General features: G+C 41.0%; 1 protein-coding gene and 1 long non-coding RNA gene across 2 annotated transcripts; one reads left to right on the top strand and one right to left on the bottom strand.

The window, feature by feature from the left end:
* Window positions 1–119027: 119027 nt before the first annotated feature.
* On the bottom strand, window positions 119028–263771 carry pcdh19 (protocadherin 19). Its single transcript, XM_034181842.1, is given in 12 exon segments — window positions 119028–119675; window positions 171781–171953; window positions 182270–182328; window positions 258210–258537; window positions 260739–261755; window positions 261757–261911; window positions 261913–262064; window positions 262067–262097; window positions 262100–262228; window positions 262230–262416; window positions 262418–262506; window positions 262508–263771. Coding segments are annotated over 12 exon segments (3255 nt in total). The 5' UTR covers window positions 262883–263771; the 3' UTR covers window positions 119028–119115.
* On the top strand, window positions 156380–161551 carry LOC117520511. Its single transcript, XR_004563667.1, has 3 exons — window positions 156380–156451; window positions 157766–157775; window positions 161541–161551. It is a non-coding gene; the product is annotated as an uncharacterized LOC117520511 (long non-coding RNA).
* Window positions 263772–288358: the final 24587 nt, after the last annotated feature.

Raw genomic sequence — 288358 nt, 5'->3', positions numbered from 1 at the left:
TAAGAAGCTTCTATTGTTAAAGTCTGAATACAACGAACTCAGCACTGCCAAAATTGCAGCTAATTTATTATGGTTGAAGCAGTCCTATTACGACCAGGGAGAGAAGGCAGGAAAGCTCTTGGCCTGGCGACTTAAAAACATTCAATCCAATAGAGCCATCAACTCAATTACACTAAAAAATTGAGAAAATATTGTGGACCCAACAAGAGTAAACAATGCCTTTGCTCAATGTTATGAAGAGTTGTATAGCTCTGAATATCCTCAAGATGAAAATACACAAAATCAATTTCTGGATAATCTAAATTTTCCAACTCTCTCTGAGGTGATTAAAAATACTTTAGATGAAAAGCTAAATATTGAAGAACTTAAAGAAGCGCTCAGACATATGAACAGTGGCAAAGCTCCGGGCCCAGATGGCCTCCTGATAGAAATTTATAAGAAATTCCCAGATATATTGTTACCCCATCTACTTCAGATGTTTAATGAGTCATATGAAAAAGGTATTCTTCCACCATCCCTGAGAATGGCAACTATTTCTGTCATCTTAAAACCAGGCAAACCTCAAACAGACATGGGGTTGTATCGCCCCATATCACTAATGTCATGTGACACCAAAATTTTATGTAAAGCTTTGGCCCGGAGAATTGAGACCCATATCCCAAAATGAATTTTTAATGATCAAAATGGATTTGTTCTTGATCGGCAAGCCTTTCACAACACTCGCAGACTTTTAAACATATTACATGAAAAACATTTAGCCATTGACCACGCCTTTCTATTGTTAGATGCTGAAAAGCTGTTTGACAGAATTGAATGGAGATACCTTTTTGAGACCCTTAAGAGATTTGGTTTTGGAGAAAAATATTTGAAATGGATTCAGTTATTATACACTGAACCAGTGGCCAAAATAATAACTAATAAGCATGTTATGTGCCGACGCGGGTTGAGGAGCGGACCTGCGTCTAACTGAACCCAGCGCTAAATAACCAGAAAGCGGTTCCAAAAACAAAACATTTATTCCCCCTTTCGTGCAATAATTGTGTACAACATAAAAGTGCGTTTATCTGGTGGAGTGAAGGACGGTGCGCTCTCCAGCGCCTAAAGGGATCGAAGCCCGGCGCTTCTGGACTCACGTTCACCGCCAAACACCCCCCAGGTGGACACGACAAACCGACTCTGCAAAGGATAGAAAAGGTGAGGTAAGTCAGCAGCTACAACCAATATCCTTCAAAGGCACACACTATCAGCAACACATTCAGGTCTGAATTTAAGCTTTATATAAATGAGCAGCTTCTCACAACAGGTGGAGGATCATCAGTCCGCACACCACGGCAGTGAGAAGCAAACTGCACACCTCATCAATATTCACATATACTGCATAACAAAATACCAAATTACTGTTAACACTTATTCAGACAATTAATCACCTCTGATGTGTGCTGACAGCATGTGTCCCTCACCCGTCCTCCTTCACAGGCACAATGTGTCAAACCCAGGCGCGGTCCTCAGCGTCTCACAAACGAACATCACAAGGTCGAGTTCCCGGCAATTCTGCTTGAATCACACATGGCTTAAATGCAGAACGCCATCTCATTATCTGCTTCAGCTGAAAGTCTTTAAGGTTGCACGTGAGCACCATCCACAGGTGCTGCACATCACGTTGATGAGGGTGAAGGACTCTTCTGCCAGCACCTTCTCCACAGACAATAAATCAGTTTGCATACCACCTGGAGAGCAAAGAAAAGAAAAGAACACCCAAATGTCCAGCCAAACCCCCCAACACACAACAGTACTCCCCCCCCCCCCCCCCCCTTTAACGGGAAGCCTCCCGGCGACCGAACAGACCAGGCCCGAGAACAGCACTTCCCTCCGGGGTCCTCGTCAGGAAGCAAACAGCATAACGCTCCCAGGGTCCACCGCAGACAGCAGGGCAGGGCACCGCAGCTGGAAGGCCAGCTGGCATCAAACAAAAACCCCAAAACAGTCCCAAGTACAACCCAACATACAAGAGAAACATAAAACCCACCCAAAACCTCCCCAGGGGACCGTCCCATCCAACCCTGGGAAGAAAAAAAAACTCCCAAATGCAAAAACCCAACACAGCCCCACAAACACAATACAAACATAAAAGCACAAAGAAAAATAACAAACAACCCCCCCAGCACGACCTGCAGAGCCCAACACCCCCCAGAAGACCTTTACCGCCAGTTCCAGGAGAAATAGCCAAAGCCGGAATCCCATAGAGGTCCCCAGGTACACATGGAGCAACAGCGCCCCCCAGAGGACCGTACCATCAAACCCCAGGAGGCACCCTCCCCACAACCCAGGAACCCCAGACCCGGCCACACTTGGCTAGTCGGCCCCACAAGCCAATTCCCCCCCAGAGGACCGTCCCATCAAACCCTGGAGGTGGAACCCGGAAGGAAACATAAGAAACACAAAAATCCAACCCCCGGTGGACTCCACCAAACTACCCCGGGGGCAAATAAAACAACCAACAGACCCGGTTACCTCCCCCAGCACCCCGAAAGACCCCAGATCACTCCCAGAGCCCTTCGGCGGCTCAATTTTGGCGAACGGCACAAAATTACAAAGCCGGGGAAGGGAACAGGAAAAACTAACCCGGCCCCAACCCCAAGACGCAGCGGAAAACCGGAAATATGTCCGGTGCCCCAACCCGACCATACCCCCAGCCTATCGGGAGGGGTGGAACTACCGAAATGGCGAACGGCAACAGATCGGCCCACCCCTCCAACGGAGGTATGTTCCCGCTGCACCACACCCCGGCAACACCAATGACGAACGGTACAAAGGCCCACCGAGGCTGGAGTGGAACCGGGCCCTAACCAAACCAAAAATAACGCCCCTGACAACCCCCCCCCTAGGTACAGAGGTCTTCTGAGAACGCTCAGCGTGACCAACCTGCACCACCCCACAACCCACAAGACGAACGGTCTTAGGGCGAGTGAGGTTGGGGTTAGGGAAGCAGGGAAATAAAAAAACAACAAAACGACCCCATACCCAAACAGAAAATACCTAAATACAAACAATAAAAACTAACAATTAACTGAGTCCAGCCGAGCTCCGAACCGCCTGTCGTTCACTCCACCAGAACCGCCTCTAAATCCCCAAACAATTTATAACCCCTTTCAAAAAAGAAACAAAACAGCCCAAATAATTTTTTTTTTCTTTTCTTTTTTTTTTTTATGTGCATTATTTTGCCTGTCCCAGAACACCTGGAGATACGTCACCACTATTTTTCTTGACGCTTATGTGACGGGGCAATATAGCGGCTTCAGCTCATCCGAGCTGTATGGGCTCATCCGCAAGAGGAGCCAGAGGTCCCGTCGGAGGAGTCTCAGTGGGGCGAAGAAGAGGCAGTCCAGATCTGTGTCGGGGAAAGCCCCGAGATGAAAAAACCCTCTCTGATGTCCGCCCTCTCTCGCGTCCACGCTCCTTAATCCGATCATCTAGATGAATCACCAAAGATATTAGCTCATCTAAATCGTTTGGTTCGTCACGGACTGCTAGCTCGTCTTTTAATGAATCATTTAAACCATCCACAAACACTCCGCTTAAAGCCGCGGCACTCCAACCGGACTGAGCAGAAAAAACTCGGAAATCCACAGAATAATCCGCCGCACTCCGCCTCCCCTGCCTGAGATTCAGCAACCGTTGGGCAACGGTATGAGCAAAAACCAGAGAACATTGCATCAAAAACGGAGCACAGGCTTCAACGTTTCCCGCATAAGGCTCCGGACGACAAATAATCAGTTCGGAAGCCGAATCTCTGGGTGACGGAGTTATCTGCACCGATATCGATAGTGCCACAGCTGGAGCAGCAGGAAGCGGAACGGCTTGCGCTGCAAGCTCCGTAACGCGGGCATCTGTTTGTTTAATTTGGTTTGCGAGATGCTGTAATTGCTCCCATATTTTCTCCAAGTGTTCTTGAACTCTTTCGGCAAATGGAACCGCTTCTGCCGCTGGGTCCATTTTAGAATGGCCAGGAACTACTGTTATGTGCCGACGCGGGTTGAGGAGCGGACCTGCGTCTGACTGAACCCAGCGCTAAATAACCAGAAAGCGGTTCCAAAAACAAAACATTTATTCCCTCTTTCGTGCAATAATTGTGTACAACATAAAAGTGCGTTTATCTGGCGGAGTGAAGGACGGCGCGCTCTCCAGCGCCTAAAGGGATCGAAGCCCGGCGCTTCTGGACTCACGTTCACCGCCAAACACCCCCCAGGTGGACACGACAAACCGACTCTGCGAAGGATAGAAAAGGTGAGGTAAGTCATCAGCTACAACCAATATCCTTCAAAGGCACACACTATCAGCAACACATTCAGGTCTGAATTTAAGCTTTATGTAAATGAGCAGCTTCTCACAACAGGTGGAGGATCATCAGTCCGCACGCCACGGCAGTGAGAAGCGAGCTGCACAATTCTCATCAATGTTCAAATATACTGCGTAACAAAATACCAAATTACTGTTAACACTTATTCAGACAATTAATCACCTCTGATGTGTGCTGACAGCATGTGTCCCTCACCCGTCCTCCTTCACAGGCACGATGTGTCAAACCTAGGCGCGGTCCTCAGCGTCTCACAAACGAACATCACAAGGTCGGGTTCCCGGCAATTCTGCTTGAATCATACATGGCTTAAATACAGAACGCCATCTCATTATCTGCTTCAGCTGAAAGTCTTTAAGGTTGCACGTGAGCACCATCCACAGGTGCTGCACATCACATTGATGAGGGTGAAGGACTCTTCTGCCAGCACCTTCTCCACAGACAATAAATCAGTTTGCATACCACCTGGAGAGCAAAGAAAAGAAAAGAACACCCAAATGTCCAGCCAAACCCCCCAACACACAACAAAGCAGATGTTAAAACCCATAAAACTTTCTCGATCAACTTGCCAGGGCTGTCCCCTAAGTCCATTCTTATTTATTTTTGCTATTGAGCCACTTCTATAGCTATTCGCAACTCCACCGAAATGTCAGGGATTAAAATAGGAGAAACAGAGCACCGTTTGTCTTTATTTGCCGATGATATAGTTTGATTTCTCAGTGATCTGGAAAGGTCCATTTACACAGTACGTGATATTTTACAAAATTTTGGTCATTTTTCAGGATACAAAGTTAACCAGGCAAAGAGCTCCCTGTTATTTCTGAATAAAAATAACCCACCTATTCAAACACGGTTTACTTGCACTTAAGACAGCTTCACCTATCTGGGAATTCAGATTACTCCCGATTTAAAGAAAATAATTGCGTTAAATTATGATCCTTTAGTACAAAAAGTTCTGGACTCATTAGATAGATGGGATGCAATGCCAATTTCCATGATAGGTCGTATCAATATTATCAAAATATCAATTCTTCCAAAGTTTCTTTATCTTGTTCAATCTATTCCTCTACATGTTACTAACTCTTTGTTTTCCTCATTAAACAAAAGCATAACTAAATTCATCTGGAATAACAAGCGCCCAAGGTTATGTCTTTCTCTTCTGTATTTACCCTACGACCGTGGAGGGCTCAGACTCCCTAACATGAAACTGTATTACTTGGCAGCTCAGCTGTGTGCCGCTACTTCTTACTTTGCCCAAAAAGATATTCCTTCATGGATGCATATTGAACAAAGCATAGCAGATTTGCCATTGCAATCCTACCTTTACTCAGCCAAAACTAAACAATTGCTTAAAAACACAAATAATCCATTTGTTAGAAACACTATATCAATTTGGCATCAGGCACATGTTGCTTTGAATGAGGTGTCTGGGCTTTCTGCTCTATCACCTATCTGGGGCAACAGGGAGTTTAAACCGGGACATGCCGACATGGGCTTTTAAATGTGGATGAAAAAAGGTATATGTAAAGTTCAGGACCTGTACAATGATGGAGTACTAATGTCTTCTGAAGAGTTAACGACAAAATATAACTTGCCCAAGAACCATTTTTTTTAAATACCTCCAGAGTCGAAGTTTTGTCACCAAATTATTGAAAGGTACAACAAAGCCCCCGTTATCCACTATAGAGAATATTGCTGTGAATAATAAGAATAGAGGCCTTGTTGGAAGCATCAAAGGACATCAGTAATTCATATCTGCAAGCTTGGAGATCTGATATGAAAAGCAGTGTTGTGGAAAGTAACTTTGACAAGTTACTTTTTTAGTTACTTTTTTAGTTGCTTTATACAGGTGCTTTATGCAGTTACTTCATTAGCAGCTTTATGCAATTACTTTATTAGAATCTGCAGAAAACTTGCAACTAATAAGTAATGTAACTAATAAGGTAACGAGTAATCTAACTTGGTTACTCATAAGATTGAGCAATCAGGAAAGTAACTAATCAGCAAAGTAACTAATAGTTACTTTTCTGAGTACTAAATCTTAAAATAACAAAATTAGATTATGAGTAACTTTATTAATTACATTCAGCAGCTGCCGACAAGGTGTCCGCAGCTGCTAATGAAGTAAATGTAAGAAGTAACTGTAAAATATAACTGTATAGATTAACTAATGAAGTAACTTTCCAAAGTTACTTTCTCCAACACTGATGAAAAGTGACATTACTGTTGAAGCGTGGAATAATTCCTGTTTAAGTGCCCAAAAGCAAACAGTCAATGCAAGATTCAGACTATTACAGTACAAGTGGTTGTTCAGAACGTATATCACTCCAGTAAAACTGAACCATTTTAACCCCAATATCCCTGATGATTGTATAAAATGTGGTAAAGAAAAGGGAACACTGTATCACTGCATGTGGCAATGTGAAGAAATTATTCTTTTCTGGCAACAAATAACTACAATAATTTCTGATATAATTGATTGTAACTAACTTCAAATGTGATATAAAGAAGAGGAAACTTATCAACTTTAGCCTGATACAAGCAAAACTGGTAATTGCTCCTTCCCACTGTCGCCAAGTGCTTGCTCACAGGGGGTCGTTTTGACCGTTGGGATTTTTCCGTAATTATTGTATGGCTTTGCCTTACAATATAAAGCGCCTTGGGGCAACTGTTTGTTGTGATTTGGCGCTATATAAATAAAATTGATTTGATTTGATTTGATTTGATTTGAAATGGAAAGACAGAGAGACCTGGGGTCAAGCAATGGATGGACCTGACATCGAGCAACTTGGCTCTAGAAAAATTAACCTATGTGGCCATGTGGCCAAAGTAAATATGGAGGACTTCAAAGATATTTGGATGCCCTTTCTACGATTTGTAAAAGACTTTCATATGAGATGTAAGTACCTAAGATGTAAAAGAGTGTGTGTGTGCGTGTGTGTATGTGTATGTATTGAAAAATGAATGTAATGAATTTTAAAGGACCCCAGGAAGAATAGCTACTGATTTTCAGTGGCTAATGGGGATCTTAATAAACTAACTAACTAACTAACTTTGATATGTAGAAACTAACTTTTTTGAGTGTAGGGGAGGGGAGGGAGGGGTTATGTTTTGTTGTATTATTATCATTCATATTCTTTGTGTATACTGTCTCTGTATACTGTTTTTGTCTACTGTAAAACTAAACACTTCAATAAATACAATTGTAAAAAAAAAATAAAAATAGTGTTGAAAGTTACACGGATCTGCGCTGTTCCAGCTGCTGAGCTGAGGCGTACTGCTGCAGCTGCTGCGTTCAACGCAGCGCGGCTCCTAAAACCATTACTATATATATATATATATATATATATATATATATATATATATATATATATAAATATAAAATTTTTACAGTTATCCTTTATTGACAGAGTTTCATTCATAAAGTCAGTGGTGTGTGTACACATCTCTATGTGTGGGTGTGACTGTGGGCGGCATAGCGTGGGTCATTATAATCTCATTATTTTAAGGTGCAAATTAAAAAAAAAATCCCTAGTCTTGTCAAACAATTTTAATCACTCATGACAAGTATTTTAACTAGACATTGGTCTAGCAGTGGAAAATATCAACTAGACATAAGTGAAGAGTTAATGGTCCATGTCATCGGGCAACACGGCAGGAAACATACAGATGTTTATCATTCAAATATCACGGACAAAGTGACAAGAATAACCAAAACCACTTACTTATGGAAGGAAATATTGTCTCCCTTGTTCCTCCATTTGTGGCTTTGCCAACATGCACAGCTTTCCGGCATATTCCACCTGTATCTTGAAATTCTATGCACGCAAATCACTAACTTGCCTGGAATTAAAATGGCGACCACGCCTCCTTACTGACAGTATTTACTTAATGGTTTTCATTATGCTGTTGTTCTTATTTTGAAAGTTCAATAAGTGGACTGATATGTTAAACATGGTGCAAATGCTATGTGAAAGACTAAAGTAAGATATTTTTATGTTTACTGAACAAGTAGTAGACTTTTTTTTTTGTTTTGTATATTGTTCTGCAAGCCACTTTTAATTACAAATTCATCCGCACACCACCTGAGTTTTCATTATCCTTCATTTGTTTGGCATTTTTTGTTGAAAATTTAGCAGTTGAACAATGGGTGTGTTTAAAACAAAATTGTGGCACTCTTACTTCATAATGTGAAGTAAAACAGAGCATGCCATGTAAAAGAAACAGTTTTATTTTTGCTTAATAAACTGTACTATGTGGTCAAGACTATTTATATTTAGTTTCTTTTGTCTGTATTAGCCAGTGGTGTCAAAAGTACACACATTTGTTACTTAAGTAGAAGTATAGATACTGCAGTTTAAAAACACTCTGGTAAAAGTTGAAGTATCAACTTGACCTCTTTACTCAAGCAAAACTGAAAAAGTATGTGCTCCAAAACCTACTTAAAGTATAAAAGTATAAAGTAACCTTTAAAAAAAAAAAAAAGGTAGATGCCACTATATGAATTGAAAGCTTAATTTAAAAACTGAATCATTCTACATGTGGCCCAAGACCCAAAACCCAAAATTACCCCCCATCAACACCTGCATGAAAATGTTTCAATTCTAGAAGCTCTGAAATGCAATCTGGGACTATTCCAGACAATAAACTGCAATGAGTGCAGCATCCATTTAGTGAAGGAAAAAACAAAACAAAACACAACTTTCCTTATTCAAATTCATTCCAGTAGTATTCTGCTCTTACTAAGATGCAGCAGTTTTCTAGTTTGGCAGATAGTTCTGGAAAAAATCATTGAAGAAATTAACAAATTGAAAATATGGTTTGACTGAAACAAACTGTCATTAAATAAGACATGGATGACGTGGAGGTTTAAGAGTCATTAGGTGTTCACAGGAAACACTTATTTATTTATGTATGTATGTATTTATTTATGTATGTTCATTGTTAGTTGCTTTTATATTTTCTGTTGTATTTCTATTCAGGTTCTTTTTGCCTTTCTCTAAAATTGTATATAATAATCATTAGATTATTAATATATAAACAAAAATAAATTTAAGAAATATTTCAATTTGAAATGCTAATAATGCTAAGTTTTAACATTGCAAACGCCATAGACATGCTAACGCGTTAGCATCGCTCCCGTTTTTAAGTTATAAAATACATCTATCAACTGTTTCAGAAGACCATAACAGGTCGGTTTAACATAGAAAAGGTAAATAATACTCACAGAAGTATGCTCTTTAGGGATTTAGCGGGGGAAAATTAAGCGAAAGAAAGAAATAATAAACGAAGCAATAGGTCAAAGCATTGCTTCAATCTGCGAACCACTGCTTCGATTGGTTCACGGTTCAAAGCAACGCCGTGCTGCAGAAAAGTTGATTGCAGGCACACATGACGTGAAAAAAAAAAAAAAAATATATATATATATATATATTTTTTTTTTTTTATAGAAAGTACAGATACTTGTGTGAAAATGTAATGAGTAGAAGTCAGAAGTAGGCAGAAAAATAAGTAATGGAGTAAAGTATAGATACCTAAAAAGTGTACTTAAGTACAGTAACGAAGTATTTGTACTTCGTTACTTGACATCTCTGGTATTAGCATATTTGATATTGGAGTAATCCAGAAGTAATTGAAAGTAATCAAATTACATTACTTTAATATTATGGTACTTGGATTACGTTACTGACTACATTTTTCAAATCAAATCAATTTTTTTATGTAGCGCCAAATCACAACAAACAGTCACCCCAAGGCGCTTTATATTGTAAGGCAAAAGCCATACAATAATTACAGAAAAACCCCAACGGTCAAAACGACCCCCTATGAGCAAGCACTTGGCAACAGTGGGAAGGAAAACTCCCTTTTAACAGGAAGAAACCTCCAGCAGAACCAGGCTCAGGGAGGGGCACTCTTCTGCTGGGACTGGTTGGGGCTGAGGGGAGAGAATCAGGAAAAAGACATGCTGTGGAAGACAGCAGAGATCAATCACTAATGATTAAAAGCAGAGTGGTGCATACAGAGCAAAAAGAGGTGAATAAAAAGAAACACTCAGTGCATCATGGGAAACCCCCCAGCAGTCTAAGTCTATAGCAGCATAACTAAGGGATGGTTCAGGGTCACCTGATCCAGCCCTAACTATAAGCTTTTTCAAAAAGGAAAGTTTTAAGCTTAATCTTAAAAGCAGAGAGGGTGTCTGTCTCCCTAATCTGAATTGGGAGCTGGTTCCACAGGAGAGGAGCCTGAAAGCTGAAGGCTCTGCCTCCCATTCTACTCTTACAAACCCTAGGAACTACAAGTAAGCCTGCAGTCTGAGAGCGAAGCGCTCTATTGGGGTGATATGGTACTATGAGGTCCCTAAGATAAGATGGGACCTGATTATTCAAAACCTTATAAGTAAGAAGAATTATTTTAAATTGTATTCCGGAATTAACAGGGAACCAATGAAGAGAAGCCAATATGGGTGAAATATGCTCTCTCCTTCTAGTCCCTGTCAGTACTCTAGCTGCAGCATTTTGAATTAACTGAAGGCTTTTCAGGGAACTTTTAGGACAACCTGATAATAATGAATTACAATAGTCCAGCCTAGAAGAAATAAATGCATGAATTAGGTTTTCAGCATCACTCTGAGACAAGACCTTTCTAATTTTAGAGATATTGCGCAAATGCAAAAAAGCAGTCCTACATATTTGCTTAATATGTGCATTGAAGGACATATCCTGATCAAAAATGACTCCAAGATTTCTCACAGTATTACTAGAGGTCAGGGTAATGCCATCCAGAGTAAGGCTCTGGTTAGACACCATGTTTCTAAGATTTGTGGGGCCAAGTACAATAACTTCAGTTTTATCTGAATTTAACAGCAGGAAATTAGAGGTCATCCATCTCTTTATGTCTGAAAGACATTCCTGCAGTTTAACTAATTGGTGTGTGTCCTCTGGCTTCATGGATAGATAAAGCTGGGTATCATCTGCGTAACAATGAAAATTTAAGCAATGCTGTCTAATAATACTGCCTAAGGGAAGCATGTATAAAGTGAATAAAATCAGTCCTAGCATAGAACCTTGTGGAACTCCATAATTAACCTTAGTCCGTGAAGAAGACTCCCCATTTACATGAACAAATTGTAATCTATTAGATAAATATGATTCAAACCACTGCAGCGCAGTGCCTTTAATACCTATGGCATGCTCTAATCTCTGTAATAAAATTTTATGGTCAACAGTATCAAAAGCTACACTGAGGTCTAACAGGACGAGCACAGAGATGAGTCCACTGTCTGAGGCCATAAGAAGATCATTTGTAACCTTCACTAATGCTGTTTCTGTACTATGTTGAATTCTGAAACCTGACTGAAACTCTTCAAATAGACCATTCCTCTGCAGATGATCAGTTAGCTGTTTTACAACTACCCTTTCAAGAATTTTTGAGAGAAAAGGAAGGTTGGAGATTGGCCTATAATTAGCTAAGATAGCTGGGTCAAGTGATGGCTTTTTAAGTAATGGTTTAATTACTGTCACCTTAAAAGCCTGTGGTACATAGCCAACTAATAAAGATAGACTGATCATATTTAGGATCGAAGCATTAATTAACGGTAGGGCTTCCTTGAGCAGCCTGGTAGGAATGGGGTCTAATAGACATGTTGATGGTTTGGAGGAAGTGACTAATGAAAGTAACTCAGACAGAACAATCGGAGAGAAAGAGTCTAACCAAATACCAGCATTACTGAAAGCAGTCGAACATAAAGATATGTCTTTGGGATGGTTATGAATAATTTTTTTCTCAAATAGTTAAAATTTTATTTGCAAAGAAAGTCATGAAGTCATTACTAGTTAGAGTTAAAGGAATACTCGGCTCAATAGAGCTCTGACTCTTTGTCAGCCTGGCTACAGTGCTGAAAAGAAACCTGGGGTTCTTATTTTCTTCAATTAGTGATGAATAGTAAGATGTCCTAGCTTTACGGAGGGCTTTTTTTATAGAGCAACAGACTCTTTTTCCAGGCTAAATGAAGATCTTCTAAATTAGTGAGATGCCATTTCCTCTCCAGCTTACAGGTTATCTGCTTTAAGCTGCGAGTTTGTGGGTTATACCACGGAGTCAGGCACTTCTGATTTAAGGCTCTCTTTTTCAGAGGGGCTACAGCATCCAAAGTTGTGCTCAATGAGAATGTAAAGCTATTGATGAGATATCTCACTCACAGAGTTTAGGTAGCTACTCTGCACTGTGTTGGTATATGGCATTGAAGAACATAACAAAGAAGGAATCATATCCTTAAACCTAGTTACAGCACTTTCCGAAAGACTTCTACTGTAATGAAACTTATTCCCCACTGCTGGGTAGTCCATTAAAGTAAATGTAAATGTTATTAAGAAATGATCAGACAGAAGGGGGTTTTCAGGGAATACTGTTAAGTCTTCAATTTCTATGCCATATGTCAGAACAAGATCTAAAGTGTGGCTAAGGTAGTGGGTGGGCTCATTTACATTTTGAGCAAAGCCAACTGAGTCTAATAATAGATTAAATGCAGTGTTGAGGCTGTCATTCTCAGCATCTATGTGGATGTTAAAATCACCCACTATAATTATCTTATCACTATAATGATCATATTTGTCTAATAGATTACAATTTGTTCATGTAAATGGGGAATCTTCTTCACAGACTAAAGTTAATTATGGAGTTCCACAAGGTTCTGTGCTAGGACCAATTTTATTCACTTTATACATGCTTCCCTTAGGCAGTATTATTAGACGGTATTGCTTAAATTTTCATTGTTACGCAGATGATACCCAGCTTTATCTATCCATGAAGCCAGAGGACACACACCAATTAGCTAAACTGCAGGATTGTCTTACAGACATAAAGACATGGATGACCTCTAATTTCCTGCTTTTAAACTCAGATAAAACTGAAGTTATTGTACTTGGCCCCACAAATCTTAGAAACATGGTGTCTAACCAGATCCTTACTCTGGAGGGCATTACCCTGACCTCTAGTAATACTGTGAGAAATCTTGGAGTCATTTTTGATCAGGATATGTCATTCAAAGCGCATATTAAACAAATATGTAGGACTGCTTTTTTGCATTTACGCAATATCTCTAAAATCAGAAAGGTCTTGTCTCAGAGTGATGCTGAAAAACTAATTCATGCATTTATTTCCTCTAGGCTGGACTATTGTAATTCATTATTATCAGGTTGTCCTAAAAGTTCCCTAAAAAGCCTTCAGTTAATTCAAAATGCTGCAGCTAGAGTACTGACGGGGACTAGAAGGAGAGAGCATATCTCACCCATATTGGCCTCTCTTCATTGGCTTCCTGTTAATTCTAGAATAGAATTTAAAATTCTTCTTCTTACTTATAAGGTTTTGAATAATCAGGTCCCATCTTATCTTAGGGACCTCGTAGTACCATATCACCCCAATAGAGCGCTTCGCTCTCAGACTGCAGGCTTACTTGTAGTTCCTAGGGTTTGTAAGAGTAGAATGGGAGGCAGAGCCTTCAGCTTTCAGGCTCCTCTCCTGTGGAACCAGCTCCCAATTCAGATCAGGCAGACAGACACCCTCTCTACTTTTAAGATTAGGCTTAAAACTTTCCTTTTTGCTAAAGCTTATAGTTAGGGCTGGATCAGGTGACCCTGAACCATCCCTTAGTTATGCTGCTATAGACTTAGACTGCTGGGGGGTTCCCATGATGCACTATTTCTTTCTCTTTTTGCTCTGTATGCACCACTCTGCATTTAATCATTAGTGATCGATCTCTGCTCCCCTCCACAGCATGTCTTTTTCCTGGTTCTCTCCCTCAGCCCCAACCAGTCCCAGCAGAAGACTGCCCCTCCCTGAGCCTGGTTCTGCTGGAGGTTTCTTCCTGTTAAAAGGGAGTTTTTCCTTCCCACTGTAGCCAAGTGCTTGCTCACAGGGGGTCGTTTTGACCGTTGGGGTTTTACATAATTATTGTATGGCCTTGCCTTACAATATAAAGCGCCTTGGGGCAACTGTTTGTTGTGATTTGGCGCTATATATAAAAAATTGATTGATTGAAATTGATTGATTATCTGAGCTAAGCACTAAGTCAGACAAAAGGTCTGAAAAATCACAAAGAAACTCACAGTAACGACCAGGTGGACGATAGATAACAACAAATAAAACTGGTTTTTGGGACTTTCAATTTGGATGGACAAGACTAAGAGTCAAGCTTTCAAATGAATTAAAGCTCTGTCTGGGTCTTTGATTAATTAATAAGCTGGAGTGGAAGATTGCTGCTACTCCTCCTCCTCAACCCGTGCTTCGAGCATTTTGACAGTTAGTGTGACTCGGGGGTGTTGACTCATTTAAACTTACATATTCATCCTGCTGTAACCAGGTTTCTGTAATGCAGAATAAATCAATATGTTGATCAATTATTATATCATTTACTAACAGGGACTTAGAAGAGAGAGACCTAATGTTTAATAGACCACATTTAACTGTTTTAGTCTGTGGTGCAGTTGAAGGTGCTATATTATTTTTTCTTTTTGAATTTTTATGCTTAAATAGATTTTTGCTGGTTATTGGTGGTCTGGGAGCAGGCACCGTCTCTACGGGGATGGGGTATTGGGGGGATGGCAGGGGGAGAGAAGCTGCAGAGAGGTGTGTAAGACTACAAGTAAGTAACTAGTAACTGTATTGGAATACATTTGTAAAGTAACCCTCCCAACCCTGTATATATATATATGTATATATATATATATATATATATATATATATATATGATCAGTAGTAACTGTAATTATGCTCTGGATTGGTGCATGCCCAATTAAATTGCAAACACATGCACTTCTGCTCATTATAGGAAAAAACTCAAGCATCACTATTTTATGAATATTGCACAAAAAGCAAAGATTTGACAATGGAGCACAACATCTTTAATAAGTTAAATTGTGATGGGGTCACATGAGAACATGATCTGCAAAATTGGTAAAGAAATTGAGCCGGCATGCATCAGTGCCATTTGGGGCAAATGTACATCAGCAGTGACATTTGCGCTCAGTCTCGATTCAGAGTTCAGTAGGCAAACAGCAGCTGCCTCCCATCGAGCTGATTGTAGCAGTGTCGTGGAGTTTCAAAAAGCCATGTACATTTGTAATATCTAACAGAATAAGCTACTGGGATTCGAGGCAGGTAGCTTCTTTGCAGTGCCTCAGCTTTGTAATGCTGTGGTAATGAGCCATCCCACCCAGGTTTACAGAGTTTAAATATTGTGCTACATTCAAGAGCAGCGCTCTTTTGGAGTAATTTGTCACACTGAACTGCTGTGTTGAGACTGAAATGTTCCATGTTGCGTTATGGATTGTTGTGTGATGGTGTCATTATCGATTCACATGCCTACGTTTCATATGTTTTGAGGAATCATAATTACTGATGTTGAAATGTTTGCTGTATGTTTCTGTTGTGTCTTTTTTCCTAGGGTTATGAATAATGTTGTATTTCAGAATGTGGTAAAAAGCTAAATATCTTGAATTTTCTTTTTCAAATATTGATCCATTGGTTTTCATGAAATCTGTTGGAATGGAGTATGGGCCAAATAAGGCCCTATTAAATTTTACTTTGCTGTATTTTGTTTTAAGCATTACAAAATAATGACTTTGCAGATCATGTTGTGATCTTTGCATAAACAATGGATGCCATAATTGCAGCTCTTGAGAAGTTAAGTGAGGAATCAGAGTGTCAGGGTTTGTGATTGCCTTGGATCAAGACTGGAATACAGGCTTTCAGTGACTTGTTGGACTCAGCCATCACACGTAATCTGTATTTGGTGAAAGCATTGCACTTGTAGAGAAAGACTCACTTATCTCAGCAGTGACATTCATGTTTCTGGGTCCTTGGCCTTTGAGATCAGGAGATGCATGAAAAGAGCTTGTCATGTGTCATGTGGTTGATGGACAGAGGTGTTGGGTGATGCTGATATCTCTGCAGAAGAACAAAGGGTCCTGCTGCTACATGTCTTACTGTATGGTTGTAAGACTCAGATACCAATCAGTGACCTAAGGGGAGGGTTAGATGCTTTTTGTACTCTGTCTTGTTGGATCCTTGGGTACTGCTGGGCTGCCTTTGTCTCAGACGAGTGGTGACTTAGGAAGACTCAAATGAGGAGTATCTCTTGCATTTTCAGGGAAGGTCAACTACGACATTTTGGCCAAGTGACACGTTTCTCTGTGCAAGATTCAGCATGCAGGTGCCTCAGTGTTGAGGAACCCAACTGCTGGAGAAGGCCAATGGGACACTTATGTTTCACCTGGGAGCAGCAAATTGATGTCAGATTTTGAGAGAGGTGATGAACCAATTGTCTGGGTGGTCACCATCCAGGACCCAAAGTAGCTCCGTGGTGTGGTAGTTGTGGCAAATCATTGCACAAGCTCATGCTCCTAGATCTGATGTGACATAAGCTGTTTTTATGGTAATCCTGTTCATAAAATAAATGTAACTGGTAGTTAATTGAATGGCATTGACCTGTCCACAGCTTGTTGTGTGTGATTGTGTTGTGCAAGAGGCAGGAGAGTTACCTGGAGATAAAGACAATGTGTGTACACCACAGTATGCATTACCATAAGAGGTCCATCTTTATTTATTTTCCTTAATTTCATTGTTTACCAGTGAAATATGTGTACACTTTGTCCTGTATAGATTTTTTTTTTTCCCTGAGGGACCTCATACATGTGCACTTATTTAATGGAGTGGGAGGATTGGTGCTACAGTCCATAGTGGGAGGTATTCTTGGACAATGGCATACGTCTGGAAATGGCTGTAATTGGCTGGAGTGTGGCATTGTCTCATTAATATGGAGCCCAGGGGAAGGAGACATCCAACTTCTTCCCTCTGTGTTTGCTTGTTTGACTGTATCTCCACTGATGCTAAACGCAGTGCTCCCAGGGCAGCATGCGCCTGTTGCCTGCTTCGTTAAAACTAAGAAAATGAATATTTATGTCAGACAGGCTGGAAGCTGCAGTAGCAGAAGGGAGTCGTCAGTCTAAAGGCTGTTACTGGCAATTTCTGGTTGGCCTTAATAGGGTTTATTCAGCAGGGTCCAATCCTAGAGGAGCGTCCGCTCAATCAGAAAGCAATGTGCTGTTGACGCCTTATTTTCTCATCCAAAGGCAATCACTGCACGCAGCTATTTTAATCCCATGCATGGAAAACATGGAGAAATGTCCAGATGTGAACAATATCATCAAATATGGTTAATATACTCATGAGTCGACATTCTTAGAAACGATACTGCAACAAATATGTATAGTAGCTGCAGTTTTTATTTGCCACCAGCTAACCTGTAATCAGTGTGTCAGATCTGTATATGTGTGTGTGTAAGTAAAGCATCATCATGCTTTTTTAAATATATCCATGAACTTTTTAGGTGGCCACAAGTTAGATTAAAAACCTGAGAATTTCTTAGTTTTCACAATTATCTTTTAGCACCTCAGCAATAGTGGCACATAGCCTAGAATAGCTTCCATCACTATACCCCCTTCAGTTAAGACCAACACAGCCTTTGCATGCACTTTATACAGTGCATCCAGAAAGTATTCACAGTGCTTTTTCCATGTTTTGTTATGTTACAGCCTTATTCCAAAATGGATGAATTTTTTTCCCCACAAAATTCTACACACAATACCCCATAATGACAATGTGAAAAAAGGTTTTTTTTAGAGAGAGAGAGAGAGAGAGAGAATGCTGCAAATTTATTTAAAACAAACAAACAAAAAAACTAACAAATCACATGTACATAAGTATTCATAGCCTTTGCCATGAAGCTCAAAATTGAGCTCAGGGATCATCCTTGAGATGTTTCTACAGCAAAATTGGAGTCCACCTGGGGTAAAGTCAGTTGATCAGAATCAGAATCAGAAGAGGTTTATTGCCATTGCCAGTGAACAGGATTCACAGACTAGGAATTTGCTTCAGTACAATGGTGCAACATTAAGAAGAGATAAAATGCTAAGATAAAATATAACATATGTGTCAAAATAAGATAAAATCTAACATAAAAAAAAGAAATATGAAATATGAAAGGCTGTGTGCAACAGAAAAACAGAGAAACAGAAAAAACAGTGCAGTGGGAGGAGCGCAATTAAAAACCAAAGTACACTGTCTAAAGTGACCCGTGATAAAATGATAAAGTGACAGAGTTAAGCTTAAGGTGACTGAGTTATGAGGAGTTTATGAGTCTAACGGCAGAGAGGAAGAAACTGTTCTTATGGCGGGAGGTTCTGGTCCGGATGGACCGTAGCCTCCTGCCCGAGGGGAGTGGTTTGAACAGACTGTGTACAGGGTGAGAAGGGTCAGCTGTGATCCGACCTGCTCGGCCCAGAGTCCTGGAGACGTGTAGGTCGTGGAGAGATGGAAGGCTACAGCCGATCACCTTCTCAGCAGAGGCCACAATGCGCTGCAGTCTGTGTCTGTCCCTGGCTGTGGCCCCGGTGTACCACACCCTGATGGAGGAGCAGAGGATGGACTCAATGATGGCCGTGTAGAACTGCACCATCAGCTGGACAGGCAGCTTGGCCTTCTTCAGCTGCCGCAGGAAGTACATCCTCTGCTGGGCCTTCTTGATGAGGGAGCTGATGGTTGACTCCCACTTGAGGTCCTGGGTGATGGTGGTGCAGAGGAAGCGGTGACAGACCATAGTGGTGATGGGGCTGTTGGTGAGGGCGAGGGAGGGCGGGGGGGCTGTGGCTTTCCTGAAGTCCACGATCATCTCCACTGTTTTCTGGGCGTTGAGCTCCAAGTTGTTGCTGCTGCACCAGGTCACCAGCCGGTCCACCTCCCTCCTGTAGGCAGACTCATCCCCATCCGAAATGAGTCCGATGAGGGTGGTGTCGTCCGCAAACTTGATGAGCTTTACAGAGTCGTGGCTGGAGGTGCAGCAGTTAGTGTACAGGGAGAAGAGCAGAGGGGAAAGGACACAGCCCTGTGGAGATCCTGTACTGAGAACCCGAGTGTTCGAGACATTTTTTCCCAGCCTCACTCGCTGACTCCGGTCCGTCAGGAAGTCTGTGATCCACCTGCAGGTGGAGTTTGGCATGTGGAGCAGAGAAAGCGTGTCCTGGAGCAAAGCTGGAAGGATGATGTTGAATGCAGAGCTGAAGTCCACAAACAGGATCCTAGCGTAGGTTCCTGGGGAGTCCAGGTGCTGCAGGATGGAGTGCAGGGCCAGGTTTATGGCATCATCTACAGACCTGTTGGCTCTGTAGGCAAACTGCAGGGGATCCAGGAGGGGGTCGGTGATGGACTTCAGGTGGGATAAAACCAGGCATTCGAAGGTCTTCATGACTACAGACGTGAGAGCCACAGGCCTGTAGTCATTAAGTCCAGTGATGCATGGTTTCTTGGGGACTGGAACTATGATTGAGGACTTGAAACAGACTGGAACATGGCATGACTCCAGGGAGGTGTTGAAGATCCCCATGAAGACTGGGGCCAGCTCATCAGCGCAGTGTCTCAGGGTGGCAGGAGAGACACAGTCTGGGCCCAGGGCCTTACGTGGATTCAGCCTTTTGAAATGTCTCCTCACATCCTCCTCTTGGACTGAGAGGCAACAGGGGGAGTAGGGAGGGCAGCAGTGAGATGGGGGAGGTCCAGAGTGTTTGAATATCCAGTTGTGTGGGGGGTGGGGAGGTGTGAGTCCTTGTTTTCAAACCGTGAATAGAAGACGTTCAGGTCGTTGGCCAGCTTGAGGTCGTCAATAGAACGAGGTGCTTTGGGCTTGTAGTTGGTGATCTCTTTCAGCCCACTCCACACAGAGGCCGAGTCGTTGGCAGAGAACCTTTGCTGCAGATGTGAACTGTACATGGATTTAGCCTTTGCCACCTCCTTGCTAAATCTGTACTTTGCACCTCTATAGCTGTCTCTGTCTCCTTCTCTGAAAGCCACCTCTTTCTGCTGACGGAGCTGCTGGAGTTTAGGTGAGAACCAGGGCTTGTCATTGTTATATCTCACCCTGGTACGCTGTGGGATGATGCTGTCTTCACAGAAATGAATATATGATGTCACAGTGTCCGTGTAGTCATCTAGACTGTCTGTTGAAGCCTCAAACATATCCCAATCCGTGGTGGCCAAGCACGCGCGTAGCTCCTCTACAGCTTCATTGCTCCACACTTTAGATGTCCTCACAGCAGGTTTAGAGAGTTTAAGTCTCTGTCTGTACGTGGGGATCAAGTGGACCATCACGTGATCTGAGAGTCCCAAAGCTGCACGGGCCACCGCGCGGTAGGCGCCGCTCACTGTCGTGTAACAATGATCTAACATGCTCCCTTCTCTGGTCGGGCATTTAACAAACTGTTTGTATTTTGGTAATTCCTGACTGAGATTCCCTTTGTTAAAATCACCGAGAATTATAACAAGAGAGTCCGGAAAGTCTCTCTCCACGCTCATAATCTGCTCGGCCTCGTGCACGTCCGCGCTCAGTGGAATATACACAGAGCAAAGTATGAAAGAGTTAAACTCACGTGGAGAGTAGAACGGTCTGCAGTTTATGAGGAGATATTCCAGAGAGGGACAGCAGTGTTGGGAGATCACAGTCACATCGGAGCACCATGCGTTGTTGATATAGAAGCAGAGTCCTCCCCCTCTAGGTTTTCCACCAGAGAGTGCTCGGTCTCTGTCTGCACGGAGGAGTTGGAATCCCTCTAGTTGGAGCGTGCAGTCCGGTGTCTGTGCATTTAACCAAGTCTCCATGAAGCACAGTACACAAGATGAGGAGAAATCTCTATTCTTCTTCATCAGCAGTGCCAGCTCATCCATCTTGTTGTGGAGTGAGCGGACGTTGGAGAGAAATATCCCAGGTAGGGGCGTGCGCGTGCCCCATCGTCTGAGGCGCACGAGAGCTCCAGCGCGTTTCCCTCTCCGCTGTCGTGTCACTTTTTTGGCCAAAAAGTGAACCAGTTCAGCTGCAGGCACTAAAAAAACTGGCGTAATGTCGGTGGGTGTTGATGATTTGATGTTTAGAAGCTCCTCGCGGGTGTAGGGACACAATGACACACGATTCACGCACAAAAACAGACAAAACAGGGAGCACCAGAATACCAGGGCGCCTTCACGTGGCGCCATCTTGGAAGGGAAGTCAGTTGATTGGACATGATTTGGAAAGTCACACACCTGTCTACATACAGTAGTGTTCAGAATAATAGTAGTGCTATGTGACTAAAAAGATTAATCCAGGTTTTGAGTATATTTCTTATTGTTACATGGGAAACAAGGTACCAGTAGATTCAGTAGATTCTCACAAATCCAACAAGACCAAGCATTCATGATATGCACACTCTTAAGGCTATGAAATTGGGCTATTAGTAAAAAAAAGTAGAAAAGGGGGTGTTCACAATAATAGTAGCATCTGCTGTTGACACTACAAACTCAAAACTATTATGTTCAAACTGCTTTTTTAACAATTCTGTGAATCACTAAACTAGTATTTAGTTGTATAACCACAGTTTTTCATGATGTCTTCACATCTGCGAGGCATTAATTTTGTTGGTTTGGAACCAAGATTGTGCTGGTTTGCTAGTGTGCTTGGGGTCATTGTCTTGTTGAAAAACCCATTTCAAGGGCATGTCCTCTTCAGCATAAGGCAACATGACCTCTTCAAGTATTTTGACATATCCAAACTGATCCATGATACCTGGTATGCGATATATAGGCCCAACACCATAGTAGGAGAAACATGCCCATATCATGATGCTTGCACCACCATGCTTCACTGTCTTCACTGTGAACTGTGGCTTGAATTCAGAGTTTGGGGGTCGTCTCACAAACTGTCTGCGGCCCTTGGACCCAAAAAGAACAGTTTACTCTCATCAGTCCACAAAATATTCCTCCATTTCTCTTTAGGCCAGTTGATGTGTTCTTTGGCAAATTGTAACCTCTTCTGCACATGTCTTTTATTTAACAGAGGGACTTTGCGGGGGATTCTTGCAAATAAATATAGACTTAGACTGCTAGGGGGTTCCCATGATGCACTGAGTGTTTCTTTCTCTTTTTGCTCTGTATGCACCACTCTGCATTTAATCATTAGTGATTGATCTCTGCTCCCCTCCACAGCATGTCTTTTTCCTGGTTTTCTCCCTCAGCCCCAACCAGTCCTAGCAGAAGACTGCCCCTCCCTGAGCCTGGTTCTGCTGGAGGTTTCTTCCTGTTAAAAGGGAGTTTTTCCTTCCCACTGTCGCCAAGTGCTTGCTCACAGGGGGTCGTTTTGACCGTTGGGGTTTTTACGTAATTATTGTATGGCCTTGCCTTACAATATAAAGCGCCTTGGGGCAACTGTTTGTTGTGATTTGGCGCTATATAAATAAAATTGATTGATTGATTGATAAATTAGCTTCACACAGGCATCTTCTAACTGTCACAGCACTTACAGGTAACTCCAGACTGTCTTTGATCATCCTGGAGCTGATCAATGGGTGAGCCTTTGCCATTCTGGTTATTCTTCTATCCATTTTGATGGTTGTTTTCCGTTTTCTTCCATGCGTCTCTGTTTTTTTTTTTTTTGTCCATTTTAAAGCATTGGAGATCATTGTAGATGAACAGTCTATAATTTTTTGCACCTGCGTATAAGTTTTCCCCTCTCCAATCAACTGCCTTTTCATTGTGTTTCACTCACTGTTGAATTACAATAAGTACAATGAAGTTGGGATACAATGATTTGCAAATCCTCTTCAACCTATATTCAACTGAATACACCACAAAGACAAGATATTTAATGTTCAAACTGATAAACTTTATTGTTTTTGTACAAATATTTGCTCATTTTGAAATGGATGTGTTGTGTGTTGGGGGGGGGGCGTGGCTGGCTGTTTTGGTGTTCTTTTCTTTTCTTTGCTCTCCAGGTGGCATGAGGGCTGATTTGTCTGTGGAGAAAGTGCTGGCTGAAGAGTCCTCACCCTTATTAGCGTCATGTGGAACACCTGTGGCAGGGGCTCACGTGCGGCCTTGAAGACTTGCAGCTGAAGCAGATAATTGGATGGCGTTCTGCATATAAGTCATGTGTGATTTGAGCAGAACTGCCGGGAACTCGACCTTGTGACGTTCGTTTGTGAGACGCTGAGGACCGCGCCTGGGTTTGACATATCGAGCCCGTGAAGCAGGGAAGGGTGAGGACACATGCTGTCAGCACACGCTAAAGGTAATTAAGTGATTAAGTAATTGTTGATAGTATCTTGGTGTTTTGTTACACAGTAAACTGAGATTGTGAAGAGAATTGTGCAGCTTGCTTCTCACTGCGGTGGCTTGTTGGATAAGTGATCCTCCACTTGTTGTGAGAGGCTGCTCATTTGTATAAAGTTAAAGAGAAACATTGACCTGAGTGTGTTGCTGATAGCGTGTGTTATGCGAAAGATAGAGTTATATCTGCTGACTCACCTCACCTTCTCTTTGCTCCACAGAGAATCGGTTCGTCGTGTCCACCTGGGGGGTGTTTGGCGGTGGTAGTGAGTCCAGGAGCACCGGGCTTTAATCCTTGCTGGCGCTGGAGAACGTGCCACTTATCACTCCACCAGAGGGACGCTTTTTATGTTTAACATTTGTAAGCACAGGTGAAAAATAAATTGTTTCTGTTGGGAACCGCCTTCTGGTTATTTTTACCGCTGGGTTCTGTCAGACGCAGGTCCGCTCCTCAACCCGCGTCGACACATAACAGGATGCCTGCAACACATTTCAAAAAAATTGGGACAGTGGTATGTTTACCACTGTGTTACATCACCTTTCCTTCTCAGTAAGCATTTGGGAACTGAGGACACTAACTGTTGAAGCTTTGTAGGTGGAAATCTTTCCCATTCTTGCTTGATGTACGACTTCAGTTGTTCAACAGTCTCTGTTGTATTTTGCGCTTCATAATGTGCCACACATTTTCAATGGGCGACAGGTCTGGACTGCAGGCAGGCCAGTCTAGTACCCGCACTCTTTTACTACGAAGCCACGCTGTTGTAACACATGCAGAATGTGGCTTGGCATTGTCTTGCTGAAATAAGCAGGGACGTCCCTGAAAAAGACGTCGCTTGGATGGCAGCATGTGTTGCTCCAAAACCTGGATGTACCTTTCAATATTGATGGTGCCATCACAGATGTGTAAATTGCCCATACCATGGGCACTAACACACCCCCATACCATCACAGATGCTGGCTTTTGAACTTTGCACTGGTAACAATCTGGATGGTCTTTTTCCTCTTTTGTCCGGAGGACACAACGTCCATGATTTCCCAAAACAATTTCAAACGTAGACTTATCAGACCACAGCACACTTTTCCACTTTGCGTCTGTCCATTTCAAATGAGTTCGGGCCCAGAGAAGGTGGCAGCGTTTCTGGATGTTGTTGATGTATGGCTTTCGCTTTACATGGTAGAGTTTTAACTTGCACTTGTAGATGTAGCGACAAACTGTGTTAACTGACAATGGTTTTCTGAAGTGTTCCTGAGCCCACGCGGTAAGATCCTTTATGATGTCGGGTTTTAATACAGTGCTGCCTGAGGGATCGAAGGTCACAGGTATTCAATGTTGGTTTTCGGCCTTGCCGCTAATGTATAGAAAGTTCTCCAGAATCTTATGGACTGCAGCAGAAGGAATTCCTAAATTCCTTGCAATTGAACATTGAGAAACATTGTTCTTAAACTGTTGGACTATTTTTTCACTCAGTTGTTCACAAAGTGGTGATCCTCGCCCCATCTTTGCTTGTGAACGGCTGAGCCTTTTGGGGATGCTCCTTTTATACCTAATCATGACACTCACCTGTTTCCAATTAGGTTTTCTTTGAGCATTCATCAACTTTCCCAGTCTTTTGTTGCTCTATCCCAACTTTTTTGAAACGTGTTGCAGGCATCCATTTCAAAATTAGCAAATATTTCCACAAAACAATACAGTTTATCAGTTTGAACATTAAATATCTTGTAGTTGTGGTGTATTCAATTGAATATAGGTTGAAGAGGATTTGCAAATCATTGTATTTTGTTTTTATTTACATTTTACACAATGTCCCAACTTCATTGCAATTGGGGTTGTAAGTCCGTTGTCACTCAAGGTCGCCACAGCAGATCCGCGGTAGATCTGCATGTTGAACTGGCACTAGTTTTACAAAGGATGCCCTTCCTGATGCAGCTCCACATTAAATTAAGAAATGTGGTAGGGGTGAGGCTTGAACCTCGAACCTTCCACACTGAAACCAAGTGCACTCACCACTTGGCCATCACTCTAATATGTGCTATATCTTTCATTGCTGCAGTGTATCATGTATTTTCTTGCATGACAAGATTATTGCGTAATTCACATTAAAATACACTGAAACAAATGCTGCAGTGAACAGAGTGAAATCTGTCACTCAGTGAAAGCATTTCAAGTTTGCAACTGAGCTCTTCTTTAAATAACAATGCAGATCAACCTTGTGTCATATACATACGTCTAGAATATGTTACAATACCATAATGCATATTTTTGTTTAACTTCACCATATAAAACTTGTGTTCTATTACATTTTTTCCCATTTGAAGCTTATAGTAAAACCTGGACAGCATACAAAGTGCTGGAACATTTACATAAATTAATTTAAAATATAAATGAATAAAAGGACGGCAGTAGTACAATGTCAATGAGTGTAGTTATATAATCAACTATAAACACCTCATTAAAGCTGAGTGAAGAGACTGCCCCAAACTACTTCAGTGTCAGTCCTGCCCACCAGACTCCTCTTTGTTAGCCATGAGCGGATGAATTATTAATTACAGAATACATAGAATTCTCACTAGGGAGCTACTCTGTATCCTCAGAGCAGACAACCGCAAAGGGATGTTCAAGGTCAAATAAAATAGCTTCCTTTTCCTTTTTTTAATGCCAGGTATATAAGGCTAAAGACTGTGGAAATGATGTGTGATTTAAAAGCATGTATCACTGAAAGCTCTCTATTTGGCCTGCGGTCATATTAGCTCTTGTTCTATCTGAATTTCAGCAGGATTAATAAAGCCCCAATTAACCATCAGGGATTCATCTTCTGGCTCACCTTCGTAATCCAGTTTGAAAGACGTAGTAAAAGAATCAGCAGAGCCAATTTATCCCACCCGCATCCTAGCAGAGAAAGTATCAAATAATCGTCGGAATGCTGTCTGACAAAAATGTTTCATTCTATTCTGAAAAGCTTTATTCTGGCAGCAGCTGTGCACACTGTTAAAATAATGACAACCTTCTTAATAGTACCTGACCCCAGGCGTTTAAAACATTTTGGTCTCCCTGAAGACAAAAGCTAATTGACGTGGCCACAGAGGCACCCCTACGAAAGCACGTGCGGATACTCAGAGCTGCTTCGCTGCCATTGTTCTCTCAGCACGTAGCAGAATTTTAATGAGCGACCACCATGTAACTCGAGCGCTGTCCATGGAACAGTGACCCACCGCTGGAATTCAGGGTCTGAAAGACTTTCTGCTGCTGTTCCCCATAAATGAGATGAACTGAAGTGAATTTGCCAGTTTCCTTTTACAATTGGTAAGATGTGTACTTTTAAATTTAAAAAATTGGAAAAGTGTGGTATATCAAACTATTTGTTTGGGTAAAGCACTGAATTATGTAAATATGTTAAATTACAAACAACAACATAATTATAGTGGATAAATTATTGGGACAGAGTAACTACTTTTAGTCTTGGCCCATTGACACCAACAGGGATGATGGTCTTTCATTGTCATTTTTAAAATTTCTCTGATGTATTTAAAAGGTTTATCATTGGTGCCTCAATTTCATTTTTGTAGTTTATTGTATATGGGATATCCTTGTGTAACAAGCAATATGCTCATGCTTGTGTCGAAGCTGTGCGGACTATAATCTTTAAATATGAAACCCATCATTTGTGCCCGTGTTTACCAGGTGGCAGCACAACACATGATGCCTCCCAGAACAATAGTCAAAACATTGGTATTTCAAAGTCTTTGAAATGTTTTGAAGCAGTGTTTCATGTTAGCTGTCACTAATTTGCAGTACTGATGAAGTGTTGGTAGTATCCACAGCCACACGTTCTTAGAATTCTGTTTTATGATGTCTTTCGTTTCATGTGGACTCTGGAAAAATGTCCAAACAAATGGGTGTTTCACAGGTTTTGAAAGTTTTTCATATAATGTTTTGAGTTAGGGCAGAAACACAGTTGCGGACTTGGTGACATAACCCTTCTTAAAACCTTTCCACCATTTCTTGTTCTTTCTGGGCACACTGTCCGTACTGTTCATGTGTCACAAATCTTGCAGATGTGTTGTGTTCATTTCTCAGGATGTGCACAACCGATGCACCAAACAGATGCAGAATACGCATCGTAGCCATCATGTAGACATGAACGTGTTGTTAAAAGCAAGTATATTTCTGCCCTTTGTCATCACTAATAATACAATAACATGCTTTCGGAGGGCTGTATGCATTTTCAGAGGTCCGACGTTCATGCCCAGTCACCCAAAATGACAGACTCACAAAATGCATACCGCACAACAACAGCATGTTATTTGCATTATTATCACTTTTTACTGAGATACACAACACGTAACGTGTACATAAAAAGTTGGCTCACTTAACTTTTATCGTGTCGGCTGGCACGCGCTGCTCTCCAAATTCGGCAGCGCGTCCTCATCAAGCTGGCTCCTTTAGCTGCTGTTCATTGTCGTACTATCCATGAGAAAATCATCCGGAATATCCATATTGGGACCAAAACACATTTCTCGCCTTTTCATCTTTTCCTCTGCGGACAGTTTTATTTTCCTCTCTGCGGACAGTTCTTGACGTCATTTGTTTATGCACAGCGGGCACGTATAGCCAGGTAGCGTCGACGTAAAGTGATAATAATGTACATTATTATCACTTTACCAAAGCGTCGCTAGGCTGGTAGCGTAGATTTACGTCGACACTACCTGGCTATACCCACCCGCTGTGCGTAAACAAATGAGGTCATAGCGCGCACGGAGCCCAAGAACTGTCCGCAGAGGGGAAAAAAAACTGTCGCAGGTGAAAAGATAAAAAGGCGAGAAGTGTGTGTTGTCCCAATATGGATATTCCGGATGATTTTCTCATGGATAGTACGACAATGAACAGCAGCTAAAGCAGCCAGCTTGATGAGGACGCACTGCCGAATATGGAGAACAGTGTGCGCCAGCCGACTCGACAAAAGTTAAAGTGAGCCAACTTTTTATGTACGCGTTACATGCTGTGTATCTCAGTAAAAAGTGATAATAATGCAAATACCATGCTGTTGTCATGCGGTATGCATTTTCTGAGTCCCTCCGTCCATGCCGTCGCCCGCAATGACAGATATTCGCCCTCGTCTAACTCTGGCGAATTCTGTCATTTTGGGCGACTGGGCATGAACGTCGGACCTCTGAAAATGCATACCACCGTCCAAAAGCATGTTATTGTATTAGTACTGACAAAAATATTTGGTTCCAACCCTAGCCACATATTCTGTCTAGTCTTTAATTCTGGTTTCACTTTCATGTTCTGTTGTATACTTTATGCTGCATTTGCAGCAAATACAGCCTGTTAATTTGGTCATGTACTGGCCATTAAATTTCTCCTTTTGTTTGCTGGCATAACTTGTTAGATGATGGTACTATGCACCGACAAGCACAAGAACAAGGTGATTCAGTAGACAGCAGACAATTTACAAGTAAGTACCCCAGGTGTTTGTAATTTTACATAATCCAATCAGCACACATTAAACATAAAGCAGGTGGCAGACAAAACAAATTCGCAGGCAAAACAAATTCGCCTTTAGGACTGATCTGTAGCGATGTGTTCTTTTTTTATATAGTGACTTATTGTTTACACAAGCTGGCTGAGATTCACTAAACTACCCACTCACCCACTTGCTATTTTTGCTGTCCAAACCCGACACTGCTAACAGCACATTGAACACGGCCTCTTGCTGGCACTATAATTTAGGCACCTGTGTGTGAATGTTTGTTTGTACAGTGAAGAAGAGCGGCGCCTGAAATATTGTTTACAATAAATCAAACAAATATCACTTTGATATGCTGCCCTTTTCAAATTTTAATTAACTGTTGTGGATGCAACACCCAACCTTGTGCAACAGGAACCGAAAATTTTGCCTTCTTTGGTCCCATTTAACTATTTTTGTTACACTGTTGTGCTAAATTTATACAAATTTTAATTTAAAAACTCATAACCTAACAATAACATACACAATAACTTATTCCTAACTTTGAAAATAGTGGATGCCAAGTTTACTGAAATGTCAGAAATCTAATCTTACCGATTAGATAACTTTGGAATCACAGAACCTGAAACACAACAATGAACTTCATTGTCTTCAGAGCTTTAAGTTCTTCTGTTTGTTGCTTAAAAAGAAGACAGAAAGAGAGACTCTGGTTTTAGGAAGTTGTTCTAAAAGTTACATCAAAAATTACAATTATAGAAATCTTACTAATAATGATTGCTGACTCTATCTGTAGCCGCCTCCTAGTTCAATGCATACAGAGTTGAAATTTTCCCTCAATACCCATCATATCCCATAGCATGACCACAGGGTATTTAGATCTCAATGCTCACCTCCCTTTCACCCATGGGAAGAGATAGATCTTTCACTCATGCTCATGGTTAAGGTTAATATAGGACTGTTGGTTTACTACAGAGAGCACTGGAAATGAGATGTTAATAGACACACGCCAAATACACTTGTTCCATTGTCAAGGGAGTTAACCAGTTGTTATTATTATGAAAATTATCAAACAAATGTATAGTAACTTTGCATCATTGACAACAAAGCCCTGGTCTGATGGATCAGATGTTGGTACGGTCTGGTTTGATTTCCTGGTGGGTCTCAGGGTCCGGAGTCAGGAACTAATCAAAAGTAAAGCCCCAGTATGTAGAACAGCCAAGACAAAGATGAATTCCAAAAGAAGCCAAAGTTTAATGTAAAAGGTTTCAACAAAAATACAGTCTTTATCCAACTCGGGGTGTGGTATCCAAAACACAACAGGAGTGGGGAAGGTTTCAACAAAAATACAGACTAAGCCTGAATGCAGGGTGAGGAGAAAAAAACAGAAAAACAGGGAGAGCAAACAAAAAGACTGAAATACTTCAAGCCCCTGGTAATTAACTGAGCACATAAACTAACAAGTAAACATCAAGAATTTGAACAATCTGTAATATGGGATATATATACCACTAGCACAAGAGAAGTATAAGCAACAATGGACCCACAAAGATGAACACAAAAGTGAGACCTTAAATAAACAACTGAACTAATTAGACACAGGTGTATTAATTAGATGGCAAGAAACATTTACTGACCAAAAGGGAACACAAGGGGGCAGCAGACACAACATGGTATAATCAAAGAAACCAATGAAACAAAATGCATACTGATATTACTTAACAGAAAAGACAATAGGCATAAGATGAGGGAATGCAATCAGAGTGGACAGAGGATGTAAGACACAAGTAACCAAGTGGAGAAAGCTATCAAGACTGGCGCATTAACAACAAAAGTTACAGTACAAAAAGAAGCCCTGAGACTATAAAACAGACAATGGTGTGCACAGTTCTGCTAATCCGCTAACCACTAATTATCAAAGCTAACTTTTTTGTTAAGATTCAAGATTCAAGCATTTATTGTCATTGCCACAAAGAACAAGGAAATTACATCTGGAGCATCCACATGCGTAGTTAAAAAGAGCAACCAGTGCAATAAATAACCCCTAAATACCCCATGTAAACATTTATAACATCTGTACAGTGACATTTGACAGCAATATAAAAACAAGCTATTGATAAAATGCATTAAAGAGTAAGAACAGTGTTAGTGGATTAGCTTTTCAGCTAACTTTTAAAACCATCAGCGGATCAATTAGCTTCCAATACATTTAGTTCCGATAACTTATAGACTACTAACATTTCGGTTTTTTTTACATAGTAACGTGAAAAATATTTATAAACCTTGTTGGCTCCTGTCTGCTATGTATTTTGCAGCAGTGAGGCAGCTAAAGCCCCTTTCACACCGGGGCTGCTTCCAGTTGCGTCGTTTCTCATCATGATGACGCCACGTGGAAGCAACCTAGTGCAGAGACAGTGCAACTCAACGCCACAACAGCGCAAGGGACGCAAAGGACAAAGTAAATCCCCAAAATTAAACATGCTTAATTTTTGTTTGTGTCCTCTGCTCGACGCAGAAATTAAGTGGTTTCAGCGCATGTCAGAGTAACAGGACGGTACTCAACGTGACTGGAAGCCACACCCTCACAAGACAACGTTATCCGATGCCAATTTATGATTCCTGACGTAATACCGTATACACAATGCAGTAAAACTACAAGCTCAAAAAAGAGCATAGAAAAAAAAATGCTGATTGCAGCTACTCACTCTTCTCTCACAAAAGTGTTTAAATAAAATCCAGAAAAGTCCTGCTCACGGACTGATTGCCAGTGACAGGACATGTCCACATCAAGTATAACACCAGACATCTCCACATTTGCTCACAGACGGTTTGTTCACGCACATTTCGCGGTCAAAGGAGGAAACATAAACTATAACAGAACTCAGAGTGCAGACCTGCAGCTCAGAACAAGAACAAATATAAAGTAGAAGAGAAATCAGAGTGCACAGTGTGGCTGCAGCCAAACTGCCCAGAAGGATGATAAATTAACATTGAAGAAAAATGAATGATTAAGACCAAATATGGAAATGTGAAGCACAATAAAAGGAAAAAGCTGGAGTCTCTCTGACTGGAGGGTAAAAAAGTTTGTGAAACCCACAGTGAGACCTCCATATGGCATGCTAAGAACAAACCAATCACCAGGACAGAGTTCGCCCAAGTGAAAATATTCTGATTTATACCACCAGGTCTTAATAACCAACATGAAATCTAGGGTCTCCTGAATAAACATGATCATTAAGGGGGGATGGGGGGGGGGGGGACAACACCACAAAAACACACCTTTTGGAACAGGTGCTGACTGGAACCATCCTCGCAGGGGAAGCAGCCGAAATCTCATAGGCTGAGCAGGCATGTAGCCAGTGGTGGTGCACTTTCACTCACCCTCAGCTTGGGAAAGACAATCCGGTCATCAGAGCCAGCAGGGACAACTCTTCTCAGGCAGGAGAACCTAATGCTCCACTGATACACAGGAAGTGTGCTGTGTTGGTTTAATGGACTCGAACACAGTGTAGCATTAGGATGGACACAATATGAGTTCTTATTGTATTCATATGTTCACATTACATCATCATAAACATGTTTTTGCTCAGATGTATCATTGATACATATTAAGAAAAGCTTTGTAAAAGAACTGTACTGCAGCAGTCTCAGAGTTCTACCCAAAGCTTATTGCTAGCTGGCTTGAAGATCTGCATATTCTCAAACAGGAAGCTCCACAACACATAAAAGAGGTTTCTGCCCAGAGGACCTTAACTCAAAATTTACTGTTCAATGCAGTGCAAATATAGTTATCTTCAGTGGTGGGCACAGATAACCAAAAAATTAACTTCAATAACAGATAATCAGATAACTGAAAAGTTATCTTTGATAAAGATGAACCAATAAACCACCCAAAAATGTATCAGAAGTTACCAATAATCGATCAATTCCAGTATGGTCTCTGGTACATTTGCAACTACTAACAAGCTGAATTTGAGTTTTAACACCACAATCGTTTTTGGAAGCATCAAAAGCGACAAAAGACCTAAACAATGAGCCATGTTTGAACATGCTGCCCTCTGCTGGAAGCCTCACAGCTACAGCACAGAAGCACCCTGAGAGCAGCCACAAAACCAGCTCTCTACCAATCACAACGCTCCGGTCAGACGGAGGTCTTGAAAAATAAAGTCATACTGACTTATGGTTTTGTGTAAATACTAATAGAATAACTCCATTAATAGAATAGAATAGAATAGAATAGAATAGAATAGAATAGAAAGCCTTTATTGTCATTATACACAGCAAACACAGTCTGCATAGTACAACGAGATTAGGGGGGCTGCTCCTTAAAATGTACACGCAGTGCAATACAAGACAATATAACATGAATAAACAACAATATAACAAAGAAACACACGAAGTCCTTTGCTGAAATGTAAAATTGTGTAACATATGGACAGTGTAAACAGTGTAGCAATTGAGAGAGTGCAAAAGGAAAAAAAAACTGTATGACAACTATAGGCAATGTAAACAATGTAACAATTGAAAAATGTGCAAAAGTCCTGTGCTACAAATGAGATAGATATGGTGCGACTCAGTACCTAATATAGTCCGTTTTTAGTGCAGATTATTGTTCAACATGGTGAAGGTTTTGGGGAAGAAACTGTTTCTGAGTCTATTTGTCCTGGCCTGTATGGATCTGTAGCGCCTGCCAGAGGGCATCAGGTTAAAGAGGTGAAAGCTGGGGTGTGTATTGTCCTTGAAAATGTTCTTGGCCCTACTAAGACAATGGGAGGTGGAGATGGTGGAGATGGAGGGCAGAGGACAACCAATGATTTTTTGGGCAGTGTTTGCTACTCTCTTCCTGTCAGCTTCAGTGCAGCTGGAGTGCCACACTGACACTGCGTAGGTCAGCAGGCTCTCTATAGTGGAGCGATAGATGGTCACCAGCAGGGGTGTGCTTAATTGCTCCTTCCTGAGCACCCTCAAGAAGTGTAGTTGCTGCTGGGCCTTCTTGACCAGTGCTGCGGTGTTGACTGACCAGGAGAAGTCAGCAGAGATGTGAACCCCTACGAACCTGAAGGACTCCACATGCTCCATGCATTCGCCATTCATGTACAGGGGGGCAGCTTTCTTTTGACGGAAGTCCAGGATGAGTTCCTTAGTCTTTGTGATGTTTAGTGCCAAGTTGTTGGCTGCACTCCACTCGACCAGTTTTTGGACCTCATCTCTGTAGGCCAATTCATTTCCCCCAGTTATCAGCCCCACCACTATTGTGTCAACAGCAAATTTGACGATGGTGTTCTCCGAGTGGGTGGGGGTGCAGTCAGATGTCTACAGCGAGTAGAGAAGTGGGCTCAGCACACAGCCCTGGGGGGAGCCGGTACTGAGAGTACGGAAGGAGGAGAAGTGAGGACCAAGCTTCACCTGCTGTGGTCGGTTAACCAGGAAGTCTTTGATCCAGGAGTAGGTGGGCAGTGGGATCCCCAGGTTGGATAACTTGGGGATAAGAATGTCCGGTATTATGGCATTAAAAGCTGAGCTATAGTCAATGAAGAGCATCCTGACGTAGCTCCCTTGTTTCTCCAGGTGAGTCAGTGCTGAGGGAAGGGCGGTTGTTATTGCATCTTCTGTGGATCTGTTAGACCGGTATGCGAACTGATGCCGGTCCAGGGTAGGGGGGAGACAAGCTTTGATGTGTCTTAGAACCAGTTTCTCAAAGCACTTGGTGATGACTGGGGTGAGTGCTACCGGGCGGAAGTCATTGAGGCTGGTTGTGGGTGATTTTTTGGGAACTGGGATGATAGTGGCGGATTTTAAGCAGGCTGGGATGACGGCTTGTTCTAGTGACAGGTTGAAAATGACAGTGAAGACATGTGCTAGCTGGTCATCACATGCCTTGAGCACCTTCCCTGGTACTCCATCCGGGCCTGAAGCCTTCCTGGGGTTCACAGCCCGGAGCACTCGGACATGTTGGGTACACAGTAGGAACTTTTTTGTTGTTGTCTTTACTGATCTATCTTGTAATTGTTGTTGTATCAAATGTTCGAAATAAACAGTTTTCATTCATTCATTCATTCATTCATTCACTCGTCTCACATCCTCAGCCGCTAGAGTAAGTGGGGGGGAACTGGAGGCTGGAATGGGTTGTAGTGGGGGTTGGGGTGTTGTGGTTGAGTGCTGTGCCTGAGACTCAAAACGGGCATAGAAGCTGTTCAGCTACCCTGCTAGTGCCAGATCTGAGTTCCCTGGTGTCGCAGCACAGCCTCTGTAATTGGTAATCGACTGTATGCCCTGCCACACCTGTCGGGGGTTATTAAGCTGGTCCTCTATCCTGCTGTTATGCTCCGCTTTGGCGGTCTTGATGCCTCTTCTCAGGTCAGCACGGGTGGTGTTGTATAGTGCTCTGTCTCCCGATCTGAAGGCTGCGTCCCGGTCCCGGAGGAGCGTGCGGACCTGGCTAGTCATCCATGGTTTTTGGTTTGGAAACACCAGAATGTTCTTTTCCACAGTAACCATTTCAATGCGGTACTTGATGTAGGACAGTACTGTGTCTGTGAATGTAGCCAGGTCTTCATGGTAAAAGGCTTGTATGTGGAGAGAATGTGCGCACGTTTTATTAGTGCCGTGCGCAGGTTTTATGATGTGGTAAAACGTGCACTCAATATTGTCTTGACACATAAATGTTGGCTTTACACTGTGCGAGTTTTGGCCCTTTGTCAGATGATTTTTCATTCATGCGAGAATTTTTTGGACCGAGTTTCAGGTTAATCGCACTTCCTGCATCGTGTAGTGTACATGGAGTAACAAGCTGCGTTCAACATCTCACGACCACCTCCTGATCGCTGATCGTATGGTCGAATGAAAATCAATCATTCTGGTCTGGCTGCTGAAGAGCTACAAGCATCCAACCGCTCGCACTGTGCATGTGCAAACACCGCAGAGCTGTCTTGTAATGTTTTTTTTTTGTTGTTGTTGTTTTGTTTTGTTTTTAAACTTAATTTGTAAAAAAAAAAAAAAAAAAGCCATTTGCAAAGCCAAAAAGTTGATTTGACAACCATCTGATATAACCGGGGTCAAAATAAATAGAACACTGCCATCTACTGGTGCCCAGACACTTAGTACTTAGGGCGAATACTGCCATGAACACTGCTGGCCAGTAGAGGCCTTGAAAACCTGCCAAAACAAAATTCCAGCTAATCCGTGTCTGCTACATTTAAGATGCGTGGAATTTAACAAACGCAAATACAATAACGTCTATATACCCAGAGAATATATTCATGAGAGTTTTAGGCACTAGAGTTTAATGCTGCTGTCTGTGGAGCCTGAACAGAGTGTCTGAAATGCATTTGTCCTGTCGTGAACATACTGAGATTACTCTATCCTACCCATAATGCACTGCTGGACACAGCATGTGCTCACAAAACCTTAAGAATTAGCACATTACTTTAAAACTAAAACATATATCTGATATTTTCACTTTATAAAACTTCAGACATGACAGTAATTTTAAATAACTTGTCCAAAATTAGTTTGGTTAAAATTTGAACCATAAGTTAAAAATGTATGCCTCTGGATGACTTGGGTGATATTGTCAGTGTATCAGTATGGTGTTAAAGAAAATAATTTAATTTATTTTATTTATTTATTTTTTTTGTGACCATTTCTCCTTTGCCTGCAGAGAATAAAGTGGTTTCTTCTGTTTGCGGAGGGTAGAACTATACATCTGTTGGGAAACTTTTAACAGGTAGGTCTCAACTGATTTTAAATTTTAAAAATGTTTGCCGCTGTTCAGTTTGGTTTACTACAATTATCAGTCTAAAAGTTATCGGACGACAATTTATCGGAAGATAATTAGTCCGATAATTGTTTTTAAAATTATCTAAAAAGATAATCTCATAATGAAAACATTATCTTCGATAATTATCTGTTATCGGATTATCGGAAGTGTGCCCACCACTGGTTATCTTAAGTTTAAGATCGTCATTAATGCGAATAAATACATTTACTTAGATATGCTAACTAGGAAGAGATAACGATCGGTCAATTAAATGTTCTCCAGGTGTGACCTCTTTTTGTCTTGTTGTTTTGTGGCTATTTGTGACACATCTGTGTTTTTGGGTGCATTGTGTAAAGTTGCAGCAGACCTTTGCCTTTGCTGTAATTCATCCTTTTATTCTCTGTTTTCAAGCATTTGTTAATTTGCAAGATGCATTTGATGCAACTATACAGTATGTTGTTGAATTGATGCAGCTGTTTTGTTCTTGTATCTGCTGGTCTTGTCTTAATTTGAAAGTGTTGGGGTTTCTATCAGACACTGTAGCATCTAAATTATAAATATATGGCAAATAAATCAATAATGAACAAATAAATAAATTATCTCCTATGATGACGCTAAGATACACATTATCTACAGTATCTGATACCAGAAGACTTCAGAGTCCACTGATAGAAGCTATTAATTCTTTGTCTTGAGAAAAACACATGGTTTTGTTTTAAATAATCAATCATTATTATTATGTATTTAATTCAGAAGCACTTCTTGTCAATATCTGCACAGAGATGTGCAGGGGGTCTTGCAGTTATCAGCTTGTCAAGCAGAATAAAGGTGATTTAATGCTCACTCCATAAGCTTAATCACGTAAAAACCCACAAACGTAGCAGAAGGTGATTTGTTGGCTGCCACATTCCAGGAGATCTAGCAGATAGATCAAGCCAGTTGGATGTTCCAGCAACATTTTCATTTAAACTCATTAATCAAAGTCAGTCTTTGTACTTTTGTTTTTATTTGACAGGTGAAGTCAAGTTAAAAAAAAACCTCAAACACTTTCACTTCTTTGCATTTCCAACGTTCAGACAGATTTCAGAGTTTACCTGTGGATATTAAGTGTTACATTGTACTGTGCTTGGACCTGGTTTGTAGATATTTTAATTAGGTCTTTATCATTATGAATACTGTCCAACTACAGAAAATGTGTGCGTCTATAATGCATTGAATAGGAAATAAATAAAGCCAATATTGATTTTTCATATTCACATTAACAAGAAATTAAAGTGGCACTTATGTTTCCATTGTTAAGTATTGGCAGCCAACATCAGAGGTGAAGAAATAAAAAGATTGACTACACACTCACAAGAATTATATAATAAAGAAAACAATTAATGTTCTCTTGGCTCACCAGAAGAAAAGTGGTTATTTGGAGGTTTTCTTGTTTGTAGTGCATGCATATAATTTTATTTATTCATGTTTTTCTCTTGGACAGTTTTGTCTTATTATTATTCAGGTCAGGTCTGGCAGCATGCGCTGATGCCACATGGCACTGCATCCACCACACTACAGGACCACCTTGGGTCCTGGATGGCCACCACCCAGAACAAATAGTCCAGTCCCACTTCTCCAAAGCAGCCATCTGTCTGCCTCAGCCAGGTGAATCAAGAGCATCCCTTTGGTCTTCTGAGGGACACGTGTGCAGGATTATGCCAGAGAAACATGCCACATGTCCAAAATGTCATCGCTCACAATACAAGTGGTATCAATTCAATTCAATTTATTTCATTTATATAGCACCAATTTACAACAAAGCTGCCTCAAGGCACTTCATACAAGTAAGGTTTAACCTTACCAACCCCTAGAGCAAGCACACAGGCGACAGTGGTAGGGAAAACTCCCTTTGATGATTTGAGAAAGAAACCTCAAGCAGACGAGACTCAAAGTGGTGACCTTCTGCTTAGGCCATTCTAACAGTTACAAAGTTTTTGCAAAGTGAAATGAAGACTGCAGTGTGTGACACCCGCTTCAGGCCTGGTATCTCATAGTCAGTCCGGCACACTGAGGTTTGTAGCAGTCAATCGTGCAATCATATGAAACATTATCCATATCTTGGACAGAGAGGAAAAGAGCAGAATCAATCAGCTGGAAAAACTACATCTAAGGTATAATTCATCAGCAGTGGTATGCATGGTGAACCTTTCTAAGTGACCATTTAATGGACTCAGACTCATTCAAGTGGTCCTCAAAACAGCCCGGGTACCAAAGGCATCCAGTGTTCACCTTAGATCAGTGGCTAGTGGTCAAGTCTCACAACCATACAGAAAGATAGGAAACACCAGGACCTCAAAGACCTGACACTTCATTCTGAAGGCATCTCTCGATCTCAGAGGCAGAAGATCAAAGACATGGACGTCTCTGCTGAGGAAATGAAATCCCTCTATACGTTTGACACATACACAGCAAACAGATACACTTCTGAGGGGGAGTCCAGAAAATTATTGCAAGCCTGGATCTTAATCTTGATCCAGGACAATCACACAAACCATTTTGATACTGTTGAGCTCAGAAGATATAGAAATAAACAACCTAAAGGGGTAGTGAAGTGTATTATTTAATCAGGCCATGTCATCTGATTTTATAAAATCCCGGTCTATTAAAGTATTCTTCCAGAAACAAATTGATGTAGTAGTTTAGTTTAGTATACTCAGTTCCAGTGATGACAGTAACATGTTACTCTAATTTACACCCCATCTATCTGTATTTGTACTTGCTCATTCTGCAGTTCCCAAATAACATTAGTTTTGTTTTATTTAAGTTTGACAATTTGTTTCGGTCAAACCATATTTTCAATTTGTTAATTATTTTCTGTGATTTCCTCCAGATCTATCTGACAAGCCAGAAAACTGTTGCATCCTAGTAAGACAGAGTACTACTAGAGGAGTGATTTTGAATTAGGAAAGTTGTTTTTTTTTTTTTTTCAATAAAATGGATGCTGCACTCACTGCGATTTATTGTCTAGAATAGCCCCAGATTGCATTTCAGAGCTTCTAGAATTCAAAAATTTTCAGTGGGGGGTTAGTAATTTTGGGATTCAGTTTTTTTTGTGTGTGTGTGTGTGTGTGTGTGTGTGTTTCACCAGTTTCATCCCTGAAACAGCTGATCTGTAACATGTAAATACTAACGCTTTTATCCCCACCCAAATGCACCTAAAGTCTCTTTCTGAGGACAGCATGATGTAAAAACGCTGATAAAATGTTCTTACCTGCCAATCTGGTCGTCTTTTCTATATAAATAATCGTTAGCCATTCTTCTGTTCAAACAGCAAGCCAGGGGTGAATCCATGCAGAATTGGGCAGGGGGTGGGGGGGGACGTGGCTCGCCACAACAGTCCTAGATAAAGGTCCACTTCTGAAGACATTTTTTTTTTCATACTATTACTATTACTAATATTACTTCTAATAATAAAAATAATTTCAGCAACTAAAATGTTTAGAAAGAATTTAAATGTTAGAAAAATGTTAGAATTTAATAGTTACATTTACAAACAATGTAGGTAAGAAATTGCACGCTCTGCTGTTACAGTGCTGTCAACAGTTAAATATGAGGTCAACAAAGATGTCTTTATTTTATTTTTTCATAAAACAAGGATTTATGTTCATTGAAGTCAAGAAAGGGTAACTGCAAAGTGACTATTGGCAAAACAGGTTATCATTTTCATGATGAGGTGGCAGGGGGTGTTGTCAGCAGCTGCTGAAAGTAACTAATAAAGTAACTAGTAATCTTAGTTACTTTTAAAACTGAATAATCAGTAAAGTAACTGTTACTTTTTCAAGGAGTAATCAGTAATTGGATGATTTTTTCAAAGTAGATAAATGTGGCAACACTGGTCAGTTGGAACAAAAAGACTGGGTAAATGTGATTACAGTAGATAATTAGCAAACTCGCCTTGTCTAGTCAACATAATGGCTCATCGGGCCTGCTAGCTAGGCTAGTTAGCCTGTAGCATTTTTTACACTGAGCCTATAAAGTTAGTCAGTGATCAAATAATACAGTATATTCCACTAATTTGTGTTTTCTGGGTGTTGTCAGGCTGGTACAACATAATCTGGAAGTTGTGACAATAGATATTTTGACACAACGATGATTAACTCGATACTGACAATACAGTTTCTGCAGGTCGTCAGTAAGTTTCTAAAACAACAAGCTGCAGGCCTCAGTATTTCCCAAGACTGCGTCATGGACCATGCCACAGCATAAAACAATTAAAACAGCAGCAGTTAATTAAAACAACAAAGCGAAACCGAGTATAAATTTCATTAAGGGAAACTTGTACTCAGTCACAACTAAGTGCTTGATAAGCTATACTGTAGATTAGCACAGATGGATTTGACAGAAAACACACACATCCACTGCATGTTTCCTTGCCTGCTTGTTCTTGTTTAGTTCTGGTCGCTGACTTACAACTGAAATCTTTGGCGGCCGTGATTAATCTCAGAAAGATCTGCTGTGTGAAAATTTTGGCAGTGGCAATTTAGATCAAGATTTGTGGCTAAACATGCTGAAATTCTGGGACCAACACTGTCATTTCTTTTAGTAACACACCAGCGGTTAATGACTTGACTGCATACTGCAGGGTCTTATTTAAAGGCTTATACCACTGATAGAGATGTTTGGCTGAAAACATATAGTATTATATGCGTTACATACTTTTAAAAAAAAAATGTAAAAATGCAAAGGAGAAAAGAACGTTTACCTGCGTTTCCTTAGCGCCATTGGTTTCAGTTTACTCTGGTTCACCAGTTTATTTCTAATCCTCATGTTTAGTCATTGTTTGCAGTGAAAAGTATGGAGCAACATGCCATGAAGGGCTGTGTGCTGCATTCGGTATCTCCCTAAGTGTTCAACAAAGAGGTTTCATGCTCAGCTACATTGTAATCATATTGAGAAGACGAATGCACAAGAATCACAAATGATTCAAAATGGATTTAGAATGTGTACTGAATCTATGTCTGAAAATTTTCCCATTGCTAGGCAAATTCCTCTGCAAATAAACGTTAAAATACTTGGAATTTAATTAACTCTGCACAGTCACACTGTTCCCTATGCTGGAATAGATCATTTTGAGACACACAAAAGCATTATCTACTTGAATTTCATTGCCTATCTTTATGATATGGGGTCAGGGTGATACAGAAACAAGGCAAATTAAAGGAAAGTAAGTAAATAAAGTAAAGTAAGTTATGTAAGTAAAGTGTCTCTATTGTCATTGTACATATTTACAATGAAATTGTTCCTCTGCATTTAACCCAACCTAATTGCACTTGGACACAATCCAACCACTAGGAGCAGTGGGCAGCCACAGTCTGGCGCCCGGAGACCAAGTCCAGACATAGAGAGTCTGCTTTGGTCAGCAGAGAAAGGAGCAGACCCCAAATAAGCATGTTTTGAAGTGTGTGTGTGTGTGTGTGTGTGTGTGTGTGTGTGTGTGTGTGTGTGTGTGTGTGTGTGTGTGTGTGCACTTTTTCAGATGGATCTAAAAACTTTTCTGATCCCTTTGACATTGATTGTAAGTTTAATAATTTTTTTTCAAAGGTTGGTGCTTCTCTTGCAAAAAAAAAAAAAAAAAAATCGATTCCACAAATATTAATCCAGTTGATTACATTAAAGGTTCATTTCCATCTGTGAGTGAATTTGAACCCACAAATTTCACTGAGGTTTGTGAAATTATCACTGGACTACGACCATCTGCAGCTGGTCATGATGGAATAAATACATCTATTGTAAAATGTGTCATACATGAAATTTCTGAACCACTTAAATATATTTTTTCATTGTCCTTGAAAACGGGCATAGTACCATCTGATTTAAAGATTGCTAAAATCATACCGTTGTTTAAAAAAGGTGATCCAGCATCTTTTTCAAATTATCGTCCTATTTCAGTTTTGCCATGTTTTTCAAAGATCTTAGAGAAACTTGTTTATAAAAGACTAAATGATCATTTGCTTAAAAATTCAATTTTATATAACTATCAATATGGATTTCAGAAAAATCATTCAACATATATGACCCTGATTGAACTGATGGACAGAGTTTATGCTGCCTTAGATAACAACAAATTTGGAATTGGTGTGTTTTTAGACCTTTCGAAAGTGTTTCATACAGTAAGTCATAAAATCTTGCTTTCTAAGTTAAATAAATATGGATTTAAAGCTGTTGTTTATAAATGGCTTAGTAATTATTTATTAGAGAGAAAACAGTATGTTTTTCTTAATTTGAAGTCTGAAATTAATTTGATTGATTGTGGAGTTACTCAAGGTTCGAGTTTGGGACCGCTTTTATTTATAATATATATATATATATATATATATATATATATATATATATATATATATATATATATATATATATATATATATATCAATGATTTTGTATCCATTTCTGCCACAACATTTCCATTGTTGTTTGCTGATGACACTACTCTTTTTATTTCCAGCAAAGGTATGCCACAATGCCAGCAATGCTGCTTATCTGAGTTTCACTAAGTAACTCCCAGAAAGTTATTCCACAGGTACACAAGGATTGAATGAAGAGACCTTGTGCCAAAGATATCCAGTCATCACCTTTGGTCACTGATTAGAAATCTCACAACTATACAGTAAGACAGGAAGCACCAGGAGCCTGAAGACTTAGACCTTCTTTCTCCTGAAAAGGGATTAGCATTGTCGTATACCTCAGTCCAGCAACCCCATGAATCCATAAACTTTTCCCTGTAATCTCTCCATCCCAAATGCAGAGGACCCAAGCGTGTGAACATCAGCACTGAGATAAGTGAATCGCTCTACAAGTTTGAGACTTCTGATGAACGCATCCTGGACCTTAGTCTTGATGCAGGACAATTGCTTATTGTCAAATATTGAGATGGGGAGGGGTGCTTAACTCTTTAGCGTGATATATCTGAGGCTAAATACCAAAGTAAGGGCCCCTTCACACATAGTACGAATGAGTACAAGTTGGGGCGGCTCACAGCTCGTATGACATCGAGTTGATGGGCAGGCGTGAACAATGCCGCTGCGATGGTTCGTGCACACAATGGTGTTTTTCCAGCAGGAACACAGTGTGAGCAGCTGCACCACATCGGGCCACTGATGTCATGCCAATAGTGGGAATGGTCACACATTTTCTAAGTGCCATGCGAGCTGTGTTAGATTTTCGTATGTGTCTGCTGGAATTTGGCGGACACCTGCCGTGAGAGGGTTCAATGGGCTCTCACAGCGCACACTTTGTCTTTCAGCCACTGGTGTGTGCAAATAGTTGTAGCAACAAATGTACGAGGCGTTGGAGGCAGCTACGATTTTACACGTTTTGCATACGATTCCTGCTTCATCCGCACTTCATGCACTATTCGACCAAATTGTGAAGGAGCCCTAAGGCCTGTAGTGTTTAGAAAAGCACAAACATACAACCCCAATTCCAATGAAATTGGGATTTTGTGTAAAACGTAAATAAAAAACAGAATACAATGATTTGCAAATCCTCTTCAACCTATATTCTGTTGAATACACCACAAAGACAAGATATTTAATGTTCAAACTCATAAACTTTGTTGTTTTTGTGCAAATATTTGCTCATTTTGAAATGGATGGCTGCAACACATTTCAAAAAAGTTGGGATGGGGCAACAGAAGGCTGGGAAAGTTGATGAATGCTCAAAGAACACCTAATTGGAAACAGGTGAGTGTCATGATTAGGTATAAAAGGTGCATCCCCAAAAGGCTCAGCCACTCACAAGCAAAGATGGGGTGAGGATCACCACTTTGTGAACAACTGCATGAAAAAATAGTCCAACAGTTTAAGAACAATGTTTCTCAACATTCATTTGCAAGGAATTTAGGGATTCTATCATCTACAGTCCATAATATAATCAGAACATTCAGAGAATCTGGAGAACTTTCTACATGTAAGCAGCAAGCCCGAAAACCAACATTGAATGCCTGTGACCTTCGATCCTTCAGGTGGCACTGCATTAAAATCCGACATCATTGTGTAAAGAATCTTACTGCGTGGGCCATACAACATCCAGAAATGCCGCTGCCTTCTCTGGGCCCAAGCTCATTTGAAATGGACAGATGCAAAGCGGATAAGTGTGCTGTGGTCTGATGAGTCCACATTCAAATTGTTTTTTGAAATCATGGATGTCGTGTGCTCCGCACAAAAGAGGAAAAATACCATCCAGATTGTTACCAGCACAAAGTTCAAAAGCCAGCATCTGTGGTGGTATAGGGGTGTGTTAGTGCCCATGGCATGGGAAACTTACACATCTGTGATGGCACCATCAATGCTGAAAGGTACATCCAGGTTTTGGAGCAACACATGCTGCCATCCAAGCAATGTCTTTTTCAGGGATGTCCCTGCTTATTTCAGCAAGACAATGCCAAACCACATTCTGCATGTGTTACAACAGCGTGGCTTTGTAGTAAAAGAGTGCAGGTACCAGACTGGCCTGCCTGCAGTCCAGACCTGTCGCCCATTGAAAATGTGTAGCGCATTATAGGGCGCAAAATACGACAACGGAGACCCCGGACTGTTGAACAACTGAAGTCGTACATCAAGCAAGAATGGGAAAGAATTTCACCTACAAAGCTTCAACAATTAGTGTCCTCAGTTCACAAACGCTTATTGAGTGTTGTTAGAAGGAAAAGTGATGTAACACAGTGGTAAACATACCACTGTCCCAGCTTTTTTGAAATGTATTGCAGGCATTCATTTCAAAATGAGCACAAAAACAATAAACTTTATCAATTTGAACATTAAATATCTTCTCTTTGTGGTGTATTCAATATAATATAGATTGAAGAGGATTTGCAAATCATTGTATTCTGTTTTTATTTACATTTTACACAACATTCCAACTTCATTGGAAGTGGGGTTGTATATCTTCAACCGCTTGTCCGTGATCGCGGGGGGTAGTGGTGGTGGTGGTGGGGAGCTCATTTTGTTTGAAAATAAATTTTAAACAAGAATGAGAAATCATTAAATTTTATGAGCAAAGTGAGCTAAGTGTATTTGTATTTGCTACAGCAGAAAAAAAATGAAGTGTCAGGGACCTTGGCACAAGGCTCATTATTTCTAGCCATTCATAATTGTAGTCAGACATAAGTCACTGAGCTGATCTAGTCCCATCCTATTATTTAAACTGCTGCATGAAAAGTATTCAGATCCTGATATAATCCATCAGAGGAATTCGAACTGTTACTCCTTTTTGTCCTGTCTGGCCTCCAAACCCTGCCTTCTCCTATTTCCCATGTCTGGCACAGAGCCACAGATTCCCTCCCGGTGTGGACATTCTCCCATGCACCCACTCTGACTATCAAAACAACAGTTATTAGGCAAATTTGCTTTGGTGCAGGATTACGTTAATTATCATAGAATTATCACTTCATTAAAGCAGGCAGAGATAAATTATCTGTGATGAAACTAATGCAAAATGAGGAAATAATGATCATGCCATGAAAACAAAATAAGCGACTGCTCATCGAAAGATATGAAGTCATTGTGTTCCACAGAGTCGAGCCCTGAAAGGCACTGCGGCACAATACAACATGACAGAGCAAGTGGGTTTCCAGAGACAGCAGTGAGGACCACCCACCCCTTCATCCACTGCAGCCCAGTTTTCCTCTCCAAGTCTCAGCAGAGGCTCGACTTTTTCCTCTGCAAATTGTAAGTGTCATTAATCATGTCAAATACCATTTTTAATGAATGCTTGTATCGGCCAGAGAAAAGCTCTTTGTTTCACTGAAGTGAAGAAAGGCTGTGGTGCTGCAGCACTCCAGTGTGATTTCTTTACCTGTAATGATAATCCCCCAAATCAATAGTGGTTTCACGGCCTCAGGATTTGTTGTCTTGGCCTCAGTACAACCAAAGCCAAAATTAAATGCATCTAGGCCATACGGCCACAATGTTTGGTTCAGATTTGTCTGTAGAGCTGCAATGAATAAACAATTATGAAATTAATATCCAATTATTTTAATAATCGATTCATTATTCACCTATTCATGAACATAGGTTATTGTCATCTATGAATGGGAAAATACATTTGTGTCGGGAAGTTGGCTTGAAAGTTTAAATAGGTATGTATGTACAAACAACAGGTATTTTGGTCATAAGTTAAAACATATCTAATCAATGCAGTGCAAATAACATGTAAGTATATATATATATATATATATATATATATATATATATATATATATATATATATATATATATATATATATAAACTTTACTATATACTAGATGAACACTAGTTTATCAAACTCACATGACTATCTGGAAACAGGATGACAGTGTCATAGTTAGGTCTGAATGATGGAGAAGGGGTAGGATTACATAGGTTTTACTTCTTTCTACCTTTTTCCAGACATATTCACAAATTATGTGGCATGTGTGTGTACACAGATGTTTACAGATGATATGCTTGTGATTTCTGTATAATTAGTAAATTTGCATTTTTATATGTCATATGCATATACTAGCATGTTGCCTACGGTTGTAGATTGGGTAGTGTTTATAAAATAAGTAGCTGACATTTTTCAATGGTGGTAATTAATTATGCAATGTTTCTGTAATGAGTTGGAATGGCATGTGAGCCCAGAATTTTTTTAGAACCTTAGACCTCAACAATTTTTAGAAGAACTCAACTCTTTTATTTCCTGCTAATTACAAATTTTTATGTTAATTTACTTTTTTTAATGTATTTATAAATTGAATGTGTCAATGTGTTATCATTGACACATTATTATTATTATTATTATTATTATTATTATTATTATTATTATTACTTCTATTTTGCTATTTGTTATTTTTTTGTCAATTTTAAATGGACGCAATGGAAATAAGTGTTTTCGCTTTCTTGTGTCACACATGTATTTTTAACATATTTACAGTTATATTATGTGCTCACATTGAACTTAATAAATAAAATCATGCACACATGCATGCACACATGCATGCATGCTTTTAATATAAAGATGATTTACCGCGCCCTGCTGGAATGGAGTGTGAGTAAAGCATGTAATTAGCAACATCCATTGTTCAGTGTTGTTAAGTAACATCCACAGTTTCGTCAGAAATATTAGGCATATCAACGGCCCGTTTTGGTGACGTTCATCCTTGAGTAAATTTACATAAGCATAACAAGCTGCAAAAGTCAGCTCTCCCCAATTTGTCCGTGATTGAAGTTATATGTAGGCACACAGAGCTTTGTGTCTTTTCTGCATTCTGCTGCAAGCAAGTGCTTTTATTTCTACCCACCCACAAACACAGGTGGAAGACATCAAACACACTACACTTTTCACTCATGGTAATGGTAACATGACACTTAACTAAACTGACTAAACCTGTTAAACTACAAAAACACAATAAACCAATAACACAAACAACTTTCATGAACTACAAAAGCAACAATTTAAACCACAAAACCCCAAACTCCCATGGTGCATTGCAACACAATATCCATTGTTCACTGTTGTTAGCTAATATTGCTAATTTCTCCAAAAGTATTGGTCCTATCACCTTTCTGTTTTTGCAGCATTCATCCTTGACCAAAAAATACATAAGCAAACCAAACAGCAAATGCCAGGTCCTCCCAGTTTCTCCGTGATCGAAGCCATACACATGCACGCATACACAGGTCACTTGGCTATTTTATATATATATCTTACTCAAACTGTCAAAAAATAATCAAAAGATTAACTGATTACATAAACAATCAGTTGCAGCCCTTCTTGACTGGGAAGAAGAAGGCTGGCAAGAAAATTGCAATACATTTTGAGCGTTAAATTATAATTTAATAATTTACATATAATTATTATATGTAAATATGTATTTTTTGGATGAATAAAATGTTATTATTATTATTATTATTATTATTATTAACACTGTTGGAAAGGTCTTCCATATGATCTCAATAAAACATCATTAAATCAACACTATCATAGTTTTAAATCAGGATTATCATGAGGTACACAAGCTGTGTTGATTAACCTGACTCAACATGCTAACAGTGTTGATTTACAGCTACGAGAGTTGATTTGATGCTATTTTGAATCACAGCGTGTGCACTCACTGCAATGTAATTCACCGTAGCTGTAAGGTAATGTGCTCACCGACCATGTTTTACCAGACTGCAAGCGAGGGCTCGGATAAGGTGCTTGCACGCATTAACAAACCAATGTTGTAGTTTTAAGAATTTATTTCTTGTTTGATTTAATTAATGTATTGGAGTGTTACAAGTGCATTTGTCACACTGTTAATTCTTTGTCTCTGATCTTTTCACCTGGGTTATAGAGGAAAATATGAATAAAGTTGAAATGGAGCAGCACGGTGTCCTTTTGTGGCTTTTTTTTTATTGATGAACCCAAGAATAACACAACACACATCAATGCAAGGATGGAAGACTTTGATTTATAATAGTCATTGCAATCATTTGAGTAATCCATCCATTCTTTTTGTATATCTGCTTACTCCAGCTAAGCGTCATGGTAGGGGAGGGGGGGCTTGTCGCAGCAGTCATATGGCATGAAACAAGGTACATCATTCGGCAAATACTGCGTTAAACTGACAGGTGATGGGTCAAGTGGTTAACCCTATAATGCGTATCATTTTTGAAACATACATTTCTTGGGTCAGGCATTACAGAGTTAACGCGGCAGACTTGTGACCAGAGACTCTTCAGTTCAAATATTAATCAGACTGGAACATCACTCAGGGCCCTTGGGCAACGTCTTTAGCCCCCAAGTTGCTTCCGGTGTGTACTGAGCACCTTGGATGGCAGCACCCTGACATCAGTTTGTGTGTGTCTGTGTGTGTGTGTGTGTGTGTGTGTGTGAGAGAGAGAGAGAGAGAGAGAGAGAGAGAGAGAGAGAGAGAGAGAAAATGGTTGAATTTGAGGCATCACTGTAAAGTGCTTTGACCATAAAAGTGCTATAAGCACAGTAATTTACAATTTGCTTGGTTGGGACTCTGGAGAGGACAGTTGCATCTCCTCCACTCTCCTCTCTTTCTGTGTTTATCTATCTCTGCCCCAACCTTCAAAAGTCCCAACTTCACCAGACTGTGAATTCTTTGAACTATATTTGGAATAACCATGGAATTGATCAGCTGGGAACAAGGAAATCAAGGCTGGGGGACTCTGCATGCACAGATGGAACCTATTTTGTCGACTATGATCTTGATGCCTGGGAGAAGTGGCGTGTCGCGTGCTTGGCACCACTCTCCGTGGAAGATGTTAAGGATTTATTCTTATTTACTTTTATGGCAGGGCGGCTTTTGCTGATTGGATTCAGCACTGCCCTGACCTACCGGAAAGTTGGAAAGATGGCTGCTACCAAAACCACAACCCCACACCTGTCCATCATGATTAATGAGGTGGGCAAGGTGATACAATCTGAGACTGTGTTAACTCTTGAACTTAAACGCAAATCGGAAATTATCTCGGCAAATGTCTGCCCTACAAAGGAATTGATGTTGGAGGCCGGTGAATATTCACAACTGGATCTGGCCGGTTAACCCTCTGGGGTCCGAGGGCATTTTTTGGACAGTTCACTCGCCTGGCATAAATGTTTTATTATTGCTGTTAACAGCTCTCTCTGCATCCCACAATCAAGTTTTATGTCTCTTTTTTTCAGGACAACCTGTGCTTTCAGAATATATATGTTTTTGTTGTGTTTTATAAGTGTAATAAAGGTTTACAATCAAAAATAGGCAAGGAAAAAATAAAGCAAACAATAATTTTCCACACACATTTATTCAAAACATACAGCAATTATAATAAACAACTGTTTTGACACTTTATAAAGGTAATTTGAAGTCTCGTGTGAAAGACTGCACAACAAAAAGGTTCAAACAATTAACACAAATGCACATTTTGAACAATATATACAAAATGGTCTATGCGTTTTGTTTTACGCAGAGAAAGCAGTAGAGTTATCCAGTAACATTCACATGCAAACTAGTGGAGCAATCCTGATAGTTACACACTCTTTGTTTGAGCACGTGAGATTGTCATCAGAGTCTCTCCGTCTCCTCCACTGAACTCTACAGTGGTCTGCTCCTGCTTTCTCTGATCGCTGTGCGTAATGGCGCAAGGCACACTGAGTATGTAGTAATAGTATGTTCTCATTGGAGCACCCAGGGGGCTATTCAAATGGGCCAACTAGTAACATATCAGTCCTGAAAATGATCTTTGACTTTTCCCGTGAGGTAAATCTGCCCTATGATTGGATTTTGGGAAACCATGTGATGGTGAACCAATTCCGATTGGATGCTCACATTGCGCACGTCATCCCATCATCCCACAGCTTCTATGTGGAGTACAAAGATGGCCGATGGCTATCTCGAAAGTCTGCAGTTAACTTTTCAGCAAAAAAAGTAAGTTTCTATCTCATATCATTCAAAAGTTATTCATAATTTAGTAAAGCTTGGTCTTAGCCGTCGTATACGAGGGTTAAAGAGAGGATGTATTGGAACTCTGTGCTTGTATGTGCAAATGTATATGTGCGGTTGTTTTAATTCTGATGTGTGCCATTATTACATTCAACTAGTAATAACTGTGGATTAATTGCTGTATTTTTGTTTGAGGTAATTGGGTGTGAAGATGAATTGCCCTTTTAGGGATTAATAAAGTTGTTTGAATCTTGAATGTCGAATTTCAGTTATAATTAAAATGGTAAACAAAAAAAAAAATGGTCAACATTTTATTTTATTTTTATTTGCATGTACTTTGAGAACTGATTTAGGGTCATTTTGGGGTGCTGAATCCAAATCTGAGCTCAGATTTCCTCCAACTCATCACATTTTTTACAATCTGCATGATCCATATTGATGGATTATGCAAATGTCCATCATGATTAGGCCTCTACTGGTGGTTGGCTCTCACTGCGGTATTGTATCACTTCCTGTTCCGGAGCACAGCGGTGTTTTTCTGTATCTGTTAGCTGTTTAATCTGCGCAGTTAGATTGATCTAGTTATCTAGATTACGATTTGTTTCCCAGTGTAATCTTTACGTGCCTTAACTAAAGCACTCTTTCTGCTGAATCACCTCTAAATTATTTACACATTATTCACTTTGTGTGTTTGTAGGAATCCGCTAGCTTAGTGCAGCTACTAGCTCTTAGCCGGTTTAGCATGGCGGCTTCTCCTGTCTCTCCCGCACTTTTCTGCTCTGGGTGTGAAATGTTTAGTTATTCCTCGGCCTCCTTTAGCAGTAATGTTACTTGTAATAAGTGTAGCTTATTCGTAGCTTTGGAGGCCAGGCTGGGCGAATTGGAGACTCGGCTCCGCACCGTGGAAAATTCTACAGCTAGCCAGGCCCCTGTAGTCGGTGCGGACCAAGGTAGCTTAGCCGCCGTTAGTTACCCCCTGGCAGATCCCGAGCAGCCGGGAAAGCAGGCTGACTGGGTGACTGTGAGGAGGAAGCGTAGCCCTAAACAGAAGCCCCGTGTACACCACCAACCCGTTCACATCTCTAACCGTTTTTCCCCACTCGACGACACACCCGCCGAGGATCAAACTCTGGTTATTGGCGACTCTGTTTTGCGAAATGTGAAGTTAGCGACACCAGCAACCATAGTCAATTGTCTTCCGGGGGCCAGAGCAGGCGACATTGAAGGAAATTTGAAACTGCTGGCTAAGGCTAAGCGTAAATTTGGTAAGATTGTAATTCACGTCGGCAGTAATGACACCCGGTTACGCCAATCGGAGGTCACTAAAATTAACATTAAATCGGTGTGTAACTTTGCAAAAACAATGTCGGACTCTGTAGTTTTCTCTGGGCCCCTCCCCAATCAGACCGGGAGTGACATGTTTAGCCACATGTTCTCCTTGAATTGCTGGCTGTCTGAGTGGTGTCCAAAAAATGAGGTGGGCTTCATAGATAATTGGCAAAGCTTCTGGGGAAAACCTGGTCTTGTTAGGAGAGACGGCATCCATCCCACTTTGGATGGAGCAGCTCTCATTTCTAGAAATCTGGCCAATTTTCTTAAATCCTCCAAACCGTGACTATCCAGCGTTGGGACCAGGAAGCAGAGTTGTAGTCTTACACACCTCTCTGCAGCTTCTCTCCCCCTGCCATCCCCTCATTACCCCATCCCCGTAGAGACGGTGCCTGCTCCCAGACTACCAATAACCAGCAAAAATCTATTTAAGCATAAAAATTCAAAAAGAAAAAATAATATAGCACCTTCAACTGCACCACAGACTAAAACAGTTAAATGTGGTCTATTAAACATTAGGTCTCTCTCTTCTAAGTCCCTGTTGGTAAATGATATAATAATTGATCAACATATTGATTTATTCTGCCTTACAGAAACCTGGTTACAGCAGGATGAATATGTTAGTTTAAATGAGTCAACACCCCCGAGTCACACTAACTGTCAGAATGCTCGTAGTATGGGCCGGGGCGGAGGATTAGCAGCAATCTTCCATTCCAGCTTATTAATTAATCAAAAACCCAGACAGAGCTTTAATTCATTTGAAAGCTTGACTCTTAGTCTTGTCCATCCAAATTGGAAGTCCCAAAAACCAGTTTTATTTGTTATTATCTATCGTCCACCTGGTCGTTACTGTGAGTTTCTCTGTGAATTTTCAGACCTTTTGTCTGACTTAGTGCTTAGCTCAGATAAGATAATTATAGTGGGCGATTTTAACATCCACACAGATGCTGAGAATGACAGCCTCAACACTGCATTTAATCTATTATTAGACTCTATTGGCTTTGCTCAAAAACTAAATGAGTCCATCCACCACTTTAATCATATCTTAGATCTTGTTCTGACTTATGGTATGGAAATAGAAGACTTAACAGTATTCCCTGAAAACTCCCTTCTGTCTGATCATTTCTTAATAACATTTACATTTACTCTGATGGACTACCCAGCAGTGGGGAATAAGTTTCGTTACACTAGAAGTCTTTCAGAAAGCGCTGTAACTAGGTTTAAGGATATGATTCCTTCTTTATGTTCTCTAATGCCATATACCAACACAGTGCAGAGTAGCTACCTAACTCTGTAAGTGAGATAGAGTATCTCGTCAATAGTTTTACATCCTCATTGAAGACAACTTTGGATGCTGTAGCTCCTCTAAAAAAGAGAGCTTTAAATCAGAAGTGCCTGACTCCGTGGTATAACTCACAAACTCGTAGCTTAAAGCAGATAACCCGTAAGTTGGAGAGGAAATGGCGTCTCACTAATTTAGAAGATCTTCACTTAGCCTGGAAAAAGAGTCTGTTGCTCTATAAAAAAGCCCTCCGTAAAGCTAGGACATCTTTCTACTCATCACTAATTGAAGAAAATAAGAACAACCCCAGGTTTCTTTTCAGCACTGTAGCCAGGCTGACAAAGAGTCAGAGCTCTATTGAGCTGAGTATTCCATTAACTTTAACTAGTAATGACTTCATGACTTTCTTTGCTAACAAAATTTTAACTATTAGAGAAAAAATTACTCATAACCATCCCAAAGATGTATCGTTATCTTTGGCTGCTTTCAGTGATGCCGGTATTTGGTTAGACTCTTTCTCTCCGATTGTTCTGTCTGAGTTATTTTCATTAGTTACTTCATCCAAACCATCAACATGTTTATTAGACCCCATTCCTACCAGGCTGCTCAAGGAAGCCCTACCATTAATATATAAATAAATTAATATATAAATAACTTAATGCTTCGATCTTAAATATGATCAATCTATCTTTGTTAGTTGGCTATGTACCACAGGCTTTTAAGGTGGCAGTAATTAAACCATTACTTAAAAAGCCATCACTTGACCCAGCTATCTTAGCTAATTATAGGCCAATCTCCAACCTTCCTTTTCTCTCAAAAATTCTTGAAAGGGTAGTTGTAAAACAGCTAACTGATCATCTGCAGAGGAATGGTTTATTTGAAGAGTTTCAGTCAGGTTTTAGAATTCATCATAGTACAGAAACAGCATTAGTGAAGGTTACAAATGATCTTCTTATGGCCTCGGACAGTGGACTCATCTCTGTGCTTGTTCTGTTAGACCTCAGTGCTGCTTTTGATACTGTTGACCATAAAATTTTATTACAGAGATTAGAGCATGCCATAGGTATTAAAGGCACTGCGCTGCGGTGGTTTGAATCATATTTGTCTAATAGATTACAATTTGTTCATGTAAATGGGGAATCTTCTTCACAGACTAAAGTTAATTATGGAGTTCCACAAGGTTCTGTGCTAGGACCAATTTTATTCACTTTATACATGCTTCCCTTAGGCAGTATTATTAGACGGTATTGCTTAAATTTTCATTGTTACGCAGATGATACCCAGCTTTATCTATCCATGAAGCCAGAGGACACACACCAATTAGCTAAACTGCAGGATTGTCTTACAGACATAAAGACATGGATGACCTCTAATTTCCTGCTTTTAAACTCAGCTAAAACTGAAGTTATTGTACTTGGCCCCACAAATCTTAGAAACATGGTGTCTAACCAGATCCTTACTCTGGATGGCATTACCCTGACCTCTAGTAATACTGTGAGAAATCTTGGAGTCATTTTTGATCAGGATATGTCATTCAAAGCGCATATTAAACAAATATGTAGGACTGCTTTTTTGCATTTACGCAATATCTCTAAAATCAGAAAGGTCTTGTCTCAGAGTGATGCTGAAAAACTAATTCATGCATTATTTCCTCTAGGCTGGACTATTGTAATTCATTATTATCAGGTTGTCCTAAAAGTTCCCTAAAAAGCCTTCAGTTAATTCAAAATGCTGCAGCTAGAGTACTGACGGGGACTAGAAGGAGAGAGCATATCTCACCCATATTGGCCTCTCTTCATTGGCTTCCTGTTAATTCTAGAATAGAATTTAAAATTCTTCTTCTTACTTATAAGGTTTTGAATAATCAGGTCCCATCTTATCTTAGGGACCTCGTAGCACCATATCACCCCAATAGAGCGCTTCGCTCTCAGACTGCAGGCTTACTTGTAGTTCCTAGGGTTTGTAAGAGTAGAATGGGAGGCAGAGCCTTCAGCTTTCAGGCTCCTCTCCTGTGGAACCAGCTCCCAATTCGGATCAGGGAGACAGACACCCTCTCTACTTTTAAGATTAGGCTTAAAACTTTCCTTTTTGCTAAAGCTTATAGTTAGGGCTGGATCAGGTGACCCTGAACCATCCCTTAGTTATGCTGCTATAGACTTAGACTGCTGGGGGGTTCCCATGATGCAATGAGTGTTTCTTTCTTTCTTTCTCTTTTTGCTCTGTATGCACCACTCTGCATTTAATCATTAGTGATCGATCTCTGCTCCCCTCCACAGCATGTCTTTTTCCTGGTTCTCTCCCTCAGCCCCAACCAGTCCCAGCAGAAGACTGCCCCTCCCCGAGCCTGGTTCTGCTGGAGGTTTCTTCCTGTTAAAAGGGAGTTTTTCCTTCCCACTGTAGCCAAGTGCTTGCTCACAGGGGGTCGTTTTGACCGTTGGGGTTTTACATAATTATTGTATGGCCTTGCCTTACAATATAAAGTGCCTTGGGGCAACTGTTTGTTGTGATTTGGCGCTATATAAAAAAAATTGATTGATTGATTGATTGAAATGTTGCTCATTCACTCACAAGTTTGACCCCACAAATCATGGATAAAAGCACCTTAAAAAGCATAGTTTTTAAACCAGGTTTGCAAAATGTGAACAACAGCTGTAATACCATTTATGGCGTTGAAGAGCTGTACAAGAATGCAGGTTTTTGCTTCAATGCTTGATACGAGAAATATGTTTTCATATCTCAAAAACTGTAATGTAATTGGCAAAAACTAACACCAGATTTGGATTCAATACCCCCAAATGACCAAAATCCATTGAAAAACTCCATGCAAGAAAAACCATGTTGACCTAGTCAATCATTACAATTTGGCAACGTAGTGTGGTGGTATGTCTCACAGAACCAAACTCATGACGATTCTTGATGTGCTAACCATTAGGAATCATTGCATATTCTGACTGCAGCACATGAGAAGCTGAGTGAGGTGTCATACTGTCTGGGTTTGCATTTGTCCTGATCTAGACAAAGATTTGGGCTTTTAATGGCTCCAAGGAGTCTACCATCATAACCATATCTGTGTGCCACAAAAGTGTTGAGTTTATGGAACGATACTGAGAGACCTCTGGGATAAGCTCGTGGAGTCATAAGGTTGCTGGACAGAGGTATTTAGCAGTGCTGATACCTTGGCAGAAGAGCAAAAGTCCAAGTCTTTAGGGTCCTGGTGATTCCTGTCTTACTGTACTTTTTTGAGGCACTAAGCACTGACTTAAGGACCTGACCTGGTCACTAAGGCACTGACCTACTGGTCTTTGGTACTAGGTCTCTTCTAAAATAAATTTTTACTTAGGGGGATACATGAAGGTGAAAGGGTGTGAGAGGATGTCAGCTATGACATTTTAACCATGTGGCACCTATATCTGGTTGTGATCCAGTATGCAGGTGCCTCATTGTTGAGGACCTTAACAAGGGGATGCCCACGTTTCACTTGACTATGGCAGACAGATGACAACTTTCAAGAGGAGGGGCTGGACCATTTTGGTTCTGATAGCAAGGACCCAGGCAGAAACAGAGGTTCTGTAGTGTGGTGGGATCTGGTTTGGAACAGCATGCTCCCAAACCTGACATACGTAATGGCTGCTCCACTGTCTGTCCCATCAAATTGACATAAAACTGAAAGAAAGCAAAACTTGTAATGTTGACAGGTAACTGATTGTAAAACTGAAAATCCACTCAACAAAAATATAAATGCAATGACCTGAACTCAAAGGTCTAAAACATTTTCTAGATATACAAAAGACCTATATCTCTCAAATATTGTTCACAAATCTGTCTATATTTGTGTTAATGAGCACTGCTTATTTGCCAAGTTAATCCATCCCACCTCACATGAGTGACATACCAAGATGCTGATTAGACAGCATGATTATTGCACAGGTGTGCCTTAGGCTGGCCACAGTAAAAGGCCATCACCACATTATTTGTCTGATGATAAAAATTCTGAAAAGGTATAGTTTGGACTATCTATGATTGAATGTTATGAGGTTACAAAGTAAAAATGGTGACAAAGGGAAGTTTGAAGCTACAGGGGTCAAAAGTTAAAGTTGCACCAATTTTGGAAAAACCTGATGCAAATTGTTGGTTGAGTTAATAGGGTTTTAAAAGGAATAGTTTACACCAGGGTTGTGGGAGAGTGAGCCCCCTTCAGCAAACAAATGAATAGCTGCGCTCCCCCTACTCCCCCCCCCCCCCCCCCCGACCGACACACATACACACACTTTCAACATCTTTGTGTGTCTCTTATTATTCTTTTACACATGTTAAACACATTTGAAATATAATTGTGTTTTAAGGAACTGTCTATGAATTTACACATTTTAGAGCGTTTGTAAACATTTTAAACATATTTTTAAAGAACTTTCTATTCATTCACACATTTTACACCCTTTTCAAACATTTTAAACGTGTTTTTAAAAAACTTTATTTTCTGTTTTTACCTTTTGTCATATTTTAAACATTGTTTTTAACATTTAAACATCTGTGTGTTTTTAAACATCTTTGGCATAACTAACTCATTTTAACATAAATAATATCCATTAAAATTTTATATATATACTTAGTCTCTCATCTAGTGTCACCTCTTGTTTAGTGCACGCAATGAGTCTGGGTCTTTGATGCGCAGAGGCGGCTGATGTGGGGATGCACTGTGGAGAGGAGCAAACGAAGATCGTCCTTGGTTCCCCCAAACTCTGTCTTCTCACTGATAGATTTACACACTAAAAATGTATCCATTTTGCCCCTGACATGTTAGCTAACAATGTTTTCTTTTTCCTTTTTTCCCCTTTCCTTTTTTTTCCTTTTTTCCATTTTCCTTTTTGCCCCCCCTTGAAGAACTCTGGCACCCCCCAGGGCACCCCCCAGTTTGAAAATAACTGGTTTACACTATCTGTTGTGCTTAGTTATCACATTATGGGGTAATATCATATTTCATAGAATCCAGTGGACGTGGACCTTGTTTGACCTTTACTTTGGAGAACAAGAATTAACATGGTCAAAACTATTCCATTTATTAATCCCATTAGGTCAATCAATAATTTGCATCATCATAATTTGCACAGCTCCTGGTCTTCCCGAGCGTTGTCCCAACTAAGTTCTAATCAGTATCTACTCTGCTTCACGTCTGAGATCTGACACAATCAGGTGTACCCAAAGCAGCATGGCTGTGCTAATATAAAGTTAAGTCACTGTCAAAAAAACCTAACAGAATAAAATATAGTAATAATATAAAACACTTAACTGTAAAAGTAATTCAGTGTTTCCAAAAAGTAAGTGAATCTAACGCTGAATGAGCTCATTGACCATAAAGTTAACTGAATATGGAGATAAGCAGCAGCAGATATTTTCATACCAAAGACTCACATTTGAGTCTGTGCAGTTTCTCGGAGGAAATCCTAAGAGAGACTATAAAAAAGCACATTTCCATTGATGTTCGGAATAACTTCACCTTTTCCATTACAACCGTCTGCGATATACTGTGCTGATCCAGGGCCTCCATGAACTGCACCAGTGAAGCTGCAGACTCCACAAAATCCCTTACGGACATTCTCATAATGGTGGCACACTGCTCCATAAAAATACTAGTTTGCTTTGGAAATTGGGGTGCTGGTTCATTAGAAGCCGTCCTGCTGAATCTGAGAATAAGCTCCCAAGTGGGTTAAGGAGAAAGGCCAAAGGAAGCACGAGAAGTGGGGGGAGGGAGCTTTGCAGTTGTCCGTGTCTCTCCTTGTGGAACCACAGGTAGGTTTTACACTTTCTCCCTCCCCTGCAACACTGGTGGTATCACCCGGCTCTTCCATTGTTGAAGCGTTTCAGGGCAAACCTCACACTGGGCTACTTATTCTTCATGAGATCTCATTAAACAACGACACTCTCTCTCTGGGGTTTTTGTGTCACTTAAAGCATTACATTGCCGTTCAGGGCTGCTTGGGTGGGTAACTCGCAATGTAATTTTCTGGAGAGAAAAAGGGGCTTTTACACATCATTTCACAGAAGTGAAGCTCGCGTATTTCCATGAAAGCAGTGGGACCATTAAAAATATCAGTGGTACAATAATTCCCATGAAGGTGTCCTGCAGCAGTGGGTAAATCTAAATTGTTGCCAGAAGTGCTTGTATATCTTCAGCTGTTTGCTGAAGTGGAGGTTTTTAGCCATGCAACAAGAGCATCATGGAGATATATGCACTGCTGTGCTGACTACCCCAGTGTCGAGTAACAAATAACATAAACCACCCACAAGAAATCTGTATTTGTGATGATGTAGCTTCTAGCCACTGTAGCCCAAGTGTACCCTCCATATCCTAATGTTTTATTCTCCGGAGTATTTCATGTTCTTCTTTTGTGCCGCGGAGATATCTGTCTAGAACAATTTCTGCAATACATACTCGAGGAAACCATGTTCAATTTCTCCCAGCAGCTGCACTGGAAGCTGTGCACACCTGTAGTCAAAGCTTGTACAAATCCGTTCGCTTTTGTTCAGAGATTTAAATAACATAGAGCACAATAAGTAGCATGCGCTCTACATACTATTCCAATTTCAGCTCAGACTAATTGCTCATTTTTCTCTGTAGAAATCCATTGAACTTTTTTGTCACTGTCTTGTATTAGATCTATAATAGCATTTATTTGCAGCATCGTTGTGTAATTCTCTTGCATATGTAAATGTCTTTTATGTTTAGTTGCATATACACCGTTGTTAATTGGAAGGGTTTTTGTAATTTGGTGTTTATGCACAGGGTTTTGCATACATAGATGCATAACAACACAAATAATATTAATGTTTTGAGTATGTTCTTCTGTGCATACTGTGCAGCACGTAGGTGCAAGAGAGTAGCACACTGGCCTCCCTGCAGTAAGGCTTCTGGTTCAAGGTTAGGCATGCCCCTTCTCCTTGTACACCCAGAGGTGCATCAGGGCATAACATTTGTGTCCAATCCACATGTGAATATGTTGGATCTCTTGTGGCGACATTGAGGAAATCGTAGAAGACACACTGTTACTTGCCTTCTAGTAAGAAAGCTGCTAATTCAAGGCAACAAATGCCCCATACATCTGGAGTTGTGTCAGAAAGAGCACCCAGCATAAAGCTTGTGCTAAGATAACGTGGATCCATACCAGTGTCACCAACTGAACGTGCCCCCCTGAAAATCGGTCCACCCTGCCTTCACTGTGCATGCGTCATTTCGGAGTGTGAGCAGCGATTCACCAATTATTGTCTCATTTCTGCTCAAAACTCCACTCCATTTATCATCTATCTCAGCAACAGATGTCTGAAGCTTTTGTACAACAATCATTTCCACATTAATTCAGCATTATTTCATAATAAAAGACGGGGGACTGATTAGAGCGCCACAGCAGCACGGCTGAGTCTGACTCTCTACACCCAAAGCGATCAAAGGGAAGAATGTAATTAACCATCAGATGACAAAGTAAAACCTCTGAAATCATTCTAAAGTCAGTTTTAAGTAGAAATGAGGTGATAACTGGTGAATCGCTGCTGATGTGAAGGTGGTGGTGGTGGGGTAGCAGGGACCGTTCGGTCAGCGACACCGGATCCTCTGTGCAAGATGGGAAAATATCAACCCAGTCTCACATCAAGTCGTTATTCAACAACACAAAATATACATTAATCTATTGGTTTGTGATATTGTGATGAAAAGCGCCTCATTTTCGTCACGGCAGCACAAATTCATTCTCATTCATTCCATGATGGGTGCATGAAATTAAAGGTTAGGGTGGGGAAAGGAGTAGGGTTAGGTTATGGTTAAGGTTAGGGTTAGGGGTAGGAGTAGGGTTAGTAATAGTCAGTTAAAAAAAAACTGTCTCGAAAATTTGCCTCATTTCGTGACGGGAGCACGAAAAAAAATGTGAGACTGGGCTGGAAAAGTCAAAAGCATACTTACCTCCCAGTGAAAAGGCTACAGGTTCAAGGCCACCCACGCCATATTCTCCTTAAATGAACCACACTGCACTGAAAAAAGAGAATAGTTGAACCAACTTAAATGAACTGTTTCAATTAGTAACATCTAAATGAATTTAGTAAGATAGAGTTGATCTAACTTACTAACTTAAGTTCAAACAACTTAATTAATTCAGGTGTTACCAATTGAAACAACTTTTAAAGTTGGTTCTCTTTTCAGTGTGGAGTCTTAGCACTTCTGTGTGCACTGAAAAAAGAAAATAGTTGAACCAACTTAATTGAATTGTTTCAATTGTAACACCTGAATTAATTAAGTTCTTTGAAAATTAAGATAGTAAGTAACTTACTAACTTAATTTTCAAAGAACTTAATTTTAATTAAGTTGGTTCTTTTTCAGTGTACCAAGACAACATGTGAATCCATACCAGATACCCTGTGGTGAACCTGAGGAAAATGAGAGAAGACAAAAGCAATTGGTTTTAGTGTACATTTCTCCATGTCCCAGTCCACCCAGCTATAAATGGGTACCAGCCATGGCTGGAGTTGTAACCTGGGTTAGACTGGCCTTCTTCTCCGGGAGAGCTGTGGACTGTCTTTCACTTCATGTTATGATGTCCAGGGTAAACATCCACACCACTTGTCCTCAGAGTCTGTGTCGAACTTACTTCTTCAAAGTACATATCTAATTTAGTGCTGAAATTATTTACTGGATGGTCAAAGGTTTGCTTGGTTGGTTGCCATCCAGAACCCAAGACAGTTCAGCGGTGTGGCAGATACAGTGACGTGCAGCACCATCACAGTGTGCTTCTAAAAGGCAGCTTCCGGGTATGTTTGTGAAATTATGATTGTGCTCAGAGCATAAATTAAGATGACATTTATTAATCCTGGAGGGAAAAATTTCAATTTCAATTTATTTTTCAATTTCAATTTATTTTCATTTATATAGCACCAAATCATAACAAAGTTGCCTCAAGTTGCTTCACACAAGTAAGGTCTAACCTTACCAACCCCCAGAGCAAGCACACAGGCGACACTGGTAAGGAAAAACTCAGTCTGATGACTTGAGGAAGAAACCTCAAGCAGACCAGACTCAAAGGGGTGACCCAATGCTTGGGCCATGCTACAGACAAAATTGACAAAAACGAATGGACAGGAAATTTTGGGCATCCATGCTGGTGCACAGGATGGCAGGATTGCAGGAAAATGCACCACTCCTCTGGATGGAGCTGCACCTCAAACAGAGAGAAAAAAACAGAATCAGGCATCAGAAAAACAACAAATACAATATAATCTGTCAGGATTAAGGAACAAGAAAAACAGAAGAAATACAAAGGTGATCGCCGGCCACTAGCCCTAAGCTTCACTAGATAAAGTTGAGGCCGTGGCCCGCTCTCTTTACAAATAAATGAATTTAAAAGGGTAGAAAGCATATTAAGATACTATGCCAGGATGCTAGCCATACAAAAGGGAAAATAAGTGCATCTTAAGTCTGGACTTGGAAGTCTCTACAGAATCTGACTGTTTTATTGATGCAGGGAGATCATTCAACAAAACAGACGCACAATGAGAGAAAGCTCTGTGACCTGCAGACTTTTTATTCACCCTAGGGACACAAAGTAGTCCTGCACCCTGAGAACGCAGAGCCCAGGCCGGTACATAGGGTTTAAGTAGGTCAGCTAAGTAGGGAGGGGCTAGTACGTGAATAATTTTATAGGTTAGTAACAGAACCTTAAAATCTGATCTCACAATCTGTGAATAATCTAATATATACAACAATATAATAATACATTTAAATAATATAATAAATTACCGCTAATAACCATCCTTTGATAGCTCATATTATAGATTTTTTTCTATGCTGTACAAAAGCATCATCGTTCTGTCACAACACACAGTATAATAGAGAATTTTATTCAGTGAAATGCAACACAAAGGAAGTGGGTTTATATTCCTACTGACAGCGTTTTATCTTTGTACTGTTTAAAATATTTTGTTTCCTCTGTCAGAAGGAAAGTATTGTACAGTATGTCTTCTTTAAGCTTATGGCTTTTGTACAAATGTCGTTTTTTCCATCTTGGAGACACGTTGTTTATCAGGGTAGACCTGTAACTGATTATAGGAAGTGTAAGAGTCCAATAGTAAACTCAGTGCTCGGCATGTCAACATATCAAGGAAGTATTGAAGTTAAAAAAGCAGCCATATCTTCCTTAACAGGCGAACAAGGGCACAGGAGACCAAGCATTGACTTTGTTTTTCTGTGTTTTATGGCATTTTTATCTCTGTGAGACACATTTTTATTCTCCTTTATATAAGTGAAGTATCTTTGCCTTGGGAAAGGAAAGAAAATGAAATGTGCCTTTTCGGGAAAGGAAAAGAGGTGAGAAATGTAGCTCTGCTTTCTATATGTTCGTACATATACCCTCATTTCTACGGCAGTGCCAGCTACCATCATTACTCAAAGGAACGCAAACCCAACAGCAGGCATCCCCCTTTATGTCACACAAGTAAAAAGGATGACGCATGTACCTACTTGCTGCTAGTACGTCTGCCTCGGTCTTTACTGAGCCTGTGTATCACCCAGCATAATGCCTTTACTTTCCCTGTAGGTTGACAATTGAAAAGGGAACTGGAACCAACCTGGCAGAAGTAACAAACAATGTCCAAAATGGCGATGGCTATCTTATTATCTAGTCCTTCTATTTCATTTATTTTTGTATTACATTTATAATATATAAGTAGATATTATCAATCAATCAATCAATCAATTTTTTTATATAGGGCCAAATCACAACAAACAGTTGCCCCAAGGCGCTTTATATTGTAAGGCAAGGCCATACAATAAGTATGTAAAACCCCAACGGTCAAAATGACCCCCTGTGAGCAAGCACTTGGCTACAGTGGGAAGGAAAAACTCCCTTTTAACAGGAAGAAACCTCCAGCAGAACCAGGCTCAGGGAGGGGCAGTCTTCTGCTGGGACTGGTTGGGGCTGAGGGAGAGAACCAGGAAAAAGACATGCTGTGGAGGGGAACAGAGATCGATCACTAATGATTAAATGCAGAGTGGTGCATACAGAGCAAAAAGAGAAAGAAACAGTGCATCATGGGAACCCCCCAGCAGTCTCCGTCTATAGCAGCATAACTAAGGGATGGTTCAGGGTCACCTGATCCAGCCCTAACTATAAGCTTTAGCAAAAAGGAAAGTTTTAAGCCTAATCTTAAAAGTAGAGAGGGTGTCTGTCTCCCTGATCTGAATTGGGAGCTGGTTCCACAGGAGAGGAGCCTGAAAGCTGAAGGCTCTGCCTCCCATTCTACTCTTACAAACCCTAGGAACTACAAGTAAGCCTGCAGTCTGAGAGCGAAGCGCTCTATTGGGGTGATATGGTACTACGAGGTCCCTAAGATAAGATGGGACCTGATTATTCAAAACCTTATAAGTAAGAAGAAGAATTTTAAATTCTATTCTAGAATTAACAGGAAGCCAATGAAGAGAGGCCAATATGGGTGAGATATGCTCTCTCCTTCTAGTCCCCGTCAGTACTCTAGCTGCAGCATTTTGAATTAACTGAAGGCTTTTTAGGGAACTTTTAGGACAACCTGATAATAATGAATTACAATAGTCCAGCCTAGAGGAAATAAATGCATGAATTAGTTTTTCAGCATCACTCTGAGACAAGACCTTTCTGATTTTAGAGATATTGCGTAAATGCAAAAAAGCAGTCCTACATGTTTAATATGCGCTTTGAATGACATATCCTGATCAAAAATGACTCCAAGATTTCTCACAGTATTACTAGAGGTCAGGGTAATGCCATCCAGAGTAAGGATCTGGTTAGACACCATGTTTCTAAGATTTGTGGGGCCAAGTACAATAACTTCAGTTTTTTCTGAGTTTAAAAGCAGGAAATTAGAGGTCATCCATGTCTTTATGTCTGTAAGACAATCCTGCAGTTTAGCTAATTGGTGTGTGTCCTCTGGCTTCATGGATAGATAAAGCTGGGTATCATCTGCGTAACAATGAAAATTTAAGCAATACCGTCTAATAATACTACCTAAGGGAAGCATGTATAAAGTGAATAAAATTGGTCCTAGCACAGAACCTTGTGGAACTCCATAATTAACTTTAGTCTGTGAAGAAGATTCCCCATTTACATGAACAAATTGTAATCTATTAGACAAATATGATTCAAACCACCGCAGCGCAGTGCCTTTAATGCCTATGGCATGCTCTAATCTCTGTAATAAAATTTTATGGTCAACAGTATCAAAAGCAGCACTGAGGTCTAACAGAACAAGCACAGAGATGAGTCCACTGTCCGAGGCCATAAGAAGATCATTTGTAACCTTCACTAATGCTGTTTCTGTACTATGATGAATTCTAAAACCTGACTGAAACTCTTCAAATAGACCATTCCTCTGCAGATGATCAGTTAGCTGTTTTACAACTACCCTTTCAAGAATTTTTGAGAGAAAAGGAAGGTTGGAGATTGGCCTATAATTAGCTAAGATAGCTGGGTCAAGTGATGGCTTTTTAAGTAATGGTTTAATTACTGCCACCTTAAAAGCCTGTGGTACATAGCCAACTAACAAAGATAGATTGATCATATTTAAGATCGAAGCATTAAATAATGGTAGGGCTTCCTTGAGCAGCCTGGTAGGAAAGGGGTCTAATAAACATGTTGATGGTTTGGATGAAGTAACTAATGAAAATAACTCAGACAGAACAATCGGAGAGAAAGAGTCTAACCAAATACCGGCATCACTGAAAGCAGCCAAAGATAACGATACGTCTTTGGGATGGTTATGAGTAATTTTTTCTCTAATAGTTAAAATTTTGTTAGCAAAGAAAGTCATGAAGTCATTACTAGTTAAAGTTAATGGAATACTCAGCTCAATAGAGCTCTGACTCTTTGTCAGCCTGGCTGCAGTGCTGAAAAGAAACCTGGGGTTGTTCTTATTTTCTTCAATTAGTGATGAGTAGAAAGATGTCCTACTTTTACGGAGGGCTTTTTTATAGAGCAACAGACTCTTTTTCCAGGCTAAGTGAAGATCTTCTAAATTAGTGAGACGCCATTTCCTCTCCAACTTACGGGTTATCTGCTTTAAGCTACGAGTTTGTGAGTTATACCACGGAGTCAGGCACTTCTGATTTAAAGCTCTCTTTTTCAGAGGAGCTACAGCATCCAAAGTTGTCTTCAATGAGGATGTAAAACTATTGACGAGATACTCTATCTCTCTTACAGAGTTTAGGTAGCTACTCTGCACTGTGTTGGTATATGGCATTAGAGAACATAAAGAAGGAATCATATCCTTAAACCTAGTTACAGCGCTTTCTGAAAGACTTCTAGTGTAATGAAACTTATTCCCCACTGCTGGGTAGTCCATCAGAGTAAATGTAAATGTTATTAAGAAATGATCAGACAGAAGGGAGTTTTCAGGGAATACTGTTAAGTCTTCTATTTCCATACCATAAGTCAGAACAAGATCTAAGATATGATTAAAGTGGTGGGTGGACTCATTTACTTTTTGAGCAAAGCCAATAGAGTCTAATAATAGATTAAATGCAGTGTTGAGGCTGTCATTCTCAGCATCTGTGTGGATGTTAAAATCGCCCACTATAATTATCTTATCTGAGCTAAGCACTAAGTCAGACAAAAGGTCTGAAAATTCACAGAGAAACTCACAGTAACGACCAGGTGGACGATAGATAATAACAAATATAACTGGTTTTTGGGACTTCCAATTTGGATGGACAAGACTAAGAGTCAAGCTTTCAAATGAATTAAAGCTCTGTCTGGGTTTTTGATTAATTAATAAGCTGGAATGGAAGATTGCTGCTAATCCTCCGCCACGGCCCGTGCTACGAGCATTCTGGCAGTTAGTGTGACTCGGGGGTGTTGACTCATTTAAACTAACATATTCATCCTGCTGTAACCAGGTTTCTGTAAGGCAGAATAAATCAATATGTTGATCAATTATTATATCATTTACCAACAGGGACTTAGAAGAGAGAGACCTAATGTTTAATAGACCACATTTAACTGTTTTAGTCTGTGGTGCAGTTGAAGGTGCTATATTATTTTTTCTTTTTGAATTTTTATGCTTAAATAGATTTTTGCTGGTTATTGGTGGTCTGGGAGCAGACACCGTCTCTCTACGGGGATGGGGTAATGAGGGGATGGCAGGGGGAGAGAAGCTTCAGAGAGGTGTGTAAGACTACAACTCTGCTTCCTGGTCCCAACCCTGGATAGTCACGGTTTGGAGGATTTAAGAAAATTGGCCAGATTTCTAGAAATGAGAGCTGCTCCATCCAAAGTGGGATGGATGCCGTCTCTCCTAACAAGACCAGGTTTTCCCCAGAAGCTTTGCCAATTATCTATGAAGCCCACCTCATTTTTTGGACACCACTCAGACAGCCAGCAATTCAAGGAGAACATGCGGCTAAATATGTCACTCCCGGTCCGATTGGGGAGGGGCCCAGAGAAAACTACAGAGTCTGACATTGTTTTTGCAAAGTTACACACTGATTCAATGTTAATTTTAGTGACCTCCGATTGACGTAACCGGGTGTCATTACTGCCGACGTGAATTACAATCTTACCAAATTTACGCTTAGCCTTAGCCAGCAGTTTCAAATTTCCTTCAGTGTCGCCTGCTCTGGCCCCCGGAAGACAATTGACTATGGTTGCTGGTGTCGCTAACTTCACATTTCTCAAAACAGAGTCGCCAATAACCAGAGTTTGATCCTCGGCGGGTGTGTCGTCGAGTGGGGAAAAACGGTTAGAAATGTGAACGGGTTGGCGGTGTACACGGGGCTTCTGTTTAGAACTACGCTTCCTCCTCACAGTCACCCAGTCAGCCTGCTTTCCCGGCTGCTCGGGAAAGCAGGGAAAGCAGGCCCAATACAGATAATATATATCTGTGTATATATTATACACAGATAATATATTCACCAGAGTTTTAGACTCAATATACAAAGAGTTTTGTGTTAAAATGGTAAATGGACTGCTCAAAGCACTTTACAAATTATGCCTCATATTCACCCCGATGTCAGGGTGCTGCCATACAAGGCGCTCACCACACACCAGGAGCAATGGGGGATTAAAGACCTTGCCCAAGGGCCTTTAGTGATTTGCACTCAGGCTGGGATTTCAACCTAGTATCTACTGGTCTCAAGCCCAACACCTTAACCAGTAGACCATCCACCATGATGTTGCGATGTTAATGCTGTTGTTTGTGTGCAGTGGTTAAATTGCAGCCTAATCAGAGCGTCTCAATGCATTTCTCAATGTAACTGACATCTCACAGTATGGCGAACTCTTTGAAGTTTTGCGGGATTTGAAACTTCATTGGGGCAAATGATCTGGGTTTATAGATGTTGTTATTGTGTTTGTTTTGTGAGAAGCTCAGGTTGTTTCACCATTATTTACAATGGGGAATCGCTGTGAGACGTGATCATTTCATGTTCATGTCATTCTGGAAGAAACTGAAGTTTGCTCTTTAACATCCTGATTATTTTCCTTTACAGCACTGTTTGTTCCAGAGTAATGTATATATATATATATATATATATATGTAAAATGTTTGAAATTCAGTTTGTGTTCATAAAGTTCCACGCAGCTTAAACAAAGCAGACACTGAATATTTAGAATATTTATTCTAGCAAGTTTTCAGGGTCTCATGCAGCAGTCTCTTAAAAATGTTATGAAAGGCATAAAAGTTACATTTTGGTCGTATAATGTTCATTTGCAAATGTCGTCATGTAGTTTCTTAGTGTTATTTTGACTGCCGCATCTCTCTGGTGCGCAAGGGATTATGGGGTATCTCAATAGGGCAAATTGTGGTACTTTAAAATGATAGACTGTCGTGAAGCTAAAGTAAACAAAAAAACATGCCAGTGTTGACACCCCCTGTAAAGTTACTGTAACTTGTTTATTGTTTTTTTACAATTCGTGTGATTGGTGATCCACTTATATTGAGACGTTCTGAGCGTAAAACTGCATTTGACATTCATAAATATGTTGGTCTATTTACACTCCCATCCAGTAGATGACAGTCTTTTCTGCATTTTGATGGGGGTGGGGGGGAAGCGATGAGAGCAGATCATTTGGATTTTCCCATAATGAATTTCAGCATGTGTCTGTTTAACGCTCACACCTCCTGGAATTAGTGCATTACTTTAAAAAAATATGTGCAATATCATATTTTCACTTTGTAAAAATGACAGAGTTGCAGTTAATTTCGATAAACTGTCCAGAATTAGCTCCTCCCGAGTAGAGCTAATTCCGGACTGAGTCCAGAGTCGAGCCGCTGCTCCTCCACGTCGAAAGGAGTCAGTTGAGGTGGCTCGGGCATCTTTTCCGGATGCCCCCTGGACGCCTCGCTGGAGAGGTGTTCCGGGCATGTCCCATTGGGAGGAGGCCCCGGGGAAGACCCAGGACATGCTGGAGGGACTACATCTCTCGGCTGGCTTGGGAACGCCTTGGGGTTCCCCCGGAGGAGCTGGGGGAGGAGTGTGTGGTTCGGGAGGTTTGGGCAGCTTTGCTTGAGCTGCTGCCCCCGCGACCCGACTCCGGATAAAGCGGAAGAAAATGGATGGATGGATGGATGTCCGGAATTAGTTGGTTTTAAATGAAACCATGAGTGAAAGGTCCTTTGTGCTTCATGTCTTCTGCCCACTGTCTGAGTATCAGCATGTTGAAAGTAAATGATGTTTTATTTTCTTCTTTGTGATAGCAACTGGCACTTGGTCTGCCTTCTTCTCCTGGGGAAGGCCTGAATTTCTCACAGTGGTCTGTTTATTGCAAAACACATGAGAGGAATTAACATGTGGGGTTTTAGTTTTTGCAGATGTTTTGACTGTTAAGCTTAACTCACTATGCCAGCAAAAAAAAAGTTAGTGAAGCTGAATTTAGCAGAAGCTAATTGGTCCGCTGATGGGTCTCAAAGTTAGCTGAAAAGCTAATCTGCAAACAAAAATGTTTGCTTCGCTAATTAGCGGTTAACAGATTAGCAGAACTATGCCCACCATTGGCTAATATCCAGACTTTCTCCAAAAATATTAGTCTTGTCACCGTTCCATTTTGGCACATTCATCCTTGACCCAAAATACATAGTCATACCAAATGACAAATGTCAGCTATCCCCAGTCTCATGCACACAGAGCTTTTTGTTTTGTTTTGTTTTTTTCTGCAGGTGCTTTTAATTTTTACACATGTACAAAGAAAGACAGTGGTGGAAGACATCAAAAGCAATGCTCTTTTCACTCATGGTAATGACAACATGACACTTAAGTAAACTGGCTAAACAACTGAACACAATAAATCTATATCACTAACAACACTGTTAAACTAACACGAACCACAACAACAACATTTAAAACCCCCAAACCCTGAAGTCCCTAAAGATGATTTACTGCCCTATGCTGGAACGGTGTGTTAGCCCAGAATGTAATTAGCAATGTTGTCTAATATCCATAGTTTCTCCAAAAATATTAGTCCTGTCAACATTCTGTTTTGGTGGTGTTCATCCTTGATCAAATATACATAAGCATAACAAGAGGAAAATGTTAGCTTTCCCCAGTTTGTCCATGATCAAAGCTACATGCACACACACAGTGTTTTGTCTTTTCTGCATTCCGCTGCAAGCAAACCCTCAAACAGAGACGTGGTAGAAGCCATCCAACACACTACACTTTTCACTCATGGTAACTATAACATGACACTTAACTAAACTGACTAAACCAATTAAACTACAAAAACACAATAACTCAATAACACTAACAACACTGTTAAACTAACAGGAACAACAGTAGCAACATTTAAACTGCAAAACCCAAACTCCTATAGTGCAATTCAGCACATTGTCCATTGTTTACTGGTTAGCTATCACTGCTGATTTCTCCAAAAATATTAGTCCAATCAACTTTATGTTTTTGCAGCGTTCAACTTTGACCCAAAATGCATAAGAATACCACATGGTGAATGTCAGCTCTCCCCAGTTTCTGCATTATCAAAGCCATACTCAAGCAGGCACGCACACACACATACAAACGCACACACATGCACACAGAGGCCACTTGGGTATTAGAATATAGATGACTAATGATATCATAAATAAGCAACAGTTTATACAAGAAACTACAGTGTACTACTATGAACTTAAGTAATATCATAAGGAATGCCACTGGTTGTGTGCATAGACTGGATATCCGGTTGTTAAGCATTGACTTAACGCATCACATGATAAATCTGTTTCTGGGTCCAAAGACCTGCAAGTTTACAATTAAAGTTATGTCTGAGTCATCCTTTTAAGGATCTACAGTTTAAGTTTAGTTTGTGTTTACAGTGTGCGCAAACCTCCCTCCGTCCCTTCTCCGCCTCCGTTAACCTCATTCGTCTGTTTCTAAGGTAAGACAACTCAATAAAACTTTTTTCTTTCACTTAATATTTTATTATGCACAGGTAAAATATACATGTCTGTTTGTTATTAAAAAAAAAAATTATTACAATAAACAGGACATTAAAGTGCAAACTTCATTTTCCCCCCGAATGACATGAACAGGAAGCGATCGCAGCTCACAGCAACTCCCACTGAAAATAACAGAGAAATGACCTGAGCTTCTGACATTTTTACATAAAACAAATGCAATAACAACATCTTAAAACCCAGTTAATAGATCCAGGAGAGTTTTAGGCACAATATACAAAGAGTTTTATGTTGCAACGTTAATGCTGTTGTCTGTGTGCAACGGTTTAAGTGCAGCCTGATCAGAGCGTCTCAGTGCAGTTCTCATTGTTTATGACAGCGCGCCTTTTTTGTTTGGAGCCAGAAGTTGAAAATCACACTACATCACACTTAACAACCGGATACTGGACAAAACCATGCATGATGTCACCCATAGGTTTTTACCAAGCGGTGAACTTCAATGTCCTTGGATGAAGTCTTTCTGGAAGAAGAAAAACTTGCAGTTCTTTGACTGGCTGCTTGAGGGAGGCTGGCTCCAAAACAGAGCATATTACCATTGGAGTCCATGTTAAAATGTCCAAATTTAGTGCAGAAATAAACATTTACAGCCTGGAACAAAAAGCAGTTTTGGTCTTGATAGATAGTTTCCTCCTCCATGACAACTGTAAAGGAGTGAATTTTTATCTAACTTCATAGCTGAAGATGTTTTAAGCAATAAAATTCTGTGTAATTGTGGGCCTATATCTCAATAACCAAGAATGGTGATATTTGTTGAGATGCGCTGTCTTGGTTTTACCTTTTCTCAGCAGATGTTGCTCCAACTTCAGTCTGCAATACATTTTTATGGAGTACTGTAGCAGTGGCACAATTGAACCAATATTTTAAGTCTCCAGTATTATTCTTTTACTATTTTTCATTTCACAGAGAGTTAAAAAAAACTAACTGGATTAAAAAATTGATTAAAAATGGTTCACCTAAAATTCTTCATAGCTCGATCAATATTTACACCATTTAAGTAAGTCCAACGCTGTTCCCCGTGTTTCCTGTCACTGTATGTCACGCTTCCCTCCCAACAGTCAGAGAGGTCAGTAAAACGTACCTGTGCCATGGTAAGATAAATCATTGCCAAGCAGAGAGTTTAGGTCAAATAGTAACCTCTCAGATAATGCATGTCCACGGAGAGGGCCGGTGCGATTCATTGTTGTGTGCCTGCTGACAATAATGGAGGCTTTCAAAGGCCACACTCCTTAATTTCAAGTCCGTGCTATCAGCGGTTTTATCCTCTGGAGAAGGGGAGGTCAACAGCTCATGTTTCTAAGCCCCAGAGCCAGCATCCTGGGCATTAAGGGCTGAGAGAGGTGGCTGAGGTCAGGCTGTGATTGCTGCTGGAGATGACAGTCGACGGGGTCCTATGGCTCACTGGAACCTTCTCAGACAAAGAAGCTTCACAGAGTAGCTCCCAGGTCAGTTTTATCAGGGCATCACAAATGGTTATGATATGATCTGTCTGGCATCGCTTCCAATTAAAGCTTGCTGCAGGAATGTGGAGGTTTGCTGTCTCATCGAGGCCTCGGCAGTGTTCAGTGAATGTAAGCTATTGTTTAAGCCACTCATTTCAGTGACGATCAAAGTTCCATTGTGACTGCCACAAAGGGAACTGGCTGCCGGCCAGGCCTATTAGATATGTAGCTGTTCCGGGCAGACAGAGAGGGTAATCAGTCTTCTTACTGATAGCAATGACCAGCCCACTTCGCACAGTGAGGCTAGCTTCTTCAATACAATATAAAGCAATAACAAAAGGTTGTTCTTCTTGTTTGGATGGCCTTGCCTTTCAGTGGTAAAAGCAGCAAAGCATTCCCGAGAGTCTTCATAATTTCCACAGACAGTCTCCGTTCTAGAGGTTGCTGTTGTCAAAGTCTTGTAGTTAATGACAAAGTCGGAACTAGTGTGTGGTAATGCAATGCTTAATATTGTGTCAAACCACCATTCAGGCCTGTGAGTGGCGCCCATGTGGTGTGAAGATATATACGAAGTGAGGACAAGGACAGCACGGCCATGGCTTGATTTGATTTCTCACCTGCAGTGATGATAATTGTCTTCCTTAAAGGTGTGGATCTGTGCAACAAATCATTATCTGATGGGCAACTGGCCTGAGGATGATGTAATAGTAGTATGTGATTAAGGGGATGGCCCAAAGACTGGAAAACAACAACTATTTACTTTGTTGGTCCTAATGTGTTTGAAATTTGCTGCTCAAGTAAGAAAGAACAAAAGTGAAGCTTTTGGCCACTTTCAGTTCAATAGTTGTTTTCTTTGGATGGACCGAAATGCTGCAGTATTACACTTTTCCTTTGGTTTAGTTTGCTTTCAGACGACAGTACATCTAAATGTACCAAACAATGAAAATAAAAGCTACATGTAATACTCTTGTCTCATTAGTCAGATGTGTTGCATTTATGTTGCGAGTTGTACACCAAATTTCCAACTTCTGGAGCCTGTTAAACTGAGGGGCTAATGTCAGAGCTGTTGCTAACCCCAGCTGGTGTATTTTTAGCTCCATTTAGTGTACCTCAGAAGTCATGTCGTAACTGGGAGTGATGTCACACCTGAGGTAAATGCCTTCCATTATCCACGCAGTACTGCAAGTAGGAAAATAAACTGGATGCCTCCAAGATTTTAGACTATTCACCCTATTGATGTATCCCATAATCCTTTGCGCGCCAGAGTCAAATAACATAGACAATCCACATGATGACAATTGTAAATTAATATTATATTACAAAACTGTACATTTTTATGCTTTTTGTCACATTAATAAGAGACTGCTGCATGATACCCTGAAAACTTGCTAAAACAATTATAACAAATAATCTGTGTCTGCTACGTTTAATCTGCGTGAAATTTAATAAACGCAAACCGAATTTCAGACATATTATATATATTAGTCTGGAACAAAGAGGACAAACAGTGTTGTAAAAAACAATAATCAAGACGTTAAAGAGCAAACTTCACATTCCCCCAGAACAACATGATCAGGAAGCGACTGTAGCTCACAGCAGCTCCCATTGAAAATAACGGAGAGACAGCCTGTGATTCTCACGTTTACATAAAACAAATGCAATAACAACATCTAAAAACCCAGAGAATATATTCATGAGAGTTTTAGGCACAATATAAAAATAGTTTTATGTTGCAATGTTAATGTGTGCAGCGGTTAAAGTGCAGCCTGATCAGAGCATCGCAATGCAGTTCTCAATGTTACGGAGATCTCGCAGCGCGGCGAACTCTTCGAAGTTTTGCGGGATTTGAAATGTCAATAGGGCAAATTGAGTGCTACAAAAAAGATTCTGCCCACCAGAAACCTTATGGAAGGGAACTGATGGTGCAGAACTGATGGTGCAGTAGAGAGTGTTTTAATTTACTGTTCAGTCTGAAGCACATTGTTGTGATTGTTTTTAGCAACTGCTAATGGTTTAGCCAATATTGGTGGCACCAGCTGATGAGCAGCACGATATTGCACACTTAAAAATATCACAGTAACATTTCCACAGACAGCAGCAGGGCAGTACTGTGTGCACAATTTATTAAAATTGACACAAAAAAGACAGAAGTGCTGAAAATAGTTAAAAACTACAGTTTTAACTGCTGTTGCTATTGGGAGCAGCCATATTGGATTGTGAACTTAGAGGATGTGGGATTCTGTCACGTTCCAGAAAAGGGGGAAGTCTGAAATTTCAGAACTCCGACTAGGAAAAATGCATTGGAATGCCACTCAAAGTTGGAGTTCCTACTGGCAAAAGTTGGGCTAAATTGATGTACTCAAAGTTAACCATGATGCAGTCGCTGATGACATAGAACAATGGCGGTGCCCACATAGATGCACACCATGAATGGAAAAAGATCAATTAATAGACTATATATTTATCTGTATTTGTTGGTATTATTTACTCATCATCTCCATTTAAGACAACTTACTCTCCTGACAGTCAAAGTGTCTCTTCAAAAACAAAGCAAATATTAACTTATCACTATTGTCCATATTTTTTTTTTTTTTTTGCGTTCAACTTCATTTGCATGGAACACTTTGAAGTTAGGCATAGTACACTACAAGTTCCGACATCCCAGTTTTCTCGAATGCAACACTGAAGTTGGAATTCTGACATCAGGGTCCGTTTCCGGGGGCTGGACTAGGAAATTTGACCTCCCAATACAAATGGAAGCCACCAATAATCCTGTAACACTGCAGACAGATTAAAACTCTTCTATGTAAGTAGTTTACTGTAGACTTTATATATTTTGATATTTTTCTGGAAAGTGTGGTCATTTGACTAAATTTCACTGAGGATCTGCATCAACACAGTCAGTGCACTGCAGTGTATTCTGATAAGAAAACAACTATATAACATGTATAACTCGCATGAAGCAGCTCTTACACTTGGCTGAGTTCAGCATCATCGCACCGCCCCTGCACACCTGGAGATGTGGCTCAACATACAGAAGATCAGCATAGGACTGGATAGGTTGGCCAAATGCATGCTGTTTTCAACGTATTCAAAATTTTCCGGAGCTCAGCTGGATCCCTGACCACCTTGTGTTCAGGTCCAGATGGCACTGCTGCAGGCTTGGTGCACCTTAGTTTCCAATTTCTGTGCTGATATGGAAAGAATGATCCTGCAATATCAAGAGTTGAGGATGGACTACATACCAAGTTCTCCAAGCGCAACATGGAGTTGTGCTGCATTTCACGGGCCATCTGGTAGAGATGGCTGGGAGTCAAAAGAGCTCCAGAAGAAGTGCTGCTGACTGGTGTACTCAGGACTCCGCAAAGAACATGTCCAGGTGAAAGCTGCTTGGGGAAATCAACTGACGTGCAGATTTATGACTCAATGAGCTGCAGTGCCAAACCTAGCCAGGCATAAGAGCAGCAGCATGGATGTTTGTCTTGATTTGGATCAAAGCACAGGTTGTTATGTATCTTAATAATGATAGTAGATATGTTTTTGTTTCAAATTATGTTTAATGTCTGGATCTCCTATGAAACTCAATCCACCCCCATTTATCCCAAAGCCCCAGCCACACCGTAAAAGAAAGGCAGCCTAAAAATATGGGAAAAGCCAGTGGTCTTAAAATTGTGGGCTTCCATTAGTTCTTACTTGTATTATTATTTTTGTATTCAAATCAGTTTCGTGTATCTATTATGCACTACTGCCATTTTGACGCAGTGCGTGTGTGTGCATGTGTGTGGTGAACCTGCTTGTGTAAAGCACATCTGAGTGCTGTGCTCGGAAAGTACCACAAAGTTACTGTGCTATATTTTATACCTACTTTCTTGGAATGGACATGATAAATGACAACTGAGTCAGGTTTAAAATAGCAGTGAGGCTTCTATTCCTCTATGCATCGCTTGACGAAGGGTAGAAGATAGGATCCTAGGTAGATCACCTGTTCTTCAGTACAAGAAAACTAGAGAGAAATAAGGAGCCTAAATGTCTATTTTGCATACAGTATCTCAAATTAGCCGTTGCCAAACAACAGGAGCCGCGGGGAGGAATTTCATAACATTTCACATTGAGTTAGCTCTGCTGTTTCTCACTTTTTGTTCATAATCAACTTTGCAATTGATTTTGAGCAATACTGCTGTGTGAGATGTGTTCTTGCCACCTAACCCACCAGAGGTTAGTCAATAGTTGGTAGTTGGCCATAATGAAGCAGGAGCAGCTGCAGGCTCTTTTGATAGAATGAGGTCACTGGAGCGACAGAGATCAGTGTGCCTGATTGGGGGTTGGGGGCGCTCGCTCAAAAGAACAGGCGACAAACTATTAGGATTGAAGGAATGCAAAGCCGTGGCCCTCCTCTTGCTCTTTTCAGTGCATTTCTGTGTCAGAAATAAATCATTTTAATTGTTCTCTGATTCGCCCTCTCACCATTTTGCAAAATGATAATTGAAACATTAATAGGATGTTAATAGGATGTGCGTCCTGGTAACCTTTGATATAAATCTTGCTGTAATGAAGAATATTCATCATGACCATTCTGAGTTCGTAGAATTTAAATGTGTGGACAAGCATCGTTTTGGGGATGACCAAATATGGTTCCTCTGTTGAAAATAAGGTTTAAGCCAGAAGGGTGCAGCTGAAATGAAAGACGGGGTGCAATGGTTTATACAGCTGTATCAATTAAAGGGTAGCATGGTGAAAATACCTTGCTGAATATAGATGCTTCTTCAGGAAATAATAATAAGTCTGAATGTTTCTCAGTGACACAATTTATGCATGTCACAAGAGCTAAACTGAATCATTATTCTGTATATTGGTGACTGTTATATGCTGTTTATGCAAAATCACAATTTCTTACAATATGTCTGTCATTTAATTGTATTACATCAGATCGAATTTATGCATACTGTATTGTTGTGAATGTAAGAAAAACCTGATTATAACACAGCCTGCTTTTTTCAAGACATATTTTGGGAGCGCTTGCTTAAGACTAAATTTTTGGTCAATAAGGAAAGTGTTTTTAATTTGAAAATAATACTAATAAAACACACTAAGTTGTTGCCCGTGGGGATCCACAGGCTCTAGATTGGGCAGTGTTTATAAAATAGGTAGCTGATATTTTTCAAGGACGGCAATAAATTGTGAAAAGTTTCTATAATGAGTTGGAATGACGTGTGAGTCCAGAATGTTTTTAGAACCTTAGACCTGAGAACTCAACAGTTTTTAGAAGAAGAACTCAACCCTTTTATTTCTTGTTAATTAGAACCCCAATTCCAATAAAGTTGGGACATTGTGTGAAATGTAAATAAAAACAGCATACAATGATTTGCAAATCCTCTTCAACCTATATTCAATTGAATACACCACAAAGACAAGATATTTAATGTTCAAACTGATAGACTTTTTTGTTTTTGTGCAAATGTTTGCTCATTTTATAATGCCTGCAACACATTTCAAAAATGTTGGGTCAAAAGACTGGGAAAGTTGATGAATGCTCAAAGAACACCTGTTTGGAACAAAGTAAATCCCGACAGAACATTATGACACACATTTTTTTACCTTTATATGTATATTATACTGCAAGACTACTTATCTGACCTGTACGCAGAACTGTGTGATTGATATATATCTATATCTATCTATCTATCTATCTATCTATCTATCTATCTATCTATCTATCTATCTATCTATCTATCTATCTATCTATCTATCTATCTATCTATCTATCTATCTATCTATCTATCTATCTATCTATCTATCTATCTATCTATCTATCTATCTATCTATCTATCTATCTATCTATCTATATATATATATATATATATATATTAGTGGTGGGCATATATTATTTTTTTAATCTAGATTAATCTCACTGATATCTTAAAATTAATCTATATTAATCTAGATTAAAATGGCTCATTCAGAATATGTGTGCTACCTAAGTAATGACTGTCACCCAGAAGAAAGAGTGGACTTCTTTCAGAAACTGTCTGTGGCCGGGACGGAGCTGGCAGTGCTGAGCCGCTCATACCGGGCAGAGAGAGGCAGCAGCCGGCCACCACGCGTAGAGCGGTCAGTGGACAAAACTGTGTTAAAAAAAAATAAATAAACAAAACAAACACACTGCTTTGCTTTAAATGGACAGTAAGCAATTTAGATGATCAGCGTGGACCGCCTTTTTCCTAAAAGGCTTTATTTCCCTGTTTGTTGCGTTGGAAAGCTGTAGCTTTTGTGCTAATTTGCTTAGCGCTTGCTCTACTTCTTCTTCTGTTTGTTTTTCTGGGGACATTACAGCGCCACACACAGGCCTGGCATATGTACTACAACGTTAAACGAAGCTTCGAGGCACAGACCCTGGCTAGGCCACTCCAGAACCTTGATATGCTTCTTACGGAGCCACTCCTTGGTTATCCTGGCTGTGTGCTTCTGGTCATTGTCATGTTGGAAGACCCATCCACGGCCCATCTTCAATGCTCTAACTGAGGGAAGGAGGTTGTTCCCCAAAATCTCGCAATACATGACCCCGGTCATCCTCTCCTTAATACAGTGCAGTCATCCTGTCCCATGTGCAGAAAAACACCCCCAAAGCATGATGCTTCCATCCCAATGCTTCACAGTAGGGATGGTGTTTTTGGATGGTACTCATCATTCTTCTTCCTCCAAACACGGCGAGTGGAATTAAGACCAAAAAGTTCTATTTTGGTCTCATCTGACCACATAACTTTCTCCCATGACTCCTCTGGATCATCCAGATGGTCATGGGAAAACTTAAGATGGGCCTGGACGTGTGCTGATTTAAGCAGGGGAACCTTCCGTGCCATGCATGATTTTAACCCATGACGTCTTAGTGTATTACCCACAGTAACCTTGGAAACAGTGGTCCCAGCTCTCTTCAGGTCATTGACCAGCTCCTCCCGTGCAGTTCTGGGCTGATTCCTCACCTTTCTTAGGATCATTGATATGCCACGAGGTGGGATCTTGCATGAAGCCCCAGTCCAAGGGAGATTGACAGTCATGTTTAGCTTCTTCCATTTTCTAATAATTGCTCCAACAGTTGATCTTTTTTCACCAAGCTGCTTGGCAATTGCCCCGTAGCCCTTTCCAGCCTTGTGGAGATCTACAATTTTGTCTCTGGTGTCTTTGGACAGCTCTTTGGTCTTAGCCATGTTAGTAGTTGGAGACTTACTGATTGTGTGGGGTGGACAGATGTCTTTATGCAGCTAAAGACTGCAAATAGGTGCTTCTAATTTGGAATAGTAAGTGGAGTGGAGGTGGACTTTTTAGAGGCGGACTAACAGGTCTTTGAGGGCCAGAATTTTTGCTGATTGGCAGGTGTTGAAATACTTATTTGCAGCAGTAACAAGCAAATAAATTATTAAAAAAATCATACATTGTGATTTCCAGATTTTTTTTTTTTCGATTATGTCTCTCACAGTGGACATGCACCTAAGATGAAATTTTCAGACCCCTCCATGATTTCTAAGTGGGAGAACTTGCAAAATTGCAGGGTGTTCAAATACTTATTTTCCTCATTGTATATATATATATATATATATATATATATATATATTACCGCCCAGGCCCTGCGCTGCATTGCTACTGAGTCCTTACAGGATCAGGTTTAAGGCACCTGGACACTTACACGAATTTGATCAAAAAACAGTGGAATGTGCCGTTCATTTCCAAAGTAAACGCTTTGTTGATCCGGGACGTCGTCTGACTACCACAGAAATGGCAGAAGAGTTTGACATCAGCACTTTTTCGGCATGAAAAGACGTGCGGAGGAATTCACACGTCGGGACGGAGGTGCAGGGCACAGAACACAAAGCAACGCCGTGATGAAGCCTCACAGGACATGTTGTGGCATGTCCAGCTCATCCACAATTTCTCGGATACTCACACGACTGAAAAGCCACCAAAAGCCGTCTGAATCTTCCGAATGGTGCAAGAGCTGAGCATGTTAGAACATGTCCTGTGAGACCAACACGGAAGTGCTTTCGTCCCGCGCCATGAGCGGCTCCGTGGCGAATTCCTCCGCTCCTCTTTCCATTACAAAAACTCCTGTAACAGTGGAATGTGCCGAAAAAGTGCTATGTCCAGCTGTCTTGCCATTTCTCTGGTAGTCAGACAGCGTCCCGTATCAACAAAGCGTTCACTTTGGAAATGATCTGGTCGTTTCAGCCTGTCGATCGCAGCTCGGTGCGCGGCGTGCCATCCGCCGCTGTGGGCCGTTTTTAATCCAGTTGTAATTGTCCTTAACCCCTTAACGCCTATTGTCGCATATATGCTACAATATTTGACTCAAATATGCAACATACCAAATTGACCACTATGCCTGTTGTCGCATATTTGCAACATACCAGTATTATTATTATAACATTATAACATAAATTATTACCAAATACCAAAATTACTATTTATTTTTGTGCAAAAGTGAAATTATAATCTCAACATTACTACTACTACTACTTAAAGGCAAAAACACACACAAAACATTTTTTTATATACAGCTATATAAATTCAGGCGTTAAGGGGTTAATCTGTGTGATCCCCATAAGATCTTCACCGAAAGCCATCTGAATTTTCCATGGTTTCCACTTGGCTGTCTCTCACACTTTCTGAAAAAATTTTGATGAAGCAAAGCGGCAGTCGATCAGCCAATTTCCTGACGATGAAAATCCGCCGAGGGAGCTGGACCACTCCTCCCACAAGGCGTGCTCACAGGCGAATGATGCAACCGACAGGCGTGAAAAAACTCACGCATGCGCATGAAGGTTCAAGCTTGGCTGATACAATCACACGATTCAAATCCATATAGTTTTTGCAAAAAATAAAAAGGTCCATTACTTTTCTAACAGACCTCGTATATTACAAGAGCAATTATTTGTATCAATAAAAGCTGTTACAGTGCTTTAGGCTGTGTTAAGGTAGTTGTGCAGGGGTAAACTCCAGCTTAATGGTTGGAGAAATGTGTGAAATGTAAATAAAAACAGCATACAATGATTTGCAAATCCTCTTCAACCTATATTCAATTGAATACACCACAAAGACAAGATATTTAATGTTCAAACTGATAGACTTTTTTGTTTTTGTGCAAATGTTTGCTCATTTTATAATGCCTGCAACACATTTCAAAAATGTTGGGTCAAAAGACTGGGAAAGTTGATGAATGCTCAAAGAACACCTGTTTGGAACAAAGTAAATCCCGACAGAACATTATGACACACATTTTTTTACCTTTATATGTATATTATACTGCAAGACTACTTATCTGACCTGTACGCAGAACTGTGTGATTGATATATATCTATATCTATATATCTATCTATATCTATCTATCTATCTATCTATCTATCTATCTATCTATCTATCTATCTATCTATCTATCTATCTATCTATCTATCTATCTATATATATATATATATATATATATATATATATATATATATATATATATATATATTAGTGGTGGGCATATATTATTTTTTTAATCTAGATTAATCTCACTGATATCTTAAAATTAATCTAGATTAATCTAGAGTAAAATGGCTCATTCAGAATATGTGTGCTACCTAAGTAATGACTGTCACCCAGAAGAAAGAGTGGACTTCTTTCAGAAACTGTCTGTGGCCGGGACGGAGCTGGCAGTGCTGAGCCGCTCATACCGGGCAGAGAGAGGCAGCAGCCGGCCACCACGCGTAGAGCGGTCAGCGGACAAAACTGTGTTAAAAAAAAATAAATAAACAAAACAAACACACTGCTTTGCTTTAAATGGACAGTAAGCAATTTAGATGATCAGCGTGGACCGCCTTTTTCCTAAAAGGCTTTATTTCCCTGTTTGTTGCGTTGGAAAGCTGTAGCTTTTGTGCTAATTTGCTTAGCGCTTGCTCTACTTCTTCTTCTGTTTGTTTTTCTGGGGACATTACAGCGCCACACACAGGCCTGGCATATGTACTACAACGTTAAACGAAGCTTCGAGGCACAGACCCTGGCTAGGCCACTCCAGAACCTTGATATGCTTCTTACGGAGCCACTCCTTGGTTATCCTGGCTGTGTGCTTCTGGTCATTGTCATGTTGGAAGACCCATCCACGGCCCATCTTCAATGCTCTAACTGAGGGAAGGAGGTTGTTCCCCAAAATCTCGCAATACATGACCCCGGTCATCCTCTCCTTAATACAGTGCAGTCATCCTGTCCCATGTGCAGAAAAACACCCCCAAAGCATGATGCTTCCATCCCAATGCTTCACAGTAGGGATGGTGTTTTTGGATGGTACTCATCATTCTTCTTCCTCCAAACACGGCGAGTGGAATTAAGACCAAAAAGTTCTATTTTGGTCTCATCTGACCACATAACTTTCTCCCATGACTCCTCTGGATCATCCAGATGGTCATGGGAAAACTTAAGATGGGCCTGGACGTGTGCTGATTTAAGCAGGGGAACCTTCCGTGCCATGCATGATTTTAACCCATGACGTCTTAGTGTATTACCCACAGTAACCTTGGAAACAGTGGTCCCAGCTCTCTTCAGGTCATTGACCAGCTCCTCCCGTGCAGTTCTGGGCTGATTCCTCACCTTTCTTAGGATCATTGATATGCCACGAGGTGGGATCTTGCATGAAGCCCCAGTCCGAGGGAGATTGACAGTCATGTTTAGCTTCTTCCATTTTCTAATAATTGCTCCAACAGTTGATCTTTTTTCACCAAGCTGCTTGGCAATTGCCCCGTAGCCCTTTCCAGCCTTGTGGAGATCTACAATTTTGTCTCTGGTGTCTTTGGACAGCTCTTTGGTCTTAGCCATGTTAGTAGTTGGAGACTTACTGATTGTGTGGGGTGGACAGATGTCTTTATGCAGCTAAAGACTGCAAATAGGTGCTTCTAATTTGGAATAGTAAGTGGAGTGGAGGTGGACTTTTTAGAGGCGGACTAACAGGTCTTTGAGGGCCAGAATTTTTGCTGATTGGCAGGTGTTGAAATACTTATTTGCAGCAGTAACAAGCAAATAAATTATTAAAAAAATCATACATTGTGATTTCCAGATTTTTTTTTTTTCGATTATGTCTCTCACAGTGGACATGCACCTAAGATGAAATTTTCAGACCCCTCCATGATTTCTAAGTGGGAGAACTTGCAAAATTGCAGGGTGTTCAAATACTTATTTTCCTCATTGTATATATATATATATATATATATATATATATATATATATATATATATATATTACCGCCCAGGCCCTGCGCTGCATTGCTACTGAGACCTTACAGGATCAGGTTTAAGGCACCTGGACACTTACACGAATTTGATCAAAAAACAGTGGAATGTGCCGTTCATTTCCAAAGTAAACGCTTTGTTGATCCGGGACGTCGTCTGACTACCACAGAAATGGCAGAAGAGTTTGACATCAGCACTTTTTCGGCATGAAAAGACGTGCGGAGGAATTCACACGTCGGGACGGAGGTGCAGGGCACAGAACACAAAGCAACGCCGTGATGAAGCCTCACAGGACATGTTGTGGCATGTCCAGCTCATCCACAATTTCTCGGATACTCACACGACTGAAAAGCCACCAAAAGCCGTCTGAATCTTCCGAATGGTGCAAGAGCTGAGCATGTTAGAACATGTCCTGTGAGACCAACACGGAGTGCTTTCGTCCCGCGCCATGAGCGGCTCCGTGGCGAATTCCTCCGCTCCTCTTTCCATTACAAAAACTCCTGTAACAGTGGAATGTGCCGAAAAAGTGCTATGTCCAGCTGTCTTGCCATTTCTCTGGTAGTCAGACAGCGTCCCGTATCAACAAAGAGTTCACTTTGGAAATGATCTGGTCGTTTCAGCCTGTCAATCGCAGCTCGGTGCGCGGCGTGCCATCCGCCGCTGTGGGCCGTTTTTAATCCAGTTGTAATTGTCCTTAACCCCTTAACGCCTATTGTCGCATATATGCTACAATATTTGACTCAAATATGCAACATACCAAATTGACCACTATGCCTGTTGTCGCATATTTGCAACATACCAGTATTATTATTATAACATTATAACATAAATTATTACCAAAATACCAAAATTACTATTTATTTTTTGTGCAAAAGTGAAATTAATAATCTCAACATTACTACTACTACTACTTAAAGGCAAAAACACACACAAAACATTTTTTTATATACAGCTATATAAATTCAGGCGTTAAGGGGTTAATCTGTGTGATCCCCATAAGATCTTCACCGAAAGCCATCTGAATTTTCCATGGTTTCCACTTGGCTGTCTCTCACACTTTCTGAAAAAATTTTGATGAAGCAAAGCGGCAGTCGATCAGCCAATTTCCTGACGATGAAAATCCGCCGAGGGAGCTGGACCACTCCTCCCACAAGGCGTGCTCACAGGCGAATGATGCAACCGACAGGCGTGAAAAAACTCACGCATGCGCATGAAGGTTCAAGCTTGGCTGATACAATCACACGATTCAAATCCATATAGTTTTTGCAAAAAATAAAAAGGTCCATTACTTTTCTAACAGACCTCGTATATTACAAGAGCAATTATTTGTATCAATAAAAGCTGTTACAGTGCTTTAGGCTGTGTTAAGGTAGTTGTGCAGGGGTAAACTCCAGCTTAATGGTTGGAGAAAATAATTTTGTTCCACTCACAGATGCAACAGCATCTGCAACCCATAATAATTTTATAACCACTTAGATTAGTAGATCAGCAGGTACAGTATATCAGTGGGATAGGAGTTGGGCTACGAATATGTCGAGCTGGGTTTAATTCCCAGCCAAGTTATCTGTGTCCTAGGACAAGACACTTCATCTACATTTTAGCAGTCTAACTAATAAATGGGTACCGGCTGTGGCAGAGGATATCCCATCCGATAGAGTCAATGACACCCATGTGCTTCGGAATCTGATGATAAGCACCAGCACCAATGGTGCTCAGGGTCTATTTAGGACTTCAATTAATTCTATTCGATTAGCTTTGTATTCATTGCACAGACAGCATATTAGAGCAGTGTTTAACACTCTTACCCCACAGTAAGAAGCTCCAGTTCTCTATGGTAGGTTACATGTTCTCCTAGATTAGGGTTCCTCCCATCATAACATGCACATCAGTTTCATATTCCAGCTGATGTTTACTGTGACAAAACTGGCTCTCCAGTCACTTTCAAAGCATTCACCAAGTGCAGCAGTACTGCATGAGGGTGGAGGCTGGTGTGGTACTGGAACTGGAAACGAGCAATGCTCCTTAATCTGATCTGAAGAGGGTTTCATCAAAATACGTAACTTCTTCAGTTCAACCATATGAGCTGAGCAGGTAGAAGAGTGAGACAAAGTCTGGGCTACCAATATGTAGACCTGGATTTGATTCCTGGTCATGCTACGTGTCTGTGCTCCATGAAAAGACACTTCATTTGCATCATCCCCGTCCACCCAGATGTAAACGGGGTCCCTGACATTCCTTCCAGCAAAAGCCATAGATTGCTTTGTGCTATGGAATCCAACACTAAGGGCCCCTTCACACATAGTACGAATGTGGCCGAATTGCACATGAAGCAGGAATCGTATGCAGTACATGTAAAATCTGAGCTGCCTCCAACGCCTCGTACACCTGTTGCTACAACTATTTGTGCACACCAGTGGCTGAAAGACAGAGTGTGACCTATGAGAGCCCATTCGATCCCTCTTGTGGCAGGTGTCGGCCAAAGAAACTGTGTGGCCATTCGCACTGTTAGCACGAAAACAGTCAGCAGACGATCGCTTTTGAGCTGGTGGTGAAATTTGTTTAAGTGCTCCCACGACTGTGAAGTTGCCAGGTACACATGTGGCGTGCCAGAGTGTCAGCTCCCCCCACAACATGTGTGCGTGTGTTTCGTGCACTTCCCCCCGCTCTCTCCCACTCCCACTCCACATATGCCCAACACATGGCATATGTGTGGTTCACGCCCCCCCGTCCCCGCAGGTGAGGCCCCTCTCATTGATCACAGAGTGACACCTTGGTCTGTGTACTGAACAGACAGGGGGCATGGCTAACTGCCAACAGCAGCTGTTGACATCTCTGGTCCTGGATTTCACAGCTGCAGAACACGTACCGTATTGACGGGCACGGGTGCGTGTGTGCTTGCTGTCATCACGTGGAAATACATAAAAACATATATCGCTTTGGCAACGGGCTGGAGAGCGCGCACATTGACAGGTTGTCCCATCTGAAATGGACCATCTGTTCATGTGGACATGCAGCACACGATCTGAATGTCACGTCTGTCTGACAGGACACGCGTGTCAGGCCGGACACGTGTGAGGGCCTGACATGCGTGTCCTGTGAACGTCGTGCTGCAGGAGTATATGACAAGCCAACAGTGCAACAAATATGCCATTTTTAGTCACGTATCAGCAGAAATATGCTGTAAGAAACACCATTTGGTCAGTTATCATGGCGCTTTTTTCTCTTTTTAAAAAAAATACATTTATGTCCTTGTTGATCTTAGTCATTTCACACTCCTATTATAAGAGAGTGATTGTAGCACTTTGCTAAAGTTTCTGTGTGGTAATCAGAGCTTTTGTAAATTGCAGGTTTGAATCCCGTGAGTGACATTTTTTTTAACCAGGGTTGTTTAACCGCGGGGTTCTGTATTGTGTCCCCTTTTATTTATTATTTCTATCAACCCAGTAATATTCACCAATTATACAGCTGGTTTTTATTTTATTTTTCTCCACATCAGCGGTCCGATGTGGTACAACCCATCCCAGCTGCTCGTACTGTGTTCCCGCTATGACAGTTTCATGCACGCTTGTGCACAACACCGTTGCGTGCACAAAACCGTCGCAGCAGGATCATTCACGCCTGCCCTTCAGCTCGATGTTTTTGTGGTTTGCTCATGCGAGCTGTTGAGCCGTGACTTGTACTTATTCGTACTATGTGTGAAGGAGCCCTAATGTGCCTCAAGGTCTATACTGCACTAACTTCTTTCTTCTTCAGTTGGAGGATGCTACCTTTTGGTTTTGGTTGTTATAGAGAGCCAGGGGTCCAAACACAACTGAAAGACCATGAGTATTTTATAGGAGAGGGGCAGGTCTACTACGCTGGTATTGCCCATGAGAAGAGAACTTAGCTGGAAGAAGGAAGAGCCTCCTTGTGGAGTAACTGATGTGTTAGCAAGTGCACTTTTCAACCAGCTTTCATGTTTGCTCCACCAGAGGGTACAGGAGGAATGGCAAATTAAATATAGAAATGAAGCCAACCTCTTTTTCTTATCATAGAGAGCAGCTGTGTGTTTCTAGTACTCACCAGTTTCCCTTCTTCCTTTTACGGTGGAACATGTTCTTTCCCACATCTGTTGTCTGCTTCTCTTAAACAATCCACTCCATTACTCAAGAGAAAGATCCGGTGTGGACAGGGGGAAGCGTAAACTGAACCTGCAATTGAGCCAAAATGTCAAATTGTAGCAGCAGAACAGGAGCAACACTCTGCGGTGCCTTTCAACCTGCTTCACAGCTTTTAGATCCTCTCGTCAAAGTCTACTAATGAATCAATATTTCAAGTGGACTCTTGTGTTGTAATGACATCATTGTGTTGGCTGTAAAAGCGTATTTAACATCAAGTGATTTCAGTGCAGTCGACGATGTCGTAATCAGCAGAGTATTATACTGTGTCGAGACAGTATGTCTGGGAAAGGGAATATGGCCAAAAAAAAAGAAAGTTCTAACATTAGAAATAGACACTGACACATTAGAAATAGATGCATTTGCTTCATTTGCTGCAACACTCCCTCAGGTCTGCTTTGGAAATAGTGAATGTGCGAAATATTGATGCAGAGTGGAGCCAGCCGGCACTGAAAATATGAATTTAAATGTTATCATGATAAATGAAAACCATTATTGCTCTCTGTGTTATGATGAAATTTTTAGTAGCAGAAATGTAAAAAATATTGTATTAAAATGAATTACAATAAAAACAAACACCATTGAGGTTGTTTTTACACATGCATGCAAAAATGTGAAATAGGTTAATGGAACCTTTTGGGGGTGAGGTCAAATTGAGTGAACTGCTTGGAACTGTTCTAGAATAAAATCATTTCAATATTGGTATTGGTCCCAACATCAAAAATCATAGAACATAATTGCACAAATTAATTTATTTTTATAACAACCCCAGGTTGGGGTCTGAGCCCCCCCCAGGGCACAGATCAAGTGGGGTCAGCTCTGATATTGTCAATGTTCACTGCTGGGTTGACTGTGAGTTCTCCAGTTATTGGTCCGAGTGGGATTTGAACAAGTGACCTTCTGACACATGGTTGAATGCTCTAACTGGTTGCCTTTGTGTGTCCACAGAACATTGAAAATACCATCTTGGCAGTACCTGACTCTGCATAACTACTGGCCAATACATAAATGGGTAAAGGGGTAGATCATGATCAAGATCAGCATGACCTGGATGGGATGAACCCCCCACATGCTCACCTATCTCAAAGATACCAAGCAACACGCAACTAAAACACTAGGTAGCCTAGGTTTGGGTGTGTGATTAACACATCATTTTGCACACTTGGCAGTAGTTCTTATAACTGGTGGTTTGGGTGCTGGCATTAAAAACTATGACCAGGATATTGCCTCAATAACTCTGGCACCTTCAGTGTAGTTAATGTTAACAAGCTCTCACTACCAGCTAATTAGTACTAACGTACGAACATACAAACTGAAATTTCACTCAGTGGAAATACTGGAGCACACATTTCTTAGATGATGAGTGTAACTGTCTGCACAGCAAGGTATTTCAGATATTTGTATTAAAATGTCACTGGAAGGACAAACAGTCAAGTCCACAGCACCGAGTAGCCACTATTAATGGCCTCTGCTAGCAGATAGCTGCCTGGACTCAGCACTAGCTGTCACTCAAAGCAACAATGCTCCTAATTATTCATGGTTTAAAATAGCTTAAACATATGTACAAAAGCCATAAACAGGGAAACTATACAGTGACCAAAATTATTTTGTAACAGGATGTAAATATAAATGTTAAGCTGAACATTTTAACATGGGGTTCTTTGAGGATTGACTAGCTTTTGAATCCAGCCTCAAGTGGTTATTCAAGGAACTGCAAGTCATGGCACTTGTGCACTGGCTTCAGTCTTTGAGCACTGAAGGTTGCTACTTGGGGAAAGCACAAGAGTTACATTGTTTATAACCTTGACCAAATCAAAATACAAATGTCTGCCATATTTGGTGCCAATATCCTGAATCGGCTTGGATGAGGTAAGAATAGAAATGTAGAACCATTTAAACACTAAGATTAAATTTTTTGTTGCTATGGCAACCAAATCATATATGAAACTCTGCAAAAACAATGGTTGGTAAAATTGGTAAAATGTATCTATATATGCATATGTATATATATGTATAATGTATGTGTGTGTGTGTGTGTGTGTGTATGTATATATATATATATATATATATATATATATATATATATATATATATATAAGTATATATGTGGTTGTGTATGTATATGTATGTATATACATTTATGTATATGTATGTATGTATATATACACATATGCGTATATATATATATATATATATATATATATATATATATATATATATATACACGCATATACGCATATGTGTATATATATACATACATACATATATATATATATATATATATATATATATATATATATATACATTTTCTATTTCTACCTCATTTTCTTATTTTATTGTACTGTTACAAGTATTATTATTATTATTGCTTATCCTTGCACACGTTGTCTGATGAACATTTTCCTGTTGTGTGGGCCGCTGAAGAGGAGGTACTGCTGGCCCACCACCACCAGAGGGCGCCCTGCCTGGAGTGCGGGCTCCAGGCACCAGAGGGCGCCGCCGCCCCACAGGAGCAGCCTCGGTAACAGCTGTCACCCATCACCTGAGACAGCTGACGGCAATTATCACTGGGGTATATCAGCAGGACGGCATCTCCACCTCATCGCCGAGATATCGTTTCTACCAGAGAGGTAAAGTATCAAAGCTACGGAGTGTATCTTTTTGGATTTGTGCTTAGTTTGTGGATTACTGTTCCAACGAGAGGTGGAGGTAACTTCCCTGCTGTTCGGAGTCCCGGGTGCAAACGCGTCCCCATCTAACTGTCCTTTGTTCCTCGCCAGCAGTACCAGGTCCGACACGCGGAGGCAGTGGCCACCTGGGAGTTCGGGACTTGGCGGCTCCAGTATTCCCGGGGTCCTGTGGCGGAGGAAGCCGTGTGGTTCCGGTCTTACCTTGGAGAGGCGTCTCCTATCTTCGAGCCTGCCCACACGACACTTTTGTGAATTGACTGTTGTCCATTGCTGTGATTGGTTGTATTCGTTGTGCACATTCACAACAGTAAAGCTTGTTATTTTGACTTACTCCATTGTCCGTTCATTTGCGCCCCCTGTTGTGGGTCCGTGTTCCTACACTTTCCCAACATTTCCTCTACTTGCACCCATCTTGTGTGTTTTTTTTAAGAGCTGATGTAATATGTGAATTTCTCCTCTGTGTGATCAATAAAGTTTATCTTAGATGGAAGAGATTGGCTTAAAAAAAAATAAATCCATATTACAGTCAAGTTTCAGTGTTTGTGTTGTATTTTATAAACAAACTTCATCATCTTTAATGATTCTCATTAAAAGTGCAATACATGTTTTGCGTGGTTGTTAAACTGTACACAGTAACCACAGATATTAGGATTCTGAGTAAAGACAAGGAAACAAAATGGACAACATTTAATAGTTTAATTATAAGCTGCTGTATACATTCAGTGATTATTCTGATTTTCATGTTGCCAGAAGCCATGGGTGAGACCAGCAAAACATTCAGCTGCAAGATCTAGTTTGTTTTATGCAATTTGTCCATTTTCATTCATATTTTCCACGTTGTACATAGTTTACTGCAAAGCAACACAAAACCACATTGCTGATGTGCAACATGGTTCCTCCAAGACCTTAATTCATTCCAACATGATTCCGCCCGTCTGCCGCGTGCTGCTCGTAGGTAGCGAGAGCCCAGTTTATACCTCTCTGGTCTCAACGTTATCTCTGAGATCAACTGAATGCAGATGGCACACGGTGACAGTTGTGCTGAGCAAAGCGTGTCTGCACGTCTGCATATTTCTCAGTGTGAGTCGAAAAAGTCTGCTGAAACTAGAACGAGCCCAATAGGAAATAAAACAGGTTTAACCCTGTTAGCAGCCCGGAGAACGTCGGGAGTCGTTACGTCTCCTCCTCGGACACCAAACAACATCCTGTACGCTTTAAGGTTTTGATTGCTTTTTTTTCCTTTTTTTTTTTTTTTTTTTTTTTGGTTTCTTTTGCTATCTCACTCTAAGCTCATTGGACCGACACACTAATGTTGGTGCTGAAATCACGTTTTTTTTTTTTTCTTTTTAAAGTTTTTTTTTAAACATTTTCTATTAGCCCACACACAAACTTGATGGCACAAGAACTGACCAATAAGAAACTCTTTACAACAAGGTAGACTGCAAGTCAACAGTTGCCAGGGGTCACACAAGTAAACAAACAAACAAACAAAAAAATCCAAATTCATTTTGTAAACAAAAAAAAATCAAGCTCAATAAAAAAAGCAAAAGACAAATGAACAAAAGCAAGTTAATTTCAAGTATAACATACTGATAAAATAACTACACAGCATTAAATATCTCATTATACATTTTAAATTATTTATAAAATATATTTTGGCATATGTGTTTTTTTTTATTTTTGTGTTTGTGTAACAAACGCTACTGTAGCTTCAGTTGAACACCAATGTTTATTTGTTGTTTTTTTTTTCTCATGAAACAAAACATTAAAGGGATTGTCACATAACAACAGGTTATTAAAAATTATAACAGTAAACCCTATACAGAGTTTCACATAGCAAGACATGAGTGACGATCCCTTCTATCCTAGCCCCATAGTCAAAAGTCAAAAAAAGTACAAGACCAGAGCACAAAGTTCTAATTTGTGCTCCACTGGCTATAATCAAGGTTGGGCACAGGAGATCTTCAAAAGCAGTCAGTCATTTTTTTTTCTTCATACAACTCAGTTTTAACACAAAGATCAGTCTGTTCCACTTCCAGTGTTTCAGAGAATCTGGGCAGATAGCGAGAGTTCATTCAGCTCCATCCATGACAAAATATAAATATTGTAAAGACCTCACTGTCTGATGACACTATGATGTCCTCAGGGAGAGAAAGCTTTCCTGTTAATCAGCAAGAAGGCCCGATGAGGCCCAGGAGCCTCACTTTGCTTCCTCTGAATGCACTGAAAATTGTCAGAGAAAATCGAGGATATTTTGGAGATGAATCCTGCGTATTACTGCTGTTGTTTATTACACTGACAGAGCTCACCACACAAAAGGACCAACGAGCGATTTTGGCAGCTGGAACAAACTGCAAAAACCAAAGAAGGCAAATTTCAGTTCATTATACAAAAAGGAGTTCAAAAGGCAAAACTGTACTCAGGCGTCGGCACCTCGGGTGTCCAAACAAGCGGTGTCCGGCTTTGGTGCAAAGGCTGTGGAGCTGCACCGGCCGTGTCCACGTGGTCAACAGTAATCTGCCCGTCCACGTGTTGCAGACTGAGAGAAAGAAAATGGAACCAAAAAAGCAAACAAGGAAAAAGTACTGCGACTACCACAAAGCCACATCCAGTACCTCAGCTTGAGTGCACAGCTAGCTGCAGCATACCTTTAGAGTGGGTTCTTTCACTTGTATACTGCAAACGGGTGTGTCTCTATTTCCACGGCCTGACTGTCTTGTGTGTGCACACAGCTATTGCGGGGTATATATATGTGAGTTTACACTGTGCATGTTGATGTGAAAGAGAAGCTCGCTAAAGCACAATGTCCTTCAGGCGCTTGGTGCTGGGAGACTCCTTGTCTCGGCCATCGTGGAGAAGTGTGTTGATCTCCCTAACAGCCGGCTCACTGTCTTTCCCCTCAGGCTGCCGCAGCAGGCTGTGGTTGGCGATTCGCTCTGCATCACGGCATTTCAGTGTGTTGTAGGCAGATGACGGCTTGGACATTGGACTCTTCAGGTGCACAGGGGACGTGATGGGGCTGGCTGTCTCACGCCCGTTGCCAGCTTCCCGGACAGGTCCTCCATTGGCCTTGGGGCTACACACCTGAGACTCCTGAGTCCGCTTTCCCTTTACCTCTCCCCGTTCCACATCCTCAGGGCCATCCTTGCCAAAGGTAGCAAAAGTCCTCTTGGTGGTGCCATCTTCATAGTGCGGCACATCCACTGTGGTGGCCTCGATCGACAAAGCGATGACATTACGGGAATGCTCAGGTGACTTGGCACGTGCCGGGACTGGAACACGTGGCATCCAACAGCGGTCAGAGTGGCCTAAGATACGACACTCATCCTGACAGTGAAAGCCCTCACTGGGATCTGTGACAGAACAAAGGAGAGAAAAAGTCATGGTTAGATTTATCACACACAAACATCACTGTGTCAGCTCAGTTCATTTAAAGGAAGTCAAAGTAACAAATGCAAAAATGAATAATGTCATGATCAAGATATATTATACCCAGACAAATTTAATATTGACGATCTGCTGATACCGAATCCTGATCTGATGCTTGTACTTCCATCAGTAATACATTTACATTGAGGACAAAGCAAACACACTGAAGTCAATTCAAAATACATACTTTACAATTAAACAGCGCTGCAGTGTATCACCAAAAAAAAAAAAAAAAAAAACTACATATACATACTGAGTAACTTGCAAAAACTTTGTTTTTGGCAAGATAATAACTACCTGCATGCTGCTTCTTAGTGTTTCTTTAATCAAAATCAAGTGAACAAACTGCATTTGTCTATATGGCTCTTATCAAGTCCACATTATGCTGAATCGTAGTAGTAAAACTCAAACACTCATTGTGTGATTGGTTTTGCAACATGGACCAAAATCTTGTGTCTATGTTTTACTTACTAAAAATCCATTCAGCCTTGTGATTATTTTGTTATTATTATCATTATTAAAACTGCTACCAAAACAGACAGTTCCTTGTTCAAAACTACCCGTGGCCATTTTCCATGTAATGTGAAGTTGTGTCAGGAAGGGCATCTGGAAAAATCCTATGCCAAATCAAAACGCAGATCAGTATTGGTGACCCCAAGCAAAAAGGAAGAAGCGGAACGAGCTTAATCTCATTATTAAATGCAAAAATTCACAAAATATGTCTTAAAATTGGCTCGTCGCTCACAAAAAAGTGTGTGTGGGGATGTGTGTGTGGTGGGGGTTAACATGAGTTCTGACATCCCCGGCCAGTCAGAACGACTATGAAAATCTTGTAACAGCTAACGTTAGCTTTTCTAGCCGGCCTTAGCAACATTCACCGTAGCTTACAAAATGGTTGGTGCCTTTGTGTTTGATAACAATCTTCTCCTGTGATGTCGTATCCTTCTTATGTCTTATACTTATATATATATATTCCTTTTTCTTGAGCTGCTTGGGTGGGTAGGGAGAGTTCCCATGGGATAAAAAAGCTTTTTAACCTACCATCCCTGGTTCTCAAGACCAGGCACCTACGTGGCTCTACTCTACTCTTTTCTACTCTCCTATTTTACTCTTCCTTTTTAGATATTTAGATATACCTTTGTATACTGGCATAGTTCCACCTTAGAATTGGAATATAATATATAAGATATACCTTACTGAATTTTCATGAAGCGCTACCGGAATAGCCAGTCTGAAGCGCACTAGATGCAGCATCTGTTAAAAATAGATTCGGTGCTTATTTGAAGTGAAGCAGAGTCTAGATACACTTGAGAAACACTTTGACGCATATGAAACTGGCCCATGATGCAGAATGATCGCTGTGAGACTCCTGCGTCAAATTTGCTTTGATTGGACCCAGTACAAACCTTTGAGATTTCATCTGGACATCCTGAAAAAAGTAGCTCCCAAACTGAGCTGTGGAACTGACCACACATGTAGAACATTTCAGCATGGTGAACATGGTGAAAGTAACTACGACCCAAACCCTTTACCAGATAATAAAAATAAATAAATTAATATAAAGTTTGCCTGAACCTTATCCTTACACAAAACTCAACCATAATATGTTCAAGTCTTTCTATATCTTCAGAGGTCACGAGTTGTTCTCATCTACAAGTCTTTTCATTACTGCTTCAGTGGCTCTTGTGCCTTCTTGTAAAATGGAACAAAGGACATTTTCTATGGTGCAGCAGCTCAGTGTCAGAAAAAAGAAGATAATTGTCCTCTGCAGTGTGAGAAAACATCAGGTACTCTCACTCGGTATTGATTCAAACTCAAGTGGACTTAGAGTGTAGATGATAGACCACAGAAAGAGAAAGCTCTTGCCTTAAATAACAGAAATATACATACATAGATTTGCTCTGATGGACAGGAATTCAGCATAAACAAAATACTTCAAAGTTTACTTAAAGAAAGATCATCCAAATTAAACGTTTGGTACCAAATGGGCTTTCAACTTTCATGCTTTGATGTCTCATATCTGCAGGCTGCAACCCTCTTAACACCACTGTCCGTTACCTTGCTCTAATACGCCAATTAAATTACACATCGTCAAATCAAAAATCCATCTACGATCGGCCCCGCCACAACAACAGCGGAAGGCAGATTTTAAACGTGATACAATCTGATATTTCACAGCGAGAGAGACAACAGAAGAGTCGTCGTGTTGCTGCCTAGTTCATCTGTCTGTCATCTGGCGCCGAGTCATAAATATGTAATGATGTTTAACGCTGGAGTGAAGAGTCATTTCTGTGGAGCTGCAGCTGCTCCGTCTTTGTTGTGTTGGAGAGGAACTTTTATGACAGCTTGTGCACCATTATAATAAGACAAAAACAGTCTTGCCGAAATTGAAAACCTCTAATTTCTTCTCCTGCATTGTCCCAAAGAATTTTAATCACACTTGATGTAATCTTTTGAATCAGTATGTTATTTTTTTAAGATATTTTCTGCAGCTTTGAAGCTGAATTTAAACAATATTTATCCAAGTAATATCCCTGCCAAGTTTGAAGGAAATCCATCCGGGTTTTTTGAGTTATCTCGTCCAAACGCACAAACACACGCAGCATTGGAAACAACACCCTGCTATCGCCACTTCGGTGACACCCAGGGTAATTAACTCTTGCAGATTTCCCAAACATATATCTATATCTGACATGCAGATGTTCAACGACACATTTGTCTCATTTTTAACAAGAGCAATGCTCCATTCCAAAGGCCCAAGGTGACAAGAGAGGCTTGTGAGAAGGGCCGCCATCGACCCAAATTCATACGCTTACATCTGGCAATTGTGGCTTGACAGATCACCTAATTAAACTTACTAATGAACTGTTTTTCTCCCTTCTTCTCCTGCATTCACGAGAGGCACCTCTACTTAGGCTCTGGGGATCGATATTTAAAGATTGGAAACGGGCTTTTCAGGATCAGATATGCCAGAACTGTCTCTTATAAACTATAATCTGACGAGACTGACTGATAACTTGGTGACTAATGGTTGAAGGGTCTCGAGCCCTTTGTACTACAGGAGCCATGTCAAAAGCTACAGTACAGACCGTTTTTGGAACAAATACACTTTCCGTTATATCACAGCAAGGTATTGAAATGATGATTCTACTACCGTGGAATCCTGGAGAGGAGGTGACACCTTTGGACATGAGTTGGACTACAAATATATAGATAGATTGAGATTTGACTGCAGGTCTGTGTTTCACACTCCCTGTCTGTTTGTGTCCTTGGACAAGACAATTTATCTGAATCATCCCAGTCCACCAGCTTTGGCTTGGAAAGTAACCTGTAATGGACTGGTGTCCCATACTGGGGAATTTGTACACTCTACTATGCTTCCGGGGATAAGCACCTGCCTGATGGACCTCAGGGCCTGTATTAGACCTCTTGCTACTCAAGGGTAGAGTTCAGGAACTACTGAGTAGAGCTTGAATTATTGAGCAATCACAGCGCGACCTCAAACATGCTTCCCCCGAAGCAAAAAACAGTTTGAATCTCAACAGCAGCAAGTTTCCAAGTTTAAAAATACCAAATAAAAGTGTAAAGACAACTGCGGAGTAGAGAGGAAAACCATGACACTAAATCCAAATGAAAATTTAGTGATGAGACATTTATATGATCACTAAAGACAATGAATTTAGAAAATCCAAAATAGGTAACAACACTTAAAAACTGAACTAAATAGTACTAATAAATAGTAATAAGTAGTATAATAATGGAAGAGTATTTGTTTCATGGTGTAGAACAGATTCCATTTACTACAAATGTACATATTCTTATGTGATGAACCATGCAGCATTAGTTCAGATTCAAGGTAGTTTCAGGAATTTTAATTCCATTATATATAATTTAATTTAATTTACTTGATGGGTGCCACACCAGAGACAAATTGACAAAGCTCATTTCAAGACACAGTATCAGCCACATTTATTCTCAATTCCCATTATGCATGTGATAAGATTATTCTCGGAAACAATCCCAGACATGTCCAGCAGGTGGCAGACAATTTGCCACATTACCTATTTTCTCACATTTTACAGAGTACATATCAAAATAGGATGCCACTCAGAGAGCGAGTACCTCTGCATGGGTCCCTGTTTATTACCTCCACCAACGACGTTGATGGAGGTTTTGTTTTCACCCGTTTTTTTGTTTGTTTATCTGTTTGTTTGACTATTTGTGAACAGCCTGTAACCAAATTTTTTTCATATATTGTTATGAAGTTTTTTTTTTACAGAGGATTCATATTCTGACAGGCAAGGACTGATTAAATTTTCAAGGCCATAGGTCAAACTTCAAGTCAGTAAAAATCATGGAAAACTGGAAAAATCACTATCCTTTAACACTGAATGAAATTTCAAAAATTCACAACTCTGTCAAAAAAGATCAAATTTCTTTCATATTTGAAAGCATTGTGTAGGATGGTCTCCTTTACCAACTGACAACGTTTGATCCAGATATGACCTGGATTGCAGAAGTTGTGGCCATGTAAATGTAACATTGAAAACCCCATTTAATGTATACTGTATTTACATTATATTTTAATCAAACATGCTCCAATCCCTCGCATATTTGAAAGTGAGGTGCAGACTAGCACTCATGTCGCCTGACAAAGTTTGATCTGGATCTGATCCGGATTGCAGATTAGCAATATTTGATTTTAACATTCAAATGCCCTTTTGATCTATATTTTGTAATACATATATTTTATCTTATGAAAAGCCACTTCTAACAGGACTTTGACTTTCAAAATTTTTTTTTCCATGGTAAAAATTTGTGGAATTGGAAACCAGTGTTTGCGGAGGTTTGCGCTCTACAGGTGCGGTGCTCTAGTATCACTTTAACTGAAATGAAGAGGGCACTGTCACCAGTGCTATTAACATGGAATCCAAAGTGAAACAAATAAATAACAAATATAAATTAAAATTGAAATTATAAATATAAATTTGAAACATAAAATTAAATTATCATATTAATAATAATAATTTGATCTTGGATCTACATCTTCTACAAAATGTAATCAGCTATTGCTGAACCCAAGGCCACCAATACACTGAAATCTATTCATGTTTTGTGTTTTTCAGATCACAAACAGTAAATAAATACTTAAATAAAACACATGATTGTTTCACAAAATCTAAAAACATTTGACAAAAAATGAAATGTAAAATAATTGTCTTAATTTCATGATTTGCTCCCTTTGTGTGCAGTGAAATATGTATAAAAATGTGTTATAAGGCTGATTGATCAAAGAAAAAGCACCAGCAGCAATCACAGAGCCAACAGGCATGAAAGCATAGGTTCTCCTTAAAGAAAAGGGAGGACAATCACAATGTCATTTTGTGATCACAACACAAAATATATTTTCCAGGTGCTAGAAACAAGGTGGAGAGTGATACTGGGTTAGATTGTCAGTTTTATTTGTCAAAGCCTCTTTAACTCTTTTTAATCCTGCACACACTCTCTACAGTACATGACATAATGTTACAATGTGACGCATTTTACTTTGGTGATGCGTCACCAATAAGTGATGAACAGTCAGCTTTCTGGGACAATAATTCTTATTGCCACTTATGATGTTTGTAAACATATTACTGTGTACTCTGTTCTATACCCACCTACTCCAATCAAGGTTCACGAGGAGCTTGGAGCCTATCCCAGCAGTCATAGGGCGAGAGGTGAGCTACTCCCTAGAATATAGTAAGTGCTATGGAAATCTCACATTTAACCTCAATGACCTTGACTTTCACTCCAATGATTGACCTCTGGCTGACCTTGCCAGGGCAATTTAGGAATCCATGGAAATACATGCCACATGTGGTCCAAATGGCATTGAAAATCCTTGACTTTTGCCAAAATGAATTCTTTAAAGGCAAATAGGGAGACAACTTTCACTGACACACCACATTTGGTAGAAATCATCAAAAGAAACTGGGAGGAGTCCAACGCCCAGGCAGACATAACCATAACCATGACCCCATAAATGACCTTTGGTAAATTGGACCTTGCTGGGTAACTTTGGAACCCACCTCTATATGTGTGCCAGGTTTGGTGCAAATCTGACTGAAAAACATAAATTTTGACTGGTGAGCTCAGTGACCTTGACTGTAATGATTGATGCTTGGCAAGTTTGAGCTCCCCTGGGTAATTCCACAGCCCATCTACATATACGAGGTCTGTTAGAAAAGTATCCGACCTTTTTATTTTTTGCAAAAACCTGATGGATTTGAATCACGTGTGCTTGCATGAGCCAACCTTGAACCTTCATGCGCATGCATGAATTTTTTCACGCCTGTCGATTGCGTAATTTGCTGGTAAGCAGCATTTGTGTGAGGACGGATCGGCGGATTTTCATTGCAAGGAAAATGGTGGAACGACTGGAGCAGCGCTACTGCATCAGATTTTGCCAGAAACTGGGCGACAGCCAGGTGGAAACCATTCGGAAGATTGTACAGTGGAATGTACCGAAAAGTGCTGATGTCCACCTCTTTCAGCAATTTCTCGGACAGTCACACAAGGGTCCCACATCACCACAGCGTTCATTTTGGAAATTATCTGGTTGTTTCAGCATGTTGATGGCCGACCGGAGCGTGGCTCTCTCTCCACCGTTGTGTGGACGTCTTTAAACTGGTTGTACCGCTCCTTAATCTGTGTGATGCCCATAGCATCGTCACCGAAAGCCGTCTGAATCTTACGAATGGTTTCCACCTGGCTGTCGCCCAGTTTCTGGCAAAATTTGATGCAGTAGCGCTGCTCCAGTCATTCCGCCATTTTCCTTGCAATGAAAATCCGCCAAGAGCACTACACACGGTCCTCCACAAATGCTGCTTACCAGCAAATGACGCAATCGACAGGCGTGAAAAAAATCACACGTGATTCAAATCCATCAGGTTTTGCGTTGGATACTTTTCTAACAGACCTCGTATGTGCCATGTTTGGTGGTCATCACAGAAAAAAATCTAAATTTTGACCAAACAAACCATCTATGTACAGTTCCACATGTGACGTTTGGTGGAAATCAGAGGACCTGGAAGGCAGGAAGGGAACAAACACACAAACATTGCTCAAATTATTGGGTGATTTTACATTTTGTGGCTCTGATGCAAATTTAAAACTTGCAATAATGATAAGCGAACACTGACAGTAGCTTTTAGCTCCGCGTTGAGTCATCTCACGAATCCAGCCTGAAAACTTAAGTGAAATCTTCTTTGACACGGCGGTCTGATCTGTTCTCTGACGATTAAAGATTTACAAGCGTCTTGGTAATGAATGCCGTTTCCTCTAAATACTGTTGCTTTTTTTTCCCTGGTAAAGCTGAAACAGTTTCTAAAGCGGTTAAAAGTCTTGGAGCACAAGAAATGCACACGAGTTGCACACTCCCCATTTAGCGGCACACACACGAGCAATGAATCCCATTTTTCTCCTTTCTTTTAAGGGACTATGAGCGAAGCAACTGGGTTTGCAAATGACATTGTTATGAAAAGCCGAGTGCCATTAACGCTCACACATCCTGCCTGTGCTTAGCGCTTCATAAAACGCAGATGTTGCTCCAAAAGACCTGCAAAATAAATAAATAAAATTAAACTGACAGGCTAGCAACCTCCAATAAAATGTCTCCTCCTATTCCAAAATACGAACCAAACCAATGTTAGAAGATGAATTAGGAATGTCAGATTGGAGGTTAGTGTGTACGGCGCCTCCTACTGTGAGGGTGTGTTCACAGTTATCAGGGAAATAAGACTTGCCAGTTGCTTCCAGGAACAAACTGAAAGTAAGGTCCAGATCAGGCTGTCATTGAGAACGTTGCCCTATCTACGATTTAAGGCCTGTTAATTCCTGAGGGAGTTTCCATCAAGAGATAAGGCTGCTTCTCTTTTTGAGCGTTTCACATTTAAATTAGAAAAAAAACGTGACAGTAGATGAGATTTACAAATTCAAGTCGGCACTCCAACAGCACAGTTGCTGCCATTTAAGGTCTACAGATGTGTGCAGTGAGCATACAGTTGGGTCCACAAGTATTTGGGCAATGGCAACTTTAATTCTAGGGTGTTTTAAAAAATCATTTTTAAATAAAAACAAGTATTTTGCATGGCTTATGTTGCAAATAAAACCATTTTATACACAATCACTTTGTTTTCAGAGCTCATAAACAACTTCAACTAAATACAAGATTTACTGTTAACATAAATGGTCCTCAGGTTTCAAAAAGTGATGTGAGGTGAGTGTGAAAGAAGGAGACGAGTGAGGGAAGCCACCAAGACAACCATGACAGCTCTGAATGAGGTATAGTTTTCTCTGACTGTGATGGGAAAAAATGGACATGCTCCTGTTGGAGCGGAGGATATATAAAATAAATTTAGCAATAGTTTGCCTGAAGGAAAGATGGTACACTCAAGCCTAGAACGGATCTGTTTTGCTGCACGAAAACACTTCTCTGCTTCACTCCACCATGGCGTTGTGAATATGATGCAACAGATAAAAACTTGCACTGTCCCATTTTTCCAATCACATCCACAGAAGCCTATAACACCTTCAGAGATGTCATGGCTGTCTTGGTGGCTTCCCTCACTCATCTATTTCTGCTACAGTCACTCAGTTTTTGGGAACTGCCTACCCCAGACCGATTTACCGCACAGTACTTCATGATTGTATTTCTTAATAAATAAAGTCCGAGTCCAGTAACTCCTGCCTTTTTTTATTTTATTTTTTAAAGAAAACTGGCTGCAAACCAGATTGAATTTTCCTTATTCAAATGCTTGTGGCCTCTGAAGACAGAGGTACTGTGGATAAAAACTGCTGTCAGTCCTAAAGTGTTAATGCAATATTTTTGCTAAACCCTTTGAAGTAAGCTGAACCGCTCCACTTACAAACACATCAAAATTACAAAAATCCTCTCACTGTCCAAATACTTGTGGACCTGATTGCACACCAGCATGCTTTGCATTAGAAAATAATAAAACACTACCAAGGATATACCAAATGTTTTGCTGTTGTAATCACTTCGCTGTGCATCAGCGTGCGGAGAAAAATGCCTTTCTTCTCCATTTCATCTCTGCATCTGCAGCCTGCCAGCAGGCGATTAAGTACTACCCCCCACCCCCCCCGCCCCCCCAAACGGCTGAAGGTGAATTACCTCAAGTTACAACAGTCAGATCTCCAACACGGGGATCCTGCGACCTGACAAGCTCATTGCTCAATTTACCCGTGTGCAATGTGTATAATGAGCCTCACAAGTCCCACAACTGGAGGTGCTTATTGTTTGTTGCTAATACAGGCAAAAGACTGTAGTCCCTCGACACGGTGCATGTTCACTGAAGGAGACGACTCCCTGGGAAACAGAGAGCTGCTAATGGTGAAAGCCTGCCTTGGAAAAAAAACGTGGACACTATTCCTTCCATAAGCCTTGAGGCTGCAAAAAACCTCCAACATGACTGTATAAATGAGTGAACGCAGACAAGAGAGCCGGAGGAGGGGTTTAACCTGACATGAACCACATTCAGGTGAGACCGCCGTCATGTTTTAGTTCTCATTTTAATTGGAAGCTCAAAGCAGCAGGGACGCGCCGTACTGACACAATTCAGTCACTTAGTTTTACAGCATGATGTAGTCGAAAAAAGAATTTGGAGCAGCGGTGTGCCACGATAAATCATTCTACACAGAATGTCTGCCACTTTTGGTTCATAAAAGTTTTTTTTTCTTTTTTTAACATTTCTTTCTCACTGTATGCTGACATTTCATTTGTCGTGGCAACAGTGAGTGTCCTGATTCTGTTTGTCACATGAAATCAGATGCTGCTGAACAGACAACCTGACAGCGCAACGTAAATATGACTGTGAGTCAGCTGATTTGTGCAGACATCGTTTAGGTAGATTTAGATGCTGATTTACTTGTTGCATCTGCAGATTTTACACATTCTTCTACTTTCCCCGTGGCTTTGATATTAAACACTGTCAAAGTACTGGGACAAAAAAAAAAAAAAAAATCTGCCCTACTTACTTATTTCTGTTGCTGAGATTATTTTCTGCATGAATGGTTCTTTGGACCAATATCAGGTTCAAACACAAGACAGGGGCGCTCTCACAGGGACATTGGATCAGTGAGGAAAGTAAATAAATAAAGTAAATTCTGCTGCTTTACAGCAGGCTAAGTGAAATGATATTAGAAGATGGATATTATAATCAAACATATGAATTCCTCTTCATGTCTTATAGTAGCTTTAAACCAGACACTGTTTAGACACTATAAACGAAAGCTTGAGTGATCTTGGGCAGCACAGTGGATTAGTGGTTAGCACTGTTGCCTCACAGCAAGAAGGTCATGGGACTGGTTCCCACTGTGGCCTTTCTGTATGGAGTTTGCATGTTTGCGTGGGTTCCTCTTGGTGAGCTGGTTTCCTCTCACATTTAAAGACATGCAGGTGAGGTGAATTAGAAACTTCATAATTGCCTAGGTTTCCCTTGCAAAGAGATCTCAATCTCAATGGCACTAACCTGATTAAATAAAGGTTAGATCTAGATTGTAATATTCAAGGTCACTGAAGGTCAAATGCAGTGGTATATCTTGCGACGCCACAATAGCTTCCTATTCGTGTGTAATAGTAACCATGAGTCTATCAATCTCTCCTTCATTGTTTACAAGCCTTAGAGATTTAAATTTCTATGCCCCACCCAGTGCTTGTGCCGCAAGGCGGGGCATATAGCATACGGGTTTGTCCGTCCGTCCATCCTTCCGTCTGTTCGTCTGTCTGTCCATCCGTCTGTTGGCCACAATTCATTCACCACAACGTAGCTCGGCATTTACTGCTTGCAAAAACTTCATATTTGGTGGGTACATGCGTTGAAGGAGTACTTCGCATGGTTTCGAAGGCCGGTGCCCTTGACCTACTTTTCAAGGTCATCAGTGGTCACAACTGTCAAATCCTTCGCCGCAACATAGCTTTGCACCTATTGCTCGCAGAAACTTCATATTTGGTGGGTACATGCCTTGGAGGAGTACTTCGCACAGCCCCATGTTGCAAGGATCTGTACACAATTCTTGGAAGCTGAAAATGTCCCAGTTCTTGCATGGCCGGCATACTCACCGGACATGTCACCCACTGAGCATGTTTTGGGATGCTCTGGACCGACGTATACAACAGCGTGTACCAGTTCCTGCAATATCCAGCAACTTCGCACAGCCATTGAAGAGGACGTGGACCAACATTCCACAGGCCACAATTGACAACCTGATCAACTCTATGCGAAGGAGATGTGTTGCACTGCATGAGGCAAATGGTGGTCACACCAGCTACTGACTGGTATCCCCCCCCAATAAAACAAAACTGCACCTTTCAGAGTGGTCTTTTATTGTGGACAGTCTAAGGCACACCTGTGCACTAATCATGGTGTCTAATCAGCATCTTGATATGGCATACCTGTGAGGTGGGATGGATTATCTCAGCAAAGGCGAAGTGCTCACTATCACAGATTTAGACTGGTTTGTGAACAATATTTGAGGGAAATGGTGATATTGTGTATGTGGAAAAAGTTTTAGATCTTTGAGTTCATCTCATACAAAATGGGAGCAAAACCAAAAGTGTTGCGTTTATATTTTTGTTGAGTGTAAATATAATGTCAATCTCCAGTTTTCCCACTGTGTATCCCAGTTTACATCAAACACATGAGGGTTCAACCAAATACCTACTCCACACATGTACATATTACTGCACTTTACATGGAAAATAGTACTGCGCACAGGGCATTTCATGATGAATGTCTCTAGTATTTACCTTATGTTATGACATTGACCCTTTACCCCCACTCATAAAAACTTACTGAATTGATCTTTGATTGGAACTTAACTAATGTATAAAATTTGGTCAAAATTGCTGAATTTGTTTTTGACAAGAAGCAGAAAGTTTGGCCACATTACACCCATTTTGGCATCTCTTCACTGGCTTCCTGTCTCTGTGAGATCAGATTTTAAGGTTCTGCTACTAGTCTATAAAATTGTTCACAGACTGGCACCTCCCTACCTAGCTGACCTTATTAAACCTTACGTACCGGCCTGGGCTTTGCGTTCTCAAGGTGCAGGACTACTTAGTGTCCCTAGAGTGAATAAAATGTCTGCGGGTCACAGAGGTTTCTCTTATGTGCCCCTGGTCTGTGGAATGATCTCCCTGCATCAATAAAACAGATTCTGTAGAGACTTTCAAGTCCAGACTTAAGACGCACTTATTTTCCCTTTCGGATGGCTAGCATACTGACATAGTATGTTACTATGCTTTTTACTTTTTAAATTCATTTTATTAAGAAACAGAGTGTGCCGTGGCCTCAACTTTATCTAAATTCTGGGTCTTTTAGTGAAGCTTAGGGCTAGTGGCCAGCAATCACCATAGTATTTCTTCTGTTTTTCTTGTTGCTTATTGCTGACAAAATACACTGTATTTGTTGTCTTTCTGATGCTTGATTAAAAATGGTAAATGGACTGCATTTATATAGCACTTTTCTAATCTGCATCAGATGCTCATTCACCCCGATGTGAGGGTGCTGCCATACAACTACACACTGGTAGCAATAGGGGATTAAAGACCTTGCCCAAGGGGCCTTAGTGATTTTCCAGTCAGGCTGGGATTTGAACCAAGGATCTTCTGGTCTCAAGCTCAACACCTTAACCACTAGACCATTGATTTTGCTTTTTTTCTTTTCTCTCTGATTGAGGTGCAGCTCCATCCAGAGATGGGTGTGGTATCTGTTCCTTAAACTGTCCTGTGCACCGGCAACATTTCCTGTATGTTTGTTTTGTAATTTGTGTCTGTAGCATGGCCCAAGCAGAGGGTCACCTCTTTGAGTTGGTCTGCTTGAGGTTTCGTCCTCAGAGGGAGTTTTTCCTTACCACTGTTGCTCTGGGGTTAGTAAGGTTAGACCTTACTTGTGTGAAGTGCCTTGAGGCAACTCTGTTGTGATTTGACGCTATATAAATGAAAAAATTGAAACTGAGATATTTTCTTAACAGACACACACAGGTGAAAACAACTGGGCAGCGCAGTCTTGTTTGAGGTGGGCGCTAAAGGGGTAAAATATGACGCATATGACATAATTTCTCTACTTCCGGGGACAGAAACATGGCACTTTCTCTGGGATTTTGGGAAATTACATGCAAACAAAGTGAAAATACAAAGAAAAAGTGACAATGGGTGGGAAAGTGGACATGTGTGGCAGTTTGTTTATGACCCAGAGCTCAAACATGTCGAGGGGTTTGCGCAGGCGAGAGAACGTACCTACTCTGGTTCGCTGTCTAGGCTAACACTTAACATGATGTCTCCCATTTGCCTCGTCTTCCTGTCTCCACTGGGAACCGAAAACGACGGCACTTTTTGCAACTGCTTCGGTGATTGCAGCCGAAATCAGTACACCATTTTCCCGTATGAAGTTATACGGTGTATATTACGCAACGGGAGTGGCTGTCCCCATAAGTGGTCAAATCCCACAATATCACGCAGGGTTCAAACGAGACTGCGTTGCCCTATTAGCTCTCTGGTGACTGTCTGGAGGCTTAAGAATGAATAAACAATGAATAAATAAATATGAGCACCGTCTTGCTGACCTGTTTTCGTGGTGACTGATGTACTGAAGGACTGCATGTGCTGCTGAAATGTGGTTCACTTTGCTCTGAACTTGGTATTTCAATATCTTTGACAGTCAAATGGCTCTTTTCTAATTGCTCTCCGTATTAATTTTCCATGCTGGCAGTCACATGGCAAATTGTTAAATTGTTACTACAGGGTCTTGATGGAACCTGTGATGCAGATGCTGATGGAGATGCCACAGGGGAGGAAAATTTAGGAAAACATTGCGTCCACTGAACACATCACACCACACGAACTATTTCATGAATTTTTAGGAAATGGAGAACCTATTTGTTGTTTGCACCAATGAATCCAGAACCACTCAGCTGTGGGATCGTTTCATGTCCTGTTCTGTGGTCGCTGACACATGCAAGCGTCATCGTGCCCAGACGGACATCTGCACCAGTTTGCCTAATCTTAACAACTTCACAGACTTCAAAACAACAACAGTGTATGTAGTTCACAACAAAAGCAGCCAACAACAGACATGTGCATGAGCCACTGATTCCATTCTGATAAACATATTCCCTGGATATCTGCAACCAGCAGGGCAAGATTCACTCTGTCTGGAATTATTAAAATATAGTGGTGGGTCAAAGGTCATGAAAATTTTGGGTTACTGAGGCCTGAATTGTGCATTAATTTTGCTAGGTTTGGCTGTTACCATGGCAATGTATTAGTTTCTGTCAAAGGGCTGATAGAAACTGCTGCCTTGTGAAAAATTTCACACCAAATTCAAGACCACACAACCAACAGTTGGTGAGATACAGCGGTAGCATCCACAGGATTTAGCGCACAAACTTTATTTAATTTTTTGTGATGCGCCGCCCACAGGTGTGCACTGTTGTGATCAACTTGGTCACTATGGAATTATGTTGCTATCTAAAGAACAGCTAATTCAATTTGAATATATTGAGCATATGGAAAAGTGACCTGATTTTGGTTTGGGTTGGTTGAGGTCAGAGGTCAAGGTCAAATTTCTGCCCCATGTTAATATATAGGAAAATGGCACATTTTATGGAAATTAGTTTGGTTCAGTGCACTTGTTTCCAGTGCAGAAGGTTCCCGGTTCAAACCTACCCCTGCTCATTTTCCATGTCAAATAGAGTTGCATCAGAAACAGTAGATCTTCCCTCTGCCTGGATATCTTACCACACCCTGCATAGCAAATCTGCTGCAGTATTATCACACATTTCATCTTCCATTCTGAAGTGTCTGACCCATTTTTTGTGTACATGATCTCAATTCACATCTATAACTTCTTCCTGCTCATGCATTATTTGACCTCCCATGTGTACCCCCCACCCCATCATGGACAGATGTTCTGTCATATTTTAGGTTGTCAATCAGGTCCATATATTTGTAGAGTATATTTGGATTTAAAGATACTTCTGAATAGGAAATATTACTATTGTAGATAGCTATAGATAAATACAGAAAGAATACCAATATCGTTCACCATCAATCAAACTGTGCTTCATCTGGGACCATAAGACATCCATGAAATACGAGGTCTATTAGAAAAGTATCCGACCTTATTATTTTTTTTCAAAAACGATATGGATTTGAATCACGTGCGATTACATCAGACAAGCTTGAACCCTCGTGGGCATGCACAGAGAAACAACTCCGTTGGAAGTGTTACGGGACAAGTTTGAACATGCCCAGCTGTTAAACAGTTTCTCGGATACTCACTCGACTGAAAACCATCGAAAGCCACCTGAATTTTACGAATGGTTATCAACATGGAGGTGTTTCTCTGTGGCGCCGGGCCATGAGCGGCTGCTTGCCGATGTGGGAATCCGTCCACACGTCTTTCATTACAAAATCTCCTTTAACAGTGGAATGTCCGGATAAACTGCTGATCCCAAGCTCTTCTGAAACTTCTCTGTTCTCTCACGACGTCCTGGATCAACAGAGCCTTACATTTGGAAGTTTTCAGCTCGAAACAGGCTGACGACGGCGGCTCGGGGCGCAGCGCGCCCTCTGGCTCCGGGTTGTCCTTAAAGCAACAGTAACACTCCATAATCTCTCATCAGCCCTTAAAATTTTCACCGAAAACCAGCTGAATTTCTCGAATGGTGTCCACTCGGATGTGCCTCACAGTTTATGAAAAAATTTTGATCAAGCAAAGTGGCAGTCTCTGAGCCATTCCTAAACAATGAAAAATAGACGGGAGGGCTGGACCACTCCTCACTCAAAGCCTGCCCACAGGCGAATGACGCAACCGACAGGCTTGAAAAAACTCATGCATGCGCACGAGGGTTCAAGCTTGTCTGATGTAATCGCACGTGATTCAAATCCATATAGTTTTTGAAAAAAAATAATAAGGTAGGATACTTTTCTAATAGATCTCGTATAGAGTTTAAACATTGCTCTATCCTGATTGGGCCTTATCAAGGTTTGGGTAACCTTTAATCAGTCCTGCCCTGTAGGAATGTTGCATTTCAGGGGTGGGAGGAAGATGTACGGGGGGGATATACTGTTACACCGGTGTAAAACTTGTGTCAAATCAACATGCAGATCCACCTCAGATCTGTTGTGGAGACCTCAAATGAATACAAGGGAGCAGTTGGAGGGACTTCCTGTTTTATTGTTAGTAAACATCACAGTTTAAAAGCTCAGGTCATATTTTCTCTTCACATCTGATACTTTAAAATGTGGATGTGGCATTTTTAATGTCACTGAAATTTTTGAATGAATTTGTTGTTAGTAAGGTCTATTCAGTAATAAATACAGGGACATTTTACATATAATCAGGGTCTTCTGACCATGTGGCCATCTTATAATCAGGACAGTCTTATGTTCAGGTCAATATGTTACGAGCTTGTGTAATCAGAAAATTAGTGTAGATCTCGGTCTAATTGATCTACTCTACCAAATGAGCTGATTGATTGACCAAATGATTGATCTGATCTACCAAATTGCCCAGCATGGAGTCTATTATACTCAAACAACAGCTTCGTTGGGCAGGTCACGTAGCCAGGATGGATGATACACGCATGCCGAAATTAATTCTCTTTGGCGAGCTCAAGGAAGGTAGACAAAACCAAGGGGCCCCCAAAAAGCATTATAAGGACCAGCTGAAGAAACAGCTCTCCCTTGCAGGCATTCAGCATCAGTCATGGCAGCATCTAGCTACAGATAGACTCAGCTGGCGTTCCAGCATCAAATCCGCCAGCCTGAAGTTTGAGGCAGAAAAAAGTGACGCCTCACGCCACAAGCGTCAAAGACAGAAAGAGCGGGCAGCAGCACAAGCCCAGCCTACTCAAGTGTTCATTTGCCCCAAGTGTAACAGGTCTTGTGCATCCCACATCGGACTTTTCAGCCACTAGAGGGCTTGTAGAAAATAAACTAAAAAAAAAAAAAAAAAAAAAAAAAGCCTTCCCACTATCCTCGCAAGCGAGGAAACTGCCAACAACAACAACTCGTTATGACAGTTAAAATGTGATTCACAAACAAATATGGAACCACATAGTTCCCCTTCATGAGAGTTCCAGGTAAAGTTAAGCTGTCATGACAAAAAGGATCTTCTGAGATAAGCTGTCGCTCAGATTCGGACAAACAGTCAGAGCTCAACATGCTTAAGACCGATCGAGTCTGTCTGTCTGATCCCAACACGGGGGATAGAACTTAACCTCTAGTCTGCCATAACTACATCAGAGGGCAACTTCTACGGCTGAGACTTGGCCAAGCAGTCCCCTCCACTGTTCACCAGGAGAGTCCAGGCACCGCTGTCATCCCAGGCAGCCAATTCAGTCAGTGGGCCATAAATCAGCTTGGAGGCCTGGCTCCTGAGGGAGCGGCAAGATGGAGTGTGATGGTCTTGTTTTTACAAACAGTGGAGGCTCACCCTTACTGCGCCATGAAAGCCATCATTCTCCACACAGCACTGAGTCGTCTCCTTCTCCCCGCAGCATCTGGACCAGTCACATCAACCAATTCCCCCTGACACTCCCATATTCGTCGCTCGCAGCTCCCTGCACAAACCAATCCTTTACGCTTCTCCTCCTCATGCGCCTCTTTCATCTCATCAGTACTGCTGTCTCACGTACATTGGTTTAATTAAATAAATCCTTCAACCAAAAGTCTATTCCTCTTTTCTGCCTATCTTGTCAGGCCTCACTCTCCTTCAAGTTAAATATAAATTGTTGAGGAAATTAGACACACAGTGCGACCTTGTTAGCACTGCCGTACAGATGGTGAAGCCGGGCTTCACATGGCCCTGGTTCTATTGCTAAACATTAGTACCAGTCAATTTATCAAGAATTTATCACTGAGTCACTGTCTAATTTTTCCAGCTTTGGTAAGTCTGTCTGACATCCTGTCACTTCCAGCACGCCGCCTGTGTCTGCCCAAACATTAATGTAAGATGGCAACTTAACTTAATTTTGAGTCAAAGCCACTTGGCTGCTTTTCTTTCTAACACTTGTCGACAGTTATTGCCAGTGTCCGATGTGTGGGTGGTGTGAACAGTTCCACCACTGTGTGTTTATGGTATGTCCTTAGTTCCACTCAGAGCATTTGGCACCATCTCGCCAAGGCTCCTGATCGACCAAACATATCACACAGGTTGAGCCTGGACCAACCTGCTGTACTTATACTTTTAGAGTTAAAAGATCAAAGCCAATATTTCATGATGTTTGCAAATTATATTACTACATCTATTACTATATTATATAGACATGGAAGACCTACGTTAAGAGTAAGTGGGAGATTTTAATGTTCAGTAATCCTAAACTGGTTCAGACTAATGGTATTTTGGCAGCTTATAAGGAAAGGAAGAACATATCTATCTATCTGTCTATCCATCTATCTATCAATCGACCAAAACGGATGGTATTTTGGCAGCTAATAAGGAAAGAAAGAACATAGGTAGTTATTTAGATATCTATCTATCGACAGACAGACAGACAGACAGACAGACAGACTTTATTGTCATTGCCCAAGAATATGCAACAAAATTTGCAGTGCAGTTCTGTAAAGGTAGGTAGGTAAGTTGGTATGTAGCTGGAGGGATAGGTCAGTAGTTATAGGTAGGTATGAAGCTAAGTACATAGGTAAAGAGACAGGTAAGTAGATAGAGACAGGTAGGTACAGAGATTGTTTGGTAGGGACCAAGGTAAAGAAATAGAGTAAGGTAAAGAAATAGGGAGCTAGGGAGCAAAGTAATGTAATAGGTAGGTAGGTAGTCAATTGTGGTAGGTGGGAAGGTAGGTAGTCAATTGTGGTAGGTAGGTAGGTAGGTAGGAGGTAGGTAGGTAGGTGGGTAGGTAGGTAGGGAGCATGGTAAATTGGCAGGTAGGTGGAGATAGGTGGCAAGATAGCTATGTACTCAGATATAGAGATAGGTAGGTACAGAGAATGATAGGTAGGGGCAAGGTAAAGAAATGGAGTAAGGTAAAGAAACTGGTAGGTAGGGAGAAAGATAGAGTAGTAGTTAGCTAGGTAAGTAGGTAGGTGGAAAAGTAGGAAGGTAGGTAGGCCGGCAGGTAGGTAGGTAGACAGCAATGTACAGTGGCATGTAGGTAGGTGGAGATAGGTGGGAAAGTAGCTAGGTACTCAGGTATAGATATAGGTAAGTTGCGTCAATAAGAAGGTAGGATTGGTAGGTAGGTAGCTAAAAGATAGGTAGGTCATCTTGTACATTTCAAAATTAAAATGGTGTATCATAAGGATGGCCACTGTAGCTAGCTAGATAGGTAGGTATGTTTCTGGTTGTTAGGGAGGCATGCTGTGGATCCCAAACTACTTATCCAGCTCATGAGCCAGCACTTTGAGACCACTCTCTTTGCCTTTAAAAGTTTTACTGCAAGAATGTGTATGTAAGGTTAACTGCTTTACACTTTGGCCAGTCAACTGTCAATTTAGCTCGCACGACACCATGAGACACATCCACTGAATGAGTCACACCATGTGTGGCAGCAGGCCGAGGTCAGAGGTCGCTGTGTGTGCTGAGTGAAACGTCAGGAAAAAGCTCCAGACAGTTGAAGCCAACTTCAGCAAAGGTTTAAATCCGCTGTCCGGATTCCCCCTCCTCCCCGTCTGTGCCGTCCGCAGCAGTGTGTGCGTTCTATAGTGCGTCCTGGTATAAAGAATGAATTTCCAAACTGGTGTTGACAAACAATGCACTCACTCCTAAATTGGTACAAACAGCATCTGTTTAACAGCTGTGTAACAGCAGCGGGAGAAAAAAGCAATTGCCAAACTGTTTTTATAAATCACTATGTCATCGCAGAGCACTGTTTTGCTCAAAAGCAGCACCGCTAACCAATGGAGTGCTTGATGTAGTGGAAACAATGGGAGCTGGTTGTCACGATGACATACGTGGGTAGGCTGGATTTAATGCCCTGGCAACAAAACATTGCTCTGCTGAGAGGATTCCTGAGCCCTGTTCCAACCATCGGTGGCACCTAGATACCTTCAGCTCACAGTATTACATACATAACACTAAGAGGATTTAAAACAGCAATCAACAATCTAATGTTTCTGAAGGCTTTTTACACTCACCAAAATAATAATTCCTGCTTTGCCTACAATATAGTACATGAGCCTGTGAGCACTTAGCTGCACAAGGACAGGATCTGTGAACTGGAGACTTCAGCCTGGCTACATGAGGATGAAAAAAAAGAGAAGGTGATTTCAGACATCGAAAACAGTGTTGTTACGAAATGGGTGACCACAAGATGCCAGGAAGACTGTAGGAGGCCAAATACTCCCACACTCCCAGGGTGAAACTTGCACAAACTTAAGCCAGGTACTCACAAACATGGATAAGTATTTCATTTCATTTACATAGCGCCTAATCACAGCAAAGCTGCCTCAGTGTGCTTCACACAAGTACGGTCTAATCTTACCAACCCCTAGAGCACGCACACAGGCGACAGTAGTAAGGAAAAACTCCCTCTCATGATATTGAGGAAGAAACCTCAAGCAGTCCAGACTCAAAGGGGTGACCCACTGCTTAGTTCATACTGGGATTTTCCTTTGCTGCCTCTCCTAAAGAGCCACGATGCAACTCTGGTCAGTTTTCTTGTTTGTTTGTTTTTTGGTCACATTCTTCTCTACAGAGCTCCCCCTACAGCTCCAGGTGCATATGTCACAAAACTGTCATAAAAAACTCACTGCTCCCCCTACGCCCCTTCCCTCACTCGCCATGGTGTATTTGCTTTCAACTGAGTCGGCGAATGCAACCTGTAGAGTGGAGCGACAGTACTCAGAATTACATAGAGAACAAAGTTTATCTCAATATATTTACAAATGCAAAAGCAAAATCATTATATCTGCATCAGTTTTTCACATTTCTTTATCTTTCAGCTCTCGCCATTCTGAGAAAACCCAACCGAGGTTGACACAAACGTCAACCTCGAATGGGGAGAAAACCCAAGCTCGGTTGACTTGTGTGTGACCACTCACTCAGTCACAAGCTCTTTTTCACTTCCGTGGTTCCTCAGACAGTGATTTTCTTTGCTTTTTCACCAGCTCTGCCATCCACCCTTTTCAGGTTTCAAATCCTGCAAAACCTCACAGAGGTCGCCGCGCTGCGAGATCTCAGTAACATTGAGAACTGCATTGAGACGCTGTGATCTGGCTGCACTTTAACCGCTGCACACGGACAACAGCATTAACATCACAACATAAAACAATTTTTATATTGTGCCTCAAAACTCTCATGAATAAATTCTCTGGGTTTAAGACATTGTTTGCGTTTGTTTCACTTTTGTGAATTGACTGTGGTCCATTGCTGTGGGTTGTATTCGTTGTGCACATTCACAACAGTAAAGCTTGTTATTTTGACTTACTCCATTGTCCGTTCATTTGCGCCCCCTGTTGTGGGGTCCGTGTTCCTACACTTTCCCAACATTTCCTCTACTTGCACCCATCTTGTGTGTTTTTTTTAAGAGCTGATGTAATATGTGAATTTCTCCTCTGTGTGATCAATAAAGTTTATCTTAGATGGAAGAGATTGGCTTAAAAAAAAAAATCCATATTACAGTCAAGTTTCAGTGTTTGTGTTGTATTTTATAAACAAACTTCATCATCTTTAATGATTCTCATTAAAAGTGCAATACATGTTTTGCGTGGTTGTTAAACTGTACACAGTAACCACAGATATTAGGATTCTGAGTAAAGACAAGGAAACAAAATGGAAACATTTAATAGTTTAATTATAAGCTGCTGTATACATTCAGTGATTATTCTGATTTTCATGTTGCCAGAAGCCATGGGTGAGACCAGCAAAACATTCAGCTGCAAGATCTAGTTTGTTTTATGCAATTTGTCCATTTTCATTCATATTTTCCACGTTGTACATAGTTTACTGCAAAGCAACACAAAACCACATTGCTGATGTGCAACATGGTTCCTCCAAGACCTTAATTCATTCCAACATGATTCCGCCCGTCTGCCGCGTGCTGCTCGTAGGTAGCGAGAGCCCAGTTTATACCTCTCTGGTCTCAACGTTATCTCTGAGATCAACTGAATGCAGATGGCACACGGTGACAGTTGTGCTGAGCAAAGCGTGTCTGCACGTCTGCATATTTCTCAGTGTGAGTCGAAAAAGTCTGCTGAAACTAGAACGAGCCCAATAGGAAATAAAACAGGTTTAACCCTGTTAGCAGCCCGGAGAACGTCGGGAGTCGTTACGTCTCCTCCTCGGACACCAAACAACATCCTGTACGCTTTAAGGTTTTGATTGCTTTTTTTTCCTTTTTTTTTTTTTTTTTTTTTGGTTTCTTTTGCTATCTCACTCTAAGCTCATTGGACCGACACACTAATGTTGGTGCTGAAATCACGTTTTTTTTTTTTTCTTTTAAAGTTTTTTTTTAAACATTTTCTATTAGCCCACACACAAACTTGATGGCACAAGAACTGACCAATAAGAAACTCTTTACAACAAGGTAGACTGCAAGTCAACAGTTGCCAGGGGTCACACAAGTAAACAAACAAACAAACAAAAAAATCCAAATTCATTTTGTAAACAAAAAAAAATCAAGCTCAATAAAAAAAGCAAAAGACAAATGAACAAAAGCAAGTTAATTTCAAGTATAACATACTGATAAAATAACTACACAGCATTAAATATCTCATTATACATTTTAAATTATTTATAAAATATATTTTGGCATATGTGTTTTTTTTTATTTTTGTGTTTGTGTAACAAACGCTACTGTAGCTTCAGTTGAACACCAATGTTTATTTGTTGTTTTTTTTTCTCATGAAACAAAACATTAAAGGGATTGTCACATAACAACAGGTTATTAAAAATTATAACAGTAAACCCTATACAGAGTTTCACATAGCAAGACATGAGTGACGATCCCTTCTATCCTAGCCCCATAGTCAAAAGTCAAAAAAAGTACAAGACCAGAGCACAAAGTTCTAATTTGTGCTCCACTGGCTATAATCAAGGTTGGGCACAGGAGATCTTCAAAAGCAGTCAGTCATTTTTTTTTTCTTCATACAACTCAGTTTTAACACAAAGATCAGTCTGTTCCACTTCCAGTGTTTCAGAGAATCTGGGCAGATAGCGAGAGTTCATTCAGCTCCATCCATGACAAAATATAAATATTGTAAAGACCTCACTGTCTGATGACTATGATGTCCTCAGGAGAGAAAGCTTTCCTGTTAATCAGCAAGAAGGCCCGATGAGGCCCAGGAGCCTCACTTTGCTTCCTCTGAATGCACTGAAAATTGTCAGAGAAAATCGAGGATATTTTGGAGATGAATCCTGCGTATTACTGCTGTTGTTATTACACTGACAGAGCTCACCACAAAAGGACCAACGAGCGATTTTGGCAGCTGGAACAAACTGCAAAAACCAAAGAAGGCAAATTTCAGTTCATTATACAAAAAGGAGTTCAAAAGGCAAAACTGTACTCAGGCGTCGGCACCTCGGGTGTCCAAACAAGCGGTGTCCGGCTTTGGTGCAAAGGCTGTGGAGCTGCACCGGCCGTGTCCACGTGGTCAACAGTAATCTGCCCGTCCACGTGTTGCAGACTGAGAGAAAGAAAATGGAACCAAAAAAGCAAACAAGGAAAAAGTACTGCGACTACCACAAAGCCACATCCAGTACCTCAGCTTGAGTGCACAGCTAGCTGCAGCATACCTTTAGAGTGGGTTCTTTCACTTGTATACTGCAAACGGGTGTGTCTCTATTTCCACGGCCTGACTGTCTTGTGTGTGCACACAGCTATTGCGGGGTATATATATGTGAGTTTACACTGTGCATGTTGATGTGAAAGAGAAGCTCGCTAAAGCACAATGTCCTTCAGGCGCTTGGTGCTGGGAGACTCCTTGTCTCGGCCATCGTGGAGAAGTGTGTTGATCTCCCTAACAGCCGGCTCACTGTCTTTCCCCTCAGGCTGCCGCAGCAGGCTGTGGTTGGCGATTCGCTCTGCATCACGGCATTTCAGTGTGTTGTAGGCAGATGACGGCTTGGACATTGGACTCTTCAGGTGCACAGGGGACGTGATGGGGCTGGCTGTCTCACGCCCGTTGCCAGCTTCCCGGACAGGTCCTCCATTGGCCTTGGGGCTACACACCTGAGACTCCTGAGTCCGCTTTCCCTTTACCTCTCCCCGTTCCACATCCTCAGGGCCATCCTTGCCAAAGGTAGCAAAAGTCCTCTTGGTGGTGCCATCTTCATAGTGCGGCACATCCACTGTGGTGGCCTCGATCGACAAAGCGATGACATTACGGGAATGCTCAGGTGACTTGGCACGTGCCGGGACTGGAACACGTGGCATCCAACAGCGGTCAGAGTGGCCTAAGATACGACACTCATCCTGACAGTGAAAGCCCTCACTGGGATCTGTGACAGAACAAAGGAGAGAAAAAGTCATGGTTAGATTTATCACACACAAACATCACTGTGTCAGCTCAGTTCATTTAAAGGAAGTCAAAGTAACAAATGCAAAAATGAATATGTCAATGATCAAGATATATTAGACCCAGACAAATTAATATTGACGATCTGCTGATACCGAATCCTGATCTGATGCTTGTACTTTCCATCAGTAATACATTTACATTGAGGAAAAAGCAAACACACTGAAGTCAATTCAAAAAACATACTTTACAATTAAACAGCGCTGCAGTGTATCACCAAAAAAAAAAAAAAAAAAACTACATATACATACTGAGTAACTTGCAAAAACTTTGTTTTTGGCAAGATAATAACTACCTGCATGCTGCTTCTTAGTGTTTCTTTAATCAAAATCAAGTGAACAAACTGCATTTGTCTATATGGCTCTTATCAAGTCCACATTATGCTGAATCGTAGTAGTAAAACTCAAACACTCATTGTGTGATTGGTTTTGCAACATGGACCAAAATCTTGTGTCTATGTTTTACTTACTAAAAATCCATTCAGCCTTGTGATTATTTTGTTATTATTATCATTATTAAAACTGCTACCAAAACAGACAGTTCCTTGTTCAAAACTACCCGTGGCCATTTTCCATGTATGTGAAGTTGTGTCAGGAAGGGCATCTGGAAAAATCCTATGCCAAATCAAAACGCAGATCAGTATTGGTGACCCCAAGCAAAAAGGAAGAAGCGGAACGAGCTTAATCTCATTATTAAATGCAAAAATTCACAAAATATGTCTTAAAATTGGCTCGTCGCTCACAAAAAAGTGTGTGTGGGGATGTGTGTGTGTGTGGGGGTTAACATGAGTTCTGACATCCCCGCCAGTCAGAACGACTATGAAAATCTTGTAACAGCTAACGTTAGCTTTTCTAGCCGGCCTTAGCAACATTCACCGTAGCTTACAAAATGGTTGGTGCCTTTGTGTTTGATAACAATCTTCTCCTGTGATGTCGTATCCTTCTTATGTCTTATTACTTATTATATTATATATTCCTTTTTCTTGAGCTGCTTGGGTGGGTAGGGAGAGTTCCCATGGGATAAAAAAGCTTTTTAACCTACCATCCCTGGTTCTCAAGACCAGGCACCTACGTGGCTCTACTCTACTCTTTTCTACTCTCCTATTTTACTCTTCCTTTTTAGATATTTAGATATACCTTTGTATACTGGCATAGTTCCACCTTAGAATTGGAATATAATATATAAGATATACCTTACTGAATTTTCATGAAGCGCTACCGGAATAGCCAGTCTGAAGCGCACTAGATGCAGCATCTGTTAAAAATAGATTCGGTGCTTATTTGAAGTGAAGCAGAGTCTAGATACACTTGAGAAACACTTTGACGCATATGAAACTGGCCCATGATGCAGAATGATCGCTGTGAGACTCCTGCGTCAAATTTGCTTTGATTGGACCCAGTACAAACCTTTGAGATTTCATCTGGACATCCTGAAAAAAGTAGCTCCCAAACTGAGCTGTGGAACTGACCACACATGTAGAACATTTCAGCATGGTGAACATGGTGAAAGTAACTACGACCCAAACCCTTTACCAGATAATAAAAATAAATTAATTAATATAAAGTTTGCCTGAACCTTATCCTTACACAAAACTCAACCATAATATGTTCAAGTCTTTCTATATCTTCAGAGGTCACGAGTTGTTCTCATCTACAAGTCTTTTCATTACTGCTTCAGTGGCTCTTGTGCCTTCTTGTAAAATGGAACAAAGGACATTTTCTATGGTGCAGCAGCTCAGTGTCAGAAAAAAGAAGATAATTGTCCTCTGCAGTGTGAGAAAAACATCAGGTACTCTCACTCGGTATTGATTCAAACTCAAGTGGACTTAGAGTGTAGATGATTAGACCACAGAAAGAGAAAGCTCTTGCCTTAAATAACAGAAATATACATACATAGATTTGCTCTGATGGACAGGAATTCAGCATAAACAAAATACTTCAAAGTTTACTTAAAGAAAGATCATCCAAATTAAACGTTTGGTACCAAATGGGCTTTCAACTTTCATGCTTTGATGTCTCATATCTGCAGGCTGCAACCCTCTTAACACCACTGTCCGTTACCTTGCTCTAATACGCCAATTAAATTACACATCGTCAAATCAAAAATCCATCTACGATCGGCCCCGCCACAACAACAGCGGAAGGCAGATTTTAAACGTGATACAATCTGATATTTCACAGCGAGAGAGACAACAGAAGAGTCGTCGTGTTGCTGCCTAGTTCATCTGTCTGTCATCTGGCGCCGAGTCATAAATATGTAAGATTGTTAACGCTGGAGTGAAGAGTCATTTCTGTGGAGCTGCAGCTGCTCCGTCTTTGTTGTGTTGGAGAGGAACTTTTATGACAGCTTGTGCACCATTATAATAAGACAAAAACAGTCTTGCCGAAATTGAAAACCTCTAATTTCTTCTCCTGCATTGTCCCAAAGAATTTTAATCACACTTGATGTAATCTTTTGAATCAGTATGTTATTTTTTTAAGATATTTTCTGCAGCTTTGAAGCTGAATTTAAACAATATTTATCCAAGTAATATCCCTGCCAAGTTTGAAGGAAATCCATCCGGGTTTTTTGAGTTATCTCGTCCAAACGCACAAACACACGCAGCATTGGAAACAACACCCTGCTATCGCCACTTCGGTGACACCCAGGGTAATTAACTCTTGCAGATTTCCCAAACATATATCTATATCTGACATGCAGATGTTCAACGACACATTTGTCTCATTTTTAACAAGAGCAATGCTCCATTCCAAAGGCCCAAGGTGACAAGAGAGGCTTGTGAGAAGGGCCGCCATCGACCCAAATTCATACGCTTACATCTGGCAATTGTGGCTTGACAGATCACCTAATTAAACTTACTAATGAACTGTTTTTCTCCCTTCTTCTCCTGCATTCACGAGAGGCACCTCTACTTAGGCTCTGGGGATCGATATTTAAAGATTGGAAACGGGCTTTTCAGGATCAGATATGCCAGAACTGTCTCTTATAAACTATAATCTGACGAGACTGACTGATAACTTGGTGACTAAATGGTTGAAGGGTCTCGAGCCCTTTGTACTACAGGAGCCATGTCAAAAGCTACAGTACAGACCGTTTTTGGAACAAATACACTTTCCGTTATATCACAGCAAGGTATTGAAATGATGATTCTACTACCGTGGAATCCTGGAGAGGAGGTGACACCTTGGACATGAGTTGGACTACAAATATATAGATAGATTGAGATTTGACTGCAGGTCTGTGTTTCACACTCCCTGTCTGTTTGTGTCCTTGGACAGACAATTTATCTGAATCATCCAGTCCACCAGCTTTGGCTTGGAAAGTAACCTGTAATGGACTGGGTTCCCATACTGGGGAATTTGTACACTCTAATATGCTTCCGGGGATAAGCACCTGCCTGATGGACCTCAGGGCCTGTATTAGACCTCTTGCTACTCAAGGGTAGAGTTCAGGAACTACTGAGTAGAGCTTGAATTATTGAGCAATCACAGCGCGACCTCAAACATGCTTCCCCCGAAGCAAAAAACAGTTTGAATCTCAACAGCAGCAAGTTTCCAAGTTTAAAAATACCAAATAAAAGTGTAAAGACAACTGCGGAGTAGAGAGGAAAACCATGACACTAAATCCAAATGAAAATTTAGTGATGAGACATTTATATGATCACTAAAGACAATGAATTTAGAAAATCCAAAATAGGTAACAACACTTAAAAACTGAACTAAATAGTACTAATAAATAGTAATAAGTAGTATAATAATGGAAGAGTATTTGTTTCATGGTGTAGAACAGATTCCATTTACTACAAATGTACATATTCTTATGTGATGAACCATGCAGCATTAGTTCAGATTCAAGGTAGTTTCAGGAATTTTAATTCCATTATATATAATTTAATTTAATTTACTTGATGGGTGCCACACCAGAGACAAATTGACAAAGCTCATTCAAGACACAGTATCAGCCACATTTATTCTCAATTCCCATTATGCATGTGATAAGATTATCTCGGAAACAATCCAGACATGTCCAGCAGGTGGCAGACAATTTGCCACATTACCTATTTTCTCACATTTTACAGAGTACATATCAAAATAGGATGCCACTCAGAGAGCGAGTACCTCTGCATGGGTCCCTGTTTATTACCTCCACCAACGACGTTGATGGAGGTTTTGTTTTCACCCGTTTTTTTGTTTGTTTATCTGTTTGTTTGACTATTTGTGAACAGCCTGTAACCAAATTTTTTTCATATATTGTTATGAAGTTTTTTTTTTACAGAGGATTCATATTCTGACAGGCAAGGACTGATTAAATTTTCAAGGCCATAGGTCAAACTTCAAAGTCAGTAAAAATCATGGAAAACTGGAAAAAATCACTATCCTTTAACACTGAATGAAATTTCAAAAATTCACAACTCTGTCAAAAAAGATCAAATTTCTTTCATATTTGAAAGCATTGTGTAGGATGGTCTCCTTTACCAACTGACAACGTTTGATCCAGATATGACCTGGATTGCAGAAGTTGTGGCCATGTAAATGTAACATTGAAAACCCCATTTAATGTATACTGTATTTTACATTATATTTTAATCAAACATGCTCCAATCCCTCGCATATTTGAAAGTGAGGTGCAGACTAGCACTCATGTCGCCTGACAAAGTTTGATCTGGATCTGATCCGGATTGCAGATTTAGCAATATTTGATTTTAACATTCAAATGCCCTTTTGATCTATATTTTGTAATACATATATTTTATCTTATGAAAAGCCACTTCTAACAGGACTTTGACTTTCAAAATTTTTTTTCCATGGTAAAAATTTGTGGAATTGGAAACCAGTGTTTGCGGAGGTTTGCGCTCTACAGGTGCGGTGCTCTAGTATCACTTTAACTGAAATGAAGAGGGCACTGTCACCAGTGCTATTAACATGGAATCCAAAGTGAAACAAATAAAATTAACAAATATAAATTAAAATTGAAATTATAAATATAAATTTGAAACATAAAAATTAAATTATCATTATTAATAATAATAATTTGATCTTGGATCTACATCTTCTACAAAATGTAATCAGCTATTGCTGAACCCAAGGCCACCAAATTACACTGAAATCTATTCATGTTTTGTTGTTTTTCAGATCACAAACAGTAAATAAATACTTAAATAAAACACATGATTGTTTCACAAAATCTAAAAACATTTGACAAAAAATGAAATGTAAAAATAATTGTCTTTAATTTTCATGATTTGCTCCCCTTTGTGTGCAGTGAAATATGTATAAAAATGTGTTATAAGGCTGATTGATCAAAGAAAAAGCACCAGCAGCAATCACAGAGCCAACAGGCATGAAAGCATAGGTTCTCCTTAAAGAAAAGGGAGACAATCACAATGTCATTTTGTGATCACAACACAAAATATATTTTCCAGGTGCTAGAAACAAGGTGGAGAGTGATACTGGGTTAGATTGTCAGTTTTATTTGTCAAAGCCTCTTTAAATCTTTTTAATCCTGCACACACTCTCTACAGTACATGACATAATGTTACAATGTGACGCATTTTACTTTGGTGATGCGTCACCAATAAGTGATGAACAGTCAGCTTTCTGGGACAATAATTCTTATTGCCACTTATGATGTTTGTAAACATATTACTGTGTACTCTGTTCTATACCCACCTACTCCAATCAAGGTTCACGAGGAGCTTGGAGCCTATCCCAGCAGTCATAGGGCGAGAGGTGAGCTACTCCCTAGAATATAGTAAGTGCTATGGAAATCTCACATTTAACCTCAATGACCTTGACTTTCACTCCAATGATTGACCTCTGGCTGACCTTGCCAGGGCAATTTAGGAATCCATGGAAATACATGCCACATGTGGTCCAAATGGCATTGAAAATCCTTGACTTTTGCCAAAATGAATTCTTTAAAGGCAAATAGGGAGACAACTTTCACTGACACACCACATTTGGTAGAAATCATCAAAGAAACTGGGAGGAGTCCAACGCCCAGGCAGACATAACCATAACCATGACCCCATAAATGACCTTGGTAAATTGGACCTTGCTGGGTAACTTTGGAACCCACCTCTATATGTGTGCCAGGTTTGGTGCAAATCTGACTGAAAAACATAAATTTTGACTGGTGAGCTCAGTGACCTTGACTGTAATGATTGATGCTTGGCAAGTTTGAGCTCCCCTGGGTAATTCCACAGCCCATCTACATATACGAGGTCTGTTAGAAAAGTATCCGACCTTTTTATTTTTTGCAAAAACCTGATGGATTTGAATCACGTGTGCTTGCATGAGCCAACCTTGAACCTTCATGCGCATGCATGAATTTTTTCACGCCTGTCGATTGCGTAATTTGCTGGTAAGCAGCATTTGTGTGAGGACGGATCGGCGGATTTTCATTGCAAGGAAAATGGTGGAACGACTGGAGCAGCGCTACTGCATCAGATTTTGCCAGAAACTGGGCGACAGCCAGGTGGAAACCATTCGGAAGATTGTACAGTGGAATGTACCGAAAAAGTGCTGATGTCCACCTCTTTCAGCAATTTCTCGGACAGTCACACAAGGGTCCCACATCACCACAGCGTTCATTTTGGAAATTATCTGGTTGTTTCAGCATGTTGATGGCCGACCGGAGCGTGGCTCTCTCTCCACCGTTGTGTGGACGTCTTTAAACTGGTTGTACCGCTCCTTAATCTGTGTGATGCCCATAGCATCGTCACCGAAAGCCGTCTGAATCTTACGAATGGTTTCCACCTGGCTGTCGCCCAGTTTCTGGCAAAATTTGATGCAGTAGCGCTGCTCCAGTCATTCCGCCATTTTCCTTGCAATGAAAATCCGCCAAGAGCACTACACACGTCCTCACACAAATGCTGCTTACCAGCAAATGACGCAATCGACAGGCGTGAAAAAAATCACACGTGATTCAAATCCATCAGGTTTTTGCGTTGGATACTTTTCTAACAGACCTCGTATGTGCCATGTTTGGTGGTCATCACAGAAAAAAATCTAAATTTTGACCAAAACAAACCATCTATGTACAGTTCCACATGTGACGTTTGGTGGAAATCAGAGGACCTGGAAGCAGGAAGGGAACAAACACACAAACATTGCTCAAATTATTGGGTGATTTTACATTTTGTGGCTCTGATGCAAATTTAAAACTTGCAATAATGATAAGCGAACACTGACAGTAGCTTTTAGCTCCGCGTTGAGTCATCTCACGAATCCAGCCTGAAAACTTAAAGTGAAATCTTCTTTGACACGGCGGTCTGATCTGTTTCTCTGACGATTAAAGATTTACAAGCGTCTTGGTAATGAATGCCGTTTCCTCTAAATACTGTTGCTTTTTTTCCCTGGTAAAGCCTGAAACAGTTTCTAAAGCGTTAAAAGTCTTGGAGCACAAAGAAATGCACACGAGTTGCACACTCCCCATTTAGCGGCACACACACGAGCAATGAATCCCATTTTTCTCCTTTCTTTTAAGGGACTATGAGCGAGCAACTGGGTTGCAAATGACATTGTTATGAAAGCCGAGTGCCATTAACGCTCACACATCCTGCCTGTGCTTAGCGCTTCATAAAACGCAGATGTTGCTCCAAAAGACCTGCAAAATAAATAAATAAAATAAACTGACAGGCTAGCAACCTCCAATAAAATGTCTCCTCCTATTCCAAAATACGAACCAAACCCAATGTTAGAAGATGAATTAGGAATGTCAGATTTGGAGGTTAGTGTGTACGGCGCCTCCTACTGTGAGGGTGTGTTCACAGTTATCAGGGAAATAAGACTTGCCAGTTGCTTCCAGGAACAAACTGAAAGTAAGGTCCAGATTAGGATGTCATTGAGAACGTTGCCTATCTACGATTTAAGGCCTGTTAATTCCTGAGGGAGTTCCATCAAGAGATCAAGGCTGCTTCTCTTTTTGAGCGTTTCACATTTAAATTAGAAAAAAAAAAGTGACAGTAGATGAGATTTAAAATTCAAGTCGGCACTCCAACAGCACCGTTGCTGCCATTTAAGGTCTACAGATGTGTGCAGTGAGCATACAGTTGGGTCCACAAGTATTTGGGCAATGGCAACTTTAATTCAGGGTGTTTAAAAAAATCATTTTTAAATAAAAACAAGTATTTTGCATGGCTTATGTTGCAAATAAAACCATTTTTATACACAATCACTTTGTTTTCAGAGCTCATAAACAACTTCAACTAAATACAAGATTTACTGTTAACATAAATGGTCCTCAGGTTTCAAAAAGTGAGTGAGTGAGTGTGAAAGAAGGAGACGAGTGAGGGAAGCCACCAAGACAACCATGACAGCTCTGAATGAGGTATAGTTTTCTCTGACTGTGATGGGAAAAAATGGACATGCTCCTTGTTGGAGCGAGGATATATAAAAGAAATTTTAGCAATAGTTTGCCTGAAGGAAAGATGGTACACTCAAGCCTAGAACGGATCTGTTTTGCTGCACGAAAACACTTCTCTGCTTCACTCCACCATGGCGTTGTGAATAATGATGCAACAGATAAAAACTTGCACTGTCCCATTTTTCCAATCACATCCACAGAAGCCTATAACACCTTCAGAGATGTCATGGCTGTCTTGGTGGCTTCCCTCACTCATCTATTTCTGCTACAGTCACTCAGTTTTTGGGAACTGCCTACCCCAGACAGATTTACCGCACAGTACTTCATGATTTGTATTTCTTAATAAATAAAGTCCGAGTCCAGTAACTCCTGCCTTTTTTTTATTTTTATTTTTTAAAGAAAACTGGCTGCAAACCAGATTGAATTTTCCTTATTCAAATGCTTGTGGCCTCTGAAGACAGAGGTACTGTGGATAAAAACTGCTGTCAGTCCTAAAGTGTTAATGCAATATTTTTGCTAAACCCTTGAAGTAAAGCTGAACCGCTCCACTTACAAACACATCAAAATTACAAAAATCCTCTCACTGTCCAAATACTTGTGGACCTGATTGCACACCAGCATGCTTTGCATTAGAAAATAATAAACACTACCAAGGGATATACAAAATGTTTTGCTGTTTGTAATCACTTCGCTGTGCATCAGCGTGCGGAGAAAAATGCCTTTCTTCTCCATTTCATCTCTGCATCTGCAGCCTGCCAGCAGGCGATTAAGTACTACCCCCCCCCCCCCCCCGCCCCCCCAAACGGCTGAAGGTGAATTACCTTCAAGTTACAACAGTCAGATCTCCAACACGGGGATCCTGCGACCTGACAAGCTCATTGCTCAATTTACCCGTGTGCAATGTGTATAATGAGCCTCACAAGTCCCACAACTGGAGGTGCTTATTGTTTGTTGCTAATACAGCAAAAGACTGTAGTCCCTCGACACGGTGCATGTTCACTGAAGGAGACGACTCCCTGGGAAACAGAGAGCTGCTAATGGTGAAGCCTGCCTTGGAAAAAAACGTGGACACTATTCCTTCCATAAGCCTTGAGGCTGCAAAAACCTCCAACATGACTGTATAAATGAGTGAACGCAGACAAGAGAGCCGGAGGAGGGGTTAACCTGACATGAAACCACATTCAGGTGAGACCGCCGTCATGTTTTAGTTCTCATTTTAATTGGAAGCTCAAAGCAGCAGGGACGCGCCGTATGACACAATTCAGTCACTTTAGTTTTACAGCATGATGTAGTCGAAAAAAGAATTTGGAGCAGCGGTGTGCCACGATAAATCATTCTACACAGAATGTCTGCCACTTTTGGTTCATAAAAGTTTTTTTTTCTTTTTTAACATTTCTTTCTCACTGTATGCTGACATTTCATTTGTCGTGGCAACAGTGAGTGTCCTGATTCTGTTTGTCACATGAAATCAGATGCTGCTGAACAGACAACCTGACAGCGCAACGTAAATATGACTGTGAGTCAGCTGATTTGTGCAGACATCGTTTAGGTAGATTTAGATGCTGATTTACTTGTTGCATCTGCAGATTTTACACATTCTTCTACTTTCCCCCGTGGCTTTGATATTAAACACTGTCAAAGTACTGGGACAAAAAAAAAAAAAAAAAAATCTGCCCTACTTACTTATTTCTGTTGCTGAGATTATTTTCTGCATGAATGGTTCTTTGGACCAATATCAGGTTCAACACAAAGACAGGGGCGCTCTCACAGGGACATTGGATCAGTGAGGAAAGTAAATAAATAAAGTAAATTCTGCTGCTTTACAGCAGGCTAAGTGAAATGATATTAGAAGATGGATATTATAATCAAACATATGAATTCCTCTTCATGTCTTATAGTAGCTTTAAACCAGACACTGTTTAGACACTATAAACGAAAGCTTGAGTGATCTTGGGCAGCACAGTGGATTAGTGGTTAGCACTGTTGCCTCACAGCAAGAAGGTCATGGGACTGGTTCCCACCTGTGGCCTTTCTGTATGGAGTTTGCATGTTTGCGTGGGTTCCTCTTGGTGAGCTGGTTTCCTCTCACATTTAAAGACATGCAGGTGAGGTGAATTAGAAACTTCATAATTGCCTAGGTTTCCCTTGCAAAGAGATCTCAATCTCAATGGCACTAACCTGATTAAATAAAGGTTAGATCTAGATTGTAATATTCAAGGTCACTGAAGGTCAAATGCAGTGGTATATCTTGCGACGCCACAAATAGCTTCCTATTCGTGTGTAATAGTAACCATGAGTCTATCATCTCTCCTTCATTGTTTACAAGCCTTAGAGATTTAAATTTCTATGCCCCACCCAGTGCTTGTGCCGCAAGGCGGGGCATATAGCATCCGGGTTGTCCGTCCGTCCATCCTTCCGTCTGTTCGTCTGTCTGTCCATCCGTCTGTCTGGCCACAATTCATTCACCACAACGTAGCTCGGCATTTACTGCTTGCAAAAACTTCATATTTGGTGGGTACATGCGTTGAAGGAGTACTTCGCATGGTTTCGAAGGCCGGTGACCTTGACCTACTTTTCAAGGTCATCAGTGGTCACAACTGTCAAATCCTTCGCCGCAACATAGCTTTGCACCTATTGCTCGCAGAAACTTCATATTTGGTGGGTACATGCCTTGGAGGAGTACTTCGCACAGCCCCATGTTGCAAGGATCTGTACACAATTCTTGGAAGCTGAAAATGTCCCAGTTCTTGCATGGCCGGCATACTCACCGGACATGTCACCCACTGAGCATGTTTGGGATGCTCTGGACCGACGTATACAACAGCGTGTACCAGTTCCTGCCAATATCCAGCAACTTCGCACAGCCATTGAAGAGGAGTGGACCAACATTCCACAGGCCACAATTGACAACCTGATCAACTCTATGCGAAGGAGATGTGTTGCACTGCATGAGGCAAATGGTGGTCACACCAGATACTGACTGGTATCCCCCCCCAATAAAACAAAACTGCACCTTTCAGAGTGGTCTTTTATTGTGGACAGTCTAAGGCACACCTGTGCACTAATCATGGTGTCTAATCAGCATCTTGATATGGCATACCTGTGAGGTGGGATGGATTATCTCAGCAAAGGCGAAGTGCTCACTATCACAGATTTAGACTGGTTTGTGAACAATATTTGAGGGAAATGGTGATATTGTGTATGTGGAAAAAGTTTTAGATCTTTGAGTTCATCTCATACAAAATGGGAGCAAAACCAAAAGTGTTGCGTTTATATTTTTGTTGAGTGTAAATATAATGTCAATCTCCAGTTTTCCCACTGTGTATCCCAGTTTACATCAAACACATGAGGGTTCAACCAAATACCTACTCCACACATGTACATATTACTGCACTTTACATGGAAAATAGTACTGCGCACAGGGCATTTCATGATGAATGTCTCTAGTATTTACCTTATGTTATGACATTGACCCTTTACCCCCACTCATAAAAACTTACTGAATTGATCTTTGATTGGAACTTAACTAATGTATAAAATTTGGTCAAAATTGCTGAATTTGTTTTTGACAAGAAGCAGAAAGTTTGGCCACATTACACCCATTTTGGCATCTCTTCACTGGCTTCCTGTCTCTGTGAGATCAGATTTTAAGGTTCTGCTACTAGTCTATAAAATTGTTCACAGACTGGCACCTCCCTACCTAGCTGACCTTATTAAACCTTACGTACCGGCCTGGGCTTTGCGTTCTCAAGGTGCAGGACTACTTAGTGTCCCTAGAGTGAATAAAATGTCTGCGGGTCACAGAGGTTTCTCTTATCGTGCCCCTGGTCTGTGGAATGATCTCCCTGCATCAATAAAACAGATTCTGTAGAGACTTTCAAGTCCAGACTTAAGACGCACTTATTTTCCCTTTCGGATGGCTAGCATACTGGCATAGTATGTTACTATGCTTTTTACTTTTTAAATTCATTTTATTAAGAAACAGAGTGTGCCGTGGCCTCAACTTTATCTAAATTCTGGGTCTTTTAGTGAAGCTTAGGGCTAGTGGCCAGCAATCACCATAGTATTTCTTCTGTTTTTCTTGTTGCTTATTGCTGACAAAATACACTGTATTTGTTGTCTTTCTGATGCTTGATTAAAAATGGTAAATGGACTGCATTTATATAGCACTTTTCTAATCTGCATCAGATGCTCATTCACCCCGATGTGAGGGTGCTGCCATACAACTACACACTGGTAGCAATAGGGGATTAAAGACCTTGCCCAAGGGGCCTTAGTGATTTTCCAGTCAGGCTGGGATTTGAACCAAGGATCTTCTGGTCTCAAGCTCAACACCTTAACCACTAGACCATTGATTTTGCTTTTTTTCTTTTCTCTCTGATTGAGGTGCAGCTCCATCCAGAGATGGGTGTGGTATCTGTTCCTTAAACTGTCCTGTGCACCGGCAACATTTCCTGTATGTTTGTTTTGTAATTTGTGTCTGTAGCATGGCCCAAGCAGAGGGTCACCTCTTTGAGTTGGTCTGCTTGAGGTTTCGTCCTCAGAGGGAGTTTTTCCTTACCACTGTTGCTCTGGGGGTTAGTAAGGTTAGACCTTACTTGTGTGAAGTGCCTTGAGGCAACTCTGTTGTGATTTGACGCTATATAAATGAAAATAAATTGAAACTGAGATATTTTCTTAACAGACACACACAGGTGAAAACAACTGGGCAGCGCAGTCTTGTTTGAGGGTGGGCGCTAAAGGGGTAAAATATGACGCATATGACATAATTTCTCTACTTCCGGGGACAGAAACATGGCACTTTCTCTGGGATTTTGGGAAATTACATGCAAACAAAGTGAAAATACAAAGAAAAAGTGACAATGTGGTGGGAAAGTGGACATGTGTGGCAGTTTGTTTATGACCCAGAGCTCAAACATGTCGAGGGGTTTGCGCAGGCGAGAGAACGTACCTACTCTGGTTCGCTGTCTAGGCTAACACTTACCAACATGATGTCTCCCATTTGCCTCGTCTTCCTGTCTCCACTGGGAACCGAAAACGACGGCACTTTTTGCAACTGCTTCGGTGATTGCAGCCGAAATCAGTACACCATTTTCCCGTATGAAGTTATACGGTGTATATATTACGCAACGGGAGTGGCTGTCCCCATAAGTGGTCAAATCCCACAATATCACGCAGGGTTCAAACGAGACTGCGTTGCCCTATTAGCTCTCTGGTGACTGTCTGGAGGCTTAAGAATGAAATAAACAATGAATAAATAAATATGAGCACCGTCTTGCTGACCTGTTTTCGTGGTGACTGATGTACTGAAGGACTGCATGTGCTGCTGAAATGTGGTTCACTTTGCTCTGAACTTGGTATTTCAATATCTTTGACAGTCAAATGGCTCTTTTCTAATTGCTCTCCGTATTAATTTTCCATGCTGGCAGTCACATGGCAAATTGTTAAATTGTTACTACAGGGTCTTGATGGAACCTGTGATGCAGATGCTGATGGAGATGCCACAGGGGAGGAAAATTTAGGAAAACATTGCGTCCACTGAACACATCACACCACACGAACTATTTCATGAATTTTTTAGGAAATGGAGAACCTATTTGTTGTTTTGCACCAATGAATCCAGAACCACTCAGCTGTGGGATCGTTTCATGTCCTGTTCTGTGGTCGCTGACACATGCAAGCGTCATCGTGCCCAGACGGACATCTGCACCAGTTTGCCTAATCTTAACAACTTCACAGACTTCAAAACAACAACAGTGTATGTAGTTCACAACAAAAGCAGCCAACAACAGACATGTGCATGAGCCACTGATTCCATTCTGATAAACATATTCCCTGGATATCTGCAACCAGCAGGGCAAGATTCACTCTGTCTGGAATTATTAAAATATAGTGGTGGGTCAAAGGTCATGAAAATTTTGGGTTACTGAGGCCTGAATTGTGCATTAATTTTGCTAGGTTTGGCTGTTACCATGGCAATGTATTAGTTTCTGTCAAAGGGCTGATAGAAACTGCTGCCTTGTGAAAAATTTCACACCAAATTCAAGACCACACAACCAACAGTTGGTGAGATACAGCGGTAGCATCCACAGGATTTAGCGCACAAACTTTATTTAATTTTTTGTGATGCGCCGCCCACAGGTGTGCACTGTTGTGATCAACTTGGTCACTATGGAATTATGTTGCTATCTAAAGAACAGCTAATTCAATTTGAATATATTGAGCATATGGAAAAGTGACCTGATTTTGGTTTGGGTTGGTTGAGGTCAGAGGTCAAGGTCAAATTTCTGCCCCATGTTAATATATAGGAAAATGGCACATTTTATGGAAATTAGTTTGGTTCAGTGCACTTGTTTCCAGTGCAGAAGGTTCCCGGTTCAAACCTACCCCTGCTCATTTTCCATGTCAAATAGAGTTGCATCAGAAACAGTAGATCTTCCCTCTGCCTGGATATCTTACCACACCCTGCATAGCAAATCTGCTGCAGTATTATCACACATTTCATCTTCCATTCTGAAGTGTCTGACCCATTTTTTGTGTACATGATCTCAATTCACATCTATAACTTCTTCCCTGCTCATGCATTATTTGACCTCCCATGTGTACCCCCCACCCCATCATGGACAGATGTTCTGTCATATTTTAGGTTGTCAATCAGGTCCATATATTTGTAGAGTATATTTGGATTTAAAGATACTTCTGAATAGGAAATATTACTATTGTAGATAGCTATAGATAAATACAGAAAGAATACCAATATCGTTCACCATCAATCAAACTGTGCTTCATCTGGGACCATAAGACATCCATGAAATACGAGGTCTATTAGAAAAGTATCCGACCTTATTATTTTTTTTCAAAAACGATATGGATTTGAATCACGTGCGATTACATCAGACAAGCTTGAACCCTCGTGGGCATGCACAGAGAAACAACTCCGTTGGAAGTGTTACGGGACAAGTTTGAACATGCCCAGCTGTTAAACAGTTTCTCGGATACTCACTCGACTGAAAACCATCGAAAGCCACCTGAATTTTACGAATGGTTATCAACATGGAGGTGTTTCTCTGTGGCGCCGGGCCATGAGCGGCTGCTTGCCGATGTGGGAATCCGTCCACACGTCTTTCATTACAAAATCTCCTTTAACAGTGGAATGTCCGGATAAACTGCTGATCCCAAGCTCTTCTGAAACTTCTCTGTTCTCTCACGACGTCCTGGATCAACAGAGCCTTACATTTGGAAGTTTTCAGCTCGAAACAGGCTGACGACGGCGGCTCGGGGCGCAGCGCGCCCTCTGGCTCCGTGGGTTGTCCTTAAAGCAACAGTAACACTCCATAATCTCTCATCAGCCCTTAAAATTTTCACCGAAAACCAGCTGAATTTCTCGAATGGTGTCCACTCGGATGTGCCTCACAGTTTATGAAAAAATTTTGATCAAGCAAAGTGGCAGTCTCTGAGCCATTCCTAAACAATGAAAAAATAGACGGGAGGGCTGGACCACTCCTCACTCAAAGCCTGCCCACAGGCGAATGACGCAACCGACAGGCTTGAAAAAACTCATGCATGCGCACGAGGGTTCAAGCTTGTCTGATGTAATCGCACGTGATTCAAATCCATATAGTTTTTGAAAAAAAATAATAAGGTAGGATACTTTTCTAATAGATCTCGTATAGAGTTTAAACATTGCTCTATCCTGATTGGGCCTTATCAAGGTTTGGGTAACCTTTAATCAGTCCTGCCCTGTAGGAATGTTGCATTTCAGGGGTGGGAGGAAGATGTACGGGGGGGATATACTGTTACACCGGTGTAAAACTTGTGTCAAATCAACATGCAGATCCACCTCAGATCTGTTGTGGAGACCTCAAATGAATACAAGGGAGCAGTTGGAGGGACTTCCTGTATTTTATTGTTAGTAAACATCACAGTTTAAAAGCTCAGGTCATATTTTCTCTTCACATCTGATACTTTAAAATGTGGATGTGGCATTTTTAATGTCACTGAAATTTTTGAATGAATTTGTTGTTAGTAAGGTCTATTCAGTAATAAATACAGGGACATTTTACATATAATCAGGGTCTTCTGACCATGTGGCCATCTTATAATCAGGACAGTCTTATGTTCAGGTCAATATGTTACGAGCTTGTGTAATCAGAAAATTAGTGTAGATGTCGGTCTATATTGATCTACTCTACCAAATGAGCTGATTGATTGACCAAATGATTGATCTGATCTACCAAATTGCCCAGCATGGAGTCTATTATACTCAAACAACAGCTTCGTTGGGCAGGTCACGTAGCCAGGATGGATGATACACGCATGCCGAAATTAATTCTCTTTGGCGAGCTCAAGGAAGGTAGACAAAACCAAGGGGCCCCCAAAAAGCATTATAAGGACCAGCTGAAGAAACAGCTCTCCCTTGCAGGCATTCAGCATCAGTCATGGCAGCATCTAGCTACAGATAGACTCAGCTGGCGTTCCAGCATCAAATCCGCCAGCCTGAAGTTTGAGGCAGAAAAAAGTGACGCCTCACGCCACAAGCGTCAAAGACAGAAAGAGCGGGCAGCAGCACAAGCCCAGCCTACTCAAGTGTTCATTTGCCCCAAGTGTAACAGGTCTTGTGCATCCCACATCGGACTTTTCAGCCACTAGAGGGCTTGTAGAAAATAAACTAAAAAAAAAAAAAAAAAAAAAAAAAAGCCTTCCCACTATCCTCGCAAGCGAGGAAACTGCCAACAACAACAACTCGTTATGACAGTTAAAATGTGATTCACAAACAAATATGGAACCACATAGTTCCCCTTCATGAGAGTTCCAGGTAAAGTTAAGCTGTCATGACAAAAAGGATCTTCTGAGATAAGCTGTCGCTCAGATTCGGACAAACAGTCAGAGCTCAACATGCTTAAGACCGATCGAGTCTGTCTGTCTGATCCCAACACGGGGGATAGAACTTAACCTCTAGTCTGCCATAACTACATCAGAGGGCAACTTCTACGGCTGAGACTTGGCCAAGCAGTCCCCTCCACTGTTCACCAGGGAGAGTCCAGGCACCGCTGTCATCCCAGGCAGCCAATTCAGTCAGTGGGCCATAAATCAGCTTGGAGGCCTGGCTCCTGAGGGAGCGGCAAGATGGAGTGTGATGGTCTTGTTTTTACAAACAGTGGAGGCTCACCCTTACTGCGCCATGAAAGCCATCATTCTCCACACAGCACTGAGTCGTCTCCTTCTCCCCGCAGCATCTGGACCAGTCACATCAACCAATTCCCCCTGACACTCCCATATTCGTCGCTCGCAGCTCCCTGCACAAACCAATCCTTTACGCTTCTCCTCCTCATGCGCTCCTCTTTCATCTCATCAGTACTGCTGTCTCACGTACATTGGTTTAATTAAATAAATCCTTCAACCAAAAGTCTATTCCTCTTATTTCTGCCTATCTTGTCAGGCCTCACTCTCCTTCAAGTTAAATATAAATTGTTGAGGAAATTAGACACACAGTGCGACCTTGTTAGCACTGCCGTACAGATGGTGAAGCCGGGCTTCACATGGCCCTGGTTCTATTGCTAAACATTAGTACCAGTCAATTTATCAAGAATTTATCACTGAGTCACTGTCTAATTTTTCCAGCTTTGGTAAGTCTGTCTGACATCCTGTCACTTCCAGCACGCCCGCCTGTGTCTGCCCAAACATTAATGTAAGATGGCAACTTAACTTAATTTTGAGTCAAAGCCACTTGGCTGCTTTTCTTTCTAACACTTGTCGACAGTTATTGCCAGTGTCCGATGTGTGGGTGGTGTGAACAGTTCCACCACTGTGTGTTTATGGTATGTCCTTAGTTCCACTCAGAGCATTTGGCACCATCTCGCCAAGGCTCCTGATCGACCAAACATATCACACAGGTTGAGCCTGGACCAACCTGCTGTACTTATACTTTTAGAGTTAAAAGATCAAAGCCAATATTTCATGATGTTTGCAAATTATATTACTACATCTATTACTATATTATATAGACATGGAAGACCTACGTTAAGAGTAAGTGGGAGATTTTAATGTTCAGTAATCCTAAACTGGTTCAGACTAATGGTATTTTGGCAGCTTATAAGGAAAGGAAGAACATATCTATCTATCTGTCTATCCATCTATCTATCAATCGACCAAAACGGATGGTATTTTGGCAGCTAATAAGGAAAGAAAGAACATAGGTAGTTATTTAGATATCTATCTATCGACAGACAGACAGACAGACAGACAGACAGACTTTATTGTCATTGCCCAAGAATATGCAACAAAATTTGCAGTGCAGTTCTGTAGAAAGGTAGGTAGGTAAGTTGGTATGTAGCTGGAGGGATAGGTCAGTAGTTATAGGTAGGTATGAAGCTAAGTACATAGGTAAAGAGACAGGTAAGTAGATAGAGACAGGTAGGTACAGAGATTGTTTGGTAGGGACCAAGGTAAAGAAATAGAGTAAGGTAAAGAAATAGGGAGCTAGGGAGCAAAGTAATGTAATAGGTAGGTAGGTAGTCAATTGTGGTAGGTGGGAAGGTAGGTAGTCAATTGTGGTAGGTAGGTAGGTAGGTAGGAGGTAGGTAGGTAGGTGGGTAGGTAGGTAGGGAGCATGGTAAATTGGCAGGTAGGTGGAGATAGGTGGCAAGATAGCTATGTACTCAGATATAGAGATAGGTAGGTACAGAGAATGATAGGTAGGGGCAAGGTAAAGAAATGGAGTAAGGTAAAGAAACTGGTAGGTAGGGAGAAAGATAGAGTAGTAGTTAGCTAGGTAAGTAGGTAGGTGGAAAAGTAGGAAGGTAGGTAGGCCGGCAGGTAGGTAGGTAGACAGCAATGTACAGTGGCATGTAGGTAGGTGGAGATAGGTGGGAAAGTAGCTAGGTACTCAGGTATAGATATAGGTAAGTTGCGTCAATAAGAAGGTAGGATTGGTAGGTAGGTAGCTAAAAAGATAGGTAGGTCATCTTGTACATTTCAAAATTAAAATGGTGTATCATAAGGATGGCCACTGTAGCTAGCTAGATAGGTAGGTATGTTTCTGGTTGTTAGGGAGGCATGCTGTGGATCCCAAACTACTTATCCAGCTCATGAGCCAGCACTTTGAGACCACTCTCTTTGCCTTTAAAAGTTTTACTGCAAGAATGTGTATGTAAGGTTAACTGCTTTACACTTTGGCCAGTCAACTGTCAATTTAGCTCGCACGACACCATGAGACACATCCACTGAATGAGTCACACCATGTGTGGCAGCAGGCCGAGGTCAGAGGTCGCTGTGTGTGCTGAGTGAAACGTCAGGAAAAAGCTCCAGACAGTTGAAGCCAACTTCAGCAAAGGTTTAAATCCGCTGTCCGGATTCCCCCTCCTCCCCGTCTGTGCCGTCCGCAGCAGTGTGTGCGTTCTATAGTGCGTCCTGGTATAAAGAATGAATTTCCAAACTGGTGTTGACAAACAATGCACTCACTCCTAAATTGGTACAAACAGCATCTGTTTAACAGCTGTGTAACAGCAGCGGGAGAAAAAAGCAATTGCCAAACTGTTTTTATAAATCACTATGTCATCGCAGAGCACTGTTTTGCTCAAAAGCAGCACCGCTAACCAATGGAGTGCTTGATGTAGTGGAAACAATGGGAGCTGGTTGTCACGATGACATACGTGGGTAGGCTGGATTTAATGCCCTGGCAACAAAACATTGCTCTGCTGAGAGGATTCCTGAGCCCTGTTCCAACCATCGGTGGCACCTAGATACCTTCAGCTCACAGTATTACATACATAACACTAAGAGGATTTAAAACAGCAATCAACAATCTAATGTTTCTGAAGGCTTTTTACACTCACCAAAATAATAATTCCTGCTTTGGCTACAATATAGTACATGAGCCTGTGAGCACTTAGCTGCACAAGGACAGGATCTGTGAACTGGAGACTTCAGCCTGGCTACATGAGGATGAAAAAAAAGAGAAGGTGATTTCAGACATCGAAAACAGTGTTGTTACGAAATGGGTGACCACAAGATGCCAGGAAGACTGTAGGAGGCCAAATACTCCCACACTCCCAGGGTGAAACTTGCACAAACTTAAGCCAGGTACTCACAAACATGGATAAGTATTTCATTTCATTTACATAGCGCCTAATCACAGCAAAGCTGCCTCAGTGTGCTTCACACAAGTACGGTCTAATCTTACCAACCCCTAGAGCACGCACACAGGCGACAGTAGTAAGGAAAAACTCCCTCTCATGATATTGAGGAAGAAACCTCAAGCAGTCCAGACTCAAAGGGGTGACCCACTGCTTAGTTCATACTGGGATTTTCCTTTGCTGCCTCTCCTAAAGAGCCACGATGCAACTCTGGTCAGTTTTCTTGTTTGTTTGTTTTTTGGTCACATTCTTCTCTACAGAGCTCCCCCTACAGCTCCAGGTGCATATGTCACAAAACTGTCATAAAAAACTCACTGCTCCCCCTACGCCCCTTCCCTCACTCGCCATGGTGTATTTGCTTTCAACTGAGTCGGCGAATGCAACCTGTAGAGTGGAGCGACAGTACTCAGAATTACATAGAGAACAAAGTTTATCTCAATATATTTACAAATGCAAAAGCAAAATCATTATATCTGCATCAGTTTTTCACATTTCTTTATCTTTCAGCTCTCGCCATTCTGAGAAAACCCAACCGAGGTTGACACAAACGTCAACCTCGAATGGGGAGAAAACCCAAGCTCGGTTGACTTGTGTGTGTGACCACTCACTCAGTCACAAGCTCTTTTTCACTTCCGTGGTTCCTCAGACAGTGATTTTCTTTGCTTTTTCACCAGCTCTGCCATCCACCCTTTTCAGGTTTCAAATCCTGCAAAACCTCACAGAGGTCGCCGCGCTGCGAGATCTCAGTAACATTGAGAACTGCATTGAGACGCTGTGATCTGGCTGCACTTTAACCGCTGCACACGGACAACAGCATTAACATCACAACATAAAACAATTTTTATATTGTGCCTCAAAACTCTCATGAATAAATTCTCTGGGTTTATAGACATTGTTATTGCGTTTGTTTTATGTAAACATTCGAGAATCACAGGCTGTCTCTCCGTTATTTTCAATGGGAGCTGCTGTGAGCTACTCGCTTCCTGATCATGTCATTCTGGGGGAAAGTGAAGTTTGCTCTTTAACGTCTTGATTATTGTTCTTTACAACACTGTTTGTCCTCTTTGTTCCAGACTAATATATATAATATGTCTGAAATTCGGTTTGCGTTTATTAAATTCCACGCAGATTAAACGTAGTAGACACGGATTATTTGTTAGAATTGTTTTAGCAAGTTTTCAGGGTATCATGCAGCAGTCTCTTATTAACGTGATGAAAAGCATAAAAAAATGACATTTTTGTAGTATAATATTCATTTACAATTGTCATCATGTGGATTCTCTATGTTGTTTTGACTGCAGCGACTGGGATTATGGGATATGTGAAAACCCTGAATGACGATGACCATGTAAGAAATACAGCGTTTCTTGGCTTGTTCTTGTAGCTGCTAGCAGGCTGGTGCCTTGTACGTGTTGGAGTCCTGTACAGCAGTTTGTGTGTCTTGAGAGACCTGAGAGTCTCATTCCAAGGATGCCGTTTTGGGAGGTTGGCACCTCCCAAAACAAGTCATTTAGCGATTACAATTACTCCAAAACTGTAAAATGAAACTAAAAATGTTGCATAGTTCTCCTTTAACAATGACAGTATTTTCCAGATGTTTGAGAATTTTGTTCCCCGTCAGGAATTTTGGCATACTTTGGTAATCCCTTACATTTCCATGTAAAATTGACTATGTGTGTCAGCCTCCCATTACTCTTAACTAGAAAGAGCAGGCATAGAAAATGAATGAATATAGCTTGAAATTAGTTTTATTTCCAGTTTCTGTGACTTACATTTCTAAAGCCCAGGTCTGTGGCCACCAAGGCCGCTGCTGCTTGTCGTACACTGTTACTGAATCAGGTAATTGAATAAGGTCATGAAATCATTCTGCACTTATCCTGCTTTTACACCACTGCTTTAGCTGAGCTGCGGTGAGCTGGCGTGCAGTGAGCTGAGACACGATGACGCCGCTCAGTGTTTGGACCACAATGTAAAATTTTCCACTTTCATGTGTTCACCATCTGACCAGCCCAAAAATGCATCACGAGACAACAAAAACAAGACATCTGGAGTGCTTTCCCTATTTTTGTCATGCATTTCCTGTTGTTAAAACCTAATTAGACCACAAGATGAACGCTGAATGCATCACACAGTCCTGAGTGTTTCCTGCCAAGGACCTGATCCTGCAACATGAGCTCAAGGTGAGTTTAACCAACCTCCTTAACTACCCCTGTCTGAGTTGTACAGCTAATGATTAGTTTTAAATTAATCCGATGTCCACAACAACTGCACCAAGCACTCGCATCAAGTTGCTGTGCATCCCAGCTGCAAACCCGCCGGTTGCATCTCCGACTCCATCTGTTTGACTCATTTTCTTCTATGATGGACGTCTTTAAATACAGTGGAACCAATGCAGCATTTCTGTGTTTAAGTTTGACCGAGCTAGCAAGCTAATTTGCTCCTAAACCCTTGAGTCTGAGAAAAGCAAAGGGGGACAGAAACAGACTCTAAAATTACATCTGCGAACGGGGCTGGGGGAAGATGAAAGCTGCAGGGGAAGTGGGGATAGAACAGAAAGCCTGAGTTTAGGGATTGAAGCACTAAAGACGATCGTCAAATGATGTCAAAATATGCAAGAAATTGCATTGCTAAAATCTGCGAGAAGTCTCGGTATAATTCGGTCTCCACAAAAATGTCAGATAACCTTCTCAGTGGCAGCTGTAGTAAGGTAGGGGTCAATTTGTTCCTGCTGGAAGCAGAATGAGCCCCTTATCAACTATCAACCGGTAATGACTTAGTGCAGAGAGGTGCTGCCAGAACCGAAGGTTGAGGTACGATGCCAACTGTATAATCAGTCATTTTAAAACATTTCTTTATGTTTGCTGGGGTAAACACACACATACATACCTCAGCTGGGATCATCTCCAAGCTACCAGATACTTTTAACAACATTTTCACCTATGCAGTTTGACCACATTACACCCATTTTGGCGTCTCTTCACTGGCTTCCTGTCCCAGTGAGATCAGATTTTAAGGTTCTGCTGCTAGCCTATAAAACTGTTCACGGACTGGCACCTCCCTACTTAGCTGACCTACTTAAACCCTACGTACCGGCCCAGGCTCTGCGTTCTCAGGGTGCAGGACTACTTTGTGTCCCTAGGGTGAATAAAAAGTCTGTGGGTCACAGACCTTTCTCTTGTCATGCCCCTGTTCTGTGGAATGGTCTATCTGCCTCAATAACACTCAGATTCTGTACAGACTTTCAAGTCCAGACTTAAGACGCACTTATTTTCCCTTTCGTATAGCTAGCATATAGCTAGCATACTGGCATAGTATGTTTCTATGCTTTTTACTCTTAATTAATTTTATTAGGACTTTATGTAAATTCAACTTTATCTAAATTCTGGGTCTTTTAGTGAAGCTTAGGACTAGTGGCTGGTGATCACCTTAGTATTTCTTTTGTTTTTCTTGTTGCTTAATGCTGACAAATTACACTGTATTTCTTGTCTTTCTGATGCTTGATTCTGCTTTTTTTTTTACTTTTCTCTCTGTTTGAGGTGCGGCTCGATCCAGAGATGGGTGTGGGATCTGTTCCAGAAACCGTCTTGTGCACCGGCAACATTTCCTGTATGTTTGTTTTGTGAATTGTTTTGTAATTTGTGTCTGCCCTTACCAAAAAGTAGTATATGCAAGTATGTTTCAAGTATACTTCTAGTTTACTTTTTATATACTTATCAGTACTATTTATTGGTAAGGGTGTAGCATGGCCCAAGCAGAGGGTCACCCCTTTGAGTCTGGTCTGCTTGAGGTTTCCTTCGCAGAGGGAGTTTTTCCTTACCACTGTTGCTCTGGGGGTTGGCAAGGTTAGACCGTACTTGTGTGTAGCACCTTGAGGCAACCTTGTTGTGATTTGATGCTATATAAATGAAAATAAATTGAAATTGAAATTGCAGTGGTGACAAGAAGCAGTTTACTGTGAGGTTTTTCGCTTGCCCCTTATGCTTACATTATATAGCTGTTTAGGCTATAACAATATCTGCATTCTATCAGTACAGGACCTATTAAAATCATTTTTGTTCTGAGTGACAAATCCAACCCCAAAAACAGATTATGGGCTGAAAAATTCTCAAAGTCCCCTTTAAGGTTCCACAGGTGGCAAATGATCCACTCATACCAAAATCACTCCAGATTATTTGTCTGATCAGAAAGATTCCAAATAGGTAGAGTTTGTACTATCCAAAACTTATGAGTTTATTCATTTCCTGGACCCACTTACTCAAATTAAGGGTCATGGAATGGGGGCTTGAGCCTATCCCAGCAGTCATAGGGGAAGAGGCAGCACACCCTGGACATGGCGCAAGTCTACCATGGGGCAACATATAGACAAACAAACTCATCCACACCTACGGTCAATTTAAAGTCTCCATTTCACCTAACCTGCATGTGGTTCGAAGTAGGAGGAAGCCACGGCACCAAAAGAGTACCCATACAAACACAGGGAGAACATGCAAACTCCACACAGAAAGCCCCAAGTGGGAAGTAAACCTACAACCTCCTTGCTGTGAGGCAACAGTGCTAAAATGGTGACATAGACCAATTTTGGTTTGGACAGGGGTCAAAAGTCCAAACAATGATTGTATAGTTTGCATTCAATGAGTTAAGTTTAGTTATTATATTATATGGTAATGCTATAGATTCTAATAGACAATGCTTGTTTATTCTTTCCTTTGCAAACTAAGCATTTCAAACAGGCAAACGATTCCTTATTCAAAGCCAATTAGCTTAGCCAATAATTTGCACTACATTATAACAAAACTGGCGCAAATATAATTTTTGTCCCTTATAGAAACTGAAACTGACTTTTGTCACCATTTTTACTGTTTTATGCCATAACGCCAAAGCTTGTAGATAGTACAAACTATGCCTTTTTGGAATCTTTATGGTTAGACAAATAACTTGGTGTGCGTTTCAATATGATTGGAGCATTTTATGTTGTTTTAATTTTGGACACCTAGGGTAATAATTGACGAGTACAGTAGGTAGCTGCCACTCTGGAAAGTTAACAGATTGGATTGTAAGTGTTGTCTGGTCACTTTAGGTGCAACCAATTGTCAAAATTGAATGCTGGCTCACTGACCAACATTCAGAATCTGCATCAATGTCTATGTGACACCTGATGGTTTTCTAAGGAATTGTCAAACCACAGACGTACAATAGAAAAACAATGACTTTGCACATATTACTTGCAAGATTCTTGGTAGTTCTAAGGATTCCATGCAGTTCTGAAAGCAAGTTGAAAAAAAAAAATCAGTGATGAACAAAAATAAACATTTATGGCTGCTTTATAACATCTTGAACACCTGTTTCAACTACACCACAATTTCCAAATCAAAAAACACAATTATGATCGGAGAAATCAAAGCGTAACCAACACATAACACCACAAAGAATCTTTTTGTACTTTTTGTGTGTAGGTTGTTGTCATTAATGTGCTTTTCAAGTTGAAATAACTGCACTGTAACTGTATTTCTGACCGTACTCAATGCACCCACTTCCAAACTGGGGCCGGCACAGCAGTGTCTTTGGGTTTCCTCTCCTGCTCTGAGCTTCAGTTATGCCTCAAAAGACGGCCGTTACATAATTAATGTACCTTCTCATTCAGTCATGTTCACTTCGTGTCAGCCAGGACTATGTTTTATATTCTACTTCATCTCCCAGCAAAAGCGTCAGCATCGTTCTGACTTGCTCTTTTCCCTTTCATCCTATTTTTTTCCTTTTTTAATTTTTTCCCCTCTTTCTTTCGTTTTTCTGTTGCAACTGCACCGACCTCTGGAAGTGGGGCAATGCAACACGCCGATTGTAACGGAATACAGCACGAGCAGCGGCTTCGGCACAGCGTTCAGAAAAATGCGGCATCAGAAGAGGTGGAGCATTTTGGGAAAAGCGTATTGTGTTTTGAACAGACAGCTTCTGTAAATTTGGCGATGAGCACGACGACGGGCGTCACACTGGAATGGGTCGGAAAACACAGCTGCCCTTCACATGTGGTGATGCATTAGAGTTACACACTCTGGGAAAAGGTAAAAAGCAAGTGGGTGGCCTTTCTAACAGCTTCCATTTCCCTGTCACAAAGGCCATTCAGTTTGGCATCTTGGAGGCATGCTGCTTCTCTCCAAGGTTCCTCCATTATTCACCACTGTGACCCCTTCACCGTGTTACCACTTAATATCAGACAGTCAGAACCAATGTCCGCAGCATTAGCCACCCACAAGCCATTCCTGCACGCTGCAGAGGATTGCCAGCAGTTCCAGTAGCGAGGCAGTGTAAGAGCTGCAGCTCGTATATCTAAGACGCGCAGATTGAGACGGAGGTGGGAGTCTGGTCTAAAGAATACAGACGGAACTAATTGGCACATCTTTTCTGATTTGGGGAACATGACTATAGCATACATAAGGATGATGGCAGGGGTCTGACACAGTGGTAGTAATTGGATTTCTCGAGCCGTGTGCCCACTCATGATAACATGCTGAGCCGTGACACGGAAAGTCTTTATGTGTGGAAAGGGAGCAAAGTGCAGCAGAGTGGAAGTGACAGGTGTCAAAGATCCAATTCCCCAGCTCTTCTCCATCCTCAACCTCCTCCCCCCCACCACCTTTTTTTTCTCCTCTGGAGACAGCTGAGAACAACCTGCCCTGTGGTAAAGCCAAACTCCAAGCCTGACATTCAGTTGCAAATCTCAACTAGTTAAATGTAAAGAGCACCGGGGATCAGGAGAGACGGGGGAGGCAGCATGTGGACATAAGAGGTTGCACCCTGATTGCTTTCTTTATGTTCAAATGCAAATGTGGGCTGGCCACACAAGGATTTATGGTAGATAAAAACACAAAAGACCCCGGGACCTCCACTGCAGTTTGTGACTTTGAGGGGTGGTGCAGAATCTGGCCACAGATCCCTCGCAGTTCTCTGCAAGCATTCTGGCCTCCACTTTAATGAGGACTGCAGGAGAGCAGGCACATCATTAAAAAGAGCCATTGTGCGGCTTTCCTGTCTGCCATTAAACTTAACAACCGATCCCTGCCATTACCTTTAATCCTCCCCTTTAAGGAGGTAGGGAACAGCGTGGTATGAAACGTTACAATCGGCCGAATAAACTGTCCCACAGTCAAATGTAGAGTGAAGGAATGACTGACATCACTGTAGATTTCAAAGCGATATATTTTCCTTTCATTTACAACAGCGATTTTTATATTATCCAAAGTGACTCAATGTTGAGAAAAGGTACAATACAAATGAGCAGCATGATGGGAAAAAACATCACCAACTCAAGGGCAGTCAAAGACAGAAGAACTCAGTCAATGCCAATACCACTAAGTCTTCAAGATTCCGACCTGCCACCAAATTTAATAAACACCTTCCCGACCCAAGGACTACACCTGAATCATGTCAAAATCTCTTTTAAGATGTTTTTCACACTCACTGTCTCCACATTGCCTTTGTGGTGTAGAATAGTGTTTGACATTCAAGAAATCACATCCTTCAAAGAAGCAGAACAGGAAATTTTGTTGAATTTTACTATACTTTTCAGGCATTCTAAATCAGAGAAGATTAAGAAGACATGCTTGTAGAGCCACATTCACTTGTTTGATACACAGTCATGCAAGCTCAATATATTGTCATGACGCATTTCATGTGATAGCATACAAAAAGTAATGCTCAATATTCTGTGCATTTTCCTACAAATTTCCATGCACAATGTACAATGCATGTTACACATTTGACATTCAGAAATGCGGGTTGGGGTTTGGGTTAGAGTAAAACACAGATGAACTCGCATATGCACAACTTGCGTTTCGGCTTTATGAAAATTTAGACTACTGTATAACGTATGGTTTCAGCAAACTTGCAGTTTGATTTTGTGGACCCCAACTTGTGTGATTTAATGAGTTTCACCTGTAGTAGTAAGTATAATATGAATTTTCAGCATCTTGTATTATGTGACATCCAGTGGTGGGCACAGTTAACCAAATAGTTAGCTTTGATAAACATTACTCCGCTAACTGAATAGTTAACTTTTATAAAGCTAAACCGATAAACCCCTAAAAAAAATTCACGGAAGTTACAGCTCAAACCTAAACCGACTCCAATACACTGGTAGCTACTGACAACAAGCCAGTGCTTCTCTTTCAGATCAGCCTTCTTTCAGCAAAAGAGAACTGGTGATCAGAGAGAAAGGAAGGGCAGCAAAAAAAAAAAAAAAAAAATCACAGTCATACAGACTTGCAGACGTATCACAGGAGTCATGCACAGTTTTGACTTGTGGTTAAAATTTTAAACAAACTAATTCTGGACAAGTTATTGAAATTAACGTCACCTCTGTCATTTTACAAAGTGAAAATATCAGCTATATGTTTTAGTTTTAAAGTAATGCACTAATTTTGAAGGTTTTAGCCTTTTACAGACACATGTTAAAAGCATTGTGGGAAAATTCACACTGCCACTGGTATTCACATTGCCGTGAACAGTGCCATCTAGTAGATGGCACTGAATCACTTATCAAACAGAATTTTCAGTTTTTAAATTGCCTTTTATTTACAAATGAAAAAAATACATATTTACAAATACAGATTTATTTGTAAAAACCAACACACGTTACAGTAACTTGCGTGTTTTTTTTTTTTTATGTACCGACCAACCACTGATGAAAAGAAACTAATTTTCCCCTCCTTCTCTGCTGTCAGAGGACTGAGCTCTACCTCTCATAGCTGTCTGTCTGCTACAAAACATGTAACAGGCAGGCACTAAAATGTATGATTTCAGGCTTTACAAATATGTTTAACTGTTATGCTTTATTCACTATGCCTGCAAGAAAAGTTATCAGAACTAAATTTAGCAGAAGTTAATTGGTCCGCTGATGATTTTCAAAGTTAGCTAAAAAGCTAATCAGCTAACAAAAACGTTAGCTTTGCTAATTAGCAGTTAGCAGATTAGCGGAACTGTGTCCATCACTGGTGACATCATCACCACCTGCTGGCTCATGAATTACTGCAATATGTACAAATTTTTGGGCATTACTTTTCCTATGTTTTACTCTGATTTTTTTTTTTGAGGATAACATGGCAAATGAATTCTTTGTGATTGTTTGTTACAATACAACATATTCTCATGGTGTGGTTCGTATAATATGATTCAAAAGTTATGCGTAAGGTTTTGTACGTATTGCTATGAATTCCTGTGTGCATACACAACGCATGTTTTTTTGTATTTCATGGTCACAATTTCATTTTGGTTATGGTTAGGTTTATTATTAGATTAACAGCATTAATATTAATGATAATAAGCAAAAACAGCACAACACTTTTTAATTTTGCTTGGATTATCTATCATGTTGGAGTTGGTGACATCATTACTGCCTCACTGCAGAAAATACATGGGATATTTATGAATGAATGAATAAATTTATTTGGCACACAAACTCAACAGTAACAAAAAACTGATACACAAGACAATTCCACAGTGACATGTGTGACCAAAGGGTGTGATTTATGAAATCCACATAAATATTACATATAAATACATACAAATTTTCATGAACCATGTCAGTGTATATTTTACTCTATAAACCCTGGATCTTTTGCATCGGTCCTGGATTAAAGAGACTCTGTTATTACAAAACAACAATTTATTGGATTTCATGTGAAGTCTAAACAGATCTGGGTCCTCAGCGGACAGAGCATGCAGTAACTCTTTCCGGAAAAGGGCGCCGAACACAGATTACAGAAATATTTTACAGACAGTTGGAGACAATAAGTGGACCCAGATATGTATTGGCTTAAAAATGCCCCCCCCCCCCCCCCCCCCCCCCCCATGTGTGCTTAGCATGTGATCGAAAAGGTTATGTCATGTTTTTAGGCCATGTGCTAAAGACTTGTTTAAACTGGAGCACTCAAAATCAGGACCATTAAATGTTAATAAAGGATATGGAGACTTGCTGTCTATTTCTTCTTAGATAACAGAATAGGAACACCACAGTTTGTACATTCATGAGCAGATTAAAAAAACATTTTAAGAAGAACACAGTGAGTCACTCTGCAGATATGAGGAACATACTGACCCAGTGCAAACTTGTTGACCGTCATCGCTCCCAATCTCACGTAACCCCCAGCAGAAATGCAACAATGTACCAACATGGGCCAAAGCGCTGGAATCAATAATATTACATAACATATGTATTTCTAAGGTATATATTAACAACTCCAATTTGTTTGTGAGACTAGGCTATGCCATAATATATGTTTCTATGGGGTCTTGACATTTGATAAATTCTGCCAAAAATGTAACCCCTTCACCACTGACTAACATGCAACCCTTACACCATGTTTAATCCATATTTGCTCTAAACTGAGTTAAATTAAAGTTATGAGCTTTAATTAGACCTTTCGAGGTCACTGGCCAAACGTCATGTGACCGATTACTTCATATCATTGTTTAATAGTAACCACAGGTGTATCTATAACCTAGAAGAAGAAGTGAGCTTGATATACAATACATATTGAGTCTGTGTTTATCCCTGGATTCTGTAGTATGAAGGCGATATGTGTTCACCTGGACAGCATCCGTGTCTCCAAGTAACACAAACATCCCTTTCTAGGTAGGTAGTGTGAGTGGGAATTGACAGCCCAAGTCCTTATCCCACAGAGCTACCTGCTCTATCCTGTATGTAGGCACTGGGCACTGCATTTGACTGTGACATATCCTTAATTTTTAACTAATTTTTTTCCAGTCAATCATTCAATCATCTTTTTAATAAAGTCAACACAGACACATTGATGACTTTTTACACACATTAAAAATATTTATTTAATAATATTAAGTAACTAGCACCTTCTGGGTTGCTGCATGACTATTATTATAGTGCATGAATGCACAATGCTTGAAAAATAACAAGCCTGCCAAATAAAAGAGGGAAAAAAGGAAGACACAGTGAGAGACAAATTCATACGCAGACTAGTGGCCAAGGAAAGCTCGAAGGAGGCGCACACAAAGGTCCACACAAAGCTGTACCTGTGTGGGTCGCTCCTCTGACTTCCTCTGCTGCAGTCTCTCATCAATACTTAATATTGCAGGTCAGCAGCATCCACAACGTGAGAGAGACTTTTGAGAGAGAGAATTCCAACAGACTGGGCTCGTCCTCGCAAGGTCGTCCAATGGCCAGCGTGAGAACACTGACACTAATTGGTAAATGAAACATCGTCAAGACTGAGTCGGCTTTGCGTCACTTCCCTTTAACCTCTTTAACTTCTCCTGAGTCAAAAACCCAAATGCCACATCCTGCCATGCTTACATTTTTCCAACACAGAATCTCGACAAGGAAAAAAAAAATCTGCTGGAAAATCTCCTGCTGGAAAATGTTGCAAAATAAATCATTCTCACTGAATATACATGAGGAGAGCAAAATATGGAAATATTCCAACGGCACGCCTGAGGTAGTAACCGTTTGTTGCCACAACTGAGGAGGACAAAGTGAGTTTCCGTCTTCTTGCTACACATTCCATTTGAGTTTGAACGTTGTCAGGATGAAACGAGGCTATGAGAAGCGAGATGAAAACCAGGATGAAGAGCTTTGGCACAGACACCCAAATTAAACAAAAATAGGAAATCTCAAGTGGATTAAAGAGGAGGGCAGTATAATGTTTTCCCACAGAAAGGAAGTAACTGGGGGGTTTTAAAAAAAATGTACATCAATGCAGTACAGGAGACCCCCGCCTTCCTCTCTTACCACAGCTGCAGCGATAAATGTCTCTTTGTATTCTGGACAGAAAACTGCAGGCTACAATGTACTTGTCAGGAGCCGATTTTCCCCCTTAAACAGAGGAGAGTATATTCTTAATCTTTCCTGTCACGGAGGGAGAAGATAAAACAAACGCCTCGCGCAGAGACACAAAATGCACAGAGAATCCTTCTTCATTCACAACACGTTTGTGTGGCGTGTGTCTACCAGTGTGTTCTGCAGGTGCAGGTGTAGCACGCGGCGCTGCATTCGCTTTCTTTATTTTAGCCGTAATCCCTGCAGTGTAGCCGTGGTTCCACTATGAGGCCTCCTAAGTGGGAGTCAGTGCTACAGCTAATGATGCTGATTATAAAGATCTGGGCTACAGGCCAGCTGCCAGGCTCTGTCCGGCCTGCAGGGAGCACAGGCCGCCTGGTGTCTGATATCCTGGGATCCCTGCAATACAAGTCTTTCTTTGGCAGTTATTGGGTAACTATCCTCCCCACTTCCAACCGCACACCAAGTCTTTGCTGAGTTTGGCTGTCTAGTATTGACAAGGTTGTTTATTCTACATGGACGTTAGTCTCTAGTCCTGGAGTCCTGCATTTGAAAATACCCTCGTAGTGTCTTGACAAAAGTCAAGTTGTCACCTAATGGTCCAAACTAGTGTTTTCCGAACTACGGTACATGCGACATTGGGGATGTGTGGATTGTCACTAGGGTGTGTGCAAGAGAAAATTTGTAATGACAGAAGGTTTATGTTTGTATACATTTGGTCTGGATAGTTTTTTTTTTCTGGGTGATGGGGTGGGGGTTCACTGAGGAGCATCTCCCTGAACGTCAAACATTATTTTGCTTGACACAGCACATGCTGTCAAAATGGAAATATTTTAACACATAAAACGGATGCTGTTTTATCTTTGACAAAAAGAAAAGACACAGCGAGCGGCTCAGAGAGTCACCCAGTTTTAATCAGGTAAATTAATTATATTACTGACCATTTCTTTTCTTCTTCTAGTGTTTTCACACTCTGAACAGAACATGGTTCAGTTTGATTTGGAACGAGACAACTTTCTTGTGACTGGACAGCAGTTGGGTTCTTTGGTCTGGACTGTGGTCTAAGGCAGCATTCAAAGCTGTTATTTTAGAAGAATATATGTGTCATTATTTGTTGGTTTTCTTTGTAGGGCATTATGCATTTTTGGTAAGTGAGTAGTTAGTTGCCTAGTTGAGCTGATGGACATATGCATGCACATGTGAAAAAACAGAAAACCAGAGCACTGCGCTCGCAGAGTGCAAACCTCTGCCAGCACGAGTTTACAATTCCATAAATTTTTTAATTGGAAAAAAAAATTCAATGTCAAAGTCTTGGTAGAAGTGGCTTTTCATAAGCTAAAATTTAATACAAAATATAGACCAAAATGGCTTTTCAATGTTAAAATCAAATATCCACTAAATCCACAATACGGATTGAGTGTGGATCACACTTGGCCTTCTCATTGAGAGTGTTGGTTTGCACCTCATTGTCACAGATGAGAGTGATTGAGGCACTTCTGATTGAGAAATAATGCAAAATGTACACCGAATTGGCTTGTCAATATTAAATTCAAATGTCCACAAAATCCACAATTCTGATCAGATCCGGATCAAACTGTCAGGCGATCGTGAGTGCAAGTCTGCACCTCACTTTCAAATATGAGAGTGATTGGGGCATGTTTGATGAAGATATAATGTAAAATATACATTAAATGAGGTTTTCAATGTTAAATTTGAATGGCCATGAAATCTATAATCTGGATCAGATTCAGACCACACTTTGTCAGTTGATAAAATATAGCATACCACATAATACTGTTTAATATGAAAGAAATGTCATCTTTTTTGACAGAGTTATTAATTTGTAAATATACATTCAATGTTAAAGATAGGGATTTTTCCAATTTTGCATGATTTTTTTCCTGACTTTACCCTTTGACCTTGAAAATGTAATCAGTTCTTGCTTATAAGGCTATGAATCTTCAGGTGTCTCAAAAAAATATGCAACATTTTATCAGCATTTAAAATGGTCAAAGCATATGTCTAGGAAATAAATTTATGGTTGGATAGAAAGCTGAAAGGTTGAAGTTTTTCATACCAATGTCAATATTGGCCCTGCATTTTTTCAGTCTAGCATAAAATCGCTGCACCTGTTTGACACTCTTGGTCTGGTGCCAAAACTCAATAATTTTTGTTCGCTGTAGTATGGTTAATCTCAGCATTTTCCTGAGTCTTGCTTGGCATCAACATTAACTTCAGGGTCTCTGCAAGTAAAAAGGAAACATAAGTGATTAAGTTTGTAGCATTTAAGAGTCAAACTGAGTGTTTTAAAAGTTGTGTATTTTTTGGGACACCCTATATATGAAAAATGGTTGGCTCCAGGCTGTTCACAAACAGGCAAATAAACAGACAAATGGGTGGTCAAATGACTTTATATTATTACTTTATATTATTTTACACTTCCACCAGTAGCCCACAGTACATAACTGTGTAGAAATATCCAACTGTTGTAAACAGTATTGGCTTCTGGTTCTACTGAAGAGGTTTTGTTGAAAAAGATAAATCACTCATACTCTCTTTAAAAAAAATAAAAATCTTAAATAGGTGAGGACTTAAAAATAAAAATGTGAACTACAAATATGAATTTATTAATTTTAATCCATGTGAACCAAACTCTGAGCTAGTACTTTCACAACATTAGATATTGTTATGGGGGGGGGGTGTCTATGACGCAAAAGGGTGTTGAACTTAGCATGTACACAGGGGTGCATGACCTACAAATTTTGGGAACCACTGGTCTAAATCATAAACAGTATAAACTAAAAGGAGTAAAGCATCTGTTTTCAGTCCTAGGAACTGTAGTTCTGGCAACTAAATTTGTGGTTACATCACATATCGAGTGCTTGACACACAATAAAGCAAATCTAATGTGCCCATAAAAGCCATTTTCTCAGTATTTCTGCAGCTATTAGATTGTACAGAAACACAGAGTGGGTGGCGTTATTATTTACCCTCCATCTGTGAATTATGGATGTCAGTACCAGCGTGGGGACGGAGTGCTGGTAGGTAACTGCAGCCACATTACTGGCTAACTCAGTAATGTATAGATTCTGCTATGATTCCTGGTGCACAATTTTTAAACGAGCTGCAACACACTGATGTAAGCCTGTGTACGTGTGTCAAAGCAATAAATAAATAAATAAATAACACTGCTGTAATGTTACTTTGACCCCATTTGAATACCCCCACACTGTAAAAAAAAAAATCTGTGAAATTAATGGTGAAATCCTGTGAATCTACAACATAAAGAAATTGTTAAAGGAAAAACAATGGAGTGGTGTTTACTTTACAGTAATAATGTGGAAAATGTGGAACTACAATACAAATACAGTACAAATATGTCAAAAAAAATCCTATACCATTGTAGAATTTACAAATGACTGTAGTTTAAAAACAGAAAAATGGTAATAGCAAAAACTGTACAAATCAGTTAGATTTTACAGATGAGAATTTTCATGAATACAGTAAAATACTGATAATTAAGGGTTTGAAACAGGAGGTGATGTGTCTGTTTAAACTACATTTAGAGGAAAATAAAACATGAGGTGGCCATTTTGCAGAGATTTTATCTTCTAAATAGACAATAAAATTACAACAGGTTTACTCTGTAAAATTGACATATTTTATGTAAAATAATTTACACATTTACCATAATTTTTACAGAATTCTCCTGGTAACCACAGCTGCCAGGATGTTTCTGTAAAAACAAGGGAATTTTTTCTACAGTGCACCTGTAGAAACAGACAGTTAATAAATATAATAAAAATAATTAAAGAAAATCAAATAAAGGCTATCGAAGGTTTTATATACATGGTATAGCCATGCTGAACTTCACCACTGCTGGGTTTGCATCCATATTATATAATTTATTAATACATGTATATTATGTCTGCACATTTTGCACAAATGTGGCCTTTATGTTCCAAACAAACTTTACAAAATACTCCAACAAAAGACACAATGTGGTTTTTGGTACAACTAAACTGTGACCTCTGATCAATGTTGGAAGTATGTGTTTGGTGGAGTAAAATTTAACCAGGTTGGAGTGGCAAAATATAAATTATTGGTTCAGGTAATGGGAATAATAAATGGAATAGTTTTGACCATGTTGAATTATTAATATTATTATTACTATTTTATTATACTATTTACCACTTCCACCAACCCGAACCATAACCATAACCATAACCTAACCCTTTGTCTTCCCCTAATCCTAACCATACCCCCCCCCCACCCCCGTCAACCTGCATTTCATGCTTCTGTAATGAATTTGTGATGTGGTGTTTTTCATGACTGTATCACAAACCAAAGATTAATTTCCTTTTCGTGATGCCATCATGAAATGGCGTGAGATTGGTTTGGGTATGTTTTACTGCCTTAGTTGATACAGATACCCATTTCCAGGTGTCTGGTCCAATCCCTAACAGCACAGCTCTGTACTGTCATTTGTTTTATTTGCAATTTGATTTTAAAGAAAAGATTTCAAGAATTGAAAACACAGAGGAGAACTGGAATCAAAGGGAGCCACAGAAGCCCAGTAAATTGGAGACACAACAACAAACCTGCTGCTTAAATTGCACACAATTTCCCCTTCCTATAAGTATTTGATTCTTGTGCCATCTCTTTATCTTTCCCAAACCTTCATGTGGATAAACCTTTAAAAACAGTGTGTACACACTCTCAGGCCCATTTAAAATTGAGGTACTCTTCTCCCCTCTGTTTAACACTCGCTCGGCCCAAATCAACTCCAGCACATTACCTGTTCTTAGTCTTCCTCCCTCTGTCTGGGATCATCCTGATCCCCCTGTTTTCCCATCTGCTGTCGATCGGCGCCCAGCTTGGCAAGGTGTTCAACAAACAACTGTGATTCACTTGGTTTCTGCGGAGATTATTAACACACCTAGCATGCCACAGCATCATGAATAAGCAATGCAGATCCAGCAGGCCTATTTTCTCTCCGAGTCTCTCTTTCTCGCTTACCCCGCCACGTTGTGAACTGAATGCCAGGATTGTCTAGAAAATGAGCTGTCAGTGGAGGGTCTGCTATGAGATACATCAGGCTCATTGTGAGCCCTAGAAAATAATGAACCATTCCCATTTCTCTCTCTGATATGTTCAATATGCTACCCATGACAAGTGCAGCGAGATAAGCAGTCCCCTCTTGAGCTGATTAACTACACTGGGTGGATTCAGGGGGGGTGTTGGCAGGATGAAGGTTCAGTGGGTACCATCATTGCATTATGACATCCCTATATGTTTGGAGTCTGCAGATGAAGGCCTTTTTGTATGTTTTTTCTTCACATCTCTGTACTTTATTACTAAAGGGAACAAGTGAAGAACTACAGTGAGGAACCTGCACATACAACAGTCTCAGACAAAATTATTCATATCCTGGAAGTGCATAATTCAGAATATAAAAGTCCTGGGCCCTCATGTACAAAGCGTGTGTACACAGAAAAACGTGGCGTACGACCGTCTCCACATTAACGTTCAGATGTATCAAAAGTCAGGCAAAAACCCTGGCTGGCCACTGCCGACACGTTGAGGTGATGCTGGGAAGCTGTTAATAGTGTGAAAACATGAAGTGATCAGAGTGATGTGCACACCAGAGACACACTGATGAACAATTAACACACCCATGTGTTTGTAGTTATATGGGTGGAAAACAAGCATGCACAAAGTAAAATGGATTTACTCGCAAATGACGATAATTGAATTAAAAGCTTCAAGGTTCTTGGTAATCTCCCTGAGGCCCTTCTCTCCTGATCGCTCAGTTTAGACGGGTGGCCAACTCTTTTCCGGATGCCCCCTGGACACCTCGCTGGAGAGGTGTTCCGGGCACGTCCCACTGGGAGGAGGCCCCGGGGAAGACCCAGGACACGCTGGAGGGACTGCATCTCTCGGCTGGCTTGGGAACGCCTTGGGGTTCCCCCAGAGGAGCTGGGGGAGGTGTGTGTGGATCGGGAGGTCTGGGCGGCTTTGCTTGAGCTGCTGCCCCTGCGACCCGACTCCGGATAAAGCAGAAGAAAATGGATGGATGGATGGAGGCCACTGTGCTCTTTGTGCTCTTAAAAGCAGCAGAAATGTTTCTGTACCCTTACCCAGATTTTTGTCTACAGACAATTCTGTTGACTTCATACTTGGTTTGTGCTCTAACATGCACTGTCAGCTTGTGGGACCTTGTATATAGACAGGTGTGTGCCTTTTCAAATACTCCAATTAAGCTGTAGAAACATCTCAAGGATGATGCGTGGAAACAGGAGGCACCTGAGCTCAATTTTGACCTTCATAGCAAAGGCTATGAATATTATTTACATGTGATTTCTTAGTTTATTATTATTATTGTTATTATTTTTAATAAATTTGAAAAAAATTCAAAAAAAGAAAGTTTTTTCACATTGTCATTCTGGGATTATCTTTCATTGCTATGCTGATGATAGCTGTACATGCTGATAACTGATAGTAATCTCGTACTCATGAAGTCCTTCTGTCAGTGAAAACCTGGATGTCCAGCAATTTCTTACTTTTAAACTCAGACAAGACTGAAATGATGGTTCTTGGTCCAGCGAGACATCTGCATCAGTTTGATCACTTAATGCTTAGCCTAGGTTCATGTGTCATACATCACACTGACAAAGTGAGGAACCTTGGGGTGATTTTTGATTCTACATTGTCCTTTGACCTCCACATTAGAGCTGTTAGGAGGAGTGCTTTCTTCCACCTACGAAACAGAGTGAAGATTCGTCCCATCCTGTCTATGGCTGATGCTGAGACCCTGATCCATGCGTTTGTTTCTTCTCGATTGGACTACTGCATTAGGGCTCTCCAAATGGTTGAAATGCTGTTCATCAAAGTTCACCAGACTTGATTTTTTTCTTCATTATATGTCCTTTTAAATTGCTGAGCTATGAGATGGTAGTATTTGTTGTGTTTCAACAAATTGGAGGGAATGAATCTATTTGGGCAATTCTACGGTTACGGAATTACAATCAGAGCAAATATTTACTGGTAAACTAAAATATGGCCACAGTTTGCTGTCATTGTAATTCCATTACCATAGATTTGCCGATCTGTCTATTTACTGAAGGTTTAAATGCTGAGGTGAATAAGGTTGAAGGGTTGGTTGCACGTTGGTGGAGATATGCACTCCAGTTAGTGCCACTCTAGTTCATTTACGAGGTGTATTAGATAAGAAACCGACACTTTTATTTTTTTTTTTAACTATATGGATTTGAATGACGTGCAATTACACCAATCATGCTTGAACCCTCGTGCGCATGCGTGAGTTTTTTCACGCGTGTCGGTGACATCATTTCCCTGTGGGCAGGCCTTGAGTGAGATGTGGTCCAGCCCTCTCGGCTGAATTCCTTTGTTTCACACGCTGCTGGAGACGTTGCTTTATCAAAATTTTTTCTGGACCTGTGAGGAATATCCGAGTGGACACTATTCGAGAAATTTAGCTGGTTTTTGGTGAAAAGTTTAACGGCTGATGAGAGATTATGGAGTGTTTCTGTCGCTGTAAGGACTTCCCACAGAGCGGGACATCGCGCAGCGCTTCCAGGCGCCGTCGTCGGCCTGTTTCGACCTGAAAACATCCTAATTTAAGGCTTAATTCACCCAGGACATCGTGAGAGAACAGAGAAGATTCAGAAGAGGCCGGCTTGAGGACTTTATGCGGACATTCCACTGTTTAAGGACATTTTGTAATGAAAGACGTGCGCGCAAGTTCGTCGTTTCCGTGACGACTCGGCGAATCTGTGTGCGCCGCGACAGGAAAAACACCTCTGTGTTGAAAACCATTTGTAAAATTCAGGCGGCTTTTGATGGCTTTCAACAAGTGAGTAACTGAGAAATTGTTTAACAGCTTGGGCATGTTCCAACTTGCCCGTTAAGGTTTCCAACGGAGGTGTTTTTCCTGTCGCGACCCCCCGCGGTCAGGTCCGGCCCGACATGCGACTCTGCCCGCACGTTCTTTCATTACAAAATGTCCGTTAACAATGGAATGTCCGAATAAACTCCTCATGCTGACTTCTTCTGAAAGTTCTCTGTTCTCTGACGACTTCCTGGGTGCACAGAGCCTGAAATGTGAAAGTTTTCAACTTGAAACGGCGAGACGCTGCCGCCTCGAAGCGCAGATCGCCGTCAGGCGCCGTGGGTCGTCCTTAAAGAGACACTACCAGACCAAAATCTCTCATCAGCTGTTAAAATTTTTACCGAAAACCAGCTGAATTTATCGAATGGTGTCCACTCAGTTGTGCCTTACAGTTTTGAAAAAATTTTTATCAAACAAAGCAGCAGTCTCTGAGCCATTCCTAAACAATGAAAAAACGACGAGAGGGTGGGCGACTCCTCACTCAAAGACTGCCCACAGGCGAATGACGTAACTAACAGGCGTGAAAAAATTCTCGCATACCCACGAGGGTTCAAGCATGTCTGATGTAATCACACGTGATTCAAATCCATATGGTTTTTGAAAAAAATAATAAGGTCGGATACTTTTCTAATAGACCACGTATTTTTCTCCCTTCCTCTAAATCTCAGAGGAAAGAATCTGCATTTTGGTTGCTCATTACAAACTTCACTACACCTGTTTGCAAAACGTGCTGTGGTGCATTCGGGTGTGTGGAGAACAGGCTCGGGGCTCTTTGTCACTGTCAGCCATTTTACCTCCATGGGTTCCACATTAGATCAGGTGAATGCAAATCAAAATGGATGATCCCAGTGTACAGTTTGTATGCTTGTCTAATAATAATATTTTTTAAAAATCATAACGCTACACACTTTGTTGCCATCTATAATCACAAGACGGGTTTTGTTGCTTAATTCAATCACAAGTTGTTTGGGAATCAGTCAAATCCTCTGGCACCAAAGGAAGAAAAAAAAATCTATTTCCTACCTGCCAGAGAGATTGCTTCCTTTCTTCCTCTTTTTATTCCCTCTCACTATAATGCTCACCAGCGTCCCAGCTCGTCTCTCCATCTTTGTCTCGCTCTCGCACAGACTCTCCTCCTCTGGTGTTGTCAGCACAGCCCTGTTCCTGTTTCCCTCCTGATTCTGACACCTGTCAGCATTTTCCTTAGTAGATCAGAGAACTGCAAACTAGAAATGTTCCCGTGTTGAATTTAGGGCAAGTTTGCAGCAATGTGAGGCGCCTTTCCTCTTTCTTTAATTCAACAGGGGAAGGGAAGTGCTTGACTGGCACAAAGTTGGGAGATGTGGTTTGGAGATGTTTGCAGTCGGCAGATGGAAGGAAAAGAGAGAAAGGCTTGGGAGCCGGGAGAGAAAAAGAAAGAGGTGGTGGTGCGGGGGGCTGAAATCAATTAGGAACAGTGAAGCCCTGTGGATCTGCTGACGAAAAAAGAAGGGAATATGGAGAAGCCTGTGGCCCATGGAGGGGACTTCCATTCCTAGGCTCCAACTTCAAGTACACACCCACAGGGAATAGATAGATGAGAGATATACTCTAGAGGTGGAGGCTAGAGACTTTGTTGGAAATGAAAGTGGCCTGTTCCCTGCATTGGCTAATTTTGCAGTTTTGAACCCCTTTGAGCTTAATAAACTACATTAAAGTCTTTTCTTTTGGCTTCTTATTTTTTCTTCAGGGTCACCACAGCAGGTCCGATGTGGATCTGCATGTTGAGTCACCAAACGTTTTTACAGTGAGTCCCATTCCTGATGCAAGGCCACATCTGTGTATTTGGAGAACGAAGCACTGGTGGTGTTCAACCAAAAACCTTCTGTTTTGGAAGCAAACACTCTAGGTGCACTGCAGATGAAGAATAAGTAAGGATCCCTTTGCCCATTGGTGCCAGAGCTTATCAGTGCTGGTCCTCATGCATTGACTCCATTGCACAAATCCTGTGAGTGTCTAGGACACCCCCTCAACAGGTTGCCAGCCACACATAGACCCTGAGGTTCATTGGTGCAGGAATTTGCCCCTGGATTTCATAGCATGAATCTTATGAGTGTGTATAACTTGCTCTGGAATGGCTACCAGTCCACTTGTAAGCCCTGAGGTCCACTGGTGCTGGTGCTTATTCCCAGATTCCAAAGGGTGAATCATACGAGACTCTGCGACAACCCCTGGACAGGACTCCAATCCTGTGTAGGCACTGAGGCAGATGTCGCTACAGATGCTTATGCCCAGATTCAATAGTGTCAATCATATGAGTCTACACCTTCCCATGGTTGGGATGCCAGTCCATTGCAGGTATCTTCCCCATGCTAGCCCAGTACTTTTTTACAGCTGGGTAGTTTGCAACAATGCAAATGAAATGTCTTGTCCAAGGACACAGACAGACAGCATGACAAGGAACTGAACTCTGGTTGATATATTGGCAGCCCAACTCCTTATACAGCTACCACTGAGCTGCTTTACATTGCATCACCATAAGTAAGTCCCTTCGGCTGCTCCCTTGTTTGCACTCAGGGTCTCCACAGCAAATCCAAGGTGGATCTGCATGTTGGATTGGCACAGGTTTTACGCCGGATGCGCTTCCTGACGCAACTCCACATTACATGGAGAAATGTGGCAGGGGTGGGATTTGGACCCGGAGCCTTCTGAACTGAAACCAAGCGCATTAACCACTTGGCCACCACCCCTGCGCACCATACCGCCCCTTAAAAAATATTAAAACAATAAGAGGCTTTAATTAAAATAATAATAATAAAACAAACCACAAAACCAAAATGACAAACCTCTGGCCACAGAGTGCAGTCTTTTTTTTTTTTTTTTGCTTTCCCTCCTGCAAAGATAACTACAGTGATTTAACAATACATGAATCCTAATCCTTACAAAACATGGCTCATCCAAATCTGGAAGGAATTAAGTGTACACTACGATGATCAAAGGAAGGAGGGAGAGAGAGAGAAAAAAACAGATTTAGCTCTCATCATCATAGTCTGTGTGCCTGTTCTCCAGTTTCTCCCTTGACACCAACACGACGACAGAGCAAAAGTTAGCAAGTGGCACATTTCAACCAGCTTCCACTTAACTTCACAGTTAAGTAAAGAAAAGACAGGAATCCTTTGTCCCTCCCCTCAAGACCAGATACCAGTGAGCAAGTCCACATTCCAGATCACCTTCATCTTCATGCATTTTAACAGATTTTATGTCATTGGCTTTTCAGTTGTATTCTTAATTCAAGGATACTTCAGGTCACATGCTCGGCTTTGGATCCTTGGCAGTGTTTCAAGGGGCAATTGCTCTGATTTAAGTTTTAAAAACCTTTTCTGCAGCATTTCACTGAACGTTACCTTGGTTCTGGAGCCTGGTGCAGGAATAATGAACAGAGCAGCTCAGCAAAGGAAATAAAAGAAGCAGAAGAATGGTGCCGATGACGGACAAAAGCGGAATATCAAACTCCTGTGTGGAAACAGACTGTGATATCGAGCTGCGTTACTTAGCAGCTGAATCTCATCACACAAATGGATTCCCACGTGAAAGCGTGGCAGATAACAGCGGTACGGGTGTCTTTGTGCAAAGGTAACAGCTTGTCTCCCGGGCAAACCGAACCTTTACACGGCACTGGGAATGGTAAACATTGGCCCTGCAGAAGCCCGAGAGTTTAACCCGTCCTCCCTCCTCCTTCCAGCTTCCTTTTGTTCTCAGCACTTATCAGGACCAGAAAACAGAGCAATAAAAATATGCACAGGAAACAAAAAACAAAACACAAAGCTTTTCTATGCTCAGCTTGTATGTGTTGTTGCTCCTTTGGCAATTCCAGTCTCTCTACTTGTTTTCTGCTTTAGCTGGCAGAATAGACGCGCTACACAACAGGCTTCCTCCCAGAAGACATCTAAGCGTCGGGGTGTTTAGCGAACATGCCTGTTTGTTTTCTGACAATTCCCTCCGCTCACTCAGCGCAACAGTGGCGGATAGTGTCCGTTTTTATCAATTAAAGCAGGCGTGCCGCACGTGAAAGTGCAGCGTCACGTGACTGGAAGCGCTGCTTTTCTGCCTCCGCGCTCAAGCCACCTCCCGAGGAGACGAACAAAAAAGAAGCTGCACCATGCGCAAGGAACCCATCATTCCCTTTAACGATGCGATCAGACCGCTGAGATAAGAACAGAGGAACCAGGTGATTTTTTTCTTGTAAGGAGCTTTACTCAATTCATTGAGTAATTATGAACAAATACTCAAGAAATGTAACTCACCCTGATTTAAAACATTTATTGCTAGAAAATCTATTTAAATAAAAACATTTAAATTTGTCAACATGAATTAAATAAATGGGTCTACTATATGTTTTTTTTTTAATATACGAGGTCTATTAGAAAAGTATCCGACCTTATTATTTTTTTTCAAAAACCATATGGATTTGAATCACGTGTGATTACATCAGACATGCTTGAACCCTCGTGGGCATGCGAGAGTTTTTTCACGCCTGTCGGTTACGTCATTCGCCTGTGGGCAGTCTTTGAGTGAGGAGTCGCCCACCCTCTCGTCAATTTTTTCAATGTTTAGGAATGGCTCAGAGACTGCTGCTTTGTTTGATCAAAATTTTTTCAAAACTGTAAGGCACAACTGAGTGGACACCATTCGATAAATTCAGCTGGTTTTCGGTAAAAATTTTAACAGCTGATGAGAGATTTTGGTCTGTAAGTGTCGCTTTAAGGACGGCCGATGGCGCCTGACGGCGATCTGTGCTTTGAGGCGGCGGCGTCTCGCCGTTTCAAGTTGAAAACTTCCACATTTCAGGCTCTGTTCACCCAGTAAGTCGTCAGAGAACAGAGAAGTTTCAGAAGAAGTCGGCATGAGGAGTTTATTCGGACATTCCACTGTTAAAGGAGATTTTGTAATGAAAGAACGTGCAGGCAGATTCGCATGTCGGGCCGGACCCGACCGCGGGGGGTCGCGACAGGAAAAACACCTCCGTTGGAAACCTTAACGGGCAAGTTGGAACATGCCCAAGCTGTTAAACAATTTCTCAGTTACTCACTTGATGAAAGCCATCAAAAGCCGCCTGAATTTTACAAATGGTTTTCAACACGGGGGTGTTTTTCCTGTTGCGGCGCAGACAGATTTGCAGCGTCGTCACGGAACCGACTTGGCGAATTTGCGCGCACGTTCTTTCATTACAAAATCTCCTTTAACAGTGGAATGTCCGCATAAACTCCTCATGCCGACTTCTTCTGAAACTTCTCTGTTCTCTGACGACGACCTGGGTGAACAGAGCCTGAAATGTGGAAGTTTTCAGCTTGAAACAGCCAGATGGACGCCACCTCCGACCGCGCCGATCCGCTTTGTGAGCTGTCCTTAAAGCGAAAGAAACTCCACAATCTCTCATCAGCCGTTAAACTTTTCACCGAAAACCAGCAGAATTTATCGAACAGTGTCCACTCGGATATCCCTCACAGGTCCAGAAAAAATTTTGATAAAGCAACGCGCGCCGTCTCTAGCAGCGTCTCAAAGGATTTCAGCCGAGAGGGCTGGACCAGTGCTCACTCAAAGCCTGCCCACAGGCGGATGACGTCACCGATGCGTGAAAAAACTCACGCATGCGCACGAGGGTTCAAGCATGTCTGGTGTAATCACACGTGATTCAAATCCATATAGTTTTTTTTTTTTTTTTATAAAACTGCCGGTTAGTTTTCTAATAAACCTCGTAAACAATAATAATTTCAGATAACAATCTGTTGTCCTCAGAGAGACAACACATCTGACATCAATTTGTGCAAATTAACTAATTATGTAATAGGCAGCGCAGAGGCTTGGTGGTTAGCACTGTTGCCTCACAGCAAGTTCTCCCCATGTTTCCTCCAGGCGCTCCAGCTTCCTCCCACATCCGAAGACATGCATGTTAGGTGAATTGGAAATTTTAAATTGACTATAAGTGTGCATGCAAATGTGTTTGTTTATCTATCCAGGGTGTATCCTGCCTCATGTCCTATAACTGCTGGAGCAGGCTCCATCCCCTCCGTGACACTTGATTGGAGTAAGCGGGTATAGAAAATTGAAGGATTATGTAATAATCTGTGATGTGATTCTGTGTAGAGTTGCCATTTGATCAAGAGTTCAAGACTTATCACTTTGAGTTTGACCTTTCAAGTGCACCCAAACTGAAAGGATGTGACAGATATAAAGGTGATATGACTTCAAATTAGGCCCAATCTGCAGCACTGCGTGAAGCTGCACAAAGCCAGTGCACATGGAGCCGTGGTGGTTTTCATGCCTGCTGCCTCCACCTTTTCAATCACAAGCAGAATTTTGCTTATTTGGGTATCCATGGGGTGTTGGTCAAAAAACTGATTTGTAGTTATCTGTGTGGCAATGGGTGTGTTGGCCTAAAATGAGCTGTGGTTATCTGGGCATCTGTGGGCGTGTTGGTCTAACAATGAGGTGTGGTCATCTGTACATCCATGACTGTGTGGGTCCACAAAAGAGGTGTGGTTAGTTGTGCATCCATGGGTGCGTTGGTCTAAAAATGAGGTGTGGTCAGGTGCAGGTGCAGGTAGCAGAAAGTGACTGGGCTAGATTTTTGCTCATCTGTAGTGCAAAGCTGAGCCTAGTATATTTGTGTATTACAATACTCAGATGTGCCTATGTGTGTTCACAGCACACAGACACCCTACTTGTATACGAATAGAACAGAATTGAAAAGAACCATTAAATGAAATAAAAATAGACATACAAACCTTCATATTATTACACGGCATAAGGGAACCTTTGTGGCTGCTGTCTGCTGGCTCACACCATGCGGATCTGTTACCTCACCAGCAGAACCAACACACGGACGACTAATTAAGAGAACAAATTTAACCGCTTTTCACACTGTGCACTATTTTGTGCTGTGATTACATACCCTCTAAATAGCATAGTGGTGATGGACATGCCCCATATCAACTTGCACCTTGACCTGGCACTATGGATTGTAAAGAAAAGGCCCTTAGTGTTTTATAATAATCATCGGTGCAGCCAAATCCTAAAACTAGCCATACAAAATGAGTTTGACCTTTAAAAGTCACCTACTGTTAAAGATCATGTGACCAGTACACAGGGGATATACAGGATGATTTCATATTAGCGTTTAATAGTAACCATACACTGAAAAAAGACAATAGTTGAGCCAACTTAATTGAATTGTTCTAATTGGTAATACCTGAATGAATTAAGTTCTTTAAAATTAAATTAGTAAGTTAGCTCTAACTTAGTAACTTAATTTTAAAGAACTTAATTCATTCAGGCCTTACTAACTGAAACAAATTATTAAGGTGGTTCTTTTTTCAGTTGTTGGTGGATTTTTAATGAATTACCAGAAAAAGGCATTCTAAACATCCCTAATTCATAAAATTGGGCTCAAGCTTTGACCTCCACCTGTAACCTTGACTTTTAACCATTTTTTTTCTAAAAATTAAATCACAATGTCCCTCACTGAACCTTTATTCAGGGACAGACATACAGAACTGAAAACATTATCAGTCTATTCATTAAAGTTTGCGGGTGTAATAAGCTTATAAATAAAATCTTTTTTTGGGGGGGGGGGGGGGATGACATTCTTACAACTCAGTTCTGTTAAGATTTTAAATTGTCCCAAAATAGCAAATAGTTTTAAGAATTTAGAGAACTTTATTAGAGTGCCCAAAATCTTTAACGGCAGTCCCCACCTTAGTGTTGAGGTAGACCTCAGTACCTTTATACCTGCCCTGACCTCCACACTACAATCCTCAGTGCTGATTGCAATTTGAACGCTGAAGTTGTCCAATTTGGAAGTTGTCCCCAACTAAATTCACAATGGTAACAATTACAATGGAAACACGCAAAAACTCGGATTAAAGACAGAGAAAAAATATCTAATAGGACACTATAATAAAAATGACTATAGTATAAGTTAATAATAAGTTAATCATTTAAAAATGAAGTTAAACAAAATTGATCATCGTCCTAACAGACTTTCAAAACAAACAGAAGAAACCATTTTGTGACATCTTTGGGGGAGAAAACAGTCTGTTGTTAAGTCTGTGGACAACAGCTGTTTAAAAAAGCCAGCAACAGCCTAATTGTAATTCTACACAGATACGGTATCAAGTATTTGTTTTAGACCAAAGAACGGTCAGCACTGTGGAACAGCCTTTTGTGCTGCATTATGCATTCAGGAAGTGTTCTGCTGAAACAGATACAATCATTGGCGGCGGTAATGAAAAAAAAAACAAAACAAAGGCCTCAGAGAGCTCTCCCCACTCGTAATATTTTTCATGTACATCATTTCTAATTGTCTCAATAATGAGATCCCACTACTAGAAGACTTGTCAGCATCCTCTTTTTTTTAATGTTCAGGAATTTTGCAGGTTGCAAAGTAATTATGGCTGGCAACCAATCGTCAGCAAATTCACTTATCATTGTTCATTACTGTGCGAAGCCTTTGGGGAGCCGCTGTGAGGTGGTTGTAATGGTCAGCATGCTTCCTGACCCCCACATACGTCTGTGTTTCCCAGCCAACTCAGTCCAGGGTGTACGGGCTACTGGCTTCATCAACGTAAAGTGTAGGTTGTATAATGATATTATTCCGCAGTGTAACAACATCAACAGCCAAATTGCTCCGAGTGAAGCATCTGGCTGGTTAAATATGCCAAAGCAGTCAAAGAGAGCAGATGAGTGAAAGCCAAGCTGTTTCTCCTGCCACGCTACTTCACAGTGAGGAAAATAGATCGATAAATAATCTGAACAAAAATCACAGTGTTGCCATTTTTTTGTGCCTTTTTAGAAAAATTTATCTGGCTAATTCAAATTCCTGCCAAGGAAGAGCAGTGGAAAAAGCTCTCTAAAAATGATGCAAAATTACACAAGACATTAACTAGAAATGTAGCAGAGCCTCTCATTATGTAACATGGTGTAAATGTAAAATGAAAGAATCAGTGCATTTTTTTTTAAATCCTATTCATATTAAAACACTTTTATTTGCAAGAAAACCTTTTTTAATTTTAAGTTTAGTAACAATGAATGACAATCAAATGGGGCATCACCATATAACAATGGCAATAACTCCACAGACCTAATATTTTTACATTGTTGAAATGTTAGTGATACAAATAAATAAATAAATAAATAAATAAATATATATATATATATATATATATATATATATATATTGGAGACACCCATATTGGAGACACCCATTATTTGGAGTCTGTGGTGGACACAGGGGCAACCATCTCCCTGGTATTGGCCTGACATCGATCTGATTGAGGCCGAGATGATCGAGGTAACCGCAGCTTATAGTACTGCAGTAGCAGCAGTAGATTCACTAGCTAAAACATGTTCTTGATGACTATGTGGACATTTTTTTTGCAGCTGGAGATAAAAGTAGTCCAACATGTTAGTGACGCCAGTTTGCTTCAGTCCATCTGGCTCTGGCTCCACCAATTAGTCTCCTGTTCTGCTAAAGTAATGTTAAGTCATTTTTAGAAGATTTACGTGGTGGTTTAATCGCTTAAAATGTGAAAATCTTTTGTATTTGCTGTGAGTTTTACATTGTTTTTGTATTCACTGCAGTTGTGTCCAATGTGGTGGACTTCTGGGTTTGCTAGTTCTGAGTACAAACTGTGTGTGAAAATGTGACAAGTAGCACTGGCCTAGGCTTTGGAAGTGAAAGTGAAAGAAACAGACAAGCAAGTTCATTTGAGACTACTTCTACTACATCTGCTCTCAATGTCCATCATGAATGCAATCATTAGAGTATTTACTGCAACAAGCAGACATGTCCAGTAGGTGGAGAGTTTTATTTCTAGAATTTGAAAGTATCACCAGCAACTGACACTCATGTATTTTACCATGTACACTGAACAAAAATATAAACGCAAAACTTTTGTTTTTGCTCCCATTTTTCAAGAGCTGAACTCAGCTGAACCCCCCCCCCCCCCAGTAAAGCAAAACTACACATTTCAGAGTGGCCTTTTATTGTGGCCACCCTAAAGCCCCGGTCACATAGCACTAACGAAGGACACCGAAGCCAAAACGAAACAAGAAATCTGGATTTAAGTTGACTTTCAGAAACATTGTTTAACCGTCGTCCAGCTTCATTCCTACAGCTGGAGCTTTGTCAGAATTTTCACTTTGAAAAATGTGAACAAATCCCGACGACAACCTCAATTCGTCCGTATTCCGTTTTGCTTTCTGTCTTGATGGTTCCTCATCATTTGTATAGTTCCCATACCGTCAGCGTTCCATTTGACTGTCATCCAACTTTGTCCAACCTCCCAAGTCTGATGTCTTGCACTAACGTTGATGATATCTGAATGGATCAATGATGAGCTGAACGTGAAAATCAATGTAGATTTGGAATGTATAATAGAAGACATACCTTCATTCATGATGAACGTGCGTGTGCCACAAATGGCTGGAACGGCCATGCACACACGCACATTCATCATAAATGTTTCGTTTTGATTTGATTTGATGAAAGCGTCAAGCTCAGCGTTCGCTTCATTTTTCCTTTGTTAGTTTCGGTTTTGTTTAGTTCCTTTATGCGCTCTTGATTCCCAGGTATTTTGGTGATGCAAGAAGGGCAGGATCATTTGTCCACCTTTTCTTGACGATTTGTGACTTTTTTCCTTCGTTGTGTGCCATGTGACCAGGCCCTGAGGCACACCTGTGCAATAATCATGCTGTCTAATCAGCATCTTGATATGTCACACCTGTGAGGTGGGATGGATTATCTCGGCAAAGGAGAAGTGCTCATAAACACAGATTTAGACAGATTTCTGAACAATATTTGAGAGAAACACGTCATTTGTGTATGTAGAAAATGAATGTTTTAGATCTTTGACTTCAGCTCATGAAAATGGGAGCAAAAACAAAAGTGTTGCATTTATATTTTTGCTCAGTGTATTTTCTTTTCAACAGTTTTTTCCTTTTTTATGGGATTTTTTCTCATACCATAATTTTTACCGGTGAGTTGTTCACTCACAGGTTTTAAATATGATTACAGCTGCAAAAAAAAAAAAACAGGGGAACTTGCGTCTTTTAAGTGCTGTCGTCGGGGGGTATGCTCTGAAAAGTGAAAATGTCCAGCGGTTCCTCTTCAATGTCTACAATTTTCACACACACTGCTGAGCTGAGCTGTTGCGTCTGTGCATATGACGGCATTTTCTTTGAGTTCTGTAAATACCCTCAGGTGCACTCGGTTCCAGTGCAGTTCTGCTGCAGACAGCTTGATCCTGCTTCCTCCCTCAGTGACCCGCTCTCTCCTCACTCTGACTGGCAGCCGTTAAAAACAAACATGACCCTGCCTCTGACTGCTGCCAACCAAGTGGATGTCTTTTTAAGCGGCGAGTTAAGAAATAAAACATCAACATTAATTCCCGGATGGATAATGCCCCTAAATAATGAATGAGGGCACGTGAAGATATGCAGATTCTGTCCTCCTTCCATTGTGAGCCTAATTACTGCCGTTCAGGCACGTCTGAAGTCGATCTCTCTCCTGAAGAGCACACGCGGCTCCTATCTGTCAGTAATGTTGCCTAACCCTGTATCAAAGGCTCGCCTTTGCTCTCAGAGATCCAACACTTTAGCTACTCTCGAAGGACATCAAAGACTGCAAAACACTTCTGCACATCTGAGGCCTGCAGCGGCCATAATGCACCATTAAAGACACAAATGCACCAAGGTCTTATCTTGAAATAAGCAAAACAGACTCCAGCCTCATAAACACACACGGTACATATGCACATGCACACTTTGTGTTTACCTTGGTCGGGCAACTGGCAAACATTGGGTGGGACCGTCATGTTCAGGACGTCGTTGACAGCCGTGTCGACGTAGTGACCTCTCTGGACGTCGTGCTCGCTGTCGGTTTGGTCGCTCTCCTCGTGGCCGCTGTCCTTTAGGCTGTTCCCTTCCAGGTCCTTGAACGTCGATGTGCTACATGGGGGCCAGGAAGGAGCAGAGGGGAATGTTGGTTAACTGTCACATCACCTTCCCTCACATGCTCTGCTTCATGCATTGTGTCTGACATTGCGCGACAAGCGGCCCTTCTCCCTCCCTGCCCGAGTTTTGTTCGTCCTTCGAAATCTGAACTTTTATCTTTTCCATTTTCATGAATTCACAGCATATGATGGATAATTTGTTTTGCAATTAAAACTGAAGCGATCCTTCAAATAATTTGAGAGTGTCAAGTACTAAATTGCTTTGAAGCAAAGTTTGAGCCTTGAGCATTCATTTTACCCACCAAGAAATGTATGAATCAATGTATATTGTAATTTGACTTGTTTTTCTGGCATAAAAAAAGCTCATAATGCTTTTAGAAACTTCCCAATAGGGCACAATAAGGCAAAGTTTTCTGACAGTGTCTGAATTTGCCACAGCTGCTGTCAAATAAATTGTTGGACTGGTTGGATCATTCGTTTTCTATACTACAAACAAGGGGTAGCTTGGAGTCTAGCCTGCCTCTCATCCTGAGAGGTGGGGTACACCCTGGACAAGACGTCAGTCTATTGCAGAGCCACATATAGACAGACAAACTCATTCACACTCGCACACACACCTACGGCCAATGTAAAGTTGTCAAGTCACCTAAACATGCATGTCTTTGGAAGTGGAAGGAAGCAGAAGAACCCAGAGGGAACTCATGTGAACACAGAGAAGATGCAAACTCCACACAGAAAGGCCCAGGTGGAACATGATCCCATGACCTTCTTGTTGTGAGGCAACAGTGCTAACCACTAAGCCACTGTGCTGTCCTGGCTGTATCTGGCGGCACGGTAGCTTAGTGGTTAGCAGTGATACCTCACAGCTAGAAGGTCATGGGATCACTTCCAGGCATTTCTGTGTGGAGTTTGCACGCTCTCTCTGTGTCTGAGTGGGTTTCCTCCGGGTTCCCTCTGGGTTCTCCGGCTTCCTCCCACAATCAAAAACATGCTTATTTAATGTCTAGTCCTTTCTCTGCTCCTGACCAAAGCAGCATCTCTACATCTGGAGTTGGTCCAGACTGTGGCTGCCCACTGCTCCTAGTGATTGTTTTGTGTCTAACTGTAATTAGGATGTGTTAAATGCAGAGGACAAATTTTGTTGTATGTGCGTACAATGATAATAAAGGTTATATTATTATTATTATTATTATTATTATTATTATTATTATTATTAGGGGAAGTGATGATCTAGTGGTTAAGGCGTTGAGCTTGAGACCAGAAGATCCTTGGTTGAATTCTCAGCCTGACTGGAAAATCACTAAGGCCCCTTGGGCAAGGTTTTTAATCCCCTAGTTGCTCACGGTGTTTAGTGAGCGCCTTGTATGGCAGCAACCTGACATTGGGGTGAATGTGAGGCATTATTGTAAAGCAGATGGAAAAGCGCTATATAAATGCAGTCCATTTACCATTTACCGTTATTATTATCATCATTGGGTTAAATTAGTTGCGTACTTCCAATAAAGCTAAACTAGAACAACATTAAAAAAGAACAACATACCATAGGCTATAATATCAGTATGTGATTCTTTAAATTCCGTTAAATGTGTGTCTGTTCATTGGTGCCCTTCCTGTGGATTATTTAATTGTGGTCAAAGGTCAACAATAAATTTTTTGGTTATTCTCAGTATGATGAGTAAGATCCAGGGTTTCAGTGACTTCCTGGACTCAGTCAGACAATGTGCTGAATTTGTAACTTATCTCAGCAGTGACGTTCATGTCTCTGGGTCCTTTCGGGCCAAGAGACGCCTGGGGAGAGCTTATGGAGGGAGTTTTGAGGTTGTTGGACAAAGTTATGAGGTTGTTGGACATTAGTCAAAAGGAATGTGGAGATATCTTTGGTTTTTGTCTCACTGGAGGATCTCTGGGTGTCACTGCAATGACTTTGCATCAAACAAACAGTTACAGAGTGAGACTAAGATGAGTAGTATTACTTGCATTGTGAGGAATGCTATGATACTTTTCTCTGGACATGATCCAGCATGCAGATGCCTCAGTGTTGAGGATTACAGCAGCTGGAGATGGCCAAAGGGACGCACTTTTTTCACCTGCCTGCGGCAGGTAAATGGTTACTTACAAAAGATGATGACTGACCAGTTGTCTGCCTATGTGGCTGCCAGAAAGATGACCCAAGGCAGTTTGAGAGTATGGTAGTTGTGGTGATGTGTGATCTTTAGTGTCTACTGAGATCTGAGTAGTGGGTGGATTTAGTTGTTTTTCAGTAGTCACATAGTAAAACTTGGGTCTTTGACAGTGTTACATTAAAACCAACAGAAAGTTGTATTTTGCAAATAAAAACAGGTACACCCCTTTGAGTCTGGTCTGCTGGAGGTTTCTTCCTCAATATCATCAGAGGGAGTTTTTTCTTACCACTGTCACCTGTGTGCTTGCTCTAGGGGTTGGTAAGGTTAGACCTTACTTGTGTGAAGCACCTTGAGGCAGCTTTGTTGTGATTTGGTACTATATGAATGAAATAAATTAAAACTGAATTGTAGATCAGTAGTGAAGGAGCTGGGCTGCCATTGTGTATTGGCAAGTCCCACTCAGGATACTGAGTGGGACTGCATTGTCTCAGTCCACCCAGCAGTAAATGGATAGCAGCCTTTGTTGGGGAAGTAACCTGTGATGGACTGGTGTCCCATCCAGGAGGAGTCATCAACTCAAATTTTCTTCAGTGTGGAATTGGGAGATCTGCCCTGGCACCAGTGTGCTTCAGAACCTACTGTATGTAGGACTTCTATGATTAATCAAGTGAATGATTTAGTCTGCTGGGTTGGTTTGAATCCTGTAATCCTCTAATTGGGTATTAGTATAATAAATCTGAACAGATACCTCCTCTAGCAAGAAAAACAGCAGTGTGTGAACATTTCTTTAAAATATATCAAAATGTGGGTTTTCACAAGAATTTGGACTTGAATGTGGACAATCTCACGACATTTCGTGATGGCATCAGGAAAAGAAAATTAATCTACTGGTTTGTGACACCATCAGGAAAAGTGCCACATTTTCATGACAGGAGCATGAGTTCATTTTGTCTGTGACGGTACCACGAAATGCGGAGGGGGGGGGGGGGGGGGGGTGTCAGTGGGGGTTATGGTCATGGGAAGGAGTAGGGTTACAAATAGTAAAATAAAATTAAAAGTCACGACAATGTGACTCATTTCGTGACAGGAGTATGAAAAAAGCGTGAGACTGAGCTGGATTATTCTGCATAGTTGGTCTAAGAAGTTGCTGTTTTTCTGTTATTGAAAAATGTAATCTCACACTTCAACAAAATGTTTCAGTTAAAAAATATAATTTATAAAAAATATAATTTATAAGAAATTATATATATATATATTTTTTTTAACCTTCACTTTTGATACTCTGTGTGCTTCTTACCCTGTGTGCTGCTATCTAATTCTATCTAATCCAATCTAATAATTCTCAAAATGGTTCATTGTGAAATAGTTAAATAGTTAAAGCACTATTTGTGACTAATTCTAATGGCTGTTATATGCACTGAGAGGAGAGGAGCTTTGAGGAGACAAATGTGGCAGTTGCTGGTCAGGACTGAAAACTGTCCACCACAGAGGTGGGATGTGGTAGCATGCACAAGCACATTCTCAAACCTGACCTGCAACAGTTCTGCGAAGTCGAACGCATCACTACATGCAGAAAATGTAGCTTTTACATACTTTCTGTAGGGAACCATTAAGACTGCATAGATGGCGCCGCACTTATGTGGAGTTTTTGACAGGGCCATTCTGAATGGATGCACAGACATCAAGGACAAAGCACTGAACAAACAGGAGACACTCACTCACTCACTACATTCAAACAAATACTGCAGTAATCAGGAATTCCTGGAAGGAAGATGGATGCAGGAAATGCCGGAGGCATACGAACGGAGCATCTGTCTAGTTTGGGGCTCACAGTCAATAAAGAAGGTGGGATGGGGGGCAACAATCAACAGCTGCACAGTAACAGCATGATTTCCCTTCATTTGATTTCTATCCCACTGGAACAAATTCAGCTTTACAAACAACACTAAATGGGGTGAATATATATATGCATGTGTTTCCAGTGGTGGGTAGAGTTGCAAAAATCTATACTGAAGTACAATTACTACCATATAAATGATTCAAGCACAGGTGAAAATTGCCCTTTGAGAGGTCTCCTCAAGTCAAAGTAAAAAAAGTACCTAGTTAATAATTTACCCACTTCAGGGCTGTCCTCTTGTGGTTGTCTGTGTTCAAGCGTGGACTAGTTTAAGCTGACTGACTCCAATTATGATTATTACAGTTCTTGCAGGGTAAAACCTCTACATGTGCCCTCACTACAGTGCATGGACACGTGTGCACATGTTCTTACCACTTTATAATATTTGTACTCAGGCTTTCTTGATGACATCATCAGGATGGGGGTAGTGGAATTACAATTCTCGCCACTTTATAATTTTTGTACTCAGGCTTTGAAGTGCTACAGTAGTGCACTTATGTGGAAAATGTAGGTAGAAAAAAGACAGGGACATGTGCTGAGTTATTGGCTGAACTTTGTTGCACTGCAGATGCACAGCAAAGCACTTCATCACATAACATTTTGTTTTACTTTCATAGGTTTTGGAATAAAAACTATAGCAGACTGTGGCCAGGGATTGTTGCCACAGGCACAGGGATTGTTGCCTTTTGTTCTCTGTCTTCCGTCTTCCTTGTTTGTGTCGCATCCCAAAAAGAGGTGATGCTTGTTTTTTATCCATGCAGTGCACCTCGGCATGTGCAGTGGCGTTCAAAGCACTCCCCCAGTTTACAGCAGACTGGTTATAATGAAGGAGCAAATGCAGTTAAGTAACAAGTAGATTACTGGCTCAAAATAAAAAACCTACACGAGTAAGGGAAGAAATGCAGACTGTCAAAAGTGCTTCTTCATATAAAATGAAAAGAAAAAAGCTATGTGCAATAATTTTAATGCTTTACTACACAGCGGCAACGTCCAGTGCAGAAAAAATAGGACAACACGGAACTGCCAACTCTTACAATTCCCTAAATTGCTGCTTTACGCTAACTCCCCATACACCTGTATCTTAAAATGTCCAATATACACTATTTTTAGCTATAAAGTACTTAGGGATGTGGTCACTGTGAGTAGCAGCTGTGTGGTCAAGTTAGGGCCTCGCTAGCAATGTGTGCTGCCTGCTGTGGACGCAACCTAGTTGGGTTAACTGTGGTTAACTTTGGACACCTGAATGGGAAAGTGTGTCCAAACTTTAGACTTGTAGTGTATGGGTTACTATGTGGTTAACTGTACTAACAAGTATGTACTTCAGTATTTCTGTTGAGTGAAATTTTAGTGTTATTTAATTCATATATAAGCAGCATTAGCACCAGATTAGCACTATCTTGTAGCACGTAGCTTGAGGACATTAGGTGTGCTGATTCTGCCACGGTTACTAAGGCAAACAAAACACTATGGAAACCACTGTACAGTCTATGAAGGTATCCACCTGAATGAATGTCAGCCTGTTAGCCTTAGCTTTGCTAGTTTGGCAACTATGACATGGGTGGCATGTCCAGCCTTTATTTGTCTTATCGAAGTCATGCCAGTCTTGTCCAAATGCAACATCTTTGCCCATTTAAGGGTTGGTCGGTACATTGGCACTGCCAAAGCATTTGAGCTTCAAAACTACTCTTCAGAAAACCTATGGGTGACATCATGAGTGTTTGCTCAGTATATACAGTGCATCCTGAAAGTATTCATAGCTTTTCACTTTTTCCACATTTTGTTATGTCACAGCCTTATTTCAAAATGGAGCAAATATTTTTCCCCTTAAAAATTCTACTTGCAACACCCCATAATGACAGCATGAAAATTTATTTTAAATATTTGTAAATGTATTAATAATAATAATAATAATAATAATAATAATAATAATAATAATAATAATAATCAAATGTACGTAAGTATTCACACCCTTTGCTCAGTACTTTGTTGATGTACCCTTTGGCAGCAATTACAGTCTCAAGTCTTCTTGAATATGATGCCACAAGTTTGGCACAGAGTTGTCCTGAAGCCACTCCTTTGATATCTTGGTTGTGTGTTTAGGGTCATTGTCCTGCTGACAGATGAACCGTCGCCCCAGTGTGAGGTTAACAGCACTCTGGAGCAGGTTTTCATCCAAGATGTCTCTGTACATTGCTGCCTTCATCTTTCCCTCAACCTGACTAGTCTCTCAGTTCCTGCCACTGAAGAATATTCACTGTAGGGATGGTGCCTGGTTTCCTCTAAACATGAAGTCTGGGATTCACACCAAAGAGTTCAATCTTTGTCTCATCAGACCAGAGAATTTTGTTTCTCGTGGTCTGAGAATCGTTCAGGTGCCTTTTGGCAAACTCCAGGTGGGCTGCCATGTGCCTTTTACTAAGGAGTGGCTTCTGTCTGGCCACTCTACCATACAGGCCTGATTGGTGGATTGCTGCAGAGATGGTTGCCCTTCTGGAAGGTTCTCCTCTCTCAACAGAGGAATACTGGAGCTCTGACAGAGTGACTATCAGACTCTTGGTCACCTCCCTGACTAAGGCTCTTCTCCCCGATCGCTCAGTTTAGACGGGCGGTCAGCTCTAGGGGGAGTCCTGGTGGAGTCGAACCGCTTCCATTTACTGATGATGGAAGCTACTGTGCTCATTGGGGCCTTCAAAGCAGCAGAAATGTTTCTGTACCCTTCCCCAGATGTATAGGTCTACAGATAATTCCTTTGACTTCATGCGTGGTTTGTGCTCTGACATGCACTGTCAACTGTGGGACCTTGTATGTAGACAGGTGTGTGTCTTTCCAAATCATGTCCAATCAACTGAATTTACCCAGGTGGACTCCAATTAAGTTGTAGAAACATCTCAAGGATGATCAGTGGAAACAGGAGGCACCTGAGCTCAATTTTGAGCTTCATGGCAAAGGCTGTGAATACTTACGGACACGTGATTTCTTAGTTTGTTTGCTTTTTTGTATGTTTGCAAAAATCTCAGAAATGTTCTTCACCTTGTCATTATGGGGTATTTTGCATAGAATTTGAGGAAAAAAAAATTATATTTCATCCATTTTGGAATAAGGCTATAGATACATTCTGGATGCACTGTATAGATTCTGTGGTTTCCAGCCGCTCCTGTATATTGGTGGAGGTACACGAATAAGAGAGGGAGGAGGTGGAGGATTAGGAGAAATTAATAAATGAAAGTATGAAAAAGGTAGAAGAAGTGAAGGACAGTAAAAGGTAGGTGCATTCCGCAGTCCAGCAGAGAGGACTGCAGTGGAGGTAATGCTGGCTTTCTGATGTTATCACTGTAATTGCACCTGTCCCAGACCGTAGGCTCACTGGCTCCCGAGGGGATTTCTTTGTAGTGTGCTTCATAAGCCCACACTTGAAGCTTCTTTGTTTACATTAATGCGGGAATTCTTTTGGTTGGGGGTGGGTGGAAGTGCCATAATGGGTTTTTTAAAATGCCAGGTCAGCCTCAAACAAAAGAAAGACTGGAATGCTCCATAGCTGCAGGTTAAAAGAAAGGTTTTGAAGTGAGCCTGCTTATAAAACCTCTGGTTGGAGAGGGCGTCATTACAGGACCCCATTCCCAACCTCCAACCCAACATTCTGACAACACGACTTAATAACCTTCTTCAGGTGTAACGAAATACCCAAAGGCCAAAAAAAAAAAAAAAAAAAAAACTATTTATGCTTGACTTAATTTCAAAAGGAAACATATTGGCTACTCATGTCACCACCTTCCTAAAAGCTTTGCAGCCAAATAACACAAAAAAAGACATCTTACAGCTAGCGTGTGTACGATTTAAGGGTGTTATTAACATAAATGGAACATATCTTTCAAAACCATCTGTTTATTTAGGTGTATTTCATGAACATAGAAAGAATCCTTCATATATGTTGCACTGCCATGTTGATACACCAACCCAAAAGAAACACACTTAACCTGCCTTTGCAGTGCGGCTGGAAGACAGAAGAAAAGAAAAGCAGCTCCCTGATACACCATCGACTGGTCACTATAGTGCAGGCTAACAAGTTTGAGAACCCTCATTTTTGTGAAATGGAGGATCATAGATATTGCTTATTACAAGAGAAGACAAATGAGCATGAGTCCCCATTGCAAAAGAAGGAAAAATATTAAGGGAAACAAATTCATGAGCGGCCACATGAAAATGCAACTTGTAACCTTGACACTAAGTGACATTAAATTCTCCACAGTATAGCTTTAAGACAGCAGCCATGAACGTTTTAGGACCCAGTCTCAAGTGGTAACCTTTTACAGTTCCAAATGAGGCACATCAAGAAATAGTTGCAGTTCTTGACTAGCCACTTGAGGCTGGCTCTAAAAGTGAGCAGGTTCCCATAGGAGCCCATGTTAAAATGTCCAAATTTAAAGCAGAAATGAACATGTTTGCAGTCTGGTACAAAAAATGCATTTGGTCTCGATGCCTAGTTTCAAAGTTCAGCAATGCTAAGTTCAGAGTGCTGTTCACTCTGAGGCCGCTGTCTGCGGCTGCTACGTAGGTGTTGTGGAACACTGTGTCTATCATTTTGCGCATTTTTTTTACAAATATCTGTAAAAATATGGCTTATTGAGTGGTTAGGTAACCTAATGAATCATCTAAGACCTGTGTACCTGACAATTATTGTGTGATTTAATTTTAGATGCTAGCATTTTTAGCAGCTATTGGTAATTTCAATTAAATTTATTTAATTTATATAGTGCTAAATCACAACAAAGTTGCCTCAAGGCTCTTCACACATGTAAAGGTGCCCTGACACTTGCACGACTTTGATGCATGCAGGAGAGTAAACTTGTCTTTAACTGGTCTATACTGAATGTGAGAAGAGCGTCTGCGTGTGCAACTGCGCAAAGAGAATTTTGAAATGTCCAAAAAATCTTTCATGCATAAATGTTGTGCAACACCAACACTACATGCAGCTGGACAAGTCGAGTAAAGTAGAAGTGAACAGAGCGAGTGGTTGTGTCACTACACCGCATCAGAACGCAGCTTGTCTGAACGATTATAACAAGATGTTAAATCTATCATAAACATACTTTTACAGCTGCACACAACAAGGAAAGAACATGCAACTGTTTTACCAAACCATGACAATGTAAACATGACAAATAATTACTTTTTTAGATGGCTCCAAAGGCTTTCTCCAGCTCGGTCAGACGGCTCCAGCTGGAGCGGTCCTCTGTGATTCAAGAAGTGATTAGAGCCATTTTCAGCAGCCAACTTGCAGAGAAAATAATCTGCTACGAAATAATTATTTTATTTTTGCAGCGTCCAGCGCAGAGCGTGGGGCAGCGAGTGGAACAAAGCGCTGCGTCCAGCTGGGAACACAGTCGGTGGGATCGTCACGATGATGTGCGTGCAAGTGTGCGGAACAATGTCATGCAAGTGTCATGGCAACTTAAGGTCTAATCTTACCAACTCCCAGAACAAGCACACAGGCAACAGTGGTAAGGAAAAACTCCCTCTGATGATTTAAAGAAGAAACCTCAAGCAGACCAGACTCAAAGGGGTGACCCTCTGCTAGGGCCATGCTACAGACACAATTTACAAAACAATTTATAAAATGAATATACAGGAAATGTTGCCAGTGCACAGGATGGGAGGGCTGCAGCAACAGACACCACAACCATCTCTGGATCGAGCCACACCACAAACAGAGAGAAAGTAGCTTCATGACATTAAGTCCCGTAAATCAATGATTACTGACAAAATAAGCAGGTCATAATTTTTAATGCCCACACCAAAGCAATCTATTATGAGAAGTCAGTCCTCAAAAATATGATTTAATATCCAAACCAAACATTTTTGGGATTTGTCTAGCCCACATCATGTGGGGTTTTGCCCAGGTTCCTCCTCTTTATCCATTTATGGGTTGGTCATGACGTAGTCAGAGTAAGCACTGCAAACATAGCGACACCAAGAGCAACAATTTTTAGGCTTCTATCAGCTATGCCTAATCTTCTACAATAGGAGCAAAACCCTTTACAGTTTCCAGATATTATTTGTAAATTGGATTTGTTTTTCGTTTTCACTGTATAATAATGTAATATTCATTAAATATGAGTTTGTGCCTCCTTTAAACAATTGTCTGAATGCATTATGGAGATTTATTTCAAAACACCTTCCTCTCGTTGCAATGAGCATGCTTCAACACATGCAGTAAATGCTGCAGCCGTAGCTGCTCTCTGGTTAGATAGAACAAGTCCAGATTACAGCTGATCATTTCTAATCAAGACATACCTTTTAATGAGGTGGGCTCTGCTGTTCACATAGCTGGAGTCAATGGAATAATTCTCCGTCTGCAGAAAAGAGCAAATGTGAGGGGTGGGGGGAGGGATGGGGGGATGATGGGTAGAAGGGCAACACAGAGAGGTACTTTTAATAACGGAAGCAACCAAAATAATGTTAGCAGTAATTGGCTTTCAGGGGAAATGTTATTTTACACAGAGACCCTGGTGAGCAGCCCCGGCTTTCAAAGGGCTGAATCCTATTCTCTTTCAAAGCACACACACAGAGCGGCTGACTGGGAGCTAAAGAGAGCTCAGCAGCGAGCACACCGCCTCTCCTCATCACCACCCGCGCCCCAGTGCTGGTCAACCCGCCATCTTTAAAATGGAGCCATTAGGGAGGAGGAGACCATCGTGCAGAAAGAAAAAGAAAAGTTTCCTCCCTCCCCCACCTCGTTTCTGAACTCTTCACTTTCACCATGTTTGAGGCCACATTAATGTAGAAATATTAAATAAATAACTGCAAGAGAAGTAGATGAGGTTAAGAGTGTACCAGGGGAATCTTAACTCTGCAATTGCAGATGAAAAGGCTTTTAGAATTATGCATACGACAGATCTCTGACCCACATTAGAGAACACAGTTCAAAAGCAGCATATATATAAAATATAGCAAAAAAAGAAAAAAAAAGTGCCTGATGATAAGGAGCAGAGTGGAGCAGGTAGACATCTACACTCATGTTTGCAGGCCAAAGGCTATCAAAGCCTCTCAAAGGACTTTCCAGTCCCAGAGAGAAGCCAGTGTTTGGACCTTTTCACAAACTTTGATAAGACGCAGGTGTTTTCTGCAGAAAGAAAGCAGAGCCTTCACTTAAAATTCCACAGCGCAGATACTGTATCCTGATAAAGACCACGAGCAGACACTCGACTTCTGAGGGAAATCCACAGTACAGATATCAAAGCAGAGTTTAGAGAAAAAAAAAGAAAGAGTCAGGGCATGATACGAAAGGTTAATGCAGGCAGCAGAGCGCGGTCGCTGATTATGAAGTAAGCGCCACGTTTGACACAGTCCTGCTGTTGCGGTATAGTGCCAGTCCTGCACAGCTGCCATCCACAACGGCCCAGCGGATTAAAACTCAGTATACTTATTAGATGGTAATGGGATTGAACATTCAGATTTTTTTTTCCAATGCATGTGTGGAAGCGAAACCATAACACTGAAGAAAGAGCAATGACAGGGGGAGTGAAGAAAAGAACAGAAATGAGTCCCAGGCATAATGATTCTTTTAAAAATACAGTATAAACTCAAGGTGGAACACCTTGGGCAGCATTTCATATCATACGAAAAGTAAAGCACGATATTTTGTACATATTCTAAAGAATTTATGCATGCACATGAGTTTCATATTTAGTGTTTAGGAATGCGCAATGGAAAATTTGCAATCTTATTGTTGGTGACATTATCACTGCCAGTTCGCTAATGACTATGTGTGATGTCCAAATGTTAATATGTTTTGCTATGATTTGTTCATAAGGATGACCTGAAACAGATGGTTCCTGGTTCAAGACTATTTATGCTTCATTCTCACAGCATTTGCCATGAAGCTCAAAATTGAGCTCAGGTGCCTCCTGTTTCCACTGATCATCCTTGAGATGTTTCTACAGCTTAATTGGATTCCACCTGGGGTAAATTCAGTTGACTGGACATGATTTGGAAAGACATATATAAGGTCTACATATAAGGTCCCACAGTTGACAGTGCATGTCAGGGCACAGGAACATTTCTGCTGCTTTGAAGGTCCCAATGATCACAGTGGCCTCCATCATCTGTAATTGGAAGAAGTTTGGATCCACCAGGACTCTTCCCAGAGCTGACCAACCGTCTAAACTGAGCGATTGGTGTAGAAGGGCCTTAGTCAAGGAGGTGACCAAGAACCTGATGGTCACTCTGTCAGAGCTCCAGAATTCCTTTGTGGAGAGAGAAGCTTCCAGAAAGACAACCATCTCTGCAGCAGTCCACCAATCAGGCCTGTATGACAGAGTGGCCAGACAGAAGCCACTCCTCAGTAAAAGGCACATGACGGCCTGCCAAAAGGCACCTGAAGGACTCTCAGACCATGGGAAACAAAACTCTCTGCTCTGATCAGACAAAGCTTGAACTCTTTGGTGTGAATGCCAGGCATCATGTTTGGAGGAAACCAGGCACCATCCCTACAGTGAAGCATGGTGGTGGCAACATCATGCTGTGAGGATGTTTTCCAGCAGCAGGAACTGGGAGACTAGTCAGGATTGAGGGAAAGATGAATGCAGCAAAGTACAGAGACATCCTGGATGAAAACCTGCTCCAGAGCGCCAAGATATCAAAGGAGTGGCTTCAGGACAACTCTGTGAATGTCCTTTCCTGGCCCAGCCAGAGCCCAGATCTGAATCTGATTGAACATCTCTGGAGAGATCTGAAAATGGCTGTGCACCAACACTCCCCATCCAACCTGATGGAGCTTGAGAGGTGCTGCAAAGAGGAATGGGCAAAACTGTCCAAACATAGGTGCGCCAAGCTTGTGATATCATATTCAAAAAGACTTGAGGCTGTAATTGCTGCCAAAGGTGCATCAACAAAGTAATGAGCAAAGAGTGTTACTACTTACATGTGATTTCTTAGTTTTTTTTTTTGTTTTGTTTTGTTTTGTTTTTTTTCTAAATTTGCAAAAAACAAAAAAGCAACCTTTTTCATGTTCTCATTATGTGGCCTTGTGAGTAGAATTTTGAGGGGAAAAAATTAATTTATTCCATTTTAGAATAAGGCTGTAACATAACAAAATGTGGAAAATGTTAAGCGCTGTTCATGCTTTCTGGATGTGCTGTATTTGGTTATTTTAGAAATGTAGGAATGGACCGTTGTCTGCCTGGAATGCTTGCCATTGAGACCCCATGCAGTTCCATAGTGTTGTGTATGGGCCACAGCACAGCACCAGAGCATACTCACAGACTTTACATGACTTGGATGGGTACTGCAAAACACTGGTATTGCATTGTTAATACTATTGGATTCTATTGTAGCCACTCAGAGTGTCTGTGGCCACTTCCAAATTTAACACAACAAAAATGATCAAATCTAGGCTCGTCTTCTTTTTAAGAAATACTTTCCCTCTTCCATTCCACCATGTAGCTGTATAACTAGCAGCACAATGCCCAGTCTCTCCAGTCACATCCACAGATGGTTATAACTCCTCCAGAGTCAACATGGTGTCTTGGTGGCTTCCGTCACTTGTCTCCCCCATGCCCCATCAGTCAGTTTCGATAATTGTTTACTTCAGACAGCTTTACCATACAGTTCTATACTGTTGGTAGTTTTTAATGATTGATTTAAATTAAGCCCAATGTGACTTGTAAATGTCCATGTGTCGATCCCCTGACACGTCTACATGATAAAATTCATCAAAGTGTGCCAATAACTGTCACATATTTTATGTATCTTTATTTGTTTTTATTTCATCATATGAAAACATTTTTTGTTGTTGTTACTCGGGAACAGTGGAAACTTTATTAAGTGCAATGATTCTAGAAGATTGGCTGATCTGCAGTGTTTTCTGAACATATTTTAAAGTTCAAGGGTTGCCAATATTTCTGGCCTGGACTGCAGATTATGGGTATGAATGACATTTTCTGATAAGTCCATATTTATGAATTTCTGGAACAGTAGACTGAAAAGCAGATGGTGTGTCATATTGTGATATACTAAAATAGATCTTATTTGGCACCTTCAATAACAAGATGGAGGACTCAGAGAGTGCAACACGCTCCTTACATGTCTGACATTAAGCCAGGCAAATTACTTGTTTGTGATTCGGAGATATAAAAAGCTAAGGTTCTGTGTGACCTTGACATCTGATCAATGGGGAACTCTTCCACCGTGTGAGTCTGCAAAATGTTTGATTTAAACAGTTATGATGTTGTGTTTGACCTTTCTTAGCCAGGAACAAAGGTCATATGATAAACAGAAGAGTGATATGACTTCATATTAATGTGTATTATATAATAGCTGAGTGGATCCTTGTCATGATGGTTGGTGCTTTGTGTGTCACATGACATGAATTATTTGTCCCATTTGTTTTGGTTCCATTTACTGTGCAAATTGGTTACATACGTTTTGTACCATTGCACACTGTGAACCCCACCCACTAGTGGAGACGGGGTTTAGCTAAACCTGGCAGAGTTTGTTTTGCTAACAGACAACTATTTGAATGAGCTAACTGACGGTGCTAATTCTTCTTAACACACACACAAAAAAACAAAAACAAATCCACAATGCCATAAGCCGTCAGGAAGCACGAAGAGCTGTTAGGGTGCTAAGGATAAGTTTACAGTGAGTGAAAACCTGGACAAATTTCTGATGTGATTTTTCATTGGTGTGAGGAAGTACACAAAGTCTTTTTTTTTTTTTTTTTGGAAGTACATGAAGTCAGTGCACGGCATCATGGACTACATCCTTAGAATTCCTTTTGGACTTCTATTTAAAGTTTGTGTTGGACTGTTGACATCAAGGCTAGTGATGCACACCACAATGTAAGTCCGTTTTCTGTTGTTCAAATGACAAGGATCTATTTTAACCATTATATAAAACAAATAATGAATGTTTTTACATTCTTTCAATGGAAAGAATATTTCATAAAATATTCATACCATTGAACTCATAAACATTTATTATTTGTATAATAGTAACCAGAGAAGTATTGTTAACCAATTCTTCAGAATACCCATTCTCAATATCCATGGTACACTCTTACCCTGAATTTGTGGACTTTAGTACAAAATCGCCTGGAAACCTGTTGCCTTACACTATTTAAGATTTTGCAATTTTTATTAAAACGTAATTTTAAGTTACAGCTACAAAGCTACAAAAACTTTAAGCTACAAAGTTCCATGTTGTCCTGTGTATTTTCACCTTGTGGAAAAACTTAACTCACTTAAGGCAAATAGTTTTCACAACGTTCTCTGTTAAAGTCAACTAATCCAGGATGAATGTACCAGTATCATCTATCAGTATGAAGCCTGAAATTAGAATTCGTCCTGTGACTGTGACTTCTCACCAATTTTTCTAAAAATCAAATCAGTGTGTCTTTGGATGACTCTCAATCATTCTACCAAGTTTGTTCCAAATCAAATCAAAACTCTCAGGCGTATGGCTGGACACACATGACGGAAAGCAATACGTCCACATGTGCTACCACTGCCTGCAGGGGTAATCAGACAACAAGCTATTCTGTACCACCTGACCTCCATTATTCCACATTATGTATCACTAGATACACAAGAACACAGGGCAAGTCTCTGATGGAGGGTTACTGAATTAAGATGTGATGTTTGTGGGGTGAAGGTTAGCATGATTCCCTCTGCAATTTCACCATTTACCCCTAATTAAGCTTGAGCTCACCATTATACAGAAGCTAATCCATAAAAAGGTATTTAATTAACATTTAATTATTAATACAGCTGGCACTATGTTTGCTGAGGAACATTACCTCAACCTCTTTTTTGTTCCCATTCAGATCGGCTCCATTAATAACAAGGTTAGTGGTACTGGCAACATACTGCAAATTAATGATGTTGGAAAAACTGAGGAAAGAGTTATGAAACATGAATATTATTGACTGCATATTATGTTTGAATGTTCCACCTGAGCTCCATTTTGAGCTCAGAGAACACAGATTAAACTTATCTTCATCTTTCAGAGCGGCTGTGCATCCAGTGAACGGCTAATGAAAATACCGGGCAGGAGTAACAAGGGGAAAACTTCATTTATAAGACAGGATGGAATTTTTCTTGTGAATGTCAGTGTGGCTGCAGCTGCAGTCAGTAATTGGTTTGGATGACAGGCTGTACGTGAGTGCAGCCTGGAGAGGAATATGCCACACTTCTGCTCTCTCTACCTGATTCATTCCTCAGGTGGAACCTGACTTTCCACAATTTCCTCTCAGAGATTTTAACTTTGACTTGTCTTAATATAGTACGTAACAACCACATGAGAGTCATTAGTGATCAGCCTGAAACTATTTGACAAGGCGAGTAATTTGAGCACTAAAAATCCTGAAGATAAATTGCCTCCAGGATTTGTTTCATTCCTTCAAAGATTACAGATGATAGCACGGCCGTATTCACTGATGCACCAAGAGATGCATGTAGGTTGTGTTTTGACCATGTTGGAATTGCAACACTTTTAGGAAGCTTACAAACTGCTTATGCAGCAAAATTCTTGCACAACACAAGGTGCTAGAATGTTTTGCACTCAAACATTGTTGTACATGAAATGTTTGCAAATCAAATCTATTATCAGACAGCACAGCAACACCACACATACTTTTTCAAAAAGTATTAGGAACTCAGTACTATATCGACTCTGAGGCCTATTTGTGCTTATCCACAGATTCTGTAGCATGAAGCAGTTGAGAGTCTACAGCTCCCTTTACACAGTTCGCGAGTACACATTTACAGTTTGGTGTAATGGGACAGTGCAGATGAAGTGTCTTGTCCAAGGTCACAGACAGACAGCGCAACTACAAATCAAATCCAGATCTAGATATTGCTATAAAATGTTACAAAATATCAGGCATGTAGAAAAATATGTTGTAAAGTATCAGGCATCTCGAGAAATGTTACAAATTATCAGGTATTTTAGTAAAATGTTACCAAACCTTGAGCATGTGGAGAAATTATTCAAAGTATTGAGTATGTAAAAAAAAAAAATATGATATAAAGTATCAGGCATGGAGTGAAAATGTTACAAAGTATCAGACATGTAGAGAAAATGTTGCAAAGTATCAGGCATGTAGAGAAAATGTTACAAAGTATCAGACATGTAGAGAAAATGTTGCAAAGTATCAGACATGTAGAGAAAATGTTACAAAGTATCAGACGTAGAGAAAATGTTGCAAAGTATCAGACATGTAGAGAAAATGTTACAAAGTATCAGGCATGTAGAGGAAAATGTTACAAAGTATCAGACATGTATAGGAAATGTTACAAAGTATCAGACATGTAGAAAAAAATGTTACAAAGTATCAGGCATGTAGAGAAAATGTTACAAAGTATCAGACATGTAGAGAAAATGTTGCAAAGTATCAGACATGTAGAGAAAATGTTGCAAAGTATCAGACATGTAGAGAAAATGTTACAAAGTATCAGGCATGTAGAGAAAATGTTACAAAGTATCAGACATGTAGAGAAAATGTTACAAAGTATCAGACATGTAGAGAAAATGTTACAAAGTATCAGGCATGTAGAGAAAATGTTACAAAGTATCAGGCATGTAGAGAAAATGTTACAAAGTATCAGACATGTAGAGAAAATGTTACAAAGTATTGGGTATGTAGAAAAATATGTTACAAAGCATCAGGCATGAAACTTATATAAGAAACATACAAGTGTCAAAAGTGAGCTGTTTTATAAAGTGTGAAAGAAATACCAAGCTAAGTAACTGATCTGAGGCATAGCGGTACAACTAAATATGGGCTTTCCATAAATCATGAAATATGGACTCACTATTTAGAAAGCAACAGGTCAACATGACCCTTTCTTCCTATTTTTTTTTCCAGCTTATGTTAAATGATTTATAAAGTTTTCATAAAATAAATAATGAACTAATTAAAAATAGTTTACAAATGCATTATTAGGACAGCCTTGTTATGAAGTGGTACTGCTACAACATACAGCTAACATTAGCTGTTAGCTGAGGTAACTACAAATGTGAACTGTTACAGCTGTAACATGCCTTTTTTAATTAAGTAACTCATGCAATCATAAAATACTTGTCAGAAGACTCCATTATGAAGATAATAGAGCCTAGTATTGGTATGTCACACTTTTCAGCCGTACTTCTCCAAATGTTCCAGTTTCATCTTCAACACAGCAGCTGTTTGCTAACAAAGCCAAAACACAACTAATAACCACATTTCCTCCGTTCATCAAATTGTCAGTGGAAATAAACAGGCATAAAAAGACATAACCTCGGGCGCTCAAGCGGTCCTATTCTGAGTGACAATCAGATGCATTAGACTCTTCTTCCTGTAAAGAAATGCAATGTCTAACTCCTGCATTTCTGAGCGACTTCAAATTGGAGGACACGTCAATATATCTTGGGAGGTCAAGTTTCAGGCAAGAGGATGAGAACTGCTTAACTACAGCGAGGACGCCACAAATGGCTGCTTAATCAGGTTGGACAATGTGTTGTTGTGATGCGAGCAGCCCACGTTTGGTGGCCAGAGGCATTCTATCCCCATAATTATTGTTCAGTTTCATCTAACTGACTGCAGAGAGGACTGTAGTCCCTCATGTCACATGTTGACTGATAGGTCATGTCAGCAAAAGTGCAGCGGAAAGTGGAAAGAGAGTGGAGATGGAATGAAATGGGTGAGAGTTGACCTGTGGGAGATGTGCGGTTGAGCTGCAGCCCGGTAGATTTCTCCTTTTCACCCCGAACTTCTTTCTCTCCAGTAAATGTGTGACACTGGGACGCTGGGTTCACAGAGAGGAAAAGCAATCTCCTCGCCCGGTTGCTACCATAAGATTTGATTTGCCTTCCTCCCAGCGTGACAATTGGGTCTGTTGTCAGGATGCAAGTGTATTCATTGTGTGAGGGCGCGGGGTGCACCAGAGAACGACGGTGGGGTTGGGTGATGGTTGGGGGTGGTAGACGGCGGGGCTGGAGACACCTCTTGTTCCACCAGTAAACACCCGACAACTTCAGCAGATGTCACACAGACAGCAGTGACAAAGAAAAAAGTCAGACAGCTGCTCTGCTGTATGTATTGTTGAGGCGTACGCAGCAAACGCTGTAAACAACCAAGGAAAATGTGAATAGAAGCAATATGAACTAAAACATGCTGTTTAGAAATCTGCTGTTTTCTTCTTTTAGTCATTTCAAACTATAGAATGGCACATGCTGAAGGGCACACCTCTATAATGCCTCAATGACATGTAACTGTGGTCTACAGCCAAAAACTTCAGAAATAAATGTGGTCAAACTAATAGAATACAAATTATATACAATATACACTACTGTGCCAACATATAAAACCCTTGACTCTGAAATGATGGAGGATAAGTGAATCATGAAGGGAAATAGTCCAGTAAACTTGGATAACAATGGTGCCAAATGTGATCCAATGTTATTTTTCACAGAGGTGTTCAATATATGTCAAGTTAAAGCTTAACAGACCTTACTCCCATAAAACATTTTTTTATAAAATAAAATATCCTGTCCTGAAGCAGTTTCTCAACAAAATATACATGGCAGAGAATCTAAAAGCTTAAATGTCTTGGAAATGTCAGAAAATCAGTAGGTTTAATTGACATATTGGAATTGAGTCCACCAAAATCCATAATAAATACCAACTGGTTAACAAAGACCAGTGGAATCATGTGTATTCTAGGCAGAGACTACCCGTAGAGAATTTTATGAAAATTAATCCATTAAGAAATTAAATTTTTCTGTCATTTCTTTTCACCCAGATCCACTCTAAAATGTAACCCTATCCATGTCATATCACATATTACATTTTATCAAAATCTAAACATGAGAACAAAAATTCTCAGAGATACATTGCAAAGTATCAGGCATGTACAGAAAATGTTCCTTTGAAACAGTAAACTTCACCAAAAATCAAACATTTGAACTAATTTCCATTACATTAGCTATTTTCCAGTCTTCATAGTTGTCCTCACTTCCTTAATAATATCCTTAATAATTTGCTGCACTTCCTGATTTACTCTCTCCACATCATCCAGCATTCTTTATGTATCTTTTTCTTCATTCATCAGCCCCTCAAAATACTCCCTCCACCTTCTCAACATACACTCTTTGCTTTTCAGCATATTTTCATTTGCATCCTTTATCACCCTAATCTGCTGCACATCCATTCTAGCTCAGTCTGTCTGTCTGGCCACTCGGTACAAGTATTTTTCCACCTTTCTTAAGCCCCCACCACATATAGCAAGAATGTGCAGGGACCAGGCCGACAAGGCAAATATGGTCATAATCCGGACACAGTCGGGAAGAAAAGAGACGTAGTCAGCCGTGTCAGAATGCATCCAGACTGTCTTGTGCACACCTGCAGGATGCCGCCCAAACATATTTCAGACAACAGTCAGATAACACAGACTACTGTCAGATGCCACAACATTGGAGCTGTCACTCACCCACTCACTAACCCACGCAATCAATTCTTCACTCATCCTCACATTCGCAGCTCTAAACTGACCTCTCATCAGGAGGAGGGTGTGCTGACAGGAGTGTGTGTGTGAGTGTGTCTCACAAGACAGAGTGTGCACATGTACGTGCATTGAACAAGGGATCCAAGTAGTGTGTGAGTGTGTGGCCAGATGAAATGTGTATTTAGCTGTGCGCGTGTGTTCATAATGGATGAACGAGTCGCAACGCGAGTGCGCACACGTGTGCCTGCGTTGTAGAACAAGTGATCAAAGCAGCGTGAGTGTGTTGCCGAAATGTTCGCTCAGCTGCATGTGTGTGTTCATAATGGCTGTGCCATTCACTCCGCGTGCACACATCGGGCGCATGTGCACGTGAGAGCACAGGCGCGGTCCATCCAGAGAGCACACAAAAAGGCTGACAACTGTCAGTGATGGTCTGCTTGTGTACAGTCTAATGTAAAATGCCTTTCGGTGTTTGATCAGTATATCCTTCATTGCTAGACTTTATTCATCCAGCTGGACTCCGTAACTGCTGCTGTACTGTGCTGGCAGTGCGCCAACTTCCCACATGTGGCAACATTCTTCAAACACAGCCAGTGAACTGCCTCTAACGCGTGCAGAGTGCCACATACATTATATCAACATTTCCTTTGCCCTCCCTGGCCGGGGTCCAGTGGAGGTGGACAAACGTGGCTCAACATGTTGGCAGGCTTTGCTGTGACTGACCGATCTCAGAGTTCAATCAACCACGATCAGACCGTTTCAGACGCTGTTATGATTCCATCAGATTATGTAGACTACGATCAAATGATGCAAAAACTGCACATAGACTGCCGTCAGATGTGCGTTGCATCTTGATGGCGCCAAGAGCATTTTGAACATGTGGCACACACTTAGGACAGCGGAGGGAATGGAACCAAATATGTAGATGCTCACAGACCGCCGCCCGTTGGTCTTCAGACCGCACCTCAATATTTCCCGATTGTTGCTGGATGTGTCATTCTGATGCAATTCGGCCTCAATCGGCGTATGTGTGATGGGGGTGTTAGTGTTCTACTTCATGTACAGCTCACTATATTCCCTGTCCTTATCCTTTGCCATATCTCTTTTCACCTTATGCCATTTTTCTGTGTACTCCTCTGCTTTCATCATCTTCCCTACTATCACAATTCTTTTATGCCAAACTCTTAAGGTCTTAAGCTTTCCTGAACATCTACATTCTACAGTCTCTTTGTCTTCCTTCCTCTGTTAAGTTGTCACCCACGCCTTCTTACCTGTCTCGCTCACCACATCTGCAGTAACTGTTCAGTTATCCAAAATCACTTCATCTCCATCCAGTACCCGTTTCACCTCCTCCCTGAATTTCACACAACAGTCATCCTTATTCAGCTTTCACCATTTAATCCTTGCGTCAACTCTGACACTCTTCCGCTTCTTCACCTCCAAGGTCGCACTAAAAACCACCATCCAATGCTGTCTGGCTATGCTCTCCCCTGCTACCTCCGTCTCCAATTTGTCCACCTGTGCACACCTTCCTTTACATCTGTACGTCACCCTGTGCTCCTCCTTCTTCATAAAATGAGTATATACAACACAACTGTCATATCCTTTTTGCAAAGTCTATCAGTATTTGCCCTTCCACATTCCTCTCCTTGATACAAAATCTACCCATCACCCATGTTTCCTTCACCAACATGGCCACCACTCTTTCATGCTTTGATACACTTTCCACCACCTCATTTAACTCACTCCAGAAATCTCACAACCTGTCTGTTGGTGCACATGTACTGGTCACATTCATCATCACCCCTTCAATTTCCAACTTCACACTCATCACCCTCTCAGACATTCACTTCACCTCCAGTGCACTCTTAATATACTATTCCTTTAGAATAACTCACTACACCATTTCAATAACTACACCATTTCTCCTCCCATTCCCACCATGATAAAACATTTTGAAGCCACATCAATGCTCCTGGCCTGACGTCCACATGGTTTCTTGTACACAGAGTATGTCCAGTCATTACCAGTCATGTTTCCAACATTCAAAGTCCTGACTCTCACTTCCACACTTCTAAGTTTCTACATCTCCGGCTGCTTCAAGACACATTGTCTCCCTCTTATTCTTCTTCTTCATCTAACAGCAGCCCAATTTAAGGCAGCACCCTCATGGACATTCTTAAACAGGGCCTCGGCTGATCCGGTATGGACATTTGATTTGTGAAATGTGTGTTTGGCAAAATTTAGACTGGATGCTCTTCCTAACACAACCCTACTCATTGGTCTGGGCTTGGTACCAGCACTCCAATGAAATGGAAGTATACTCCCATATGGTTGAGTTACAACCAGGCTTCTGTGATTTTGAAAACATATAAATAAATAAAATCCTTTCCCAGGCCTTTTTGTGTTTTGACCAAATGCAATAAAGTAAAATGAAATAGATCATTATTTATAAAATTATAAGTTGACATGTGCTTTAAACAGAAATGTTTTTGGAGGCAAGATTCAAAATCAACTGTATGAAATATGATCATTTTTATAATGGTACTCAAATTGGTTAAATATTAAATACCGCCTGGGTTGGCTTGAACAAAAAATGTTTTTGTTTTTTAACTCAAGGATTTGAAAGAAAAAAAAAATCTATTGCACAAATCACTGTTTCATGTTTGTCACTGATGCAGCTTTTTAATGTTATCGATTTGGTCGACACAAAATATCCAGCAACATTTGAGGCAGATATAAAACACTTTGACTGCTTCACTAAAACATGTTGAAAACATACAGAAAATCAACCGAGAACGAATCAATTACAACTGAGGTATCAAATTCTGTCCGTATGTTTTGTGTTTGTGCAGTTTGATGTTGTGTCCCACCGACTCCTCATAGTCTCAGAAGGAAATATTACACGTAATGCACCTTGTTATTAATATCCCGGCCTTACAAAGAGACAACAACCAAGTACAATTAAATAATAGAAAAAAAATGCTGGTGTAGCAAAGCTCAAACAGCAGCAATGGAAGGGAATGCACGTAAATCCTAAATTGTACATGGGAAAAAGTGCATGTTTGCAGATGCAGATTGTGCACTTCTGCAGCCGAGCTACAGAGGCATGTCCAGTGATATGCAGCTACAGGGGACTTGCTCATTTTGCACATTGTGCATATGAAAAGAAATGTGCATGCATGCATGCACAGACACACACATCACGCACTCTTTCTGCCTCCCCACAAAAGCACAGCTCACAGCAATCACTGATCTGCAGGTTTCAGCTGGTGAGTGACCACCCTGCGTCTCCCACCTCCACATGCAGCCTGTATGACAACCATGACAGAGACTCAGACCACCAATGCTGCTGCTTGTGAGAAGGACAAGGTGCTCTGCCCTCCACTATGACTACCATCATCACCACTTCCCCATTATAGAATTTCCCATAGATCCTCTGCCATCTGCTAGATTATAGATTTCCCCTTTTCCTTTAGAGAGGGCAGGGCCCCTAAGGGAGGATCAGGAGTAAAAAAGGATGAAAGAGTGCCTGAGGCACAGCCACGGTTGTGGATAAGATTACATTTTCTATTTCTGCCTGCTTAAGGGGGCCTGCCGTGATGAATACAGAGTTGTGACCATTTAATATCAAATGGCTCCTCGACAAACTCCAACTGTCCACTATCAATCATGACTGAAGGACATGACAAATAACCCCGCATTATTTCACTTCATCACCCCTCAATTCACCCTAAATCCAGTGGCAAAGTGTTTCAACAACCACCGGTGGCCACCAGACATCAGATTTAGAAATCAAAGAAACTGACAAAACTCCATATACGAGGTCTGTGATAAAAGTAACGGACCTTATTATTTTTTTCAAAAACCATATGGATTTGAATCACGTGTGATTACATCAGACATGCTTGAACCCTCGTGGGCATGCAAGAGTTTTTTCACGCCTGTCGGTTACGTCATTCGCCTGTGGGCAGTCTTTGAGTGAGGAGTCGCCCACCCTCTTGTCGTTTTTTCATTGTTTAGGAATGGCTCAGAGACTGCTGCTTTGTTTGATCAAAATTTTTTCAAAACTGTAAGGCACAACTGAGTGGACACCATTCAATAAATTCAGCTGGTTTTCGTTAAAAAATTTAACGGCTGATGAGAGATTTTGGTCTGGTAGTGTCGCTTTAAGGACGGCCCACGGCGCCTGATGCCGATCTGCACTTCGAGGCGGCAGCGTCTTGCCGTTTCAAGTTGAAAACTTTCACATTTCAGGCTCTGTTGACCCAGGAAGTCGTCAGAGAACAGAGAACTTTCAGAAGAAGTCGGCATGAGGAGTTTATTCGGACATTCCATTGTTAACGGACAATTTGTAATGAAAGAACGTGCGGGCAGAGTCGCTTGTCGGGCCGGACCCGACCGCGGGGGGTCGCGACAGGAAAAACACCTCCGTTGGAACATGCCCAAGCTGTTAAACAATTTCTCAGTTACTCACTTGTTGAAAGCCATCAAAAGCTGCCTGAATTTTACAAATGGTTTTCAACACGGAGGTGTTTTTCCTGTCGCGGCGCACACAGATTTGCCAAGTCGTCACGGAAATGACTCGGCGAATTTGCGCGCACGTCTTTCATTAAAAAATGTCCTTATACAGTGGAATGTCCACATAAAGTCTTCATGCCGGCCTCTTCTGAATCTTCTCTGTTCTCTCACGACATCCTGGGTGAATTAAGCCTTAAATTAGGATGTTTTCAGGTTGAAACAAGCCGACGACGGCGCCTGGAAACACTGCGCGACGTCCCGCTCTGTGGGAAGTCCTTACACCGACAGAAACACCCCATAATCTCTCATCAGCCGTTAAACTTTTCACCGAAAACCAGCTTAATTTCTCGAATAGTGTCCACTCGGATATTCCTCGCAGGTCCAGAAAAAATGTTGATAAAGCAACGTGCGCCGTCCGCAGCGGCTATTCAGACAAAGAGATTCCGACGGGCAGGGTGGAGCACTCCTCACTCAAGGCCTGCCCACAGGTGAATGACGTCACCGACGCGTGAAAAAACTCACGCATGTGCACGAGGGTTCAAGCATGTCTGACGTAAAAACATATGAATCAAATCCATTTATTTTTTGAAAAAAATAAAAAGGACCGCTTTTTTCATCACAGACCTCGTATTTTGAGAGGAGAGTCACCAAAATTCTTAACTTTGAAGGGGCATTAATTAATCTGGAGGAGAGCAAAAGCCCAATGAAAATGTTGGTGTGTGAATTACAAACATACAACAATTAGAGTATTATACGAGGTCTATTAGATAAGAAACCGAAACTTTTTTTTAACTATATGGATTTGAATGACGTGCGATTACACCAATCATGCTTGAACCCTCGTGCGCATGCGTGAGTTTTTTCACGCGTCAGTGACGTCATTTCCCTGTGGGCAGGCCTTGAGTGAGATGTGGTCCAGCCCTCTTGGCTGAATTCCTTTGTTTCACACGCTGCTCAAGCGTTGCTTGAGCAGCGTGTGAAACAGCGTTGCTTTATCAAAATTTTTTCTGGACCTGTGAGGAATATCCGAGTGGACACTATTCAAGAAATCTAGCTGGTTTTCGGTGAAAAGTTTAACGGCTGATGAGAGATTATGGGGTGTTTCTGTTGCTGTAAGGACTTCCCACGGAGCGGGATGTCGCGCAGCGCTTCCAGGCGCCGTCGTCGGCCTGTTTCGACCTGAAAACATCCTAATTTAAGGCTTAATTCACCCAGGACGTCGTGAGAGAACAGAGAAGATTCAGAAGAGGCCATTCCACTGTTTAAGGACATTTTTTTAATGAAAGACGTGCGCGCAAATTCGCCGAGTCGTTTCCGTGATTCAAATCCAATTGGTTTTTGAAAAAAATAATAAGGTCGGATACTTTTCTAACAGACCTCGTATATTATGGAAAATAAATATCAGAAATCTAAAAATAAAATAAAATAAATCATTAATATTCTTGCTCTAATTAAAAGCAGTATGTTAATTTTTCAGAGAATTTCAGAGAACTGACTCATTGGACTGGATTTCCATCTAATAAATATATGTAGTCCCAACTAAATTAAACTGTCTTACATGGATGTGTTTTATTTGAGTTGGGGCTACATATATTTATTAGATGGAAATCCTGAACATAATTGAACTGAGTTCAGCAATAAGTCAATGAGTCAGTGTAAGAAGCTCATCAATGTCACAGCAGAAGCTAGAACTTTACAAAGCATCACACAGTGTAAATATAAAGTCTTTTAATCTGACATATTGCACTGTTTCAGCCAGATTCATCATCGCAGCCTGCCAAAAACTCTTATCTACATATGACACCCTTGTTTTGGAAGACTTTGTCTGGAAATGTGTTAATTCCTTATTGTGGAAAATACTTTCACATAAACGGTGTGTTTAAAGACGTCCCTCTGTGTTTGTCTGCTCCGGGGGCAATTCTCAGCCTGATCCGGAGGACACCAGCACTTTGTCCCACCACCAACAAGAAGAAAAAATAACTTATTATAAAAGCTGAAAGTCTTTCCTGCAAATAGTTTATTAGTCACAATGGTCCCAGTGCTCACCACAGCCATCCTTTGTCTCTTCCCATTAAGAATCCACCAAGACAAAAACAACAACAACAAAAAACAAGAGTGCTCTGAGAAAACAATATCCCCCGCTGGCAAATGCTGCTGTGGTATAAGTGCTTGCTACATTCTGATAACATTTCAAGGTATGTGATAGTTGACTTCAGAATGCAGACACCAACTATGCAGGCACTCATGAAACTGATGGAGTCTAGATTTGTTAATCAAGAGCCATAAGATTGGTAAAATGGGCCCAACTCGAACAATATGATCATTTGCATATTATGAACCTATAACAAGGACTTCACAAAATTCCTTCTAAAAATGTGAGAGGAGTTGATTTCAGAATGCAGGCACCCACCCACTCATGAAACTGACGGAGTATAGATTTGTTAATTAAGGGCCATAGCTCCGTTACAATGGGCTGAACTCAACAGATATGATAATATGTGTATTACCAGCATGTAACAATGACTTGTACCACGTTCCATGAAATACGTCTTAAAACTGTGAGAAGAGTTGATTTCAGAACACTTATACCCTTTTTTGGACATGCTAATGGACAGTCGGGCAGACAGATAGACAGACAGAAATTGCCATGACATAATCCCCATTTGAGCCTTCAGCAAGTGGGGGATAAAAAGCATGCTAAATTATAATGTTAACAACATCACACCATTCATTTTGAGTGGTTCAGGCTAGAGAGGTGGGGTATGACATTATCATTTCAGAAAAGTCATCATCATTTCAGAAAAGGTTCATATTGCTCATACACATACAGACCTAAATCTATCGTGTTCAGATTTTTCCACTCTGGGACCCATTTTCAAAAAGTAGCAGTTTTGGCCCTCAAATGCGATCAGATTGCTTGAAATGCCGTACGAATATTTAGAATGCAGTCAGATTGCGGCCAGACTGCTCTCCAACTGCTGTTCGATATTTTTTCCACTTCAAACACACCTCGAAAGTTGAATGCACGTGCTCTACAGTCGGGCTGACAGCACGACTGTGCCCAACTGTTTAGATTGCTCTCTGAATGCCGTCTGACATTTTCGAATGCACCTCAACACTTTCCGAACATGGGTTGACAGTCTTTACAGTCGGACGACATTTGGGCTCATTTGGCCTCTAGTGTGACGGAGGCATGACTTCTCTGCTTTATTTCTTTGCACATACAGCACACCTGTTTCTAATCCATCATTCAGCCCACAGGTGGCAGACACGTTTATGTAATATAACAGAGTCAAGCCGAAGTTTCTCTTTCATTTGATCTGGTGCATCAAAGTTCACCTGATCTGAAAAAGTTTGTCCTCATTTTCTGTTCTTTTAATTTGCTGAGTTACAAGATGATAACATTTGTTGTTTTTTGAGTTATCATGCAAACAAACTAGGGGATAGACAAATGAATTAATTCAGTTGTTCCACTCACTGCATTTTCGAAAAACCTTTTGCGGGTACTTGCTAAAAGTTCTGCACAGTGTTGTGGCATCTGATACAAAAGAAAACAATCGGCAGGCAGAATTACATGTTATTATGCGGTCACTCGTGTCCTTGAGCACATGTAAGAGTAATGACGTAACAGGATACTGCATGTATACACAATGCCTCTTCCTGCTTGCATTTCCTTCTCATTTTTCTTCCCGTGTGAGACCGAACAAACATTTTCTCATGCTGACCAAAACAATCACCCTTCTGCTGTATCATTAAAAAAAAGAAAAAGTCTGCCGCCTCATTCCACCTGTGTACCGGGCCAACACTGGAAACTGCCGATCACGCTGTGGTCTTTTATTCTAAAGCAGACAATAGCCCAGATGAGTCTCCATGTCACTCAGGTCCTCAGGCTCCACGCAAGAGAGTTAGCAGAGATGTGATTAATTATACATACATTGATAGAAACAGCATTCATTATTCATGAGCTTCTCAACGTCAAAGCTACTTCCCACTCTTTCAGCATGATGAAAAGATTTTAAATAACAGGCCCCCTTTGCAGACGTCTGCATTCCAGCATCGTCGGCTGACGCTAAAGAGGCTTAAGTCAGAGCCGTTGTCTTTCCACCAAATCGCTGTTTGGGTTCCACAAGTCTCAAAACGTTGGTGGTTGTTTTGATTTCTGGGGTTGTCGGCATCTGTGTTTAGTCTGCATTTTGTTTTTGTTTGAAGAGACCAGACAGGTGCTTTTCTGGTGTTAGTGAACAGGAGGCATCTGCATTAGCCACATGAATGAGATTTCATGAAAAACCCATCTGAAGGAAGAGCTCAGGTCTGCTATATGTTTTCAGATTTATTCTGTCTGCAGGTCTACTCAAAGCCAAACCTCAAGTATCTCCATGAGATTACGATTTGTGGCTTTACAGAGTAAGAAGAAGGCGGGAAGAAAAAAAGACTCAACTATCTGTGCTGTTTCAAAAAAGAAATCGGCTTACTCTTCTTAAAGCATATGGAGCCTAATCAAACTCAAATAGCAGGAACGTCCCCTTATGGCAAGTCTGGAGGGATTTTCCTAAATTGGGATGTCAGGTTGAAAAGTTTTCACATTCTTCTCATTGCAAAATCCGTTAATGTGCGTATGGCGCTTCAGGAGAGGAGTGGCTGACTTTTTTAAAAAGTAATTGATCAGGTAGTTTTGAATGTATTGTCTAATCCTTGTATCTTTGCAGTCATTTTCGAAATGGTATTCAGGACTGGGAACATGCAGTGGTGCCACGAGTTACTGTCATGGTCCGGCCCTTTTGGGCCAGCTGTTATGATTCTGGACTTTTCTCCACTACAGTGCTCTGAGCCTTTTGTGTTTTTTGAGTAATGTCATGTATCATAGTCATGCTTAGGTTAGGTTTGGTCTTGTTTCATGTCCATGTCAGGTTACTATGCTCAGCTTATTATTGGTTTTGTTTCATTTATCTTCTGTGTATCATTTTCTGGCCACGTATTTAGTTTTGCTTTATTGTTTGCTTTCATTGTTTGCTTGGTATATTAAGTTGCTTTAGTCTTAGTTTAGTTCTGTTTATCACATTTTTTTGTATTATGCTTTGGTCATCATTTACCTTCAAGTGTTTCCTATTGGGTCATGTTCCTTTAGTTATTTATTGCATCCTCTGTTTATCATTTATTTTGTGTTGTATTCTCTGGTCACTGGTTTTGGTTTATGTCATTTATTTTCTGGTCACTAGTTATTGCATTTATTTTTATACTTTGATCTATTCAGTCCAGTTCTTGTTTCAATTACAATTTTCGATCCTCTTGTTTCCTGCTATTTAGATTCGCCACATCATTTCCTAGTTCTCCCCTTTTGTTTGGTTCATGCTAATTATTGTTTGTTGAGCACGTCACATTTTTTTACCATTGTTTTTTTCTGTCAATGATTATCTTGCCCCAGTCCACGATGCTTTTCTTCTCACTGCACTCTCTTGCACTTACCTCTGTCTTCCCTGGTCATGATCGAACCTTTCATTCCAGAGCCTTCCACACACCTGCACCTCATCACCTGTTGATTAGTCTGCTCCCTATTTAAACCCTCACAGTCTCACAGCTCACTGCCAGATTGTTGATTCCGTGTCACTTTCCAGCCTAGTTCCTTGCTCTGTTTTTGCCTGCCTGTATTTTGACTCTGCCTCATTTTTTGACCTTGTTTATGCCTTGCCTCTCATAGCCCTAACACCGTGTTTTTGACCTGTGCCAGTTTATTGAACCATGTCTCAGCCTCTTGCCTTTTTGCTACCTTTGCCTCACTGCTGGACCACCCATGTACTGAACCCCTGCCTATTGCATTCAGTAAACTGTTTGAACTCTATCAGATGTGGGAGCTTGCATTTGTGTCCACCCGGTTCGAGGCGCGCCTCGTAGAGCATCCATCACACCATAGAAACATCTTAGATCCTGCATGGTAACCACCCAGGCAGACAACCAGTTTACCAAAAGTAACATCTAGTTGCTGCAGTCAGGTGAGGCATGGCTGTCTGCTTGGTTTTCTCAACACTAATCCTAACCATAACCCTAATCCAACACTCAGGCACCTACGTGCTGGATCACACACAGAGAAATGCACCACATGGCCAAAATGTTGGAGCTGATGTTCCCTCACAGTGCAAGTCCTCTTCTTAGTCTCCTTAAAAGCCCACTCACACAGGAATAAGACTGTTAGTGATTTGGCAGAGTCACAGACAGTCTCTGTCACAGCCTTCTCAAGAATAGTCGCAAATGTTTGGCAAAAAATAAAGTTGCAGTGCCATATTGAAGACTATTTTGAGATGGTCACAAAGGTACTGTGGTGCAACATACTGTATGCAAGATGGAGGCAACACTGTTGTGGGATGGTTGTGTGTATGTGGTCTTCTTTTTTTCCCAAAAACCACATAACTCTGTAAAACTGTTTTTCCTTCCAAAATGATTGCAATTGTTCAAGGCACACACACCTCTGTGGCCCCCAGTGACATCATTGTGATATGCTTCTTTAAAACCAGTTGCCACATTTTAGAGTCAGAGGAGCCATTCATTCATTTCCAGTCAAGGGTCATGGGGGGGCTGGAAGCTATCCCAGCAATCACAGGGCATGAGGCGGACTACACCCTGGATGGGACACCATTTTATGGCAGGGCAGAGTAACAGGAGTCTCCAAACATATTTAGGACATGTCCAAATTATGGTCTGCAACTTATCTGATTGACATCGCAACAGCCATTTTTTCTGCAACACTTGACACAATGTAGCATGCACACCTGCAACATTTGTTACTGGACCTGTGGCAGGGTGATCGTAATCCCGGGTGTGACTGGGGCTTAAGTAACCTTTCATCTGACCTGGACACCAGCACGGACTCCAGAAATTTTCCTGTATATTTGAATTGTCAAGTGTGTCGGTAGCATGGCCCAAGCAGAGGACCATGTGAGTCTGGTCTGCTTGAGGTTTCTTCCTGAAATCATCACAGGGAGTTTTTCCTTACCACTGTTGCCTGTATGCTTGCTCTTGGGGTTGGTAAGGTTCGACCTTACTTGTGTGAAGCGCCTTGAGGCAGCTTTATTGTGATTTGGTGATATATAAGTAAAATAAATAATGAATTAATTAAATAAATATGTGACACAAACACATTCCAGTGTATTCCATCCTCCAAAGAGACCAAGTACAAAACATATCTCATTGCCACCTTTGATCAGCAGTTTGTGTTAAAGTTTCAGAACCGTACACTAACTCCTAAAATACCACGATCTTACAGACTTGGACCTTTGCTTTCCTGCAAAGACATCACCAACATCAAAAACCTCTGTCCAGTGACCTCATTACTCCAGAAGCTCTTTCCAGGTGTTTTAATCACAAATGATTGGAAGAATAAGTATTGGAAAGAACAAAAAAAAAAAAAAAAAAAAATCAGCAGGCCACACATATTTTTAAGTTTTCTGAGTTGTGCCCAACATATCTTCATCAATATCATGGGGGAAGGTAATTCCCAGAGCTTCATCTCCCCATTCCCTCAACTAGGTCTTAAAAATAAACACTCAAAAACAGCATATTTTATGTAAACACGTCTCCCTGAAATCTTGCACGAGTGCGATGACTGAATAAACAGCATCACTTCAAACTACATTTGAATTCTGCAAACTTAAAAAATTAATTTTTGATACACTTGCTGCACATGAGGGTGAGAGAAACTATATACTACTATAAATGTGTGAAGAGAACTGATCAGCATGCGACAGCTTAAACATGCGGTGGCACTCTCTCTCTCTCTTATCCTCCCAGCCTCTATCTTCCTCTCTCGCTTGCCGTGACAAGGCATCTTTCCAGACATTTTAGTAGGATGGAGATTTGCAGCAGCTCATTACAGACTGGGAGGCTCTGCGAGCGGATGCAGTCGCTCGGAGATTGAGTGGGTCTGTTTATTGACATGCTTTAATCTGACACCGGGCAAAGGGAATGAGTCACTGCCTCCAGATAGTACCACATCACAGTCGCTACGGCGAGCAGGAAGACAGCAACAGCGATACAAGTGGAACTTCATCAGCGCTCATTAATCCAGTTAGCCCAAACAAACTGTTTGCTGTGCGTGACCATAGGGGCGACGGCGCACTCCAAAGAGCACGTGTGCAGGCCTTCACGTCCACAGCACTCCCACATAAACACGCATATCAACTCACTCCTAAAGATGTCTGTGAGCGGTAGCATGTAAAATGCCAACGAGGGACTTTGTGTCAAGCATAAGTGCCGCCATTCAAACAGGCAGTGTGATGTCTTTATTTGATTTATTTATTTATTTTGCCGAAAACAAGTTTTTTAATAACACAACAGCATGCATCTTCAGCTTACGTCACGGAAGCCTCGTTAATGTTTTGATCCTGTTTGATGGTATTTTAATGTGAAGCCGCGTCTGCTGCTAATGTTTGCGATGCTGTTTCTAGGCAGCTGTCAGCACTGAGATTGACAGCGCAGCATTAGCTGCTTGCACATCATCACCATCCCATCTGTAAATCCAGCTTGTTAACAGGACTGTGACAGGACGCCATTAGGCCACAGGGGGACACACCACGTGCACAACGCTGTGTGGCCAACTCGGTCACTTCCTGTTCTCCTGCATTCCGTACGGCAGGCACCTGACAGTTTTATTTAGGGTGCATGGATGCCCATCATGCAAAGGTGTTAAAGATTCCAAGGGTTGATGGCTTCACCCACTTTTTGCCTGAAAATTAAATAGTTGTATTCTCACCTGAGTGTTTATTATTTGACATTCTTCATGTCTGCATGGGTTTTCCCCACACATGTCCCTGTCCTCTTACCCAGTAAATGCTGGGAGAGTGCTGAACCTTCATATCCCTAAAAGAATAAAAGGGTGGGGCTAGTGAATGGAAAGATCTGCATAACACACCAACAAAATAGACAGACAAAATTATATTCACCGCAAAAAATAAAAATATTTTCTCAGTTAAATAACGGTTTTTGGATATAAAATATTTGGAAACCGAGAAAGAAAATGCAGATAACATTTTTTTAACAAACCCTTTCCAAACCCAACAAAACCTACATTTATTTCATATACTATTAATTGAAAACAGAGAATTATCTTCATATTTGATGGAACTGGACATTTGTCAATGATTTCAAGGAAAAGACGCGTTAAAGGATTGATAGTGTGAAAAATGTTGTTCAACTACCATTCACATCTCAGTATGGTTGGGATTTACTTCTGAAACACCCTTAAAATTCCACTCATGTAAAACTACTCTGATTTACAGAAAATTAAAGCCTGACACAGCTCATTACAGATGTTCATGACATATGTCACTGAGGGAGAGAAAAAACATCCTAACTGAAACATATTTATCCATCTGGACCAAATGGGGTGGCATGATTTGATTTTAAGAGGAACAAAAAAGTAAAGGTCCTAATTTTGACCCTGTGTTTATAGAGTATGTCGGGGATATTTCAAATGGTTCGTAGGAGTTAATTCATGATACACTTGTGATTGACATGAATATGAAGTCATATACGATCATATTATATGCAATACTTTTATGGTCATGTGACTTGACCTTGGGTGACCTTGAAACATCAAACTCAAGGTCATACATTCAATTGGTCAAATGTCATGGTCGCACGGAAACAGATATTATGGTATCACTGAATGACAAAGAATTAATTTCCATGAATCAATGAAACACATGTATGTTGAGAGTTTTGTGCAGATGTTTTGGCTATAACTTGAATGACTGCTCTTTAAAACACTTAATTAGTTGACCTATATTGGTTTGCCTAAAACGTGTCCAATATGCCCACTTTCAGTAACTCTCTGACTTCAGTAATGTTTGCAGATTCAATCTTTGTTGTTGCACTGATTGTGTCATCAGTCTCGTGCACAAGGAATTTTGTACAACACTAATTTGTCGTACACTCTGAGAAAGGGCGACACTAAGACGGCAGATTTAAAACTGTGAAAAACCTCAACAAAGATAAAGCACGTGAGACGTGTTTAAACCAGAGATAAACAGAAAGCAAATCTTTCCTGAAGATGTGCACAGTTGCACAGACAAAACAAGCAAAAGGGATTGTGCATTCCCGCTGAGGCGGAAAGGGAATAACACCGTTTTACAAATGCAGAGTCAAATTAAACATGCACACACAGAGTTGCAATGGGGGAGAAAGCCAGAGTCCAACAGCTTTGTGCACAGCCATTGGAGAACAGGGACAGATGCATCAGGCTTGACCCACTCATTCCCCAGTGGGAGGGTGGCAGGGGGGGACAGCAAAAACACAGGGATTAGCTGCACTGACTTCATTTAATTTAATTTGTATAAGAACTATCTTTGGGGGCAAACATCATTTTTCATCGCATAGGGGGTTTACGAGGTCGTGGAAAACAGCAACAGACGGTGGATCTGTGCCTCGTAGCCCTGCAGTGGATCCGCCGGGGAAATCACAGAATTCCCACATCTCCACACACAAACACACACAATGGCGATGCCCCTCACCCCCTGCCCCCCACCACCAATTACATCTATATTATGAAGTCGAATCTGTGCTGCTGAAATGCACCGTGCACCTTTCCACTTTCTTCAAATGAAGCCCGTGGATTGTTTTGTTCTGCCACCGTAAACAACATGTAGTTATTTTTGACACTTATTAAGGCTCCGCTCTGTGGATTGGCGTGCGCGTGAGTCGTTATCTACCAAGAAAATAACTTAGGGGTAAATGTTTATCTCAACGGATGCAGATTGGAGAACTTTGTCTCAGTGCGATGGTACATAATATTATTTATCTTTCCCCCTCCCAATCATTTATTTCTCAGTGGCTGATATAGTTTGATATCCTATAGTGGAGAAATCCTTTTACTTACCCTAAGGTATCTAATGCACTTTTACTTGTAATCTTGGAATTTAATAAAAGAAAAGGAGGGGGAGGGTGGTGTGGGAGAACTGTACACAATGAAATAATTCAAGTCCCTTTTGTGTTGGGAGGAAAATGACTTGTAGCTTTAAGCAGAGCTGAGAAGCAGCTGCAGCGACAGTGACACCTCGTCACTATTTACAATTGTTACGCCGAAAATATGGCAGCAAACAGCCATCAAGCCCGCAGTCATGTGAAAACGTCCTTTTTGTTTTGTGCAGGTGACAAAAGTCTCAAAGAAAATACTGTACTGCAGGAGAAAGAGGGGGATTTTTTATTACAAATTCAGCCACACAACAAAAAACATGTTGTTTTGTTTCTCCTCGACAGAAAGAACTAACTGTTGGAGTCTGTTCAAGACTATCAACCACTCACCAGCAATTGTTTTCCTCCCTCTCTACCCTCGGCCCCTATCAAAAGATGTTACTGTGTAAAATGTCAAAGAGGATAAAAAAGAAGAGAGGGGAGCGATTGGAGTAATCTCCCTCTCCTTTTTGATCTCAATGGAATAATTGGATCTCTCTTAGGCTCATTAAACGAGTTGCCCACCAGCCAAAATACGGCTCCAAACTGCCCCTTCTCTTTCATGCTGGAGCCTCAAAAAAAATATTGCTTCCTCTTGTAACAACTCTTTAGGAGATGTGATGAGTGGAGGTCCTGGTACCTACATTATTGGGTAATTCCACTGTGCCTTTTAAAAGGATGTCATTCAACATTCAACTCACACTGTCAAACAGCAACTCGAACTAGAAGGAAACAAAGCCTATGAAGAATCTTTTTTTTTCTTTTGGCTCAGATTCACCAAATCAGATCCAAATTAGGATTTGGCACACTTTTTACACTGAATGGCCTTCTGACTCAACTCCAGGTGCACATGGAGAAACACTCACAGGTCCTGATGTTCTCTTCAGTATTAAATTAAACGTGCACTGATCCGATATTTACCCAGGTGAAGTGACAAAGCGGTTTATTGGAATCAGTCCTGTGTGTGTCTGTCTATGAACAATATAAATAGAAATAATAGCTGTGAACAAGATAAACAAGATAAAACAACTCACACACACACACACACACACACACACACACACACACACACACTCATCTTCAACCGCTTAGTCGAATTATGGGTTGCGGGGGGCTGGAGCCTATCCCAGCAGCCATAGAGCGCAAGGCGGGGTACACCCAGGACAGGACACCAGTCTGTCATGGGGCCACATATAGACAAACAAACGCATTCACACCCACTCGCACACTTACGGACAATTTAAAGATTCCAATCCACCTAACCTGCATGTCTTTGGATGTGGGAGGAAACCGAAGCACCCGAAGGAAACCCACGCAAACACAGGGAGAACATGCAAACTCCACACAGAAAGGTCACAGGCGGGAACTGAACCCATGACCTTCTCGCTGTGAGGCAACAGTTCTAACCACTAAGCCACCATGCTGCCAAGATAAATAGAAATAATAGCTGGATGGATATTCGCCAAACTTGTTGGGAATATTATTTGAGCTGATATTCTTGAGATCACTAACTTCTGAAGAAGATTGGACAACGGTCAAGGTCAACAAAAACATGGTGCGAAAAACATATTTTCTACAACTAACAGGGCTAGAGAGATGATATTAAGTTTATACTGATCTGAAAAATATTTGTGATTGATTGGTATAAGTGGTGTCATGATGAAGTTACAAGGAAGTCATGTTTGCTCAAAAAATACAAGGTCTGTCCAAAAAGTAACGGACCTTTTTATTTTTTTCAAAAACTATATGGATTTGAATCACGTGTAATTGCATCAGCCAAGCTTGAACCTTCGTGTGCATGCGTGAGTTTTTTCATGCCTGTCAGTTGCGTCATTCGCCTGTGGGCAGGCTTTGCGTGAGCACTGGTCCACCCCCCTCATCGGATTTTCATTGTCAGGGAAATGGCTGAGCGATTGGAGCAGCACTGAATCAAATTTTTCCAGAAACTGTGAGAGACAGCCAGGTGGAAACCATTCAGAAGATTCAGACGGCTTTCGGTGAGGATACTCTGGGCGTCACACAGATTAAGGAGCATTACAACCGGATTAAAGACGGCCCACAGTGGCTGAGGGCGCGCCACGCTCCGAGCGGTCATCGACAGCCTGAAACAACCAGATCATTTCCAAACTGAACGCTGTGTTGATCCGGGAAGTCATCTGACTACCAGAGAAATTGCAGAAGAGGTGGACATCAGCACTTTTGTGGCACATTCCAATGTTACAGGAGATTTTGTAATGAAAGACATGCGGAGGAATTCGCGCGTCGGCACGGAGCCGCTCATGGCGCACAACAAAAAAAACACCTCTGTGTTGGAAGTCTCACAGGACATGTTGTGGCATGTCCAGCTGTTACACAATTTCTCGGATACTCACTCGACTGAAAAGCCATCGAAAGCCGTTTGAATCTTCCCAATGGTTTCCAACACGAAGGTGTTTTTTTTTTTTTGTTGCACGCCATGAGCGGCTCCATGCCGACGCGCGAATTCCTCCGCATGTCTTTCATTACAAAATCTCCTGTAACAGTGGAATGTGCCACAAAAGTGCTATGTCCAGCTCTCCTGCCATTTCTGTGGTAGTCACATGATGTCCCGGATCAACACAGCGTTCAGTTTGGAAATGATTCGGTCGTTCCAGCCTGTCGATGGCCGCTTGGTGCGCTGCGCGCTCTCCGCCACTGTGGGCCGTCTTTAAAAAGGTTTTAACACTCCTTAATCCATGTGATGCCGACAGAATCTTCACCGAAAGCCATCTGAATCTTTTGAATGGTTTCCAACTGGCTGTCTCTAACAGTTTCTGAAAAAAATTTCATGGAGCAAAGCGGCAGTCGCTCTGCCATTTCCCTGACAATAAATATCTGACGAGGGGGTGGACCAGTGCTCACTCAAAGCCTGCCCACAGGCGAATGACGCAACCGACAGGCGTGAAAAAACTCATGCATGCGCACGAAGGTTCAAGCTTGGCTGATGCAAGCGCACATGATTCAAATCCATATAGTTTTTGAAAAAAATAAAAAGGTCTGTTACTTTTTGGACAGACCTCGTATACCGTTTGTTCGCTTTGAGGTTACCAAGTTTGAGTCCAGTTTGGGAGTGAGAGAAAAAATAAATGTAGGAGGCTGCAGCTACAAAAGTTTAAGGATTATGTGAAATAAATGATCAGCACATGTTTTTGTAATTCAAATACTGTGCACACTCAAATGCTTGCTTGTATTATTAACATGAGCTATCGGACATGAAGATATCTCAGGGTGCAGAGCGTGCAGGATTTGCATCACTAAACTGATGCCTTTCATTTGGACTGTTTGCATTCAGATATTGGCCAAAATTGCTGGATCAGATATCAGAAATGAAAAACAAACAAAATCTGAAACTCAGATGAGTCTGAGTCATTTTGTGGGCTATGTATGATGTCCTAAAATCAATATGTAGACCATGTGCCATGTGTTGTAGGCCATGTAGGCCATATGTAGGCCATGTGTTGCTGCATCCGCCACATGGGTGGGATTCTCAACATTGAGGCACCTATGTGCTGGATTACATTGAGAGAAATATACAACAGGACCAAAATGTTGTAGTTGATACTGCCTTAGCATGCAAGTCTTCCTTCTTGTCTGATTAATTTGACATGGCCATTTCAGCAATACCCAAGAATCTTCCAAAGGGACCTAGTACCAGAGACATCCAGTCAACTTATGTCACTGGTTAGCATCCAAGTCTACCCTTTTGAGTAGCAGAATATTTGTTTCACAGGTTGAGTTGATGATTTCTTGGATGCGAGGTTAGGCAAGTACATCCAAACAAATGGATTTATAAAGAGAATCACTGTTCCAAGATGGAGAAAATACATAGCACTGGTTTTATCGTTGGCAGATGCTGAAGGTCACACTGTTGGTATCATAACAAACATGACCAAGTGGTGTTATGCCATCTGTAGCACTAATCAGAACCTAATCTGGTTCACTTCTGAGACTTGTTATAATGCCATTTATCTTATTATTGTTATATTTGTTAATCTTGTTTTTCTTAGGTGTTGCATGTATCAAGATAATTTGGATCTCTATTACTAACAGCCTGGTCGTCATTGTTACTGCAACTATGCTTGTAATTATTGTGGCTCTAATTACTATTACTGTATTCGCCAAATTAACCTTATTCTGGGTTTAGATCACCCGCAGTGACAGTGGCCAAGACATGCTCACGAAGAATGGCACCAATGTGCCTTCAGATAAATCCAGTATAATTAGCTGTGTGCCTTACAGGGCCTGTGTGATGGTAATAATTAGAGCTACTGTAGCAAAGGTCATGCAAAACAGTTTAGAGAAGATGCCTGCTGCATGTGTAATGGGAAGAGGGAAGAGGGGGAAAGCTGGAATGAATGAGGTAACTCATCTCAACTGTTTTTCACAACCGAAGTGTATGTTTCTGCACTTCGCCCATTTTTTTTTTTTTTAGCCAGTGTTCTCCAAATATTACAAAGAGAAAACTCATTTTAATGGTGAGTAGACTCCCCGATAACACAGCTTAAATGGATCCCTGATTAGATTTGAGGAGAGTGCTATCGGTGAACAGGTATCAGGCTAAATCGATTGGTGGCCTTTGAGGTGTAATGGCTGTGCAGTCACCCTTTTGTTGTATTTGTTCATCAGCTCGAGCATAATGTGTTTATGCTCATCCTCAGTTATTATTATTAAATGAGAAGGCGAGAGAGAGAGAGAGAGAGAGAGAGAGAGAGAGAGAGAGAGAGAGAGAGAGAGAGAGAGAGAGATGGGTGCCGCTCCACCCTGGTGCACAGGTTAATGAGCTGAGTCAAAAATGTTGACACTGAGGTAAACAAGTACTCACGCTAAGGTACTATTTCTACACTCTCCCCCCTTTTCCTGTGAGATTCGCCTCCCTCTTTGACTCCCACACCGCCTGTAAAGTAAGAGCTGGAGGTTCGAGTGTACACCCATGAGGAATTCGCTCCACTCCCTTGCTGCCATCGCACCCTGACGAGAGAAGTAACAGCCTCGCACTCAAATAAAGCATCTACGAAAACACATATGCTCCATGTGTACTAGATTAGCCTCTATTCCCTGTTGCAATGCTGACAGCCACCCCAAACCCCAGCAACACTTCATTAGCAACACAAACAGCCTGTAATTGGAGCAATTAACCATTCCTATATGATTGTCTTTTGATGGATCACATATATGTTTGCTGCTCAAAAACTGCATCTGAACATCTGAATTATTTAATCAGTTCAATTGAACTTAAAGATGAAACTCACTGGGGTGGAGGTGGAGGCTCCCGCCCATATGCCTTTGTGACTGTGATGGCTTACAAGGCATAAATTGTGATTATCATTGATCTCATTTTGTCGGATGACTAATCTCTAAGTGTCATATGCGCACTGGCCGCATTTGGTGGCGGCGAACCATCCCCAACCACAACACGAGTCCCAAACAAGCGTCGAGGGAAGCATCCGTAAGCAGGTCCTTATCCTTTTAAGACACCCCCATAATGCAGTGGTGCCAGGAGAGAGAGGGGCTCAGCTTTAAGGGACTTATTCTGGATTATAGCTAGTCCTCAAAATTAACCCAAAAGTCAGCTTTCTGCAGTTGCTCATGCAAGCTGGCAACTGGCTGGTTACCAGAACAACTACAACCACGCTCCGATAAAAGTCTAAAATGAGAAAATACAGTCTCATTCAGCCCCCAGGCTAACAAAAACAGGCAAACTTTCTACCTATAACTTCATCACTTCTCCTCTCTTTTTTCTCATTATCCCGTGTTGACTACATTGGTCTTGTTGCCAAACAGCTTAGCTACTGACAAGCTTCTCAACCAGGACACGGCCACCCTGTCCCCATTGATGAGGCTTCCAACATCAAAACCACTGCCAAATCTGGGCTTAGAGGCTTAAATAATCAGTACTGGTCAGCAAACAAATGACAAGTCAGAACGCAATTTACATGTCTGTCCTTTTGGTATTTTGTCTGTTCTACTAAACAGAAAAGGAAAAAGCAACGCATTACCATCTTAACCTGATATTTCAAACTGAGACTGCTGGGTAACACTGACAACACATCTTGTTTCTTTGTAAATTATTCACACGCAGAACAGTGAATTGCTGTTTTCTAAGGTTAAAAACACAAAAGTGTAAAGCCATAGACAGGATTTTAAACAAACATTGACATTTTGGGGAATGTCTTCCAGCAAGATAGATGAGAAGATCAATGTCGATTTTATTTCCGTGTAGTCAACAGAGAAGTAGTTCTGTGATGTTTGATGCTGGAAACAGCAGAACCAGCTCCCCTACCTCCATCAAAAGTTCTTTCCAACTGCTCGAAAGCTGCCTTATTAAAATTGTGAGACATTCAAAAGAAAGTGCTGTTTAAGATCAGTAACACTGTTTTGTGATATAACAGCTTAATTCAGTGACTCAGAGCTAGACAAGGGAAAGAAAAAAAAAAATGTAGCTGTGTTTTTTGTGACCAGTGTTGTATTTTGAATAAAATTTAAAATAAAATAAAAATTTAAGAAAACAAACAAATATACAAATAAATAAATAAAACTCAACACCTATTGGTGCACTACAAACAAACATATCTGTAACAAAATTCGTAAATTATCCTTTTCCTATGTAAATACTTCTATAAAAGAAGAGCAATCTGATATTTCTGACATCCACCAGGGGTTGGTGAGGACTCAAAATAACAGATATGTGATTCACATTGTGACCCGGACTTCACCTTGATCCAGATTCCACAACACAATGCAATAATTCCATACTGATCCAGAATGGTCCATCTGATCAAGATGGTGCAATCTGATATTTTATTCACAAACTGAAACAAAATAAGGCGCTTTTCCACTTCACAAAAGTAGCACTACTCGGCATTACTTGGCTCGACTTCGCTTTTCCATTAGGGTAAGAGAACGTCGGTCACTGGATGAGTCATGAGTGCGCCATCCGAGAGGAAAATCAAAACCCGCCATTTTTAAATAGTCACAGCGGCGTTACAGCGACCGTCGTTTTCTTTCATTTCATGTGGATGAGCTGCGGATGTTTATGTTTGGTGGCGGAGGAGAAAATACAGAGTGGATGAAGCGATCCGAAATGAGGCCGCATTTGGCTCACCGGACATTACAGCAACTCAGAGAACAGCTGAAAAAGCTTAAAAGTGATTAAAGGACCACAATGACCGGAGTAGGTCGGACCGTAAAAGGGCTGGAAACGGTACGACCGCAGGAACGCTGTTTAAGGACAACACCGGCGAGCAACGGGAGGCAGGATGACCGGGACTCGGCTTTGTTGGAAGCGGCGGATGGTAAGTGTTTTTGTGACTGTAGTCTGCTTGAAAGCACCGTTTAACGTTCCTTTTCTCATTGGTGGGAAGCACACTTTAACAACCGAAGATTGTGAGTCTAAACTTGTGTTAACGTAACATCGTTGTCTCATGTACGCGGACACAGTGAGCTAGCTGACTGCTAACTAGCGAGCTAGCTAACTCCGTGCTCCGCTTTAAAGTATTAACTTCTGACAGAAAAACACCTCAAGTCAGCAAGACAACAAACATGTACATTTGACTCATTTAGTGCCATTACGGTGATTTTTTTTTTTTTTTTGACATGTCGCCATTTGTGTTTTTGTTGAAGAATCCAGTTCCATAAGCGAGAAGGGTTCGAACACCAGCTTCTACATCTGTATCAACGTCCAGCATCACACAGGAACGTGTCATCACAGGTAAGAATAACGTGTCTCACATCACCTTAACTTCCCAAATACGATATATATACAGGGTGACCCCCCCCCCCCCCCCCCACCAAAAAAATAAAATAAAATAAAATAAAATCCAGAACCCATAAATATTGTCATAAATCCCACAAAGATCCAGCAAATTTTGCTGGACCTTCCCAAAGTTTCAGTTATCTTGATCGCTTTGCATAAAAGTCATGTTCTTTCAAAATGATGCTCCAAATGATCTGATTTGTTGGAGGATAAGTTTGAAAGAACATAATTTTTATGCAAAGTGACCAAGATAACTGCAACTCTGGGGAATGATCATACAGAGATTGAAGGTTTTTTTTTTTTTTTAAACTTTCTTTCCCATTTCTACCTTCATTATTGTCCAGGCAAGAGATAAAGGGAGCCTGTTCCAGCAGGAGAATCTGACCATCTTGAGTGACGTTGAGGCTGAAGCTGAACTGGTTTCAGTGTGATCGACACATCCGGCTGATCCTTGAGGAAGCAACGGTGGTGGAAGCTGCATTTAATCAGGCATATCTTGGCATGCTGGGTGACCTTGTGCACGCGATGCATGACCGCATGTGACCTGCACCCCCAACCCCGACTACAGACACGTGAAACTTTTGTATAGTTTGTGTTGCTTTTTTGTGTGTGTGTGTATTTGCTCTTTTTTGTTGCAGTAAACAATTTGACTCATGTGACTGTATCATAATTTGTCATTTCATTCTGAGTCAACAGTAAAAAACATTTTGGTTCATTTCTAAGAATTTTTAATTTGGGTTTTAGCCTCTCCAGAAGACACTGCACACTACACCTGGCTGAATCTTTACACAGATGCTGGAATAATCATGTCTAAACTGAGATTTTACCAAATGGTATTTAACAAACAAAAAGGTTTAGTCACTTCAGTGAGGCACATTACATCAAGGAATTTTGAACAACCAGTTTTACTGTCTGTTACATTTACATTTATGACCCCGTTAAATGTAAAACTTATTTTACTACTGGATTATGCTTAAACAGCTTCTCAAACTGTTAGCCTTTAAATCAGTAAACCTTGGTAACTTTTACAAATCAAACTGATGTTACGCAAAAGTGGAGACATTTTAGCAAACAGTACAATAATTTATTCAAACTTCACAGTGAAACATAACTGGTGTATAACATGATGATGACAAAGGTGTCCCATTCCGTGGCATGAACCTCTGCAGCGGTGACTCTGAGAAAACCATCTGAAACACACACATACAGCATACATATTTTAATTAGTGCTGTCAGGTTATTAAAAAATAATGTGATTACAAGGTTTGTGATTAGTTAATCTAAATGAATCATTTAATTGCAGGTATATTAAAAAAAAACTCAGATCTGTGTGTGTTTGGGACATTTAATAATCAGGTAAAAAATGATCAGGGTTATTTTTTGTTACATATCAAGGAGGTATTAAACAAGCTGTAAATTGGTCTTAAATTGGGAGAACTGTCTAAGTGTAATTTGGATGGGTTAAATGCAGGCAAATTTCATTGTATTTATGTGTACAATGACAATAAAAGCATATATTATAAAGAATGTCTATAAAAACAGAATTGTGGGAGTTTGGAGGCTGATTCTGCACAATATGACTCCTTTAATAATTATCTTATTAGATTTCATATTTTAAATTTGTCCATTGAACATTAAATTCTGGATGAAAAACAAACATTTTTAATGTGTTTTAAGCCTGTTCGAGTTCAGTGACGACGTTAATTAACAGTCATTAAAACCGAATCAACATTTTGTGCGTGAACGTCAGTAAATGCACAAACTCCCAAATTTGAGATTTAACAATAAGTTATCAAAGCAAGTTACTTTGGTAAAAAAAAGTATTGACATTAACACGTTTATTGCTCAGAAACGCGTCTTTATTCACAGACCAAGTCACTGACGTCAAAACAAAATGGAGCAAAGTGTGACTGAAGGCGTGATAGGTATTGTAATTAATCTAAATTAACGCTTTATTTTGACAGTCACAATTTTAATAGTTAATAGCGACAGCCTGCAGTTATTAATTATTTACGAGCTACTTAGGAAGCTAACGATTAGCTTACCGTCATGCTTTGTCTTTTCATCTCTAGCAGCTTGTATCTTCTCGTCTTCATCTTCATATGAATTCCCAAAGTCTTCTGTACGTCTCAAGCGTGTTTTTCTCGCCGCCAGCAACTTTCTGTTAAAAACTCACACAGCAGTAAACACACGGAGTTCGCCACTGTTTATGTTTGTGTCGCGTATAAAACGACGTCACTGCAGTTTGCTCTGCTGACCCCGCCCACGTTGAAGAGGTACTATTTGCAGTGGAAAAGCTCGCGCTTGGAACCAGACCGAGTAGAACCGAGTAGAGTAGAGCCGAGTAGTGCTGGAGCTTTGTAGTGGAAAAGTGGCTATAGTGTCTTCCTGATCTTGGTTTTACATCGTGATGTTGTATCTGTGAAGCAGTTTTGACGTAATCCTTAAAAGTCTACAAAGTGAAACCCTGATCCAGAATGCGGATCCACATTACTGCTCCAAACTTTACTGGAGTCTTCCAAGGCCTAACACCAATGTGTGGTGAAAATTTTGTGAAGATCCGTTAAGTAGTTTTGATGTAATCCTCAAAATCCCATAAAGTGAAGTGTAGAAATTGAAATCCTGATCCAGAATCTGGATCACCTCCAAGATTCAGTGGAGTCTTCCATGACCTAATATGTATCTGCGGTGCAATTTGGTGAGAATAGGTGAAGTAGCTTTGATATAATCCTTAAAAGTCTACAAAGTGAAATCCTGAACCAGAATCCAGATCCACATTACTGCCCCAAACTTTAATGGAGTCTTCCAAGGCCTAACACCAATGTGTGGTGAAAATTTGGTGAAAATCCGTTAAGTTGTTTTGATGTAATCCTCAAAATCTGACAGTGAAGTGTACAAATTGAAATTCTGATCCAGAATCTGGATCACCTCCAAAGTATCTGTGGTACAAATTTGGTGAAAAACTGTGATGTAGTTTTGAAGTAATTCTTAAAAGCTTATATAAAGTAAAAGCTTGATCCAGAATCCAGATCACCTCCAAAGTATCTGTGGTACAAATTTGGTGAAAATCCGTGAAGCAGTTTTGAAGTAATTCTTAAAAGCCTATATAAAGTGAAAGCTTGAGCCAGAATCTGGATCTGGATCACCTCCAAAATTTAATGGAGTCTTCCATGACCTAATATCTATCTGTGGTGAAAATTTCGCCAAAATCTGTACAGAAGTTTAGATGTAATCCTGCTGACAGACAGAAATAAATAAATGCCAATGATTTAATTATGTCTTTGGAGGATGTAATAATGCTTGTGATATTTTTAAATCACCAAGTTACCTTCTAAACATAGTTTTCTATTGATTAATTAACTATTCTCATAGTTGCGGTTTGTCTTTTGATTGCCCCGGTTGTTCAGGGTCACCACAGTAGATCCCGTTGAGATCTGCATTGGGATTTGGTCCATTTCAGCTAACAGTGGGAGCATAGTTGACTGGACAAGCTCAGTGCTTTAGCTGCTTGACATAACACTGACATCACTTTCAAAACAAAATAAAAAAAAAAAAAGTCAAAATTTGGGCCCAATGCCAGCAGCTATTTTTTCAGAAATTGATCATAGTTACACGTGTGGTGAACATGAAGTCTGAAGTTATATGTAATCACTTTTCTAATGACCACATGACCTTTTGACCTTGGGCAATAATTGTTAAACTCAAATAGTTTGCAGCCAATATGGATTAAAGAAGGTATAAGTGGTTCAGTTTTGGACAGAACTGATCAAATGTCAAAGCCGTGTGGAACAACACATACTGAAACTAGAGCAACACACCAGCGCTAACCTCCACCAACACTAGTTTACAATTCCACAAAATTTTACCTTGGAGTGCTGTTAGAAGTGGCTTTTCATAAGATTAATTAAATGTGATCAAATGTCAGGAGTATTCATTTAGTTCATGTGCTTGAAGTTTTTTGGTGGTGGGAGAATTTTATTGCGGAATTTAGAAACTTTTTGTTTAATTCTTTTTCAGATCATTGCCTATCTCTGCTATGCACAATTTGTCATTGCTTTTTTGGCACTTGGTTTCTGACTGATAACTGGAAGACAGACAAACAGGCATAAAATTGGAACCTCCATCCAATATTGGTGGTGTAGGTAAATCCATAACAGAAAAATGAGAGTGATTGAGGCACTTTTGATTGAGATATAATGCAAAATGTACACCAAAAGGGCTTTTCAATATTAAATTCAAATGTCTATAAAAGCCATAGTCTGGATCAGATCAGACTTTGTCATGTGATAGTGAGTGCAAGTCTGCACCTCACTTTCAAATATGAGAGTGATTGGAGCATGTTTGATTAAGTTATAATGTAAAATATACATTTAATTGGATTTGCAATGTTAAATTTAAATGGCCAGAAAATCTGTAATCTGGATCAGATCCTGATCAAACTTTTGTCAGTCGATAAAGGATACCATCCTACGCAATACTCTCAAATATGAAAGAAATTTGGTCTTTTTTGACAAAGGTATGTGTTTTTTTTTTTTATTCGTTCAATGTTAAGGATAGGGATTTTTCCTGACTTTGACCTTTGACCTATGACCTTGAAAATGGAATTAGTTCTTGTCTATCAGGATATGAATCTTCAGTAAAAAGTTCATAACAATATATGAAAAAGTGTGGGCCAGGCTGTTCACAAACAACAAGACAAACAGACAAACAAACATGGGTGAAAACATAAGCTCCTCCAACACCGTTGGTGGAGGTTATCAATGAGAATCTCTGTCAAGTATATTGGGTGTGGGTGTTGCACTCTAAGTGCACTTTTTTGCTGAAATAACATAACATTATAAATAAACAATACATTTGCATGTTTGACTGTATATATCTTGAACGTTTTCATATATATATATATATATATATATATATATATATATATATATATATATATATATATACACACATATATGCACACGTTAATAGAAGTCCTCACAGGCTACGTTGACAGAAGGATCCCTGAATGTGACGGTGAGACAAGAGCACTTGACTCCGCAGCAAACGCCTCAATGTGCTCCTCAAAGGAGCAGCCAGCTAACGTTATTAAAGCAGAGATAGTAATATGTAATCTTACATTTTATCTCATGTCGTTGTACACCTTCTGTACTCACTAGCTCCCCTCGAGACCGAGCTGAAAACTGCGGTGAAATGCAAAAGATGGAACAGGGATGTAATGTCAAACTAAAGAGGTTACTGAAGAAAATAGTGCATCCAGAAGTCAAAAGCTTTTTGTTCATTAAGTCAGCTGTCTGTTCTGTCGCATGTCAAACAGCGGACATGACTGATGAGTCGAGGCTGACGTCCCATTGTGCTCCACAGCACCCACAGCAGATATCGAAGCTTTTTTCTCTCTCTCTCCACTAGTACACATTCCTCGTCTTTCCAGCTTGACCTGGCATCACTCAGGCAAAGAAATAGTTCCTCGCCTCCCTGGAAACTAGATATGGCCAAGTATAAAATGCCTGGCTCCTTTCTGCAAAGCCCTAATCCCAGCAAAACAAACCTGCCTGAAAGAATGAAAGAAGCCCACTTATTTTGTGTTAAAAAAAAAGAGAAAAGAATCAAAATGCAAAACAGGCTTTTGTATAGAAATGAGCCAACTTCTGACAACAAATCCCCGACACCTAACATCAGCAGACTCTTCCCTGAACTTTTGTGCACCGTGTTTGGGTTTTTAATGTAATCATGCAGCATGAGCCGCGCCGTCAAATGAACTATTCTGATTTATGTCGGACTGAATCAGAACGACTGCTCTGAGATTCTGAGACATCATGAATAAGGGAAGAAAAGAGAAAAGAAAAAAGGAACCGCACACTGAACGCATTAGGGGTCCCGCCGTCTTCTTCGACAGGGGGACAATGGCTCTGGGAGCGGAGATAAAGGAAGAGAATAAACTGGGGTGAAGGAGTGGTTGACGCTGATCAAGCAAAGAAAAGGAGGAGAACAGCTGAAAAGAAAAGGGGCCCCAAGATGCGGGCCGCACAGGGCAGAGGGACCGTCAGGGCTCTGCACTCGGTCATAGCCCATTAGACCGGCTGGGTGCAAAAAAAATAAATAAAAAAATAATGCTACACCTCATTACACGCTCTGCCTCTGTTCTGTGGATGAACAATGCACAATTACGCTTCCCTGCTGCTTCTCCAGCCCTACTGCTGCATGCCTCTGAGGCGGCTGATACTGGCGCTTTTGCGGCTTCCCTGTCGGCAGCGTGCACACTCATCAAACAGGCCATGCATACACTCCCCGATGCAAATCCACATGTATATCTAGAAACAAAGGCATTGTGTGAGTTTGCTCAAATGAAAGAAGGGAGGAACAGGAAAGACTGTTGCGTCACCAAAGCAAACAAAACAAACGCGATAATGCAGCATTTGTGCACGACACAATGGCGCTTGCTCTCCTTTTGTCCGCTTTAAATTCTTGCTCTCTGCTTTTTAAACGGGCTGGCATGTGAAAAACAGATCATTTTTTCCCCTCCAAATCAGCTTTTGCACAGTGGTAAAATTAAAACCAGGTGCAATGCTAATAGAGATCCAAATATAAAGACAATAAGACAATACGAGTGCCAACAGGCGGTGCAGAAAGCAGAAAACGTACCACTGTGTATCTGCAATGCAGCGGGGTAACTAAGCTGGGGAGTCATCCATCCACCAGCAAATTGGTACATTTCAAGTCTCCTTTCTGTTCTACAATTATGCATTCAGAAGTTGACATTTAATCTTGATGGGGGAAATGCTAACTACCATCGTGCTCTGTCTTTCTTTTCTGGGAAACAAAAAGGACACTTGGAAAGGTCGCTCTTTCCCTGTCTCAGAGTTGGCTGCTTGGAAAAGTTGCTCTTCACAATGAGTACTGCTATGTCAGACAATATCCTTCCTATCTGAAAAAATAAATGCATAAATAAAACGTGATTTCAGCTCCCATAAGAACAGAGATCTCATCAACAAGTCAAAAACCGTGCAGCCATTTAAGACGGGATGGAAAGCAAATGGTCTATTAAAGGTTAGCCATTCATTTTAATTAACACCTTTTCTCTCATTTCTCCTCCATTCCGATTATTATTTTTTCTTAGCTCTTAAATAATAATAGTCTTTACAAGTTCATTTTAATTACTTTTTGCCACTTCATTTACCTCGTGAAAAACATTCTGGTTTTGTTGTTCCAGGCAGAGCAATAAAACGAAAGAAAAATTAATTTCCCCAAAGACTGACTGCAAGTTTCTTATTTTTATCTGCAGGAAGGGACAAATATATTAAAGGGGGATATGTTTTTTTAAATCCTACAGTCCTTAGTAACACACTGTGCATATATATATATATATATATATATATATATATATATATATATATATATATATATATATATATATAAGAGCAAAGACTCTACTTTATGAGAATTCTCAGGAAAAATAACCTAAACCAGAGATCAGAGATTGCTTGTGTCTTTTTAATGCTCTACCGTGAAGAGCATCCTCACGTACTGGCTCTGTATGTGGTTTGCCAGCTGCACAACGGCAAACAGGAAAGAGCTCCAGAGGATTACCAAAATGGCAGAGAAGATCATTGGGTGCCCTCAACCCAACCTAACCTTCATGGCTCTTACTGTCTCAGGAGAGCCAACACCATCCTAAAGGACTCATCCCACCCTGGCCACTCCCTGTTTGAGCTGCTGCCATCAGGCAGACAGTACAGGACCATTACAACAAGTACAAACAGACTGAAAAACAGTTTCTACCCAACTGCTGTTAGCGCTTTGAATGCCACTGGAACCAAATAGCCAAGTCACATACCACACTTGAAATGAGTATAATATTTGTTTATGTGCAATATCCACTACCACTGAAATATCCACAGTTTTGTACAGACTTTTCTCTTTTTTATATCCAATCTCTATTTTGCTACAATGTTCTTATATTTGTTTTTCTTTTTTAATTTGCACTCTGAACATACCTCTTTCATTCTGTTAAATTTTATTACTCTTTCTCTTATCTTCTCCAGACCTTTCAAGTCTGCACATGGTTTACTTTATATATGCACTGAAAGGCTTGCACCTTACCTTTCGTTGTACTGGTTGCAATGACAATGCCCACCCATTGTGTGTGTATATATATATATATATATATATATATATATACACACACACACACACGCACACAGGGTGGGCCAATAAAATGTTACCACTTTTTGATCGTACACAAGTTTTTGAAATGAGAACTTATTCGAAAGTTTTATGTACAGACTTGTAACAGAAGCATCAAATTAACATTTGATACCAAAGAGTTCCCACTTTTTCTCTTGTTTTCTGCACATTTCAATAATTGATGACATGTTCAATCCACGCTCCTCTTCTTTACCTTAGCGCATCCTAGGACTGTACTCTTCTGGACAGAGACCTCTGATGTTGTGCCTGGAAACTGCTGGAGCTACTCTACCAATTTGGGGGGTTTCTCCAAAAACATTTGTCTTATCAACTTTTTTATGCAGCATTCATCCATAACCCAAAATACATATGCATACCAAAGGGCAAATCTCAGCTGTCCGCTGTCCCAGTTTCCTCCGTGATGAAAACCATACACACGCATGCACACAGAGGCCACTTGGTTATAACAATATAGATATCCACAAAATCCACAATCCAGATCAGAGCCAGATCAAACTTTGTCAGGCGATACTGAGTGCCAGTCTATACCTCGCATTCAAATATGAGAGTGACTGGGGCATGTTTGATATAATGCAAAATATACATTAAGAAAAAACAACAACAAAAAAAACAACTAACAAATCACATGTACGTAATTATTCACAACCTTTGCCATGAAGTTCAAAATCAAGCTCACGTGTATTCTGTTTCCACTGATCACCCTTGAGATGTTTCACCAGCTTAATCTACCTGGGGTAAATTCAGTTGATTAGACGTTATTTAGAAAGGAACACACCTGTCTACATACGTATAAGATCCCACAGATGACAGTGCATGTCAGAGCACAAATCAAACATGAAGTCAAAGGAATTGTCTGTAGATCTCTGAGACAGGATTGTCTCGAGGCACAAATCTGGGGAAAGGTACAGAAACATTTCTGCTACTTTGAAGGTCCCAATGAGCAGAGTGGCCTCCATCATCTGCAAATCAAGTAAGTTCAGATCCACCAGGACTCTTCCTAGAGCTGGCCGTCTGTCTAAACTGAGCACTCGGGGGAGAAGAGCCTTAGTCAGGCAGATGACCAAGAACCTGAATGTGATTCAACATCTCTGGAGAGATCTCAAAATGGCTGTGCACTGAGGCTCCCCATCCAACCTGATGGAGCGTGAGAGATGCAAATAGGAATAGGCAAAATTGCCCAAAGATAAGTGCGCCAAGCTTGTGGCATCATATTCAAAAAGACTGTAATTGCTGACAAAGGTGCATCAACAAAGTATTGAGCAAAGGGTGTGAATACTTATGTACATGTGATTTCTTAATTTAATTAAATTTAATTTAATGAATATATTTGTAAAACTCTTTCACATTTTTCACATTGTCAATATGGGGTATGGGGTATTATATAATTTCATCCATTCTGGAATAAGGCTGTACCATAACAAAATGTGGAAAAAGTACAGAGGTGTGAATACTTTCTGTAAATCTCAGTGGTTACTGCCATAATTGCATACATCTACTGTAGCTTGCAAAAAGTAAAAGAATGAAAGGCTGCAGGTTATCATTTCAAAATGTCTTCAAGGATCCATTTGTTTGATGGTAAATTTCTGAAAGTGAACTCAGTGTAGCATTAGAAGAGAGAGAGAGAGGAAAATAGAATGAGGCATATTTGTGTCACAGAGTTTAATTTGAGAAATACAAAAACAACGCTGCGGGAAACTCATTTAAACGGGTAATTACGTCCATGCATTGCTTGCGGGGTTTAACAAGGTGCGTAATGATGTCCCCTTCCCAAACGACAAACATCATTGCTATGTCCATTTCCTTCACTCCATTTAACCATCTCATTTGTGGTCTAACCCATCACCCCAAGCTCAACGCCATTACGCCCTTATTTCATTTATATACCTGTCCAGCAAAAAAGATTTCAATGTTAAACTAGTGGAAGACTTGTGCAATTAGGCCAGTATCACTGGATCCTCAAAGCAACCTTTCTCTCCCTCTCGCTCTCTCTTTTGATGTTCATAAATTTATTTGTACATGACTGCAGAAAATTAAGCTTCAACTTTCATTTACTGGAACCATTTAATTTAACTGGATATTTGCACTACTTTTTCTTAATGTGTAAAATGTGTTTAGTGTCACATTTAACATATTTATACATTTTTTATATATATATAGTTCAAGCAAGGATGGTGGCCAAGTGACTGGATCCTGTGTGGAAGGTTCCTGGTTCAAATCCCACCCCTGCCACCTTTCTCCATGTACTGTGGAGTTGTGTCAGGAAAGGCATCCGGCGTAAAAAAAAAAAAAAAAAAAAACTTCTGCCAAATCAACATGCAGATCCACCTTGGATTTGCTGTGGTCACCCTGAGTGCAAACAAGGGAACAGCCAAACGGTCTTACTATACATTTTTTTATAGTTATTATTTATGTAACCATGAAGCTGTCTCATAATGTAATTACTAGTTTGCTCTATTTGGTTGCAATGGTTTTTTTTTTCTTCCTAGAAACAACTACAACCAGCTGCACAATCCAAAATGTGCTGTAAGATGTGGCTTGCATAATATGCAAACATTAAAGAAAACAAGAAAAACTACAAAGCATAGAGTGCATATTCTGTCATTTATGAGTGCAACTGTGGCAGTTATACTAAACTTGTCAATCAGGAACCCCTCATACAGCCTTAATTTTAGTAGTAAATTTTTCAGTGTGTCCAACACCATCCGGTCTGACAAGCTCAGTGACAAGCTATGTGACATGAAGGTGGAGGCTCCACTGGTGGCCTGGATTACCAACTACCTCACAGGCCGCCCACAGTATGTGAGGCTTTGGGACATTACATCCGACACCATCAAGATCAGCACGGGGGCACCACAGAGGACAGTCCTGTCTCCCTTCCTGTTCACACTCTACACATCAGACTTCAGGTTCTGTTCACAGTCCTGCCATCTGCAGAAGTTTTCACGACTCTGCCATTGTGGGTTGCATCGGCAGAGACCAGGAGGCTGATTACAGAAGTGTGGTGGACAGGTTTGTGGAATAGTGCGGACTCAACCACCTACAGGTCAACGTATCTAAGACGAAGGAGCTGGTAGTGGACTTCAGAAGACGGAAGACTCGTCTGAACCCAGTTACCATCAATGGAACTGAGGTGGACATTGTAGAATACTACAATTACCTGGGTGTCCATATTACCAACAAACTGGACTGGACTATAAACACAGATGCTGTGTATAAGAAAGGTCAGAGCCGACTGTACTTCTTCAGGGGGCTCAGATCTTTCAATGTCTGCATAAATACGGGATGCGCTAATAAAATGTTACCACTTTTTGATCGTACACAAGTTTTTGAAATGAGAACTTATTCAAAAATTTTATTTACAGACTTGTAATAGAGGCATCAAATTAACATTTGATACCAAAAGTTTCCCACTTTGTCTCTTGTTTTCCGCACAGTTCAATAATTGATGACATGTTTAATCCATGCTCCTCTTCTTTGGATTACAGCTGCAACACGCACATTGAAGTTTGTGATGACATTGCCACACGTCTCAAGAGGGATTCTCCGAATTTCCTGATAGATGTTGGTCTTCAAGGCCTCAATGGTCTGTGGGTTGTTGTAGTACACTCTCTAATTGTATGAATTAAAAAAGTGGTAACATTTTATTGGTCTACCCTGTATGTTGGAGATTTTTTATCACTTGGTGGTCTCCAGCATCATCTTCTATGCTGTAGTGTGCTAGGGCAGCAGGCTGAAGGCAGCTGACACGAACAGACTCTAGCTCATCAGGAGAGCTGGTTCTGTCCTGGGGGTTGAGGTGGAGTCCATAGTGTAGGTGTCAGAGAGGAGGATGCTGAGGAAGCTGCCCAGCATCCTGCACAACACCTCCCACCCTCGCATGCCATGCTGATGTCCTGTCAAAGCACCTTCAGCCATAGACTAAGACCATCGAGGTGCACCACAGAATGCCACAGGAAGTCTTTCCTACCTGCGGCAATCAGACTGTATAATTCCTCCCTCTTCTGCAGGATGAATACATAACAAACAGAGATATTCAGAGTCACTCAGTTATTTAGAGTAAATTTGTGGTACTTATTGTAAAAAAAAAAAAAATGCTCACTGTTTAATGTTTCTGCACTCTGGCAAAATAGTTTACTTTGGAATAAATAAAATTGATCTTATCTTGTCTTAAAATTATTTGCAAGATACAGTTTTCTATAGGCTCTAAGAAAGTTACAACCTGAAAAGTTACCATGGAAATGGGTAAAAACCCAATTCAACCACTACTCAGACCTGAGTAAAAACCGAAAGTAGATGGGACTTAAATTATTCAGTAAATGCATGGTCCTGTGTGATCAAAACAATTTTTCTGAAAATCACTGTAAACTTGAACTTTGACCTTTGGGTCCCTGAGCAATTTATAGTTGAAACTTGCTTTGTAGCTCCAATGGTTATGGACGTCCACAGGATAGGAAATGCAGCATAGCATAGGTTTTACCAGAAGACTCAGATTTTAATCAGAATCAGTTAATTACAAACATGTAATGTCAAAACAGAAGAGGGTGCCCCCCTTTGTCATCCACTTACAACCAATAGGAAACTTTTATGTTCCTTAATAGGATGCTAAAGTTCTAACTCACATCTCACTTTTTACAAGGCACAGACCACAGGCACCCTCCTCCACTCCACCGCCTCTAGTTGGTCCCTATTCATAGCCTATGCGTAGACTCCACCCCTGCCTTTTCTGACAGCAGGATCCGAGATTATCACACCTTTACTATCTGACGTGACGGAGACCTGTGGTACTGTTGCTATGGGACTGTTCTAACATTCTGTGCATTTTCCTCAATTTCCCTGAGAGAGTCTCCCAAAGTGATTAATAAAGTTCTATCTAATCTAATTATGTTAATAGATTAAAAAACAAATTTATTCTTGTCTTCTGAGCATTTCAGGTAGAAATTGCACCCTGTTTCTACAAGTATTTGAGTCAAGCGGATATTTTTTTCTTCTGAAAATTACAAAAAGTTCCTGTTTCCACATATTTGCATTCACATGTAGAAGAGACCAACTTTGCAGAATACTTTATATTCATCTTTGAGCCAAAATGATGTAATGAAGATGGAAAACATTTTCCATCTTGAGAAACATTTGGCACAAAGGGCCCTGTGTTCTACCTGGTCCACAGCTGTGCTAAACAGCGCTAAGCAGTTCCTGGTAATTTCCAGTTGAATCAGTTTTGATGCCCTGTCCCCTTGTCATGTAACTAGTGAGTATAATTATGCTAATCTGTTCACCCATTGGTGGGCTTGTCTAAAAATAAGGTGTGGTCAAATGCAGTAGTGGTGTGTTGGTGCCATGTGGAAGCAAAAAGAGCTGTGCAATAGACAAACAAAAACCTGGTCTATGCAATGTGTATGCAATGAAACAGAGTTGAAAAAACCTCAAACTTAAATAAAAGTAAACTCCTGCAGAAAAAGGCAAAATGTCATCTTACTGCCTCCGTTTCACCTCAGGGAGCTTTGGATAAAGGGCACTCCAGCTCTTAATTTGGATGGTAGGTGACACTCTGTTTATTTCATGATGTGCACAAATTATAAACTGTTTAATTAAGAGGATAAATGCAACACATTTGCACTCTGATTATGTTGTCAAATTATGCACAGTGTAAACCTTTTCTCTCAAAAATTCTTGAAAGGGTAGTTGTAAAACAGCTAACTGATCATCTGCAGAGGAATGGTCTATTTGAAGAGTTTCAGTCAGGGTTTAGAATTCATCATAGTACAGAAACAGCATTAGTGAAGGTTACAAATGATCTTCTTATGGCCTCAGACAGTGGACTCATCTCTGTGCTTGTTCTGTTAGACCTCAGTGCTGCTTTTGATACTGTTGACCATAAAATTTTATTACAGAGATTAGAGCATGCCATAGGTATTAAAGGCACTGCGCTGCAGTGGTTTGAATCATATTTATCTAATAGATTACAATTTGTTCATGTAAATGGGGAATCTTCTTCACAGACTAAGGTTAATTATGGAGTTCCACAAGGTTCTGTGCTAGGACCAATTTTATTCACTTTATACATGCTTCCCTTAGGCAGTATTATTAGACAGCATTGCTTAAATTTTCATTGTTACGCAGATGATACTCAGCTTTATCTATCCATGAAGCCAGAGGACACACACCAATTAGCTAAACTGCAGGATTGTCTTACAGACATAAAGACATGGATGACCTCTAATTTCCTGCTTTTAAACTCAGATAAAACTGAAGTTATTGTACTTGGCCCCACAAATCTTAGAAACATGGTGTCTAACCAGATCCTTACTCTGGATGGCATTACCCTGACCTCTAGTAATACTGTGAGAACTCTTGGAGTCATTTTTGATCAGGATATGTCATTCAATGCGCATATTAAACAAATATGTAGGACTGTTTTTTTGCATTTGCGCAATATCTCTAAAATTAGAAAGGGCTTGTCTCAGAGTGATGCTGAAAAACTAATTCATGCATTTATTTCCTCTAGGCTGGACTATTGTAATTCATTATTATCAGGTTGTCCTAAAAGTTCCCTGAAAAGCCTTCAGTTAATTCAAAATGCTGCAGCTAGAGTACTGACAGGGACTAGAAGGAGAGAGCATATCTCACCCATATTGGCCTCTCTTCATTGGCTTCCTGTTAATTCTAGAATAGAATTTAAAATTCTTCTTCTTACTTATAAGGTTTTGAATAATCAGGTCTCATCTTATCTTAGGGACCTCATAGTACCATATCACCCCAATAGAGCGCTTCGCTCTCAGACTGCAGGCTTACTTGTAGTTCCTAGGGTTTGTAAGAGTAGAATGGGAGGCAGAGCCTTCAGCTTTCAGGCTCCTCTCCTCTGGAACCAGCTCCCAATTCGGATCAGGGAGACAGACACCCTCTCTATTTTTAAGATTAGGTTTAAAACTTTCCTTTTTGCTAAAGCTTATAGTTAGGGCTGGATCAGGTGACCCTGAACCATCCCTTAGTTATGCTGCTATAGACTTAGACTGCTGGGGGGTTCCCATGATGCACTGAGTGTTTCTTTCTCTTTTTGCTCTGTATGCACCACTCTGCATTTAATCATTAGTGATTGATCTCTGCTCCCCTCCACAGCATGTCTTTTTCCTGGTTCTCTCCCTCAGCCCCAACCAGCCCCAGCAGAAGACTGCCCCTCCCTGAGCCTGGTTCTGCTGGAGGTTTCTTCCTGTTAAAAGGTAGTTTTTCCTTCCCACTGTCGCCAAGTGCTTGCTCACAGGGGGTCGTTTTGACAGTTGGGGTTTTTCCGTAATTATTGTATGGCTTTGCCTTACAATATGAAGCGCCTTGGGGCAACTGTTTGTTGTGATTTGGCGCTATATAAATGAAATTGATTTGATTTGATTTGATATACAATGAGCGCTCAGACTCAGCATTCCCTGACTTTTGCTCCAAGAGCCAAGCAAAAGTTCTTTGAAAAAGTCAACTGAGGTTTGCTGTTATTTGGCTCATTATGCTAAATTAGTATATCCGTAATTTGTTCATTCATTTTCTATACCTACTCATTCCAGTTAAGGGAATTATTACATTATAAATGTAATTATTATTTCATTTATGAACTACATAATGCAAAATAAAGTATGCACCAAGTACCCCCCTGCTCCCACTGAAATCATGATTTGGCAGTTAAATAAACATTTCCCAGCCCTAATAGACCCTAACCGTAGGTCTGTTTACACCCCTGGAAACTTCATGTACTTCTGAGATGTCTTGAAGATTTACAGCAATAGGCCTGAAAATGGCCTTCTCAACCATTGTGTCTCCATAGTGGTGAAGACCCACTGGGTTCATGCAGTTATATAGTAAGTGACATTAAAAAAAAAATCTGTGACAGCTAGACTGCTTTGGCACTTGTTGGTTGCTGTAATCTTCTCCAGCATTAGTTAAGGACCAGTCAGCTTGAGGACCTGCCCACCATTTTTTCCTTGGCACTCAAAAAGACCTACCCCAGAGCAGGTACTTATCTCACCCCTGAAATGGGCCCATGAAAAATTAGCCTTCATGGGTGTTCCCTGCGGCAGAGATATGCATAAAGGTGTTGGACCCCTTTAAAATCGTGAGTTCCTGCTGTGGAAAGGCTCTCATTGTTGTTCTCTGTAGAAGAATTTCTGCAATAATATTTCTTCCTAATGCCACATTTCAGGCAGTAGGTATTTTATATATAGATTGCAACCCTGCTGGCTTTCTCATCATTTTGTGGGCATTGCCATTTCTCTCCCACATCAGTTCCTCTGCAGGCTTTTTAGCCGTCACACAGAGTTTAAGGACACAGTGACATATGCACGTCAGACCCTGTCACTCATGTTTGGTCTCTTAAGCGTTTTGGCTAGATGCTGTGATCCCAACAACGGGGTGGTAACTCACAGGGCGTGGATAGTTCTGACTGGCTGCCCGGAGTCTATTTGTCTTTTTTTTTTTTTTGTACCTCTGCTACATCAAGAATGACGTTTAGTGACAGGGCAGTGCATGATGGAGTCAAGGCCACAAAAACCCAACCGAGTGGAAAATGAGTGCGGGCTGCACATGAAGTGAAACCATCTTGTTGAGTTCCATCACTTAAATCTCCCAGCAGCTTTGCCAGTTTCAGGGGGTTAAACATGGAGGGAGGAGTCAGGAATGCAATAAGAAGCTATGGAGTACACTGTCAGTGTGTTAATTTATTCCTGACAGACACGGCTTTATTTCACCTTATAAACACCGACACTTGAAATGAGGAACGTTTCTCAACTCTCTGTTTTACAAACAACCTCTCTAAATAATTAACAGCCTCATGTGCCACTCAATCATCCGGTATCTGAAGCTGCCGGAGATGAAACGACTCGTTCTGAATTCCTCTGAAAAGAGGAGACATTAAGTAATTGCAACATACAGCACATCAAAAAGCAGAAAAGGAGCACTGACTTTGAAATTCAAAAAGTCAAGTATTTCTTTGCACATTGCATGCTAGCTGTATATCTGTGGCTCTGCTCGCCACCATTTGCCAGTATTTATTCATTTATTTATTTTTTGACAACCTGTAAGGAACTTTTATTTCATGGGTTTAGAGGTTTTGCATCATCGTGGAATCAGGCCATCTTTTTCTTATTAAGGTTGTTATTCAAATGCTGTAAATGCAAATCTAAATGAATCATTTGCACTTTCTTAAATCAAATTGTGCATTTGGACACTGAGAATAAGTGCAAAATTTTAATCCTTTTCCTATATTGTATTAATTTTATTTACATTACATGCATCACTGCTGATTGGAAATATTTTTGAAATAAGACAATGTTCGACAGTTACATTAAGCCCTGCCCCTGTCAATCACAGCCTCTTCAAATTGAAGTTGCATGCTTCCTGCAGCAGATGCTTCACATACTTTCGTTGAAGGGGTAGAAATACAACACTACTGACTAGACTTGTGATAAAAAAAAACAAAAAAACAAATAGAAATTACAATAAAGAAAGTCGGTGTGTGACTGGAGGACGTGTAAAAACTTCAATCACACAGTGAGTGTTCTGTATATGACTCAAATGAGTGGAAAGAAGAGAAAGTATTTGAAATGTAGAATCCAGACAATATTGAAATGGGAGAAAAATGCTGGCCGCTTCTCTTTTCCTCTCTCAGATTTCCTAGTCAGTCATAATGACGGGAATGATAATGTAACACTCCATATTTAAAATAAACGTGACAGTCTATCAGAAGTTTTGTGTGTGTGTGTGTGTGGAGGGGGGTTGAGATTGGTATTTTTGCGCTATGTGCCGACAGCATGACATCTACTTTGCATGCTCAATATGACACGTCTGAACGCACCAGACTATCCAGTCTTGATGTGGAGGGATAGAGAGGGCCACGCGGCTGACTGAAGTCACTCCTGTTGCCTCGTCTACATCACTATCAAACGGTCTATACTGCAGATTGCAGCAGCACTGCGACGCCAGATACTTTGCTTAATTATCACAATGATGGTCATTTGATTGGTTCTTTGAAAGTAATTAAAAAATACTCATTTTCCAGTGTGATCTGAGCTAATGATGGAAAAAGTTGTTTATTTTATTTCCTCTTTGGGAAGATGCTCTCTGTTGGGTCATTTTTTTTTCAGATTTCCAAGTAAGTTACGCTTACTGCCCCCAATATATTTTAGAGCTACAGTCTGTAGGATGTAGTGTCATCTAATGGTGAGGCTGCAGTTTGCATTATGCTGTTGCCCATCATGATTGTTTCTCTCCGTGTCTTTGCTTCTTCGGTGACAGGGATTCGTGCTCCATTGAGAAGCAATACATGTAAAAATGGTGGTTCTCCTGAACTAGCAGCCAGTAGACTTTTTATGAGGGACCAACCTCTGATTCTTCTTCAACCTGCTGGCCATGCAACAAAAAGCAAAAAAACAAAAGGGAAAGTAAATATGCCCCTTTTTCCCTACTGGACCAACATGATGATATAATATGGGGGCCACCATATGTATATAATTTCATTGTGGCACTAATGGATCAGCTGGTTATGAATGTTGTACATTATTTTTGCTAATAAATGCTGCAGCATACACTTTTTAATCATGATTTTATCTTGAAGAACAAAATTCTGATTTCTAAAAATCTAAATATCAACCATGGCATCCATGCCTCTCTTCAGTGAATATTTGCAGGTTTGCACGAAATATTAATGGCTCTATCATGACTATCTATACAGCACAGTCCAAAGCGCATAGTATAGGTGTACTTGAGGCGTGTCCAACTGGACTTTGCTATGTTCATGGCATGTAATGTGTGTGCACAATAATGCACAGGGTGCAAAGCAGTTCTATTTTGTAAATTAATCATGGGTGTGTTTTGGGTGTAACATGAACAGAACCAATCACAGTGCACTGGAACCTGCACATTATTGTTTAGATGGTGGACGCAAGAGATTTTTTGGCAAGGAAATAGCACCTGCGTGCAAAGCATCAGAGCATCAATCAATCAATCAATCCATTTTTTTATATAGCGCCAAATCACAACAAACAGTTGCCCCAAGGTGCTTTATATTGTAAGGCAAGGCCATACAATAATTATGTAAAACCCCAACGGTCAAACGACCCCCTGTGAGCAAGCACTTGGCTACAGTGGGAAGGAAAAACTCCCTTTTAACAGGAAGAAACCTCCAGCAGAACCAGGCTCAGGGAGGGGCAGTCTTCTGCTGGGACTGGTTGGGGCTGAGGGAGAGAACCAGGAAAAAGACATGCTGTGGAGGGGAGCAGAGATCGATCACCAGAGTGGTGCATACAGAGCAAAAAGAGAAAGAAACAGTGCATCATGGGAACCCCCCAGCAGTCTACGTCTATAGCAGCATAACTAAGGGATGGTTCAGGGTCACCTGATCCAGCCCTAACTATAAGCTTTAGCAAAAAGGAAAGTTTTAAGCCTAATCTTAAAAGTAGAGAGGGTGTCTGTCTCCCTGATCTGAATTGGGAGCTGGTTCCACAGGAGAGGAGCCTGAAAGCTGAAGGCTCTGCCTCCCATTCTACTCTTACAAACCCTAGGAACTACAAGTAAGCCTGCAGTCTGAGAGCGAAGCGCTCTATTGGGGTGATATGGTACTACGAGGTCCCTAAGATAAGATGGGACCTGATTATTCAAAACCTTATAAGTAAGAAGAAGAATTTTAAACTCTATTCTAGAATTAACAGGAAGCCAATGAAGAGAGGCCAGCATGTGAACATATTATTTACAGAAACAGTCACCAAAGCTCCCTGAGGTGAAGCAGTATGGTGAAGTTTAGTATTTTTATCATCAATATTTAATTTTATTTCATTTTTAAATTTGTTTCCAATTCAGTTTTATTCTAGTTTGATGCATTAATGCACATCCCTGTGTGTACAGTATATGTGTGGTGAACTTGAACACTGCACTTGATTTTAGACTAGATTTTTGGTGGTGACTAAGCCTTAGTTAAAGACCAGTATGCTCATGGGTGCACAATGGGCACCGTGTGTGAAAATGACACTTGAACTTTGTTTTGGACATGTTCAAAACACTCAGCTTCACTCATAGTGCGGTCTCCCTTTTCACACCACTAACTTCCCACACCCACGCTGTCTGTGTAACAGGCTAGAAAGGACTAGGTTGTTCAGAAACTCCAAATCCATGACAAATGAAAGAACACAGAGACAAAGCTGATAAAACAATGGGCAGGAAGTAGCAGATGATGCTCTGTGTTAAACGCTACTGAACAATGTGCACACGCAGCAGTCGCACACCGCACAGTGACAGTCGCCAGTATTGGTGGTGAGTGCAGGTGTACATGTGTCAAGATAGCACACCAGTGGTTGCCATGAACACATGATGCACATGCTGTCTATGTGAGAGTAGCTGTAGCCATCAGTGTTGCGCTTCTCCAGTCCTGCACATGGCAAAAGCTTGAAATGCACCAAATTCTTGAACTAAAACAAACTATATCAGTGAAATATGGGAACACTTGTGGCCCTATACCAGAGACATTCTGTACAATGTTAAGCACAGATGCCTCAACATATTCTGGTTTAATATATGAGTTGGATAAATGTGAAGCTATCTACAAACTATGCAACAAAGACAAAGTAAAACAATTTCAAAAATTGCAGAACCACTTGATGAGACATCAGCACTGATATTACAGACTAAAAAAATGTGGATCCAAAGCCATACACTAGCAGTACACTTCCATTTGGTTCCCGTCATGCCTCAAAACTAACTGCTTCAATTGTCATTTGCACAGAACAACAGAGTTATAGCCCTGCTGAGAATCATCACTATAAAACATAACGAAAGTACCAACTTGTCAATACAAGGCTAAATAATAAATCAGACACTCTCAGCAGATAGGAAAAAGGTGCAGCAGCCAAACAAACATGTTCTTACTTTGAGGCGTCAAGTAATGACTTTTGTCAGTGTAGTATCAGGATACAAACACACATGTGCACCTCTGCAGCACACAACAGGTGCAGGATTTTACCTACAATCTTAAGTAATGATGTTCTTGTTGTACGTACTGTCCCTCTGATGCAAGTTAAAGTTTGTTTAGGACAGCTGATGCTTAGGGGTAGGGTATTGGCTCAAGTTATGGCTAGTTTTAGTCACACCGGCAAATGTAAGCAATTTCTATCATTGTTCAACACAAATGCCTGTCTGTCAAGTATCAACACATGGGCAAAGAATCATATTGCAGAACATCAAACCATGACACTTTCATTGATGCTTTGGAATCATATTTAGCTGATGCAACAGGGTAAGAAATAAAAAAAAATGCATCTACCATATGGTTCTAATTTTGAATTGTGGATAGAGTTTCTGGAGTTAATACAATGAACAAAGCTTCCAGCGCAACACAGAAAGACTAAGAAGTACCTTTATTGGCATTGTGCATCTAATGAAATGTGTTGCCTACATCTAATCCATCCTAATTACAGTTAGACACAATCTAACCATTAAAGGGCAGCGGGCAGCCACAGTCCAGGATCCGGGGATGAACTCCAGATACAGAAACACTGCCTGGCCAAGTAACCACATGTCAATACATTGGGTAAGGTATAATACATTGACATTAGAGATTCTTTAGATATGTGAAATGTTTGAAGGGTTTTTATTTTTTGCCAATAAAGTACAACTTTATTAGATTGTGCAGTGTACAATTTAGTATACATTGTGTCCTTATTTCCCGCATGTGTTATAGTAAATCATGGGAGAGAATTACACACTGTAAACTATAATTGTTTTAGAATCAAGAATAAATTTACCATCAACAGGCAAACCATTTGGCTTGTGTTCTATTTGAAAACAATTTAAGATGGTAATAAGTCCGATATAGACTATGAGACCCACTGGTGCCAGTACGTATCTCCGGATACTGTAGACTCCATATAGATAGGATACCAGTACAGCAAAGTTTACTTCCCCAGCCCAGGCCAGTACCCCATTTACAGGACAACTCAAGTCTACATATATATATACACACACACACACACACACACACACACACACACACACACACACACACACACAGTGAGGCAAATAAGGATTTGATCCACTGTTGATTTTGTAAGTTTTCCCACCTACAAAGAATGGAGAGGTCTGTAATTTTTATTGTAGCTAAACTTCAACTGTGAGAGACAGTCTAAAAAAAAAAAAAATCCAAAAAAATCACATTGTGTGATTTTTAAATAATTAATTTGCCTTTTATTGCATGATATAAGTATTTGATCATCTACCAGCCAGCAAGAATTCTGGCTCTCACAGACCTGTTAGTTTTTCATTAAGAAGCCCTCTTATTCTGCACTCTTTACCTGTATTAATGGCATCTGCTTAAACTCATTACCTGTACAAAAGACACCTGTCCACACACTCAGTCAATCACACTCTAACCTATCCATGGCCAAGACCAAAGAGCTGTCTAAGGACACCAGAGACAAAACTGTAGACCTGCACAAGGCTGGGATGGACTACAGGACAACAGGCAAGCAGATTGGTGAGAAGGCAGTAACTGTTGGCATAATTATTAGGAAATGGAAGAACCACAAGATGACTCTCAATCTTCCTTGGTCTGGGGCTCCATGCAAGATCTCACGTCGTGGGGTAAGGATGATTCTGAGAAAGCCCAGAACTATATGGGAGGGCCTGGTCAATGACCTGAAGAGAGCTGGGACCACAGTCACAATGATTACATGAGTAAAACACTACGCCATCATGGCTTAAAATCCTGCAGGGCAGCAAGGTTCCCCTGCTCAAGCCAGCACATGTATAGGCCTGTTTGAGGCTCACCAGTGATCCCAAGGAAGAAAAGGAGAAGGTGGTATTGTGAGAACAAAATAGAGCTTTTAGGTGTCAACTCCACTCGCCGTGTTTGGAGGATGACAACAACTCCAAGAACACTGTCCCAACTGTGAAGCAAACGTGAAAGTTCTGGAGATGATCTGTATGGAGGAGTGGACCAAAATCCCTGCTGCAGTGTGCAAACTTGGTCAAGAACTACAAGAAATGTCTGACCTCTGTAACTGCAAACAAAGGTTTCTGTATCAAATATTAAGGTCTGTTTTTCTATTGTATCAAATACTTATTTCATGCAATAAATTGCAAATTAATTATTAATTTAATTTAATTTAATTAATTATTAATAATTAATTAATTAATTAATTAAATTAATTTATTTGCCTCAATGTATGTGTGTATTTAATATCAATCAATCAATCAATTTTTTTTTTTTATATAGCGCCAAATCACAACAAACAGTTGCCCCAAGGCGCTTTATATTGTAAGGCAAGGCCATACAATAATTATGTAAACCCCAACGGTCAAACGACCCCCTGTGAGCAAGCACTTGGCTACAGTGGGAAGGAAAAACTCCCTTTTAACAGGAAGAAACCTCCAGCAGAACCAGGCTCAGGGAGGGGCAGTCTTCTGCTGGGACTGGTTGGGGCTGAAGGAGAGAACCAGGAAAAAGACATGCTGTGGAGGGGAGCAGAGATCGATCACTAATGATTAAATGCAGAGTGGTGCATACAGAGCAAAAAGAGAAAGAAACAGTGCATCATGGGAACCCCCCAGCAGTCTACGTCTATAGCAGCATAACTAAGGGATGGTTCAGGGTCACCTGATCCAGCCCTAACTATAAGCTTTAGCAAAAGGAAAGTTTTAAGCCTAATCTTAAAAGTAGAGAGGGTGTCTGTCTCCCTGATCTGAATTGGGAGCTGGTTCCACAGGAGAGGAGCCTGAAAGCTGAAGGCTCTGCCTCCCATTCTACTCTTACAAACCCTAGGAACTACAAGTAAGCCTGCAGTCTGAGAGCGAAGCGCTCTATTGGGGTGATATGGTACTACGAGGTCCCTAAGATAAGATGGGACCTGATTATTCAAAACCTTATAAGTAAGAAGAAGAATTTTAATTCTATTCTAGAATTAACAGGAAGCCAATGAAGAGAGGCCAATATGGGTGAGATATGCTCTCTCCTTCTAATCCCCGTTAGTACTCTAGCTGCAGCATTTTGAATTAACTGAAGGCTTTTTAGGGAACTTTTAGGACAACCTGATAATAATGAATTACAATAGTCCAGCCTAGAGGAAATAAATGCATGAATTAGTTTTTCAGCATCACTCTGAGACAAGACCTTTCTAATTTTAGAGATATTGCGTAAATGCAAAAAAGCAGTCCTACTTATATATATATATATATATATATATATAAAATCACTGTGCAAAAAACTGGTTTATGCAAATGACCAATTTTTGTTGGGTCCAGAAGGACACTGGGTTTGTGTATGGCAACTAACTGCACAACAATATTTTATTTTCAAAGTCACTCATGAAACTGCACTGATGGAAGCCATGTGGCCAGCATCTTAAAAACATTTTACAGCACGCACTGCAAAGTCGTGCCTCAGCACTCTTTGTGGACTAATTCCCGATTATTCAAAACAATAAAATATAGGTGGAATATCTTGCCTGAAACAGCATTCTCAATTAAATACAACTGACTTATTTTCCTGCCGCAGTTAATATCTGAAATCACAGGTGTGAGAAGCCATGGTGCACATTACAAATTCAAAAACTCACTCTAGCCAAAGGCCATTCCTTTACTGTTTAATTGTCTCCCTCACCGAGCAATTCACTATAATTAAGCCATGGAAGACAGCTCTATTCTCCTGTGAGCGCTCATATTAGCGCGACCACAGGCAGGTCTAACAAACATCTCACAGCTGATGCTTTTCAAAACAATGGACAGGGATGTTCAGGGAGGTATATGCTGCTACACCCACGAACACAATATACACAATGCAATTGGAGCTTGGAGGCCTTCAGGGAGACCTGTCACCGTTATCTCAGCCGAGTCTGCTCAGCACGTGTATGTGTGTGTGTGCTTTGTCTGGAACAGGAAAATCTACAGCTGTTCTGACATAAGCAGGATGTTCACTGCCCCACATAAATGAACAATGGAGAAGAAGTGATGAAAACCATAAATTACCAAATATCCTCTTTTCCTCCATTAGCAAAGCAAAACAAACCTCGTCCCCGCAGCGCGATGGCTATAATAATTTTTAACTGCACATTTGGCACATAAGCAAATGCAGAGACATCGCTGTGGCCTGGCGAGAAACAAAATGCTCTTTCATGGAGGATAAATGAATTGTGGGTAATTATGAGGTTGCCCTCAGGATGAAAACAATTTTTAGGGACAAAGCAGACACGGTAATCATCGTGGCGCAGCCACATGTGTGTCCTAACCAGGCGACGGGATACGGTTTGAGGACATGCAGAGTCAAGTGGTCTCGCGCCTAAGCTTGTTCATTGTAACAAAGCAATTATCAGTCATTTCACTGCTGTTTCCATGTGCTATAAATGGCAGTGTAATTATACAAATACACTTTCATTTTAATATTTGTATGCAATTTGGGGGTTTTGCAAGTGTCACAATAAATAGAGGAATAGGGTCACAAATGGTAAATGGACTGCATTTACGAGGTCTGTTAGAAAAGTATCTGACCTTTTAATTTTTTTCAAAAACCATATGGATTTGAATCACGTGTGATTGCGTCAGACAAGCTTGAACCTTCGTGCGCATGCGTAAGTTTTTTCACGTCTGTCGGTTGCGTCATTCGCCTGTGAGCAGGTTTTGTGTGAGCACTGGTCCACCCCTCTCGTTGTTTTTTTTATTGCGAATAAATGTCTGAATGATTTGGATCTTTGCTGCATCAATTTTTTTCCAGAAACTGTAAGAGACCTCCAGGTGGACACCGTTCGGAAAATTAATATGGCTTTCAGGGACAATTTTATGGGGATTATACAGATTAAGTAGTGTTACTGCCGCTTTAAGGATGGCCCACAACTGCTGAGAGCACGGCGCACTCCCAGCGCCAATCGACATGCTCTGCTCAGACCCTGCTGAAACAACCAGATCATTTCCAACGTGAAGGCTTTGTTGATCCGGGACCTCGTCTGACTTTCACAAAAAGGCTGAAGATGTGGACATCAGCACTTTTTCCGGCACATTCCACCGTTACAGGAGGTTTTTTTTCATGGAAAAAGAAGCCGAGGGACGCGCCACGGAGCCGTTCATTATGCGGGACAAAACCACCTCGGTGTTGGTCTCACAGGACGGCTTAAAGGTGGATTTCAGATGGATTCCGGTTGCTTTTCAGTCGTGTGATTATCCGATTGTGATTGTGCATGAGCTGGACCTGCCCCAACATGTCCTGGAAGGCTTCATCACGGCGTTGCTTTGCGCCATGCAGCTCCACCGCGACGCACGGAATTCCTCCACACGTCTGTCTCAATGTGCCGAAAAAATGCTGATGTCCACGTCTTTTCACAATTCCTGTGCTAGTCAGAGGACATACCGAATCAAGACAGCGTCCAGTTTAGAAATGAATGGCACATTCCACTGTTACAGGAGTTTTTGTCATGGAAAGAGGAGTGGCGCGTCGCGGTGGAGCTGCATGGCGCAAAGCAACGCCGTGATGAAGCCTTCCATTGATCTTTGATTGTGACCAGTTCAATCACATCTGTGCAATAATCATCCTTTAAAATTTGGTAGGAATATTCCTTGAGTGGATGTCATCAGATAATTAACTTTTGGAGCACACTGGTCAAAAGCCAAAAAAACAAAAAAAACAACGCAAAGCATACAAAGGAAAAAAAACACTTTCCAGCATCTGTCTGAAATTAATAGGAGTAAAGAGACAAATATACAAGCTTATGCATCAATCATTAAATCATTTGTAACCAAAGGGCATGAGTGACGTTATAACAAAGACGTCATCATAACTGCCCGAAAATCTAATTTTCGAGGCTCTTCTTCAATCATGAAAGCTGAAGAGGGGATCCAAAGTTTACATCAATCAGGTAATCATTTGCCCTTAAGTGGTATCATTGATGTCATGATGACATCACAGAAGCATCATGCAGGGATGTCAGTATGGATTGAAACACACACTTAAATGTGTATGCGAGCAGGTTATCTCCCCTTCAGTGCGAAAGAACTGATTCTAAATTTAACTTGTTTATTTTCTGTCACATTAAATGCTGAGAAATTCTTATTCGGCTCAAGAAAGTAAACAAAGAACCCAGAATCCACACTTGGTCCCAGTTTTATGAAGCAGAACTAAGGGAGACAGAGTGAGACAAATGACCAATCCCAGTACACTCCCATCACCCTTTCCCTTGAGAGTATAAGCCTTAGAGTTCAAACTTTAATCAAAGACTAAAAATGGTGGTATGCTATAGGAAGAGAAATTAGACCTGTCTAACACTCGTCCAAAGATTGAAAATTTAGATCACCCATTTGAGGTGGTTTTGCCTGTTAGTCCTGGTCTCAACCCAAGATTGCAGTGAATGTTATACTTTGAGACATAAACAGCAGGTGATGCTTACATTGAGAAAGATTTTTTTTTTTTTACATTGCCAGGGTTCCCTTAAAACTGTGATAATTTTGGCTTTAAATTGATCAACCAGCAATGCCAATTTTACAGAGTACTTTCACTGAAAACTGCAAGAAAAAGCATCCAGTATTAAGTCTACTAGGGTTAAAAATGCGTATTTGACTTATGAATCATTCCTATTTCCATCTTCAAAATCAACATCCAGTATTCCTGTGAGTGAAAATATGGATGGATGGATGGATGGATGGATGGATGGATGGATGGATGGATGGATGGATGGATGGATGGATGGATAGATAGATAGATAGATAGATAGATAGATAGATAGATAGATAGATAGATAGATAGATAGATAGATAGATAGATAGATAGATAGATAGATAGATAGATAGATAGATAGATAGATAGATAGATAGATAGATAGATAGATAGATAGATAGATAGATAGATAGATAGATAGATGTTTTATTCACCAAAAGCAAGAAACAGAACATAAAAACTAAAAATGTAACCACCCCCACTTTAAAACTTTTGGAAATTGTGGTTGAAATCTTGATTTTTGGTTCCAGATCTTCACCTCATAGTTTCAAGCATTCTTTACAATATTCTAAGTACTACAAACAAGAAGCCACAAGTTTTTTGTTTGTTTGTTTGTTTTTTTTACATTACATATTGAATCCAATAATATAGAGCCTCTATTTTGCGTTGTTCCACATTGTTCTTTAATTTCAACAGCAGTATTCACTTTTGAGTTGCATTTCCTCTAGGAGAGTGTGTTTTGGCACTGATAAAATTTTTCCTTTTCCTTTTCAGTTTTCACATCCTCAGAATATGCTCTGATGAATTTGAAAATGAGACCACAACAAAGATAATATGCAAAAAAAAAAACAAAAAAAAAAAACAAGAATATCCAGACTATTTGTACAATTACTAGTTTGTACACAACTTTAGTGTATGACTCCTCATTCAAAGACTCTCTCAACAGGAGCCATGAATGGCTCAAAGCCTGGTTATTTTTTAGTCTGACGCTAAATTTTAATCATTGGTATAATGAGTCTCAAACTATGGTTTAGCCCAAGACTTTAGTACCTTTACAAAAAAACTGGGCTCAGGGTACAATTCATTCATTTTCCATACCCGCTTACTCCAAGGGTGAATGGTGGGGTACAACCTGGAGAGGATGCCACTCGAGGCCTGGGCCACCTACAAACACTTGCACGCACACCTATGGTAAATTTCCATCCATCCATTTTCTATACCCATTTTTCTATACCCACTTACCCCAAAATAAGGGTCATGGGGGGCAGTGGTGGAAGGGTAAGCTGGAGCCTATCATAGGGTGTGAGGCAGGGTACACCCTGTACAGGATGCCAATCAATCACAGGGTAACATACAGACAGAAACACATTCACATCCACATGCACACCTACGGTAAATTTGGAGTCACCAATCCACATAACCTGCATGTCTCTGGAAGTGAGAGGAAGCCAGAAAACCTAAAGAAAACCAATGCAAACATGGAAAGAACATGCAAACTCCACACAGAAATGACCAGGCGGGAAGCGTTCCCAGGACCTTCTTGCTGTGAGGCATCCGTGCTAACCACTAAGCCACCGTGCCACCCTCTGGATACCAAACAACACCAAACTGTCCCTGGCTCTTCCATCTGTAAGATGAACCATTCAACCGTCATTTCTGGAGATCAGCTGAAAACTGTTCAATTAATCCTCAAAACAAACAGGTGCTGGTGCAAACACAACATCACTGCCAGAGGTAACAATCATTCACTGTGGCCTCGGTTCTGGGCACACCCTGTCTGTCACACGGCGGAGCGTAACGTTCTATCGGCATCTGTCCCTTAAGTTATCCCTCATTCGTGTTCTCTCTCGTTCGGGAGAAAATAAGCCCGGCCTGTGTCAAAGAGATGTTTGTCAACATCATGTGCAAGGCTGAGAGGGATGGATGCTGCATGCTAAACAGGCCGGGCTGCCATCGAGCCAATCAACTGCCTGGAAGAAAATGAGAAAACATGGTTGAGTCTCAGACACCTGGCACTCCCACACATCCACTCTTGTTCACTCGGAGTATATCTGACCTGACACGGTCCGATCAAAGCTCCTCCACACTTTTCATGCGGGACAATAAAAAATCAATCTGCTGCCCTATTTGTTTCCCTCTCCACTTTTTCATTAGCTGAAACAAATAAAGGCTCTCCTAATCCGGCAGCAAAATGAGCCTTTATTGGATAGTAAAAGCACAGAGACGGGATATTGCTTGAGTGTCTAAGAGTGATTAGCCAGACTGGCATTATTTGGCTGGGGAAAGGTTGGTGGTGGTGACCTGCGCGGCTCTGCTGACCATTAAATACAGTCAGAGCACATGGGTCAGTGAGCCTCCAGGTTCTGCCTCCGTTGACCGGGTAACAGCAGAAGACAACCCCCTGCAACATTCCAGCTGCGTTACTCTCACGCAAGCAGCTCAGACAGGCCCAGTAAATCAGCGGTGCCTGTAAGTAGGTCTCATTGACCCCTCAGGATCCATCGGTGCCTGGATCTCACTGGATCATCCGCTCGATACATCAATATCCATCTTGTGTTTCTTGTTTTAAAGCACCCACTCCCAATCCCACCCCGACCCCACCTCCCTCTCAGTGAATGTCAAACGGAGATTGGAGTCATCAATTACAAGTGTGCGGACGTGAGGAACTGGAGTTTACTCGCCACTGTCTGCAAGAGCGAGTGTGATAGGGTGGCGAACACATTCTTACACAAACAAACACACTAACACACATTCGCTCCCTCACACAGACGAGCACAAATGTCCCCGTTTTCTCCTGTGGGATCAAGACGAAGTGGGGCATGAAGAGACAGAAGGAGGTTGCCTGAGGAATCCAATAGACCAGTTCAAAAGGCAAAAATCAATCAATCAATCAATAAACTCCAGATCAGCTGGTCGGCACACAGTCTGTCAGCTCCGGTACTGCTTCAAACCAGACCTTCCGATCCCAGCTGGAGCTATGCACGGCATGTCAGTGTAATTCAACGGCTGGTTATGCAGAGCAGCCATGCAGTAATGCCGGCACCAAACGGACACCGCACAGATAAAGTGTTTTCGTGATGATTATTCTTCCTGCTAGCTCCTGAAATGATGTGTGGTGGAGCTGATTAACTGGGTCAATACATCTGGCAGGTGTTCAAACTCCTGTTCTGTTACAATAGTTCAGTGCACACAAATAAACAAAAAGAAAATGCGGAGGAAGAGAGGCCAAATACTCCCATAATGCCAAGCCTACAAATTATGGCTGGCAAGACGGTCTCTGTCACAGGCCACGTTCATTGTCCTGCACTGTCAAATGCTTAAAGTGAGTCGACTCGAGCTGAATGTCGAAGTGTCACATTTCTTATAATCTGTGGTGTTATGAAAAGCTGTGGTGGAGCATCTCTGCATCTCCCTCTTTTGAAAAGAAAATAACTAGATGGGGCTCTCAGACAGCACATGCATCTGCCATGGCCAAGCAATTTGGCACTGTGATTTAAGGATAAAACTCGGCTCCCACTGTAGTTTTTTGTTCCCAATTTGGGTCCCAATTCCAAAAATGGGGAAACTGGGCCTGATTTATTAAAATAGCAGGAAAAATTGTGTTCACCATTATTACTGCAGACTACACCCAAGTAGCAACAAGTCCCATGACATGAGTGCTTGTGCGCATGCGACACACAACAATACAGCATATAGTCTGTGAGGTACTCTTTTCCTCAAAGCTAAAATCTACCTGTTAACATCTCAAAACCGTCTTCCACTGAAGAGTGTGACATGCTTTTTGAGGGATCTGTGGTATCTTTGCTTGATGTTTCAGGTTCACATCACTGCATGTTGTACCCATATTTCCACCATCACAGACTTTTGCTACATTGATATCATAAAGCATGATATCTATGCCTTTGCCAGAGCGGTAAGTGGAGTGGCTTAAAATGCAGACCACCCTTTGTTCCTGCAGCTATACTTTCACAGAGCTGTATACCCCCGACTCCCCACCAATGCAGAATGCAGACTGCTATGCACCATGATCACTCCATGCTCCAGTCAATTTTCACTGCACTCCAATTAAATTGCTCGCCTCTTGATTCAAAACATAAAACAATTGGTCTGTATTTTAAATTTAACTTAAACCGTTGCCTGGCATCAAAATAACCGAGCAGCCAAATCTAAATTCAAGAAGAAATGATTTTTTTCAAGATGTACTATAAAAATGGAAAACAAATGACGTCCAATTATTCATTTTATAGATCACCATGTGGCCTGGCATCACAGATTTTTTATTTAATTATTATTTTTTTTTTAATTTACAGATTGCTCACATTGTTCTACAAAGCTATTTTTACAACAAATTACACCAATTCTCAGGTCCTATTTTGGTATTTCATTTTTTTTCCCCCACCAAAAACATACACAATCGGATGTCAAATATCAGTAACAGGAGCTTGGCTTAAGTTCACTTTCTTCATTAGCCAGGTCATTAAAACATTATTGGCAATCAAATTTCTTTGTGCCCTACTCACCACTGACATTTGCTTCATTTGTGAGCAGTGACAGTGAAAGGGATAGCCATTGTGTGAGATACAACAATTCAATGTGTGCACAAAACAACAACAGAAATAACACTAACCTTTCATTTTTTATGGTTAGTATGTTATGGGTAGAAAATATCTAAAGAAATACGACTGGCTCTATGTACGACTGGCGCAGGGTTGATACAAACAGGATAGTTGAACGGACAGTTCTGGTCAGTTTCTGAGCTGCAGATGCAGTGCAGAAAAAAATAAATAAATAACATTTTCACTAGTAATATATACAGTTGCAGGAGAATGCAGGGCCACATCTTTAGGATCCTGTTTTATGTTTATGAGACTTTGACGCTAACCAGTGACCTAAAGTGACACCTGAATGGCTTTGGTAGTAGGTCTCTTTGAAGGAACCTTTGGTTCTGCAAGAATGGCTTTGTGTCCAATAAACGATAACTTCAGGAGACTTAGATAAGGTATATCACCAGCTATGAAATTTTGGCCATGTGGAGCATTTCTCTGGACATATTCCAACAGGTAGGTGCCTCAGTGTTGATGTATTCCAGTGGCTGGAGAAGGCCAAGAGGATGCCAATGCGTTACATGACTGCAACAGAGTGATGATTATTTTCAAGAAGTGAGGGTGGACCGTTTGTCTGCCTAGATGTTTGCCATCTAAGATCCAAGGTGGAACTGTTCCCCAGTGTGGTGGACACAGCACCAGGCAGTAATACGGCCAACCCAGTCTCACAGCAGTTCATCGCAGCATTACAAAAAGTACATTAATCTATGGGTTCATGACAGGGGCACGAAAATGGGCCGCTTTTTGTGACAGGGGCACAAATTCATTTCATGATGGGCATGAAATGTGGGGTGTCGGGAGGGGCATGGTTAGAGGAGGGTAGACATTTATGTTTTGGTTATGATTGGAGTTAGGAGAAGGGGAGGGTTATAAATAGCAAAATAAAAAAACCATGTTGGCTCTCACTGCGGTATTGTATCACTTCCTGTTCCGGAGGACAGCGGTGTTTTGCTGTATCTGTTAGCTGTTTAATCTGCACAGTTAGATTGATCTAGTTAACTAGATAACGATTTGTTTCACAGTGTAATCTTCACGTGCCTTAACTAAAGCACTCCCTCTGCTGAATCACCTCTAAATTATTTACACGTTATTCACTTTGTGTGTTTTTAGGAATCCGCTAGCTTAGTGCAGCTACTAGCTCTTAGCCGGTTTAGCATGGCGGCTTCTGTCTCTCCTGCACTTTTCTGCTCTGGGTGTGAAATGTTTAGTTATTCCTCGACCTCCTTTAGCAGTAATGGTACTTGTAATAAGTGTAGCTTATTCGTAGCTTTGGAGGCCAGGCTGGGCGAATTGGAGACTCGGCTCCGCACCGTGGAAAATTCTACAGCTAGCCAGGCCCCTGTAGTCGGTGCGGACCAAGGTAGCTTAGCCGCCGTTAGTTTCCCTCTGGCAGATCCCGAGCAGCCGGGAAAGCAGGCCGACTGGGTGACTGTGAGGAGGAAGCGTAGTTCTAAACAGAAGACCCGTGTACACCGCCAACCCATTCACATTTCTAACCGTTTTTCCTCACTCGATGACACGCCAGCCGAGGATCAAACTCTGGTTATTGGCGACTCTGTTTTGAGAAATGTGAAGTTAGCGACACCAGCAACCATAGTCAATTGTCTTCCGGGGGCCAGAGCAGGCGACATTGAAGGAAATTTGAAACTGCTGGCTAAGGCTAAGCGTAAATTTGGTAAGATTGTAATTCACGTCGGCAGTAATGACACCCGGTTACGCCAATCGGAGGTCACTAAAATTAACACTGAATCGGTGTGTAACTTTGCAAAAACAATGTCGGACTCTGTAGTTTTCTCTGGACCCCTCCCCAATCGGACCGGGAGTGACATGTTTAGCCGCATGTTCTCATTGAATTGCTGGCTGTCTGAGTGGTGTCCAAAAAATGAGGTGGGCTTCATAGATAATTGGCAAAGCTTCTGGGGAAAACCTGGTCTTGTTAGGAGAGACGGCATCCATCCCACTTTGGATGGAGCAGCTCTCATTTCTAGAAATCTGGCCAATTTTCTTAAATCCTCCAAACCGTGACTATTCAGGGTTGGGACCAGGAAGCAGAGTTGTAGTCTTACACACCTCTCTGCAGCTTCTCTCCCCCTGCCATCCCCTCATTACCCCATCCCCGTAGAGACAGTGCCTGCTCCCAGACCACCAATAACCAGCAAAAATCTATTTAAGCATAAAAATTCGAAAAGAAAAAATAATATAGCACCTTCAACTGCACCACAGACTAAAACAGTTAAATGTGGTCTATTAAACATTGGGTCTCTCTATTCTAAGTCCCTGTTAGTAAATGATATAATAATTGATCAACATATTGATTTATTCTGCCTTACAGAAACCTGGTTACAGCAGGATGAATATGTTAGTTTAAATGAGTCAACACCCCCGAGTCACACTAACTGCCAGAATGCTCGTAGCACGGGCCGAGGCGGAGGATTAGCAGCAATCTTCCATTCCAGCTTATTAATTAATCAAAAACCCAGACAGAGCTTTAATTCATTTGAAAGCTTGACTCTTAGTCTTGTCCATCCAAATTGGAAGTCCCAAAAACCAGTTTAATTTGTTATTATCTATCGTCCACCTGGTCATTACTGTGAGTTTCTCTGTGAATTTTCAGACCTTTTGTCTGACTTAGTGCTTAGCTCAGATAAGATCATTATAGTGGGTGATTTTAACATCCACACAGATGCTGAGAATGACAGCCTCAACACTGCATTTAATCTATTATTAGACTCAATTGGCTTTGCTTAAAATGTAAATGAGTCCACCCACCACTTTAATCATATCTTAGATCTTGTTCTGACTTATGGTATGGAAATTGAAGACTTAACAGTATTCCCTGAAAACTCCCTTCTGTCTGATCATTTCTTAATAACATTTACATTTACTCTGATGGACTACCCAGCAGTGGGGAATATGTTTCATTACAGTAGAAGTCTTTCTGAAAGTGCTGTAACTAGGTTTAAGGATATGATTCCTTCTTTATGTTCTCTAATGCCATATACCAACACAGTGCAGAGTAGCTACCTAAACTCTGTAAGTGAGATAGAGTATCTCGTCAATAGTTTCACATCCTCATTGAAGACAACTTTGGATGCTGTAGCTCCTCTGAAAAAGAGAGCTTTAAATCAGAAGTGCCTGACTCCGTGGTATAACTCACAAACTCGCAGCTTAAAGCAGATAACCCGTAAATTGGAGAGGAAATGGCGTCTCACTAATTTAGAAGATCTTCACTTAGCCTGGAAAAGGAGTCTGTTGCTCTATAAAAAAGCCCTCCGTGAAGCTAGGACATCTTACTACTCATCACTAATTGAAGAAAATAAGAACAACCCCAGGTTTCTTTTCAGCACTGTAGCCAGGCTGACAAAGAGTCAGAGCTCTATTGAGCCGAGTATTCCTTTAACTTTAACTAGTAATGACTTCATGACTTTCTTTGCTAATAAAATTTTAACTATTAGAGAAAAAAATACTCATAACCATCCCAAAGACGTATCGTTATCCTTGGCTGCTTTCAGTGATGCCGGTATTTGGTTAGACTCTTTCTCTCCGATTGTTCTGTCTGAGTTATTTTCATTAGTTACTTCATCCAAACCATCAACATGTCTATTAGACCCCATTCCTACCAGGCTGCTCAAGGAAGCCCTACCATTATTTAATGCTTCGATCTTAAATATGATCAATCTATCTTTATTAGTTGGCTATGTACCACAGGCTTTTAAGGTGGCAGTAATTAAACCATTACTTAAAAAGCCATCACTTGACCCAGCTATCTTAGCTAATTATAGGCCAATCTCCAACCTTCCTTTTCTCTCAACAATTCTTGAAAGGGTAGTTGTAAAACAGCTAACTGATCATCTGCAGAGGAATGGTCTATTTGAAGAGTTTCAGTCAGGTTTTAGAATTCATCATAGTACAGAAACAGCATTAGTGAAGGTTACAAATGATCTTCTTATGGCCTCAGACAGTGGACTCATCTCTGTGCTTGTTCTGTTAGACCTCAGTGCTGCTTTTGATACTGTTGACCATAAAATTTTATTACAGAGATTAGAGCATGCCATAGGTATTAAAGGCACTGCGCTGCGGTGGTTTGAATCATATTTATCGAATAGATTACAATTTGTTCATGTAAATGGGGAATCTTCTTCACAGACTAAGGTTAATTATGGAGTTCCACAAGGTTCTGTGCTAGGACCAATTTTATTCACTTTATACATACTTCACTTAGGCAGTATTATTAGACGGCATTGCTTACATTTTCATTGTTACGCAGATGATACCCAGCTTTATCTATCCATGAAGCCAGAGGACACACACCAATTAGCTAAACTGCAGGATTGTCTTACAGACATAAAGACATGGATGACCTCTAATTTCCTGCTTTTAAACTCAGATAAAACTGAAGTTATTGTACTTGGCCCCACAAATCTTAGAAACATGGTGTCTAACCAGATCCTTACTCTGGATGGCATTACCCTGACCTCTAGTAATACTGTGAGAAATCTTGGAGTCATTTTTGATCAGGATATTTCATTCAATGCGCATATTAAACAAATATGTAGGACTGCTTTTTTGCATTTACGCAATATCTCTAAAATTAGAAAGGTCTTGTCTCAGAGTGATGCTGAAAAACTAATTCATCCATTTATTTCCTCTAGGCTGGACTATTGTAATTCATTATTATCAGGTTGTCCTAAAAGTTCCCTGAAAAGCCTTCAGTTAATTCAAAATGCTGCAGCTAGAGTACTAACGGGGACTAGAAGGAGAGAGCATATCTCACCCATTTTGGCCTCTCTTCATTGGCTTCCTGTTAATTCTAGAATAGAATTTAAAATTCTTCTTCTTACTTATAAGGTTTTGTATGGCCTTGCCTTGCAATATGGAGCGCCTTGGGGCAACTGTTTGTTGTGATTTGGCGCTATATAAGAAAAAAGTTAATTGATTGATTGATTGATTAAGGTTTTGAATAATCAGGTCCCATCTTATCTTAGGGACCTCATAGTACCATATCACCCCAATAGAGCACTTCGCTCTCAGACTGCAGGCTTACTTGTAGTTCCTAGGGTTTGTAAGAGTAGAATGGGAGGCAGAGCCTTCAGCTTTCAGGCTCCTCTCCTGTGGAACCAGCTCCCAATTCAGATCAGGGAGACAGACACCCTCTCTACTTTTAAGATTAGGCTTAAAACTTTCCTTTTTGCTAAAACTTATAGTTAGGGCTGGATTAGGTGACCCTGAACCATCCCTTAGTTATGTTGCTATAGACTTAGACTGCTGGGGGGTTCCCATGATGCACTGGGTGTTTCTTTCTCTTTTTGCTCTGTATGCACCACTCTGCATTTAATCATTAGTGATTGATCTCTGCTCTCTTCCACAGCATGTCTTTTTTCTGGTTCTCTCCCTCAGCCCCAACCAGTCTTAGCGGAAGACTGCCCCTCCCTGAGCCTGGTTCTGCTGGAGGTTTCTTCCTGTTAAAAGGGACTTTTTCCTTCCCACTGTCGCCAAGTGCTTGCTCACAGGGGGTCGTTTTGATCGTTGGGGTTTTTACGTAATTATTGTATGGCCTTGCCTTACAATATAAAGCACCTTGGGGCAACTGTTTGTTGTGATTTGGCGCTATATAAATAAAATTGATTGATTGATTGATTGAAAATCGGGCGTTTTGTGGTGGAGGCATGGAAAAAATGTGAGACTGGGCTGAATATGGCATGCTCTCAGTAACCACAAAATGCAAGAAAATGTTACTAAGTACATTATGAACATTTACAATTTGAGAAAATGTGATTTGAGTTAAGTTCAAGCACCGCTGTAGTTAACCTATTGGCACCCATGTATTTGCATTTCAACTTTTTTTTGGAAAATGGGATGTCCCTCATACAACACAAGTGTCAAGTGTGATAGAGCACTCAGATGCTTAACAGCTAAAAAATGTTTTATGTGACAAACGTTCAAGAAATAGTCCTTTTACTACCTTTTTCTATCCTACATCAGCCATGTAGGGATGTATGGATACACATGGAGCCTCATCAATACCAAAACCTATTGGATCCTTCTTCATGAGATGTTTTTCCACCAGGTTTTATGGCCATCTGCTTAAGATTATTCGACAAACAAACTGGAGAAACTCAGAGAATGTATATCTTTGGAAGGGCAAAACAGTCCTTACTTCTGTTAGTCCATTAACAGGACATTTTACAACACCAACAGGTCCAACATGATCCTGGACAAGAATTTAGAGCCACCTAAAATCCAATCAACAGTTCTTTTATTTGAGATCAAAACACAACTTTACTGAAATCTGTTCAGAACCTTGAGGTATTCTGCTAACACACAATCCAAAAGCCAGTAAGAAGGATAATAATCTATATAGTTAAAGCCTAATAGCACCTGTAGGACCATCAGACAGAAGACAGATTGAACTAAAGTTTGTGTGATTGTAACAAACCCCACTTGATGAAACAAATTTCCTCATGTCATGACCGCTCTTGGACTTTTCTTCACACCCCTGTAGCCCATGGGCTAAGCAGCTTTTCAGTACTACTTAAGGGGCCCAAACAAAACTTACAAACCAGCCTCAGTATATCATGGCCTAGACAAAAAAAAAAAATCTATGATAGCTATCCCAGGGTGGCAGCTATAGCTAGGCAGGGGTCAATGAAGGATAACACAGGGTCCAACATACGTATAAAAATGCTCCAATCATATTGAAAAGTATACCACATTATTTTTCTGGCCATAACGATTCCAAAAAGGTATAGGCTGGACTATCTGTGACTGAATGTTATTGAGTTATGAGGTCAAACCAGCAAACATAGTGACAAAATGTCAATTTCAGATTGTACAGGGGTCCAAAGGTAGAGTTGCTCCACTTTTAGAAAAAAGTGATGCAAATTATTGTTTGAGCTAATAGGATTAATAATTGGAATAGTTTTGACTGTTCTGACTGCTTGATTTACAAAACAAATACTTCAACAAGGTCAGCGTCCATTAGCTTATATGACATACAGCATATCACCCCGTAATTTGATAACTACAGAGTAAATTTTGCTGAGTAAAATTTACTCTGCTAGGATAACATTTGATCCCAGTCTAAACAGGTTACAAAACCCTCTATTGTAGAGTGAAATCAGCTCTACCAGTGTCACCGACTGAACGATCCCCCCGCCCCGCCCTGCCTCCACTGCGCATGCATCATTTCCAGTGAGTAACGCGTTACTTAGTAACCCGTTACTCTAATCTGACCACTTCTTTTAGTAACGAGTAATCTAACGCGTTAATCTTTCCAAGTCAGTAATTAGATTAAAGTTACTTCTCCATGTCACTGTGCGTTACTATTATTTTTCATTGTGGGTCGATAGCAGCATTAAACTTGGTCTGTGGGCAGGGGGTCGGGGTTCGACTGAACTGCCCACTTTAAGCGAGCTGTGAGCTTTTCATCCACGTTTTTTTGCAGCTGCTCGACTCGTCCTCACTTCTTAAAGGGCGGTGATCAGCACACCTGCACTGAGCTTTACGAAGACATTTTTATACTTTTTTCCTCCTTTATTTAGAATTCTGAGCTGAGCTGCTCCGTATCGTCTCGTTAAAAACAGCTGATCCTCCGCGACGCGTCAACAACTAACACTATTTTCCACTCAAATGCACCTAAACTCTCTTTCTGAGGACCACATGATGTGAAAACGCAATAAACTTTCTTACCTGTAAATCTGGTCCTGTTTTCTGCATAAATAAATGTTATCCATTCTTTGTGCTCAAACGCCAAAGCAGAGGCGAATCCAGATGGAATGGGGGCGTGGGGCAAGGATGTGCCCCCCACAACACCCCTAGATTAAAGGTCCAGTTTTGAAGCCGTTTTTTACTACAACTACTAATATTGCTTAAAATAATAATAATTTTGACAAGTAAAATGTTTAGAGACAATTTAAATGTTAGAAAAATGTTAGAATTTAATAGTTACATTTATAAACAATGTAGGTTTGAAATTGCAAGTTTTACTGTTACAGTGCTGTCAACAGTTAAATATGAGGTCAAGAAAGAGGTCTTTATTTTACTTTTTATAAAACAAGTATTTATTTTCATTGAAGTCAAGAAAGGGTGGACTATAAGTAAGTTTTGGCAAAACAGGTATCATTGTCATGTTGAGGTGGCAGAGGGTTGTTGTCGACAGCTGGGAAAGTAACTAAAAAAGTAACTAGTAATCTAACTTAGTTACTTTTACAATTGAGTAATCAGTAAAGTAACTAAGTTACTTTTTCAAGGAGTAATCAGTAATCAGTAATTGGATTACTTTTTCAAAGTAACTGTGGCAACACTGATCATTTCATAGCTCAGACGCTCTGTGAACAGACTGTCTTCACCCAAAGCGATCAAATGGATTATTAACCATCAGATGACAAGGTAAAACCTCTTAAATCATTCGAAAGTCAGTTTTAAGCAGAAATGAGGCATTAATCTATGATGACTTGAAATGACGGATGGTCAGTGAACACAACAGCTAGCAGCCCATGTAGCTGCGGTGCTGTGATCGCTTCCTCCGCCTTTTCTGATAAAATAATGCTGAATTTATGTGGGAATGATTGTTTTACAAAAGATATCTGTCACTGAGACAGATGATGACTGGAGTGCAGTTTTAAGCAAAAACGAGGTATTAATTGGTGAACCGCAGCTAATGACGCATGCGTAGTGAAGGCAGGGCGGACCGAGTTTTAGGGGGGACCATTCGGTCTGCAACGCCGTAAATGGACTACATTTATATAGCGCTTTTCCATCTGCATCAGATGCTCAAAGCGCTTTAAAATGGTGCCTCATAGACACCCATTCACACAAACATACACACACACCGATGTCCGGGTGCTGCCATGCAGTGCGCTCACTACACACCGGGAGCATCTTGGGGATTAAGGACATTGCCCAAGGGCCCTTAAGCCTGGTTCACATGGCAAGATAATTACGCTGATATCGGACCTGATCTTCCCCTTCCGACAATCTTAAGGACGCTTCGACAATCGTGATGACGATGAAGATAAGCTTGTCAGTTATTCCTGCTGTGTGTGGTGTGTTAAGAGCGCTCTGATCTGCTCGAAAGGACGTCAGGGGCGCTCCGATCGCAAATCAAGGATATCCAACATGTTGGATTGTCTTGGACCAATAAAACAGCATGTGTTGTGTCCTCTGACCACAAATGAGCATGCAACCTGCTGAATGTGACGGAGCGGAAAATAAAATCAAAACAGCTGTTCTGACTTACCACAAAGTCTGGTGGTCGCACTGTCTCCACTCCTTTAAAAAACACCTTTTCTTTCTTTTCTTTCTTTCTTTTTGTATCATTTTTTCCCTCTGTTTTAAAAAGTCCACAAACTATCTCTGTCTCTTTACTCTCAAATCACGTTTAATCTCGAGAGATTTTGAGAGCTTTTCTGTCTGACCTGGGAATGTTCGTGTGTGAAATCTGTTCGTGTGTGGTCTTGTTACCATGTGGCTGAACACCACACACTGTACGACCAAACCTGTTAGATCTATGATTTTTTTTTTATCTCCACGTGTGGTCTCTCAGGTTTTGGAAACCTACAGATAATTTTAAAATCCTGCCATGTGAACCAGGCATTAGTTTTCCAGTCAGGCTGGTCTCAAGCCCAACACTTTAACCACTAGACCATCACCTCTTGTCAAGTGGTTTTACTCCAATAAGAGTTGATTTTACACTATGTTGAGTTGATTTAGCCCTGTGGTAGAGTACATTTAACTCTATTTGGACTGGGACCAAGTGTTATCCCAGCAGAGTAAACTTTACTCAGCAAAATTTCCTTTGTAAGCATGACAGATGATACATACTATTCCTTTTTAAAACCCCAATAGCTCAACCAATAATGTGCCTCACATTTTATCAAAATTGGAGCAACTTTAACTTTTGAAACTGACCGTTGGCACCATTTTTGTTGTTTTATCCCATACCTCTATAACATTTAATCACAGACAGTCCAAGCTATACCTGTTTGAAATCATAATGATACAAATAAGGCGGTATACCTTTCAATAAGATTGGAGCATTTTTAAATGGTGACCCCTGTGTCATCCTTCACTGGTCCTGTCCTAGCTGTATTAGCCACACTGGGATGGCCACCATATATTGTACATATATACACCATGGTACACAGAGGCTGGATTGTAAGTGTTGTTTAGGCCCTTAAGTGCTACCAATTAGATCAAAATTGTCTTTGGGCTCATGAACTACTGTCCAAACGGATTGCAGCCAATGATAAAGGTCAGAGAGCAGATTGTGTCTCACCTCTGGCAGTGGCATGCCGTTGATTATGAGGTCTGGCTGCTGGTGGCCTTGCCTGGGGAATGGGTGCTGATAGCCGTGGGTTGGAGCGGCATTGCGCGTATTCTGGTTCTCCACGTTGAGGAAGGTGCTCTCGGAGCGCCTGCAGCCCAGCGGTAAGCTCTGCTGGTGGTAGTCGAAGTAGTTGAGCGAGGAGGTGAGAGACGAGCAACTCACCACGTTCATCTTGTCCGTCTCCTCCACGTCACGCGGCACCAGGCGGATGTCGTTCTTGCTCAGCTTCTTCTTCTTACTCGACTTCTTCTGGTTGCCATATGAGTACTCTGCCACCCTGCGCAAGTAGAAGAAACTGAACAGACTCAATAAAGCAGTGTTCCGCCATCACCTGCACTGTCCAAACAGTCAAAACAAAAACGCTTTTCCGCCATGCCGGCTAAGGCGTCGTTCCACCATGCGGGCCGTAAAAACAACATATCACACATCTCACTCCGAGCTCACAACATCCCTTCTTTGTTTACATTTGCATGCTCAACAATCGACATGTCACAAACAGGCAGACAACTATGCAAACATGCTAAAACCACAGAAGCAAAGCAGCACCACCGGTATTTGCAATCAGATTCAAAGCACAGAATCCACACTGACTTTATGTTTGGAGTGAGTCCGCGAGCGCTACGGCGTGCAGGAGAACTGCAGAGTCTGATCCTACCGGCTGCTTTATGCAGCTGCTGCAAGCTTGAAGTGAGGATTTTGACTTTAATAAGACCAAATGAGCTGCATTGCCATGTTTTATCAAAGGCTCCTCAGATTGGGAGGAAATATCCCCTCTTGGTGCAGCACTGCAAATTTCCACCGGAGAGCAGATGCTACGGATTCAACTGCGTTGACTACAAACCTCTGCAGACATATACTCTGATGTTTTTGCGCCATCTACATTAGGTTATAGTTGGGAAAACGTCGTTATAACCTTACAGCAACATGCATATGGTTTCATTCCAATTAAAACGTGACTACAGCCGGGTGTAACACTGAAACGTCTCTGCTGCTGGCCTTCTAACTTCTTAATCTTCTGCCACTCCTCAAATCACACTCACTAAGAAGCACCATTATAGTTTTGTCTTTTTCCATTTTTCTTTTAGATTGCATCTTGAAAACAGCTTGAGGCTCCATTCTGCTCCTTCTTGATTTGGAGGAAAGAAAATGGGCAGCTGCAAGGGTAGAAAACACCCCATCTTTTTTTCATTTATCATTCCAACATGCCCTCTCTCTCTCTCTCTCTCTCTCTCTCTCTCTCTCTCTCTCTCTCTCTCTCTCTCTCTCTCTCTCTCTCTATGTCCTGTGTGCCCAAATTGAAATCTTGAAGGTGAATTCTTCAGAGTCAGACAGACTGACGAAGGACAAGCTATAAATTGGAGATAACCGCTCTTCATATTTGAGGTGGCGAATGAGAAGGCTGCTTTAACTGGCACTGATTAAAGCAGCCAGCGGGGAGACGGGCATGCACCAGAGAAGCCCGTGTACGCCTGAATTTCAAATTTGTTGTCGACTGTCAGTTCTTTATGAGAAATGCAACCTGCAAACAGTTGCACGGCTAATTTTTTTTTAAAATGTAGATCCATTCAGATGCCTCACGTTGTAAGCAAACAGTATCTCTGACATGCTAATTTCATTGAATCACACTCCATCTCAGTGACCATTTCTGCCCATTGGCGCCGAACATTGCAAACAGAAAAAAAAATTGCAGATAACTGCTAAATTTTACTTGTTAAAAGAAATGGAAGTTTGGATTCTTGTGACTAAGTGTGAAAGAAAGTGTCTAAATTAACTTTACATTAACAAAATTATGTTTGAAGCAAAATATGATTGTAGCTTCAGGTTACATTCACAAATCCAATCTATATGTAAATTTATAGCGGTAATGTGGCGCAGGGAAATCAAAGCTGGAGCTGATGAAGAAAACAAAACATTCAGTATACAAGATCCCAAATATAATAAACTGCTCCTTAATTTAACTACTTATCACCCGGTGCCTTTTAAAAAACTTAATGTAGGGTGTGACTATGACATGATGCTATTGAATAAGAAAAAATTAATAACAGCATTGCATAAGAACATGTGTTGATGTGATTTAAGGAAGAGGACTGTGCATAATCGCTGCAGATTAAAACTGATAACAGCCAATCAGCTTTGCTGGATGCTGAATAATAAAATGTCTGGTGGTGCTGCTCAACCAGCAGGGCATTAATTGTCCAGCAGCACATCCACGAAATTGAACATGACAGTTGAAGTGTCATATTTATGAGCAAATTGGACACGATGGATGGATTAAATCAATCAATCATGTTTCCCCCTCGCATGGAGCAACAGGCCTGTGCAGAGCATTATTTAAAGCAGGTCTGTGTGGAAATCTGCAGTCCTCACATTCAGGCCTCTACATGCTGCCCGATAAAACAAACACAAATCACAGAGCGAGATCTTGCTCACTCACACACACACACACACACACACACACTCGCTCTCTCTCATCAGTACCTGCAGTTGTAGGTCCGGATCTCCTTGTTGTCCCGTTTGCACTTGACCGCCACAAAGATCATGGTGACAAACAGGATGCCGGCGATAGAGCCCAGGGCAATGATGAAGATGAGGGACAGGTTGACAGGCCCGATAGACTCCTGCGCATTCAGGTCGGGCGACAGATACACAACAATGTAGGCGGAAGCAGACAGAGAGGGTTTGCCGTGGTCCCGTGCCACCACTGTGATCTCATAGGTGGATTTGGCATTTTCGCCAAACATCCTGGTGGAGCGTACTTCTCCGTTCACCTGATCGATCTCAAAGAACGCCCTGTCGCCCTCCGATATGGTGTAAGTCAACCGACCGTTCTCGCCCTCGTCGTAGTCTTCGGCTTTCACTTGAGTCACCATGTAACCCACCCCGGCATTTCTTGGGATGGAAACCTCAGCTGTGCCATTAACCAGCGACGGGTTTGTCATAACAGGGGTGTTATCGTTAACGTCCAGCACGACAATGCGCACAGTTGCATTGCTGGATAAGGATGGGTTTCCGTTGTCTCGCGCCAACACCTTGAAGTCAAAAGTCCTTGTATATTCATGATCAAAAGATCTCATGGAGTAAATGCGGCCTGACGGGTTTATACTGACATATGTGTTTACATCCATGTGCTTAATCTCACCAGGAACTATGGAGTATGAAACGGTGCCATTCATGCCCAGATCCGGGTCTTCTGCTGATACTGCTAATAGACACGAACCTGGCAGGTTGTTTTCCATCACCATCTCTTGATAGTGTGGTTTGAGAAAGTGTGGTGGGTTATCATTTTCATCTGTGACTTTGACTACCAAAGATTTAGTGGCACGTAGAGGAGGGAGGCCGCTGTCTTCTGCCTGGATTGTGAGGTTGTAAGTGTCCTTTTGCTCTCTGTCCAGCCTGCCATCAACGAGGATGGTGGAGAAGCTCTCGTACTCTTGTAGCCTGAAAGGAACATTTCCCTGGAGCCCTGCACTGCACTTACCGTTGGCTCCGGAATCTATCTGACACCCGCACTAATGCGATGACATATCCACGCTGTGCATTCTCACTGACCTCCACCATCTCCGTGTTCAACGAGAGCAAACTGATCACAGGCGGGTTATCATTCGTATCCATCACGTTCACCGTCACTTTGCAGTGAGCCGGGATTGAATTTAGGACCCAAATCTTTGGCCTGGACGTCGATCTCATATATTTGGGTGGTTTCATAATCCAAACCCCATTGACAGTGATGATGCAGTTCTGGGGTCAATTTTGAACGCATCCCGCGTTTCTCAGTGACGTAACTGTTGAAGGAGTACACAACTCCCCATTAGTGCCCTCGTCAGGATCGGTGGCATTTTAAATCGATAACTAGCGTATGATGGGGGAGTTTCTCCATCACATTTACAGTATAGACGGGCCTCGTCAAAAACAGGATTGTTGTCATTAGAATCGATTACCTTGATGTTCAACTGGACCGCGCCTATCTTTTGGAGGATCTCCTCCATCTTCTGCGCTGATTTCATAGGTGTAGTGGGACTGGGTCTCCCTGTCTAATGATTTCTGCACCACAAGCTCAGCAATTTTAGAACCCGTCCCCTTGGTCTTTATTTCTAGTCCAAAAAGCTCATCGGGGTGATGGAATACGACCTGCACTCCAAAGATCCCCGAGTCGGATCACTTGCCCCTCTAGGGGAAACCTGGTACCAGGGGAGGCATTTTCTGAAATTTCAATGTCGATATGGCTCGTTGGGAATCTGGGCGCGTTTGTCATTCAAATCCTCAATTTCAACTTTGATGACACAGATCTCCATCGAGTTTGACATCACTTCTAGGGAAATAATGCACTTTGGGTTCTGTCGACAAACTACATCCCGATCTATTTTCATCTGTGTTGTAAGGATTCCGGCTGGACTGAGTTCCACCCATCGTGGCTCTGAATTAGAAATCACCCTCAAATACGGGGGCTGCGGTGCGATCTGAAATCCCTGCTTCAGCGCGTCCTTTGTCACGTTTCCAATCACGGAACCGGGCTTCATCTCCTCGTTTATTCCATACTTTAGGTTGATGACAGCCTCTGTCCCGACCCAAAATAGAAGGAGCACAATAATTAACTGCATTAATTCCATATCCTTAGTTTGCATTGTACCTGTTGACTTTTTTCCGATGCTTAAGAACGTAATTACGCACAAGAGCGCATGCAGGAGAACGCAGGGAAATGGTCCAAATTAATCATCTCATTCAAACGTCCAGTGAGGTGTTTGGATGACGAATCGCAAATTGTGTACGCAAATTATATAATGGCATGAAAACTAGAATTCTAACAAGTGCCTTTTTTGACTGTGTGTCTCAGGCGGAGCGCATCCTCCAGCGGGCGAAGCGTCGGGGACGATACATCTGTGGAAACATGCTGAACCTTCTCACGACACTGATTTGGTCACGTAAATCCGTGCGGCTCTTATCAGGCGAGAAATTGCTCTTAAAATGTCCATTTTCAAGCGGCTTGGGAAGGAGGGAAAAAATCCCGAGGATTCCTGTGAGCAAGTCCACAAAAATGGAAATCTTCCCCGCAGATGAAGTAATGACACTTAAAAGTCATGGGTAAATTCTCACTAATGCTGCTATTAGTGGTCAAAAATCCTCTTCTGTCGGATTTTACCATGTACATCGGATGAAAAAAAGGATGAAATAATCTGCAGTTACAGTTTATTCAACAGCACAGTCCGGAATATCTGTGCGTTAAAACAAGGGCGCAACTGCAGTAATGGCTCATCACATCAATGAAGTCCCTATTACCTTAAAAAATCCATCTGTTTTAGTCAGTCATCCTCTCCACAAGTCTCTGCCACTCAAATTATTTCCTTGTGAGGTTTAAATATCCAAGCCAATGGAGCCGACGTGAGGAAACGGGAGCGTCCACGCAAAACGCATCTGATGCCAGGCTGCAGGAGCCTGAATCCAGCCTGGATGAGGGGAGAGAGAGAGAGAGAGAGAGAGAGAGAGAGAGACGAGAGAGATGACGAGAGAGAGAGGAGAGAGAGAGATGAGAGGACGGAGAGGATGAGGAGAGAGAGAGAGAGAGGAGGACAGAGGAGGGGGAGGAGGACGAGAAGGGGGAAAAAAAAATCTTCACTTGGTTGCCAGCAAGGCTGTCTGACTCCAACAAGCCTCCTCTCGCTTCGTTGGCGCACACTGGCGGACGCGCAGCTCAGCGCCGAGCGCTCAGTCTTAGGACCCGCAATCCCCTCAGCCAATCAGGGGTTACACAGGAGGGCCGGGAGCTGTTGGTGGGTGGGGCAAAGAATGAGCGAGCGCCAACCACACGGCCAAACTACCTTTTTCTGCTTCCCGCAGACGGACACCGAGCTTCCTAAAGTAGGATCTGTGGACCCATGGGGGAGCATGGGGGGAGGGTGTCTCACGGGGTGGAGCGGGACCCCAGCAGAAAGCAGCTGCAGAAAGGATGAACTGATCATGCTTTTCTCCTCCGCTACAGCTGGGAAATATTTATGAATCAAAAAAGTGGAAGCGGCAGCTTCAGACATCTATATCTTAGCCAGCGATTAACATCGTCTCTGGTGGTTGTGTCACTTGAGCCTGCGTAGCTCTTTTGCATCTCATGTGAATTAATTTTAAACTCAAGCTGTGCAGCTTGAGTTGATTCTAAATAATGAACAGGTTTTTTTTTTTAATATACACTTGTGTGAAAATGTCGAACTAAATGGCTAAATATCTGACCGTGGCCCCTGATCACTAACACTCAGGGGCCACTCAGTGTTAAACACAGAGAATTATTTAAAATGTCAACACCACATGTTGGTCAATAATTGCTTTCAGTTTACTTAAGGTCACACTCTGACAGCGCGGATAAAATCAGTGGTGTTCGTGGGAGCAATGTCCCCACTGATAAAGGGGATAGAAACCCATGTGGCCTTTGACCTCCAGCCTGTCAGATGATTATTATATTAGCTGGCGCCTGCGTCGTGCAAGTGCGATCTGAAGTGAAGCTCGGGTATCCATGTGCATATCATCGCTGAAGTCTGCTTCCTCACACTCTCAGTCTGCCTTCATGCTCTCAGCCTGCAGAGGACCAGGCGCTTCAAAGTCACAAGGGTGACACCTAGCGTCGCTGCTGCTACTGCAGCTGGCCTGTGTCTACACCCCCACACTCCCCCACCCAACACACACAGACACTTTCACCCCGGCTACCAACAACAGGGTGCAGCAAGAATAACAATGAAACATGCCGACGAATCAATTTCCTCCATATACTGGACTAGAAGTCTGCAGAATGACCACAATTAATATGCAGCCCATGAGATGAATTAGTGCTAAGCCATCGCCAATCATTGCTAATCGATAAGCAGTGATTGAACAATATGTGCAAAGGAGAAAAAAAAAGGTCATTGGTGCAGACTAATGACTTGAAGCTAAGCTTGAACTTGGTTAATTCAAGCAACAGTAATTAGTGAGTATAACTTAAAGGATAAGTTCACTTTTTCCAGTCCGTATTAAAACATTAGCAATTGTGTTGCATTCAAATGTTAGCTGTAAACAGCAGATGATAAACTGGATGTTCTATTGTTCGATGCGCTGCCTGTGAACGCACCATCAGTGCACTGCGACAGCATCAGTGTTGGGGAGTAACTAGCTACATGTAACAGCATTATGTAATTAAACGACTAAACAAATGTAATTGTAATCTATTACAGTTAAAAATTAGTTACTAGTTAAAATATTGGTGATTACAAATATAATTTAAAAAATCTAATGTGTAAAATATTCATTCTGCTGATGTTTCTTTACAGTCCTGTGCAGGAATGGAATATTTCTGAGCAATGTAGGTTACCAAAAGCTGCTGAGACAAATTTGATTGTTATGCTGTATAGTGGCAAAGTAGCAAAGCAGGGTATTTTTTCATGTGTGTGTGTCTGTGGACAAGATAACTCAAAAACGGCTGGACGGATTGCCTTCAAACTTGGTCAGAATAATACTTGGATAGATAGCTTGAGGTGATTCGTTTTTGGACTAGATTGGTCAAAGGTCAAGGAAAACATGGCCCGTAAAACTCCTTTTTGTTTTTGTTGTATTTCAACAAGAAGAAGCACAAATGGGTGATCTAAAGCATAAATTGATTAGCAAAATATTTGTGACCGATTAGTATAACTTACTTCATAATGAAGTCACACAGCGCGGTGGAGCCACTCCTCTTTCCATGAAAAAAACTCCTGTAACAGTGGAATGTACCGTTCATTTCTAAAACTGGACGCTGTCTTGATCCGGGTATGTCGTCTGACTAGCACAGGAATTGTGAAAAGACGTGGACATCAGCACTTTTTTGGCACATTAAGACAGACGTGCGGAGGAGTTCCGCGTGTCGCGGTGGAGCCGCATGGCACAAAGCAATGCCGTGATGAAGCCTTCCAGGACATGTTGGGGCATGTCCAGCTCATGCACAATCACAATCGGATAATCACACGACTGAAAAGCAACCAGAATCCATCTGAAATCCACCTGAAAGCCGTCCTGTGAGACCAACACCGAGGTGGTTTTGTCCCGCGTAATGAACGGCTCCGTGGTGCGTCCCTCCGCTCCTCTTTCCATGAAAAAAACTCCTGTAACAGTGGAATGTGCCAAAAAAGTGCTGATGTCCACGTCTCCTGCCTTTTTGTGAAAGTCAGACGAGGTCCCGGATCAACAAAGCCTTCACGTTGGAAATTATCTGGTTGTTTCAGCGGGGTCTGAGCATGTCGATCGGCGCTGGGAGCGCGCCGCGCTCTCAGCAGTTGTGAGCCGTCCTTAAAGCGGCAGTAACACTCCTTAATCTGTATAATCCCCATAAAATCGTCCTTGAAAGCCATATTCATTTTCCGAACAGTGTCCACCTGGAGGTCTCTCACAGTTTCTGGAAAAAAACTGATGCAGCAAAGCTCCAAATCGTTCAGACATTTATTCGCAATAAAAAAACGACGAGAGGGGTGGACCAGTGCTCACACAAAGCCTGCTCACAAGCGAATGACGCAACCGACAGGCATGAAAAAACTCATGCATGCGCATGAAGGTTCAAGCTTGTCTGATGCAATCACACGTGATTCAAATCCATATGGTTTTTGAAAAAAATAAAAAGGTCCGATACTTTTCTCACAGACCTCATATATTTTCTTGTACATTTATATTATGGTGTGGAGTACACAAAGTACACATCAGCCTTCTGATTGGTTCTTTTTCAATTTTTACTACCACATCCTGTCTGCTAAGCAACCTCTGTCTCAGTGTTGCCAGTTTACTAACCTTGTTGCTAGATTTAGGGACGTTTTAACTTTCCCGGGGGACTAAAAATCCCATCTAGTGACAAGTAACAAATCTTTCCTTCCATTTTTTTTTCCTGCAGTCAGAGTTTGTTGTTTGCATTATAAATACTTGTGGTTTGTTTTGATGTTTATGCTTTAAAATCAAAACATTGCAATTTTAATTCAAGTTATAATGAAGAACTTAAAGATTGACAGTAATCATAGTTGTGAGGTCAACACTGCCAGGTTTAAATTGATATATTTTTTAAAGATTCAGCTTTATTCTCCAGTTTCAAACATTAGCCATAAAAGCAATCTTAAATCATTCAAATACGATGATACATTATTCTGAAGAAGTAATTTAAAAGTTGCTTTACTTATTCATTTTAAACAGAGCAGCTAGTAATCTCATACCTATTAAATTTCAAAAGTTGTCTTCCCAACACTGGACAGCACGTCCTCAAAAAGCATAGACTATAAAAAAAAAATGGACATACTCTCCATGGCTAGCACCAAGCTATCTGTAACTGATAATTAATGCTAACACTGCTAACACAAATTAATACAAAATTTTGGGAGCACAGATTTCTTATATGGACTGTTAGCCCAATAAGCCATATTACATAATGGCTGAGTGGATCCTTGTCATTTGATTGGTGCTTTGTATGTCACATGACATGGATTAATTTGTCCCATTTGTGTTGCATTGCATTTAGAGTGCAATTTGGTTCCATACATTTGGTACCATTGCACTCTGTACATGCACACGCACACACACACACACACACATATACACACACACACACTCACACACACACACACACACACACACACACACTCACACACACACAATGCGTGTACACACACACAAACAAATCCACTGTGCTGTCTGGAGGCTGCTAGCAGGAAGAAAAAAATGAAAGAATGAAAAGCTGGACTAATTTCTAACGTGATTTTTTTTTTCGGTGCAGTGAGGATGTACACAGTCTTTTTTTGGTAGTACGCACACCTACAAGCACTGACCTGTTTGCGTGTGTGTGTAAGTAAGCAAGTAAGTAAGTAAGTTTTTATATAAGTATTTATACAGCACTTTTCACAGACCAAGGTCACAAAGTGCTTCACACGATATAAACAGACAATAAAAACAACACATACAAATATAAAATAAAATAATTGAAACTAAAATGCCAGTTTAAAAAAAAAGTGTCTTTAGTTGCTGTCTAAAAACATCCACAGATGTGTGCGCATGCAGGTGACAACGAGTTACCTGATGCTGCTAATTCTTGTAACACACACATACTGTACACAAAATCCACTCCGCTGTAAGCCGTCTGGATGCATGAAGAGCTGTTCAGATGAAAAGCTGAGGTGATTTTTGGCTGGACTCAGGAATGACACAAAGTCTTTTTGTTTTTTTCTTTTTTTATGGAAGTCCGAAGTCAGTGCACAGCATCACTGGACTACATGTCACAATTTGGACTTTAGCAGCAGTGTAACACCAAAATGTAAGTCCCTTTTCTGTTGTTTATAAATTAATAAAATATCAAATATATTTTAGCTGTTATATAAAACAAACAATGAATGCTTTTACATTCTTTCAATGGAACGAATATTTAATTTGCATCATTGAATGGTATGTTCCAGCTTTCACCTCATGAAATATTCATATCATTGAACTCATAAACATTCATTATTTGTATATTATCTCATATTTGTAATAAAATTCTCATAAACGCAAAACACGGTCATGTCCACAGCAACTAGCCAATTCTATTGGTGGGGCTCTAAACCCAGTATACTAGCCATCACTTAAAGGTACAAAACCCTAATTAATCAAAAGTGTAGGGCTTAAAATAGCTTAAACTAGTATAGTAATATAAAAATTCAGCCCTTGTATAGTTGCCATGATTGAGGAAACTAGCTATAGAGACCAAACTGCTGGCCAGTTTTTGATATTATATATACATACATAAATATGCTCATTCAAGAAATTATTTGTGAAAAATGGCATGTTTGTGCAGTTTCATATAGTTTGTACTTTGGTAAACAATTATGTTGAATTATTTATGTTATCCATAGTGCCAATTCACAACAAAGTTGCCTCAAGGCGCTTCACATGCGTAAGGTCTAACCTTACCAACCCCCCTGAGCAAGCACACAGGTGACAGCGGTAAGGAAAAACTCCATCTGATGATAATGAAGAAGAAACATCAAGCAGACCAGACTCAGAGGGGTGACCCACTGATTAGGCCATTCTAAAGGTGCCCTGACACTTGCATGACTTTGATCCGTGAACTTGCACCCACTCAGGCGTGCAGGAGAGTAAACTCATTGCAAACCATTGTAAACCGTTACAAACTGTGCATGGCTTCGTGCGTGTGCGCAAAGAAGATTTTGAAATGTTCCAAATCTCCGTCACACATTAATTTCGTGAACGTCATGTGAACATTGCACAAAACAATTACAAAACACAGTGTGAATGCGAGCGATTGCGTCAGCGCACCACATCACAGCGCAGCTCATCTGAACGATTATAACGAGATGTTAAATCTATCATAAACATAATTTTACAGCTGCTCATAAGAAGGAATGAACATGTAACTCTTTTACCAAACATTACAATATACACATTACAAATAATTACCTTTTAGATTGTTCCAAATACGTTCTCGACCTCATGAAGCGCAGAAAAGAGAAAAAAGCTCCACCTGAAACGGTCTTCTGTGATTCCGGAAGTGATTAGAGGCGTTTTCAACAGCCTACTCTGAGAGAAAACAATAAATCCGCTACAAAATAATTATTTTATATACGCAGCGTCCAGCACAAAAAGCGTAGCATCCTTCGGAACAAAGCACGGCATCCAGCTGGGAACACAGCGGGTGGGTTGGTCACAATAAAGTGCACGAGCGTGCGGAGCCAAAATGCGTGCAAGTGTCAGGGCACCTTAACAGTTACAAGGTTTTTGCAAATTTTAACAATTTTTACAGTCAGAACAAACAGAAACAGAAAAAAACAGAACAGCAACAAAAATGGAGTCTGTCATTGAGATCAAAGGCACACATTGGTTGGTGCGACAGGCAGGGCATGGTGAGGTCAGTCCGGCACCCTGGGGTGCAGGGCCAGCCTGCATTGAAGGTCTCATCAGAGCAACTTTAGTAAGAGCTGTCTCTGTGGAGTGGTACATTCAAAATGTAGACTGCAGTGGCTCAAATAGGTTTTTCTCAGTATATATCAGCATACGATGAACAAAAATGCAATTATATTAATAATGTATTTTTTAAATTATTACTTTATAATTTAGTGATCCAAACTGAACTGTTATTTAGCCAACAATAAATATGAAAGTCTAACTTCTAAATATTATTAAGTCTGACAAAGGCTCTCTGGCCCATTGGGGTGGTGCTTATACCAGGAGTTTGTAGTGGGAAGTGAATGAGAGTCTACAATTCCCCCTGGATTGGAAGCCAGTGCTTGACACGTTACTTTTTCCAGCTAAGGCGAGTTCCCATTTATAGCTAGATGAACGGAGACTATATAGAAGTGATTTATTTTTTCCAAGGCAAAATATTGGTAAATTAAAAAAAAAGAGGGAACAATTTCAAGTTCTATGTGATCAATTATAATGAGTAATGTTTATAAGTAAATACCGTTAAAAAGAAAATATTGAAGAATTATTACTTAACTATATGTTATGCATGCTAAGCTAGCTTGTTGTGTGCAGCTGTCAAGGTTGTTAGGGAACAATAGGTAGGGCCGGGATGGGCTGATGATGCCATCGCAGTCTTTGAAGGATGTGGCCCCTGAAATGAGACACAGCCACAGGTTAAGAGACACATCAGTCAAAGTAGCATTCAAACTAGACAACTGTGTTATGTCGTGTGCACCCATGGGTGGCACATTGGGGTATACGAGGGCTGTCAATAAAGTAACGGTCCTTTTTATTTTTTTCAAAAACTATATGGATTTCATTCATATGTTTTTACGTCAGACATGCTTGAACCCTCGTGCGCATGCGTGAGTTTTTCCACGCCTGTCGGTGACGTCATTCGCCTGTGAGCACTCCTTGTGGGAGGAGTCGTCCAGCCCCTCGTCGGAATTCCTTTGTCTGAGAAGTTGCTGAGAGACTGGCACGTTGTTTGATCAAAATTTTTTCTAAACCTGTGAGACACATCGAAGTGGACACGGTTCAAAAAATTAAGCTGGTTTTCAGTGAAAATTTTAACGGCTGATGAGAGATTTTGAGGTGATTCTGTCGCTTTAAGGACTTTTCACGGTGCGAGACGTCGCTCAGCGCTCTCAGCCGCCGTCGTCAGCCTGTTCAAGTTGAAAACCTCCACATTTCAGGCTCTATTGATCCAGGACGTCGTGAGAGAACAGAGAAGTTTCAGAAGAAGTCGGTTTCAGCATTTATCCGGATATTCCACTGTTAAAGGAGATTTTTTTAATGAAAGACGTGCGGACGGGTCCGCGCGTCGGGACGCAGCTGACGCGGTGCGGCAGCACAGGAAAAACACCTCCGTGTTGATAACCATTTGTAAAATCCAGGCGGCTTTTGATGGCTTTCAGTGGAGTGAGTATATGAGAAATTGTTTAACAGCAGGACATGTTCCAACTTGTCCTTAAGGCTTCCAGCAGAGGTGTTTTTCCTGTGGCGGAGCGTCGCGGCGGCTGCGAGCCGACGCGCGGACCCGTCCGCACGTCTTTCATTAAAAAAATCTCCTTTAACAGTGGAATATCCGGATAAAATGCTGAAACCGACTTCTTCTGAAACTTCTCTGTTCTCTCACGACGTCCTGGATCAATAGAGCCTGAAATGTGGAGGCTTTCAGCTTGAACAGGCTGATGACGCCGCCTGAGAGCGCTGAGCGACGTCTCGCACCGTGGGAAGTCCTTAAAGCGACAGAATCACCTCAAAATCTCTCATCAGCCGTTAAAATTTTCACTGAAAACCAGCTTAATTTTTCAAACCGTGTCCACTTCGATGTGTCTCACAGGTTTAGAAAAAATTTTGATCAAACAACGCGCCAGTCTCTCAGCAACTTCTCAGACAAAGGAATTCCGACGAGGGGCTGGACGACTCCTCCCACAAGGAGTGCTCACAGGCGAATGACGTCACCGACGGGCGTGGAAAAACTCACGCATGCGCACGAGGGTTCAAGCATGTCTGATGTAAAAACATATGAATGAAATTCATATAGTTTTTGAAAAAAATAAAAAGGACCGTAACTTTATTGACAGCCCTTGTATGTTGCTAACACCTTTTCTGCAGTTGATAGCTAGCGTATAAGTCACAGACGTGAAAAATACAAATTACATTTTAAAACTGTTTACAAATTAATGATGTGGAAGAGGAAAATGTGTGCGATATAGCAACAGTTTTCCACTGTACTGTCTGCACGTGAGTAAACAAATGTCATTTGATTGTTATCTGGATACAACTGACTGGACTAATTTGTACCTACATTTCACCAGGTTGAATAATATTACTGTTGGGTATTCACTCTCGTTCAACTCTACCCTATCAACAGATAGCACTTTTGCTAAATTTTGTAAATAGGTATTTATATTTTCACATTTTATAATAGCTTATGCTTTTCACTTTTTAAATGGGTGTGAATAAGTGCTTGTTTAAATTTGTTTTGTTGTTGAATAAAAACACTTATTGCTTTTATTTATTCTGGTCTTTGCTAATGCATGTCCACTTATGGTGAAATAAATCTAATTACCTGATTGTAACAACAAGCAGCTGTTTGGGTTTGATGACAGCACGGCAATTTGGTGTCTGCTTGGTCATCAAGGAAAGTAGGTGATCTGTTCTGAAATGCTTCAGGTGTTTGTCCTTTGATGCAGTTCAGCACCAGGATGTTGCAATGTTGCCTCCTTCTTTAGAAGGTGCACCCCGATTCTTCACCACTTTCTCCTCTGGAGCAGTTGGACCAAAACAAAGTGCAATTACTCTCCTGTCTGCGTGCAACTGCACTAAAAACCGACAGAGTACACATGAACCATGTTAATATTAACGAAATCTGAATAAACAGGTAGGCTACAAACAAAAAAATCTAAGTAAAGACACTTGCACGAATTTGATCGCAATCTGGTGTGCCAGAGAGTAAACTCACTGTAAACTGTGTGTCAGCTGTGCACGGCTGCATGCAAGTGCGCAAAGAAAATTTTGAAATGTTCAATATCTCTGGCACGCATTAATTGTGTGAACTACACATGAATATTGCGGAATCTATTTGAAAACACTGTGTCACTGTGAGTCAATGCATCAGCGCAGCGCATCACAGTGCAGCTCATCTGAACGATTATGATGAGTCGTTAAAGCTATAATAAGCATAATTTTACAGATACAAGAAGGAATGAAAATGGTAAAACAGTTGTTTTTCCAAGTCATTACAATTTAAATATTATAAATAATTACCTTTGAGATGATTCCAAATGCGTTCTCCAAGTTATGAAGCGCACGAGAGAAGCTGCAGCAGTAGAAAATTCCTCTGTGATTCCAGGAGCGATTAGAGATGTTTCATCAGCCAAGTTCTGAGAGAAAATGATTAATAATTATTAATAATTAGTAATTATTTTATATAACGCAGCATCCAGCGGCACAAACGTAGCATCCAGTGGAACAAAGTGGGTCGAATTGCACGGGAGTGTGGGGATTAAGTGCCTTAACTTTAAAAAATACATAATAAATAAATTGAATTCACCTAATAACAGGATGACCTAGACATCATCATGCTGTTTTATCAAATATTTTTTCAATGAATACGAGGTCTGTTAGAAAAGTATCGGACCTTTTTATTTTTTTCAAAAACCATATGGATTTGAATCATGTGTGATTGCATTGCTGATGTCCATGTCTTCCGCAATTCCTGTGCTAGTCAGACGACATACCGGATGCAATTCCTGTGCTAGTCAGACAACATACTGGATCAAGACAGCGTCCAGTTAGAAATGACGGCACATTCCACTGTTACAGGAGTTTTTGTCATGGAAAGAGGAGCGGAGGAATTCTGCGTGTCGCGGCGGAGGCGCATGGCGCAAAGCAACACCGTGATGAAGCCTCACAGGACATGTTGGGGCATGTCCAGCTCATGCTCAATTTCTCGGATATTCACACGACTGAAAAGCAACTGGAAGCCGTCTGAAAGCCACCTGAAAGCCGTCCTGTGAGACCAACACGGAGGTGGTTTTGTCCCGCGCCATGAACGGCACGGTGGTGCATTCATCCGCTTCTTTTTCCATGACAAAAACTCCTGTAACAGTGGAATGTGCCGAAAAAGTACTGATGTCCACGCCTCTGCCTTTTTGTGAAAGTCAGACGACGTCCAGGATCAACAAAGTCTTCATGTTGGAAATGATCTGGTTGTTTCAGCGGGGTGTCAGCCTGTCGATCTGTGCTCGGAGCGCGCAGCGCTCTCAGATGCTGTGGGCGGTCTTTAAACCGTCTGGATCACTCCTTAATCTGTGTAATCCCCATAAAATTGTTCCTGAAAGCCATATTAATTTTCCGAATGGTGTCCACCTGGAGGTCTCTCACAGTTTCATCAGCCAAGTCTGAGAGAAAATGATTAATAATGATTAATAATTAGTAATTATTTTATATAACGCAGCATCCAGCAGCACAAACGTAGCATCCAGTGGAACAAAGTGGGTCGAATTGCACGGGAGTGTGGGGATTAAGTGCCTTAACTTTAAAAAATACATAATAAATAAATTGAATTCACCTAATAACAGGATGACCTAGGCATCATCATGCTGTTTTATCAAATATTTTTTCAATGAATACGAGGTCTGTTAGAAATGTAACGGACCTTTTTATTTTTTTCAAAAACCATATGGATTTGAATCATGTGTGATTGCATTGCTGATGTCCACGCCTTCCGCAATTCCTGTGCTAGTCAGATGACATACCGGATGCAATTCCTGTGCTAGTCAGACAACATACTGGATCAAGACAGCGTCCAGTTTAGAAATGAACGGCACATTCCACTGTTACAGGAGTTTTTGTCATGGAAAGAGGAGCGGAGGAATTCTGCGTGTCGCGGCGGAGGCGCATGGCGCAAAGCAACACCGTGATGAAGCCTCACAGGACATGTTGGGGCATGTCCAGCTCATGCTCAATTTCTCGGATAATCACACGACTGAAAAGCAACCAGAAGCCATCTGAAAGCCACCTGAAAGCCGTCCTGAGAGACCAACACGGAGGTGGTTTTGTCCCGCGCCATGAACGGCACGGTGGCGCATTCATCCGCTTCTTTTTCCATGAAAAAAACTCCTGTAACAGTGGAATGTGCCGAAAAAGTACTGATGTCCATGCCTTCTGCCTTTTTGTGAAAGTCAGACGACGTCCAGGATCAACAAAGCCTTCATGTTGGAAATGATCTGGTTGTTTCAGCGGGGTGTCAGCCTGTCGATCGGCGCTCGGAGCGCGCAGCGCTCTCAGACGCTGTGGGCGGTCTTTAAACCGTCTGGATCACTCCTTAATCTGTGTAATCCCCATAAAATCGTCCCTGAAAGCCATATTAATTTTCCGAATGGTGTCCACCTGGAGGTCTCTCACAGTTTCAGGAAAAAATTGATGCAGCAAAGCTCCAAATCATTCCGCCATTTCCTTAACGACGAGAGGGGTGGACCAGTGCTCACTCAAAGCCTGCTCTCAGGTGAATGACGCAACCGACAGGTGTGAAAAAACTCACACATGTGCATGAAGGTTCAAGCTTGGCTGATGTAATCACACGTGATTCAAATCCATATGGTTTTTGAAAAAAATAAAAAGGTCCGATACTTTTCTAACAGACCTCGTACAACCCAAATCAGAAAAACATTGGGATGCTATGGAAAATGCAGTGATTCTTTTATTACTTTGACATATATTTATACTTGTATGAACCCAAGATAGTTCTTGTTTTTTATGTTCAACTTCATTTCATTTGTTAATAATCCATTCATGCATTTAAGGCCTGCAACATTCCAAAAAAGAAAAAAAAATGTTGGTACGGAGCAATTTTGAGGTAGTAATGAGGAATCAATAATGATGCAATTTCCAAAAGGCGAAGTCAACAGGTGGATGTAATGATTATTGGGTACAAAAGCAGTAGCCAGGATATCCAATTTGTCAACAAATGTTTGAGAAAATTATTAGATGTTAAAAAACAATATTCCTCAAAGAAATATGGGAAGATATTTGCATTTTTTCTTCTTCTACAGTGCATAATATCTTTACAATTTCAAAGAATCTGGAGGAATTTCAGTGCATAAAGGGCAAGGGCGCCAGCCTAAGCTGGACATGTGATTTCCAAACCCGCAAATAGTACTACATCAAGAACACTCATGCATCAATAGCTGGTCTAACCACATGGGCAAGGGATTACTTTGGGACTTTAAAAAAATCACTACAATATAGAGTTACATTCACAAATGTCAAATAATATTTTTCAATGCAAAAAAAGAAGCTTTATGTTAGGGCCCCTTCACACATAGTATGATTAAGTACAACTCAGGGGTCACACACGCACACCACATTCAGTCACGCACTACATACCTTCTGTCCTGCAAGAATAAATTGCATATATGTATTAATGTTCATAAATGGTTCTGCCAGTGTGGCATTTACCATTACTATATATGCAGATGGGAAAAAAAAAGTACAACTCAGGGAGCTCATGGCGAAACAGCTCGTATGAGTGAACCACATGAACATCAAGCCTACGTGCAGGCATGCACAATCACGGTGCAATGGTTCATGCACACGATGGTGTCTTTCGAGCAGAAACACAGTGCAAGCAGCTACACCACATCACGCGGTTGATGTGGAGAATGATAAAATAAAAACTAGCTGTATAATTAATGAATATCACTGGGTTGATATAAATAATACATAAAAGGAGACGCAATATAGAACCCCGCGGTTAACTAACCCTGGTTAAAAAAAAATGTCACTCATGGGATTCAAACCCATAAGCTCGGATTACTAGACGGAAACTTTACCACTGCACTACCATCGCTGGCCTGTAATCAGTGCAGAAAAATGCCTGAAATCAACAAAGACACGGACAAGGTGCGCTGTGTGTGGCTGCTGCAGTCCGGCGCAAAGGCGAAAGATGTTTTATATATTTCCACGTGAGGACAGCAGGCAGAGATACGTGCCTCATGGAGGAATGTTGTCAGTTTATGTCCTTCCAAACACAGAACGTGTTCTCAAGCTGGGATGCCCGGGAGGAGAGATCTTTACAGCCGCGGCTGTGAGCAACCACCCAGCCCATTCAGCGCCCAGACCAAGGTGTCACACTTTGTTATGTTGTCATTCATTTTTGTTATTTGTTATGTAATTGCATCATAATTAATTATATTCCTGTCCTGGCGGTGGTTTCTGTGTTTGTAATGTGTGCACCGAGCTGTCATCTAGCTGTCAGTGTGCTGTGATCAGCTGACAGGCCCTTCCCCTTGCTGTGTGCGATCAGACTTCGCTGTCCGACCCCCATGTGATCAGATCTGTACATACATATAAGCATTTTATGCAAGTGTGCCCCCCCCCCCCCCCAGCATGCCAGATGTGTTGGGGGAGCGGTGGAGAGGGGGGTGCGTGACACATGCGCACGTGTGAGACACATGCACCACATGTGTGACTTTTTGCAACTCCACAGTCGTGAGGCACTTAGACAAATTTCACATCCAGCATGACAGTCATTGTCTGCTGACTGTTTTTGTGATGATAGTATGACTGGCCACACTCAAACGAGCGGTGTTAGATGTTCGTGTGTGTCGGCAGGAATTTGGCCGACACCTGCCGTGAGAGGATTTGATGGGCTCGCACAGCACTCACTCTGTCATTCAGCCACTGGTGTGTGCAAACAGTTGTAGCAACAGGTGTACGAGGCGTTCGAGGCAGCTAAGATTTCACACATATTGCATTCCTGCTTCATGCGCACTTCATACGCAATTCGACCAAATTTGCACTTTGTGTGAAGGGGCCCTTAACCTTGTCAAGAAGCAGCATTGACTTCTCTGGACTTGGAGGCATTTGGGTTTGATCATCACAGAGTGCAAACATCTATTGTGGTCAGATGAATAAGTATTCCAAATCTTTTTGAAAGAAATGGACAGCATGTGCTCTGGACCAAAGATGAAAATGACAGTCCAGACTGTTATCAGCAACCAGTCCAAAAGCCAGGGTCTGTCATGGTATGGGATTGTGTCAGTGCCCTTGTAGGTAATTTACACTTCTGTGATGGCAGCATTAATGTATAAAGTACACTGAGATTTCAGAGTAACATATGCCAGATTCAAGACGACATCTTTTCCAGGGACATCCATGCATTTTTTAACAAAGTAACGCAATACCACATTCTGGACACATTACAAAGACATGGCTGAGGAAGAAAAGGGCATGAATACTGGACTGGCCTGGCTGCAATCCTGACCTGTCCCCAATATACAGTGTGTGGAGAATTTTGAGAAACAATGAGAAGCAATGGCAGCAATAAAAAGTAGAAAATGCTTCTGCATCCCAACTTTTATTAGAATGTGTTGAGGGAACTTAAATGCATGAATGGATGTATGACAACAAATAAAATTAAACTTATCACAGAAAACATTAAATAACTTGGGTCATACTGTCTGCAATAAAACATAATTTAAAGTAAATATTGGTGTGGCATCAATGTGTGATTGTGTTTGTGTGAATGGGTGAATGTGAGGCATAAGTGTAGCCCTTTGAGCATCTGATGCAGGTGGAAAAGCGCTATATAAATGCAGTCCGTTTACCATTTACATCCATTTATAAGGGTCACTACTATTGTATTTGATTAGTTTTCGTACATCTCATCATTTTGATTTGGGGTTAGAATGTGTTTTCTGATGTTACTGATGTGGCGAAGTGTGATTCTAGCGCGGCTCCGGCACCAGACACAGATTTGCGGAAGGGCCTTGCATTGCTCTGATGGGGAGCACCTTTTTTAGGCCAGAAGTTTAAAGTCTTATTTAATTGGGGGTTTCTCCTTAGCGGAACACCTTAGGGGAAAATCCACATTTTGTGTCCGATTACAGTGCATCATCATCGTCGTTTACAAAGGGGAGGTGATGGTCTAGTGGTTAAGGCATTGGGCTTGAGACCAGAAGATTCTCAGTTCAAATCCCAACCTGAATGCATTTCACTCAGGGCCCTTGGAAAAGGTTTTTAATCCCCTAGTTGCTGCTGGTGTTTAGTGAGCGCCTTGTATGGCATCAGCCTCACATCGGGGTGAATGTAAGGCACTACTTGTAAAGCGCTTTGAGCGTCTGATGCAGATGGAAAAGCGCAATATAAATGCAGTCCATTTACCATTTACAAATCTGCTGATTTTCGATTATGGCTCGGGAATTCTCATGCTTGTCTTTACTGAGGGATTGGAAGCAATGATGTTTTCCTTGTGTCTGTGGTGTTGAGTGAAGCAGTGGTCAATGTGGCACCTTTCCTGAGCTCATAATTACAAGATCTTTTCTCATAATTACGAAGTAAGGTGTCTAATTTTTTTTTTTTTTTTTTTTTTTTTTTTTTTTTTATTCATTGTGCTTCCCTATGGTAGCCTGTGGGTTTTTTTTTTGGGGGGGGGGGGTGGGGGTGGCAGGTGACTGACAGGCTTGTCTGTCCAGGGCAGTCCCAACTGATTCAGATGGCAGGCAAGGCACCCTAATGCCCGGCCATAACGTTTCAGAGTATGATCACAGACTTCATTTGTTCTGTGGGTATTTTTCTTTTCAACTGTCACCTGTAAAGTTAAATAATTCCATGTGATTCACCAGACCAACTAAATAAAATGGGAATTGTCAAATCTGCAGCAATTCTCTAACAGTGAATGCTTCATTTAGTTACATTATTAAAAAACCCCAAAGGAATAATGGCTCTTTGTGGTCATTGTAAGTATTATTTTTAGTTGTATAACTCAAAACATCTTCACTATAGGAAGGCTTTATGTCGAATTTAGAGTTTGCATCAGCATAATTTCCCCAATGACTTCAAAACTGCTCACATCATCTCTAATTAGCATCGTTGTAAGATGAAGCTCTGTCATCCCTCAACAGAAAAACTAAAACTCTTTGTGGTGGAAATGTTTCCTTGTCTCTTGTATAATGCACTCACATCTTGGCAAACAAACAAGTACGAACAAAGAAACATTTACTCTTCCGTAACACCTTTCCAGACATGCTGCGCACACATAAAGCGAGCACCACAAGAAACTTTAAGCTCATAATTTTTTAATGCGGCCAAGTTAAAAAACCGTAGGCAGTGGCAGGGGACATCATTTTGCTCAGAGCTTCCTGATGGCTGTATGTACAAGGTACCTTTGTATTTTTATCAGTCTGAGATGTTATATAGACCTGCACTGCCTGCGTATTTGCATGAGCAGCTCCATTACAAGGTCTCCGTGGTAACACCGTCAAATAAAGTACTGAGCAAAACACAAAAATGGTAATTTCATTGATACAAGACATGGTGAATGTGTGCAATAGCTTATACTGTTGATAGGTAATACAGTAAATGGGGTAAAACTTTACTTGAAGGTATTGTTATAATAGTGAGATGACGCTGTCATAACTGTTCCATGACACAGTCATGAACGTGTCATAAACATTATGTCATGTAGTGTCATTCGGTTTTTGTAATGACAAGTTGGCATACAACCAAAGATAACTTCTGGTCATGTCACCTTGATTAAAGTCAAGTTGTTATAAACAAGACAAACCCAAAAAATGTCAACTTGCCATTATAAAAACTGAATGACACTTAATGACAGCAATAATAAATGTTTATGACATTGACATAACGTTCATGACACCTTCACAACTGTGTCATGTAACAGTTATGAGTGTCATGTCACTATTATGACGATGCCTTCAAGTAAAGTGTTACCGTAAATGGGCTTATGAGCTTTGTTATTGGATCTTCGTGCATCTGTTGGCGTCTTCTATTTTTACCTGTGAAGTGAAAATGGTTTCACTTGTCTGAGTTCACGTGCATAGATGCTCATTCTCACGTTCATGGGTATGCATTCCGGAACATCATCATTTGTAACCTTGACAAACTGGCGTGTGAAGATCACGGTGGCTCACGAATGTGATATAGTTTATATTTGCAAAACTAACAATTGTACAGCCACAATATAACACTAAAACAATCTTGGCTCTTCCAGAAAACCTTCCAGTAATACCACAGTGTGTACAATGTTACAGGCTCCACAGAAATGCAAGGGATTACCAAAGTAAGTACGGTAAGAATTTTGTTAACATCTTAGAAATCCCACCTCTGTTAACATGATGGACTATCCCAGTTCGTCATGGACCTTCTAAGGTTATCCAGGGTATGGACAAGGTTTCAACCCATGAACCCATTATCACTTTCACATCTTTGAAACTGAGAATTACTCCAAATGCTTGTGGTATTTAACTTTGGTTGGTTGTTCATATGACTTATGTAAGTGTGTAGAAAAAAAATGTAAGTTTTGCCGTGGATTTTACAGAGACCATTTGTGCTGTGTGTCAGGAAGTTAGCTTTGGTAAGCTACCCAGCTTTGGAACGCTAACAACCTATCTCCTTAAATTTACTTGCATGCCTGTTGATGAGTTAAACCAAGAACCCAGTGGTGGGCACAGCTAACCATAAAGTTAGCTTCAATAACCAATGATCCACAGTGTAGATCAAACACAAGGCATTGTAACTCATGGTTTCATTTATGAAAAGACTAGTTCTGGACAGTTTTTACAAAGAGAAAATATCACACTTTTAAATTAATGAAGAAGAAAGAATAATGAAGATTTGAGTGTTAAACTGACAAGCGCCAAAAGGCATTATTGGAAATCAGACTTGTCTTATCACCCACCCCCTCCCCGTAAAAATGCATAGAACACTGCCATTTACTGAATGTGAGTGTGAAAAGTGGCCAACATGCTGAGTCACACCTCACAAACAGAATTTTCAGTTTTGCAAATGCTTTTTTGTATGTTTGTTTTTTACAAATGGAAAAAAATGACGGATTTATGAAATACACATTTGTAAAAACTAACACACAAGTTACAAATTGGAAATTTGTGTTTGTCCAAATGTTAAACCAGTGAGTCTGAGAAAAGTTGCTTGGTTCAAATCCCCAGTGGAATGGAAAAATCCACAAAAATAAATAAATAAATAAATGGAAAGGACCCTTGGCAAAAGGTTCTAAATCCCATTGCTCCTGGTGTGCCTTTGAGCACCTTGCATGGCAGCACACTGACACTGGTGTGTGTGTGTGTGTGTGTGTGTGTGTGTGTGTGTGTGTGTGTGTGTGTGTGTGTGTGTGTGTGTGTGCGTGAGCATGTGCATGAATCATCATTGTAAAGCATCTTGAACATCTGCTTCAAATGGAGATGCACAATATCAATGCAGTCCTTTTATTTACAATTTTACACTGGTGCTGTCCTCTTCGTCAAACCAAGGGGATCCAGGTATAATTTCAAAATGCAATCATTTCCTGAAAAAGTTATTTATCGTTGAGAGATGGAGCCATTTTCAATGCAATATTTTTTTCTATCCTTGGGATTTTCTTCCAGTTGAGTTGAATATTTCAAAACATTTGGCTCAGTCATCCATGAAAATCAGCCAGATCTTGAATTTTAATAACAGCCAGATCTATTTTAAAATTTAAATTAATGCTTCTCAAAAAACAAAACAGAGTGAGGATATTTTGGACGAATTGGCTCATAGCAACAGATGAAACAGAAACCTGTGCGGTAATGTATAGCAGTCTGCATGAAATGATCCAGACTGAACTATTTCTCTGGATCTAGTGATCTCACATGAGGAACTAAAACAGTTGCACAGAAATAAGCTGGATCTGGACTACACAACTGAATTAAGGATCCTGCAGCTGGCCGCAGAATATCAACAACTCTTTGTTGCATCAACATCTAACAACTCTGGCCTACGATAGTGTTAATGTGTAATACAGGCCTTATCACATATTACAACAAAAATCTGCTCTATACTCATAAACCAGCCCTCATGAGAAACAAGAAAAAAATAAAGCTGATAAACCATACACTTGTCCTATCAATTTTACTGCCCTGGAAACTGTGGCAATAAAAACAGGGTGATACAAATCTTAAAACAGGGCGATACAAAAACATTGAAAACACCAGGCTTTGTATCGCCCTGCTTTTTCGTCCAATCAGGGGCCCCATTTCTTGGTCCTGCTTACCCTGGTGACAAGTGCAGGATCCAGATGATTTCATTCAACCAAGATGTCTGATGAAAGTGAGAGAGTTTCAGCCTCCCCAGCAGGGAGAATTCTACAACTGAAGTTGTGAGACATCAGTGAAGAGGACACTCATAGAGACATAAGAACATTTCATAATTTACATATTTACATGATTTACCTGCGTTATTTATTCTACATGATTCATGTGTATGATTATTGTTCTTTATTTTTGTTGTAATATGTGATAAATATCTTATTTATATTGCATCTATATGAGCCCATATACAGATACAGATACAGTGGGGCATTATACATAGACAGACAGGCGATAAGGTATACAGCTACAACGGGTACATCTACAATGGCTAAGAACATTAATTTACACATGAACCTAGTATCACCACATTTGAGCATTCACAAAAAAAAAACATAAAGAGTACTTTTGCCTTTAGCAGCAGAGTTGCTCATAAGTTATACAACAGTAATTCAGCCAACGTTTTTCTTTCTCTCGGAGACCAGTGCTATATTTCATTTATGAGCTACAGTCTACCCGAGTGTCCGTCCTGCACTCCACATTCCGTTGCCCGCTTTATTGATTTTACCACTACGTTTTTTTGGCATATATATATTGTTGTATATATATTTAATTGTTTTTGCCATTTAATGTTATATGGCTGGGGGGGCCTGGCTGCCGGTTTGTTTCTGTCTTTTGGTTTTCCTCCCAGGTGGCGTGCGTTTGGGACTGAGTGGCTGTGTTGCTGAGGCTGTCAGGACCTCACCCTGATCACCTGCGACTCGTCAGGACTCACAGCTGTGGTGCATCTGGATGAATTGGAACATGTTGGCATTTAAGACTGGAGTGCACAGTGTGTATTTGCCAGAGACTCGACCTTGTGACCAGACGGGTGAGATCGTCGTCTCGGGAGCCATCTCATCAGCAGCGGATGCTGAGAACGTCCAGGTTTGATGCACAGTCTGTGAAAGAGGAGGGGGTGAGGTCTCACGCTCGTCAGCACACTTCCTGAGGTACGTTAGATTTTGTGACTAACAGTTATACAGTCAGTAAATGTGGTGTCCCTCACACCTTATTGTATTGAGCTGTTTGTTAGTCATGTATCAGCTTCCACTGCAGTGGAGTTTTGTGAACTGGATGTTCCATGCCTGCAGGTTGGGAAGCTGATCAGTAATCAAGCCAGGAAGTGTTTGCTGTTTGTACACCTTTAAGTGTTCTGTGTGTAGAGTGTGGACTCACATAATGGTTCCTTCTTTCACAGACTCGGTTGTTGCGGCCACCTGGGGGGTGTCGGCGGGGTCCTTGGGTCCAAAACAGCTTCTGGCTCCGGACCGTTAGCGCTGCTGGGAGCGCACCACGCCAGGCCGCACCTTTTTGTTATTATATTATCACTGTTATGTATTAAATTCAGTTAGCCTTTGTACCGTGCTCTGCTTATTTCATACTGGGTCCTTCAAACGCTGGTCGGTTCTCCGAGCTGCGTCCGACACATAACATTTAACTCATTACAAGGATTTTATTTATTTTATTTAACTTGAAAGTCTAAACCCCTTGAAATTTATAATCTCGTTTTCAAGGGGGTCCTCAATATTAACAACAAAAACATAAGATGGGCAAGACATGCAACAGTACATACATAACAAAAAATACAAACAAAGGCAACAATACAGCTAAAAACAATAAATTACACTCAAACATGTCTACACGCACACACCAACAACCAATCACACCACACACAAACACACAAAGCTCTCTAACACTCTCCCATTAGTACTACCATACTAAATTAATAAAATGAATTGTTATGGACAAGAGGAATCAAAAACAGTTACATATGTTTTTAAGGTGTTCTACAAGGGCACTTTTAAATACAAAGAGGTTGTAGAGCGGATAGAGGAAGGAAGGCTGTTCCAAACATAGGGCGCTTTTCCAATTTCCTTATTAATTCGTGGGACAACAAAAAAGACTGAAATGCATGCCTCAGACTATAAGAAGAACTAAAAGGAGTCAAAAATTGTTTTAAATATTCTGGATAACTAAGATTAATGCATTTAAAAATAAATATCAACCAGTGAAATTGTCATCTGGAGGATGAAGTAAGCCAGGACACCTGGTTATAAGGTCACAGTGGCCCACAGTAGTGGGCACAGTTCAACTAATCCGATAGCCAATAATTATAGAAGCTAATGTTTTTGCTATCGGATTAGCTTTTTAGATAAGTTTTAAAACCATCATCGGACCAATTATCTTCCAATAAATTTAGTTCCGATAACTTTCAGTCCGATTACATTTTCTTTGCTGGTAAAGTTTAACAGTTAAAAATGTTTGTAAACCCTAAAATCAAACATTTTAGTCCATTTGTTGTGTGTTTGTAGCCACTGAGCAGACTGGCTGCCTGTCACTTGCTGATGACATCATCATTAAGCGCAAAATGTGATTGGCCGGTCGACACAGGGAGCATTGTGGGTAGTGTAGTTCGGGTTCACTTTGGACGTTACAGTGACTTGTCCACTCGACACAAAAACAAAACAGATTAATTTTAACATTATTTTTTTTATTTCTTTGTGGCTGTAATTTAATCTCCAAGATTCGGTGGGGGAGAGGAGCTCTCATGGCGCAGCTGTGTGTACAGAGGGATGGACTTTTCTTCACGTTTAGACACTGTTTTCGATTTTAAAAAAGGACCCTTTATGTGGATTATTTATTCAATGAATCTCACTGAAACTAACAGGTAAGAATTTATATTTACTACGTGTATTTTACTCTGCCAATCAATGCATTAATGGATGTATTTTGGTTGTTTAAGCCACAGGGTTCAAAGCGTGTGGAAAAAAGCAGCAGCTTTTAGTTCGTAAATGACGGTGTATCTAATACTGAGGTAAACTGTGACTTCTAATACTGTTTTTTACTGCTTTTGGAAGATGATGACAGCGTTTGGGGGTTTTATTTTTTTATTTATTCATTTTTCATGTGATCCTTGAATTTACCCAGCAGCCCCTGCAGCTCTTAAAGTGAAACTGGTTTATCAGAAGCCGACAGTGTAATCTGATGTGGCCGCGTCCAAATCAATACTAATAGTTATTGGTTATCGGTTATCTGTAATAAAGACAATTTTTTTTTGCAGTTTATCATCATAAAAGATAACGTTTCAGTTATCTGTTTCATGGTTATCGAAGCTAACTTTTTGGCTAGCTGTGCACACCACTGGGTCACAATGATGAGTCATAAAGGGGCAGCAGAGAATAAACCTACACAAACTATTGTAAACTACATTAAGTGGTTTAAGATGAGAAGATGAAGTATTTTGATAAACTATATCACTATAATCAAGAATGGGGAGTAATAATTGCATGACAATCCTCTTTCTTACAGAAAAATTTAAGCAATTAATTGACTGATAAAGTAGTTTCAACATTTTTAGTTGGTTTAGCAGATGGGTCAGTGGGATGACCAGTGCTGCACATGAACTAAGGTAAACTTCGAACCTTGCAGGTGTGCGGTTCCTCACAGATGAAGATCTCAAAATAAAGGCATTTCCAGCAATAGATTTACCTGTATTTTTGTGGTATGTCACAATATTCCAGCTCTTTATTATCTATCTATCTAGGTCTGGTTTTAGCATGTATTTAGATATGCATGACTTCAAACCTTCCCCAATTCATTGCTGATAAAAACAGGAATAAAATACCTGGCTGTATAGGCTTTGGTGTTTATATTCTGGGGTCATTTTTAGCAGTTTTGCTTTGTTTCAGTCAATAGAAATATCTGAAGGTGTTTTTTGACATATGTGAGGTGCTGTTCTGTCAGCGCTTTAAGGCTGCATGGAGGTTTATTCTGATGACTGAAGGAAGAGTGAGGCTATTTAAGTCCATGGGAATTTCACAACTTTGCGCTGGTTTTGAGCGTATTTGAAGTGGTTGGTGCAGAAAGTCTGAACCCGTGCAGTTGAAAGTACACAGAGAATGACTGATTTTACTTACCCCCCATCTCTCTCTCTTCTGCCAAGGAATGGCACACGTCTGTAGTGTGTCCCTGCTGCTTGCTTGGAATGGAATATCTAAGCTCGTCTGACAGATGCTGGCATTATCACCTCTGTGTCTTGCCTGGCGCTGGAACTTGGCTGAAGCACGGACAGGGACCAACAGAGACAGACAGCAGAGCAATGACTGGGAATGTGTTAAAAAAGAAAAAAAGGAGGGGGGCTATGCTTATTTTGGCTGGAGCTGAAGATGACGCTATTATGGTCATCATCCACAGCATTTCTCCAAAAAAAGAGAAAAACTGATTTCTGCTGAACCCCCTAGCCAGAGGCATAAAAAGAAAAAAGCAACTGACAGGCTTAATCTAGGGGCCTCTCCTCAATGACGATACGCCTCGCACTCCATTCCGCACAGCGCCTGTCCGTGATACATCAATTAACATCAACTCTCACCAACCATCTGAGGGGTTTCCACCCGCCTCCAACACAATCCTGCAGCAGAACCATCACTCTCTCTGTTCTTCACCAATTCTTTTTGTTGTACTGGCGCTTGTTGTTGGTGCTTGCTGCGCTACTTTTGATTCATCCACTTTTAAATGCTAGTTTCCCTGAAGCATCAGCCTGGGAACCCTATTGAGATTTAGTTGGGGAAGGAAGAATATGGCTTTGCTTTGTGTCACTCAGTCAGCGTTAATACCATCCACTACCATTTCTTCCCTCACTTCTAGGCAATTCAGCGAGAGGAAATAAAGTGGAAGCATTAGTGTTACTGTTCTCGGTACTTTGATCGCCTGTGTTTTTTTCCAGTGGAGTGTGAGCAGCCAAACGTCTATAAATGCAGTCGGTAAGTCCAATCTTTCCTTCGGCTGACACATGACCTGTTTCTGATTTCTGTGATTTGATGAGCTCTTATGGCACGCCGTCAGCTCTCCTCCAGCAGATAATGAATTACATCGCTCACGTCGACTCTACCTGGAAAAACACGCAGATGGTTGAGCAGCACAGAGAATGTTGCTCCTGTTAAATAATTTCCAAATGAATGAAGGGATCACCATGTGCTTTTTTGAAGCTGAGTGGTTGTCCGGGTTCCTGATCATCAAAAGCTGCCACCATTTACTATGCAGTTT

This window comes from Thalassophryne amazonica, chromosome 11 (genome assembly GCF_902500255.1).
Source record: "Thalassophryne amazonica chromosome 11, fThaAma1.1, whole genome shotgun sequence".
Taxonomy (NCBI): domain Eukaryota; kingdom Metazoa; phylum Chordata; class Actinopteri; order Batrachoidiformes; family Batrachoididae; genus Thalassophryne; species Thalassophryne amazonica.
Note: the sequence above shows the minus strand (reverse complement) of the source record. Positions and strands in the feature narration are given on the sequence as shown.